Genomic DNA, 288,358 nt, shown 5'->3' with positions numbered 1-288,358 from the left:
TGAGATTCTGAAAATCTTTTGAAAAAACATTAAGATTAGATTTAAAGAAATATATTGCTTTCCATTAAATGCACACCAGTTTGCTAAATGTCTTAGGAAAGGAAAACATGCACTGTGGGGTATTTGGTAGTGTAAACAGTGAGAGCAGCAAGAAGCAAACTAATTAACCAAGGAGTCTGATTAAAGGTGGGAATTTGTCTTAACAGGGGAGTTGGATTAAATGGTTTGATGAGGGTCACAGGCTGAAGAGTGAGTGTAAGCTGAGTATACACCCTTTCTGTTTTGGCATTAAATGGCTATTTTACTAGCTTTACAGTGTTGCCTCTTAGCACTGCCTAGAAACATGAACATAAATATGGCACAATTCAAAATGAACAAAGTAATGGTATTTAGTACAAAAACAGAGTATCTCCATCTTACCTCTTACTTTTACTCTTAAATTATTAACGTGAAGGACAGTAATCATTTTTAGCCTGGTCCACTGGTTGTTTACTGGTCACCACTGCACTTCTTTGATCTCTGGACAAAACTGCCCCAAGAGGGAAAATAAGGATATCCGGACCATTATTTTATATCATCACCCCACTTTCTTCTTTGTCTCTGGTTCCATCTATTCTTCCTTCTGTCGCCATTGCGCCATTTCCCACTTGACATATGTTCACCGGATCTCACCTTTCTTCTCATTATCCCCTTCACCATACTCTTTTCCTATAACCCATCCTCTTCATCACTTCATTTGTTACAGTACCTTCTCTATCCAGTTAATGTTCATTATCTTACTGTAGCTCCACACCTCAAATTTTTTTTTCAGCCATTTTCTAATTGCTTTCCCTTATGTCAAAGCTACCATAAGCAAACACTTGGAAGATGTACTTTCTTTGTCATTTTTTTAAGGTCAATACTCAGATTCCTTTTCAGGAATTATTTGTTGTCCCAGAAGCTCCACTTTGCTTTACCTATTCTTCTTTTTATCTCCATCCAGCAATCCTGTTGCCCTGTAATCCAAGATATTTATATTCCTTCACATGCTCTAAATATTGACCTTCCACATTTATATTTATTTACTCATGTCCATTACCCTCTGAATATTTTTAAAAGTTGTGAGCCACTATATATACACATAAGAGACCAGGTACATCAATTAGATGTTTTCCACATATTCTCAACCGAAAACATTCAGGTTCTCCACTCTGGCAGAATGTTTGCATAAAAATATAAGAATCATGGAATTGTAGTATTTCACTTTTCTCTGCATTGACACAAAAATAATTACCCAATATTTCTGGTATCTACTGATATGAGTAGACAGGTTAATAAGATAATAAATTAACCTGTTCTGCAAGTCTTAGAGCTGTGAGAGGAAACCTGCAGAAAGTTCACATGAACATAGCAAGAATGTGAAAAAATCCCCACAGACAGTGACTGAGCTGACATTTGAACTCAAGTCCCGGGAGCTGCAAAGCAGCGGCCCTAACCGCTTTGTCACTATGCCCACAGCCCAGCTGAACAAAAGATAAGAGGACATGTTTCTCTTATTTGACAGTGATACACATACAATTCATTTAACACATTCTTTTGACTTTTTGGAGAGAATATTTAACAAATAAAATGCAAAATTTTGATAAGTCTTGTGTTAAAATATGTAGTGTTGTAAAAAAATACTCCCTTCATTAATAATTTTAACTCAGCTCTTTAGTGATTCTTAATTAAACTGTGCATCCATGTGAAAAGCTTTGTCTTCAGTGTGAAAGGCGTGTGTGTGCAAAAACCCTCATTTTCACATTTTGCAGAGATCCAGATTCACAGTTGTAACCAAATACTGCAGCTGTGACTTTTGGCAAAAAAAAAACAAAAAACGCTTTGATATTTAAATATAATTAAGGAATTTCAGAGTTCTGCCTACATGAATGAATAATACAAAAATTGCATCAAAACCTTATACACATCTAATTAATTATAAAATTAAGTATAGATGCAAATGATGAAGATTAAGTGTATTCTGCCCATTATGCTCAGCTACAGTACATATTTAATGAAGGAGTTAAATAAAAAGAGAAGAATTACCTTACGATTAAAAGATCAGATGCAGTGAAGTCCTGCAGAGGTGTATTTATTTCTATATACATTTACTCAGTCACAATGTTTCATGTGCAAATCAGAAGAAAACACCAGTTTTTATATTATAATGCATCATTCATGAATCTTTTTGTCTTCAAAAACTGTTTTTTCTATTACAGAATCTGGAGAAGGCAGACGCAATAACCAATCAGGGTGGGGATTTCAGTTTAGTGCTTTTTAAAAAATAAAATAACATAACACATAAGGTAACATTCTTAAATACAGTACACTTACGCACACACTCAAGAGTCAGACAGGCCCAAATTAGAATCAACAATTAACCTAACACACAAACATCTTTGAGGATGTGGCAGGAAAAAACTGAGTATCTACTGGAAAGTCCATGCAGAAAAGTGAAGAACATCACATGCACAATGTCCATATCACACGATAACCCGCTGGGTGTTAGATCAGAAAGGCAGCAATGCTAACTATTGTGCCACCATCTCACTCATTAGCATATAACATTTAAAAGATAGATAGATAGATAGATAGATAGATAGATAGATAGATAGATAGATAGATAGATAGATAGATAGATAGATAGATAGATAGATAGAATAAGGAATAAATAAGGAATAGCTCACACCATCAACCTTAATTTCAGTACAGAATTAAACTCTAACCAGAGATGAGAGCTGGAAACAGCTATCCTGTCCATACCGGATGTGGTGAGTGAAAAACCCAGAAGGACCTCTCTGATTGCACATGACATAGTGACAGCGCCCGGGGTTATCGTTAGAGAGCAGTCCTATTGACTTCCCAAGGCAAAGAAGATAGAAGTGGAACTTGAAATCAAGCATACGCTGGAATTAGGAGTAACAGAGGAAATTTATAGTCCCTGGTCCAGCCCAATTGTCTTGGTTAATAAACCTGATGGGAGTTGGAGGTTTTGCAATGACTTCCGTCGGCTTAATCAGGTATCCCAATTTGATGCTTAACCAGTGCCCAAGTGGACGACTTCCTCGAGAGGCTTGGCCAAGCTAAGTTTTTGACCACACTTGAAATGACGAAGGGGTACTGGCAAATTCCTTTAACATAATCCGCGAAGGTTAAGACCACGTTTAGTACTCCTAGCGGACACTGGCAATATCATGTCCTTCCTTTCAGGTTACACGGGGCACCTGCAACTTTTCAGCGTCTGGTGGATAGAGTGCTCCTCCCCCATAATGCGTACAGTGCTGCCTATCTGGATAACATCGTTATCTATACCAGCACATGGAAGGACCACGTGTAGCAGGTCACTGCAGTGTTACGGACGCTAGGAAAAGCCGGGCTTCGAATTAATCCAAAGAAATGTTTCTTCAGATTGAAGGAAGCTAAATATTTGGGCTACCTGGTGGATCAGGGTACCGTCAAACCACAGTGTTCAAAGATAGAAGCCATTATACGATGGCCCCATCTGCAAACCAAGCGGCAGGTCCAAGCCTTTCTCGGACTAGTCGGGTACTACCGCCAGTTTGTACCCCGGTTTTCAGAGAGAGTGGCGCCCTTGACTGACAAAGAAGAGGGCTCCTAACAATATGGTTTGGGACGATACGAAGGAGGCTGCATTTTGTGACTTAAAACAGGCTCTTACTTCTTCACCAATTTTGAAAGCTCCTGATTTTTCTTTTCCTTTCATTCTCCAGACCGATGGTGTAGAACACCCCATCATGTACCTCAGCCGGAAACTGTTGGATCGGGAGACCAGGAAGGCGGCAGTGGAGCGGGAAGCACTTGCGATTAATTGGGCGATTACACAGTTGAGGTACTACCTCTTGGGTTGGGAATTTACTCTTGTGACGGATCATGCACCCTTACAATGGATGGCTCTACACAAAGAGTTGAAATTCAGGTGGTTTGTTGAACTTCAACCATTTAAGTATTCGCTTATTCAACCCTAGATGCTCTCTTCACTCCCAACGCTGATGCCCTTTCTTGTTCTCACATTCTCTTGGCGCAGGTCGCCCAACCCGGTGGGTCTGGGCTAAGGTGGGGCCTTGTCACACACGTGTATTTAGGAGACGGCTAAAGGGCCGGGGGAACTGTAATACTACACCAGACCAGGGGGTAGCAGGGTGTGCTGACTCTCTCTCTCAGTTTCTTGCAGACCTTTCCCGGCAAATCTCACCAGATTCCGGCGCCTCTGATGATGTCACTTCCGGTTCCGGACTAGATGAAATCATTTCCTTCCCAAGCCCTTAAAACCACCATCTTAGCTCCAAATGATCAGTTCTGTTTTGCTTGTCTTGTGAACATCTCTGTTCAAATATCTAAAAACTTTTTGCAGCTGGGAAATAATATACGGGTGACTGCCCCAAACCTTTATGATGTCTGGAGGCTCATTCTTATTACTATATATATATATATATATATATATATATATATATATATATATATATATATATATATCATGGCCACTTGCGCGTTCCTGCCTCACAAACCCCTACACAGACAAATGCAGACACAAGTTCAGCACGCACCTTTTTATTTTCACTTTCCTTCGTTTCTCATCTTAATAGCACAGTTCCTAGCACAAGCACAGTACACAAAGCACACTTCTCTTCATCTTCTTTTCTTTCTCTCTCGTTCGTCTTCTCCTCTGTCTACCTCCACTCCTCCAGGCAAGCTTCGTCCTACACCTCCTGACTCTGCATCCTAGAGTAGTAGCAGCTGGCTTCCTTTATAGGGCACCTGGAAGAACTCCAGGTGCTTGATGATTCTTCTTGTGGCAGCACTTTCTGGATGTGGTGGAAGTGCTGCAACTCAGGGCTCAGCAATTCTCCAGGTGCCCCTGGCAGATAGCCATGGGTCCTAGCAGAGCTGGGCTTCCATGCTCCAAACCCATGGCACCACTGCAAGCCAGGTGGGCTGCCCTCTAGTGTTCCATAGGAGGTAATGCCCTGAATAAGCTCTCTCCCTGGTCCCTCCATATATATATATATATATATATATATATATATATATATATATATATATATATATATAGTCCAGTTGTAAACTTACATAATGTAGATAATAACAGTGTCTTTACTGCTTCCTAGATATAATTAATAAAGTGCTATCTGGTCATATATGCAGCTCCCACAAAGGAATCTAGGCCTCTGTCTACCTGAATTTTCTGTAGTTAAATTCTATTCAATATGTCAGGACCCATCTGCCCTTCTGTCCATGTCCTAATCTGAATATGTTATTCAGAGTTGTGGGGAGCTGGTGAGTAACCCAGATGCATTGGACACAAGATAAGAAACAACAGGAAACAGGATACCTATCCATTGTTTCATTGTCAAATAAGTGTATTTAGCTTAGGTGCTGATCACAATAAAAAAACAACAGAAATATTATGCCATGCAACATGTTTGCTGTGACTGAGGTGATCCTTTCGTTAAAATGGATCAAAACAGAGGATGAAATCAAGTAGGCAAGATTAAAGAGCAAACCAAAAGAATACTTTGGCAACAGCTAAGATCAAAACACTAAATAAACTTGCACTGGGGGCAAAAATTCAAAGACAGAAAAGAAACTTTGGTTAAAACCAGAAGTAATTCCCTAAAGATTTTTGAGCTCTTCCAGGGGCAATTTTTCTAAGCAGCATCTTTGCTTTATTTTTATTATTTTTTTTACAAAGGCTGGACACCAAGTGACATATAGCTCCAAGTTAAATAGCTTACCAGCATGATGTAACTTGTCACACAGCATCCAACTCACAGACGTGGCATCTGGTAACATCAATGAAAGCAGCCTACAAGTTGGCTGTGCTGATAAATTAATGCTAAAATTAAACAAACATACACTATGTATGTTTGCTTAGCCCTGACAGAGGAATATTTCTAAAATGCAGGCTCAACAAGTGTGATTCAGGTTTATAAAGGAATTTGCTATGAAACTTGTGAAGTTTTTCTGGATTAGTAGTAGTAGTATTCTCAGATGTGCAGGATATAGTGAAATTCTTATCTGCATGTTTACATTGATTACCCTAAGGTCCAGCATGACATAAATCAATAATTTCTGGTAATTCACATTCTGATTATCCATCAACAATACCTGGGGAGAGAGCTGCAGTCAGTGATGAAGAAGTACTAGTAGAAACAGGTTTAAGGCTTGATACATGGAAATAAGCATGAATCCACCAATGAGCTTGCAATGTTCATTTATAAGGGACTGAACTAATCTTAATAGTTGTAATCGCAGCTCCTAAACCTACAATGGTTATAATGTCTAATGTCAAATTTAATAACACCACAGAGTGCTGAAAGATCAGTTATGACAGGCAGGGTTCCAGCTTTAACTTGTATTTTGTTGCTTAGGCTCTGCAATCGAATGAAACTGCAACTCAGCCCACACTCATGGTTATGAAGGCAGTGGTCCATACTGCAAATATATAAAATGAGATAACGTTGGCTGATGGAAAGTGATATTTGATAGAGGAAAAAGACATGGAAGTGAAATTTGCCCTTAAACAATTAAAATCCTTTAAATTGTGTTTACTTAAACTGGAAAGAATGTGATCATTTGGCTGAGTTTATGCTTAAATTAATTAAAGGGATCCTTCATCACATTCCCTTCTCCATCTTTTGACTAGATGGCAGCAGCACCTGGTGTATCTCCACAGACATACAGTGCCAGGTCATTGTTTCTAATTGTGCTCAAACATCTTTGTCAGTTTCAGCAACCTCAGCAATAACAGTGGATAGAACCCCTAACACTCTCTGTGTTAATTTTATAGATTACACAAACAAATTATATTAGGGATTTCACATGTTGTCAGCCATATTGAAACTAGATACATTTGTTCCTGTCCCAAATGTAAACTTAGGGTGTTATTTAATATACTAATTAAATGCATTTTTATTGAGCAAAACTCACAATAAATTTGAGTTACCTCGTATTTAGAGCCTAGAACAGAAATGCTTTGTTTATGCCAGATGTGCGATACCAGCTTGGTGCCTGCCAGCTGCATTATAACTTGGCTGGGTCAAACAGGTCAGACCTTGAACAAATTGTTGCAATTGAATATCACAGTGTTTGTCTGAACTTTGTAGTGGTGAGATTTTAATCGTTGAAAGATATTCAAAAGGTTGTTTATATATGTAAATTACTTTCATGAAAAATGACATCCAAAATATTATCAATACGAAAGAACTAACAGAAAGTTAAATATTCTGTTCTGCAACACCAAAAGTCATTTGACCTTGTGTAGCAACAGCATACCGTCAACAAATGACTCTAAAAATAGTAGCAACCATAAGAAAAACAACATCATGGCGTTACTGGAGATTGTTATTTAATTTCACCACAGTTAAAGTACAGAAACAAATGAGACCACAAGATTTTCTGACCTGTAAAAAAATCTAACATGCTTCAAGGACCCTAGTTATATCTGCTTTGGAGCATTGTGAAAATGTAAAATAGGTTTTATTGCATCATCTTTATTCCAAACATGTCTGTCCATTAGTCCGTCTTCTGTAATTTAGCATAGACCGTTGTGTAGGAACTGCAGGTACAGCCAGGCAGGCAGTGTAAATGAAGAGCTGGCCAACATTTGTGACCTTTCAGTGAATTTTAGTATACAGTTCTTATGCTCCATGCATCTATACAGTTGTTGGAGGCAAGGCCAGTGATAGTGACAACCTAGGATTTAAACTTCTGGAGAGGAGTTATGGTTGCTATAATGTACAATGAGGAGAACATCATTTTTAAGGGGATGTCATTTTTCCATGTGGGTCTTGCCCTAAGGTTTTGTTTTTTGTTTCTTTTGTATTTTTTTTTTGTTTATTCTTCATTTCTGTTGTCACAGAATGAATGACAGTAATTTCATGCCAGACCAGGGGGTGGTGGAGTGCTCTAAGTCTTTCTCTCATTTCTCTGCCAACCTGTTACGAGAAATCCCACCTGGCCCAGATGATGTCACAACATTTATTTTATATAGCACATTTTCATACAAATAATATAGCTGAAAGTGCTTTACATGATGAAGAAAAGAGAAAAAAAGACAAAGTAAGAATTAAAATAAGACAACACTAATCTACATAGAATAAGAGTAAGGTCCGATGGCCAGGGAGGACAGAAAAAAACAAAACAAAAAAAACTCCAGATGGCTGGAGAGAAAAAGAATAAAATCTGCAAGGGTTCGAGACCATAAGACCGCCCAGCCCCCTCTGGGCATTCTACCTAACGTAAATGAAAATAGTCCTCTTTGTATTTAGGGTTCTCATGGAAGGACATGATGATGATGTCATGTAGACTTCTGGCTTTTAATCCACCAATGTAGGAACATCATGGTGCTTTGATTAGGTGGTGGTGGTGCAGGTCCCCACCACAGAAAACCGGGAAAAGAAACAGAAGAGACAGCAGAGGTTAGCACAGATTTTAGAGCCACCATGAATAGTTATGATAATAAATTGAATTTACAGAGTATCAGGATTAAATTAAAATGAAGTTATGATAAGGTCATGTTAAAGTAATGAGTTTTTTAGCAGTTTTTTTAAAGTGTTGCACTGTATTAGCCTGACAAATTCCTATTGGCAGGCTATACCATATTTTAGGTGCATAGCAGAAGGCCGCCTCACCACTTCTTTTAAGTTTAGCTCTTGGAATTCTGAGCAGACACTCAGTTGATGATCTAAGGTTATGATTTAAAATATAACGTGTCAGACATTCCGATATATAAGATGGAGCGAGATTATTTAAGGCTTTATAAACCATAAGCAGAATTTTAAAGTCAATCCTGAATGACACAGGTAACCAGTGTAGTGACATCAAAACTGGAGAAATGTGTTCGGATTTTCTTTTCCTAGTTAGGATTCTAGCAGCTGCATTCTGCACTAGTTGCAAACGATTTTTGTCTTTTTTGGGTAGTCCTGAGAGGAGTGCGTTACAGTAATTTAGTCAACTGAAAACAAAAGCGTGAATTAATTTCTCAGCATCTTTCAATGATATAAGAGGTCTAACTTTTGCTAAGTTTCTTAAGTGAAAAAATGCTGTCCTTGTGATTTGATTAATATGTGATTTAAAATTCAGGTTACAGTCAACAATTACCCCTAAGCTTTTTACCTCTGTCTTAACTTTTAATCCTAATGCATCAAGTTTATTCCTAATAACCTCATTTTATCCATTATTGCCAATCACTAAAATTTCTGTTTTCTCTTTATTTAGCTTGAGAAAATTATTATTCATCCAACTAGAAACACAAGTAAGACATTGTGCTAGTGAAACAACAGAGTCGGGGTCATCAGGTGCTATTGATAAGTACAGCTGTGTGTCATCAGCATAGCTGTGGTAACTCACGTTGTAACCTGAGATAATCTGACCTAACGGAAGCATGTAGATTGAGAAGAGCAGCAAACCCAGGATAGAGCCTTGTGGAACACCATATCGAATATCATGTGTCTTTGAGATGTGATTACCACAACTAACAACTAAGAATTTTCTACCTGCCAGGTAGGATTCAAACCAATTTAAGACACTGCCAGAGAGGCCCACCCATTGACTAAGGTGATTTCTAAGAATATTATGATCAATGGTGTCAAATGCAGCACTCAGATTTAAGAGGATGAGAACTGATAAATGGCCTCTGTCTGCATTTACCTGCAAGTCATTTACTACTTTAACGAGTGCAGTTTCTGTGCTGTGATTTGTTCTAAAACCCGACTGAAATTTATCAAGAATAGCATGTTTATTGAGGTCGTCATTTAACTGCATAATGACTGCCTTCTCTAGAATTTTACTTAAGAAAGGCAGGTTAGAGATGGGTCTAAAATTTTCAAAAGCAGAGGGGTCGAGATTATTTTTCCTGAGTAGGGGTTTAACTACAGTAGTGTTAAGACAGTCTGAGAAGACCCCCTCATATAATGACAAGTTTACTATGTCAAGAATACTATCGATTAGCACGCCTGATACTTCTTTGAAAAAACTTGTTGGTATTGGGTCAAGGACGCATGTGGAGGGTTTCAGTCGAGAGATTATTCTATGTAAATCAGGTAAATCTATCCTGGTGAAAGAATTTAATTTGTTTATAACGGAGTACTGGGGCTTAGGAGGATCCGCAGTGTAGGAGAGATATACGATATTTTTTCTAATATCATTAATTAATATATTAATAATATCCATTTTGCAGCCAGGAATAATATATGGGTGGCTGCCCCAAAACTTTTTGTGGCTCTTTTGTCATGCTTATGGCACTTTTAATTATTTCTTAATTACTTTGTGTTATTAATTTACTTAATAAAATTAACAGGTTTCAGGGTTTTTTACAGCTTCTTTTTTGACTCAAATTCATAAGAGTGCGGAGAGTGAAGCTGCCAACATTTGGAAAGCAGTAACTGTCAGGTATGAATACAAGACTAGACACTCAGCCAAAGTATATGCTACACATCATAGCCATGTGCAGAGTTGTACATTTTCAGAAAGGAGGCCACCCCTTTACTACACTGAGCTTATTTGTAACAGTGATGTAGGACAATATGTTTTAATTTCAATTACATTTTTCTTTATGCCCTGAATTTGTTATAATGTGTATATTCTTTTTTTACGGGTACTTTTGGGGTACTTTTCAAACTAGTGGGCTTCTAATAGGTAAGTTTTAAAAAGTTTTAGTTTTTTCTTAAATAAAATAAGGGGTTCAATTGACCTAATGCTCCTCCATTATAAGGAAGCAAAGGCAGTTGATTTCTCTGTTGTTTTGTCCAGTGCTACAAAGCTTCTATGAGTGAGTTGTTAGACAGAATTAGATAAAAAAAAAAAAATCAACATTGTTCATATGCAAATGAGGATCTCTGCTAGAGCAGTTCACACCTACGGGCTTTCAGTCATCCCCTTGGTAACAATTCCCATGCCCGTGTGCACCTGGTTTGTTTTTGGCAATTCACCACACAAATGATGTAGGAAGTTTGCAGGCTGCATACTTTCGAAAATGGTCAATAATCAGTGAAGTCTGTAGGCATTCAATCGGCTTTTTAGGAAGTGCTATGCTCTGACTGGGTAATGTGTAAGAGAGACAAGATCTGAAGTACCATGTGCAGTTCCGGTCAGGACCCTGAGGCTTTGCTGAAAGAAACAACCATGTGCATCTTTCCTTACTCTGATAAACTATGGGAATTAAACCTCTTAATTCATGAGCACAGTCCACGCCATGCGAGATCTTTTTTAAAAATAATCCTTGATAATTCTTCAGTTAGTGACTCATGAACTCAGTGATGTAAATGGAAAGAAAGACAAAGAGCATCTAAGACTGAAGCTAGGAAACATGACTTCATACCAAATGTCACTGGAATCTAGAACAAACTACTAGGTCATGCAGTTGAAGTCAAAAGCTGGACAACTTTTTAAAGGAAGAGAGTTACTGGGACTGCATGGCTGATACCCAACCAAATAAACTTAATAGACTCGATGCATTTCTCTCATTTCTGAAGCTTCTAATGTTCTTACTCTCTGATCAGTGGCCTCAGGAATTCTCTACATGATTAGAATGTTCTGCCGGATTCTTCTTCTTGAAAGCTACCTGTAATTGCAGTTCTTTTAGTACAAAGCTCCACTTTACCATGGCACATTGAAATCTAATATACAGTATCAGCTCCTTGTTCCGTAATCTGATAACATTTTACAGTATCCCTGATTTTAATTCTAAAGCATACTTTATCAAGATCAAAATCTGCTCTACATTTTGTTCACCTTTTGTTTTATCTTTTGTTAGAGACTGCGATTGCATAGGCTGACTCTCTTCTGTTTTTTTCTAAAAATGTATTGAATAACAGGAGACAATTTATTTTGGCTGTGCCCTGTTTTAAGGGAGCTATTAAAAGAGATTTCAGTAGTTAGATACAGCATAAGTGACACATGAGTGACAACATTGTGTCCATTAGCTGCGAAAAATTGATATAGTCCCATGCAGAAGGCACGGGTCTATTTTTTCTCTTTTTTTTTTCTCACTGCCAAGTATTTAGCTTTCAAAGATGGCTCTCAATAAGACCTGGCTTAGGGGCAGCTTGGGGCTCTGCAGGCGGCTCTTGAGTGTAAGCCATCGGCATCTCATATTGTCATAGTAAGTCAAGAGTCAAGTGAATAAATTAAAAATTAGGCTTGAAGTTCTTTGGCATGATCCATATTATGCACTTACAGAATACTACAACAGTAAATTGTAGACTTACCGTAGGCTTTTTAAAACAAATGCACTTTATTAATATTTTACAAAATAGGGGCAAGTATTATGTTATGTGGGTGACTAAAGTGAAAAAAAAAAACAGAAATTACCATCATAGTTCTGAAATACTACATTAAAAATCAATCAACTCTAGCAAGCTGTGATTAACAACCAGTTGTTTTCTAAATATTTCTCCCTTTTTTATAATATGATAAATACATTGGCACCACTTATGGCTATTATTTTCTTTACCACTTCACAAATATTTAATTTCTTAGCTTGAGTGAACTAAGTTTTAAAACTGTTCATAGCCAAGAAGGAAACAGATGCAAATTTATAATCTGATATCTTCTTGTCAAAATCACTTTCACAACTCCATGGCAATAAAAGCATTTTGAACATATTTTAATTTAAAATCGTTGTGTGCTCTGGAAGACTGCATGGAGGCAATGACATTTTTCTAATGCTTTACTGTATAATAATAAGCAAGTTACCTTTTTTGTAATTGTTATTTACAATTGCCATATAGTACTGAATTTAAACAAATATAAACACTTTGAAAATAGGCCTTAAAATATTAGCCTGATTTTACAAAAATTGTTTCAGTTTTCTTTTTGGGCAATAAAGAAATTTAGTTTGATGTATTTGTTGAAGCTTACATGTAACGGATTCCTTTACAGGATCCATTAGTAACTGCAGCAGAGAGCAATTTAGCATACTGTAGAGTACAACAAATGGAGGGAACCTTATTTCAGGATAAGAATTCAATATTCCTGGGACATAGATATGGATAGTGGGGACTTGAGAGTTGTGGAGGGTAGAATAAAATGCACAATAGGAATGTACCCACAATGCCAATAGATCACGGCACAAGCTCCATTCAGTTATACTGTATGCGACTCCCTCTTCCCAATTGTGAAGAACAGATAACCTCATACTAACCCTCACCTATTCTGTACTAACCCTCACCTATTCTGTTTCTTTTCTCGGTACCCAAATGTGGCAATTGGTGCCACGGCCCACCTGCCAAGTTGTTTGCCTGCCTATGGTAAAGTCATCCCTGATGGAGGATCACAGGAATCATGAGAAAGAGGGGTCCTTTCATCGGAGCAACGTTTCAGCCGTGGCATGGCCAAATGGGGAGGCAGCTAGATGGATGAGGTCTCCAGGACTCTAAAAATATCCAAACCTAATTATGTCATATCATCTACTGTTAAACCGTAATTCTAAAATTTTTATTATTATGCTGTATTAAGGAATTGTTCTGTTCTGTGTATTGTATTGTATTGACCCCCTACTTTTGACACCCACTGCACACCCAACCTACCTGGAAAGGGTCTCTCTTTGAACTGCCTTTCCGAGGTTTCTTCCATTTTCCTACAAGGTTTTTATTGGGAGTTTTTCCTTGTCTTCTCAGAGAGTCAAGGCTGGGGGGCTGTCAAAAGGCAGGGCCTGTTAAAGCCCATTGCGGCACTTAATGTGTGATTTTGGGCTATACAAAAATAAACTGTATTGTATTGTATTGTATTGTATAACCAGGGGTGGCCTGAACCTTTTTTGGAAAATTGGTGTATAGGATAAGATGGATTCCTGGTGCCGGTATGGGCAGCTCTGGAAGAAAAGACTCAAGAGTGGTGCCTGGGCTTCTGTGAAGGTAATTTTTGTAGTGGACAGTAGTATTAGAAATATAGCTCTAGTTCAAGTTCATGTTACAGTTCAGATTTGTCATGTCTGTATAGTACAATGAAATTCGAACTTGCATGTCACCTCAGAATAGTAAAAGTAATGCAATATCAACAAAAGACACAAAATGTATACACAATATATATTTGCAAGTATACATATATCTACTGTATACATATATATACTCTATACTGTACATACATGTATATACAACAGATATTACAGATTACAAAAGACAACAAAAAAGACAGAAAACATTTTGTGGTAGCCACCCCACATCCTTGGAGCAAATGAAAAATAAAAATACTATCAAAGGTCTTCACAGACTGACTTCACAACAGAACTGCCTTAATGGCAGCAAGATGGCGATTTTACAGTCGGGTTGGAGAATGTTGATCAAGCACATCAACCCCACATAGAAGTGGGAAAACATGAAGACGAAGAAGAAGAAAAAGAAGATGAAACATAATTTTTATTTTAAGGTTTAAAGTAAGTAAGCAATATTTTTTAAAGTGTTGTTTTACGACATGTATTTTCACAGATATTAAGAGACATTTATCTTCACATATGAAAGATAAAATTATTAATAAATATCCAATTCATTTTCAATTTGTGTTAGTCAGCTAACAGAATCATCTGACGGGATTCATGATTTGGATACGTCTGTACAGATTTTGCATAATCTCCTTGTGTACTTTCATTTCATATGATGAGAACTACTAATGAAATGCAGAAAGGTGTCCTCATGAAGGCATTTTCAGTTTTTGTAACTAGAGTTCCTGCCTGTGCGTAGTAGGAGACCTACTACAGTAAAGCAAGCTATGCAAGGCAGATATTCAAAACAATTGGCTTTACTGATGCAAAGGCCACACCATTTTTATACTAAGGGAACTTGTCTGAAAGCCTGCTTTGTATGTGCTGCATGCATTAAGCTGTACCGTTTATGAGACAACTAAAGTGTATTTATTATGCTAGTAAAAATGTGTCACCTTTAAGCATTTTGATTCTAATGGGCTTCTCCGTAGGAGCCTTGACTCGGAATTTGTCAGGCTGACTGAATTACTGCTTTTACATGTCGAGCAAGGTATTTAATTCTTTCGTAGCCTACTGTCATGTTGAGCCAAGTTTGGCTTTCATTTGCTACAGATCTAAAGATATGGCTATTTAACTACACACTGTGTTCGCAACACACATTATTGATTGGGTACATGGAAGACATTTTCACAGACTGCCTCCTGTAGTGAGTTTTGAGTTAAATACCACAGAGAATAAGTGACCTTTTGCAGTAACTTAAATGCTTCCCAGTAAGTACATTTTGTATGTATGATTACTGAAGGAAAATGCCAACGCTCACTTTTGATTTAGGTTGTAAAAAGCCATAATATAATTGCATTTTGGAGATAGCTAACCAACTTATGTTAATCTTTCTCTTCTTAATGCAGTATTCATTTTCAGCACATTACTGGCAGAAATGTAGCCCAGTGCTGGGTGTCGTAGTGCATACAAGCTATTAATTTTTCTTCTCCTTGTACAGTCCAAACAAATGACGCGAGAGATGTGAAATTTACATTTTGGAAGGTCAAGAAGTTGGTTCTCAACAGGTGGTAATTCATTAATGTGTGTTTCCATTATTCAGTGCTATGCTACAATGATCTTTTCGAATTTTTTGCTTGGTGCTCTAATTGGTGGACCAAAATCAATCCTTTATTTCTGCTTTTGAAGACTATGAGATCAACTTGCAGATGTACATATTTTGAAAGGAGTTTCTAAACAGAGAAACAACTACAATGCCGTTACAAACACTACGCCAGGGAAATGGAAACAAGCTCATTAATTTGTTAAGTAGAAGTTTGTCTATTTAAGTTTTCAACAGTAAAAAAAAATAATAGTAAGCCCAGTGTTTTGTTTTTTTTTATGGCTGGTTGTTGGAGCTGGAGCCTATTCTATAAGCAAAAGTAAAAATTTCACTCTAGGAGCAACATTCTATTGGATAATTAAAAAGTTGTCTAAATGATTCATTATATTAAAAAATGTGAGTCATGTTTGCTAGAGCTTTTCCAAGCTTTGAGATGAGGTTTTTACTTTTTAAGTATGAAAATACAAAATATCTCCTGATAGTTTAAACACAGAAACTGAGCAAAAATTACAAGTCTGCTTAAAAGCATACCACTTATCTCTTAACTACTCGTGCTGATGAATTTTGTATACCAATCTCAGTTATTTTATGTCAGACCTCCTTTTACTTGAACATACCAGCAGCATCTGCCATCTATCCTCAGCTTGATTCACTACAAGTTCAGTGTCACAATGGTTTCCACTCCAGTGTGCCACAGCCTGTTTTATGAGTGGATGCAAATTTGCAAGTTAAATATGGTGCATTTGGTACACAGCAAGGGTACTTACGTATGTATGACAACAATTAGATGTTCTTCTTGCAATGAATTTGTCTGCAAAGAACATTCAACAACTGAAGTGAAATGTGATACATGTGCAAATCCCTGCAGTGGATGAAAGTGTGACCGGTGAGGAATGAGCACTGGAGAAGTGGATCAGGTTTATTTAGTCCTAGACTATCTGGTCCTTAACTCCGGTCCTGGAGGGCCCCAGTGGCTGCAGGTTTTCATTCTAACCTTTTTCTTAATTAGTGACCTGTTTTTTCTGCTAATTAACTTCTTTTGAATTAATTTTAATTGACTTGCTCTTGAAGACACAGATGCCTTAATTGTTTCCATCCATCCATCCATTATCCAACCCGCTGAATCCGAACACAGGGTCACGGGGGTCTGCTGGAGCCAATCCCAGCCAACACAGGGCACAAGGCAGGAACTAATCCTGGGCAGGGTGCCAACCCACCGCAGGACACACAAACACACCCACACACCAAGCACACACTAGGGCCAATTTAGAGTCACCAATCCACTTAACCTGCATGTCTTTGGACTGTGGGAGGAAACCCGGAGGAAACCCACGCAGTAACGGGGAGAACATGCAAACTCCACGCAGGGAGGACCCGGGAAGCGAACCCGGGTCTCCTAACTGCGAGGCAGCAGCGCTACCACTGCGCCACCGTGCTGCTCCTTAATTGTTTCTTTTTCTTTAATTAGCAGCCAAACAATAATGAGATACAAAATGAACCAAAACAACTGGTGTCCATCATGCAATATCTGAAAATAAACAAAGATGAAAGTCTCAGGAATGCTGATCTGTTCAGATCCCCCAAACCATTTAAACAGTGCTCTTAGAAAAGAGAAAATCAACAATTTTGGAAATGTATGCTATTGCGCAATGAGAGCAGCAACAAGCCAGGGAATTAAATAGCGGGTTAAATTAACAAGACTCAGTGCCTAATTAAGCAATTGGTTGGAATTTCAGGCCCTGACTTAGTCTTCTGTTGGCTCACTCACTTCACGTTTCATTTCTGTTTGGGTGCCATTTAAGGAAAGAAATAACGCAATTCAAGGGACCAATGAAGAAATTCAGGGGAGCAAATCTTAAAAAATGAGTCAATTAAAATTAATTCAAAAGAAGTTAATTAACAACAAAAAAGGTCACTAATTAAGAAAAGGGTTAGAATGAAAACCTGCAGCCACTGGGGTCCTCTAGGAGTTGGAGACTGTGTCATACTATTCAGTACTATAGTATTAAATTACATTAAAAACATGTACAATTTAAAATTATTGCAATCTTTTATATTACAATCTCATAGCATGTATATAAATATCCATTCTAACACTGGTGCATAAAGTACACCGCGCGAGTAATTATGAGATAGTTAAGGGTTTAAGGAGGTTGATATCCTTTGATTTCGTCTGTAATGCAGCATTTTGTAATCGGAAAAATCGATTTGCTTGACTAACATATTATGACATTACATTACCAGACATGTTAAATTCGATTCGGGGTTGTAGTAGGCTTGAAGTCATCCTTGCAGTGTTGGTGATAATGCAGAATTTAGCCCTGGACAGCGTACCAATCCACCACAGGGTCCACTCAGAGTCACAAGGACAATTTACTTTACCTACACATTTTTCGGAGTGTTGGAGGAAAACCAATGCAGACACAGTGAAAACCTAAAACCTCTAGCCAGACAACATTCAGACATTAGATTTTAATCCAGAACACTGGTTCCATGCTTCAGTAGTGCTCCCCACTACTCCACTGTGTCACCATCAATTGCTGGAGCAGGACTTTTAAACTTGTTGAATGTTGAAATTGTCTAACAATCAGGTCAGGTTGGGGAGCATGCAGTGGTACCGCACGTTGCCACACGCACCACATGATGAAACAGCTTGGGATCCTGTTGGCAACCCAAAAGGCAGACACGTGGTCCAGTGCCACTCTCTAGAAATGCTGCAGCCAGGTGTTATGTGGGTGTCCCCTTCAAGAATTGCACCACATGGTCGTAGTGCCATTACTGAAGCTCCCTGAGCAACCATTTGTTCAACACAATGTGAAACCAGTTTTAACCTCAGGATTTATCGAAGAGACACAATACTGAAAGAGTCCAGTGTTCATCTTAGGTCAGTGGATAGTGTCCATGTCTCGCAACCATATAGATCAGGGGTCTGCAACCTTTAAGACATAAAGAGCCACTTGGACCCGTTTTCGAAAAGAAAAAAAAACTTGGAGCTGCAAAACCATTATGCAACGCGTACATGCATCTATTATTTAATCGAGCGTTTATTTACGTTTAAACTTCTACTTTTATTCATATTTAAAATGCGAAAAAACTTGGCGAAATCACAATAAACAACCACGCACCAACTCTGCAACTTGTTTACAAGTTAGTATGGCAAGTTACATATCAAAATGCTCGGCAGCTCATTGGCTGTAAGTTTTGAGTGTCAGTCACAGTGTCCAATCAAAATGGTAGATTCTACCAGAGTTCAGAGCTATACGTCACTCTCAAAGCTTTCTGTGACACTGGTTGGCTATACGAGGTGCCAGTCAACCCCAGACCCGTCGTAATTGGCCAACTTAGGTGTCTTTCGGAAGCTAACACTTCCGTGTTTCATGCGGTAGCATGGTTATCGCCGACAGAAACAAATTACGTCTAATATGAGCAATATAAGTGAAAAAAAATTACGTAGGTGGTCTCAAGTTATGAAACGTTTTCTGGAGTTTTTGTCCCTTTGAGAATATATCATGCGTTTTGGACCTAAATCGTTTTACTGGATTATATTCGCTGGAGCCTTATGGACACAATGGGATCAATACTGCTTGGAAATATTGATGTTTGACTTGCAGGGGGTCTTCAAAGGTAGGCACAGTCAACTCTTAAAAGTATGTACTTCTCTGTAAAAAAGGCTTTAGTGTCAGTGCTGTGGTTGTTGTGTGTCAAAATAGTTTATATCATCGGAAAGACGAGACTTTGAAGTTTCATTTGATGGGTAGGGTGTCGAGATGCATGGCAGATGGGCATGCACACATTACTGTAACGTTTTTAAAACGCTGTTATGTCCCGGGACTGGCACGTGTGCGCGTTAAGAGAAAAGAAAAGAGGGAAAAAAAAGTGTGACTTACCTCCTGAGAGCGAATCACGCGCCTTCCTTCAGCCCGGTCCTCCTCTTTATGGCAGGCTCGGCAGCGCAGCGGCAGTCTGGCGGCGTGATCACGCCTGCCCCGGTCTGGCGGCCTCTCTGATAGGCTGCCAGCCAGCGGCAGCACACGTCATCCTCCGGCGAGCAGCCTGACAGGTAAGGCGGTGCCTCCCATTCTTCACGAGCGCGCCGCAGCCACTGAAAGACTCCGGCCCGCGAGACACACTACCGGAGCCGCGGCAAAGGTGAAAAAGAGCCGCATGCGGCTCCGACCCCGATATAGATAGATAGATAGATAGATACCCCGATAGATAGATAGATAGATAGATAGATAGATAGATAGATAGATAGATAGATAGATAGATAGATAGATAGATAGATAGATTATTAATCCCAAGGGAAATTCACATAATCCAGCAGCAGTATACTGATACAAAGAAACAATATTAAATTAAATACTAATAAAAATGAAAAGAATTAAAATAAAATTAATGTTCGCATTTACTCCCCCGGGTGGAATTGAAGAGTCGCATAGTGTGGGGGAGGAACGATCTCTTTAGTCTGTCAGTGGAACAGGACAGTGACAAAAGTCTGTCACTGAAGCTACTCCTCTGTCTGGAGATGACACTGTTAAGTGGATGCAGTGGATTCTTCATGATTGACAGGAGTTTGCTTAGTGCCCGTCGCTCTGCCACAGATGTTAAACTGTCCAACTTTAATCCTACAATGGAGCCTGCCTTCTTAACAAGTTTGTCCAGGCGTGAGGCTTTTCATCTTTATGCTGCCACCCCAGCACACCACCGCGTAGAAGAGGGCACTCGCCACAACCGTCTGGTAGAACATCTGCAGCATCTTACTGCAGATGTTGAAGGATGCCAACCTTCTCAGAAAGTATATTCTGCTCTGAGCTTTCTTACATAGAGCATCAGTATTGGCAGTCCAGTCCAATTTGTCATCCAGCTGCACTCCCAGATATTTATAGGTCTGCACCCTCTGCACACAGTCACCTCTGATGATCACAGGGTCCATGAGGGGCCTGGGCCTCCTAAAATCCACCACCAGCTCCTTGGTCTTGCTGGTGTTAAGGTGTAAGTGGTTTGAGTCGCACCATTTAACAAAGTCTTTGATTAACTTTCTGTACTCCTCCTCCTGCCCACTCCTGATGCAGCCCACAATAGCAGTGTCATCAGCGAACTTTTGCACGTGGCAGGACTCCGAGTCATATTGGAAGTCTGATGTATATAGACTGAACAGGACCGGAGAAAGTACAGTCCCCTGCGGCGCCCCTGTATTGCTGCACAATGTCAGACCTGCAGTTCCCAAGGCGCATATTGAGGTCTGTCTGTAAGATAGTCCACAATCCATGCCACAAGGTGTGAATCTACTCCCATCTCAGTCAGCTTATCTCTAAGGAGCAGAGGTTGGATGGTGTTGAAGGCGCTAGAGAAGTCCAAAACATAATTCTTACAGCACCACTGCCTCTGTCCAGGTGGGAGAGGGATCGATGAAGCATATAGATGATGGCATCCTCCGCTCCCACCTTCTCCTGGTATGCGAACTGCAGAGGGTCTAGGGCGTGGCGGACCTGTGGCCTCAGGTGGTGAAGCAGCAGCCGCTCCATGGTCTTCATCAGATGTGACGTCAGAGCAACAGGCGGAAGTCATTCAGCTCACTAGGACGTGATACCTTTGGGACAGGAGTGATACAAGATGTTTTCCAAAGCCTGGGACTCTCCCTGTTCCAGGCTCAGGTTGAAGATGTGCTGTAGAGGACTCCCCAGTTCCAACGCACAGGCCTTCAGCAATCGTGGCGATACACCATCTGGACCCGCTGCTTTGCTGGCACAAAGTCTTTTCAGCTCTCTGCTCACCTGGGCTGCTGTAATTGTGGGTGGGGATGTCTCACCTATGCTGGTATCAGCAGAAGGATGGTTGGAGGATGCAGTACTCCGAGGTGAGAGTGGGTTACTGTGATCAAACCTATTAAAGAAGTTGTTCATTTGGTTTGCTCTCTCCACGTCTGTCTGATTCGGCACCCGCTTGAGCTGCAGCCAGTGATAATCTTCATCCCATCCCATACTTCCTTCATACTGTTTTCTGCAACTTCTGCTCCAGCTTTCTCCTGTACTGCTCTTTCGCCGCCCTGAGCTGGACTCGGAGTTCCTTCTGCACGCACTTCAGCTCATGCTTATCACCACCTTTAAAAGCCCTTTTCTTCTGGTTCAAAAGGCCCTTGATGTCACTTGTAACCCATGGCTTGTTGTTAGCATAGCAGCGTACTGTTCTTACTGGAACTACAATGTCCATACAGAAGTTGATGTAATCAGTTGTGCATTCAACAGCCTCTTCAATGTTCTCACTATGTGATCTCAGCAATATATCCCAGTCTGTAGTTCCAAAGCAGTCTCTCAGAGCCTGCTCTGCCTCAGGGGACCACTTCCTGAATGAGCGTGTGGTTGTAGGTAGCGCCCTCACTCTTGGTTTGTATTGAGGCTGAAGCAGAACCAGGTTATGATCTGCTTTCCCAAGCGCAGGCAGTGGGGTGGCGCTGTATGCGTCTTTAACGTTTGCATATAGTAGGTCAATAGTCCTGTTTCCCCGAGTTTTACAATCCACATACTGGAAGAAGGCAGGTAATGTTTTATTTTTTTTAATATAGTAAAGCAGGAAGCACCAGGACTCTAAAGATTCTTGCAGAGATATCAGTAGCGATGCGCACCCCTTTCCATCAACCTTATGCTTTCCCAATCTGTCTACTGACTTCACAGGAAGAGTCACCTGAGACATGAATGTTGCTGCCAAGGTAAGTAAACCTCTCTGCAAGGTTGACACTCTCTCCGCAGACAGACACACTGCTGATGGCTGTGCCCAAGAGGTCATTAAAGGCCTAGATCTTAATTTTTACCCAGGACATTCGCAAGCCCAGACACTCAGACTTCTCGCTCTCTTGAGAGCCCCAAACAGAGTTTCCATTGAATCCGCAAAGATCACAGCATTGTCAGTAAATTCAAGATCAGTGAATCTTTCTTCACCAACAGATGCTCCACAGCCACAGGACCCCACGACCCATCCAAACACCCAGTCCATGCAAGCATTGAACAGGGTAGGAGCAAGAACACACCCCTGATGAACCCCAGAATCAAGTAGGGAAAACACAGATATTCTGCCTCCACTCTGCACAGCACCAGTGTACAGGCCGGCCGTGACATGCAGGGACTTTTGGGGGATCCTGCAAAGTCTCAGGATGTCACACAGGACAGCTTAATGAACTGAATTGAACGCTTTATGAAAATCGACAAAGGCTACAAAGAAACTCTGCCAATATTCACTTTTGCACTTGATGAGAACCCTCAGTGTCAGCATACTGTCCAACAATGAAGTGAAATAAAGTGATACATCTCGCAAATGTATTTGTAAACAAAATATTCTAAAAGAATAGAAATTAATTAAATTAGGATAACATAAAAAGTAAAATAGCATGCTTCGAAAACAATACATAAAACCCAGCATTCAACCCTCACCCGACAAACAGAGCTATAAGAATAGATGCCTCCTTTAAAATAGTTCTTTAAATAGAATAAAACAGCAAGTAAAATAAAAAGGTTGAGCACATGCCCAAAGAGAATATTTTGACTCCAGTTGCCCTTAAAAAAAATATACTATAGCCTAGTGTTCACCCAGAAATTTTCATATTGATATTTTATATATCAATGTATCATTAAACCTATTTTAAAATATAGGCAAGATGTTACTAAAGTTGCAAATGGCTAATTATTTGCAATTTATTACTCACATATGATTATAAAGCTCCATTCTCAGTAGACATCACTCCAGTTTTCTAATAGTAAACTCTCATATCTTATCCTTAATTAATCGTGTGTAAATGCTAATTAGTTATTAGAGAAATCCTTGCAATTGTGTTAGCACAGCTGAAACCTGTTAAAGTGCTCAATAAAGCAAATAAACTATCCATCCTTGGTTTGTAAGGTCTGGTATTTCTAAAGTTCAGCTATGGGTTCAAGTCTTTCAAGAAATACGTCAGTTTATTGTTGTTTTGTGAAATGAAGGTTATTCCATGAAACAAACTGTCAAGAAACTGAAGATTCCATTCTGTCTTGAGAGAACAGGGTTAACCAGGACAAAATAAGAAGGGAAGGCCCAAATGGGCAACTACGTAAGAGGATAAGGACATCAGTCTGTAGTTTGAGAAGCAAACACCTCACAGGTTCTCCATTGACTACTTCCTTATAATACCAGTGTCATCTGCCACAGTGAGAAAAAAAGGTTAAAATAGGCAAATGAAGAGACACAGGCTTGAGCCCTCATGCTTTACTCAGTCTTTGCTCATTGTAGTTCTCGATGTGGTGTACTGAGCTGCAAAAAACACTGGAAAAGGAAGGACTGAAAACGGAAACTAAAATCAATAAGCTTATAACTAACTTCCAGAAACACTAAATAAATTTAGCTAGAGGGAGAATGGGCTGAAGAAGAATAAAAATGAAAATATAAGCACATGTCACTGTTTCAAAGTAGTAGAATGTCATCTGTCTTACAGTACTGTGTAAGTAAAGCACATCGGCTGAGGTTGAATCTTGTGAAATATCACAGCATTGGCAAATATCTTTTTTTATATATAAACAAACCACTAGCATTGAAACATGCAGCATGACACATATTAATAAAATGTTCAAAAAAGTCCTTTACAATTACAATAAATTGAACTGCTAGGTACCTTATAGGAAATTACATTTAAGCCCCCTGGAACTAAACCAGATGGATGCTATACTTAATAGCTTACAGCATACTTCATTTGCAAGCCATTTTAAATGTGGCAGAACAGTAAAAGATGGCAAACTGAGCATAGCAGTAGAAATAGGCGACATCACCCTCAATGTACAGTAAGAGCTTCTAAATATCTTAACAGGCTGTGGACATGTAATAGTGATGGTTAAATTAGAATAGGAATTTTCCCATCTATTCCCATGCAAGGTGGCTGTCAAGTGATTGTCAGTAAGCATTATCAATTGCATGTTGGCATCCATGCTGCATGCTTTACCTTAAACGCTGACAAATGGAAAGCTTCACACACGCATTGTACAAAAACAATAGCATATGGAGAATGATCACAGGGTAATATCACAAATCCTGTCCACCTCCCCTCTCCCGTGGACCAATGCCTCACGCTGAGCACATTGCACAATTTAACTGGCCTTGAAATGCAACTACGGACTATTTGAAAAACTACAAATCATGACTTGAATGTAGAAAGATTTGAGAAAAAAACCCAGATTTTTTGTGCCATTTTTAAAGGAATAACACATTTTGTCAGTCACTCTGTAATGTACATATTTAGTAAATAATAATTAATTAGACATTTAATTTATATACTGTCCTCTGATCAATGCACTTTCCAAATGTTCCAAAAGGTAAAACAGGAACAGAAGTACAGAAAAAGCTTCAGAAATAACACTGGATAGAAACCAGGCCAGACTAAAATTATTATCCAAAGCAGAAAACATATAAGAAAGAAAAATGAGTTCATTTGCTGTTTTTTAGGGGTCTTTTCTTTAATTATTCAAGTATAAGTGTATATGTAAGTGATTACCATTGTGTCTTTGTAATATTTCCATCTCTTCTGAAATCTGTGTCTGAATAATTCAGTTGGCCTAACAAAAGCTACACTGTGGTCCATTGTCATCCATCTGTGTACCGCTGAAACCGTACAGAAGACCTCCTGCTGCTAGGACAAGGTACAGCAGTGACTCCAGATGGGAAAACTCAGTGTGCTGTGTACTAAAAGGATCAGTTCAGTGCAGCAAATCTATTCTGGCCACTCTGCCAAGCCAGTGCTTCATTCAACTTCCCTTTCATTTTTCTCTCAAATAGTTTTCATACTTTTCTTCAGATACTGGTCTATCATGTTACATTTAAAACAAAAAAATTCATTATTTATTTCTTTCTTTTAGTTCTGTACCTAAAGTGAGTACTTGCCAGTATTCAATAATTCTGTCAGCATTAAAATCCCACATGTTATGCCAGGGGCTAAGCAGCAAGTAAGATAAGATAGAAGAAGTAAAAAAAAATGGCAAGATCAGCAACATTTCACTTGATCACATCAAAATTATGACTGATAATTTTAATGTTACAGATGCCTAAAAATTAAGAGGAACTACGTTAAAATTGGAGTGTATTTGTCTAGCATACTTTATTATTTGAAAACAGTAGAAATTACAAAATATTACAATTAAAAAGCTAGAAATGGCAAATAAGAAATATAAGCACAATGTATTAGAATGAATGAAAATATGAAAAAGTCTGACATAAATGTCATAGAAGTAAAAATTACTGATTAATACATTTAAAGTATTACAGTAATTATGAGCGGCTCAGTCAAGAATTTGAGATTTTGTTGTATCCGTGAAATTCAAGCTTAGAGTATGTAGATGATTAAGAGCTCAATACAAGACCATAAGTCAGAATAATTAGAAAATGTCTCAAAATATTTCATTTTATATTAAGAATAGCATTCTCATACCCACACCAGCCAATTCAGGTTCACAGGGGGCTAGTAGAGTCAACGCAGGCAGCAAGTCCAGTGCAGGGCCCTCTCACCCAGACCCCCACTCACAACCACAATTAGCAATCGCCAGTTGGCCTAACTGTATGCCTTTAGTGTTGTGAGAGCACAACTGGAGTACCCAGACAAAAATGAAAACACACACACAGACGCAGTGTGAATGAGCAGACTCCATATAGGTATGAGATTAAAACCCCTGGTCTTTGGATCTGTGAGACAGTAGCCCTAACCACTTCACCGCCATGCTGAACATAGAATTATACACCACTAAATTATAGTAATGGAATTATTATTACTGCTAGTACTAGTAGTAGTATTAGTAGTTTATTATTATGACATACTAAGTTGAAATGTTTACCTTTAAACTATTACTGATATGATATCAAATATATTATATTGTATAAGAAAATATTTCATTTTGATTTTCATGCTCACCTGGTAAAATATATAGTGTTCTGGCAATGAGGTTTTAAAACCTTGCTACACTATGTGTGAACACACATTAGAGGATTCATAACTTAAAATGCAAAGCTAGACTAGAACGTTTGCATGTGTGCCTAGACTACAGTCCAAATCCAGATGCCATTGAAAGCTACGTAACTTTTGGTTCAGGTTCTACAATATTTTCCTCATTTCAGAGGTACAACGGTATTGTTGTGCTTTGCAGGAAAGCACCAATGATTATTTAAGGTAACCAGGAGAAACGATGTGGTCAAAGTACACAAATCAATCAAAAGATCATGAATGCATCAACCAAAACCAAATCACGAGACAAGAACCAGAGCCAAAAATATCAAAAACAAAAGGTATTTAGCCAGTAGGTTGTTAAAGAAAGAAAATAGCAAGGACTTGTTCATTGACTTTGTGAACTTGAATACAGATACGACCTTGCAGTGAACTTTTATCCCATCATCTTGTAATTCGATAGTTCAGAAACACAGAGGATCCCCAATAACAGGAGCTGAAAACCGGTGGTTGAAAAATTCTAAAATATTTCACAACAACAATATAAACCTCTAAAAGCGAGAAACTAATGTCATCATTAATTTCTCTGGGATAGAAAACTCTTGACTCAAATGCAAATTTGGACCAAAAGGTCCAGGAATAGCTGGGAAAAGTTTACTAAGACAAAATATCCCATACATATAACATATACTTATGTCGTTCAGTAAAGATAATCATAAATAAATAATGAGTAAAATACAGCATATATTTGATTTAGAGTTTTATTCTGTCTTTTGACAGACATAATGTGTTGTATCTAAAGCAACAGGCAGCCATCTTACGCACCAGAAGATGCTGTTTATTTTTTTTTAATTAATAATGTTTCACTCATATCCATTGGTAGATTAGTTTAGCTTTTTGGTGCCCCAAGGAAATAACCAGAACAATAGGAACATGTTGATTTGTGGGAAAATCTGAAAATAAAGGAACAAAGGAGAGTCTAGTGTTTGATTGAAAAAAATAATTGTGACTCTTGAATAGGGAAAGGTTTACTTGTTTGATGTCAGCATTACCCTGAATTTGAATTCTGCTACTTCCATCGTTATTTGGTATGACTGGTTACAAACTTTACTTTGGTTTAGGATTAGTGTTTTGTCTATTGCCTGCCATTGATTATATATATGTATAAATATAAATTATTATAATTATTCATAATTATAGTAATAAAAGCAAATTAAATCATCTTTTTGGCCAACTACATCATAAAACACTAAAGAATATGTAGCGTACATGGCTGCAACAACCAGGCTAGGCTATGTATTATTATGACAACGACATGCACAATACATTCCATTACCTGAAGAAATTACATATTTAAAAACTTAGCAAATATCTGCTGCGATTATCTGTTAAAACTCACAGTAGTTTTCATTTCAAAAACTCCAGCTCAAGACTCTAAAAAGACCTGGAAACATTAAGTATGTCTTACCCTCATACTCAATAACAGGTTTACGGCCTGCACAAGCACAAAAACAAGATGAAGCTTCAAAAAACATAGAGGGGAAGCATTATATAACAAATCAAAGTTGCTCAATTATTAAACAGTTTTATTAAAAACAATGATTAAAAAAAGAAAACAAAACAAGAGCAAGAATAAAAAGGTTGCCTGCAAGAGGATAAAAAACAATAAAAGTCCAAGATCCAAAAATAAAAAAAAACACAGTAACGACAGCAAAAAAAAAAAGAAAGAAATAATAACTCTTGCAAAATCAGAGATCAAAAAACAGCTGAACAACACAAGTTATGATATCTGATGCTTCAGCAATAATGCTGACAATTCCCATATTTTATATTGGCAGAAAGAAGTCCAGACGTGCAGTGTTGGGGGATCTCACCATCCCAGGTTCAAAATACAAAAGACAAAGAAGATAATTAACTGGACTAATATAAGAAGAAAAAGAAAAATGTAAAAACATCATTACACTCATTTAAAATGCAAAATAATGCAAAAGAAAGAGAAGAAAGAAGAAACATTTAATAACATAAAACACAAAAGAATGCACAGAAAAACAACAAAATAGACCAATAAATAGAAAGGAAACTAACACCAGGGATGGAGACCTGGTTAAACATGACAGTACTGTTCTTGAGGGCAGAATTTTCTATTTCCTTAGAAGAGCCCTGTTAGAGCTCAGCCATTGCCAGGGACCCAGAAAGCTACCCACTGTGATGTCTTTGCCAGTTTCCTTGCTGCCTCAACTGGTTTTCTAAAAAAAAAAAAAAAAGCTCCTTTTTCAAACATGAGGTGAAAATTAAATTAATTTTACATGGTAATCCAAAACATGTAATTGGCAAGAAACACAACTATTAGATATGAACAAAGCCAATACTAAGAAACATTATGAAAATTGTGGAACCATATTGCATAAATATTTCACAAAAGTTATTCATATTTTGAATTTTCAATTTGCTTATCATTTTATTTGACTTCATTGCAGCACCATTTTTATTTATTGTCTACCTTGGAGTTGCTGCCACTCTGCATATTGTTTTGTAGACATGTCATTGTAAAATTGATGCCCTTTGCCAATAATGTGATTCAGATGTTTCTATGACATTACGTCATGTTGCTGCTATTTAAGAAGGTGGCGTGCTTTGCTTAAAGTCCAACATTTAATTTATTAAATGACATATTCAGACTCTATGTAAAAGAACTTCTAATAAAAAGTTTCCTGGTTGCTTGTTGGCTTTGGCATTATAGTTGTTTATTCCTAACCTTTTTTGTTGAACTCTCCCTCAGAGAGCTCCTCTTAAATGAGTGTATTCCCTGCCACTCTTTGCTAATTTTGGAGGAATTGTAAATTCTTATATATGTTTAAAAGAAACAGGACAGTATAACAAATAATAAATGTTTTTGCAGATATCCATTATTACTGTCACAATCATCTTACCAGTACATTTGTCAGGAACTTGTTACATCTGTCCAGCTATACATTCTGTATTCACAGAGGTGCATGCGACTTCACGGTCTTCTTTTATTTAAATATACATTAGTTCTTATATCATCTTCAACATACTTTCTTCGGATCATGTCCTACTTAATAATGGGCTGAATATTTTAATCAACTAGTTGCTGCTCAATTTGTTCTGCATATGAATGCTGCAGGCAGCCCTTTTTATCGAATGCTTAAAATGCTTATTTTATTTGCTGTCTTAGACTAACTTTGTAGTAGAAGCTTGTCTGAACAAACAAAAGTCTGTATTGCTTATTCAAAAACCAGTGGGCCAGGAGGAGGAGAGACAAGGTTAATTGATTAAAAGCAAAGGAATAAAAAAACTAAAACCACAAAGGACTCTCCTTATTCTTTTCCCCTACTTTACTACAGTTTTAACAGCACGTCCAATTTAAACATGAACTTCTCTAGTCATCCACCTAGCTCCCTGCGCTCTCTCCCTCAAATGAAAGTTTTATCTGAACTACCCACCCCCCACCCCCTTGCTCAATTCCCCTTTCAGTTCTGACACACGTACACACTCGACTGAGTCTCAGCTGCACGTGGACTGTGTCCCGCTACATCTGCAGCCGCATCAGCAAGGTGAGTAGATGGGAGCTCTTCAGGGAAGGGAAGAGCAAATTAAAGCTCACCGCAGGAAACACGCGCCCCTGGCACTGTTCTTATGCAACAGCTGCAGATACAACAACTATCATCTGACATCCTGACATATACGTTGAGCAAGGCAGGCTAGTGAGCCAGTGCCAACACACCAGTGTGCAGGGCTCCAAGTCCCAGCCTTAAGCAAAACAGGTGTATGACATCCTGTTGCTAATCTTCAGGGGCTGAGGGTACGAAGAGATGCACCTGAGGAGAGAGCATCTGAAAATAACAAAAGGAGGTTAGGGCTCAGGCTGACAAGCTCATTGATAATATTTTAGATGAAACAGACCCGCATGTTGACTGCAAATTGCCTCTAATATGTCTTGTAGACTGCAGGCCACAGTCAAGTGCAAAATGGCCTCATTATTTATTATTTTCAGTTAGCACAAAAATTTCTTTCCTCAAAATGGAACCACTTAAACCTGGCAAGCTCTCTAGGGCCTGTGGTGTCACTTAGACCTGCAAGGCAATTGTTAAGCTGTAGCCTGCTTTCTCTTGTTTCCTTGTTTTTGAAAACGTTTTCAGAATAAACAGAGGCTAACTGTATACAGGATGCGATAGCTGGAATTTACATGTGGGCCTAAATTGTACACGACACAAGAAAAAAACACTCTGTAAAGCAGTTGACCCCTATAGTTAGGCCTAAAGCGACAGCAAGCAAAAGTGAGCATCACTGCCTCGGTTTTGAATGAAAGGGTTTTTGCTAAACGTGGACCCTACAAAATAGTGATCAATGATCAGATAATGACACTAAACACTAGCCTCTAATTTACACCAACAACCTTTGGTGTTCATTTCTTATTGTTAATGCTTTGGCTTTTCAAGTGTAGATGTACTTATCGGTCCAATCCACACTAAACTATAGGCCATATTTACAATAAAGGCTAATACTGCCATTCATACATTTTGAACAATCCTTTAAGGTGATTTCTAAAAGTTTATGTATTGGCTTTGAGATAAAGTGCATTACTGGTGATTTTACATTTATTAGGTCAGTATAGAACTTTAGTTTAGTACATAAATTGAGTTTATAGAATAGTCATTTTGTGTTAACATATGTAAATAAAAACTTTCTTCAATATCTATGAATATGTTAAGGGAGGTAAATGTTGAAGAACATCAAAGATATAACCATATTACATTTAGCTTGAGAAGAAGTTATTAATAAGATGATAAATATGAATTATTTTAATAAAGAATCTGACTGATTTTATAATGCTACATTTTCATAATGAGTATTCATTGTTTCTCTACTGTTTATTGGAACTAACAAATGATGTCGTTGACCGACAGGAATGCACAAGTCCAAATGAAATGTTGGGGTGCCAAACGGGTCACCCTGTTTACTGAAATAATACTTTGGAACAAAATAACAGGCAATAAAATGTGGCTTCAGCCATTGGCTGGTGTGGAAAAAAGGCTCTGAAGAGCAGTCAGGCATTAAGATGGAGCACGTCCAGCAGGTTCTTCGTACCTAAATGACGTCTCCTGCTCATTTATAGTCCGTGGATCAGAAGTGGCAGAGTCAGTTGCTCTCATTCTTCTTGTAGCTGTGGGTGGAAAAATGGACAAGACAGTCAGGTATCAGGCCCCCCGCTTGGTAGTGACGAGGTAAGATGGTCCTCCGATGTGCATGAGAGAGATGTGAAAAAAAAGGTTACACTTGGGTTGCTGCGTCGGCTCCATTTCAATCAAAATATCTCAGAATTTCAGACGCAGCCATGAGCTCAATAGTCATTGAACGTACACATGATGGGCGTTAGCTTTAATTTTGAATTTGTTATTCTAAGAAAAGGGATGCCTTTTTATTTTCTAATCATTAATGCATTTCTGGTTTTTAATTTTGCCAAATTTTTTTTGTAATGTCCTGGGCACAATAATATTTAAAAGAGAATGATTCTATTGTAGTATTTGGGTTGAATAAAGCTTCCAGTACTCAGACTTCTCTCCATTGTTAATGCAGCCTATGATGGAGGAGTAATCAGAGAATGTCCGTAGATGGCAAAAGATGGAATTGCCCGGGAAGTCTTCTGTGTACAAGGTAAACATAAAGGGAGACAGGACAGTTCCCTGAGGTGCTCCAGTATTACACATCACCATTTCTGATACAGTCTTTGAGCCTCAAAAACTGCTGTTTGATACTCAGGGAGTTCATGATCCAGCAGTCTAAAGTCCCTGTCACATTCCAGCAATTTTCAGTCGCAGATTTCATTTGTATAATCTTAGCAAGTCATGGGGCAGTTGCAGCACATTCTTGTGTTGTGGCAGTTGTATAGTTTGACATCCGGAGCGACTCAGTCAGACAGGCGTGCGACTAAAGTTCACTCTGACAAAATCAAAAGGTATGATGTTGTCTTAAATCCTAGATGTTGGCTTTTGTGCGTGCAAGAGCTGGCAATGATTATTGACCCAGAATTACAATCCACACCATTCAGCGACATGAGTGTTTTGTCTGGACAAAATGAAGTATGAAGTTGTGTATTTTTTGTACCAAAACAAAATTGAAAAAGGAAAATAAGAGGACCAAGATGGCTTGATATGCCATAACTGGAAAGCCATCAACGAGGTAAGCTTGTGATACTTTGCAAATGTGAAACAGTGCTTAAAAGCCTGCATAGAGTTGTGTGATGTGTCCTTCACTGAGATATGTTTGTGTAATATGACATCCACATAATGTGCCTGTGAGTTTACATATTATGTGAGGCACAGTGCACTTGAAAATTATAAACGTATAGCTAAGATTTGACCACTATTTTTCATATAATTCATTACACTGCACTCTTATTTAATATCTAGCAAACCAAGACATTAAAACAAAGTAATCATACTCAATCAATTAGTCTTTATTTAATATATAGAGTGTTAGTAACAGCATGTATCAATACAAGGCACTTTTCAGGACTAAGACTAATTGTCTTGCACATTACATAAAATATTACAGGTAAAATATTTCAATACAAGATTTTATCTCCAGCATTACCTTTCTGCAATTAGTGATTACCCTCTGGTGGCAAAAGTGAAAAAAGTGTCATGGAAAAAATGGAAAGACTTAAAAGATATCTCAAGTCTTTTTCCCACTGGAATAAAATGCAAACAAGGAAAAATATGACACAAGTGTTAAGCACAGGAAACAAGTTCTGTTGAGGTGAAAGGACACATGAGACAATACTGATTGATTCAAAACAGACCATCCCAAATTATAAATGGCGTGAAGTCTTTAAACTATACAATAAATTCAAAAAAATTGTTTATAATTTTAAAATTATCAATATTATTTTCTTGCTATAGTAATTATATGGGTATAATTTGCACCTCACTGTTATTGTTTGGTTACTATTATTTGATTTTGGTTATATATTTCTATTTCTGCTTCCTCTCATTATCATATTATTTGTTCTGCTTTTCAGTGACATGGAGATGGACAGCCTGTCCTGCATGCTAAAGGCACAACGCAAAAATCAGCCCTGACGAGGCCTGATCCTACAGCTCCAGGCTTAAATAGGTCTGTGAGTCAAGCTGTCCTTTAAACTGAGAATGGCAGCCCTTGAGGCCAAAGGAACAATATATATTGTAAGTGTCATGTCAGGCAATAATTTTAGCAGTGCAATGAGAAGACCTTCAATCAAGTACTGTATATGGATGTGCACACCTGAATTCTTCTTCACGTTTCATTAACGTTTAATTCCAGCCTTCAGTGTTTCCAACTGTACTTTTGAAACTGAACATGCAGTACGTATCCATTTTCTGGAGCTGTCTTTTTCCACTACAGCCAGAGCTTACCCTGACAGTATCACACACCACTTCACTGAAGGGCACATTCACATATACATCCACAATTGCATTGTAGTAATTTAGGGCTGCCAAACGACTCAGTCAGTGCTTGGGTGGGAATTGAATGCTGCTCAGCTGTGAGGTGTCATGGTGCCAACCTGAGGTCCATTGACCTTTCAATTAGATTTAAACATTTGAACTGGTTAATTTTTCCTGTAGATTCTGCTTCTTTTTCAGTTCAATTGTATGCATTTCACTGTAAAACTTAATTTTTAAGTTTCAAAAATTTTTTGTAAACCTCTTTAAATTATAAAGGTATTGTTCTTTGTCATTGACACAATAATCAGACAATGTTATTATTGTCACAAACTGTAACCATATGTCTAGCTGGGACAAAATGCGTGAAACTAGTTATTAACATCCTTGTGTCAGGCTGTATGTATTTACTAATTTGCTTTTCCTGTATTTTTGTATTCTTTGGTGCAATACTAGGGTGTTGTACTGTTTTAGCCATTATGGATTTAGTGAGAAGTCAAGTAAAATGACAACTTTTATTGGCTAACTGATCAGATTACAATACACAATCCTTTGAAGCAGCTCAGACACCTTCTTCTTACCTGAAGAAGGGGTCTGAGTTGCTTTGAAAGCTTGCATATTGTAATTTTTTTAGTTAGCCTATAAAAGGTGTCATTTTACTTGACTTCTCACTACATTCTTTGGTGTATAAAGTGTCCTTTTAAATGAAGTAATAAGAACTGATCATATTTTGTTTTAGTTAGTTAAGTTTGCACTATGACTGACATCATTTATCGGGTTATCCAACCACATACGTTTTATGCTTAATTATGGACATCTTCAACTTCTACCCGTATTGAGGCTACAACAACCCATTTTAAGTTAAAACTGCAAAAAGTGAAACATATTGGTTTTAAATCAACAGACATACCCGGAGTTCAAAGAAAAAACAAATAAAAAATAATAATAAAATACCAGTCTCAACAGTAAACCAGTTAAGTTGTTGGTTGCTGTATTGCTAGCAAGTTATGAAAAGGATCAAAATAAGGTGACTTTATACATCCCAAAAATCTCCAGCATTAACAACAAAAACATTGATTTTTTAGCATATTTTCATACAATGGATGTAGTGCAAATTACTTTACATAACAAAAAAAAAACAAATTAAATTTAGATAAGAATAATAATGAATAAACAGTACACAAAAGCTAAATAAATAATGCACACTTAAATAAATGAAATCTATTAATAAAAAAAAATGGAGTAAAAATATAGAATTTTATTCTACATCTCTAGACGACAGTCCGATGACCAGGTCAGATAGTCACATTCTTTCAGAGGGTCCTACGCAATGGGTCTTGTGACAAGTTGGGATATCCGCTTTCATTCAAACATCACAAGTGGCCACACAGAACTTTGATCAGGTGGTGGTACTGTAGAACCGGAAAAGACAAGGTGAGTTTATTTTCTTATTTATTAAATCCTACGTTAAATGATTATTCCACCTAAAAGTGATATTTTTTTATATGTTACTTACCCAATGCACTTTGAAGTGATGGCTGTGAAAAAATCCATTACTGTAATGGCTCCAACTTTCTGATAGAACAGTCATCTATGGAGATCAATGCTAGACCACAGCAAACAATATAAAAAGGTCCATGAAAAAAAAATGTAGCATCCATTCATCAAGTCATCTGCTCACAATGGGCGAAACGTATATATTTTTCTAAAATATTGTTAAATAAACACTTCCAGAATAACAGAACAGTGCATGCAGTGGAACATATTCACGCGGAAACGAGCTTTTGAATTAAAGTCAAGGCTGTTGAGCAATGAATGAGGGGAGGAGATGGGTCTTTAGTTCAAAAGGTCGAATCTATGTGAACCTGCTTCATCTGTGTGCACTGCTCTGATCTATTGTATTTATTTTATATTTTAGCAAACTATGCACGTTCCCCTTTTGTGAGCATAGACCTAGATAACATGACATATGGATTATGTGACACAAATGACGTGAGATTTTTTCATCAGAGTTTTTATATTATTTGCTATGGTTTGGAATCGGTCTCTATAGGCACCCACTCTATTAAAAAGTTTGTTATTTCTGCTCTCCACGAAAACATGAGGTTATAAATTTCTCTTGGCCATCACTACAAGACACATGGGGTAAGCAACATATAAAAAGACTAATATTTTTTGTTGGAGTATTCTTTTAAGGTAAATTTAATCAGTTACAAAATAAAAACTCAGATTATGTTATACTGGAGATTTTTAGGCACACGAATTCATCTTATTTTGATCCTCTCCACAACAAGCAAAAAACTACTGATCTGCTTTACCATTAACGCTTTTCGTCTGCACTATTCTTTTAAATACTTTCAAAGACCTCTTTTTTCCATCCATCCATTATCCAACCCGCTATATCCTAACTACAGGGTCATGGGGGTCTGCTGGAGCCAATCCCAGCCAACAAAGGGCGCAAGGCAGGAAACAAACCCCGGGCAGGGCGCCAGCCCACTGCAGGACACACACACACACACACACAACATATAGACAATTATTAGACACAATTTAGAATCGCCAATGCACCTAACCTGCATGTCTTTGGACTGTGGGTGGAAACTGGAGCACCCGGAGGAAACCCACGCAGACATGGGAAGAACATGCAAACTCCACGCAGGGAGGACCCGGGAAGCCACCATGCCGTCCACCTCTTTTTTCCCCTTTCCAAAAGTGAAACTGCCACAAGTTAATTTAGGTGTTCATCTTGTACTTGCTTCAACACACCTTCTATTGGGACAGGTGGATGTTAATCTGTTTATCCAGGGTATGCTCACATTCACTCGTTTCAAGTTACCAGTCAAACTAACATGTACATCTTTGGGATGTGGCTGGAAAACTGGATTACAAAGAGAAAAAAAACTACATACCCATGAAGGAAACGTGTAAACCTGTAGTAAACTATGGGGCTATGAGGTAACAACACTAAAAACTGTGTCACCGTTTTACTGTATCACTAGTTTTAATTTATCTTGTATGGGAATTTGCTGGCCTGAGTACTTCGTAAGGAGTCCCCATCCTTATAAATATATGAGTAAGTTACCTTGAAATGATGTTTGACATCCTTTTTGAATTATGAATACTCTGAAATCATTTAATTTAATTTTTTTTTGTGCACCACCTCCTGACTCACCAGTATAAGAAAACCACTTTATATGATAAACTGTTTGACTTACACAGTAATGCAAGATGTTGAGCTTTTTGAGCCCCCGCCTTTTTGTCCCTCTAGACCCTCCATTTTAAACAATCTTTCGACCATATTTTGACTTAAATTACACCCTTTTGATAAAGAGTAAACTAAGCAAAAATCATCTAAAGGGCTGTGTAAGCCATATCAACAGACCCCAGGGGTTTATTGAGGGGTCAAAGTTAATTCTTTTCACAAAAGTTCGAAAAAATGGGGATCGGTAATATAGGTATGTGGAGTGTTGTTTTATGCCATTTCTAGGTTGCTGATCTGGACTATGATAATATTTTTGATAACTGATTCTTTACTTGTGGTTCTAGCCCTCTAAAACACATTCCCAGATGGTTAAAAGAGACAACCTTCGAATATAAGCATGTGGGGGCGTTGTTTTAGATAGATAGATAGATAGATAGATAGATAGATAGATAGATAGATAGATAGATAGATAGATAGATAGATAGATAGATAGATACTTTATTAATCCCAAGGGGAAATTCACATAATCCAGCAGCAGTATACTGATACAAAAAACAATATTAAATTAAATAGTAATAAAAATGCATGTGAAAGCAGACAATAACTTTGAGTAATGTTAGCATTTACTCCCCGGGTGGAATTGAAGAGTCACATAATGTGGGGGAGGAACGATCTCCTCAGTCTGTCAGTGGAGCAGGACAGTGACAAAAGTCTGTCACTGAAGCTACTCCTCTGCCTGGAAATGACACTGTTCAGTGGATGCAGTGGATTCTTCATGATTGACAGGAGTTTGCTTAATGCCCGTCGCTCTGCCTTACTTTGTGGTTCTAGCCCTCTAAAACACATTCCCAGATGGTTAAAAGAGACAACCTTCGAATATCAGCATGTAAGGCATTGTTTTACACTATTTCAAGAATAGTGATTACAAATGTGACTCGTTACTAGGGATCTAGCCTGCTATGGACTTCTATCAGAGGGTGGAAAATGACAAATTTCTACTAAAATTGAGAATGGTTAGAATGTAAACATTTAAATTGAGGCATACATTTTAATATTTTAAATATGTGATGCAAATATTATTGCTTATTATGTACTCCTGCCCCATGAAGTAAATCATTATATTTCTTAAGACCACACCGAGTTAGGGGCGCTTACACTGATTAAAACTTTTATTGTAGGTTTGTTTCATCCATATAATCTCTATCTTAACCTGTCCTTCCACTTGTGTTTACTTTGTTCTTGTTCATTCTAATTAATTCATTCTAATTAATTCATCATCTTCTAACGATTGTGACATTTTGGGTGGACATACAAGTAGGAATTTCACTGTCCTTCTATGTGCATGGGATGAGACAGTCCTACTGATACTAATAATTTTTCCTGAAAACTGCTTGCAATTCTTTATTCAAGCCTGAATGTTCTATGGTGCTTTATGTGTTTTTCCTGTTCTTATGTATGTCCTTCCATTTAAGATCATGGAGAGCCGAAGCCTACCCAGATAACAACAATTACATGGCCTGTAATGGGTATCAGGCAAAAGCATAGTACACTCATTCAGAAAACCCATCTTAGATAGTTTAGATGTCATGATTAACTTGCCAGCATGTCTCTAGACTATTCAAAGGAGCAAATATGGCTAAACAGGCTCTACAAGAGCACAGAGAACTGATTTGGACTGTACACTGAAGGGACCCTAGCTGTGAAGTGGTTGTAGTCTTCCTTTCCAAACCCAGCATAGAGGGAAAAAAACAAAGATTTGCAGTATTTTCAGTTCTTTACAAATGTATATGTGCTTCTACTAAATACTCAAAGTAGGTAAGATGTTATATGAATGTAGAAACACAGCACTGGATTGAGATGCCGCTAAAAGGCATCAAACGTAATGCACTCATCTAAGGCTGCAAGCAAAAACTGGATGAAACTATGCCTTCTAACATGTGTGTCAGCAAAGCGTATAATGAATACTATACAAATAGTGTGAAAAGGCTGCAGGGAAGACAATGCTACAATTGGGTCTGCAACTGCTGTCAGGCATGTGACAACTTTTCAGAGGGTCTACCTTGTTTACAACAAGAAAAGGTAGTTTGAGCTGCTCCTGGGCAATGCCAGAAGTCGGCTTTAAAATGAGCAGTTAGTACAAGTCAGCCATAAATGATGGCAGATTTGTTAGACTGGCAGAAGCCGCCAGGAGATCCCCGGTGCAGCTTTTAAGCACTTGGCATGCTGTTTTCTCGTACAGCGGAGAGTGGCACCGCACATCATTTGGGCCTGAGTGCAATGCACTTGAAATAATTACTTTAATCAGCAAAAGTTAATTACTTTAAATCATAAATTAATGGCAGAGCATTTGGCAGGGCTTGATGTGTGTGGTGAAGCTGTCAAGCAAAAAACACAGGTGAACTCATGACCATCATTCCTCTCAAACCTCCCCCACCACTTGATTTATTATTTATTAATATATTTATTGTGAGCTCACAAACACCAGAAATAAAAGAAAGAGAATGTGGGAACACAAGATCAGCAGTGCATCTCATCTTCATAAAGGGATTGAGGAAAAAGATAAAAGGAGCAGAACAATAGAAAGGTTTCTATAAATTATCACCTCCAGATTAAGACTGTAAACAAGCAGATTGCCGCAGAACAGGTGTTGCTGAGAGGATCTTGCCCTTGACAATAATAAGATTTTAGAAGGCATCTGCCTCCCTTTCACAAGGCAACTGGAAAGAATAAAAAAAATGTATGTATTAACAAAGATATTTCACAAGCCAGACAGTTTACAACAGGTCCAGGTGCAAGTGGGGAACTGGTGTCTGCTGCAAAATTATCCAGAAAAATGAAAACACATACTTAAGGCATATGTCATGTTTAGTAAAGCAAGAGAAAAAGCAACACTTCAGTAAAATTTATAGGTAAGAAGGCTATATTTTAATGGATGTCCTGTGATGGATTCCTGGATGGATGATTTGCATGAAACAGAATTTACAATGAAATTACGTGTTTGCAAAATAAATTACATTTCACTTCCAGTAAAATTTGTGTCATTTACACAAGAAGGGTGTTTACCTACAATCCAGAAGTGTTTCCATGCCTCAATTCTGCAAGCAGCTTCCATCCTTTTAGTATATTAACTAGCAAAATACCCACACTTCGCAGCGGACCTGAGGGAAAATATACCAATAATTATTTGTTAAGGATCTCTTTGTATACCACATTGTGAGTTCGGCCCTCCAGTTGTAATATGACCAAGCTGTGCGCTGAGCTTACTCTTGAGCATGCAACGTACAGTTGGCCATGTGCACAGTAATCTTGCCTCAAACCTCACAGCTTAAATTGCTGCTGTCATAACTGGTTTGAGTTTCATGGTTTGTTTCAATTACGACAGTATTTGCTGGACTTGTTGTGTTGAAGTGACATTCGGCATCTGTCAAGCGTTGTAAGTATACAACCGGTTTCATCGATAACTTCACATCCAGCTTTTGAGAGTTTAAACATTCATAAACATCAAAGTGTCTGCTACTGAAATCGTCACCTGTGAATCTAAGATGTTTAAGAGGCATTGGCGGTTTTCCAAAGGTGTAAAATATTTGTCCATTTCGGTACACTTGAAAGTAACAACCGAACAATTCAGCGGCAGCCATCAACTCACATGCAGAACCACAGGTGAAGGGCTTAAGCATTTCAATCTTATAGAGCTCCTGTGTAATATAATTATCTCCTGTACCGTCATCAGTCCACACCTTGAGCCTGTCCCAGTCATTCAATACATAAGACACAATGTTCCTCCGGATATCAAGAGTAAGCCTGATATGGCCGTGCAATATGTAACAAAGAGAATGTAAAAGGCAGGTGCCATCTCTGGGCATGGAAACCACTCGGCAAGTGACAGTTCTTTGATCGATAGTGATCGCCTCGATAGACATGTTAATGGGGGTACGGTTGGAATGATAAAGGAAATGGGAACCTGAACAATGTAAAGTAAGTCTAAAATACCTACACAATAACTATAATCGTAATAAACGAACAATAAAACAGCAGAGGAGCCGTGGATTAAATAAAAAGGCTGCAGTTATCAGCAGGGAGACGTGAATCCTGTGGTGAAGCAAAGAAGAGAAGGAAGAGACCGGACCGACGGACGGCCTTATATAGGCAGGCAGCCAACAACTTGGGAGGCGTTGGGATGGGGGACCTAACAGCTCCTCACACGGCGACAGAGCTGCAGGCTATGGACGTATATATACTCAGCAAAAAAAGAAACGTCCTCTGACTTTCAACTGTTTTTACTTTCAGTAAACTTAATGTGTAAATATTTGTATGAACACTAAAAGAGTCAACACCATAAGACATAAACTAAAAATGTTTCACAATGTGTCCCTGAATGAAGGGAGGCTCAAAATCAAAAGTACCAGTCATTATCTGGTGTGGCCACCAGCTGCTTGTAGTACTGCAGTGCATCTCCTCCTCATGGACTGGACCAGATTTGTCAGTTCTTGCTATGAGATGTTACACTACTCTTCCACCAAGGCACCTGCAAGTTTCTGGACATTTCTGGGGGGAATGGCCCTAGCCATCGATCCAAATCGATCCCGCTCCAGGGTACAGGCCTCGGTGTAACGCTCATTCCTTCGACGATAAACAAGAATCCGTCCATCACCACTGGTGAGACAAAATCGTGACTCATCAGTGAAGAGCACTTTTTGCCACTCCTGTCTGGTCCAGCGAAGGTGGGTTTGTGCCCATAGGCGGCGTTGTTGCTGGTGATGTCTGGTAAGGACCTGCCTTACAACAGGCCTACAAGCCCTCAGTCCAGCCTCTCTCAGCCTATTGCGGACAGTCTGAGCACTGATGGAGGGATTGTGTGTTCCTGGTGTGACTCGGGCAGTTGTTGTGGCCATTCTGTACCTGTCACGCAGGTGTGATATTTGGATGTACCGATCCTGTGCAGGTGTTGTTACAAGTGGTCTTCCACTGCGAGGATGATCAGCTGTCCTTCCTGTCTCCCTGTAGCGCTGTCTTAGGCGTCTCACAGTGCGGACATGGCAATTTATTGCCCTAGCCACATCAGCAGTCCTCATGCCTCCCTGCAGCTTGCCTAATGCACGTTCACGCAGATGAGCAGGGACCCTGAGCATCTTTCTTTGGGTGTTTTTCACAGTCGGTAGACAAGTCTCTTTAGTGTCCTGCGTTTTTAGAACTGTGACCTCAAATGCCTACTTTCTATAAGCTGTTAGGGTCTTAACGACCATTCCACAGGTGCATGTTAATTAATTGATTATGGTTAATTGAACATGCATGGAAAACATTGTTTAAACCCTTTACAATGAAGATCTGTAAAGTTATTTGGATTTTTAAAACATTATTGTTGAAATACACAGTCCTGAAAAAGGGACGTTTCTTTTTTTGCTGAGTATATGTACGTAAGTAGGATTCAGTTAGCTTTGGGAACTCGTGTACCAAATTTCTTGAAGATGGGCCCATAAGTAACAAAGACCGTTGGAAAGTTTAATATGGCGGCCGACAGTGGTGTCATACCACCGAAATAAGTACGTACATCGGTTTCAGTTAGCACAGGGAAGCTGCCTACCGAATGAAGATGGGGCCATAAATAAGAAAGTTTAACATGGCGGACATTGTCGACTGTTATGATCATTACGCGTAGAATTTCAAAATGAAACCTGCTTAACTTTGATAAGTAAGCTTTAAGGAATGAGCCTACCAAATTTCAGCCTTCCACCTACACGGGAAGTTGGAGAATTAGTGATGAGTGAGTCAGTGAGTCTGACATTGGAAAGTTCAATATGGTGGCCGACAGTGGTGTCATACCACTGAAATACGTACGTACATCGGTTTCGGTTAGCGCAGGGAAGCCGCCTACCAAATTTCGTGAAGATGTGGCCATAAAAAAGAAAGTTCAACATGGCGGACATTGTCGACCGTTATGACCGTTGCGCGTAGAATTTTGAAATGAAACCTGCTTAACTTTTGTAAGTAAGCTGTAAGGAATGAGCCTGCCAAATTTCAGCCTTTTACCTACACGGGAAGTTGGAGAATTAGTGATGTTGGAAAGTTCAATATGGCGGCCGACAGTGGCGTCATACCACGGAAATCAGTACGTACATCGGTTTCGGTTAGCACAGGTAAGCCACCTACCAAATTTTATGAAGATGGGGTTAGCCTTCTACCTACATGGGATGTTGGAGAATTAGTGACGTTGGAAAGTTCAATATGGCGGCCGAAAGTGGCGTCATACCACCGAAATAAGTATGTACATCGGTTTCGGTTAGCTCAACATGGCAGAAATTGTCGACTGTTATGACCGTTACGTGTAGAATTTCGTAATGAAACCTGTTTAACTTTTGTAAGTACGCAGTAAGGAATAAGCCTGCCAAATTTCAGCCTTCTAGCTACAAGTTGGAGAATTAGTGATGAGTCAGTGAGTGAGTCAGTCAGTGAAGGCTTTGCCTTTTATTAGTATAGATAAAGATCTGTAGTAAAAAAAAACAAATCACAGAAAGTGTGCATATCCCGAGCTAGGATACAGCAGTTATGTTCAAAGTTTATTGTCATGTGCACAGTAAGGAAACACGTTTCCCTGTACAATGAAATTCTTTCTTTGATGTCCTCACCAAATGACAAAACCAACATATAAAGATAAACATAAATAATAAGTAGCAGATAGATAATAAGTAACAGAGGCAGCATAAAGTATAAAAACAGAATAGAAGTATAAAGTGTAATTGTGCAGGTAGGTGTGTGATGGACAAGTTAAATACAGTTGAGTGAGGTAGATAGAATGAGGTGAACCATGGCCTTGGGTAAGAAAGAGTTCTTTAGTCTGGAAGTCCTGCATTTCATACTTCTATACCTGCCTGAGGGTAGAAGTGTGAACAGTTCGTGTTGGGGGTGGGTGGGGTCCCTGAGGATCGAGGCAGTTCTCCTGCAGACTCTGCAGTTGTAGATGCTCTGCAGAGAGGGCAGCGGGATCCTGGTGATCTTCTCAGCAGTCTTTACCACTCTCTGCAGGCATTTGCGGTCCATAGCAGTAGTGTTGCCGTACCACACAGTGATGGTCAAGATGCTCTCAGCAAAGCAGCTGTAAAAGTTGCCGAGGATCTTAGTCGACATACCAAACTTCCTCAGCCTCCTCAGGAAGTACAGCCGCTGTTGAGCCCTCTTGACCAGCTGTGTGGTGTTAAGTGTCCAAGTGAGGTCCTCACTGATATAGATGCCCAGGTATTTAATGCTGCTCACCCTCTCCACTACAAGTCTTACTAGGTAATGACGGATCTGTTGACAGTGGCTTTCTGTTTATTGAGATTTCATGTGGAGAAAACACAGTAATGCACACGGTGGTGCATTTTACTGTGTCTTAGTTTGGAAAATATGCAGCATGTCATATACTGCACCTCTACGTAGTGATGTGAATGAGAGGCATAAATACAAATGACTTTATTGATGTGGGACAGATTACATATTTTACGCAGCTGCAGAAGAAAACATAAAAGTGTACAAGAGGTTTTACGGAGCAGTAATTTGTGTTTTCCACCTTTAAAACCACAAAAAAAACATTCTGTAGTGAGTTTTGCATTTCTCAATTTCAAAATCACTTGCAAAATAAATATTACTGTCCATTTTGGAAAAACTGTTTTTGAATCAAAATTTGCCTATTTCGCTCATCATTAGTGCTCTGGACACCTTCAATCCTGAATTAGACTGGGCATGTTTGGGAATGCTCACGTTTAATAATGCATTAGTGAAAGCATATCTGGAGTACTGTGTACAAGTCTTGTCACCACAGTACAAGAAAGACATAACAGCACCTGAAGCTGTTCAGAGGAGAGCAACCAATTGTATTTACAGGACTTAAGGACATGTCCTACTCTGACAGACTCAGAAAATTAAACCTGTTTAGTCTCGAGCATAGAAGACTGTGGGGGGATATAATCCAACTGTTCTAAATTCTGAAAAGAACTGGTAAAATGCAGTAGATTTAACAGAATTCTGTCAACCAAACGGTGACTCACATAATTTCTACTAATGTCCTCAAGTAAGGGAAGTGCACTTAAAACTGAAGCTAGGAAGTAATTCTTTATGTAATGAGCTATGGGAATCTGAAACAAACTATGGACATGAAGTTAGAGCAGAGACCTTGATAACCTTCAAGAAGTATTTGGATGATATAATGAGAGAGCTTAACTGTTACCTTAACAAACAAGCTTAATGGACTGAATGGTCTCTTCTTGTTTGTGAAATGTATTATGTTCTTATGCCTTACACATTTTAAAGCTATTTTTGGTCTAAACTTTTCATTCATCTGCCAAACCTGATTATTTGAATTCAAGGTCATGGGTTGCCAGTTAGTAATCTTATTGTACTGTCTGCAAGGCATGAACCAACCCCATGCTAATATTGCACATGCTCAAATTCACCCAAGCCAGGTTAAAACATTCCACATAGGCATGTAGAGAATGTGTATACACTGCATAGACAATTGCCAGGCCAAAATTTGAACCCAGGACTCTGGAACTATGATACAGCAGCACTACATCAAGCTACGTAAAGTTAAAAGCTGAATGTTCATATCAGTGTCACTTAACCAAAATCTGAACACTTCATTGGATACCGGCAGATATAAGCTTATTTTAGGGCACATGTTAAAGTAAAAAAAAAAAAAAACAGGATTGGGCAGAGCAGTTTTTTATCTTTGCTACTGTTATGGTCTTTTTGTTACTAGTGGATCTTTTACAAACATCACAGTCCATGCAAGGAATACAATTAGTCTCTTGTGTGTATTTGAATCAAGCTGAATTGCTGGCCAGGACATTTCCAACTGGGATCTTCAATCTACATCTGGAATTAAGGTTCTATTATTCAATAATGAAGCTGGTTTCTGGCCGATAGAAAGGCCAGCAAATTGGTAATTTTGCCCAATTGAAATGGCCAATCCTGCGGTGTGCTCCCCAGTTTTCAGATGTAGTAACATTTGCTTAGTTTGGCATCTGTGCTACAGCACAGTTCATCTGACAGACAGTTGTGCCCTGCTCTTCTTTCTGCAGAAAACAACTGCCACAAGTTGGCACAACCAATGGCAAAGCTGAAGCATCAGCTTAATTGTGCGATAAATACCATTAGGCTGCTATCTTTAATTTCAGCACAAGCATTTAAACGTATTCTATTAATGAGAAGACTTACAGAAAACAAAGTGAAAATACAACCATAAAAAAAATCTATTTACAGAATGTGGAAAGTAGTTTGGATCAAGAGATCAATCTTCACACTGTGTGTAAAGCAGCTGTTTTCATAGAAATATTTGGGTCAGAATGCAAATAGAATTTCACTTCAAGACATTTAAAATTGCATGAACACATGGAAATTGGTCAGATGCTGGGCAGACATTGAAATTATTTTGTTATTCTATTTCATGCAGTTAATTAGTAATTACCAGTAAGGATCCTTCCTACACCTAGCAAGCAACCAAGCATAAAATATAACAGTAAATTCAGAATACATTTCAAAGTCCTCCCAACGAAGTAATTTTGTGAGCAACTTTGTTCCTTTTACGTTGCAGAACCCCCAGAGTTTGTGCTGTGATCACAACAATAATGCTTTCCTACAGTTCCGAGGATAAATAATAGAACTGCAAGTGATAAATTCTATAGTCTAGAATTTCCCACCCTATTGATCTCAGCATTTAAATGAGGCCTGAAAAACCCTAAGCAGTAGTAATACTGTCATGCAACATGTTGACACTCGGGTTTTAGCAGCAGCAAACATAATTACATGAATCTACCTGGAGGTTCCCTTGCACATTTTGTTTTGTTCTGTTAGTCCTGTTATTTGCATGCAGGCTGGAGAGAAGACATTGCATTTATCAGAAGAACATGTTTCAAAGGTAAATCTGTAGATTTGTACAGGATTCATTAAGTTTCTATACAAACTCTAAAATGATCAATTACCTGATCTGGAGTGAAAGCAGCACATGTGTTGATTCTTCCCTCAGATGGAGAATCTAGTCCATGGACAGGAAAACAACACTATACAGTGATACTTGGTGTCTATCTCTGCTTTTGATACTTCACACCCTTCATTTGGAAAAATGCAGGCTGTGGACACACAGCACTTGACAATATACTTAGTGTTTCTATACAAACTGTATTGGAGCAATCTGACCAATTACCTGATCTGAGGTGAAAGCAGCACATATGCTGATTATTCCCTCAGTTGGAGAATCCAGTCAATGGACAGGAAAACAACACTACACAGTGAAACTTGGTGTCAATAGACATATAGGTGAATTGTATACAGGTGTCACCCCGACACAGACATCAACGGAGTGTACCTGGATGCCAAAAGTCAACATCTTGAACATTTTATGGACCAAAATTCAATTGCAAGTGATCCTATGAAACACACAATTTCAATCGTACCCCAGTGGTTGTCACCCATGTTCACAGGTCATATAGAAAATAGTCCTTATTAGTTGACACAACAGATGAAGATGTGAACTCAATGAACTGCATGCTACATTTTTGCATGTAACACAGTATCAAAACCAAACCTACAGCCATCATAGAAAATGCTTCCATCCATTATGATTGTTTTTTGCTCTAACTGTATACTCTGTCTTTCAGCTCCTTTTCACTTACCCAAATGGTAAGAATTTACAGATGATACATGAAGAATATCAATTTTGAGAATTTTGAGATTTTATTTTGAGTGTCTGAGACTGATTTATTCTGCTTTGTCCAAATTTGTAGTTGTAATACTGACAGAGGGCGGCACAGTGGTGCAGTTTTAGCGCTGATGCCTCGCAGTTAGGAGACCTGGGTTCGCTTCCCGGGTCCTCCCTGCATGGAGTTTGCATGTTCTCTGCGTGTCTGCATGGGTTTCCTCCGGGCGCTCCGGATTTCCTCCCACAGTCCAAAGACATGCAGGTTAGGTGGATTGGCGATTTTAAATTGGCCCTAGTGTGTGCTTGGTGTGTGGGTGTGTTTGTGTGTGTCCTGCGGTGGGTTGGCACCCTGTCCAGGATTGGTTCCTGCCTTGTGCCCTGTGTTGGCTGGGATTGGCTCCAGCAGACCCCCGTGACCCTGTATTTTTTTTTGTTTCAGCGGGTTGGAAAATGGATGGATACTGAAAGAGTTCTGGGAACAAAATGTCTGTAAGCCAATTACTATAAAAAGGGGCAAACGTGACTCAAAACTCTTGAATAATGAATAACGATACTTAACAATAGGTAATATTACTTTCCTTCTGATGAACAAACCTAAGAATGAGCAGATCTTTTGTACAAAGTGACACCTGTAACATCATGTGGATATATTCATATGTACAGAGTACAAAACGAGGAACATTGTGCCACAAGCTAGCCATTGTTTCATTGTCTTATGTTCTCAAATTCCTTTAAATGCCATTTAGCATATTCCTGACCAAGGCCCTTCTTCCCTAGTTACTCAGTTTGCCTTGACTGACAACATTAGGAAGAGTCCTTGTTGTTCCAAATTTCATCCATTTCACAGTTACTAAGGCCACTGTGCTTCTGGGAACACTCAAAACTTTAGAAATTGTTTAATTCCCTTATAAAAAAAAGTTAAAAACCCAACAGTGAATAGAACTTCCAAAGGAGCAGGTAGAGCACAATTCTTCAAAGTCTGCCTTTGTAAAACCAACACTAGTTCAGCACACAGCTCCAAGATGATAGCTCTTGTAAATCGAAATTGACTTAAAAGCCACTCATCATCATCTATAAATGTATGCTCTCTTCTAACTCTTCAATCTGCAACGTCTTCTAACAATGCTGAAGCAGCTTTGGTAGTTGGAATAGTTTGGCCATTCCGTGCAGTATTATATTGTTAGAAAATGACCACAATTAGATGAATTAAATTTGTAAATGATATGCAATTAATTTCGGCGTGTTTGATAGATCCCGTGTCATGAATGTGAATCTATAAAGAGAGGGAAACCACACAGAGACAGAAGCACTGCTTTGACAGTGGGTGCCACCTGTTTGCAAAACCGAGCAGACACTTGCGTATGCAAGGTGTGAGGCTGCCATGAAAATGTGTGTAACTTTACACAAAGTTTAGTTTTTATTTATGTCGAAGTGAGTGTCAAATTGAGCATACACAACATTTTTCTGTGTATGCACCATTTATACATGAGGCCCAGGTCTTACTACCAATAGCTCTACCGATAAATGCTCATTTGGCTTAATTACATGCATAGTTATCCCTCTGCATTGTTCAGGACTTAACCATGGTAAATTAACCAATCACGCATCCACACTAGCTCGCCATAACTTTGTCTCCTTATTCTTTTTAATGTGCCTCATATTGACTAAAGCCCCCCAACTTTGATTCTTCTCTTTTGACTAGTCACATCTTTTTTGTTTGTTGTTTGCATTGTCTCCACTTGACTATGACAGAAAGAGAAAAAAAATATAAATCAAGGAACAGCACCAAAGTCTAATTCTGACCCAAGAAAAGGAGACTAAATTTATTTAGCAGAATATTGATATTTTTTGTTTCTATAAATCTAATCTAAGATTGCAACTGAATAAAAAAAAACACAAAATCCAGCTGACAGTAGTTCATTTTCATAAGTGAGCAGTCACTCAAGGTTTGATGTATCACAGAGGGAAGTGAGGGATTATGTCGTGACTGGGCTCTGGAAGTGTTTATGGTTTTCCTTTTCTAACAATGAAGACAATTCTGAGAAATACATGAAATGTAATATCATTTTGAGGCTTCAGTGTACTAAGTTCACAGAAAAAAAGGGATGGGGAAACTTTCTTAGGACAAAACACATTGCTATTATTTTTCAAAACAAGATTAAAATGTTATGTATTACTACTGCACAATTTGCATTCCATAATACAAGCACTCAGTCCCAAATAAACTACTGAACTTTTGTGAAATACAAGTTACAGTTTATTTGAAGAATTCATGAATTTGTTGACTACATTTTAACATTTAGTGAGGCTTGAAGATACACTTCATTTAACTGAGAGTGAACTCTTTCTGAAAGTTCATGTGAAGTTTTCCACATACACAATGACATCAGCTAGGCTTTATTTAAGACATGTGTTCTTCATTGCCTGGCCAACCTCTTCACACACTTACTATTTTTAAAGCAATTTATTAAAGGTGGTACTAATTTTGTCAGCAAATATGCCTTAAAATATAAAGTATGAATATTTTGGAATAAAGCAACAAACATGTCAACAATATTTTAGCACCCCTACTATTATTACATTTACATGAACAAATTAATAGTAAGGAATAGACAAGTATGGCAGAAAGTCATGTCATGTCATCTTCTAAACCATTTAATCCTGAGCAGGGTCATGGGAGAGCTGAAGCCTATCCCAGCTAGTATAGGACACAAAGCATGAACAAACTTAGGACATTGTGCCTGTCCATTGCAGGGCAAACACACATACAAAAAACAAACTAGGGCCAATTTAATTTTGCTAATTCACCTAACCCTCATGTCTTTGGACACTTGGAGGAATCCTGAGCAAACCCACAGACATGAGGAGAACATGCAAACTCCATGCATGGAGGACAGGGATTTGAACCCAGGTCTCTTTACTGTGAGGCTGCATGGAAGAAAATAAAAAGAGAAATGTCACTTAATGCAGACAATGAGTAGGCTGAGAATCTAACCCAGGTCCCTGGAGCTGTGAGGCCACGATGCTAAATAATGCACCACCTTTCACACAGTGTTTTATGGGCATTGTAATAGATAAGAAACTCTAGAAATTATTATAATATTATAATATTATTATTATAATAATGTATAATTTACTATTTAAGTAGCAATAATCAATATATTACTCTAACGGATGTACTTTAGTTGGTAAAATATTGCAAAGTATATTAAGAGTAGTATACTAAGCAATATAAAAGCCTTATTCTTTATATGTGGACAACTGCAAGTGTCTGCTTATTTCCTACAGTAATGGATAATGGTGGCTGCCATGGTATATGGTTCCCTTTACTGAAATGGTTTGGGTCCAATGATTCCTTCACAGGACAAGGCAAACAGCAATAAATACAAAGCAATTCAGAGTTTTCACAATCACCCTGTGGCAATGCCCCATCTATAAGGCACAAATGATCACTGAATGGTCTGAAGAGCAATGCAATGATTTAAACCAGTCACCCAGTAAAATCCAACTGAGCACTTATAAGCGATTCTGGAGCAGTGTTCATGTTTCCCATCATGATCATCAAAACACTACATAATAGAATTTCCCATACACAAATGATGTAGCATTCTTCCAGCAGAGTTCCAGACACTTGTAGAATTTATGCCAAAGTGCAATAAGGCTGCCCTTGCAGCTTGGGGAATCTCAAAGCCCGCTAATATAGACACTTCCTTTATTTTGTCGTTTGTATTTTTTATGTTTGCAAACAATGTTGCTATTTATAAAAAAATTTTTGATTATACTGATTACAGAAAGGCTTTGTTATGATTCAGAGTCCAAAACTTCAAAAAGGCCAAAATCCTTTGAATAGGCCTAGACCTAAAACTCAAAAACAGAATATACTTATAATCAATTAAAGGCATGGAGAACTACAAACAATACCTTTCTAAAGAAAAAAATAACAATTATTTGATTTATTTTATTAAGTTATGGTACAAAAATAAAGTTGAATGTTAGGAAAAGATCCAAAGCACCAGAAATTCAAAAATATAATAATTGAAGCAATTAAAGCTAAATAATAAATGTTACTTGAAACAATAGGTGCTTTAAACTGGAATTCACAATATGACAAAAAAGGGTGTTAGGCCTCTTAAAAGGTCCACAAAGTAGTCAATGACCTTCTGTAGCCTACTCAGATATAGCCTCACCCACAGGCAGCCAGACCCCAACCACCACCAGCAGGGCTTCAGCATACATCAGGCCAATATTTGGAACTGGCTTTTAAAGTTCACAAAATGTCTTAAATGTCTCAAACTATATAAAAAATAGGAAGTGGAACAGTATAATCTCTGACTAGATGATACAAGTACAAAGAAGAATCTTTATAAAATGAAGGAAGCAATGAAGAAAAGCAAAAATTAAACAAAATTTAAAAAAAACAGTCAAAAAGGGCAAGTAGGATTTGCTTTCAAAGGCAATCTGAAGTGAATAAATCCCAATACAAAATCCACAAACAGTAATCTAAGAACAGAAGCAAATAATGAAAAACACAGAAAATCAAAGGGAAAACAATATTTATAATAAACTCCAACAAACTCAATGAACCACTGCTGGGACCTTCTCTCCAATTTCACTATAAAGTTAGAAGGAGTACACAGGAACAGTGGCATCAGGATGGCTGCATTTCTTGAATTCCACCCATAAAACACAAGGGATGATGAAAAATGTAAACATATAGTATGTGATAAAGTGAAGTCTGTGGCTAATTGCCTTTTTAAAAAAATAATCGCTGCCATCACTGCATAAGGAGAGGCATGGTAGTGTGGCTGGAGCGGTTCCCAGGCGCAGTGTGGTGTGGGCATTTCCATACTTAAGTGCACAGGTGAGGAATCACCCTTCTCTGTAAATTGATGCTGGGAGCTGCTAATTTCCACACCTGTGCCACGTCCCCATGTATAAAAGGGAAGCGTGAGTGCTAGAAGGCGAAAATATAAGGTGGAAAAAGAGAACGAGAGAGAGGTTAAAAAGCGAATGAAGAGCAGTCTCGGAGTGGACGATCTGGCCACCTCTGGAGGACAGGTAGCACGAACAGGTGCCCCATGATGGAGAGTAGGTTGTGGTGCTCTAGGGGCTGGTTCACCCAACTGATTAATGGTGTAGAATGTGGCAGGCATGGCTGATGACGTACAACTGCGGGAGCATGAAGGGTGATGGAAGGAGACTCCATCTCAGATGGTCTGGCTGCACTGTGTGGAGGCAGCCAAAACTGGGATCGCGGAATGAAGATCGTGGCTGCTGAGTCTCAGCCGGCTGCATGAGTTATGGATGAGCAGGGGAGACGAAGAAGAAGGTGGGCTGTGATCATCTGTTTTTGAAGAGAACATCAAGGATCCAGTGACTGTGTTTATAACCTCTGTTTTTACAGGATTTATTTATTTATTTATTGGGATTTTATCCCCCATTTGCTTTTATGGATTATTTATTTACTGTATGGGCATTTTGGAATCATGGCACTATTTATTTAGACACTGTTTTGTTTTGATTTCTTTTTAATAAAAGAACTGAAACCTTTTTACACCATCCCCTTTGCTCCATGTGTTCCCATCTGTCACTCATTCGGTTTCACTATTGATGGTGTTGGGTATGAGAGACTCCCTAATGGGAGGGGGAGCATTGGTGTAGGACCTGCACTGTCACTTGGTATATTAATTAAAAATAAGGAACGTAACAATATTAACATAAAGGTATGAAAAATACATTAGAAAATGAAAAATAAACACTGCTGAGAATAAATACTGCTGTAACATACTGTAACAATAGGCCAACCAAATATAGAACTGAATCAATCTGCAATCCAAATAAACCAGACAAAAAGGTCAAAAGACCAACAAAACTTACACAATTTACAGAGAACCATAAGCAGGAATTGTAATGCCTCATAGGCCTTTATATAAGCCCATAACACAGACAGGCTCAACAGCTGCAGGATCAGGAAAGCCCCGTCCATTGGGCTCTACAGATAAACAAGAAAACATGCAAAAGTCTAAATGAATATAAACAGAAGACAAAAGGAAAATTACAAAATGATTAATTTCCAAGACACTATTAAATATAGAGCAATAATGTACAAAAAGAGTGAAACAAAACCATACTTTGTAACAGAAATAACAAAATATTTCATAAAAAAACAGCAGAATAAACAACAAGAAGGAAAATAAACTAAAGTCAGGGAGAAAGCTGTGGCAAAACCATAACAGACTGTATAAAATATTTTTGTTACACTACTAGCGCATTTAAATGGAGACAGAATTATTTTGATTTAATTGAAAATTACTAAATCTACAACACTCATTTGAAAGGAGGAGAAGGAAAATAACAGAGGAGCACATGCTACAGTATGATGCTCTTGCATTACACTTTACATCTTCTTCTAGCCATATTTGTCAAATGTAACTGTTTTGCATTTTGGTTAATTGTTTTCATATTTTTGAATTTCTGGATTTTGCTTTATATTTAATTTGCCTCTGAATTATTATTATTATTATTATTATTATTATTATTTTGCCAATTCCTTCCTCTGTTTCATCTTCTGAGCTGTCTGTTGGACTAGAGACTGTAAAGTGATTATTTATTTTATCTTAATGCCTAAATATCAGATTGTTTTTGCCCAAGATAGACAACTAGATTGACCAACAGCTTATGTCTTGCCTAGCAGGCAATGCCATGATAACATTTTTCTCCATTGTCTCTTCTTTAGCTTTAGATCACTGACAAGTAAACAAGAAGTAAAAGTGCTTTTGACTAGTGTTGTGAAATGCTTGGGAATGGCCTATCCAAAAAACCCCTCAATAAGGGTTTGAGCTGTAGAGGTGAGCTTGCATTTATTTTAAGGACTGATCAAAAGAATAATCAGTGCTGCAGGTAAATGTCAAGCATGTCTTTCTTTAAACATCTGACTAATTTATAAAGAACAAAGGCTTCAAATATTATGCCCTCAAACTATATTAGTGATACTGCATCATTTACAACATTTAAATCCGGTCTTATATCTGATATTTTAGAATTTTGTACAGTATCACAGTTGTAATAATGTATATGGCTTTTTAATTACTCTGTCGGTAATTGGCTGTTACTAAGAGTTTTGTCATTCTTTTTGTCTTGTATATATCTGTAATTATGCTTAGTGACTGGACTGATTGGACTGGACTGGAAATACTGATGCTTTGTGCAAGAGAGGACAGAGCCAACTATAATTCCTTAGAAGACTGGTGTCCTTCAACATCTGCAATATGCTGCAGATGTTCTATCAGACAGTTGTGGTGAGTGCCCTCTTCTACATGGTGGTGTGCTGGGGAGGCAGCATAAAGAAGAAGGAAGCCTCACGCCTGGACAAAGTGGTGAGGAAGGCAGGCTCTGTTGTAGGCACGGAGCTGGACAGTTTAACATCTGTGGCAGAGCGACGGGCATTAAGCAAACTCCTGTCAATCATGAAGAATCCACTGCATCCACTGAACAGTGTCATTTCCAGGCAGAGGAGTAGCTTCAGTGACAGACTTTTGTCACTGTCCTGCTCCACTGACAGACTGAGGAGATCGTTCCTCCCCCACACTATGCGACTCTTCAATTCCACCCGGGGGAGTAAATGCTAACATTACTCAAAGTTATTGTCTGCTTTTAGATGCATTTTTATTACTATTTAATTTAATATTGTTTTTTGTATCAGTATACTGCTGCTGGATTATGTGAATTTCCCTTTGGGATTAATAAAGTATCTATCTATCTATCTATCTATCTATCTATCTATCTATCTATCTATCTATCTATCTATCTATCTATCTATATACTGTAAATTACTTTCAAATAAAAGATTTATGCCACTCTCATGAAGTACTGAAGTGCCATGTTTTGAACTGGGCTACTTTACAACACCATCAAGAATATTGCTGTAATGAGCACCAAGGAAAGATGAAGACACATACTGAAGGAAAGTTAAGTCCGATAAAGGGTGTGTTTATCTGACAGAAAATGATTCACAGCTGTATTTCCAAAACAATCACCTTACCACTGTTATGCCAATAGAAACCACCTCACAAAATAACAGGTACATAAACAAGTGACAGCTACTCCTAATGCTGTTTCTGAAGTCACATTCACTCTTCCAATGTTCCCAACTGTCTTCCAGAGTCATGTGCCGCATCTTTCTAGTGTTCAAAGTTTTGGTGCAGAGTTCAAGAAATGGGTAGTTGTGACCTATCTAAATCATCACGACTGCAAAGCTGTATTTTCCCTTTAGCCCAAAAATGTAGTGTTACCAGGATTTGCATTTTGGCTGACAGCACATGGTTTCTTTCCATTCAATTAAGCGAGCATGTGATGTACAAAATTTGATATGAACATTATTTAATCTCAGTGAAACTGATCACTTTTTACAAGTTCATTGTTGCCCAGTGTTTACAAAATATACTGCCTTTGTTGGAATGTGCACGCCAGTTTCACCCTGAATGCTATCTTTCAGAAGTTCCTAGTGAGTTTGGACAGCTTGTATGCTTTCCTAAATCCTGGAGAAGTTAGAAGTAGTTTCCTACATTAGGAAAAAAAAAATAAAACGACATTATTTCTACTCATAAGAGTAGGACCAAATATGGGCACTGGTCCTGCATTGTAATCCCACACTTTATAATGTTGAGTCCAACCAATCAGTCTAGAGACATAGGATTAATCAGGTGAACTGCTAATAAGGGCCAAGTTCATGTCATGCAGACTTTTACTTAAATCAGAAGTCCCACAGAATTATGAATCGACTTGCATTGTGGGAACCAGAGGAGTCCCACAGAATTATAGGATTATAAATTCATCATATCTAAATATGGTGTCTACACTATATTATACTGTCTATAGGATCTATTTCTATATGTATCCCTACCTATCTCTCTTTCTCTCTCTAAATATATTTTTTGTCCCAATCCCTTCCTCCTTGCATCCAGACAAGGCAGCTCAATCTGGGATCAAGAGTGTAGGAATGGCCGTAGGCTTCCTCTGAGCAAAGCCTCCAAGTGGTTGCTCCTAATCAGCCTGAAACTTAGCAGAGGTGATGTGCTGCATGATTTTCCTTAGAGGTTAGCTCCCTGTGTCAGAAGACAGTAACCTTGGCTGCCCTTGCTTGCAATTTGGGAGCTCTGCTTTTAACACTGGGGACCTGCAGACCCTCTAGATTCCCTCTTGCTTTTGTTTGTGCACTTCACATGCAACAAGACAATGTGCCATTGATTTACCAGATTTAGATAAAGGATGTGCACTTTTTTAAATAAAATGGTTGCAGTAAGTCAACATACAAGGAACATCTAATTTCCATGCACATCTCAGTAGGATATTTTATGGATTATTTTTTGTTGTTGTTTGTCTTTATCCAGAAAGACAGGATACCTTTTTGTTAATTTGTTTTCCTCATTGTTTACCAAAAGCATTTTCTAGCTCCTCCTAAGTGTGTGTGTGTGTCCATGTGTGTAGGGGAAATGCAGAAACACATCACAGATTGTAATACTGATGCTATTTCTTTGGATTTTAAAAGTGAGGAAAAAGTCCCTGGGGCAGCCCTGAGGGGATAAAATTATTTCTGCTTACACATCAGCTCTGCTCTTCCATTTACACTAATGACATTCTATAATCTTAAACAGGGGAACAGTGCTTTTTAATCAATGTTAAAAAAATCTCCATTTAATGCATTAATACTCCAGAAAAGGTAAAAATAGCATAAGATTAAAAAAAACAATTATTGTAGACTGTTTTGATAATTTAATAGTGTTTATCCTTAATTTGATTCTAATTAATTTAACTTAAACAGTGTACATTCATTGTTATTGTTTGCATTTTAGGTGTAAACTTACTATCTTTTGTATAACATTGCATTTATTATCGTGATGGAAGAATTTCATAAATAAATACAGGGAAAGACCGCAAAGCTCTACTGACCCACATTTGTGTACATTTTTTGCTACATATGCAACTGGTGGGGTATGTAGTTCATGCACAAATGCCAAGTAACTCAAACACACTTGAACTTCTTTTGCGCCGGTTCCAAATGCTTGGTCACATTACCTTCTTATCTGATCATTTGTCGACTGAATATACTTAACTTGGTCCGGAAGGAAGAGACCATTATATATATAGTCACATTCTGTCTTCCAGTGTTCCCAACTGTCTTCCAGAGTCATGTGTTGCATCTCTCTAGTGAACCCTCTTATCTTATCTTTTGCAAGGCTCTAATTATCTAATGGCCTGAGAGTCTCTGCCTGCCTTCTTGTAAATATTCCAGGGGTTCAAGGAATGCAGAACTCAGTATACCTGTGTGACATTTTTTTTTTGTCAATCACCCATCCAACCCTGCCTGTCTGTTTTCTAGCTACTATAACATACTATACTATACCTTCTTATCTGATCGTTTGTCGACTGAATATACTTAACTTGGTCCGAAAGGAAGAGGCTATTATATATAGTCTGAACTGAAATTTACATCTCGGAATCACAGAATCACTTCATTTTGTTTGTGTTCTTTTGGATGTTTGCACATATATAAAGGACATCTAAACTTTTCTTAAGAACCAGTTTTCTACCACACAAAGCTAAATCTCAGTACTGGTGCATGAATTTCTCTCATAACCCTACTCTAAGCTTGATTTTCGAAGAAATGATTTGTTATATGCTGTATATATATATATATATATAATTTATTATAATAATATATATATATATATAATTTATTATAATAATGTGTCACACACATGCTCATAGATTGCAATTAAAAAAGCTTGGGTAAGATAACACTTTCTCCCCAAGCACCTGAGAGTTACAGTTATTAAAACCTACTTCTTTTTCATCAGCACACTGAAGGAAACGACTTCTGACATCACTTCTAGGTTTCATACAGAGATCCTACCACTTGCATATTTAAAGAAATATGATGCTAGAAGTAGGTATTCCCTTGCAAACCAGCATCCAAGAAGGATGTATCTCTAATGGGAGGAGTTCCTAATTAAGGCAAATAGGAGACCTCTGAAAAACTGGCTAACCCTGCCTGTAAATGAATAACAAAGTATTTTCTATTGGACTTTACTTTCTTTTTGTCTTTGATTTCATGTTCATTAAACAGAGTGCCCAAACAGACCCCACCCTTTAAGATCTCACTGTCTCTTCTTGGATTTATATATATATATATATATATATATATATACTGTATATATATATATATTGTGGCGAGTGGCTGGGGATGCCCAGAAGGACCGGAGGAAGGCTTACGCCTCCTCCAGATCACGAGGGGGTGACCGACCAGGTGGCTTTGGGGACCACGGGAATAGAACTTAGAAGCTCAACCCTATAGGGACCCGTGGTCACCGCCAGGGGGCGCCCGGATGCACTTCCGCCACACCTGGGAAGGCTGGTGGAAAGTTATCGGGAGGCACCTGGAGCTCGTCCGGGTGAGGATAAAAGGGGCCGCCTCCCTCCATTCAATGGCTGGAGTCAGGAGAGGGGAAGGACAGAGCTCTGAGGAGAGTAGTGGAGGGGGACCAGAAGAGAGAGGCATTGTAAAGGCCTGGACGTTGGGGTGAAAGTGGTTTGTGTGCACTTGTAAATATGGACTGTGTGAATAAACGGGTGTTGGGTTTTGTACCTATGGTGTCCGCCTGTCTGTGTCCAGGGTGTTTCCCACAATATACATATATATATATATATATATGAGACACCATTTCCAACCATTCCAATGTGCTATACCCCATGATTACCCCAGTTAGGCAGTAGGGGGTGGATGGACAGATGTTAGGAGGTTTCTCAGGCCAACAGCTGGCATCAGGGTGGTCTTTATATATATATTGTTATTCCAAAGGATATAAGTAAGCCAAAAAACAATGGCAAGTAATATGGTTTAGAAGAAGAAGCGTGAAAAATAAGCAAGCTAGGGTCAAAACCAGAGAATCAGTCCTATGTTTCACCAAAGCAGAACAGAAAGCCAAATTTATCTCTGAATTGTAAGCGCTTTGATCGAAAATCCTGTAACAAGTAATAAATTATTTAGAGGGTCAAATCTTGGAAGGCCATTGCCTTGTGCCACCAGCTATATAAAGCATTGCATTAATAATGTTGTTTAATGTGACAACAGTAAACAATACCCCCTGCAACCATATTACGCATCACAGCAATAGGAATAGCAGCATGTGCCTCCTGCCCATCATGTTTGCTAGCCAAGTGAAGCATGTACCTCAGTATCCCTCACATTCCATTCTGTAGCACAATGTTTTCATCACACCTAAAAGAAAAAAAGGCTAGAAAAGGCTACCCTGTCCATGACTTTCTGCATCCATTGGCATCAAGAGACAACAGAGAAGGAAGAGTTTAGGATTACAGAGGCACAAGGACCACAGGATATACAGAGGCATTCCTAACACTGAAAATCATTCTGGGATGTTCCCTGGAAGTAGTCCTTTGCTAGGAAGGAGTAAGCAGAAGGTAACTAACGTAAAAATTTCTTTGATGGTTATGGAAAAGCCACCCTACCTGAGATAATGGAAACCTGTGAGGGAAGGCCCACTTCATCTGCAGGGATTTAGTTTCCTTATTTTTGATTTATTTGTATCTTGCTTTCTCCCAGCCATTGAACCCTTATGTTTACTGTCATTTTGTCAACAGACATTCGCTTTTTACTTAGATTTCAGTCTCCTTGGTATTGTTTGGATTTGGGAACCAATATAATAATATTGCATCTTTACATGTGTCATGTATTGTCAAGAGAAAACAAGAATGACCAATGCAACTTTTGAAGAACTTTACTAAATTGACTTCAGTATGATAATCAGTACTTAATGAAATGGCAAGTTAATAAAAACATATCCATTTTAAATATAAGATGTAGGATATACTGTAAAAGGACAACAACTGGATTTGAACCCTGGGCACTGGATTTGTAATTCAACAGTGTCATCCATTGTGCTACCTCCTACAGTAAAATATGATTAATATTAAACCATGTTTTTAAGTACAATACAATTTAATTTGTCACAGAGATAATTGCATTGAATTTCACATAATAAGGTGAAAATCAAGGAATGCAAAAAGTCCAGTCAACTACATGGAAATTGATTCCAAAGGATGCATAGCACAGAGAATTAGAATTAGATTTGGACCACTTAGACATGATCTCTTGGCGCAAAATAGATTATGTGAACCCATGTGAAATTTAATGCACCCAGTCATCATATTTTAGTGTGTGATATGCAAATCTGAAGTGGCACTGTAGTGCAGCAGTTTCAGCATCATGGACACAATGAATCTGTTTTTGTTAATCAGATTCAAACCACTTGGTTTCCTCTCTGTTTAAACAAATCTGTGTCTTTATGTAAGCAGTAAAGCTTGCATTTGTAGCTGCCTAAGAACTTGTCGTAGCACTCTGTACCTGCACTCAATAAAGTGCGCTATACAAAAATAACTGAAACTGACAACTGATTAATCTTGTGCCTGATCGTTGCCGTGTGGAGTTTGCATGTTTGTTATATTGGCTGGTTTCCCCCAGTATTTCAGTTTTTCTCCCACATCCCCAAAGATTTGCAAATTAGGTTGCCTAGTGAATCTGAAAAGGCCTCATTGTGAGTGTGTGACCTGCCATGAACTGAAGTCCTGTCCAGTCCTGGTTCCTGCTGCAATAATTGATTCGGAGTGTGAAAATGTTATGCTTTGCTATGTTATTATTATTTTTTTTTTTGTATTTTCTGTAACAATACCTGAAACAATATAATTCACCTGAACATCTGATGTTTACCCCTGCCTTCTCCAAAAATGATCGTGGCAATAGACAGTTGTTAAGTTTTTAAATAATTCATTTTTAGCCGATCCTTTGCTCTTGATTATATTTGCATACTTGTATGCTTATATTTCATTGGGACATACAAAAAATAAAAATTGATGACATATTTATATGCATAAAAACAGAATTGCATAATAGTTACTTATTTTAACAAAATCGAATTTGGCCTATTTAAAACTTATACTACATTATAAAAACTAAATATAAAAATATAAAAGTATTTCTTCTTCTATTTGTTTTACATTTTGGCAGCAAGTATCACCTCCCAGAAGGTAACATTCAGAAACAACTATTCAAGCAGTGTTTCTGCTCCTTTACAATTTCATCCTCTTTTATTTTTGCTCTTTTGTTATACAATTCTTGAAGCCCAAGTTGCAATTGTCCACAGAGAGCAGATCCCAACTGGATTATCTTCCTAAATTTATTTTTGTTAGACACAGACAGACCACTATACCAGACTGGAATGAAAAAGTCGGAATGCCCTCAATATGACATGAATAAGAGTTCTGCAGTATGCTGGTTGAAATGTTCCTTTTCCTCAGCCTTGGCGTTTTTTGTAAATAAATTGTGTGATTTCATTAAAGTTCAAGCTGTTATTCAAAATGGCTCATATGTTCATAAGAAATTCCATAATCCATAGGATGAGATAGTATGTTAATGAAATTATATACTAATCAAAGTTAAAAAATAAAGTATACAGAGTAACTTAAAAATGACTAATGTTTAACTTGTGTGTACATGCCTTTCACAATGGGATTTTGCATTTTTTTTTAGTTTTTGGCATTGTAATCAGTTTTTAGCTTTAGGATACTGGCATACTTGCGGTGTCATTGTGTCTTCTGTTTTTCTAGTGAGTATCACCATTTTCTTCTTTTGCTAATAGCTATGGTCATGTTATTGTTGGTGATGTTGTCCCATTACTCTCACACAACCATTAATGGCACCAAACACTATGCCATTTTGTCATAATTTGGTTTTATGCTAGTTATTTAGTATAATTTTATACTTGTATTGGAGATTACTGAGTTCAAGGATTTTGTTCCTTTATTATTTGCTCAAATTTCATAATGACTCAGATGTTTGGTTCTGCAATTTCTCGACTGCCATTTTAGGTCCTCAGTCACCACCATTTTGTAATACTGTTGTTAGGTCCACTTCACTGTCTTTCTAGGAGTGTGACCTATGAAGTCAATACCTGTGCTTTATTGTTGTGACGGGATGAAAGGACAGCTAGGAAGCCATTTCCTTATGAAACCTGCAGATGCGAAAACTTTCAAAAAGCCTTGTACAGGGTGAGGCAGAAAGGACGGACGTCTTTGAAATGGCTTGAACTCACCACTAGGTGAAGTGACAGATGTGCACTTCGTACACGAGGTACACTAATGAACAAAAGACCACCGGGGACTACAAGAATGGCACGTACCCCTGAAAATGTGGAAAGCGTACGACTAGCCCTGCTGCGCAGTCCAAGTCGATCTGCTTGGAAGCATTCTTCTGAACTTAGACTCAGTAATCGTTCAGTAAGGCGTATTTTGCATTTAGACCTGCATTTCCATCCCTACAAATTGTCAAATGCTATTTCAATATAAACTCTAATTTTTCAAAAAATTTCTTTGTAAGAAAAAATGAACAATTTTGTAATTTTTGTAAAAAACGTCCGTCCTTTCTGCCTCACCCTGTACAAAGCTACACTTGTGTGTTACTTTGGGTTTTAACCTCTTTCTTGTTTTCTCTACCTTTAATCTTGTTTGTTGTTTTGGCTTTGGTTGCCTTTTGTTTTCAAGCACTTTTTGTTTTCCTATGTAGATCTTCTAGTCATGTGTAAAAAGTTTATCTGCCAGTGAGCTGACAGAATACATTTAAAATTGCAGTGTGCACATACTGGCATCCAAGCTTTGGATTCTTGTTGTAAAACAAAATCTTCTTTTTCTTCTAGGAAAAGACTTAGATTAGTGTGAGGAACAGATTCTGGTTATTCTAACATAGAGAAATGGCTCACAGGGTGACACTCAACAGGATCAGTTCACGTGAGCCGCTTGGAGTACATGCATCGAAGGTTCTCAGCTGTGCTTGTGCTATCTCGTGTGATCTTGCGATGTCCACGGTTTTATTTAATGTTATCTCAGACCCGGCACCTCAAAGTTTCTCTTGCACTTTTGCTGAGTTTGTGCCAAACACTATTCTATCCCTGACCATCTCATCTTCGTTTGCATAAGCACAGTCCTTCACCAGCAATTTTAACTCCGTTACAGCAATTTTAACTCTGTTACAAAGTGATCAAAAGTCTCGTTTATACCCTGCGTCTTCTCATTAAACTTGTATGTTGCGAATATCGTATTCGTCGTAGGCATGACAAATGCCAGCGGCAGCCTGTCTATGAATTTAATTTAAACTTAAGGTTTACACTGTGCTTTGTTTCCGCAGTAGCTGCACTTATGAATATGCTTGTATGCGTCACTTGCTTCATATTCTTTTGCTGCCTTCTCAATTGTGTAATGCGTTTTTTGTTCAGTGCTCTTTGGAGCTCTTGCTTGTTCTCTGCGTACTGCGTTCACAGTCAGTTCACGTGAGCTGCTCAGAGTACATGCATCGAAGGTTCTCAGCTGTTCTTTTGCTCTCTCGTGCGATCTTGCGATGTCCACGGCTTTATTTAATGTTAGCTAAGACCTGGCACTTAAAAGTTTCCCTCGCACTTACGCTGAGTTTGTGCCAAACACTAGTCTATCCCTGACCATCTCATCTTCATTTGCATAAGCACAGTCCTTCACCCGCGAATATTTAGCGGCAGTGTGTCTATTGGATTGCTGCTGACGGACGGCCTTATATAGGCAGGCACTCAATTACCTGGGAGGCGTGATGATGGGGGACGCAACTCCGCCTCTCACGGCGACCGAGCTGCAGGCTATGGCCGTATATATGTACGGAAGTAGGTTCCAGTTATGACCATTATGCGTAGAATTTCGAAACGAAACCTGCTTAACTTTTGTAAGTAAGCTGTAAGGAATGAGCCTGCCAAATTTCAGCCTTCTACCTACACGGGAAGTTGGAGAATTAGTGATGAGTGAGTGAGTGAGTGAGTGAGTGAGTGAGTGAGTGAGTGAGTGAGTGAGTCAGTCAGTCAGTTAGTCAGTCAGTAAATATGTGAGGGCTTTGCATTTTATTAGTATAGATTGAATTTATTAAAATCAATTAACAATCCACACAAGCAATTCAAATTTTTCAAAACTAGATTCGAATCAAATCAACCCCTACTCTATGCTAAATATTTTTTGAAAGATATTCACAAACTCGGACATGCATGTTACAAGGCCACCATCTTAAATAGGGGTGTGGCAATGACATCACACATTGGACGTACTGGGGTGATTTGGCAGCAACCAGACATCATAACCAACAACAAAAAACTTCTGGCAACAAATTCCACCTCAAAATGGTGGCAGCAGAGCCATGGTGGTGTCATGAAAATAACAAAGCACAAAAAAACAACAAAACAAAAAACAATAAATAAATAAAACACTATGTGCGTCACAACCCTTAAATTATGATGCTGGTATTTTCACTTCAGTTTTGGCTAAGCATTTCATTTGTTGAACATATTTTCTAGTCTTTTGCTAACAAACTGCTTTTCTATTGTCTCTTCCCAAAAACATTTATTTTAAAGGCTGAGCGCGGTGACATACAAATGGCCCCACCTCTTGGGGCTCCACCCACAAAGCACAACAGAACACAACAAAACATGTGACAACACGAAGAAACTAAACTGCATACTGATGAAATATTATTAAAAAAATAAGTGAACATAATAAAAATATAAAAAATACTTGAATTTTAACGACAAAGTGAGCAGAAACATAACAGTAGATTGTTTTTATTGTTTGTTTCTGGTGTACCAGACTGTGACTAAAATACAGTAACATCTTTTGCTTGTTTTAACTTTGGCATTCAGTATATGTGATTTTGAGTTTGATGCTACCTTTGTTATAATGAGGTTAGATTTGCATTTTGTTAGGATTTGAAAGGAACCTGTCTGGCCCATTTTCATATCGGTAAGACTACTTACTCATTCTTTGCAGTTTTGTACTTTTTCTTTGTTTCTATTTATGTATTGCAGTTATAAATATCACTGTAGTAAGTCTTGGGGATCATGCCCACATGCCATTGCAAGCATCATTTTATGCACACCTTCATAAATCACCTTACATCAATTTGCTCTAACTATGCCAAACATTCAGGATCATAAAATGCCTGTCAGGCTGAATACTTTGGAAAATCCTGGAATGTAAGAGTAACAGCATACATACTGCTGAGAAGAAGAAGAAGCAACATGTAGAATGTCAGGTGTCTCCTACAGGACAAAAACATCTTCAGATAAACACCTTTTAACAGGGCTGTAGTTGGATATTGTGTTAGACAGTGAAACAGAACCTCCCTGGTTAGGTGGCAGTCCCTCTGGTCAACTGACATTCCTTACCCTTAGAAATGGAGCGTGGGGAACAAGAAGAGAGGAAGGTTTATCCATCAGTTTACTGACTCTTAGTGTTCTGTTCTATAATAGGGTTACAGGAAACTTGACTCAGGATGGTACATTGGTGCACCTTAAAAAGTAACAGTGATAAAAATGAGGGTACTGCATGCTGAAGAGATTTAGTATTTTAAACCGAACAGAAGCACTAACTATTTCAATAAAATTAAGGCATGCATATGATGATTCAAAAAACAAGATGTTATGTGTCTCCTGTGTGTCATTTCTTGTGCCAGTTCTTACATTACAAAAACATCTTGCATACAGCACCATTCAAACTCCAGGAAACAATTTAAATCTTCTCCAAATTATCCAACTAATGGTAATGTTTAATGTATTATGTCAGATAAATTTATGACTTCTGCATACCTTCCTAAATTAATGGTGGCTTAGTTTTCAACTTGGGTCATTTGTTAATTCTCATTTCTCTATTACATCAAACCTGGACTGACATGGCTTTATTAAAAAAATGAAAAAGAAACAAACAATAAAATGCTCAAGACTATACTCAGCATAAGCTTGTAAAATGTGTTAAGGCCAACACAAAAGTCTGTTGCTTATTTATCAACTTGTTTATGATGCAATAGATTTGATGCACTAAGACAGAAGGCAATCACGAATTCATCCGCTTCTGGAGGCTGTTTCTTCCTTTACTAGGTGCTTGGATCAACCCTGGATAAGATAATAGGTCCATGAAAAGACACACATCGACTGACTCACTGTGGGACAACTTAAAGTAACCACTCAAAAAGAAATCACAGAACCCAGATCGAACATGGGAAGAGCACACAGACTGCCCAACAATTTCATATGAGCCAGAAATCAAACCGCCTCCCCTGAAGATGTGAAGCAGCAGTGCTAACCTCTCCACCAAGGTGTCACTCCTCAATATATTAAATATAATTTCAATTTAAACTTATACAATTTTCTTTGTTATAAGTTTTTATTTTCAAGTTATATTATATAGACAATTAAGAAATAACCTGTCAGGTTTTTCAATTTTTGTCAGAGGCAGGAAAGAAAGGAAACATAATTTGCTTATGGTACAGTCCTGGAATTTCTTTTTTATGAGGACTGATTCTCTCATTATATGAAGTTCATGAAGGTTCCACTGCTAATTGGTGTTTCAGTGAACACTGAAAAGAGCACAAAAACGTTGAAAATATGACTGCAGGCTATGTAACCTAATTAGTAAGTTTGCCACTTTTGGAAACTAGGAGAGATCAAAACTGGCACAAGTGATAAGCGGAGTGAACCATGGTAAGATTTCTGTGGTATTTTAATGGAGGTAATGTTGATGATTAATGTTGTGAGAATACTTGCTAAGATGATTATCACTTAATAATATGCCATATTTATATACATTGGTTGCGTAATCTTTTTCAGGAATTGAAATTGAACAATTGAAGACATGGTGCTTATTTTAATCCATTTAATAATTTAATACATTTATCTTAGTAAGGTTTATTTTAACTTACATACCTATACAATCAGCATAATAGCATTTAATGCTTACAATTCCCATTATTTATATGCACTTTCAGGTCAGCAACATGTCAATAGGGTGGAAGGCAAGATTTGGCACTAGAACAGGGTGATAGTGCCTCACAATGTAACTTATACAAAGGATAACACATTTTCTCTGGTGGAAGAAAAGATTAAAGAACAATGTTTCATTTACATTAGATTTATTTAATTTATTTAATTGTGTATGTTATAGCCAATTTTACATCATAGTGAACATGCATTTCTGCCATAGGTGCTTACTCCTGTAATTTTACTGTATTTGTGCACTCTCTTGCTTCTCTTCACCTTTGCCATGAAAAAACGTGAACTTTGAATAATCCAGTTACTATTTATTTTAATGGTGCCGGTCATGTGGAATATCACCTAGAAGCAATTGATGTAGATTTTAGTATGCAGTTTACAAAAGTTAGGATGCAGATATGTTTAATGAGAAAGTCTATGAAACACCGACAGTAAGCTGCTGCAGGATTCTAATTAACAGTTTGGTTACAATATTGTTTGAACCATCTCGATTTACTATACTAACTTCCATCACTAATTTCACGTTTTTATCCATTTGTTTCAGATTAGCTGTGTTACCAGGCTTTGCCCAGGAAATTTCCTAACACAATGGATGTTAGTTGTAGTGTCATATCAATCCTACCTGGAGTAGGGAAGTTATTATTTACAATGAAAACATGTATAGATTAGGCTTTTAAATGGGTGTATCAGAAGTACAATATAACTAAGTACTTTGTGTATGCAGTATTTGTATTTTTTTTTATTTATAGGGCTAATCATATAGACAGGAAGGGTCATGTAGTGTTTAAAGCTTTGGACCTAGGACTTCAAATCCTGCTAATGACACTGCGTGACCATGACCATGTCAATGCTCACCTGCCCGTTCACCATTTTGAAAATCAAATGAAATGTAACTAATTGCATCTCAGATGTTGTAAGTTCTGCGGTGGGCTGGCGCCCTTCCCGGGGTTTGTTTCTTGCCTTGTGCCCTGTGTTGGCTGGGATTGGCTCCAGCAGACCCCCGTGACCCTGTAGTTAGGATATAGCAGGTTGGATAATGGATGGATGGATGTTGTAAGTTACAATCCAATAATAAATAATAATAATAAATTATTAGGTCATTGAAGCACATGCAATATACAATTCTCCATGTGTGATGTCCAGGTTAGCTGCAGCTGGCAAACTCCCTTCAACTTGGGACACTGATAGACATAAACTGAGAATGGATTGAGAAATGAGGACACATAACCACAGAGGTGGTGCAGATGTTCAACAAATCAAAGTGCAGTGCAATATTCCCAATTAAATCATCAATAAAAAAGTGCTCTGTTTTAAAATTAGTAGTCTGAAACACATTCAAGATCTTCTTCTTTAAAACTGACTTTAAGCCTTGATGCCGCCATCAAAACCACTTCTCTGCTACTCACCCAACAGCTCCCAGAGACACTCACCTCAGCCAGTCACAACTGCAGCACCCTAAGTCCAGCTCCATTGTCCTTCCACCACTCACAGGTGTGAACTCTGTCCTCTCGCTCTCCTCGGGTCCCGCTTAACTTTACACTATTGCACCAGCGCAGTCCTAAGCCTGCCGCTCTCTTCTTTCTCTCTTTCCCTTTCACCTCCCAGTCTCTCTCTTACTTTTTCGTGTCTCATTCTTTCTTGATGTTTTCTTTGTGTTCGATCTCCTTGTCGCTCCCTCAAAGCATCTCTGTGGGTGCAGGTGTCTTAACTGCATACCCCAGAGTGCCACCGAGGAGACTAGCTGAACCGCACGTGTCTACACATGAATGCAAGTCTAGCCAATTTCCCCATCAGCACTACCGCATGCACCTATACCCACTTTTAGCCTATGCACACTGCATTTAATTAAAACTAGGACTGTTGTTCCATTATAAAAATTAATTGACATCTTTTAATTAAAATTAACTCCATAATAATAATAATAATGTATGGTATTTACTTCAGGCATCTTCATATTTTTCAATAAATCAGAAATAACTCAGTAATTAATTTCTAATAAAAAACGATTTAATAACCATTTGCCTAAGCATACTAAATTATTGCAGTTAGCTTATTCACCAGTTTTGTTTAACAGAAATGACAACTACCAAACACCCCCTCACCTTCACTGCTCCAGGGGTTGCTTTAATATTTGGGAAAACCAATATGTATGGTTTGGAGTGCTATGTTGTAAAGTGCCAACAGTCACACAAACAATGAAATATTAAAATAAAACATCAAATCATGGTTCAGCTGTTGTGCACAATCAGCAGCATTATAGCTTAGGTTGTGCTTAACTGTGTGATACACACAAGTCAACTCTGCAACTGGTACCTGGAGTAGGGAAGTTATTATTTACAATGAAAACATGTATAGATTAGGCTTTTAAATAGCAATGAATAGGCTGAAAAAGAAAAACTTCTAAATATTTATCTGACACATTTTTTGTTATTCATTTAGATGTTTTAAACTGTCCTTTGCCCTAGACTGAATAATTTACAAATTATAAAATAAGTCTAAGTATCTTGGCCTTTAGCCCAAATAGATTGAAATATTAGCATGACCAATTTGCACTAATTATTGCCAAGTTTTATTGGTTACAGTGTTATAGAGGCTAATGTAAGTTATAATGTAGACTGCAGTGGCTAACATACAATTAATTAAACAATAGTAACATAGCCATGTCTGCACTCTCGAAGTGTGAGTGAGGTATAAGGCATTGAGGGATTCCACTCTTTGTCATCTGCTCTTTAGCTCCTCAGATATGGGTAGCACCTGCACCGTGCTGTTTTAGATCAGATATCCCTCCATGGGTGACTGATAAGCTCCATGGCAAACATATTCATCATCAGGGACAGGGCTGACCCACTGACATTCTGTCTCACACTCAGACCCATACCTTCACACCCTTTTCCGTTATAAAGACGAACTTATATTAGCAGACATCACTCTGGGAAGCGTCTTGTTCTGTTTCTTTCTTTTTTTTAATCGTCAATAGAAGAGAGCAAGGATGACATTGACACGCTGTCTCACTTAGCGCGCAGTGCTTGTCTGACTGCAGCATTAGTGTGACACGAAAACTAAATTCAATCACTCCGCTCGTAAAAATAGTTTGATTTTAAATGTTCTCATGTTATTCTCAGCTGTTTAAAGATTGTGTGTATATATGAAATGATGTGTATGAAAATACAGTTTAAATTGTGTCCCTTAAGGATTCAATGCGTTATGTTGTGTTTTATATGTTCCAATAAAAGACAATCTGATACCTCAAGGGATGAGTAGTGACTGTAAAGGTGTGTGTGGATGAAGACATTTATAAAGAAACAACACAGGAAATGATTAAGTGCTATTCCCAGACATGGATTCATTTGGTGCTGTTTAATTAAGTGTGAAGCACAGTAAATTTGACCAGATTAACGCATTTAGAATTTGGGTTAAAAAATGTAATCACAGAAATTTTATGTTAACAGTGATTAATAAGTAATTAAAATTTGATCACTGCCATGGACCCCTAGCGTGCATAACCACACCACGAGGAAAACATTCCTCTATTAGATCAGCTCCTACTCACTCTCTATCTCGTTGGCTTGGTTATTGTTGAACGTCATTTCAAAAGACAACTGTACAGGAAATTGTATTCTTTTGGTTTGAACTCCATATTCAGTAACGATGACGTGAATATTGAGTATATATTACTATCATAATTAGATGTTTATAGTTTTTCATCAGTTGTGTATGGTCCCCTTTTAAAGTCCACAGAAGTGAACATTTATGCAAAGCAGTGCTTGAAGTGGATACATATATACAAGTGTCAGTACTTCAAGTGTTACAATAATATATTGACTTCAAGAGTGACCAGTGCGGAGAAGTAGCTTTGAGCATTGTGACACAGTTTTTGTGGCTTCACCATTAGAAATTCACGTGCCACAATCTAATGCCAACGCTGTTGTATTGTGCGATTTAAGTGCCATTATTGAACCTAGGTTTAGTCCCCTTTGGAGTTACCAGTGTGCTGTGTCTGGGGACTGGAGATAAACGGCATTGAATGGATAACAATGATGAGAGCTGGTATGGTAGACAATACGGCTGATATACATCTAAGAGTGTCTGTAATCCAAAGCACCAAATTATGAAGCACCAGCCTACTTCAAGCACCAATGCATCCCCATTTGAAGTAAACAGACACACTTATAAATGTACACAATTTTGAAGGTCAGGGGTGGGGATAGGAGGCCCCCTTTTCAAATTCTGGAGATCCAGATATATATCAAAATGAAGGTAGTTTGTGAGGGATCCATTTAGTTTGAACTGACACAGCGAGTCCAAGGGTATTTCTAACAGATATCAGGGTCTTAGCCCCTTTTGTGATTGTCACACACAGTCTTATATCTATGTAAAATTAAAGGAGGGGGTCTCTTTGGGCTTTTGTGCACATTCATATAATGGTGTAACCAAAATTGTCATGTATATAACTGAGAAAAAATGTAAGGGATTAAGCTTGTAAATTTTTTTAAATACCCAACAATGTGAAAAATAATACTTTAAAAACAACAATCCATATAAAATGTGAAGCTGTGACGGACTCACTCACTCTTTCATTCATCAACAAAAACACTATTTCCTGTTTAATTAAGAAACTAAAATTTCACAGGATGGTACATCAAGATCAGTAGGCATCAACTCAAAAAAGGGCAATTCAACATATCAATATTAAGGGGTAAAAAAAAAGCAAAGTAGCAAAAGAAAATTTCCCAAGATCTCAAAATGCCTTGATGGATTTGAATTGATGCTGTAGAAAAAACAAAATTAGCTTTTTGCAAACGTAGGCCATCTGCAGAACTGAAGTGAAAAGAAGCAAAGTTTGGTGAAGCTCAAAGAACACACGTTTAGCAAAGACTTGCCAGGCTCTGTGGCTGTAACCGTAGTCAATTTCACGCAACTGATCCAAAGAGAAAGGTATTTAATATATATTACCTCCTACTTACCACTTCATTTTATCTGCAATCATAAGCAAATGGCAAAGTGGGAACTAAAATTTCTATCATTCAGGTGATTTAATTTAACACTCACAAAGTTTAAATTAGAGAATCAATAAAAGCGCATGACACCAAAGGCTGCAAATGCTGTATTTTTTTTTCTCAGCCAGTTGGGAAATACAATTTTGTTGTCTCACTGGATTAGAGAATATATCTTAAAGCAGGCTTTGTCAGCCTTTGTGGCCCTGGGACACAGTTTTTCATGTTCCTTGATGACCCACAAAAAGCATTTGATTGGGGAGGGGGGGTGTTCCCTTCTTTGCGAATTACGCACAATCCGATGAGCAGGGCATGGGGGTTCCCTTTGCTGTAATGAGCACCGTTAGAAATGGGGAAAAATATCACACAGCATTGTTGATCGCGGGCTTGTGTCACGTGTGCCAATAAATCTGAGATAACTTTAGTTATCAGTGTATACCTACCTGCATATTGTCATTAGGTTTCCAATACCAATGAACAATGAACAATCAGAATTAGTGCTTTTTGAAGTTAAAAAACTGTAAGCAGCTAAAGGGAACTAATAATGTTTGGTCTGGTAAAAAAAAGATACATAAATAAAGATATTATATTCAGAAACCAATTAACCAATGGCATTAAAACTGAGGGCTATTGACTTAGTAATACAGCAAGAAAAACATAAAATACACAAAAATACAGATCTATACATAACAGAAACAAAGCATATGGAATGGGTGTTACACAAAGACATGTACTCCCAACATATAACCAATAAGAAATTACTCAGAGCCTCTTTATTTTACATCTTCACATGCATAAGCTCATCGCGAACTCGGGGCCCTGAAGTCAGAAAGCACAGTTGAATCCAGTTGAGCAACAAGGGAATGGGGCTATGTTTTTTTGCAATACCGTGTATTTATATTACATAATTAGAGAAGATGTCATTGACAAAGTAGCTGAAAAGTAGAAACAGTATTTTCTCTTGAAATGCAAACACAGACTTAATCCAATGATGCTCTTTGAGGAGTAACACTTTCAGTTCAGAGCTTTTGTACCAAGATGATCCTTTTGTTCACACTGTGAAATGCTTCCTCAAAAAAGCTGTCTTCTTTAACCAACTGCATTGTTGCACACCTTACAACTTTCATTTCAAATGCAATAAACATTTGTCACATTCAACTGCAGCATTCTTAAAGCATGCGCCATTAGCCCTGAATAGCATTTGAACTTTCAGACAAGATGCTTATGAGAGAAAAACCCAGCTGTGTCCTGTCAAAAATATACTTCATGTGTAACTCTAAAGGTTAATGCTGTCCAGAGACAGTACAATTCTGAAGTTAAATATTTTATGCCTAAGCCCTTGGCACAAACCTTGAATGTCTTAGTCTATCATATTGCATTTAGATTTTATGCTGGAGCAACAGAGAAATGAAGCAACAGTCTTCTTAAAGTATCTGTGACTAAAGGCAAGGAATTTTGGAAACTAATATGCAAAGTAATAATGCAAATGCATTCATCGTTCAATACAGACCTGAAAGAAAATTACTGTGGAAACAGAACAGTAAGGCTGAATACTGAATTTTGTTCACTTGCTGGCAAGTTTACAGGGTCTCAGAAAAGACTTGTTTAATTTGCTAAAGGGTCCTTCTGCTTCCTCTTTAACAAATGTTTCAATTGACTCATTCCATGCACTCAAAAGTGAAGTCCTATGTGCTGTGAATGTATTATCATTGCCTTCTGAAGAAGCGCACTGCTGTTTAATGATACAATTGGAAGCAGTACAATGGCTAATGCCACTGCTGCACTGCTCCAGGAGGTTTCATTCACATCCTGATTGACTTACTTTCTGTGTGGATTTAGCACATTCCCCTTGCAACTACAGAGGTGTTTTTCCCCAGCTTTCTAACTATACCCTAAAGAAGTACAGTTGACATGGGTGGTGCCTGGTACGATTATTTCAGGGTGTACGTGAGTGTGTACTACAGTGGACTGGCGTCTCATTCTTTCTTATAGGGCCCAGTGCCCTCGATCAAAGTATATGGATTAAGTGGGCTCAGTAAATGGATGGATGCATGAAGTAGTTCCTTAAGACAGATCTTGCATTTGACTACATTTAGCAATTATTTAGTTTCTTCATGTTGAAGTAAACTATGTTTTGTCATATTATTCCAAAAATGTAATTTACACTTAACATTAATCAATTTGCAGACATTTTTTAAAATACAGTCATACCTCACTTAATGAAGCAGATACATTCTGAGAAACTTTGCTTTCAGAGGTGAATATTTAAATTTACAAAATAGGGATATGCTTTTACACTATGGAAATAATACACATATATAATGAGTAAAACCTAAAATAGATTCTGAATGAAGCAAACAACAATCATTGTTGAAACATTTATCTAGTACTGAATGTTTGGATTTTCATTTTCTTTCATTTATGGACATTTTAATTTTGTCCAGTTGATGTAAGGCTGCTACGTAGTACTTTTTTTCTCGCCGTCTTCTACATGCTACATTTTTTTTAGCTAAATTACCTTTCTCTTTTGTGATTCTAACATAATAAACAAAAAATGAACAATGCATTATAACTTAAAATAACCTTGAAACTATCCTTATCAACTTTCCTATGCTCATGCAAAGTATTGCTGAGAAAACATTAAATATATCAATGCATGTAACAAACTGTTGGAACAAAGTTCACTTCGCTTAAAATACACAAAGCATGTATTTCATTTATATATATACTAGCAGAATACCCGCGCTTCGCAGCGGACAAGTAGTGTGTTAAAGAAGGTATGAAAAAGAAAAGGAAACATTTTAATAATAACGTAACATGATGGACAATGTAATTGTTTTGTGATTGTCATGAGTGTTGCTTGCATATATATATATATATATATATATATATATATATATATATATATACACACACACACACACACACACACATATAAACATATATATATATATATCATATATATATACATATACATATATATATACATATACATATAAATATATATATATATACATATATATACACATATATATACACACACACATATATATACATATATACACATATACATATCTACATATATACTGTATATACACATATATATACAAATCTACATATATATCTGCATATATACAGTATATATTAGGGGTGGGACTCGATTAAAAAAATTAATCCAATTAATTAGAGGCTGTGTAAGAATTAATCTTGATTAATCGTATGTAATCGCACATGTAAATTTGCATCAAATCGCAAATGTTTTTTTTTTAATTTAAAAGGTTTATAGTGGGCGACAGAATCAAATAATAGACATGGACATGAATATTGTAAACTCAAGCTGTTTTAATTTCTGAAAAAAAATGCTTTTAAACTGCATTTGAATTCAAAACAGAAACAAAATTATCATCCCTGGTTAAAATTGGGCAGACTTAAAAATGAAGTGGTAGTTTAAGTACTTTAAGTACATTTTCATAATGGTATTGTCTTTAAATAATAATAACCAAAATTTCAACATAAAGTGCAGTTTTTCTTCTTAAAAAAATAACTCAGAAACATAATTAATAATAGTAATTTGACCACCTTAATCTTTAAACTCTGAGTAACCTCGGCCAAAATTATTTTGTACATTAGGCTAAAACAGTGTGATCATTGAACATTTTGTAATTAGATGTAATTAGAATTACTAACGGTCACGGAAGTCCAATGATCCCCAGTAAGAGCCACAAAGTCCGCTTTCTGTAATGCATCTAATTTTGCTTGCTTTTCAGTGTGCACAAAACCATGCTTTTATCAAGGCTTCCGTCGGGTAGTTTTTTGAAATGAAATTTTCCTCCGATCAGTCGTAGGAACGCGCTTTATTCCGACTCTAACATTTTTGTAGCTGTAATGGGTGCATCAGTATAATCGATGTACCAGAAAATCATGCATTGACAAAAGTTCCCCTTTGCTTGGAATTGAAAGTGTGATTAAATGCCTTATTTTTTTAACGCGTTATGGAGTACATGCACCGAAGCTTCTCAGCTGTGCTTGTGCTAAGAAAAGTAAACATTTTAAAAATAACGTAACATGATTCTGCGTTAACTGCATATTTTTTCATACGTCCCAAACCAAGGAGATGCGAGGGTAAAATGAATCGGGAAGCGCACGTACATACTCAGTGCATCATCCAGGATTAGAACCTCGGATGTCGGCGCAAGAGGCAAAGCCTCTACAATTGCGCCACGGCGTGTGGCTTGTCTATTTGAGAGTATGTAGATCGAGGTATATATATATATTCGCAGCGGAGAAGTAGTGTGTTAAAGAAGTTATGAAAAAGAAAAGGGAACATTTTTAAAATAACGTAACATGATTGTCAATATACAGTAATTGTTTTGTGAGTGTTATTGAGTGTTGCTGTCATCAAGGATTTGATTATCATTATTTGTTTCAATCAGTGTCGTATTTGCACGATGTGCTGTGTTCAAGTTACATTCCGTGTTTGTCAATCGTTGTAAAGATAAGAGGTTTCATTCATCGATTCGTTTCTTACTGCATCAATAAACAGCTCGTCTTCCTCTTTATCTGAGATGTGACACACTGCATGCACGGGTTTTTTTTTACACTGTCTTCGTTTAGCGGGACATTGACTTTTTCCACCGTGTGCTTTGTTTCCACAGTAGCTGCACTTATGAATATGCTTGTATGTATCAGACGCTTCATATTTTTTTTCTGCCTTCTCAATTGTGTAATTCGGTTTTTGTTCAGCACTCTTTGGAACTGTTGCTTTTTGTCTGTGTACTGCGTCAGTTCACGTGAGCCGATTGGTGTTCTTGCATCGAAGGTTCCCAGCTGTGCTGGTGCCATCTCGTGTGATGTCCATGGCTGTATGTAATGTTAGTTAAGACCCGGCACTTAAAAGTTTCTCTCACAGTTTCGCTGAGTTTGTGCCAAACACCACCTTGACCATCTCATCTTCCTCTGCATAAGCACAGTCCTTCACCTGTGAATATTTAGCGGCAGTGTTTCTATTGGATTGCCACTGACGGACGGCCTTATATGGGCAGGCACTAAATTACAAACGTCAGCGGCAGCCTGTCTATGAACTTAATTTAAAGTGTAGGTTTACATCGTGCTTTGTTTCCGAAGTAGCAGAACTCATGAATATGGTTGTATATGTCACTCGCTCGCTTCTTATTGTTTCGCTGCCTTCTCAATTATATAATGCATGTTTTGTTCAGCGCTTTTTTGAGCTCTTCCTGGTTTTCTATGTACTGCGTGGATAGTCAGTTCACGTGATTACGTGGGAGGCGTGATGATGTCACATGAAACTCCGCCCCCCACGGCCATCGAGCTCAACTTCATTACAGTATATGGAGAAAAATAGCTTCCAGTTATGACCATTACGTGTAGAATTTCGAAATGAAACCTGCCCAACTTTTGTAAGTAAGCTGTAAGGAATGAGCCTGCCAAATTTCAGCCTTCTACCTACACGGGAAGTTGGAGAATTAGTGATGAGTCAGTGAGTGAGTGAGTGAGTGAGTGAGTGAGTGAGTCAGTCAGTCAGTCAGTCAGTCAGTCAGTCAGTCAGTCAGTCAGGGCTTTGCCTTTTATTAGTATAGATATTGGTGTTGCGCCTCATTTGATTGACACAGCACGAGTTTAGCAATAGTCAGATGTTAGCTTTTTTTTTACCAAAACCTCATAGTGAGCGGATTCATTAATCGAGGTATTATTTTATTATATTTTGTTATTTTTTCAAAATAAAAGAACAAGGAAAATTGCCACACATTTAACTTTACTTTATTCTGAAGTCTGAGCTTAAGAGTTAGCTATAGATTCTAGTATTAAAATATCTTATTATTTAATATTTAGAAAATAAACAAAAGTCAAGATAACACTAATATGTGACCAAAACATTGAAATGTAAAATTCACATCCATCCATCTTCCACACCTGCTTATCCAGATCACATTCATGAGGAGAAATCAAGGTTTGATTAATTTAATTGTAATTTTGTTCTGAATATATCTGTGAAGCAGGCTCCTGTAGCATGCTTTTTTGTATTTGTTCCTGGATTTCTTAAATCTTCTAAAATCTATAGAATTTTGATGATATTTGTTGCAGGTACGTTACATTGTAATGAAGACAGTGGCGAAAGCTCTTCTTTAATGCCTGAATTTAATAATATATATTTTTTAAGTCTAATAAACCAAACATTTCAAGGCTATTAGAATTTTCTTATACTGGAACTTCCTGATGTAGTGTAATAACAAAGAAAATGGTCCATCAGTGTTAAAATAATAAAAGAATAAGGTGTTCAGACATGTCCTAGTTATCCAAAGAAAAAGCTATAATTTTTAAAATTTTTCTTAATAGAGAAGCTAGGAACATATTTTATAATATTCAGTTAAATTTATGCTTATTTGCAGCTTTTCTCAGTGAGCCATTACAGGGTATGTCACAGCTTTAGAAACTCAAAAGAGGAGGATAAATTAAAAAATCAGAGCAATGCATTTGTCAAAAATTTGTCATATGCTGCATATTTTTCACACAAAGATATGCTAAACTGCACTACCATGCACATTATTGTATTTTCTTCACAAAAAACTCTCACTACATGAGCTACAACTTCCATTACCTAGACACTGCCATTATCTGTGTTTTGATTCCTGCAAAAGGTGCTGAGGACACACATGCTCTAAGTGCTGTGCAGCTTTGAGCTTCTTTTCTGTCTCCGATGCATCTTTAAGATTACAATTACAGTTGTCTGGCGAGTCGAGAAAATGTCTACAATAAGTCTGATGATTTATTTTCACCAGAACTCTTTATTTAAATAATAGAAGACAGGCAGACATATGAGGATTTAAAGCATATAAATGTTTCCAGACAACATTAAACACCTTTCTTCTTGTTTCTATCGCATGAAGTTCATGAAAAGTGAATTGCAATTTGCTACTTTTTTTCATAGCAAAACAAAGATTTTAGATATGAACTTAGTTTCACATGAATCATTTCATTCATAACTACTAACACTTATACATATATTGTACAGTATATAGTGTATAGAAATATTTAAAAAATAAAATTTGAAGCATTTACATTCATTGTACTTTAAATCTAATTGCCATTGTAAAGTAAGTCTAGTTAAAAATGAAGAAAAGTAACCTCTGGAGGACATCAATATTTACAAAATGTGCTCTAGCTAGCCAAGGCCTGCTCACTGATTAGTATCTCCTAGGCCATTTTACAAGGGAGCACGGTGCAAGGTTAGTGTTATGTATTGTGCTGAAATGAAACAATGGTCTAATGCCATAAGGGTCTGTCACTGGTGACGCCATTTCTCCCAACGCTTTGAGTTAATTGGTGGGAAGCACCACAGTGGGACCCTAAGAAAATAAAGAAAATGGAAAAGGGTTAGTAAGAATCATTTCTAACTTGAACTAAATGCACAGACTGGAGTTATATGGTCATGTTTCATTGCTCTTGCTATGATACTTGCTTGGACATTTTGAATTAACTATAAAATGGAAGTAGAATGACTTGAAAAGCTTGTCAATAAAGTTTGAATAGTTTAATGTGATCTGGATGAATAATGTCCTAACTTCACTTGAATTGTCTTAAATTCTTATCTGAAGAAAACAGATTTTAGAAGAGCCAATGATCTATCTGTAGCAGTGATGACACCTAGTTTTAGAGTGAATTCAGAAAATTGCAAAGTTATTCTATCCCATCCAGAACTGGGCCCCCAAAACCTTGCACTAGATAAGTGAGTTAGAAAATGGATGGATGGAAGGCAAAGATTACTACTTCTTAAGATTTATTCTGAAACCAAAACTGCTGTCTCCTTCATTGAATAGTTTCCAAAGCTGCGTCAGTGTTCCACAGTTCTTCCCATGTAGTTCCATCCATCTCATCTACATCATATACTCCCTATTTGCACATTCACTCCACTGGTTCTTCCTCTTACTTGGGGCAGAAGTAACACCATTGCTCACACTTGCCCCAGCAACATACACAGATCTTGGAAGCTCACCAGAGGCCACATACCCAGGCCAACAGACTTTGCCAGTGGAGAAGTGCTTCCCAAGTGCTTTGAAGTAAGTGATCCCTACTTGTTCCCTGCTTTACATGCTCTACACCAGAATAATTGCTGCCATTCTTTTGTACATGAAGAAAAGGTTTTAGATGAATATACATCTGCTAATGGCATGAATTTCACTTATGGATAAACACTACTTGTTTCACAGTATTTTTAAGGGGAAACTTATGTTATACTGCTGTTCAGTTTTCCATAAATCATTTCTTTCAACACTAACCAGCATCATTTGGTGTATGGCAGGAACTACCCATACACTGTCACGCTCACTCACGCCTATTCAGCTAATTTATAGTCACCAAATTAGCAATTATGCATGTGTATTAGCAGTGTGATTTGCAAAGTGACAGAGTTACGAAAGGAAGCCACATCCCTAGTTCTGTAATGAAGCCTCACTAACTACCATAATATATAAGTACTATAAGTATAAATTAATAGGGGGGGTGGCTTAAAGCAACTTCCTAAATACCAACACACAAATCAAATGATGCCCAGGAATCCAAAAGTATACTAAATTTGTATGTGCATTAGCTGTAAGCACAAAATTACAAATAAACAAAGTAAAAACAACAAATTGCTACCTTCTTGGGTCATACTTCAGAGGTGCTGACAACTGTCTATAAAATGAAATGGCTCATCCACTTCACCAAGTACTTCATTCTCTAACTTTGTGCCTTTCTCTCACAAAGTTCACCGCTCTTCCTTCTGTCAGTAAGTCCTTACCTCAGCTCACCTATGGGGCTTTAAAGGACAGGAATACAGACAATACTATTCAGCTAAACAGTACTCTTCACTGAACTATTTCTCTGACAAGAACAACAAGGGTCAAATCTAAGAAATTAGGCATTCCAGGCAGAGGTTATTCACTTAATGTGTTTGCATGCACACAAAGCCAGCAAAAGGTGAGTAACCCAAAGCAAAAACCAGATTTCTTGAAAACCTCAGTTTACATGCCCAAGTTATGTTTCTGGAGTTCTCCAACGTCATTAAAGTATGCAAAAATAAAGAGTTAACTGTCACCATCGGCCCTGTGTGAATACGAAAACAAGCATGAATCCTGTGATAATTGTCTTGTGTTTCATAAATACATTAAGTCCATCGTGTGCTGTGAAGTAAATAACATCCATTCCCTTTGTATATCCCTGATCTAAGCCACCGAGGATTTGTTCGCCATGTCATCCGATCACACTATTTCAACATAACTATCACAAGTAGCTGGATTAGATTTAATTAAACTGATATGTCTTTATCAATATGTTTCTGTTACTTGACTGCATGTAATACACTCTTTTCTGTTTCGCTATGCGAATGAACCTTGTATTGAGTGGCCTACCAGTATGTGTACTTCTTGCCTTACACCCACTGCTACTGGGATAGTAATAATTGATTAAAGCATTTTTACTTCAATGAAGTAAATATTGTGTTAGGTTACTCATTAATTTAAGAAGTTTTACATTACGTAAGGCAAGTCACTTTTAATGTGTTACATGCAACAGTTCTGAGATTGTGCTGCCGAGCTTAACATTGTACTTTGAACTCATCAACACAAATGTAACAATTTCTGGAATATTGACAAATATTATTTTAACTACAAAAAGGACTAATGCAATTGTCCAAGCATTTGCCTCAGCAAAGTAATTTTCTGGATGCTACTTCCTGATGTTTATCAAAGTGTGTCTGAAGCGAACACATGCACAGGCGAATAAAGTGCAACAGACATTCTACATTATCTTTAACTGTAACCCAGTTAAGCATTTATATGCCCAAATATTCAGGTTACTCTTAATCTGTGTCAGGTAAACTGGTTTGTCTATCTGGAATAAGGGTTTACATGGTATTTTAGAAACGAGACCTTTGTAAATAACCAGGTAAATAAAGCACATGTAAACATACTGACTGTTAAACAAAAAGGGCATTTTCTGACTTTGAAAATGGTAAAGCTACATAATTAAAACAGAAATTTTTGCAGAAGTGTAAACCAGCACAAATGTTATTAGCTGGAGTTGATTTGTTTTCTCTTTCCCAGATCCCCAATACAAATAGAGATTTCCAGAGACTGTTTCAATCATATCCACAACATGGATGAAAAATCCACAAGAACATGGGAAAGAGAATGCGTGGCATATAGATAATTTGTAATAAAGTTTAATTAGTATGTGTAGGGTCTTCTAGCTGCCATACTGTTTCTCCCAGTATTTTCCATCTATTTTAGGCTTTTCGTTGTATTTTTGTTTTCTACTTACAGATTTTTATGTGTCTGTTCTCTTTTAAGATTGGACTCCAAAAAGCCTTACCCAACTTTAAACAGATATACCGGCATAAATATAATTTGTAATGAAGTTTAATTAGTATATGTAGGGTCTTCTGGCTGCCAGGGATAGACAGATACGAAATACATTATATAATTAATAAATAACTATGAAAAGCACTATATAATAGATATTTTGATAGATGAAAAGACAGATATAAAAAAGAACTGTATAAGATATACATAGGCAAATATGAAAGGGACCATAGATAGATAGATAGATAGATAGATAGATAGATAGATAGATATGTAACAGGTGTCTGGTCACACTTTCAGGTAATCTAACTAGACACCATCCAAATATCCGACTACGCCACCCAGTTTTATTAAGAGACTGGGAACTCCTGAAATTTACCAATGATAGCACACAGGTTTCTTAAATTGGGCGGTGAGTAAACACACAATGAAAGACACAACAGCAATTTCAGGAAGTAACAGTAACTTATATTACACTAGACAATAATAAGTACATGAAAAAGGTAAATGAACATAAACCAAATCTAACAGTATCATGAAGAAAATTTCTTATCTTAGAAAGGAAAGCCCACAGCCCACACTCTAAAAGTCCATTAAAAACATGAATTGGATGATACAACCTGTAGTGGTGCAAAGTCCTGTTTGTTCTCAGTGTTACCCCAACACTTAATTGCTCAACTGTCCACGGATGCACTCTGTTCACCGGACACTCGTTTCCAAGAGAATCGTGGAATCCCTGTTGGCGTCTCTTTGCTGTTCCTTTTTGTCCACTCTGGGCTCCTTGTATTGCTGTGACCTAAGGCACGCCTTATTTCTTGTCTGCCAGCTTGGCTCGGTCCTTCCATGCAGCTTCCCTCTCTCGCTGGGCCCACAACCGGCGTCTCCTTATGGAGCTGTCTCTTCCTCCCTGGAAGTATTGCCGTCCTTGTGTCTCACGTCGTGCCAGCCACGTACCCTTGTCAGCCTGCGAGCCCCTTTGCTCTGTCCGGGTGTCTTGGCAGTGTTCTCAGTGGACCGTCCCCTTCCTCTTGCCTTCTCCTGGCCAGAGCTTAAATCTCCTTCAGTCCCTGCAATTATCAGTTCTGGACAACCAGATTAAACAAGTGGCACAGCTAAATTTCCTGGGTTTAACAAATAATGAAAACACGAGTTAACAAAATGTATTGTTACCAACCATTAATGAGTAAAGATCTGCTGTTTAGCAACCAATATTGTCAAACATGTTAATTGCCAAGTCAGGTAAATGCAGAAATCCTCCAAGGAAGGAGACAGTTCTGTTATCACACGTGGTATTGTTTGTAAATCTCAACCAGCCATAAACTTCAAAATAGCAACTCCTTTGCAAGACAGCAAATACTTACATCCTGCAGACAGCCATGTCACAATGAGTAACTGGATTATCCAGGAAATTGAAAAAAAACAAGGTCCCCTTCTGACAGATAGATAGATAGATAGATAGATAGATAGATAGATAGATAGATAGATAGATAGATAGATAGATACTTTTTAACATTTTATTGGTTTTTGACATTATAAAATGTTAGTACGCTGATGCATAGTCTGCTGTTTCTTTGTTGTAGCAGGTTGGATTCAGATCCTAGCCCAGTTACAGTTGGTAGCTTGAGGCTTCTCTTTCTCTAGTGTGTAGGTGAGTTTTCCCCTCTGGTACACCAATCTTCCTGTTAATTCTCAAGCCATACCTTCACTTGAGAATGCCAAGTGGCTCAGTGTGTGTACAGGTGTGCCATGAGGTGAACTGGTGCCCCATCCTGTGTTGACTCCTACTTTAAACATTGTAACGCTGGAATAGGCTCCAGCTCCCTGCTATGCTTGTATAATTCAATTGGGCAGTTTTGGATGAATTGTTACAAAATTATTTGACTTAACATGGAAAAAAAAACTAGATGAGTTATGTACATTTTTGCGGTTAATTTAATAAAACCACAATGTTGAGAGTAATGAGACAGCTACAAATGTATTGTATTTATTCTACCTATTTTCCACAGGAAAAACATGTTAGAAGTTTGAAGATGCAAAGAAATTATGATTCAAAAAGCTAAGGTTATTGGATGTGATAGTCATATATTACTTATGCAGATAAATTTAACATAAAAATGTAACAATCAAATATGCATGAAGAAATAAACACGTTTGCACCCACACATTTTCCCAGTACAATGGAACCTCGGATCACGAACGTCTCAGACCACGTACAAATCGGGTTACAACCAAAAAGTTCGCCAAACTTTTGCATCTGTTCACGACCACACACTCAGTATACAAACAAGCCAGTTTCCCTTCCGGTTCATATGCGTCGATGATTTCCGCATGTGTTCAATCTCTCCTTGTGCATCGCGCGCGAGACACAGACACAGACACAGACACAGACACACACACACACACACACACACACACACACACACACACACACACACACACACGTGCGACAGCAAGCGAGTGAGAGAGACAGAGGGCTGGCCGTGTAAGGCCGAGAAGGCAGCTAAAGAATGCACCGGGCTTGTTTTTAAAGAGACAGATTCGAGCATTGCTTTAACCTCATTGTATTTAATGAAGACTTTTTTCTATTGGATTTTAACCTCCACTTCACTTCTGTTTACAGCGATCGGTTTGTAGTGTGCATTGTTGCAATGTTGCTTTTCTTGGTTGTTTACTAAATTATGGATTTTTCAAATGTTCATGTTTTTCCCTGTGCTTAAAACTCATTAAAAAAATGTTTTTAGCGAGCGGTACGTAGCGCTATAGCGTGAATTCTTGCAATGTTACTTTTCTCTGTTCAAGGTTTTCTCAGTGTTATTCAATGTTTTTACATTTAGTTTACTATTACGCTATGCATTCTATGGTGTAATTAACTATTTTTGTGCTTAAAAATATATTTACATACAGTTTGTACAATCTGGAACGGATTAATTGTATTTACATACAATCCTATGGGGGAAATTACTTCGGGTCACGACCAAATTGGGTTACGACCAGAGTTTGGAACGAATTATGGTCATGACCCGAGGTTCCACTGTATTCTTTGTGTGACCAAGGTATAGTATGATTCTATGTTCCTTTTTTTCCTTCTATGCCTGGCACAGGGCTTAGTGCTGCTGCCTCATAGCTCTAGCTTCCGAGGGTTCAAATCCTGGCATGTTCATTGTATGTGTGACAGACATTTGCTTGTCTTCCCTGTGTGTATTGGCCTTTCCCTTATTCTAAAGATGTGTATGTGAGTTAAATTTGCCTGGTTTGAGAGTAGCCTGCCATGGACCAGTACCCTATCTCCTGTCTTACACCCAGAAATGGATCTGATAATGTAGGGATGTTGCACCTTTAAGTTATATTTTTGTAACAGAAAAAAAGTCTGCTGGTTCCAGATCTTGCATTTCCCAGTGCAGCAGCCATCTGTCAAAACTGGATAAAGTAATGGAGAAAATAATAATGAGTTCAGGGATAAACAGCAAAAGCTGGCATGACAGCTCAAGAACCAACAACAAATAGAGAAAGATCCTAGTATTTCATGTTTAATTTTATCTCACATAAACAAAGGCATAACAACACTATGGAATGCTGGTTAGCGTGGTTACTACACAGTTCATGGGACCCAAGTTTGAATCACCAACTGCAAAGCCTAATTTAAGTAATGGGCTGGTTAGCCTTTCAATAATGACAAATATATATTTAAAGGCCACAAAACATTCAAAACTGCAAAGGCTGGAGTGAGATTGCCAGCCAGACAGTATTGATGGTCGTATTAACAGGCTATCACACTGATCAGCACTGCTACTTCACCTTCAATTTACCACCTATGTGTAGTCTTCACTCTCTCCCTAAGTCCTTGTAAGTTTTCTCAGGGTATTAAGGTTTTATCTAACATCCCAAATGTGTGATGGTTAATTTATTTATGCATGCATATATATTCTCAGACCTGCTTAATCAAATTCATGGCTTCAAGGGAGCATGGCCAATTCTAGGTGCACTTGATAGAAGGCAGGAAGCAACACTGAACAGGGCATTAGTAAATGACATGGAGTCAATTTAGTGTCACCGAGCATCCAACCAGGTAAATCTGGAGTAACCGGCAACACAGTGAGCTCCAGGATCAAATAATGGAAGGTTTATTTAACCAACTCTTTTAGAAAGTTGGCAAAAACACAAAGATACAAATTTTCTCTCTCCACAATACTTTTCTCTTGCTACCACTACCACACTGCCCTCCTCCAACCGAGCATTGCTCTATGTCCTCCCGGCTCTGACTCGCCTGGAAAAGGGAGTGTGGTCCCTATTATTACAGATCCGGGAGTACAATTGCCTGATGGAAGCACTTCCTGGTCATGAGAAAGTCCATTATAATAAGGAGCTTGTCTCCCTGCAGTGCCCCCTTGCGGCACCCAGTGACCGCAGCAGGGCTGCTCTGCCAGGCTACATTTCCCAGCATGCCCTGCTGACTTCCCACTGGGCACTGATATATAGGGGCCGCTGCCATCTAGCATGCTGCAGGAGTAAAAAAACCCCGTGTGGCATCTACATCAGAAGAATACACAAGCAGGCAAGGAAGAGAAGATGCAAAGTCTACACACAAACGCAACAAACTGGGACAGGATGCAGACTGAGAATGTGAGATATGTAAGGAAGCACCAATAACTGCTGCGCCGCCATGCCAATTCAGATTAATTACTATACCTAAATTGTAAATGTGTGCATGCTTGTGTGTGGATGAATATGTTGTGCATGGGTTGGCAAATCATCCAGGATAATTTAAGGCTGTGTGCATGATGCTATGACATCAATGCAATGTTGTAATAGGAAGAGCATGAACAAATATAGATGGATGGGTACATAGAGAAACATGAGAAATGGAATGAAAAATCACAAGATTTTATTTACTGTCTGGCTGAAAGAGTCCATTACTGTTATGTAGTGTGTCCATCCCAAGATTACCAATAACCCTTTCAATTGCTAACTCACCCTCTTTACTACAGCCGATGTTCATCTTCATTATTCCAGTTACAACATCAATGATCTGCCACTGAGGGGCAGCCTTTCTTGCCCTACCAATGAGTCGCCATTATAAAAGGGCTGAGATCTCAAATCCACTCCAAATTCAGATGCCACCATATGCTGTTGACTTGGCAAATATCCGCTTGCATACTGGGTAAAAAAAAAAAACAGTTCACAAAGTCAAAATTAATTACTCCAAAAGAAAATGGCAATGTCTTTAATGGGAAGTCTTGGATAACTTTCAGAAAGGTCTGCTTAAAATGCCAATGAACACTCTGGGAAGGCTAAAGCAACCATTGCTAGAAATAACACAATTTTACAAATTAAAATAGTGATTAGGTATTTTACTTGTATACTTGTTTCTTTTAGGTAGTGGTGCTTTAAAAATTGGAAAACCCATAAAGCTTTTTATTTTACTGGCGATATTCTCGACATCTTATATTATTTATTTTTCTGAAGTTAGTACATAGAAAGTGACAACATGTGCTTTGGCCCACCGTATCCAAATGCACCTGATTTTCAGCTAATTTGTTTGGTTTGGATAGTGAACTGACAATCACAATTCCTTTTTAGGGACCCTCCTATTGGCACACGGCACCCTCCACAAAATTAAATACTGTTATATCATAAAAACACATTGAACAGTTCAGCTACAGTATGTTAAAATGTTCTCATATTTCAGACGCCTAAATTTGTTCCCAGCTCCCCGACGCACCCCACCCCCAGCTGGCAAGGTAAATTGTCAACACTTTTGTGCCTGCTGCTAATGTCTCCGTCTGTCTCCATGCCGATCTTCAAGTTTAACTGCACAGAATTTGCCCCTGTAGCTGGAGTGCAAAGTAAAAAGGGGAATGGCGCGTGATGTGCAGTCAGGGGCATTTGGATGGGGCCAGGCCCACATTCTGACAGAACAAGTGTTGCATGAGATGTGAAGGATGGCACTGGTCTGCTTGAAAACCCTAGAGCAGGTGTTCCTCATCCTCATTTGCAGTGGAGCATGGCCTCTGGCTCACTGAGCTGAGGAGAACGTGCTGGCAGGACCCATCATGTACCTGCGTGCTGAGATGCACTAATGATAATGGATGCAGGCCTATTAACCATCAAATTTGTAATGGAACATAACACTGATTGCTCAGGGAATGAGTCAGCGGCTTTCCAAAAAGAAAAGGCGAGGAGGAGGAGGAAAAGGAGGAGGAGGGGGGTGGGTGAATGGAAAAAAATGTCAGCCGAGGATGCTGGCAACCCGTGAGACTCTAAGGCTTTGCTCCTCTGTCTGGCTTTTTAATAAGTCACACAAATGAATACACGATTTGCTACATAATTTTCTGTTTAGCCAAAGTTTACATCCCAGAGCAATGCTGCTTATACCATTTTGTTTTTGTTTCTTTTTGAATTGTTATTTTTTCTCATACCTCCTGTATATATTATAGGGTCTTCTGTTTAATTTCTGAGGTCAGTCTGTTGGACATTAGAGTAAAAGCACACCCTCAGGGTTAGGCGACTCTTCCTCAGAGGGAAAGTGGAAATGGTAACCAGCCGTCCCATGGCAATCAGGCACTGAATTCCCCAGTGGCTCCTCCCTGCTGCTGCACTGCACAATACATAATCGAATGGCAAAGCTTCGGCATAAACTGTCTTCTTTACCTCCGATGTGGCCTTCTGCACATGAACAATCCGAATGCCTCTAATGCCTCAACTTTAAGAAGTAAGCTAGGTATTACAAGCATTAACAAATGTCTAGGGCAAGCAGCGCCTTCAGCACCCAGAGGGAGTAGTGACTAGAATGTGCCATCTTACCTGTGAGTGAGAGGGTATTAAAGCAACATGCATAAATTATTTGTCAGTCACCTATCGCATATTTAAAAAGATCCTTATCCCAGTGCGTTGATGCATGTAAACCAGATGAATAATGTATGGTTACCGAGCAAACGTTTTAAAGACCCTTCTGTATAGACTTTACTGTGATGCTGCATGCTCACAGAGCAGAGCAAAGGGAGCAGCAACTTCCAAAATTGAAACTCAAGCAAGTATTAAGTAAACAAACACGTGGTGCAACAGGGGACTTGTGATCTGTGTCTACATCTACAGAAGACATTCAGACATTTGACTCCGTTAATGTTTAACTTACAATTGTCAAGGAAATATTCTTTATTTAACCAGGCAGTACATAATACATCTGCGAAAGGATGGCTCAGGGGCTTTGTTGGCACATTATAATTCCCACTTGGTGATCTGAGCCCTGGCTGATGACCTGCTCTTCTTTCCTTGTGCTATAAAAGAATCTTCTCTTTTTCTTTGCCATCTGCTTCCTTAATAAATTTGTGTATAGCATGAAATTCAACATTAGCTTAAAATGAAACAAAAAGCTAGAGGAAAATACTTCTAAGGTGTTAAAGCAGATATCCTGTCACTTTCTGTCTTATAATGTCAATTCTAACTTGTATGGTAGCCCCACAAATGATAAAGAGAAGAAAGCTTACTTCTTTTTTTTTACCTGTTTCTATAATACTTTGTCTCAGCTAAAGTCAATATCAACATTACACGACTTCTAGTCATAATGGATGTCAACCTTGATGACAGAAGGATTTAGAGGTATGGTGAGTTAAGCTGCACTCTTAGTACTTTTTCTTATTTTTTCCAGTATGTAAAATATGAAAAAATCAGAAAGACGAACCTCTTATCTGTTTGCGAGCTTCAAGGCCCCCATGTTTCTTATCCCTTGTAGCTGCATTATTCGCATTGTACTAGCTGGTGGCTGTGCATTGGTTGTCAGCTCTTATGCACAAAGAGATCACCCCTAAGACAAAATCAGACCTGTTTCACTGGAAGGAGTCACAAACTAGATGGACTGAGCTGCTGGTTATGCCACACTTTGTAACTGGTGGTCATGGTAGTGCACTGTGAATACCTCTAATTTGATAAGATTGTGTAAATGAAGTCTATGACTGAAAAGTCAGGTAATGTGGCATGGTCTTAGCATAACATAACATAACATAACATTGCCAAACACATTGTGGAGTATGGGCCGGCCACAGACAGATGGACATCACTAGCTCACCCACAACACGTTTACTTACAAAGTCCATTATTTACAGTGCATGCACAACCCCCTAAACTCCTCCAAAGTCCAGGCCTATCCAAATGCCTCACTCTTCTGGCCGCCTCCTTCTCTCCTCCAAGACCTTGTCTTCCTGCGCTCCAGACTCCAGCCAACGAATGGAGCGAGGTGGCCCCTTTTATCCCCACCTGGACGTGCTCCAGATGCCTCCCGATTAGCTTCTGCAGGCACTCCCCAGTGTGGCGGAAGTACCGGCAGCGCACCCGAAAGTACTCAGGTTGTCCCTGGTCTTCTTCCCCCCAGCACTTCCGGGTGTGGCGGAAATTCTGAGGGCCAGGGCTCCTCAGGCATTGGGGAGCCCCCTGGTGGTGACCACAGGCCCCTATAGGGTTGAGCTTCCAAGCTCAGTTCCCGTGGTCCCCAAAGCCACCAGGGCTGATGCCCCCACATGGTCTGGAGGAGGCGTAAGCCCTTCTCTGGTCCTCCTGGATGTCCCAGCTGGGTACCACCCCCGGTCTCCTGTTACAACATATAATCCAAGACAGGGTCCTGGATGGGAGAGGACTTGGAGTGGCAGACCAGTTCTGGATGAGGTGTCACTCCTTTACTAAGCCAACTCACAAAGGGTCAATTCAGAATCAGTAACTAACCTTTAATACCTGTCTTTGGTAATGTGAGATGAAAACCATGATCGTCATGAAAAGTGCCTGCGGATATTGTACAGACGGACAGCAACAGAGCATGGAATTTCAATCCTGAAAGTGGAATCCATGAGGCAGCATTGCTTGCCACTATAACATACATTTACTTTTGCCGTTGATATGCAAATGGCCATTAAACACATGAAAATGGCAATAGTTTTGTGATAATTGATAATAATCCCAAATTACGCCAAATAGGTTTTTGACTTTTCAAAGCTTTGCTTTGAGACAGCTAAAGAAAAGCACAATTTCATCCAGAGTTGTGTTGTGGAGGGCTATAAATTAAACATTTAACATAGAGTTAAAAGCTCATTTAATTAAAAGGTTTCATAACATGTTTTGTTTATGCCAAGAAGTGAGTGTAAACACATTAGAACGGGGGCTTTAAATACTTCCAATAGCCTTTATTAGGGTCTTGTAACACAGCTATAAATGACTAATAGATGCACTAACATACAGCTCTGATTCTGAAACTGTTACTGATGTTTTTAAGTCTTATGGAGAGCAAACTTAAATGGAAGACTTTTAGACAGCAGTAATTGGCTAAGAGATACACCTACAGTATATAGTCTCTTTTTACAGTGTTACCAAGCGAGTCCCAATTAGAACTTCACTGTCCTTGATTTAAATGTTGCACCTGGTTGCTGTCTGTGTGGCGACTGCATGTTCTTCCAGTGTCTGCATTTTTTTTTGCCAGTTTTCTTCTCAACTCCCAAAAACATGAGTATTAGGCTTGTTGGCAGTTTTAAGTTCCAAACCTCCCTTAGTGTTCCCAATCTAATATTTGTCTTTCCATTTGTAATCCTTTACATTTAATTTCACTTGCCACAAATATGCCCAAGCCTGTATGCTGTCAACATCTGTCTGTGATGGTTCAGCTGATTCTACACTACATGCCTAGCTTGTTATTTATATTCTTGTCCAGATCATTTATGTACATTATATTATAAATAGCAGTGGCCCCAGCATTAACCTCTGAGGGATCACCTTTTAACGTTACCGTGTTTCCCTGAAAATAAGACCTACTCCGAAAATAAGCCCTAGCATGATTTTCAGCCTGTTCTGTAATATAAGCCCTACCCCAAAAATAAGCCCAAGTCAAGATTGTCAGCTGAAAAGTATGGCACCCAAGGCCAGGTTTATACTTTATGCGATGCAACGTGTGTGCCGAAACATCCATTAAATTCTGAGGACATCTTGCCACAATATCTCTGAAAAGGATGTTTAATGATTACATCCATCAATTCGGAGATGCGCCCATTCCAGGAGGATCAGTGCAAGACAGAAACAAAATCTCTGGACAGGGCATCAGCTCATCGCAAGGTGAACACAAGCACACACATACACTAACGTCATTTTAGTGTCATCAAATCCCCAAACCTTCACGTCTTTGGATGGAAAACTGAGAGCACCGTGGAAACCCATCAGGAAAACATGCAAACTCCAGGCAGGGATCACAAGGGACGCGACTCCCTGCAAAACAGCAGTGCTACCACTCTGCTACCGTGTCACCCCATATGTGTAACTATTAACAGTATTTATTATTAACACAAACTTAACGATTTATCTGTAAAAAGTAACATACATATTTTAATGCATTGCAAATCTAAGAATTCTAAATGTGCAGACAGCTGGCATATTATAAATTTAATGTGTTCTGTGTGGCGATCTATTGCTGCTTGCCGCTGTTGTCAGGTCAGGAGGAAAAACCAGAAGCGAGCAGCAATTAACAACTGGGTCGGTTTTAAGATGACGTTTACGACAGTCTACTTTAATGACAAAGTAAACCACGGGACATTTCAAGTTTAAAGCTGAAATTTCCACTTTAATCACAAAATAGACATTTTCATTATGTCCTTATTTTTTTTTTTTTTCTCTGTGGCTCAAATACACCACTGAACATTCTGATGGTACAAGGTGCAAAAAAAAAAGACAGCACAGAAGATGGTATGTGAGACTTTTAAAATGTATCATGTGATCACTTCGGAGAATATGCAACATTTGAATATCAAAGCACCACAAATGCATTTGTATGTTGGCATTTTGCTTCACCACATCGAAGCATTCATCAAACATCGAAGCGCGGACATCAATCCTGGAGGATCCTAAAAGCAGCAGGAATAGCAAGAAATTCAGGCTGAAATTCAGAGTTTGAATGTGGAGAGTTATGATGATATTCCAGAAGATGATGACATGACTGTATTTGGATAAATGTATATTGTTGTACATGAATAAATATAAGAAATCTTCTGAAAATATGCCCTAGTCCATCTTTTGGAGCAAAAATCTATATAAGACCCTGTCTTATTTTTAGGGAAACATGGTAGTTGCACTATAACCCATTGTTCACAGTTTGTATGTCAGTTTTTCTCCCATTAACACACTGTACCCTTAATTTCACTTCTTTGAGCCTCTCATATGAGACATTATCATAAGCTTTCTGAAAATCAATACAAATATGCACCTCTCTTTTGTTGCTTCCTCCTTTAGTCCCAGCATATTAGTGAAGCACACCTATTCTTGTCATGTGATGCTCAATCTTTTCTTAATAATTAATCTACTCATGGTGCATGTTAAGCTCACTGGCCTATAATTACTTGGGTCAACAACAACAACAACAACATTTATTTATATAGCACATTTTCATACAAACAGTAGCTCAAAGTGCTTTACATAATAAAGAATAGAAAAATAAAAGACACAATAAGAAAAACAAAATAAATCAACATTAATTAACATCGAATAAGAGTAAGGTCCAATGGCAGGGGGGGACAGAAAAAACAAAAAAAAATCCAGACGGCTGGAGAAAAAAATAAAATCTGTAGGGATTCCAGACCATGAGACCGCCCAGTCCCCTCTGGGCAAAATAAAAACGTTTATTGAATTGAAGCCAATGGCAAACAATATAGAAAAAAAAGAGAATGGGGGGGCAGGGGGACTCCCCCCATCCCATCACTCGTGTTACACGATGCAGACATTCGCTCAAAGCGTGTGTGTCACATGTCAAGCGATGACAGGCCTCTTGACCAATGAACGAGGTGGGGGGGCTCTTCAGTTCAAAGGCTCAGTCCCATGTGACCTACATTTCCTGTTTTCTGATCCACACCAATTGCCCCCCCCCACCCCGAGGTCTCTCATGTTTGGTCCCCCAGGTGTATTTCACGTCATTTGCTGTTGTACAACATCGGCCACCACTGGCTTCTCAAACAGCTGATACTTGATTTTCTCATTCTCGAGATTTTCTGGGTCATCCCAACAAAAACCCCGCGGGGTGAGTGGCACCTTCAAATAAAACCCTTTTTGGGTGGAAGATTCAGCCCTAGGACCCCTTTAGTTCAACAAATTAATATTTCGCAGCTTAAAGTCCTTAGGAATTATCTTATTGTGTAGTGCCCCATTATTATCAAGTGCCCTAGGTTTCACTTATTGTGGAGCTCCATACACAGTATTGGGACATGCTGCACCCTACCGAAAGTAGCCCATTGTCACTGGCACTGGTTAAAATAATACAGCCTTTGTCTTAACTGATAACAAAAAGTATCTACTTCTTAAAATATCCACTGTCATTTTTTTTTTCAGAGCCATATAAATAATTTGCCATATAATAACATGTGCAATAATCTTATTTATAGTTTTGAACAGTTTGCTGTCTCCACATTACAGTATTATTTTTTTTGTTATATGTTAACGTGTCTGCGGTGGGCTGGCGCCCTGCCTGGAGTTTGTTTCCTGCCTTGTGCCCTGTGTTGGCTGGCATTGGCTCCAGCAGACCCCCGTGACCCTGTAGTTAGGATATAGCGGGTTGGATAATGGATGGATGTTAATGTGTGGGTCATTTATAGCACATTACAATCATAAAAATCTAAAGGTGTTGCAGACAGGTCTCTACAACAGAACATTATTTTGAACGCTACCACAACAGAAAATGTTTCACCATTAACTGACCTTCCAGTGTGCTGAGCCACAAACACACTGTTGCACTTCTCCAACAAATCTTTTACCCTTCAGGAGAGTACAGTTAATGCCACTGAAGGAATATTTGCATTGCTACAGGGTGAGTATCACGAGTGTCAATGTGAACAATTCAATGTATTCTTTTACTGTGCTCTTCACTGAGTAAAGGCTTAGATCATTTACACATATTTACAACCTAAACATGACATCTGTGAAATGATTTAACAATAAAACATTTACAAATGTAAACAAGAAAATTAAGTTAACAATCAGTGAAATGGTTAACATAAACAAATAATGGCCATATGAACACCTACTAACATAATATGTAATTGAGATATGGCCAGGTAACAGTGAAAAATAATAAAACAAAAATGTGAACACAGCACAAGAAAGTAAATCTCATTCAGGATTTTGAAATGGGCTGTAACAACTATTTTCTCAGTTCTGGTGAAATCCATAACTGATGAATTTATGTCCAAGTAAATAAATACAATCCAGCCATGTATTTCTGTATATTACAATAAACTGGTGCATACTATAAATAGTTTTTATGCTTGTTGATATAGTTACTTACCTAATGTATAATTATAATTGAAGTAGCATGGTAATGGATTTGATCCTGCTTTTTACTTTCTTGTATATGAAGTATGAAGTATAGGGAAAGTACTGCAATCGTCCAAAGATTCAATGTTGAGACTTTGATGAATCTCAACGTTTTAGACCTCCCTGATTTTTTTGTATATGAAGTGTAGGGAAAGTATCAGAATCCTCCAAAAGTTCCATTTCGAGATTTTGATGAATCTCAACATTTTAGACCTCTCTGTATTTGAAAACACCATTTTTGGAATTATGTCTGTGTGACTGTGTATGTAAACACAATAACTTGAGTACACTTTTACCTAGGTCAACCAAATTTTGCATACAAGTATTAGTTACAAAAAAACATTGATTTCTATCAACTTTTGGGCGATTTACGTTAACCAGAAGTGGTAATTTACCTTTTATTCACGCAGCTACAAAGTTCAATTTATTCAACTTTACTTTTATAATAATCTATACTAATAAAAGGCAAAGCCATCACTCACTCACTCACTCACTCATCACTAATTCTCCAACTTCCCGCGTAGGTAGAAGGCAGACCCCATCTTCACGAAATTTGGTAGGTGGCTTCCCTGCGCTAACTAAAACTGATTTACGTACTTATTTTGGTGGTATGACGCCACTGTCGGCCGCCATATTGAACTTTCCAACGTCACTAATTCTCCAACTTCCCGTGTAGGTAGAAGGCTGAAATTTGGCAGGCTCATTCCTTACAGCTTACTTACAAAAGTTAAGCAGGTTTCATTTCAAAATTTTACGCATAACGGTCATAACTGAATCCTACTTACTTATTTATGGCCCCATCTTCAGTATATGGCTTCCCGCGCTAACCATAGCCTGCACTGTCGCTCGGTTTCGTCACTAATTCTCCAACTTACCGTGTGGTAGGCTGAAATTTGGCAGTTGTGTCACTCATCACCATAACTGAATCCTACTTACGTACATACAGTATATCTGGCCATAGCTGCCTGCCTATATTGTGTCACTCATCACCACGCCTCCCACGTACTTGGCTGCCTGCCTATATTGCGCCCCCATACCCATAAAAGGCAAAGCTCTCAATTACAGACTGACTGACTGACTCACTCATCACTAATTCTCCAACTTCCCATGTAGGTAGAAGGTTGAAATTTGGCAAGCTCATTCCTTACAGCTTACTTACGAAAGTTAAGCAGCTTTCATTTCGAAATTCTACGCGTAACGGTCATAACTGAATCCTACTCACATACATATACACGTCCATAGCTTGCAGCTCGGTCGCTGTGTGAGGTGGAGTTGTGTCACCAATCACCATGCCTTCCATGTAGTTGGCTTCCTGCATATATTGCGTCCCCTATACCCACGCCTCCCACGTAATTGAGTGCCTGCCCAGATAAGGCTGTCCGTCAGCAGCAATCCAATAGACACGCTGCTGCTACGAGGCGTTTGTCATGCCTAAGATGAATACAATTTTCGCGAGATACAAGTTTAATGAGAAGACGCAGGGTATAAGAGAGACTTTTGATCACTTTCTAACGGAGTTAAAATTGATGGTGAAGGACTGTGCTTATGCAAACGAAGATGAGATGGTCAGAGATAGAATAGTGATTGGCACAAACTCAGCGAAAGTGCAAGAGAAACTTTTAAGTGCCGGGTCTGAGCCAACATTAAATAAAGCCGTGGACATTGCAAGATCGCACGAGATAGCACAACCACAGCTGAGAACCTTCGATGCATGTACTCCGAGCGGCTCACGTGTACTGACTGTGAATGCAGTACGCACACATAAAGCAAGACCTCCAAAGAGCGCTGAACAAAAAACGCACTACACAATTCAGAAGGCAGCAAAAGAATATGAAGCGAGTGACGCATACAAGCATATTTATAAGTGCAAGTACTGTGGAAACAAAGCACACGGTGGAAAAAGTCAATATCCAGCTAAAGGAAGACAGTGTAAAAAATGTGGTAAATTTAAACACTTTGCTAAGGTTTGCAGGACTGGGAAAGGTAAACCAGTGCATGCAATGTGTGATGTCTCAGATAAAGAGGAAGACGAGCTGTTTATTGATGCAATAAGAAAGGAACACCCCCCTGAATCTGAACAAGCCTTTGTTGACATATCAATAGGAAAGCAAGGTGTAAAGCTTAAGTTTAAATTAAGTTCATAGACACGCTGTTGCTAAATATTCGCAGGCAAATCCACAACTTAATACCGGGAATGCCTGTTAAACATCTTAGATTCACGAGTACCGATTTCAGTAGTGAATACTTCGATGAATGAAACCTGTTATCTTTACAACGGTTGACAAACACGGAATATAACTTTGAACACAACACATCCTCCAAATATGAACCTGATTGGAAGAAATAATGATAATCAAATCCTTGATGACAGCACTCATAACAGTCATAAAACAATTACATTGACAATCATGTTACGCTATTTTTAAAATTTTTCCTTTTCTTTTTCATAACTTCTTTATCACACTACTTCTCTGCTGCGAAGCGCAGGTATTTTGCTAGTCTATATATATATATATATACAAAAGCCAAATACCACTGACTCACTCATCAAGAAATCTCCCGAACCATGAGGACTTGAAATTTGGAATGTAGGTTACCCTTGGTCCATAGCTGCTCACTAGGACAAAGTTTTTAAAATTTCGTGGTCCAAGTACGTTCTATCTGTATGTCTGTCCACTTTTCATGAGAGAACTACTTAATGGATTTAGATCTGGTTCTTTTCTATAATTTGCTTGAACTTTCTGGGTGATTTTGTGACTTCTCTCATCGCGTTAAGTACCATAGTTTGCTTGCGGTACTGATGTATTTATGCAAATCCAAGAGAGTGGCTGTGGGCCAAGAGCAGGGGGGCGGGGCCTTCCTCATTCACTCACCAGCCTCTGTTCAAGTTGGTCTACATCTCGCCACGTGTTGGAGTGCATCTTGCCTCCGCTTAGCTAGCAATACCTGTTTGTTCAACAGACATTATCATCTACAGATTGTTAAGGAGTAACATTTGAGAGAGATCAGAGCTCTGTGTGTTTCATAGGGTAGCTGCTGATTGCCAGAGATATCACGGCCATGTGCTTTTCTCCATACGTGGGGAGCACTTTCCCACCAGAGCTGAACACGACCAGATATAGTGCCAACGTCTATTGATTTTTAAAGTTTGTCCTGTTTCATTACTTTGTGAGTGAAGCCACTGGGTACATCTAATTGTTCAATATATTATATATATTAAATAATATAAAAATATAATCACTGTCTTGAGGTTTACTCCTCAATTATCCGTCCCCATATCTGATTATACGAGAAAGTCTAGGGGAGACCATTCCCACTTTTAGTTTCAGAAGCCCAAGTTGGATTCCCTTTATCTGTCTGGAGTCTACACGTTCTCCCTCTGTCTACCTGAACTTTTTCTGAGTACACCATCTCCCACCAACATCCCAACTCTGTGCAGATTTAGCTGACTTGAGCATGGGTGGGTGTAAGTGTGCCTTGTGGTAGATATGTCCTCTCATATCCATAGATGATGCTGCTGCTGATGATGCTCCAGGACTAGCTCATCAAAGTTATAGGTGGGGGGATGATTTTAATTATGTTTTACTTTGGCATATACAGTACTGTATAATCCTCCAAAATTATAGCAGTCAGGTTGACTTTGGGCCAAAAGTAATGTTCCTAATATTTGGGTGGTCACATTACGCAGTGACCTGAAAGCATGATTTGCTATGTTATTTTGAGTCAAGGAGCTCTCTCAGTGTTACTCTAATTAAAGCACGCTCAGTAATTGCTAGCCAAAGAAGGTCTTTAGAGCATTTTTAAACAAATTGTAAAAAAGGAGGAAAAAAACAGGTCAATTATTAAGTTGCACTGTTGTTTTTTTAGAATTGAGCAAGTGGGTAATTTAATAAAAGTGATATTGCCATTTCAATCAGTGCTGCCTGTGCGTGCTGCTAATGATCGCTGTGTTCAGTTACAGCAGCCTCTGTGTCTTGTATAATCATATCCTCTTGAAAGCACTTTGTGATGCTTTAGTGCATGAAAATTGCTAAATGCCAGCACTGTGCTGCTTGTTCTTAAACGATCAGTTTAAACAGATAAATTTAGGTTGCTTGTTTAGCATATTTGTAGAGAGAAACCCTCAGAGAGGTAAAATATTTTTTTTTACTTCTACACAGGACTGTTTTATTTTTTCTGCAAAAAACCCTTTTTATTTTTCAAAATCAAAAATAAAAAGAAGCATAAATTGGAGTTCTGTTATAATATATATGGCTGCCAACACTGAATATACAAGGAACACCTTTAATTGGTTCTCGTGCTTTGACAAGGTAGTGGATCTTTTGCAAAATATATGCAGGATACATAGATCTTCAAGACAGATAAACAAGTGGCGCTGTGTTAAGACTTTAATAATTTGGAAGATCTTTAAGCCTGTCAGTGTTGCGTCCCTTGTGCAAAATAAGTGATGTCTATTACACTGTAGTGAGTATTGCACTGTAATAAGCTTTACAACTTCAATCCATCCCATTTATAGAGGTGCAGTATATTTCAAGAGGGCTGGCCTAAAAAAACTAATCTTGACTTTACGAAATCGTTAGCACAAGTGCTTCGGCTCAAGTCGTTCTTCAGGGAATGCTAAAACAGCAATGAAGCCTGCTTTAAAGATTCCCATTTTGTGCAGACACTCAGCTGCTAAATGCTAGGGTAATGTGGCAAAAAGAAAAAACTGGCTGGCGCTTTAGAACAAGTCATTCCTTATGCAAGAGCCAAATAACAGGTGGGTTATGGACAAAACCAAATGCATTTAAGAGCCGGTTTAATAAACAAATATTTCACGTTCAGAACTTTTATTGCACACAATGCTGAAATGTGACATCTCAACTCTTTTAAAGTAAAAGCTATTACCTTACTTAATAATATTAATCATATGTTAAGATTTCCACAATTTTTTGGGGAAGAAGATTTCAAAGATTTAGAATGATTCACAAGATGCAGGCAACAATTTCAAAAGAATTTGTTTAATGCAACCAAGGCAAGAAGGTTTGCACTTCTTAATGTTAATTTGCTGCCAGCTGTCCCAAGGTTAGAGTCAGATGCCCTCTATCCCAGGTAACTAATTACTAGCTATTATCTGATAATAGCTAATGGCACAGTCTTTCACATAATCCTAGTGGCATGTGAGTAGACCCCAGAAACAAACTAAGTATGATAAGGTGGCTTGAACACCACACGCAAGCTTGAAAGTTTAAAGGGCGAGCAATCGTTCAAACAGCAAAAATCATAACAGTGTGAAGTTAGTTATTTATAGCTACTATATTTTCTAAAAGATAATTTTTGTTTTCGTAATTTTACCTTTTTACAATAGTGCTTCATAAATCATGTCTACTTACAGTGCGTGATACTATAATACAGAATACTCTAATAGAATAAAGAGTCTGAGCAAATTCATTTATCATATTGACAGCTAACCAATCACAATATCTAACAATCATGTGTTGCGAAACACCCCACAAAGAATTTTATAATAAACTAGCAGTCCCCCACGGCTTCGCCCGCGTAGAAGTGAAACAGGACAGCGAGGGGGGCCCTGCCTGGCTCCCTACTCTTGACATCACGCTTCGGATTAGCGTGAATAGCACTCCTACAAGCAAACTATGATTCTTAGTGCGACGAGAGAAGTTGCAAAATCAACCGGAATGTTCAAGCAAAATCTAGAAAAAAAACTCAATCTAAATCCATTAAGTAGTTCTCTCATTTGCTAGCTAAGCGGATGTAAGATACACCCTGACGCTGGCACGTGGGTGAGGAGGGCCCCGCCCCCTCCCCTTGGCCCGCTGTGTCTCTGTTGGATTCACACAAATAAATTGGTACCATAAGTGTACTATAATACGATGACAGAAGTCGCAAAATTAACTGGAATGTTCAAGCAAATTAAAGAAAAAAAAACAGATCTAAATCCGTTAGGTAGTTCTCTTGTGAAAAGTGGACAGACATACAGACAGACAGACGTTGGATTTTATACAGTATATAGAGAGATATGCCTCATCTGAAAAGCGATGTCAGAAGAAGTGGAAACAGCAACAAGAGAAGAGCAACATCAGAAGAGGGTGCCAGCAACATGCGGCCATTTCTATCTGATCGTCAGCAAAGCATTTCATGAGCAACTTTGAGTGCTAGATCACAAACCGCATGGGACATTCATCCTTGACATCTTTACTTTTTTGTAAGATTTTCCTAAAGACTATATCTGTTCTTTACTATCAGTGTAACTTTCTATTATTCCTTGTTCTGTTCGGTATTATTATTCATTTAATATACACCACACTGCTTTTAACTTTCCATATGCTCCGAGCTGCAAGGTTGATTAAGGGCTGTGTTTGCGATCATTCATAGGGCACTGTTGAGGTTCTGTGTGTATGTGTAAATCTATGTATGTGTGTGTTAATCTTAAGGTGTGACAGTAGACCAACTCGGTAACGAACCTGATGAGTACACTTATCCTTGAAGAAAACAGGTAAAGTGTAAGTAAAGGGAAATATCACAATAACAGTTATCTTATTAATTGGAGAGTGTTTCTTATAGGCTGGCCTTTCCAGCCATTCCTGCATAGCAACCACCAACAAAAATACACAAAAAGTGGTACCCTTTGAAAAACTGATTGATGTTGCAGGAGAATGCAGGGAGTTTTTTAAATCTATAATTAAATTAAATTTTAATTTAAAAAAAAGTTCTAATTGAATTCCTTGGGCTTCAAAATCCTAATTCAAACACATACCTTTTGCCAACAGACCCAAGAGGAACCCAGAAAAAAATTACATTAAAAATGTTAATCAAAACACAGGTATGTTCAGAGGTCTCAGGTGGCACTTCATGTCATTGTGGTTTGAGAATCTTGACACCTCATATATTTATTTGTCATTCCAAGAACAAAGTGACCCTAGCAGTGGAAAGCCACCTCAGGCAAGTTGATGTTATGAGTTCAGTCAAATCGAAGGTCCAAACCCATAAAGCCTGCCCAAAGTAAAAAATAACCTCCAATTAGTGGAATTACACAACCCATAGAAAGCAGACAATAACAAAAGCCCAAAGAAATAACTGACCAAAAACAACAAGTATGCAACAAAAAAAAAAAAACAGAACTTAAACAAAGCAATAACTAATTTGTTAAAAGTAGGGTACAAGTAGGAACTTTGAAATGTAAAAATTTAAAGTGGTTAGTTTTGGAAACTAAAAGCATAATCTTAAAGAGTAGCAGAAGTAAGTTGTTACTTAAATACTGAAAAAGAGTAACCAGAAAATGAAAAACACTTAGGCTTAAGCAAAAGGACTATACGGAAACCAAAATCGAAAATCCCATAATCTCAATATGAAACTCAAACATAAATTTTCACAAGGTTTAGAAACTTATAATCTCATGTGACAGCAAAGATATTTGGTGAACTTACTGATTTCAAGTAGCATCAGTCATAATTGCTGCAGTGCCTGAGGGTCCTTATTTAAGACAAGTACTCACCTCACACACAGCTGTATTTATCGACAGCTCCTGATGACCCTGACACTCTTGGCTCTCTGATCCTGTGTCTCTCTTGTATTTTTGAATGGACGAGTAGTAACTTCCTCAAACTAAATGGAGAAAACTGAAATCTTATTGACTGGCAAACATTTATATAGCAAGGGTATTAGAAATAAACTTGATCCCTTAGGTTTAAAAGTCAAGACAGAGGTAAAATAAATTAGGGGTGATTATTGACTCTGATCTAAACTTTAAATCACATATTAATCAGATTACTAGGACTGCATTTATTCACTTGAGGAATACAGCAAAAGTTAGACCTTCTATAACTTTATAAGACTGAAAAATAATTTCACGCTTTTGTTTTTAGTTGACTAGATTACTGTGATGCACTCCTAATAGGACTACCTAAGAAAGACATCAATCAATTGCAATTAGTGCAGAATGGAACAGCAAGAGTCATAACTAGAAAATAAAATTTGAGCACATTTCATCAGTTTTAGCGTAGTCATTTACAATTGACTTCAAAAAAACTACTAATGGTTTACAAAGCCTTAAATAAATGTGCTCTGTCCTATATTTTAGAAAGTTGTAACTTTAGATGTTCAAATGAAGGTCTGCTTATAATGGCAAGAGCCAAATTTAAAAAATGTGGTGAGGCGGCCTTTTGCTATTATGCCTCCAAAATTGGGAATACTTCACAGACTGAAATTCACCAGGCTGTTATTATGGATCATTTTTAAAAAACTACTAAAAACCCATTATTTTAATATAGGTTTTTCGTAGCTACATTTTAGTTGTATTTCCTGAATAACTATATGGGCATAAAATTATCATATTCTTCAGGGTTCCAAGGTTGTACTAATCTCTACTATTCCTTGCTGTCGTTTGCAGTTGTTCTGTGGTGGCGATCTGCATCACCACCACCTGATCAAGGCACCATGCAACCCCCTTTGTTGATGGATTGAAGGCAGGTGACCCATCTGTCCACAAGACCAACATTATCAAATAATATCATGTGAGGCCTGAAAACAAAGAGGAATGAATTAAGAGGGGGCTGGGCAGTCTTTTTGTCTTTGGAACCCCTGCAGATTTTGTTTTTTTGTCCAGAGAGCAACACCCATAAAAGGTAGATCTTACAGAGGCTTCAGTTTACTGCTTTCCCTCTGTTTACTTAGTACCTTTTGAGATCTCCCTTTCCCGTATTTATGTTATTACATGCATCAATTTGGTAAGTTAGGCTTGCATGGCATGGTATTTTTAAGTTATAACTTAAAAAGCAAAGGGTGAGTATTCAAATGCGTTAGTTAAAATATTGTACCAAACCCTTAATCGTACTCCAAACACAGTACTCACTTTTCACCTTCCTGGTACACACATACAGGGTGGTCCAGATCTAATTATGCAGATCCAGATCGTCTGGATGACTTTAATTTATGCGGGGACGATTCCAGTTTGGTGCAAAGATGATTCTTCATGTCGTCAATTCGCACACTTCTCGATGGTCTGGGATTTTTCGGGTGATTTTCTATGTACTAAACTTAATAAGTTATAGCATAATGAAAATTGCATAATTAGATCTGGACCACCCTATAGTCATCTAAAACATTATGAAGCTGTGCATATCTCCTATCCAGCATAAACTAAGCTCTTCCTATGCCAGTCTTCATGCTGTCACAGAGCTTTGCTACAAATCTGATCTGAGTGTTTATTTAGTTTTGTGAATCTGAAACAAGATCAAGTTTTGTCCATTCGCTGAAACATTTAAATCAAGCTTGCACAGTGCATATGATTATTGCTGTCTAGGACTGCTATACTGTCATTAGGCATGTCAAGTGCTTCCTTAATTGATCCCACCATTTTTACTATGCAATATTCTCTGTCCTTGATATCAGATCTTTCCATACTTCTCCTAAGAGTCTGCCAGTACCTCATTCTTGTTTGTAGAGGTACAGCTATACTTCTTTTTATTTTTTGTTGTTTTTCTTTTATACTCACTTTACACTTCACTTTTATAATCTTTTGCAAATTAAAATAGTCAGTGAAATGAGCTATACTAAGTAAAGATTTACCAGCAATCAGTACATACTTCTTTAACCTTTTTCAGTGGCGCAGGATGGAAGCTAACAATACTCAATTTACTATGGCACTATTTTAAAAAACCTTTTTAATAATTAATCAAAGACCTATGAAATATACATGCAACACATTCATTTATACATGTATCATGTATGACTTTTCCATATGGACCAGTCATATGTGATCCATTTTATGTTGTGGCAGGTGTTATCTGACAGTTAACTGTATTGTTCCACATCTGTGCAGCCATCTTCATGGTTTTTATTGCAATGCCTGGTTTGTGCCAGAAACAGCATGTGCACACACAGTTTAGATAGATAGATAGATAGATAGATAGATAGATAGATAGATAGATAGATAGATAGATAGATAGATAGATAGATAGATAGATAGATATGAATTGTGGTATACGATAGATTTATTATTTGATTTATTATCACTTCATTTTTTAATCTCAGGACTTTTATCATTAAATGTTTTTATCCTTTTTTAAAATGTACAAAAGAAGATTTCTATTCAGTATATTGCTGCTGTTATTTCAACTCATAATAAAGAATTGCCGTGTCAGAAGGAGTGTTACTGCTAAATCCTGAATTAATGCGTAACAGGATAAAAAAAATGCACGAGGAACTAAAATTAACTTTCATGATTTGAAGTGTTGTTCTCTGCAGCAGATGGGAAGGGATAGAGCTGTAGAAAAAAAAAAAATCCAGCCCCGGGTGGAAAGACTCACAGTAGCCCAGAGGGATCAGAGCTTTTCTGGTGACTGTCATTGCCACAGAAGTGACTAGGTTAAAGGTAGTCTTTTGTTTAACAGACACAAATAGGCTCAGTTTTCCATGCTTTTATGAGACATTTTGTCTCAGAGCTTTAGGTTGGACAACTAGGCCCTTGGAGACAGGATGCACTGGAGGCTGGCAGACAGCACAGGTCAGTACTAAAAAGAAAAGATTTCCATTTCATAGAACAAACCCCTATTCTACCAGTGAGCATCCATATTTTCTTCATAATAGACCTCAAAACAAGCATGTACTGTGTGCCAGTTCTTTATAAGATGGAGGATAAAAATGTCTTCAGGCCTCAGACAGAAAAACTGCAAGCCCTGAGGGACTAGGCCTTCTGGTGGCAGCCATTTCTGTGCTAAGAAGAAGAAAAAAAAAAAAAAAAAAAAAGGAGATTGCTATTCTGTAGCCAACAAACACAACCTCTGGGACTTGCAGGAGACTAGTGGAAGAGTTAAAACCTTTCTCGTGTTTGCTACTGACAAGAGGCATCTGAAAAATTCTCATCTCCATCATGACATTTCTTGTCCCGATGGAAATAATTTGATGTCATACCTGGTTTGGAGTATTAGCTTGAACTCAGTGGTGCAGAGGCTAATTATTCATTTTCCATCGCACAATCTGTTTTGTTTTCTGCTATGTAGACATTAGAAAGGAATGCTGCTGAAAAGACAGCCTGAACCAAGGACTGTGACAGAACAGCAGCCCCTGTTACAGCGGCAGTCTGCTCCCATGTTGATGGGGACATGAAAGCCTGTGAGTCTGCCGTCCCAGAAGAGACAAAGCCACTTTGTCCTACCTTATCATACTGATGTATCTTATTTATAACAAGTATAATATGATGCAAAATATCAAAAGGGGTTTCCGGACTGCAGGGTGTATGAGGAGAAGCGCATTCAACAGAGGAATCAGAAAGCTTCCAAACAAGTGGGGATTGTTCAGACAGCCCGACTCCCATGATTAACTGACAACTAAACGGTCTAAGCATATCTCTCAGTCAGCACCTAATAAAACAGCAGGGCATCCACTTCAGTGCAATGACTCTACTAATATCTGTGTAAAGAAGTGTAACTGTCTTGGATGCCCCTCTTCTGTTTCTAAATCTATATATCACATAACTTATAATAAAGTTTTGTTACTCTCTGTCCACTGGGATTGGGAGAATTTATGCTTTACAGGAATCTGATCGATCTGCTGGTCCACCAACAACAATGTTTTTCAAGAGATCAGTAATGAAACTTGCATTTAATTTGCATCTGTGTTCGGGGAAACAGGTGAATATATAGATATAAATTCATCTCAATGATATATCAGTATTCACTAACAGTTACTTACTGTATCTTGGGTGCAACTAAAACAGTGGGTATTATTTTAATTTTAATTTATCAGATCCATCTATCCATTTTTTAAGACTTGCTTATTCCAGTTCAGGGTTACTAGGAGCAGGCAGAAATTTATCCTGCCAGAACTTGGCTCAAGGCAGAAACCAAATCAACTGCAGATCTTTGGAGGTGGAAGTCAGAATATACACACACAGGCCACATAGACATAATGAGAACACTGAAAACTCCACACAGAGAGTGCTTTAAGACAAGATTTGGATAAAGTACACTGGAACGGAGCAGCACTAACCAATGGAACACTGTGCTGCCATCATCGTGTCCAGTCCACATTAAAAAGTGAGTAGAAAGTGTGAATTTTGCTTGAATTTCTAAACTGAAAAATGCACTAATTTATGTAATCTTTCTTTATAATTTTAATGACAAAAAGAACATATTCTCTTGAATTCCAAAGTTCTGTTTTGTAGTAGTGTAGAACAAACATGCCTATATACACATCCCTGAAAAAATGCACCAATCCATCATAGGGCACACATGCACAACCACATTAACACCAAGCCAAGTTCGCAGTCAACAAAAAAATTCAACCTGCATGGGAATGTGCTATAAATAATAGGACTCAGAAGAAAACCCTCAAAGACAAAGGGACAATGCACAAACTATGTAGACAATGGCCAGGCACAGGATTCAAGGACACTTGTTCATTATGCTGTATGGCCAAAAATATGTGGACATCCCTCTAATTTGTTGGGTTTAGGTGTTTCCACTGCCATTGTTAACAGGAGCATACAGTAAAATCAAGCACACAGCCATTCAATCTCCCTGGCCAAACATTGGAAGTAGAATGGGTTGTACTGAAAAGCTCAGCGACTTTAAACATTGCACTGTCATAGGTGCCACCTTTGCCGCAAGTCAGTACATGAAATTTCTCAGACAGCTAAATATGCCCTGGTCAGATGTAAGAGCTATTCTCACTAACCACTATGCCACCCTTGTAGAAAAAACAATCTTGATTTTATATAGCATCTTCCTGTAGGTAACAATATCAGAAAGATCTTTACAGATGCAGAATTATTATAACTAGATCACTGGCAAATTAAATGGGAACAGTGATGTTTTTCTTAAAGACAGCGTTGAGTGGAAGTACTAATAAAAATCATGGCACAAAAAAAATACAGCTGTATTCATAAAAATCTCCAAAACATTTGAACCATTGAAGTTTCTGGTGTACTACTGAGCTACATCAGGCCAATTTGGAGTTACCAATTAAAAACATGCAGACGTGAAGAGCAATGATGAATTCCGCACTGTCAAGACCATCCATCCATCCATTTTCCAACCTGCTGAATCCGAACACAGGGTCACGGGGGTCCGCTGGAGCCAATCCCAGCCAACACAGGGCACAAGGCAGGAACCAAACCTGGGCAGGGTGCCAACCCACCACAGCTGTCAAGACCAGTCCAGGATAATTAAAGCAAACAGATAGGTGATTTTTCTTCCATTGGTGGCGCAGTGGTAGCACTGCTGCCTTGCAGTTAGGAGACCCGGGTTCATTTCCCGGGTCCTCCATGCGTGGAGTTTGCATGTTTTCCCTGTGTCTGCGTGGGTTTCCTCCGGTCTCTTCCCACAGTCCAAAGACATGCAGGTTAAGTGCATTGGTGATCCTAAATTGTCCCTATTGTGTTCTTGGTGTGTGGGTGTGCGCGCCCTACAGTGGGCTGGCTCCCAGCCCGGGGTTTGTTACCTGCCTTGCGCCCTGTGTTGACTGGGATTGGCTCCAGCAGACCCCCATGACCCTGTAGTTCGAATATAGCGGGTAGGTTTATGGATGGATGGATGGATGTTCCTCTTCCTCCCACATCTTCCAAAGACATGCATTTTACCCCAACTGCTGCCTCTAAATCTGCATTATCTGAGACCCTTTGGTGCTGATGTTTGCACTTACAGTACATGCCATGTTAATGACAGCTGTCATATTCAGTACTGCTTCCAAAGCTGTATGGCTAGGCTTAAGCTTCCTGTTACCCTGCAATGGAAAAACTAGTTAAGAAAATAAAAGGTCAGATTAATCAATTCAGCTCATTCTTATAACATGCATTAATGGCTTGAGGGTGTATACATAATTACCAAAACACTTAAAAGTAAAACATTAAGCACCATTTCATATATTTATTTAAATACACATAAGTATTGTAATGTTTGGCGTAAAGTACAGACACTTATTTTGAATATAACAGTAGTTTGGGTTCTTTTACTCCAAATGTCAGCAAATGCAGGTACAGTAAATGACATTATAATGTAAAGATAATTAAGAAAGATAAGGCAAAACCTATACACAACCTGGAGTACCATAACTAAATCTGAGAAAAATTAATTCACTTTCACTGTATGTAGGTATGGTTGCACTTCAAGGTGGCAGACAGTGGAGGTGAACTATTGCCTGTATGTATAATAAAAGATGAGAAAACACACATCAACAGACAAGAGATATTTAGCATCTGCAGTCAACCTTAGCACAAGTATTTAAACTCTGGAAGGAAAACAGCACCTGGACAAAACCCACAGGAATACTGAAAGAAGTCAGAACGCAAGCACTAACTGCTGAGCCACGGAGCTGCTCAGTAATCCGTAATATGTATTTTGCAAGTTTCACATAAATGTGGGTGTGCATGTGTGTTTTTCTTTTAAGGGTTACTGAATGGAACTAATAATGCTTTGTCAGTTGTTCTTGATTATTTAAACTGAACAGAATGGATGGATACCAGATGTGGACAGTGATTGATGCTGAATGACAGAACAACATGGAGTTATCATCCATTAAATGTAGCCTAAATCTGTTCAAATTTTATTCATAGTTGACTGAAGTAAACAAATGAAGAAGTTAAGTCATCCAGTGCAGCAAATAATGTTAAATATTTCTTATTATTTCAATACATACAGTTTATGACATGAAGGGGTACAGATTTAACTCTGGAATCGTAAGATCTGTTTTATCAGGAGCTTTGAGTTCCAGGTAGGTTAGTTCAGATTGTCTAGGTCGGAGGATGCCAGTTCAAGTGATTCTAAATTTGACTCCTAGCAAACTGGGACCCAGTTGGAGAGTTGGCTAAGCCAAATGTAAGGACACTAGTTGGCTCCATCCTTTCGTATCTCAAATATAGTGGAGTATGAATTTTCTAATCAGCAGAAACGATACATGTTAAGTAAAGTTGACTGTTATCAAGTGCCTGTTTATACCTAAATGCTTTATTATTTTACAAATGACTTAATGAAGAATTTAATATGCTGCTTATATTAAATCACATAATTTTAAATATGATAGGCTTAAAAATAACCAATTTTATTCTCTATTGGGTATTTCCATCTATCTGAAATTATGGTTTGCATTAAAGTGGACAGGGGCCCATGTTTTTAGGGTGGGGTGTATAATCACTCAGTTAATTATCAGCTTTACCTTCAGCAAAGCTAGTAATTAAGAAAAACAATCATCAAGAAAAAGTTAAAAGAGTTGAGTAAGGGATCTATGTTTAGCTTTGCAGCCAGAAATATTAAAAGATTGGTACATTTTATAAATGAGGTTCATATATCAGCGAAAGTCTACATTAACACTTTCACTTTCTCTGTTGTGGTTGGAATGTGGCCAAAGAATTTCTTTCATAAATAACCCAGAATTACTTGTTAAAATAAAAAGAATAGTGCAATTTATTTATAGTATAAGGCTAATAGAAGATGGATAGATGTAAGTAGTTTCCTCCCACAGTCCAAAGACATGCAGGTTAGGTGCATTGGCGATTCTAAATTGTCCCCAATGTGTGCTTGGTGTGTGTGTTGTGTGTATGTGTGCCCTACGGTGGGTTGGCGCCCTGCCCAGGGCTTGTTTTCTGCCTTGCGCCCTGTGTTGGCTGGGATTGGCTCCACGAGACCCCCATGACCCTATAGTTAGGATAAGGCAGGTTGGATAATGGATGGATAGATATTATCCTTATATTATATTTATATAAAAAGATATATACAAAAGACAATAACAAACAACACAAAACATAAAATTACAAAAAACTTAGTTGACTTTTTCTCCTATAGCAAAATGCATATAACTTATGAATTCTATCTTTTGGCTTAGATTGAACTTTTTCTTTCTTATGGAAACAGACACCATTTAAGTCATGTGTTCAAGATGGATAAGTTCTTTAACTAGTTATTAAGCTTTTTGTGTTTTCAACTCTGGAATTCATCTGCTCACAGCTAGTCTATGCTGTGTTACAACAAAAAAGAGTTCTGTGTAGGGGAGTGCATGCGTGTGTCGAGATGCGCTCTCCACATTTTTACTGAATTTAGGATGAAAAACACTTAATAGCCAGAACTTACTCTTCACGAGGTTGTTACCTTTCAGATACAGTGACTCCAATACATTAGCTGGATGTGTTGTATCTATTAAATTTCAATTAATAGTTCTCATATTCAAAGTAGATGTACGTATGGTTTGAAGTAAACAACGCTTTCATCCTTTGTTGCTTTTCTGGTTGACTTTCTCCAGGCACATGGATGAATTTTCAGCATGGTTCCTTTCTTTGTTCAGGAGCTTTTCTCCTTCTTCACCTTGTCCGCACTTTCTGTTTGCAGATGGTACTGCAACCTCTCTTCATGGGTATTACAAATGCAATGTTCTCAGCTGCTAGCAAAGCTAAGCATGTTGGGTCAGATGGTGATCAGTAGGCCCTCATCATTACCAAGACAACTGTGTGGCCTCTCATATATGGTCTTCCTCTGCTCGCACACTTGCTATCTTAGCAAGGTTTGGACTGATGACACCTGTGGTCCAACTAGTGTTACAGATGGTATTCCGTTTTTCCAGTTCAGCCCCAGATACCCTTTTGGAGTAGAAGGAATTGCTCCAACTTAGCTTTAGCCACACTATAAGCGCTGGGGTGTTTAATATACAGCAGAGGTTACAGCCTGTTTGAGCAGTGAGCTTGATGGAGGAAGAACTAAGGTAGGGTCTTACAAGGGTTTTTTTAAGGAAGGAATAGAGTTCCTATCATTGTTGTTGTCAGTTCACATAAGCCTAACCTTTAACATTGACCATTGGTATAAAGTTCTGTCAGTCAAGGTTGTCAATTCTTGGGCTACGGGCCTGTATTTAAACTTGGATGTCTGGCTCATCCTCTGTGAGCTATCTCCAAGTGTTACTTGGTCTGTGATCAATCAACTCATTAGATAAGGCACGGAGTCTGCATTGTGTAAAGGGGCCCCATCAGGCAAGCTGAAACTTTTTAGCTGACATTAACAGTGTCTGTTCCTGACTTTAAGCTGGGACCTTTACTCTAGCCATTCTAGCAAAAGAATGGATAATTTCAGTCTGTCCTACACCTTCAATTTGGCAAAAAAGAATTCTGCCTGAGGCCAAGCCTGGGCATGGTGTTTCCTTACAAGCTTCCCATGACCAGATAATCTAGGTATTATGGTGGAGACCCAAGTCCAATGGTAGTCAGAAGAAGCAAAATGAGACACAGATTTAGAAGAAATATACCTTAGCAATCAATAGAAATGTATTTTTGGAAATAAGGAACATCTCTTGACCGATGTATAAAAATCAAATTTTGTGAAAAACAAATACCACAAACTAACATCATACATTTACTGATTGGTATGTTCAATATTGGACTTAAAAGCATACTGTGTTTCTTGATATCATTTTTTATCTTTACCTGTAGTTGCTTTCATTGGGAGAACCTAGTATGATGTGGTTAGAATTACTACTAAACATTGATTTTTCATTCTGTTTTCCTTTTTCACCTTGCTCTTTTGTTGCTGGTCTGTTTCCATTTTTCTTTATGTTAGTGATTTTGCCCCAGTCTCTTTCCCTTAATTAAGTCTATTGTCTAAAATGAAGAGAATGCATTGGCAATTACAGCTCTGAAGTGCTATGGCTAATCAGACGACAGCAGCTACGTTAGATTCAGTGCTGAGACATTTGCTCCTATAGAGGTGTTCCTTGACTCCCTTTGTGTATCTTGATTAACCATGATTTATACTTTTATGTCAGGTTGTTTTGTTTTTTCACTTATTTTCTGGATTTGAGGTTTCTGATTTTGGATTGAGGATTTTAGTTTCTTTTGAATAACTTTGTTTTTCTGTTCTTTGTTGTTCTCTTTAATAACATTTTTGGTATTTTGTAGTTTGTAGTTTTTGTTCAATTTGAATTTTTAAATATTTTGTGATTTTTGACATGCTTTGAAATTTGGACTTTTAAACATTTTTTCAAAATTTTCTTTTAAAAAATCGTCCAGGGTTAATCAAAATAGATGAGAAGACTGGCTGCCATTCAACAAGAATTTCTAAGGGTGAATGAGGTGCAATTTCAAAATACGAATTTTGCCACAATTTTTATCTTCATAATGAGTGTGCAGATAATTTAGCCTTCTTCAAGAAGTATATGACAATAAGAAATGTGCCATACTGTTTACTGGCTCTATACTTCTACTGGAAAATGTAAACCGTCAATGCTAGAAGATGGTAAGGGACTTGAGGAAGGTTGGGCACACAGTATCTGAATGAACAGTACTCGAGTCTTCAGTACTGCTATTGTCTTCAATGAGCTATAGTAGAAAATAGGTTAATGGTGGCAACAGATGATCAGCGAAACAGCTAAGTTTAATTCTGCATACAGTTTAACCAAACAGCCCACATATTTGAAACTGTGAAACACAAAAAAAAAAGGAATATTATTCACTAAGGGTTAGTCCAGAGACACAACCATTGTCCCCTTTCTTGGTCACCCTGTAATCCTGATGCCATTACCCTAACCTTCTGTTTGGTTCCACATGCTCTGATATTCCTAATGCACGGACTGTCTGTACCTTTATTTGGGTCAGAGGTAACAATATCTGCACTCATTTTCCTTATTTCTGTAAGCTGATCCAAGCCAGGATCCTTCTGGAGACTCACCAGTGGTCTCACTCCAAACAGATTTTCGCAGTCCCCCTTTTCCACCAGAACAGACTTTACCATCTTTTTACATATCGAGAAAAAGTATGCAGATAAGAAGAAAACATATAAAAAAAATATGGGTTTCACAAATTTCAGAGAAGTCTTGACACTGTAGCAGTAACTTCAATTTATCATTCAGTTGCATTTGTACCTGTGTCTGTAGTACTGCTTGTCACAAATTTTCAGTATTTGGGTACAAATTGCGGAGCAATTGCTTTGGTAAAAGAAATTCAAGCTTTCAATGTCTTCTAAATATAAATATTATACTAACATACTTTATTGAAATCAAAATAACTGAACAATTCGATCAATTAGACACAAGCATGACCCCATTGATTTATGGAATCTGCTGCCACTGAACTTGGGAACCATTAATTTAGATAAAAAGTCAATAGTATTTATTAAATTTCAAAATCCAAAAAAGCGATAAAAAAACAAGTAGGGGTCACAATTCACAATTTAGCACACTAGAATTTATCAAAAACATAATACTGAAAGACAATTAGAAAAAGTAGAGCAAAAGTGAACACTACTAAGCTGAAAGTAGTATTCACAAGTGAAAACTACACAGAGGCTTTCACAAAATCAGTATGCACAACGCTTCAGATTTACTCTTTTACTCCTCTTGCCCCATCACATGGCATGCCACTTGATTAATGCTGCATGGCAACCGATAGGACGGCCTTAGTCTAATGACTTGTTGTTCTGCCACCAAATCAAAAGTGCGGCGGGACTGGTGAAACACAGGACCTGACAACATTAGTCAAAGTCAAGCAAGTGTCAAAATTAGGTGTTCAAAACTTTCAGTTGACCCAGTCAAAAAATTCATTAAAGAGTTAAAAGTCAAAAGGAAGAACTAATAGGTTTATTTGTCAATAATCTGAATGAATAAACACAAGTCTTTTCACATTTACATTTATTTGCTTAGCTGACACCTTTATCCAAATCGACTTACAATATAGGTCAATCAAGTAATCAAAAAAACATGAGTCTGAGTGACTTTTTGGCAACAAGTGTTAAAGGACAAGGTTACTAAATTAATCATCATAAATGAAGAGCACAGCACAAAATAAAACCTAGTTACACTCTCCTAGGCTACAAAAACAGTTGAAGGCAGTCAGATTTTCAAGTGTAGATGGGCAGCTTGTTCCCCAAACTAAGAGCTATGCATGAAGAGTCTAGACTGTAATTTGGTTATACGCAGAGGTAGCATCACCAGACGCCATTCATCAGCAGACCTGAATGATGGAGAAGGAGCACAGCACATCACAAAGGTCTCGATATATATATAGGTGTTGACCTATAAACAAACCCAAACAATGAAAGCTATACAGTGTGTTTATATACCATTGCATCAATGTCATCATTTGGCACAACTTTTTGTACGTTTTCTGGAAACCCAACCCCAAAAATTACTGATCCCGTAAAAAAAAAATGGTGTCACGGGAAAACAATGATAGATTATGATGCTCTTATGTCCAAAATCCAAGAAAAAATCCAAAAGGAGACCAAGTAAAATTTAAACTTAGGAAAAAAATGTTAAAAATACAGAATCATTTGTAAGAGGAGTTTTGCTTTCTTTGTGTTCATTTCTCGGTGGCAGTCATTGCATAACTGAACAAATACCCCAGTGTGAAGTGATCAAGGAGAACAGTTATACAGTGGTGCTTGAAAGTTTGTGAACCCTTTAGAATTTTCTATATTTCTGCATAAATATGACCTAAAACATCATCAGATTTTCACTCAAGTCCTAAAAGTAGATAAAGAGAAACCAGTTAAACAAATGAGACAAAAATATTATACTTGGTCATTTATTTATTGTGGAAAATGATCGAATATTACATAGTTGTGAGTGGCAAAAGTATGTGAACCTTTGCTTTCAGTATCTGGTGTGACCCCCCTTTGCAGCAATAACTGCAACTAAACGTTTCCGGTAACTTTTGATCATTTCTGCACACCAGCTTGGAGGAATTTTAGCCCATTCCTCCGTACAGAACAGCTTCAACTCTGGGATATTGGCGGGTTTCCTCACATTAACTGCTCGCTTCAGGTCCTTCCACAAGATTTTGACTGGATTAAGGTCAGGACTTTGACTTGGCCATTCCAAAACATTAACTTTATTCTTCATTAACCATTCTTTGGTTATACGACTTGTGTGCTTAGGGTCGCTGTCTTGCTGCATGACCCACCTTCTCTTGAGATTCAGTTCATGGACAGATGTCCTGACATTTTCCTTTAGAATTCTCTGATATAATTCAAAATTCATTGTTCCATGAATGAAGGCAAGCCGACCTGGCCCAGATGCAGCAAAACAGACCCAAACCATGATACTACCACCACCATGTTCCACAGATGGGATAAGGTTCTTATGCTGGAATGCAGTGTTTTCCTTTCTCCAAACATAACACTTTTCATTTAAACCAAAAAGTTCTATTTTGGTCTCATCTGTCCATAAAACATTCTTCCAATAGCCTTCTGGTTTGTCCACGTGATCTTTAGCAAACTGCAGACGAGCAGCAATTTTTTTTTGGAGAGCAGTGGCTTTCTCATTGCAACCCTGCCATGCACACCATTGTTGTTCAGTGTTCTCCTAAAGGTGGACTCATGAACATGAACATTAGGCAATGTGAGAGAGGCCTTCAGTTGCTTAGAAGTTACCCTGGGGTCCTTTGTGACCTCGCCGACTATTACACACCTTGCTCTTGGAGTGATCTTTGTTGGTCGACCACTCCTGAGGAGTGTAACAATGGTCTTGAATTTCCTCCATTTGTACACAATCTGTCTGACTGTGGATTGTTTGGTGGAGTCCAAACTCTTTAGAGATGGTTTTGTAACCTTTTCCAGCTTGATGAGCATCATCAACTCTTTTTCTGAGGTCCTCAGAAATCTCCTTTGTTTGTGCCATGATACACTTCTACAAACGTGTTGTGAAGAGCAGACTTTGATAGATCCTTGTTCTTTAAATAACACAGGGTGCCCACTAACACCTGATTGTCATCCCATTAATTGAAAACACCTGACTTGAATTTCACTTTCAAACTAACTGCTAATCCTAGAGGTTCACATACTTTTCCCACTCACAAATATGTAATACTAGCAAAATAACCGGGCTTTCCAGCAGAGAAGTAGTGTGTTAAAGAAGTTATGAAAAAAAGGTAACATTTTAAAAATAACGTAACGTGATTGTCAATGTAATTGTCGTAGGCTTATTTTAGTATTGAGAATGATGAGTATGATTGTAAATGTTGTGTATGAGAAATTCACATTTTTAGGATTTAAGGATCTCTTTGTAAACAACGCTTGCAGTTCTGCCCTCAGGCTGTAAAATGTCTGCTGAGCTTACTCTTGAGCATGCAACGTACAGATGGCCATGTGAGAAGCAATCTTGTGTCAAGTCAATGCCAACCTTTTTTAGAGTCTGGCCCTATAACTCATTTATTGTCATAGCGAAGCAGACCCTTACTGGAAATTGGAGGCATTTGAATTGGAATGGGAGGTCAGAGGGTATGAGAGGGATGCGAGGAATAAATACAGTCTTCTCTGAACCTGTTTCAGTGAAGACATTTGCCTCAATGAGGTTCTTGTGCAGAGATTCGATCTAAAGCCTGGTGCCATTACAAAGCTTTGGTGGTTGTAAGTTTCGTAGTACAGCGATGGAGTAAACGAAAAGGCAGGAGTCACCAGCAGGCAAACGTGAAGCAAGGCGAACAATAACAGGCTTGAAGTGGTGGAGTAAAGAAGAAGGGAGCAGTGAGCACGAACAGCTGAGGACAGTAAGGAAGTGAGTGAGGAGGCACATGAGCACGGGATGTCGTTAATGTATACAGGCAGGGAGCCAACCACGTGGTAGGTGTGTGGACAGCGGCCGTGTGGAAAAAGGAAGGGGGACCGGGGGCGGCCTTGTGTGTGAAATAAATCCTCTTTTAATGGAAATAAGGAATGAAACCGCCAAAGGGAGAGCTCAGTTCCTAAATTTCCTTATGGCGTAATGGTGAGAACCATCAAAAAGAAGACATTATTTTGAAAAGTTAATTACGGGGCACAACACAAAATGAAACATACTTAACGTTTGTAAGTACAGTGTAAAGGATGAGCATGGGAAAATTGGAAGTAGCAGAAATAGTAAGGAGGGGTTTCCCCTATCTATATATACAGTTTAGGGGGTACACTCGTTCCCCCCCCTTGGGTGTTGTAATAAGACATGAAACATACCTAACTTTTATAAGTACACTGCAAGGAATAAGCACATAAAATTTCAGCTTCCCACATATATGGAAAGTGGGAGAATTAGTGATGAGTCAGTGAGGGCTTTGCCTTTTATATGTGTACATAGCAAAATAAATTTGCAGCGGAGAAGTAGTGTGTTAAAGAAGTTATGAAAAAGAAAAGGAAACATTTTAAAAATAACGTAACCAGTGGTAAAGCAAGGAAGACTCTGTAATAAAGACGGTTGGGTGCACATAGAAGGGGTGCCTGCTAACCTAAAAGGGATATTCGGAGCTGACGGCTTTACTTGTCTGTTGTGGACCAGGCCTCAGCCATGGATGGATGCTATCGTCGAGTCACCCGGGTGAAACAGACTTCATTCTTCAATAAAGGAACTGTCGCCGAGCCAGTGAGAGCGCTTCTTTACATGTAAATTAAGTAAACGCGTCCACGGCACACATCAGGATTAGTCGCTGGATTCACTGCAGACTTCCCAGGCTGTGTGATTATAAACTTTTAAAAGAAAGTTCAGATAAAGGACTGGGGAACGTGTGGGGATTGTGTGTGTCTGGGTGTCTAATTTATATGTGTATATAGTTGTAATATAGGTTAAGTACATGTGAATATATTTGCGCCGTTTATACATAAGATATTCTTTCCGTTTCTTTACCTTGCTTTCCTTCTTTCCTGCTTTCTTGCATTCTTTCATTTTCGCCAGCGTCTCTATGAAGTTGTGGATTTGCCTGTGAATATTTAGTGACAGTGTGTCTATTAACTTGTGGATTTTTCTGCAAATATTTAGCGACAGCGTGACAAAGTTGTTTCCGTCAAGCTGCATCAGAAAATGTACCACTACGTCTGACATTCTTCCTTTTTACTGTTTCCTCATAGCTTGGAGTGCTGCTGACAGATGGCCTTATATGGGCAGGCAGTCAATTATGTGTGAGGCGTGGGGATGGAGGACGCAATATAGGCAGGCAGCCAACTACCTGGGAGGCGTGGTGATGGGGGACGCAACTCTGCCTCACACGGCGACCGAGCTGCAGGCTATGGCCATATATATGTATGTAAGTAGTATTCAGTTATGACCGTTACGCATAGAATTTCGAAATGAAACCTGCTTAACTTTTGTAAATAACCTGTAAGGAATGAGCCTGCCAAATTTTAGCCTTCTACCTACACGGGAAGTTGGAGAATTAGTGATGAATGAGTCAGTGAGTCAGCCAGTCAATCAGTGAGGGCTTTGCCTTTTATTTGTATAGATTCGATCATTTTCCTCAATAAATAAATGACCAAGTATAATATTTTTGTCTCATTTGTTTAACTGGTTTCTCTTTATCTACTTTTAGGACTTGAGTGAAAATCTGATGATGTTTTAGGTCATATTTATGCAGAAATATAGAAAATTCTAAAGGGTTCACAAACTTTCAAGCACCACTGTATCTTGGTCAATCAAAGAGCGCTACATTATATGTAGATTCACATGAATCGGATCAAACTGAAGTTCCATCTCTGCATCTGAAACAACAAGAGCATTCAGAGAAGAATTGGACTGCAGACATGTCACACTGCTGTCAACAGCTTGCTGATATTGAACCTTGGGACAGTGCTACAGGCCACCAAATGCATGCTGTGTGAACAAGTGAGCAACAGTTCACACATTAAGAAGATTGTACACAGTCTCTGTAATAATGCGTGGAGGAAGAAAGTGTTCCTTGCAGCATTCTCAACCTAATGTGCCATCTTTTCCCACCTACCTCCTCCTCAAACTCCTCCAGTAGCCAAGTGAACAAATACTTCTATAATGTCCTGCCAATCCTTGCTCAAACCTTCTGGTTGAAGATAAATGATCTGCCAAACAGTGTCGATTTATAATATATTTGCCAGCAAGTGGACATGTGAAATACTGTTGCACATTTTGTGCATTTTGCACATTTTTACACTCCACCAAAATATCCACTACAAACCCGAACTGGAACTAAAACTGTGGCATTTGCATTAACAGTTGATCTGCTAACTTATGTAAATTACCTTCTAGAAATTGAATCTGTATGATGAGTGACTAAGAAACAACTGAAGAGTGTTCCAGTCTTCAAATACTCATCAAAAAAAATCTGGAACATGAATTCAATGTCACATATGTGAAATCAATTATTTTCTAAGCTGAGAAGCAGATACAGCATGGGTATAACACAAGAAAAAGGAAGGGTCTATACAGGAACAAATTTAAGGGATGCCCACATTCTGGTAGGACAAGTGCTGGCAGTTGTGATAAGCCATGGAGTTGCAGAGGGTGTGAAAGAAACAAACATTATTGGAGAATTGATAATGGGCCTCTGGAAACTCTTCAGTTCAAACAGGTTTCCTAATTGGGACCCCCTAATAAAGATAGCAAGCAATCAGCAATCTACCTGGGTTGTTTTTCAATATTCAGTGGGATCAAGGGATAAATGATTGTTTAGCGTGGGCAGATGACTTTTACATCCTGAGCGGGGTGTAAAATGTTCCTTCCATAACAAGGTTAAGGGAAGTGGTGTAGAAATAGGGATGAAATAAAGGAGATCAGTAGATGAGCAGGAATATGGTTTTGCTTCGGACACTGATGACACATGATGATACATATAACTTGTAACAGTCTGGGTGAGGGGGCAGCTATTACTACACTTCTGTCTCTTTTGTATATTACTTTCTGCTTTCCATTTACCCATTTTGTGTAATGAAAAGGATTTGCTAACACTATAACATGGACTGTTACAGCTTGCATTAATTATTTTTTGAAATGTAAAAGAAAAAAAATGTGTTAAGGTCTTGTTACACAGCAGTATGTGCCTTTTACATTTAATGTACTATAGATAGCTCCCATTGTAAAGTGTCACTGGCACTTTGTAATTCTTATTAAGAACCAAAAAAGCCTATGTTAATGTTTGCTATGTAATTGTAAGTGATATACAGTATGTAGTACAGATTATGTCCACTGCAAAAGGCCATTGGCACTTCTTTCTTTCCTAAAATCCCTACTTTCTCTGCTGTTCTTTTTCTGTTTTTCCTGTGGTGGTGATCTGCGCCACTACTGCCTGATCAAGGCACCACACAGTCTCTACATTGAGGGATTGAAAGGCTGATGTCCACATCATTAAATTCTTCCATGTGAAGCCTGAATACCATGAGGACTGATTTAGATTATTTATGTTAGGTAGAATGTCTAGTTGGGACTGGGTGGTCCCGTGGCCTCGGAACCCCTCCAGATTTTATTTTTTTCTCCATCCCTCTGGAGTTTTTTTGTTTTATCTGTCCTCCCTGGCCATCGTACCTTACCTTATTCTTTCTTACTTAGTAATGTCTAATCTTTCTTTTATATTTTTCTTTTTTCTTTCTTCATCTATCATCCAATCCACTATATCCTAACTACAGGGTCATGGGAGTCTGCTGGAGCCAATCCCAGCCAACACAGGGCACAAGGCAGGAAACATTTGTATGAAAATGGCTATATAAATAAATGCTGCTGTTTTATGACCAAAAAGAAACATTTGTTAAGGCCTTGTTCCATAGTAGTAAGTGAATAATACATTTACTTAGGGAGACGCTAACAGTGTTATCAAGTAAAACCATGTACATTTTTGTCGAAATGTAAGGGTAAGCTGTTATGGCAGACACAAGTACTCAAAGAGGTTCCGATGGACCAAAACACAGATGCTTTCCACCTGTCTTTTCATTTCTAGCCATCCTTTTCAAAAAAGGCCTGCTAACAAAATGAGACACAGCAACTGCTTGATCGTATTAGCAACTGACCAGGAGATGTGCATGGTATTCAAGATAAAAACTAGAACAAACAGGTTTCTCAATATGCTGTGGATTGTTATCCAAAACCAGTGGGCTTAACTGCTATTGTAATTAAACAGGAATTTAGCAGGAGTTGTTAACAAAAGCACAATAATTCCATGAATCAAGCCATTTGAAGCTATGAACCATTATCAGAACATGGGAAACACTAAGCAAATACTTATTCAGAGTTCAAATCCATAATTTTTGGACAAAGGACTAACAACAACAACAACATTTATTTATATAGCACATTTTCATACAAACAGTAGCTCAAAGTGTTTTACATAATAAAGAATAGAAAAATAAAAAAACAAAATAAGTCAACTTTAATTAACATAGAAGTGTCGCACTGGAATTTAAAAGCAAGACTTTGCGATACGAGTCATGGTACCTCCTGGTAGATAGTCCTGAGCTACTATACAATGCTTCCTAGTGACCCATTAACTACCTGTTAAAATTCTAAAATGGCACAGTGACACTCTTATAAATAAATTAAAAAAAATCTTTAAATCCTTCTTAAAAAAAGATGTTTAATACACTCTTGAAAAGGAAGCTTGTAATTTCGACTTTTGAAATATTCCCGTCCCATAAACAGAAAGAGTTGATGAAAATGAGAATACAGGGGTTATGCCATTTCTTTTACCAAAGCAGCTTGTAGAAGTAATCAACCATAGCATTAGTAAACTCTATAAGGAAAAACATTGGCACACATAATAAAAAGGGAGCAAAACAATATTTACATGTGCAGTGGCTAAAGACAACTTTATGATAACTAAATCTTTATTTGAAACAGCATTATTATTGAACCTCTTAGCATGAGTGATGGCTCCTTTGTTTTATCCTTACTTTAACGTAACTCTAGCACAAACCTTTTCCTTTTCAAAGGCGATTAATATACTTCTCGTTGTATTTTGAGGTTTTATGGGTTGTAAGAAGAAAGAGTACTCTTAAGAACTCACAAGAAAGGGTACAGTCGCAAAAAGAAAAAATCCATCTTTGGCAATGAATGAAGAAGTGTGCCTCCAATTGTGTTAAGTGATTGGTCAGTGGGGAAGGCAAACATTGACCCTGGGTTTTAAAACACTAGGAGGTACCACAGAAAAGAAATCAGAAAAACCCCAGACCAGTAAGTGGGAGTGCTGAACCCTAACAAGGAAACGGCAAACAAGATGATTTTATTAGATTAAGTGAAAGAGAGAGCACAGAGGTCTAATAAGTAGACACAAGAACTCAAGTGCTGCTAGGTGGCAGCATGCTGTGCCAGTGTTAAACAGAGAGTAACACAACACAGAAAAATGTATACATCTAGATAAATCTACCTAATCACCTGTAACAAAATATTTTCAATAAAATAAGCAATACTCTATTGCTATCTATTATATTAAACAAGGTTTCAAGAAAGCATTACTTCTGTGCACATTTTATTGTTACAGGGTGCTGGTGGCCTTCTTCAGTCAAGCACTTTTAATTAAATACACTGCCTTCTATTACACTTTTCTAATATGTTAGACTGATTGGCATAGCCTTGACAAAACCACACAGGAAGAATTCTAGAAGGCAGACGAGAAGTGCTGTAGTCAATCATCAGTCAGTCATGCGCTTCAGTAATCAGCCTCTTTCCATTTACTCCACAGTTCAAGGTCTGCTTGTCTTCTGTCCATCACCATCAAAGCAGCATCTCTTTGACCTGCCATACGTTAGTCTGCTTGACTGCCACACTGGCCTGTCACACTGCAGTGACAGTGCCCGCCAAGGATTTCCAGAAGACTACTTTCAGCTTGAAGAAATTGGGACTATTGTTGCAGTTTAAACAATAAATCCAGCCGGAATGTAAATCATCAAAGCTGTGGTACAAGAGCATATTTTTTCACAAAAACAAGATTTTTATTTCTTTTGCAAAGGATTTGCAGACATAGAATATTTTCATTAGCAATGTTCTTCTCAAATTGTTTTTAGGCAATAAGATATAAAGCACCTTTGGATTTAAAAAAAATATAACTTGAAAATGTACAAAAACACAAAACATTCACATTAGTACTGCACTTACTCCAATTATTAGCTTTATTATAGTTGAATAAGCATTACTCCTTTAATGTAGAGGGGGCAATTGCACTGAGCTTACCCTCATTCAGCAAGTTAATGTCTCTTAAAGTGCTTTGTCTCCTAATTATCGAGTAACAGCCATGCTGAACACTATGTTACTGCGGCCGCTGCACCTGCAGTTCAGGTGGTGAGCATTCAGATGCTTGAGGTTACAGAGCTCAGTACAACACCTGTTAAGCAGCCACAAGAGACTTGATCAAGTCAGACATATTATCAGTTGTAAGATATAAAAAAAAATACATTTAAATAATTCATTAGATAATAATCTTAATTAGCCAAAAATGATTCGCTATATGTATGTATAAGTATATATATATATGTGAGTGTGTTGCCGTTTGAAATACCTCATTAAATGGCACCTTCAACAGTAAAATGGCAATGCAAAGACAAACATGATGAAATCATGTCAAATATTTTCTCAATAGATAGGTGCTGCATTTGAGTCTCATGTTAGCTAATTTGCATCACACTCAATAGATCAATAATAATAATACATTTTATATTAATGACTTACTGTTGTTGGGTAACAAAGTAACATCAGAGTTACTTCAGAGTCTATAGTTTGAATCTCAAAACAAAACCCTGCCTGTGTGGAGCTGACACGGCAACCTTTTGTCTTTGTGTGGATTCCTCCAGATGATCCTCCAGGTTTTCCTCCCATACTCTGAAGAGCTACGCGTTATTTGTGGGAAGTTTGTACGAGTGGGCCCTGTGATGCACTGGTACTTTTTCCAGGGTTAATTCTCACCGCTCGATCAATCTTGACAGGCTCCTGCTTTCCAAGACCCTGAACTATATAAGCAGGTCAGAAAACGGACGGATGGACTTTCTGCTGGTGGATGTCACTGAAGCATAATGGTTAGCACTGCTGATTCATGGCTTTGTTTAATCTCAGGGTGTACAGCCTGGGAGTGTTTTATTTCTCTCCTTGTCTGTGTAGGCACTTCTCCAGCTACTGTGGGTATTCTCCCAAATTCAAAAGACATACATATTGGGTAAAGTGGTGAATTCAAATTGTCACATTATGAGTGTTTCTTTCTGAATATGTCCCCTGCAATAAACTGGTACCATGTTCAGGTCCCTGCATTGTAACTGCATAAGCTTCTTATAACATTGAACCGGATAGTCAATTTAGAAAATGAATGCACGGACCAACTTGTTGGGTGTTATGATAGTTTTGGAGTGTAATACACTCCAACCTAACATCTTCAGGTCCAGTGTTTGGCCAGAATCAGGTGTACATCTTCTCGATTTTATTCTGGGTATTTTGTTATCATCCTCTCCCTAAAATGTGCATGTTAGGTTAAACTGATCATTGAGAATGACTTCTTTCAGGCTCCACTGTTGATAAAGGCAGGTTCATAAAGCAGATGAATGCCCCTACTATTGCCAGTAAAGAGTAAACTGACTGTCAGGCTCCTACTGTATGAGCCAGGTCATTTTGGTAAGCCACTACTTATGCTTACCTGGCACGCCACTGAAAATCCCTGCTTTTTATTGTCATCAAGGGCCACACAAAGCTTATTTGAATAAGGTAAAATAATCATTTCTATCTAGTTAGTCCATCAATACATTTTCCAAAACCTCTTTTCTCAAATATAGAGAGCGAGAGCTTATTTCAGAACTATTGGGCAAAAGCTGAAACCAGTTTTTAGGGAAGCACTCACACAAACACCCACACTGAGACCATTTCAATTCATAAATTCACCCAATGTGCACACTTCTTCGGCATGTGAAAGTACAGCAGTGTACCAGGAGAAAACCAAAGCAGACATACTGAATAATGACCAATAACATTTCATACTGCACAGCGTTTCAAATAGAACCTGAAAATAAAAAGCCAACATCCTAGTTTCAAGTTCGAGTCCATTAAAATGAAGAACCCTAAAGGAGGCGTTCTGGAATTAAATTTAACTTAACAGATTAGTATGTGTGCATTTATCCAAATTGTTACTATGGAAAACATTATGGTGGTGTTAATTTTACATTTCGCAGTTTTTTTTGTGCCCTGTTTTAAATTGCAGTGATACCTGTTTTCTGCTTCTTTGCTATTTACCCGTTTGAAGAAGTTTATTAGAGATTAAAGTCTCCAAATTGCATTCAACATTTCTTCTTTCTCCGGTGCACCGCTGAATCCCTTCAACATAAAAAGTGGGTACTGCACAACAAACAACAACAAAAAAAAAATTCAGACAACTAAAATGAGTGTTTAGAGGCCAGACAAACTGTGCTTCCCCTTATGTCTGTTGTGAACGTACCAAATCATTGCAGACTTATGCAGAAACCAGATTTTATGCTGAACTTGCTACTAAATGGTCATTTTTATTGTAAATGTGCTGTATATTTCTAATTCATTTCAAACTATGCTGCAGTCACAGCATGTATCAAACATATTTTGACATAATTATTTTGTGTACATCAATATAATCACATTTCTGAATACTTTATCTCCTACAGAGATGGTGATGTAAACCAAAAGGGGGCGCAGACAGCACAGCAGCACATCCCGCACCTCCATTATTTTGCCCAAATCGCAGGGATAATAACTAATAGCTCAGGGAGCCATAGTATAGTATAATTGAGGCTCACATAAAACTTCAAATTGTAGAAGATAAACATTAGAGAAAGTTAGAAAGGATAAATATCTCATTGAGGCTTTACTTGTGAAAGAACTGATTATATAACGTTTTTATTTGCAAGCTTAGATAAATATTTATTATAAAGAGTACTGTTTAGCAGCAACATCAAAGAGCGCAATAATTTCGATCCAGACATACATAAAATTTGAAACACTGAAGTTGCTACATGCTGGATATTATGTAAGAGTAATACAGTTTAAAATTTATGAGGGGATGATCAGATTCCAACATTTTGCAATTTCAACCTTGTGGGAGGCTCTGATCTGTCTGATCCACTTTGTGTATAAACGTCTACTAAATGTGATTCTGACTGTCACTGCACGGAGCATTTCATTGACAGCTTAGCTTGTTTTTCACTGTTTAATACCTTGTTTAACTAGGCAAATCCTCACACAGGGGCAAAGTCAAGTAGCTATTAAGAAGTGATACTGCTGACTAGAAGCTTGTGCTAAGAAGAGAGGAGATGATGGCCAGACTGCATTCAACAGTAAAATCTGTCTTTTCTTCAGCCAGCTATCGCAGACACTTTCCAAGTCTCCAATTACTCTACTGTCAATCTGTATACAGCTTAGCTATTTCTAGTTACATTTCTTCAAAAGTAATATCCATCCATTTTCTGAAACCATTGTCCTGGCATAACAGAAAGCAAAGCAAAGATCAGTTCAAGACAGCATTTAGAGCTGATCATTAATCCAACATTCAGAGCTGACCCAATATTCACATTTTTGTGATGAGGGAGGACAAAAGTACCAAAAGAAAACCCACACAGAACTGAAGATGACTTGTAAGCTTCAAACATTGAAACCGACACCCTTGGAACCGTGAGGTAACTGCACCAAGCACAGTGCCACCGTATCATGAAGTCAAATCTAAGCCTCTAGAGCTATAAGGAAGAAACATTACCCACTCTGTCATCTTATTACCCAAGATGTATATAAAAGTTACAAAATAACATTCAGGGACATTATTGTTTATTAAATATTTGTTATAAATGGTCATATCCAAAAATAAAAGTGATAAAACAAGGTAATTAGTGTTGTATTAATACAGTATGTGAAATACAAGTTTTTAATAGCATTTTGCCCAGGTAGGCTTGTGATGGCTAAAATAGCTTTCATAGGTAGAAAATTACAACTCAAGTGATGTAAAAATTGCATTTCTTGTGGGTTTGTTAGTTATTGGTTGTGGAGGGTCTATAGCTTATTGCAGTTCATACTGTATTTCCTAATAATTCAATTTTTGTAAGAAGCACCTGATGGAGAGTTAAATCTATGCTGAAATGTCAAGCTAAAATTGTTGCCTGTAATGAACTATGATGGATAACAGGTCATTTTAAGTTATCAGAAAAATGGCACAATGTCAGTGAAATACAGAATACAATGTGCAGATAATGCAGCCATTAAGTTATTTTTAATGTAACAGAAAGACTGTTGTACATTTTTATTCATTATATGCATAATGGTTTACTGAGCTATACTTAAGAGATTTTCTTTCCTCTACTATCCATCACTATATAAGGTAAATGACTTTTTATTTTTACTAGGATCATTTAAGACACCTGGAATGACTTCAAGCAGCCGAATAACGTAGTTGATCTGGCAAAGGTTCGTTCAAGCCACTGATGTTTCACTGTGTTTCTGGCTGTGCAGACTCTGCTGATATTTCAAATACTTGTTTTGGAGATCTGTTTTACTACCAGGAGTAAAAGAGAAAAGTGTATAAAGTATAAAGGTTGAAAGAAAATCTTCCAAAGGTAAATTTGAAACAGTAAATTAATCAGTAGTTAAGATCGGAGAGTTCAGTGGATAAGGAGCAGTTTAGGATGATCTCATTTCTCAGTGTAGAAAGCAAAATTTTATTCAGGATCATTACATGAAGCCAGACAGAGTTCCTCCTGGTGACTTCTTTTATAGATAAATCAGTGCAGAAGGGTGGTGTCCCAGAGGTGCCAGGACAGGAGTGGTGTCACTTAGCTGATTTGAGAACCAAGGGAAGGCAAAGGGGACCTGGCGGTTTTGTGGATGGACCTTGCAAAAGCATAAGGGTCAACTTCACACAGGCTTGTGGAGATAGCACTAACCACGTATCATATTCCAGTTAACATCAGAGACCTCATCCAAGACTATTACAGCTGATTTTACCTGAGAGTCACAGCTGGCACTACAACATCAGCATGGCACCAGCTGGAAAAAGGAATTACCATCACTGGTTATACCATTTCAGTGTCCCCGTTTTCAGTAGCAATGAACATGCTTGTTAAGTCTGCAGAAGTAGAGTTCAGAGGTCCGCTGACCAGGTCAGAAGTCAGACAGCCACCCATAACAGCCTTTATGTTGTAGCAACTACACCAGTTCCTGGATGCAGATGGATTCTTCAGGGCCTTGAACGACTCATCACCTGGGCAAGAATGAGTTTTAAGCCAGCTAAGTCAAGCTCTTTGGTCTTGAGAAAGGGTAAAGTCACAGATCAGAGTACCATTTGTCATTAAATGTAATCCAGATCCCATCTGTCATGAAGAAGCCAGTCAAGAGCCTGGGTAAAAGTCTTTGACTGCACCCTGAGGGACACAACAACTATAAATTCAACCAGCAGAGATTTAGTGGCATGATTAACAGCAGTGGACAAGTCAGGGTTACCAGGGAAATACAAGACTTGGATCTATCAGCATGGCATCTTGTAACAAATTCTCTGGCCCCTGCTGGTCTATGAGGTCCCAATGATGACAGTCGAGAGCTTGGTGAGGAAGATCAGCCATTTCCAGCGCAGGTGGCTGGGCCATAAAAACATACTTCAGCTCCCTTTTAGCAGGTTGTCAGAGGAGTTCCGGGTAGTCCATGCAAGAGAGGTGCTGCTGTACAAAGACTCTGCTTACACCAAAGTCTCTGCAGCAGGCATCAAAGTTGGGACTGGGAGAAAACGGCAGGCCCACCAGGCCATAATCCAGGCTGAAGCATGTTTACAGCACAAATCACCGATGGGAGTACTGGCGTCTTGATGAGATGGGCTTGGTAATATCCTAAAACCACAACAAAAGAAAGCACAAGGCAAGGACAGACATCAACTGCTCCGGGAAGAGGAATGAACAGAAGTGGAAGTCGAGTGCTCAAGTAGGCTGATGGGAATGCGACAGCAGGGTGCATGGACCAGAAGGGAGCAAGTTATGAGTTGCATGGTCACTTTGTCAGAGCTCTGGAGGGCTGAGCCATATCAGGTTAAGTTCCTGATTGAATTGGTGTATAATGTCATTCCTAGACCATCAAACCTCTGCTGTGGAGGTCTCATAGATACACTAGTATGCCCATTGTGCAAGAAGAGGGGATCTCTGGAGTATATTTTGAGCTGCTGTCCGAAGGCCCAGGAAGAAGGACAGTATCACTGGCGATCAGATGCTGAGGGCAATAACAGAGGGATCTGATCAGGGATCAACAACAGGAAGGAGCAAGTCCCAGCCAAACAAGCAATCCCATTTTTTAAGGCAGGGCAGAAGTCACAGCCAAAACATACCACCACGTGGGTTGCTTGCTTCAGCATGGGATTGGCATCTGAAGCCTGACCAAGGGAGCTAAAATTTCCAAGCAACATTGCAGTAACTGCTCTCAGACCATATTTGGTCCTGTGGTTTGATTCAACAAAACAAGTGGTCCTGCTAGAATTAACTGTTCCCTGGGAAGAACAGAGGGAAGAAGCCTTTGAGACCAAGAACGCCAAGTATGAAGGGCTAATGGGCATGTGTGAGAGTTGTGGATGGAAGGTGCGATGTGAGCCCATTGAAGAAGGCTGGTTTTGCAGGCCGGTGTCTATTCCTGCGTCGTCAAGATCCTTGGGATTACAGGACTACACAACAGGAAAGCCATCAAAAACATCATGGAAGCTGCACAGAAGACTTTACAATGGCTTTGGATTAAAAGGGGAGATTCGTCGAGCACACAGGCTACCCTGACACAAGCTGGACTTTGATCAACTCTGGTTGAGACGCCTGGGCGAGGGTGTATGATGTTCAAAATACCCGAAACACCCGATGGCCCCAGGGAAATTCATTGATGATGTGTTCAGGCTGCACTGGAAGGTGTGTGGAAATGCTTAAATCAAATTAAATGATTTTTAAATATTACAAATGCATTTAAGTGGTAGGGTTTTTTTTATTACAAAAATTTATGTAGCGTAATGTATTTGAGATATCTAGACAAATATTTAACTTTACTGACTTATTTAAGGAAGAGTGGTGGCTCTGAGGCTAGGGATTTGCACTGGCAATCAGAAGGTTGCCGGTTGGAATCCTGTAAAATGCGAAAAGGGACTCTGCTCTGTTGAGCCCTTGACCAAGGCCCTTAACCTGCAATTGCTCCATCCTGGATATGATGTTAATCTGCATCCATCCCTGCATGTAGGCCCTCCAACGTGCGGGGAAAAACTTGGGCATTGGTGGCAGAATTGGCACTCCAGCCACCATAAAAAACCTCACAATGTTCCACTCCATCTGAACTAGTGTGGTGCTGAGGTATCACCCGTTGCACGTCTGCACTTGGGTCCTAATCTGGATCCTGAGTTGGTTTGTTGTGTGGTGGGTGCAGCAATGCACTGTATCAGTGCTTGCTCCTGATCTCTGACTAATTTCCTTGAAGTATACCAAATTTCAACAAAATTGTTCTTGTTGTGTTATGTGGACAGACAGGCAGACATGATGACAACAATAGACTCTGTTCACATGTTATGGTTGCATAGTGATGTTTATATGTTTCCATGTGAGTTTTCTCTGGGAAGTCCGAGGTCCCCCTAATTTCAAAATCATGTGCACTGAATTGTGCATTAAGCATGCTGATAACTTAAAAACATTTCTGGTGTATGGACATGTACACATGGCTGTTCAGCATCTCATCCAAGGTTGGCTCAAGCCTGGTGCCTCATTCTGTACAACTTGGCTTTCAGTTTTTTGTAACACTAAAAAGGAAATAGTCAGATCAGTGCATATATAAAATAAAATAAAATAAAGGATCGACAAACAAACAGTATTAACCTAGGAGATTATATTCAAATGCTCTCCCAATGTCTATTTATGATTTCCATTGGGTTTTAAAGTTTTTCTCACACATCTCAAAGATATTAATGTTAGGTTAGTTGGCAATTTTAAATTAGTCCCGTATAAGTGAGTGTGGGTGCCTCAGTGTGCCGTTTTATAAACTGGTGTCACATCCAGGACTGAACCCTGCCTTGTACCCAAGGCTACAACTATTTACTAGGGTAAGTGGGTTTACATAAATAAAAAAGAGCAGTAGCTATTGTTCAAACAGCAAATAAAAGTGTCCTACCCCACATTTTCTATTTACTTTCATTATCTTTGCCTCAGGAAGGGCATACTCTAATTTAAATCTGCAAGAACCATGTCTGATCCCTAAATCACATTTGATTCAAGGAGTCTATTTTATTGAGAAATCAAAAACAGCCATACGAGTGTTCAGATTAGTGCACATTAAATAAATGCATAATACCGTGTCCTTTTTAACCACCCTTCCAGGTTGTTGCCACTGGGCAAAAAAGCCTTGAGGCCCCTTTAAAATGAACACCATTTGGAAGTGAAAATGAATAAAAATGGAAACATCTTTCACTGTCATCTTTTTTTTATTTTCTAATGGAAGGTTATTGTTTCTTGCCAACAATGGTTTCATCTGCCAAAAACCAATAGAGCCAGGCTGGCAGGCTCACTTTGTTCCCTGTGTTACGTGTGACTTCTACCTCAGCAGGGGTGAGTCAGGCCTGCCAAGCAGAAAATGGCATCAGCAGATGATGAGAGAAGTCACCTATCCGTCATTTTTTGTCTTGTGCCAGCATGAGGATAGGAGGAATAACTCACACTGGGCAAACTGGGTGATTTTTAATCTAGTGCTGTGTCACATGATAGCTTAAGGTCAAAGGTACCGTTTCACTAGGCTTTCCATCACTTGTACTTTTTGAGCAAATGTATAGCTATTAGATCTGAATTGAGACGTTTCCCCATGTTTTCACTTTTTATAGTTAATTAGGTTTGTGTCTACAAATCATTCAGTCCTCTCAAAAGATGCATAAAGAGGTCAGAAGCAACTTGCACAAAGTAGTCAATGACTCAAGCAACAAACTGCTCAGGGAAAATAAATACTGACAATATATGCTTATTTATCACACTCAGGAAACCTTTTAGGGTTGGTGCATTTTGATAGAGGATGGAAGATAAGCAAACACATTAGTGCAGCGTCGCACACTTAAACAAGGAGACACTTGTAAAGTCAAGTAGAAATACCCCCAGGGAGAGCTACTCATAATTTGGGACTGGAACAACCACAGACTTCAGCTGTGATGCATTACAGACAAAATGTCCCATCCTAATAGGTAATCCATCTGCTCTTTTAATTGTAGCCACTCAGTTTATCATCATTGTTTATAGCAATTAAGATCTAATTTAATAGTTACTCATGGCAGTAAGTTAATTGGAGGTGTAAGGTAGGAGCTTTAGCAGTGCAATGTCTTTAGGCATTTACCTGCAAAATAAGTCTGATTAAATTTAATTGGTTCAATTTAATTTCATTCCTGATTAAATTAATACCTGTACTGTGAGCATTAATACAGTTCAAAATCATTTAAATAACATTTTATGATAATCACCTAGTCATGACCCAATGGAGCAAACACTCAGTGTTATACTAGGCTATAAGTTACTGGGGAGGCTGAACATCCAGCTTCATTGTATGTTTCATTGCTTGTCTACTGCCTGTAGAGTACTAATCGATTAATAATCACCAATCTGCACAGATCAAATTATCAGTGTTAAATTATATCTTATGGAGTTAAATGCATATTTAAAGGTGAGTATGAGGGAACACTGTTTTTATATACACATTCTCATGTGTTAATTAACACACTAGACATTTTGCCACTTCTACTAGAAATATTGTGACTTGAACAACACATGGAACACAGTTTTACAAGAGAACGGTATAACAACACCTTTCAGTACGGGATAGTGAAAGGAAACCACAAGACTGCCACATAATTTCTCTACTTTGTGACTTTGACCAATTCATAAAAACTTTCCTATATTCTAATTGCAAAAATATAAGCAAACAGGCTTTTTTTTTTTTGCTCAGTATAGTAAAGAAGCTACAGTATATCAAATAAGTGTCTGATGTGTGTTAGATTGCAAACAAGTCTAGAGGCTTTTAGTTTTGTGGCTGTTGCCAATTAACTCAATAGTATACAATAATATCATTTTATGGCCACATGTGGCCTAAATTCATGGAGAATAGAATCTTAGGACTTTTATAGGTCTATTGTCAAAATAGAAATTCTTCTGAGGTACCAAAAGAATTGTGGAAATAGAAATTCTTTGGAAGTACCATCCTCTGTTTCTGTGAAACTTTGAGAAAGTCAAAAAAGTTTTTTTTTAATTAATTGTTCATTTAGCCCGTTCTACAGATTTTATTTTTGAGTGCAGCATAGGATCACTAGTATAATAGACCTATACCAGAGTATATATACTGTATGTGATGGAAATTCTAGAATACTTCACACCCCAAATAATGACTAGAAGTTTCATTTATAAAACAGGAAAACGCATTCTCAAAAAAAAAAAAAAAAATCAGATTTTTAAATATTGGCCCACATTTCTACATAACTTACCCTTTATAAATCATAGTCATCATGTAAATGTGCATACCTGAATGCACCTCAAATCCCACCTGTTTGCCACCCTGAAGCAAACATAAAATATGGACCATGCTAACAAGTTTCGCACTTATGCATTCATGTTGCTGCAAACCTGCATTGGCTGATAAAGCCGCCTCTTACCTGATGCGACCAGACAGTGCCACCTGCATTTGAGGAGACAAGGCCTATAGTGCTCTGCACTCTGGAGTCGGGGAAACGTGTAGGGCTACAGTGACTGAATGGGCAGCCACTATCACATGTTACATTGGAAACATTGAGATTTCAGCCAGTTATCTTACCAACAAGCCTGTCTTCACGTACAGCACCATCAGGTAGTCTTCTGCCTATGCTATTTTGCCATAAAATAAATTAATCATGGGTTGGCCCATGCCACTGAGCCACCATGTTTGTCAGACTCATCTTGGTGTTACAGATGACTTGTAAATTAATGGAATGTAACTGCTTTGTGCTCGCTAGGTGCACGTTTTGCAATATCAGTGCTGTCAATTGTGAAGATTAACCAGTCACTGCTGCAAATTTCCTGTTTATGTTGGTATTTACAACCAAATAATATGGATACTGAATGTATCACCTTGTCAGTCATTGCTGGCTTTACGCACAAAAGGCATGATGGAGCTGAAGCTTGGTTGAGATATTTCTGACCTTTCGGTCAGCTCCCTCTGATAGGGTTCTGCTGCCAGAAAGCCAACCATTGCTAAAACTTCGGCATAAACTGGTGTAGGCTGAAGTCTGCCAGTATGTCTTACTAATGCCAGGCCATTTTCAGCACACAGTTCTACAAGAATGGCTTTTAAAAGTATGAATCGTCTTATAAGCCAGTCATCATCATGGGCCTGATACCTAAAGCCCGATCCCTTGCACTGTGTCTGTGCGAATCATGCCTGTATTTTTACTGAACTTGCTTTCTAATCCTGAGAAATGACAACAGAGAGCCTACATAAACTGACGTGAACATAATAAAGTTCTCCAGTGTAAATATGCAGCATTGGTCCTCTTTAAAGGCATCTAAAAAGAAGTCTGTATATCATATTCATCACTTTTTAGGTTTAATATGTTTGTCATACTGCAGTAACCGCTTGGTGATATGAATTATTATACACGCGAGTCATCATGTTGGTTTGGCTGCATTTTCCTGCTTGATCAAGGTCATTTCCCAGTCTGTCCAAAATGTTGCATATGGTTGGGTCAGAGTCGTCGTAAATATGCATAGGTTTTCCTGTCAAGTTTTCTTTTATAAATCTTGACTTTTGCTTGGAAAGCTGCCTACTCACATTTCAAACCTCTTTTTATTTTATAAATCTGATGCTAGACCAATAAAACCCAGCATGGGAGAAACAAGAACATTGTGATTGAAAAACAATAAACCTGGCCTATTTTTGTAATCATGAACATTATTTTAATGGCATGAAGACTTTATTTGAAAAGCAAAAATGAAAAGCTATAAACTGCAATTATTTTGCAGCACTGCCTTGTCAATGTATTTAACATCTGTATGAGGTCCTTTGCAGACATTTATTTTTGCACACCTTCACTCACATATACAGTACAGGACCAATGCAGAGCTGCCAATAAACTTGAACAAAGTTCTTTGGAATGTAGCAGTAAAACTTGAATACCCAAAGAAAATGGTGAGTGAATATGGTAAGAATGTGAAAACTGTTTATCAACAGGTTTCTGCAGAAATAAATTACTGGCAACATAACTGCCCATTAACATATTATGAGAACAAAACGACTTGGCAGCATCTTTTCAATATTCTCCTTTCTGAGGGGAAAATGAAAAACACAATAGGGGTCTGGCATAAGAATGTGTTGTCTGCTGTGCTCCCTCTAAAATCATTCTCTGAAAAAGACCATGGAAGATGACATCCAAGACAATTTTAATACTTTTAAGTAGGTTCAAAAAGTTAACTTTCTTTTTCCAGGTTCTAGCCAAGAAAGTCTGTATAAATGTGAATGCTTATTCTGGTGATATAGAGATGAAAAGCATTTTGGAGCCTCTTGTATAGCTGTAATAGGGTTATTGAGAGTCCTCAGATGAGTTAAAACTGAGCAGGAAATGAAAAAAGAGAAAAGACTGATCTGGAAATATGCATTGGTCTAAACCTGGAAATAAATAAATAGTCCTGAGCTAATGAATCAGTAACATGGCCCAAAAAGCTAAGCTGAAAAGAAAAACAAAGCAAAAGTTCTAACACTAAGGTAGCACCTTTCAATTACCTCTAGCAACAAATCCATTATATGAGAACACTAAAGTCTTCTTGACAGTGCCTAGAAAGTGCAACTACCACTAAAAAGAAAGTGACAAAATTTTTTAAAGAGAGAATCCTTCGATTCAATAAGCATATGTTTTAGTTCATGAAATGCCATCTTAACACTTGAATCCCTGAAGCCTACAAAAATCCCAGGCCACCTTAAATCCCTTCGCACCTCTCCATCAGCGTCTTTTGTTTTGTAAATGTGTCAATCAGCACAAGCAGCAAGCACACTGCTGTCCCATCCCCCCTACTGATGGAGCTCAACTCGGGCAAAAAGTTCTCCCAGCTCAAGCTTTGTTTATCTCGGTGTTAGGTGCCTGGGGTTGTATAGGGTAAATAATATATTATTTGGAACACATGCATTTCATGTGTGTTCCGTGTCTACAACGATCTGTGCAAACGTAGGATGAAAGGAAATGCAAGAAATGTTGAACATATACCTAAAACAAACTTTTTTCATTTTATAGTACTAACGACAAAATTTTGACATAAAGTTTATAATATGTGAAGACTGAAGTACCTCTTGTGAAAGTGTTTATTTGATATTTGTTCCAAATAACGATATATTATTTACCCTATACAACTTCAGGCACCTCACACCCAGATAAACAAGACTTTAGCTGGGAGAACATTTTCCCCCAAGTTGACTGCAGCGCTGGGGGAGAGATGAGATAGTAAGTTGCTTGCTGCTTGTGCTGATGGCCACATTTACAAAACAAAAGACGCTGATGGAGAGGTGCAAACGAATTTAAGGTGGCCCGGGATAACTGTCTTTTCGTAGGCTTCAGGGATTCTAGTGTTAAGTGTAGATCACGTAATGAAAGACACTATACAATGTGAGGATCACATAGTCCTGCCAATGGTGTGTCACTGTCAAAACAATATGGTTACAGCCAAGGAAATGGGTAGCAAAACATCCATCTAAAATGTGTCAAAAAGATTTCATCATCATAATAAAAAAATAAGTAAAATGGCTACTGTAAATACTGATATGTGTAAGACAGGAAAAATTAAAATCACATCAGGGTTCTAGCAATCATCAGTTCAACAATAAAACAAGAGGAAGTCAGGCCTTTTAGCATTTAAGGACCCTTATGGATAATCCCAACAATTATAATTTGGAATGCCACACCATATTTCTTTTCTGAGAACTGTAATGATTCATTTGCATTGCCATCTTGAGCAAACCCCAATTAGCACACTTTAACAGTTTATACCCTAATCCTATAAAACAAAATTAGAGCAAAACATTTAACTTAAGGGAGTTTACTACAAATTCATGAACTTTTTTTTTTCCAAAAACTCTGTGACTATTCTGTTAGAATGAACTGGCACTTAATATCTTGGTTATTAGTCTTAAACCAAAAGGAAGCCAATATGCCACCATTGTATGAACAGAATTTCCAAGTCAACATTATTCATGTTGTATTGAAAGTGGAAAGGCTTATTATTTGTGCCTGCTTCAAAGCTAGTGCTGTAAAAGATGCTAAACTCTGGAATGGAACCATTATCAAGGAAGGCTTAGAATATGTCATCTCCAAAAGCATTCTTTTTTTTAAATATAGCAACTATTGAGATTATTACATAAAAAAACAAGTTAAAAATATTAGGATAATACCATCAAAGACAGCAGTGAGACGAGAAAATGATGTCATCATTCGTGCCCACAATCACATCAGAACTGAAGTATGAGTAGAGCTAGTGAAACTGACTACTACAGAAGTGATTATTTATTGACTTATCTACTCTATCGTGTCTTTTAAACTGGTTTGCCAATGATGGATGCAGCAAAAGCAATGTTAACAACAGATCAATTCTGAGGGCCTTAAAGACTGAATCAAATAAACCCTCTCCTGTCAGTGCCTTAGTGAATGAAATGTAAGCTCAAACCAGGAACAGAGCCAGAGTGTTCATAATGTTTCAGATCTCAAATTCAATAGGATGAGCACCTAAAGTGATACTTGTTTTTGTTTTGTTTTCTATCAAGAAATACAAGGGCTGGTTTGAGGAAATTGACCATAAATTTCTACAATGACTTACTATTAGATCAGACATTTCTAGCAGAACAACCCAAATTACATGCATAAGAAATTTCATCATCAATAAATTGCAACAGAGAGAGAGAAAAAAATTCCAATGCAAAAGAACGGATGGCAAGCAAGCAAGCAAGACAAACAAAGCTGAAGTTCTTCCTTAACATTAATGAACCAAGGAAGACCATTAAACAAAGAACAAAGCAACAAGGCAGAAAAAGATGATTGTAAACCAGTAGGGTGGAGAGTATTTAGCATAACAACTGTATGTCTTTATGGTTAATTATTATGCCCCTGCCCACAAATAAAATAATAACTTTAAGATCCTGCCTTTTGGAGTTTAATTGTAAAACTACTCCTTTGTAAAACTATAATATTATATAGAAATAAGAGAAATGACTGTTATTTACAATATTTTACTCAAAAAATATCCCACATGTAAAAATAATTAAAATTATTACATGTAAATATAATCCGCAAAATATGTCAAGGGCTATCTAATAGCCCAGGCTATGAGAAAAGAATTCCTGATTAGAGGGGGATTACTTTTATTTTTGGTTTGTTTAATAGATTGAACACATCATAATTCTTTAATGTTATTGAACTTTTTATAATCACTCAACAAAATATTACCCTAGCTACAAACTTTTGTGTCCACTTTTACAGTTTTTATGTTTTTGTACAATATAAAAAATTAATAACATGCTTGCAGAAGCATCCCATTATTCAGGTGATCTCAAGCGTCGACAGCAGTTTTTGGTTTATCCTTTTAGTTATTTCTGATTTTTGGCAACCGACTGATCAATAGTTCACTGTCAGGATCTGCAGCTGTTTGACATTATTTCTTTTTGCTTTTGCCAATTTTCCATACACTTTTTTGCTAAAGGTTCCCAGTTTGAAATACACTTAAAAAGAAAGATAAGACATGCTCTTGCTAAAGTCAGTCAACAGGAACATTTGGTTTATCCATTTAGTTAATTCTGATATTTGGAAAACAATTGGACAATGACTCACACTGTCAAGATATATAGCTATTGGAGATATTTTTTGACAATTTTCTTTATTTTGTTGTTGACACTTCTTGTTTGAACTTTACTTAAAAATAAAGGGAATGCTTACTTTTACCAAAAGAAATACAATATTTTGACAAGAACTTCTGACTCTGAAATTACTTTTCCATTTTTGTTAGGCTCGTTTACAGAAACTTACCTGATCAATCAATCCCCACTTGCCTTTAGCTTTTTGTTTTCAGTTTTGCTTTTTCAAACTCAGTTAATAACATGCTCACTTTAACTGAAAAAAGTTTTTGTAAATTACAAAAGATCAAGTGATTTAAAATGAGTGACTTGAAGGTTAAAATTTCGTAAGAATGTTGCTTTTGTCAGAGAATATTGGAAACCTTCAGACCCAAGTTAATAAGTTAACAATCAATATGCTAATTACTAGTAGAATTATGAGAATAAAGAAGTCCAGAAGCAGTGTTAAGTCAAAATCAAACAGTAAAACAACCCAATGTTGTCCATCAAGAACATTACTTGTGAGACTCGAATGGTTGCATCAGCCAACTACCTAAACCACTGATACATTTATGGGAGCTTTTACGGTTTACTTGCTCTCAGGAATAGACAACTTCCATGTTACACACTGAACATCCTGGCCCTGGCTTATCTGCAAAGTTTCTTTTTCATCTTTATTATTGACGCATCTGAATGTAATCTACAGTAACAATTCCGCCGTTGAATTTGAGATCTGGTAATAAATCTGTAATGTGATTACATATTTACCTCCAATGGCATATTATTTTTTTTAATCGTCTTTTGGATGAACTGAAAGATGCAATGGTCAGTCATGATGTCTGTGATGCCCCCAAGAATACAATAAGCTTAGCTTTGAAAATCAAACAGAAGCTTGAATTGCGGCTTTCGCAGAAACGCAACTGCAATCCTGGAACAAAGAATTCCAGCAAAAATGTCTTGTCCCTCCCATCATGTGACTGCTGCATGACTGATATTGCAGAGAAACAGAGAAAGGAGGGGCCGGGGCAAGCCGTAAGTAAGAAGAGTTGCGGGCTGTAGCTGCAATCGACTGGTTTCCAAAAATTCTGCAGCTTCTGCTTTGTCATGGGGTTCAGGCAATTAGTGTCAATCATTGAGATGTACATATGCAAATAATTACACAGTTCATGTGTCTTCATTTGAAAAGTTTGTTAGAATTCAAAACAAAACAGTTTACACAAAAAAAAGAACAATTCATAATACAAAAGAAAAATGTTTCTGCTCAAGGCTTGTACAACTTGTTATGTTTCTTTGAGTTTCTCTTATACAGTAAGTTCTCTATATAACATACAGTCATATTTTCACACATCAAACATGCAGATGTGAAACATGAATGTTCAGAAAACTGTAGGCCACCATTATCCCACTGAAAACAGGGCAAATCAAACAGTTATATTTCTACCTAACTAAAGACTGACTAAAATTCTACTACTGCAGTTGAGATAAAGCTGAGCAATAAGGAAGTTCCATTACAAATAAGCTTTAGGAGTTAAGCGGAATCGTCTATTATCTATGTAGCTATGAGAACTCTCATTCTAAACAAATTCAGCAAACTCTTTTGTGCATTTTTACAGTAACATTAGATACCGCAGAACTGGTTCTTACAGGCCATATCCTAATATTCAGGAAGTTTTTCAGTTAATTTTGTTTTCCAGTACTTGGAACTGAGCTTCAACATTTTCCATGATAACTTGTATACATTTTCTATGTTTCCCTAACCCATTTCAATGTTTTTATTAGGTAGCCTTATGTTCTCATAACCTCATAGCTCAGCTTTAGCTTGACTACTGTGTTTCCCAATATAAGAAGCAAGACTTTAAGAAATAACCTTTCATCAACAAACTGTTGACAATGTGGTGTTTTTTTTTTTGTTTTTTTTTAAATATGTCTAATGCATTGTTAATTCAGTTGTAAAGATCGCATTTGAAAGAAAGAAAAAAAAGAATTTCAGTTCTTGGAAAGAAAAAGTAATGTGCAACTGGGAAGTTAAGGTCTTTGAAAAGGGACCATTGAAAAGGCAAATCAGAAGGCATGATAAGATAATAGTCATAATGCCAAAACCAAAATAAAATCTGAAGTACAAAGTTCTATATCACTATGGAGGAATGCGATGCTTTTTTAAAATGGTGTCACACTGCAAGTTTTCTCCACATCTGCATGTGGAAGTGGCCCATTGAAATTAATATTTTTCATCAGGAAACAGCAGAGCACAGGAAGCCCACCCTGTACAGATCCCTAGCAACCATCCTGTTTCCTGCAAATTGGGCTGAGCACGGTCCTATGTGCCTTGGAGGAAAGTCTGTGTTGTCTGCTGCTACAGCTCACTTATCTAAGTCCTCTCCTTGAATGAGTGAGCAAGTCAAATTTATGTACAGATTCTTTGGTCACATACAATGTACATGTAGGATAATTGTATGCCACTGACATTATTCATAGCACTGCTTCATACAGTATATATATATATATATATATGTACAGTATGACTACAACAGCTGTAGAATCATATACAGTATGAGAGCCCAAGAAAACACATCATAGTAGCAAAACACCTGCACCTGCTATGCTGTAGCCAGTTTTTCTTGTTTTATTTAGTCTTTTTACATTTTGTATTTACTATTTAGTAAATATTACTGATTGGATTCCCTTATTACCTTTTCAAACCTTTCAGAGTATATGATTTTATTACTTTATTTTGCTGCATATTTTAGTATTGATTATTCCATAATATTGCTTCATCTGCATTGTGCCTGGAACCTCAGGTGTTAGGGCTCCTTTTGATGTCACAGCTGAAAGACCACCCTCATCCTATATATTCAGGGCTGAGGGTTAGTGTCCTTCATGGAATCACTGATTTGTGAACTGTTCTGCTTTAACTTCCAAGCAGAATCCCAGATGTTTTGTAAGTACTTCTTTTCTTGTTGACATTTGTTCTTTGGACATTGGCTACTATATAAAGGTTTATTGGGTTTTAGACTGGCAATCATTTCCTATAGTTTGCCTTTTAGACATGACCTTTTTCAGTTCACCTTAGCCTTACTTATAATTCATTTTTATCATATACGTTTTATCCTTATATATTCAGTAATTTGATACTATCCGTATGTATGGTGTTCGCGTCAATACCTCGACTCAATACAAGTTAGAACCATGCAATGGGACTCTGCCTCTGTAGTTACTAGTTAGAACATAACATGGCAAACGCAGATGCAGTATTGCATGATTGGCTAAGAATGTTCGAATGCTTCAGTGACGCCGCTGGACGGCCGAGTATAGTAAGTCGGTGTTGGTTCGAGCAGATAACAAAGTTCGGTTGTTTTTTTGGAATGTTGGTTTGGTGGAGCATACTTTCCAGGACTAACATTGTCGAATGACTTAAACCCTTCGTGAGTTCCGGAACCGTAAGTAATTCAGAACGTATCACCATTTGCTTGGTACGTCGAAATCTGTCTTTGGTAAGTTTGGTTTTGGCATCTGTCCTTCTGACATCTATTGGCAAACTGAGTAATGACGGCTGGGTATTAACAACGGTCATTGTTTAAATTTTAGCCGATCTCAGATCTAAAACGACCATGCCCACATAATTATTATTCCGACTCTGATTAGAGTCGTAAAGTACGGTTTGTTTTAAATATTTGTTTGCTGGAAAAAATCAAATGAGGTACGCTGAAGAGATGCGTTCTCGCAGCCCCGTTTAAACAGGAAGGTCTTCATTACATCAGCCGAAAAGGTCTATTTTAAGCACAAATCAGTGCCATGATGATAAAATAATTTCAAGGACTTAAAAAACAAATAATTCTTAGCAGAGAAAGTATGGATTTCACAAACGTAGACTTTGTAGCCCGATTCAATCAGGCTCCCAGTCACTAGTAAAACATAAAGAAACTTTGTTTTGTTTTTATGGCATGTCCTTATTGACAGCGTTTTGAGTATTCTTCAAGTCATTTTTTTTCTTCACAGTCTGTGTAGGCCAAATTTTGGGAAACCAGTTTTGGTTTCCAGGCTTCAGCAAAGCCTGGGGCTAAATTTTAGAGACAAAGCCTCATTTTAAGCCAAGAGCCTAGCAGGAATCACAACAACACCACAACACACCTCAAACACACCCAAGTCAACAGTTAACAACTCATGCATAAAATAAGACGTGACACCAAAGTTATTTTTCAACATTAGATTACTTTATTTCAGGCACAAATGACAATGAAATGATGGACAGGTGCATGCCAAGTGGCATATAGAAATGCATCAATCAATGTCTCAACATGCAAAAACACATGGTAGACTCACATGTATTAAAGCATGCTGTGAGGGTCGGCCGGAACAGCCTCAACTTGGAAGAATTGGGGTAGATAGCATACACAGGACAGTATCTCTCCCAGACTGATAGATGGCAACCCCCGGGGTAGCAGTGGTGACACAGATTCCCACAGGGTACTATGGGAATTGGAGTTCTTCATCTCAGGGCTGTTGGGTTCTATGTGTGCCACTGGGACTGGAGGGCCCTACTTCGACTGGGGAGAGTTGGGAACACTGGAAGTGCTTCTGGGGATAATATAAAAGGAGCTGTCTGCCACTGCTGCGGGAGCCAAAATCGAAAGGAAGGAGACAAAGCTTGCAGGGACTAGCAGAGGAGACAGTGACCAGTGACAGAGAAAGAAAGAAAGAGAGAGAAAGAGATAAGAAAACAGAAGATAAGTATTGATGTGTGCTATTGTGTTTCTGTACTGTGCATTTGGTACTATGGGAAACACAAGAATCATTTCACAACAATAAATCATCTTTTTTATTTTATACTTGTGCCTGAGCTTGTCTGTGCTGAGTGCTTGGGGAGCTGGAGCGCCCCCTGCAAGTGTTTACAGTCCATAATGCACAACTGTGCGTTTCGGCATGCATAAATGTTTGAACTGAGTCCGGGAGTATATTAGAGCAAGGCTCATTGCATGATAAATTTACAGTACACCAAATCTGTACTGCACACTTTCTTGCTGCACAAATGTATATATGAGAAAAAGTTCATCTTAATGGGTAATCTTTTTGAGACACATATTCTCAGTAATGAAAGAAATATTAATTACAATACTTGCCTTATTTTATTAAGTGCTACAACATTGTTCATTTTAAGTAACTTATCATTAATTCACAGTGCACACTGATTTTTGCCAATCATTTGAAATTCTGAGGTTCTTGGTGGCAGGATCTGCAGACAAATGGATAACATGCTGGGAAAACTAAGTATCCACTGTACAGCTTATGTGTTTTGCACATATGTTATGTATTGGACAGAGTCAATATTGCAGCCTTGACATTGAACTACTGTATAAGAAATCATTGCAAATCCTCAATGTCTGATATACATTTTTAATTAGGTTCAACAAAGAGCACAGCATGCTAATTTAACCAAAACCTACAGCAACTGGCTGCCCAAAACCTCAGGGTTCACAGAGGGTGGAGTTCTCAGACTGCAATAATTTTCTACCTTATGTGTAAATATTTTAGAGAGCACTTCTCAAGCACTGGTCACTACCTCCACCTGGAAGTTAATGTACGTATCTGACATATTATAATAGACAGTTTTATGTATCCTGTTCTCCTTTATGATGTTTTTTGAGCTCAAAGACAAAAACAAGATGGCTACAATATTACTTATTTATTATGTGCGATTTCTGTATCAGCTAAGGTATTTTGAAACTACAGTTCTGTTTTAGTTGTATCTAAATGTATATACTGTATTTTTCTAGAATTGTCTTATTATATACCCAATTTAACTTACTATTTGTTTGAAAAGAAATAGACATGTTAAGGTAATATTAGAAGATATTCTAGGTCACATGCTGTTCCTTAAGATATCTTCAGTTTACATCTCTCAATATTAAATAACAATTAGTCTTTTAAGCAATGCTCTGTACTGGAAAAAGACTTCATACAGTATCAGAATTACTGTAACAGTGACGACCATTGAAATAATACCACTGTACTCTAATGCTAAAACACTTAAGGGCAACAACCACAGACCATATACTGTATACCATCCAAGGTATTTATATTTTGAGTTATATAGTACTGGATCACGGTAAACTTAAACTTTTTCTAGCAACAAGTCATCAAAGTATCACTAAAAGAAATTGGGGAAAATATACATATCAACATATTAAAGGAGTATGACATAATCATTGAGATGAAAGTCAAGTAGTGTGAGGTGACAATTCTCCCACTGTGTAGCCAAGGATAAATAATCGGGCTCCTGAATTGTCTTTGTTCCAAATGTAAATATTTTTCCCTTTATGTTGTGTTTTTATTGTAAAGTGCCCTATAAGAAGCACTAGTTAATATCAAACAAGGCTGACGCAGCATGCAGTCAAATGATTTTAAAATAAATCAGAAATGATCTCTTGGCAAATTATACTAGCTGTAATGTACTTGGTGATGCAGAACCCACCACATTCATCTGGACAGCTAATAGAAAGCCCTCCAATCATTTTACAAGGCTCTGCCCTACTATAACAACCAATTAACAGGCTGGCTGGTGCAACTGGGAGTCAAAGAGAAAGCATCCATGAAATATTAAGTCACATACTGTAGATCTGTGCAAAGTATATTACACTGTTAAGTATTTTGCCACATATTCATTATGTACATTCAGATTCCGGTATGAAATATTTTTTAATGAAATGCATTTTATAGCATCTTTCAATCATATAGTATTTAAAGGCAAAGATTATCTACCATTTCACAACAATTTTGTTTTATTTTTCAACTATGAAGCTTTTAAAATTTGAATTAAACAAACTGACCGCACCAGTAATTGTTTTCATCATATGACTCATTATAACAATATCCACTTCATGTACATAACTGGCAACATTTCCGCTGTATGTGCTGCATATTAATGCCTTCTACTTGGTTGATTAAAGGAAGCAGGATAGCATTGTGTGTTCAAAGTCAATGCCTTTATGCTTTGTCTAGAGTTTTTGTAAATGTTTACATTTACCCTTAAGTTATGCTCCATATGTATATGAATCAATAAGTGCAATAAGTTGCTCTGTGTGGCAAAATATAATTTGCATAACGTTCTTAAATCAGGGTCATATGGGACCAGAGCCTCTACCAGCAGCACCAGGCACAAACACCTGACCTGACTGGGGTCTAACATAGAACCAAATCACATTCTTGGGCCCAATTTAGAATTAACAGTTAACCCTTTTTAAATTTCCCCTCTTTTATATTAATTGACAGTTCTTTAAGCAAGGACTTTAGAAACTAGAAGTGATTTTTATTTCAAGCTTTTTCCAATGTCTAAGCTTTCTAAACTGTAATTATTAGGATAAGTCATTTTTGATACAAATAGAGCCCCAAGTTTCACCTGGCTCAACTCCCAGTGACCAAGGATAATGCCCTTTGAGGACTACTAGAAATTATACATGAATCCCTTTTGAGCACAGTGAAAAACAGTCTCATTTTCACTTGTTATTTTATCATTGGCTGAGGATTGGTGGCTGTCATGCTGCTTCAGCTAATGACAGTGGAAAAAAGAAAGAGCTTTGATCAAGATCACACTAAAGCCAAAACTTGCATCCAGTTTTCACCTGTTTGTGCTCAAGCACTCTGTGAGAGCATCCTTTGGTTTAGAAGGAACAGATAAAATATTTATTTCAAGGGCATAAGTAATAAATTATATATAATTCATTGATTTATTTAAAAATGTATGATGATATAATTTGCATACAGAACTTTTTTTGTTGGAAAATAATGGATTGTTCTGTTGCAAGTTGTTTCAGAAAGGATGAAGCGTTGCTTTTGCTTTTTTCTTCCTACAATCCTCAATGTACTGTATCTCATTAAAGTTTTAGCAGAAGCTGTTTTAATTGTCAAGCTTCTGAAAGGTTGATGGAAGCGACATGACAATTAAGTTCCCGGGCCTCATTATGCATTTTAATCAAGGGCTTTTTGGACTCCTATTGGTATTTATAAGAGTGTTTTGAAGTATCAAAACGTCATCTCTTAACTTTTTTTAAGTCAGTATAATTAAACTCCCTACAGTGTAAATCAATGCCTAAAGAATCACAAACAGACAGATCACCCCAGCTGTGACACTCAAAACTGAAGTCACTAACAGACTGCCCCCCAATGCCTCCACTTTCTACAAGATGTTCTCTATTCCTGCTTACTAGCTGGTCAGTTTTGTTTATCTTATTTTTAACTATTTTATAAACCCACATTTCATTTTTCTAGGTTTTAAAATGGCTAGAAAAAAAAACTTGTCATGTAGAGTCTACAGCTGTCTCTCTGTGATCATAAATTTCAAAGGTTTAGAATGTTAAACATTTCAGAATTATATATTTTTTTACATTAAACTCTTCCATTTTCCTAGCGGAATGGGATAAAGAAAGTGATATGACATGACAAAAGGGGTCAAAGCCCAAGTCCCATGAGAACATTCATTTTCACTACAAAGTCATTCCATTTATTTATCAAAGGAAGGGGTTCTCTTTTATACTGTAATAGCTCACCATCCATCCTTCAATATAAGTAATACTCTGTATATATTTATAAAGTGCACAAAATGTACCTGCTCCAAATTAGTCCACCTTTTACAACAGGATACCAGTTAAATGTATATGCTGGTATCTGCCCTCGATTGTGGATGACCATGCTCTGTTCTCTACATCCAACAATATTACTATGACTACTAACAGTACCACTACTACTAATACTACTCTGAAGACTTTTGCTGTCAGTGTTCTTATTACAGAGGCCTCACAAAAACATTTTATGCAGAGTTTCCATTTGAATATTATTATTATATATATAATTATACAATATTATATATTATTATCTATATTAACTCTACTCCTGCTATTCGTCATACTTATACAAAAAATACAAAAAATCCCATATAAAGATTAATACACTTAATTTAATATTCACTCAAAATAATTATAAATAAATTCTTATACTTTCTGTAAACATAATCCCTATAAAAAAAACACACATATAAAGATTAATACACTTAATTTAATATTCACTCAAAATAATTATAAATAAATTCATATACAGTACTTTCTGTAAACATAATCACTATAACAAAACAATGTAAAACTGTGTATTATTCCCAAAATAATTTCATACACACCATCGTGTTTTTTTATGTCAGAATTTATACTCCACTAAATATATTTCTATTTCGAGTCATTCTACTTTTGATTAATTTATTCGCCGTTCAACTACTATTCAGAAAGTCCCTTACTACTGGAAAATGTTGTAATGTATCCTGTCTGTTCTTGTTGGGGTGAAAGCTATCAGGTGTAAATGTACAATTTCTTTACTGTAGTTCTAAGGATTAGGGTGGATGTATGTAGAGACATTTAAAATTATTATTTCTATGAAAAATAAATCTAATTTTAAACAGTTAAGGACTGAGGAGAGTTTTGTGTTCAAACAGGGAGGGAACAGATGACAATGTTGAACATGGAAAGTTTCATTTGTTAAATTGTGTAGATACATTTGATTTTTCTGTTTGAAAATGCATGTGGAGTAGGTGAAATTATGCAGCGTGGAAAAAACAGAGCAAAAGGAGTTCATTTTCCATTTTTTACTTTATATTTGGTTGCATGAGCAGAGTGAGAACAGCTTTTATCGTTGGAGAACCGTTATCTATTTAAGCATTTCATCATGTAATATCTCTGTAGAGAATATCTACGCAACAGCACGCATGCCCCATAAATCATGTTTGCACACCTTAAACGTTTCAATAAATAAGTCAATAAATGGTTTAATACAGCATTCATGATCATGTACTTACCTATTATTACTACCGTCTTTTGGCTGAGGCAGTTAGGTATCACATTACTTGTAACAAAACGAACTGTGTAATTGGCTCTTTTGATGTTTTTAATCACTTTGTTGTGAGATCAAATGAACCTGACAGGCCAGGCTATCGGAACACTGTTTCTATAAAGCTCTGTTTGCCTGCTGGCACTGGGGACTCCAGTGGGGATCTACATGCTAATTTGCTAATTTTGTAAGGGGCACCCTGTTACAAACAAGTTTACCTGAAATGTTATAAGCCTATTTTAGAAAATGGTCCATGACTTCCAACCCATCCTTACCACCCCTCTCCCCACTGCATTTTTATTAGTCCGGCATTTCAGCAGTCGTTGATATCATTTGTCCGTGCAAATGTTATTAAAACATGAGATATCCTCTTCCAATGTATTTCTAACAGTGCTAATGCATTTTCTCATGTCATCACTTGACAGCTCCACCATACTTGCTAGTCAGCCACCAGGGAAATTTACATGCATTTGAATTCGCCCTGCCAAGCACTGCCATCTCCGACTGACAGCCCATTTAACTAGGTGATAAGTTAATCTGTACAACAGTGGATAGGTTTCTGTATTTTAACTTGAACCTCACTTTGTGAAAATGATTTAGTTTCTGCCTCTCTGAAGTCGATCCGCTCACCCGCCGTGGGCTTCAATCTTTGCATTAAATGAAAACAACAAAAAGATACGTCTGCCTTCCACTCTCTTTTCTGTCACTGCCTTGCATTTTTAAAGAGAGCTTTCATTTCTCTACTCCACTTATGTTTCCCAGTACAGAAGTTGTAGCACGAGATTCAATTAATGAACTCATTTATTAATTATTTGAATAAACTAGGCAACATCTTAATCGTTCCCAGAGCAGTTTGATTACTTTTGTGTATTTTCAAGTTGGTATTGCTAAAGATAAAGCTCACCATTTACATAATAATCATGACAATTTATTTATTCATTAATTTATACATAGTTCAGAATATAAGAGAGCTGTTGATTATCTTTCAATCATATTAGAGCTGGCTTTGAACTACAACCTAGAATCTTCAAAGTACTGATCAATATACGTTGCCATTATGTACACTTTATGATTGCCTCAATTGGAAAAGAAATTGCACTGCTAAAAATGAAAGCCAATAAACTACTGAAACCATTTAACAATCTGTATATAGTTCAGAAGAAAAATACATTTTCAAGCTTGTAAACAGAGCCTGGAGTAATAATACATTCATGAGAATCAAAAGGGATACACACATAAGCAAGACAATGACTGTCTATTTTTATGTCCATGTGCAAAATCAGAATGCATCACATATGTTTACATGTTTTTCTCACAAAGCTTTTTTTTTCTGCACCAAGCAGTTCTGTTATATAGATGTAATATTGACTAATATGCAAATTAGTTGTCTCTACTATTATTAGACTATTATCACTGTGGACAAGTGACAAATCGATCACATTTTAACATACAGTAACAGCAAGTTTCTCAAAATCCAATTCAGCACCACAGTAGGCCTAACCTCGCAGCACTGTGTGGAAGGCTGAAAACCATCAGCGACAGAAAAGCTACTTTGTTCATATCACAGGACACACAAGTTCATTTTAAAGTTGAAATTAAAACTGGTATACACAGTACGTTGATTTCTATATACTAGGCCTAGAGGTCTGCTTAGGTTGGGTAGTTATGCTGGCTGAAAGCATTAAAATGACTGGTAAAATTAGCTCCATTAAGGTTAATGGCAAAACTGTAAGTACAGTAGAAATTTAAGGTAGTGTGGCTCTCGGTATGGAAACCTATGTCAGAAAGTGATTGAGTTCAATCTACTAGAGTTAACCTTCAGCATTGTAAAATATGGCCGTATGGCCACACATTTATTGTCCAGTTTCTTGGGTCTATAAGAGAAAGCATTAGGTTACTAGGTGATATAACAAAGCCATGTCCTGGTGTTGAATTCTGATATGCCTCACCGTTCTGCACAGTCTGATAAATAAGAGACTAAGAATATTAATACTGAATTTCCAAGAAAATATGATGTTTTAAGGACAAAAATGTTGAGATTTTTTTGATAGAAATATTTAGTTATAGGCATTTATATAAATAATATTTGCATTACATTCTGTTACAATTGTACTGTACATGCTTTACTACTGATTGATTTAGAAATTGAAGACGTTATACTGCAATTCTGTTGCTGTCCAATAAGCATAAAATAGTCTTCTAATTCATTGATTTTAATGTTGCTGGTTATCAAAAATATTACCTTTGTGGTTATCTGCCACAAAGAAGTACAGAATGGAAAGCAGTCCTTAAAAGACACACAAAAGACAAGGCCAGCCCTTATTTCTTATCTGAGTCCACTTGTAGGGCTTCACCCCAAGGCTGCCAAACCCCAATCTCAAAAGTCACGGGTCCAAAATGGGGCTAAGACTTTTAAGTTTAAAACATGCTCAAATGTCCACAATAATATAAAGGAGAGGGAGAACCTCTGGCAAAGCAGAAGCAAAGAAAGTTCCATGAATATTTATTTTTTTTTAAGAAAAAGGGAATGACATAAAGCAAAACAGAAAAAAGAGCAAAAATAGGTTTAGCCTAAAAGGCAAACAAATTCAAAAAGCAAAGAACAGAAGATATCACTTATAAACATAATGCAAGGATAAAAAGATAAATAGAAGACAGACAGAAAAAACCCAGGAAATTCAAACATCATAATAATAAATCAAAAACATAGGAATTCAACCAAGACAAAAGTGAAGCTACTGTCAGAATAGCACCTTCTCCATTTATAATGTTGGGTGCAGTCCCCCAGCTGTACAATCAAGTGGACCCGCCTCCTTGGGCTTTATAAACAGAAGACAAGAAAAATGCATATATTCATAATGTAACATAAAATAATTAATAAACACAATGTTACACAAATATAACACAGACAGAACACCGCCACAAGTAGAATTAATAGTAAAATACACAGAATAATATTTTAACTACAAAAAACAGTGAAACAAACAGATAAACACTTCAGCCTTGGAAAGAATCCTGGGAGAACTATGGAAGTTGTTTGTTTTATAATGGTCTTACCTCTCTACCCCAAACATATGCATACCTGGGGAGGATTTAGGGTTTGACCCCCCCACCAACTAAAATAGATTTGTTCAACAGTTCCAGCTAATTTATTATTGATGGATTATTCATGCATTTCTTCATAACCATTGAAACTAATTCCTGGCCATAACCCTGATTCCAAAGTTTGAACAAAAAGGACAACTGAGAGCATTTCACTAACAACAAAGTTATGACCACAGTCTCTGGGTTTCCATACAATATACTGATATGTTTACATTTATTGTACAGGGAATCATGAACATTAACCAGCTTTTAATATCCTTTGTGTTATGTGCTTCAGAGTCACAGAGTAGGCCCAAAGTAGTCCCAAAAATGCCCAATAGAGGGAGAAATACTGTTTAAACCCCTGGCTAACATCATAGAGGGCAATGCATAATCTTTATAAATAAAAGATGTTCAAAAAAGGCTTTGTTACTCAGTTATGAAGAACACAAGAGTGGTACAGAAGGTAATGCCTGCAAAGGAAGGCAATCCAAAGCAAACAAGTCCCAAATGTAAATCCAGCAAAAAAAAACAGAGCATAAGTCTAAAAATCCAGAAATTCACAAAATAATTAAGCAGGGAAAATCAAAACAGAAAATTTACCACTCTGAATTGAGCCGCCAGGGACTATGGGCTGCCCCTGCCTTTATAGAACTGAGGGCAGTTTCTGCAGTGAATAGTTAGACATGCCTCTTGGGGGAACACCCACAAAACACACAGAACATTCACAGACATGAAGAAATTTAATAATCAATACTGTTAACACAGGGGTGTTGAACTCAAGTTTTCATTCTAACCCTTTTCCAAATCAGTGACCAGGTTTCACTTCTAATTAACTTTTTTCTCATAATTTCAATAGCCGTGTTAGAAGGATTCATCCTCTGAATTGATACTTTTTGTCATTAAATGGCAGCCAAACAGAAATAAGACGTGAAATGAGCCAACAGATGACCAGCTAAACAGGGGCTTCAAACTCTAACCAGTTTCTTAATGAGAAGACATTTCTTGCTGTTAATTAAGCCCATTATTTAATACCATGGCTTGTTGCTGCTCTCATTCTGCCACAGCACACATTTCTAAAATTGTTGTTTTTCTATTTCTTTCTAAGAACATTGTCAAAATGTTTTTGGTGAGCTGACCTTCACACAAGAGCACAAGAACAGAAGTTTTTAGAAGTAATCAGTGACTGGCTTTTTTTAACACAGTATGTTAAAGCACCAACACGTATTTAGTATTTTGTAATAATCAAGATAGAATTGAAGGTGTGGAGGTGATTGAACTACTAGGGTCAAGTGACCATAATATAATACAATTCTCAGTATTTTGTAAGAGTGCAGATGCAATTACTAAATTTGTTAAATTGAACTTTGGTAGGGCAAATTTTGACCTGATGCGACAAAGTCTAAGTAGGATAGACTGGGATAAGCTTTTAAATGTGGGGACAGTGGAGGAGCAGTGGAACAGGTTTAAAAATGGTTCACATGTAATGCAGGACAGATACATACCTAAAACTGAAATTAATAGGAAATGAAAAAAAAACTCCACAGTGGATTAATAAAGATTTAAAAAAGAAGCTGCAAAGGAAAAAAAATGCTTTATAAGGCATATAAGACTAATGACTGCAAAGTGAATCGTAGAGCGTATGAGAACATGAGGGCAACCATTAAGAAGGATATCAGGGAAGCTAAAAAACAGTTGGACAGGAATACAGCAGATAAGGCAAAAGAGATTCTTCAGTATTTTAGTAGTTAAAGAACAGTCAAGGACGAGGTGAAGTGCATCAGAAATAGTAAATGGGAATTAAAAGATACAGACAGTGAAATAGCGGATGCCCTAAACTTACATTTTTCTGAGGTGTTCACAAGTGAGCAAGTGGATAACCTCGCAGAGGTAAATGGGACTAACTAAGGGGGTACTGAGGGATTTGGAAATTGTAGTTGGAGAAGTGCTGCTCAGATTAAATAAGATGAAATCAAACAAATCACCAGGCCCAGATAATATTCCCCCTCGAGTTCTTAAGGAGGCTAGTGAGTACTGTACATATATAAACCCTTGACACGTATTTTTAGAAAGTCACTGTGCACTGGAGAGATTCTTAAGGACTGGAAATTTTCAAATAATATCCCATTATATAAATGGGGTGACAGGGCAGATCCAAGTAACTATAGTGCTGTTCTCATCAAGATTGTTCTAATGTGATGGGAACAGATGAACTGGTCATGCGGTGACTTGTTTTGTGTCTCATTATTTTTTGGCTGCTAATTAAGGAAAAAGAAACAACTAAGGAGCCTGAGTCAAGCTTATTAAAATAAGTAATTAGCAGCAAAAACTGGTCATTAATTAAGAAGATGGTAAGAATGAAAACCTGCAGCCACTGCGGCCCTCCAGGACTGGAATTCGACACCCCTGTGTTAAAATAAGCAATAAACAAAATAGACATCAAATCAACATTTGAACCCTAGCCAGGAGAGGAACCGTGACTAAAACACAACATACTGCACTGCAATATAATTAGTTGACAAAAGAAAAATGAACCTCGCACGTGTATCAAAAAGGATGCAACTGAATGGATATATAAAAAAAGAAATCATCTAATGGAGCAAATTCATTGGAGGGCACTGCCTTTGTCAATCTGAAAAGCAAATATTTAAATGAAGTTTAGTTGAGTGTCTTGTGTGCCTTTTTCCAAAACAGATCAAATCTAGAAGGAAGACAACTGTACCGTCTCAACAAGTGTTGCTCACTGAGAGAGCTTTGATCACTCAAATGTGTAAGGGTGGAATGTCTACACTGTGACACTTTATGTTTGTGACACCACTCGGCAGCAAAATTGACAGGCTCTCCCAAACCTTAGACAGGACCATCCAGGAGGAAAACGACCTGGTAAAAATGACAGATTTGGGAATGGAGATTACAGACTACAGAGCAATAATATCACATACAGTATATGCAGTGATATTAACTACCCTGGATTCCCAAGGCCCAATGGATGTCACCATCAGGTACTTTAGTACAAACAGCACAAACATGCCTGGTCTGCTGTTGAAAAAGACTGCACTGCTCAACCTGTTGGTGCTAACCAACTATAGTAATGTCAGGTCCAAATGAAACCAGGGAAACGTCTCTATGAAAGGCATAAGTCACCAAGATTTAAGGAACTACTGTACAGTATAGCATATAAACAGAACCATCCCAGTTGGTTACAACTGAGGACACCACTACTATACAAATGTATGTCTGCTTGAAAAAATTCCCTTTTGCCACCCATTTTCATCCTATATTTGGTCAATCAAGTCCTCTAGCCTTAATTTAACAGACCACATGGAAGATACTAGAATTTTGCTTTTTTGTCCAGTCTCAAGCATTGATAACCTGACCAGAACCACTGACACGATAAAATGTTCATTTGAAGAGTGCGATTCAGGTAATTGTATACTTGTGAAATAGTTGCCAACTTTATTACAATGAAACTTTAAAAACCTGTCCTGAAGCTTTATGCTTGTAACCCTGCTTTATATATTAACAAGGGCATTTTGCAAAATTAAATAGAAATGATCATACAAGGCATTTCAGTATTGATTTTTAACATTACTGTTTATAAACATTGAGCAGTCTTATATAGTTTGTATCATTTTGTAAACGGTAAATGTAATGTCAACATAACTACTGTACATATAACAGACACACTTTAAACTATTAAATAAAAGATGCATGCATTTTAATCTTCTTTTTATTTTTCATATTTATTATTTAGTAATATCTTGGGAATGAGAAATTCCACCTTACCTAAAGTATACTGTCATTAATGTTGGCAAACCACTTCTTGCTTATACAGGAGCAAACCAAGAGTGAATTGACAAGAGCTTGTCGAAATAAGCCAAGGCTAGAGTAGACTGCACAGATGGCAGCCAATATAGAGAAGAACTGATTTCTTTGTACAGAGCCACTGGTCTGTCTAATGGTTTTGTAGCTGCTTTTGACCTTATCATATGAAGTGTAGCTTTGTTCTTTCTAAACAACTGGCCCACTACTTATCAGAGAATGACCGTAAATCCTATCTTCTTCCCGCATGACACAGGCTTACTGGTGAAAGGACAGATACATGCACCTAGTGTGCCAGACTCTGCCTTTGAGGTTTTCCCTCCAAGTTACCATGACTGCCCGTTATCATTGCTGAGTTCGGCTGCCAAATGATTTTTCATCGAAAAAGTAGCTGTGGTTGACTGAATTTGCATATTTGTTAAACCTTTACAGGCCTGCATTGCCACAATTCCAAATCAAGCCCTCCTGTGAAAACTCATTATTTCTTTCTTATGCTCCACTTTCCAAACTCCCTTAAACTGTATATTTGAAAATAAATAAGAAAATATGTTTAATAATATTAATGCCATGTTATACAATGAGCACCTTTTTTTCCTGTTTTAAAACTGGATTCTGCTTCTTCTTTCAAGCATAAAGTAAAGTTATATTTCAGGACTTTAGTTGGTCACAAGGCTAATTTTGAGCAATGCATTAAACATGAATGATTTCAGCTACATGAAATACTAGCTGAACTGGTTTATGTTGCTACTTATATGAAAGGTGCTATAAAAAAAAAGACTGATTGACTTGCGCCCTGTGTTGGCTGGGATTGGCTCCCCCGTGACCCTGTAGTTAGGATATAGCGGATTGGATAATGGATGGATGGATGACAGACAGAAGGGAGTAAAGAACCAGAAAAGATTATACTATTATATACTATACTATCATATACTAACATAGACTATCATATACTATAGACAATAAAACACAACTCTTCATATAATAACACTACCTCAAGATGCTTTTATAAGTAAATAGTTATATGTAACCTAATTTTCTCAAACCTTTAAATCCAATTCAGTGTCATGTAAGGGCAGTCTATCCTGATGTTCTAGTACCAGTCTATCACGTACACTCTATCAAATTGGCCTACTCACATACACACCCACGCTGGGCCAGTTTAGAGTTGCCAATTAATTTAAAATGCACTTCTTTGGAATATGATATGAAAACCTGAGACCCTGTTTAAAACCCATGTAGACGGCATAATGAGTGATAATTGTCAGAGTCTATGTCCAGGAGCCGATAAAAAAACTTAACCATACTTACTGTACTGTGTACTGTACAGACTTACTGTGTATATATATCTATTATAAAAAAAAATCTTGGAAGAAGATGAGACATGAGTTTCTCAGAGAGATACTTATACGTCCTGCAAGAAAGAGATCTAACCACGTCCAGGTTCCGGAAATAAACGACAAAGAGTAGATGACAAAGTAGAACGTTGTAAAGAATTCAAAAACATTGGCACGGTACACATGCAGAGCAGGGTAGAGATAATGGAAGTATGAAAATTCAAAAATCTCAAATATATTGCTCGAATTTAAACTTTAAGTCAGAGACTTGTAGATCGTCTAATTCGTGTTGCCAGCGAGAATTAAAAAATTCCAAAAATGCTGGCGCGGTATGAAGTCCAATGAGACGAAGATTTTTAAAATGAGATTCTTTCAAGTCACGCCCTACTTACAACTATTTTCAAACAAGACCACGGTCAGGTAACCTCATTCATGTGAATGACTTGGTCAGACACAGTTCCTCTGCTCTCAGCTCTTAGTGGTGTGAATGCTTTTGGCAGACACACTTCCTACGCTCTCAGCTCATAAATTTTATCAGGACAGTAATTTTATACGTTCTAGATGACACGTCAATGACAAAACGAAGAAGTAAGAGCATGGACAAACATTCGATAAAGTTGTTTTATTTATTAGAGAGAAAGAAACGATATTCACTCACAGGCAGTTATATGTTGCGTTGTCACAATGTAAGTCCAAACACGGAATCAAAATTCAATGCGATCTTGAAAAAAAGATAATTACAAATATTGTTTTTACTGAAGTTTTAAAGTAAAAGTGAAAATAAGGCATATGTAACAATTCCCATGAAAATAGCAATCTCTTTAAATTGAATATCCGGTAAACCAAAGCGGAGGTGGGCGAGCGAACCGAGCAGGGGGCAAAGCCCCCTAGTACATATACATATTTATGTGTTAGCTATGCTATCCATCAACAACTGTTGAAATCTAAGTGATCAATGTAAACCTTGTGTATTTTATTTGATACATGGATTGTCCTTTTGGTCTGATCCCTTTTCCTTACTGTGGCCTTTTCCTCTTTGGATTAAGCCATCCATATTTGGCGTTTCCTCTCAGTGTCACTCACCAAACTGTTTTGCTGGCAAAATGAAATGGTGGTACCTACCAGGCCTCATTGGCCTGGTTTGGCGACTATAGTCTAGTTGTGTTGGGGCTTTGGTTTCCCAGTGTTTGCATAGATTTATCATTATTTTCACTCAACTATTGTTCACCATGGGAAACTAGAAAATTAAGTATTTGTGGAGGAATACTAATGTAACCATCCGAGCTGGAATCAAACTGGATTTGAGCTCAGACCAGCCACTGTGTCAGATGATTTTTACTTTGCATATGGGTTCTCTCTTGGCCTTCTCGTTTCTCTCACATCCCAAAGTGGTGTGTCATTAGTTAGCAAGCATATCTAGGTTTGCCCTCTTTGACTTGGGTTTGCCCTTCTACAGTTCCTTTCCTTGAAACACATATTGCTGGGATATGCTATAAAAAATTCTGTGAATCACAATTTGCCAATGTGTTTTACAAAAACGAATGGATAATACATATTTGGTTTTAAACCTCCTGAATCTGTGCAGCGTGCCTAGTGCCCAGTGGTTTTGTTAAGTGTAAATATATAGAATTCTGACACAGTTTACATTTGCATTTTCTTTCACATCAGTTAATTAGTCCTATTCTGTGTTACTAAACAAGATGCAGGCTTTGTTTTAATATTTCATGCTGATTTGCAACACCATTAATTATGTGCTCGAGTAGTAACACTTTGTTTATAGCCCTTGATAAAAAGGTGATATACTGTTACAGCTATTAAAATGAAATATGATATTGCCTATGTTCACCATTAGGACAGGTGGTAAACACATTGAAATGTTAAAGGTTTTCAGGCCAGGAAAACTTAGCACTGTAACTTCTCTAAGTGAACACTGACTGCAGTCCAGTAAAGCCTTTGTTTTATATTTTACACTTACACAGTATTTCTATTTGACTGCAGGTTAAGGGACATTTGTCTTCATTTACTCTTGCACTACACCATATGCTGCCTACTGCAGAAAATATGAGGGGAAGTGACCCAGTAGGTGTGAGATTACATTATTATATTTACAGGGTTTTTTTTTGTTTTGAGTTGGCTTACATATTAGTACAGAGAACCAGAGATTTTTTTTAATAAAATTACCACATTTTGCTGGTAAAACGATGAAAGAAACACCCTTTCCTAGGAAGTTGATCAAAACAATAACAAAGTCCCTTTTGCAAGAGGGGATCTTATCCCAAAATTACAAAACCTCCCCTCCACACTAGAAGAAGACTGGGGAATATCATGTAATTGCTGATTATAAAAATCTTTTTTAAATTTTAATATTTTACCCTGCTATTCATTGAATAATTATCACACACATTGCTCAGATGTGTTACCTGTTGTTATGTGATTTGACATTAATAGACATAATAATATGTAACTGTAATTTATGTAACTTATGGTGAATTCTCTTAAACTTCCATGTACTGTATAATGTTGTGCTGGGTATTTGTCTTCATTATTCTATTAAGAAATATTCACATTCTCCAACACAGCCTGGTCCTCATAGTCTAGGAATGGCCATTTTCAAAAAAATAATAAAAATCATTTTTAATCGAAATATTACACATTACTAATCATTGGATGTGGATAGAACATTATAATGGAAACAAGGTATGAAAAAGGGACCATCACCACAAAAATATTAAACCTGAATTCATTTGTCTTAATTGTAAAAGACTGATATAATAAGCTTCACATTTTGCTCCAGGTTTATTGGCAGGCACTTTTCAGAATTGAATGTATGTTCATCAGAGCAAATGAGGAAAGACACTGGTTTTATTTTAATATTTGGCAAGAGGCAAACCAATTTCCTTTCACTCTGCAGTATCATTGTGCACAATTTGAAGTAAATTTATCTGTAAAGCAGCCAAGACAGCATTACAAGCTCTAAATTTTTGTTTGGCATTCTTACATATCATTTTTTATATATAAGAGATTGCATATTTTATGCACATATACTTTCACACACAGTAGATGTGGAATGAGTTTAGCCCTCTTGTTCCTAATTTCATATAATTAATATTGTATATTGGCAACAAAGAGAATCCTCTCTGACTCGGAAATAATCACTTTAAAGTTTTATGTAGTGCCTTTTCACTGATAACTCCATCACAAGAAGTTTCATATAGCAATTCATTGTACTAATTTAATGAGTGTAAGATTTATTCCAAGGTGCTTCATACACAACATTTACACAACAAGAGAGATGAGACGTGATTTTCTTAGAGAGACACTTTCACGTCCAGCGAGATGAGACTTTGTGTCAAGAGATTTAACCACGCCTGGGGCAGGAAATAAAAGACAAAGAGTAGATGACAAAGTAGAATGTTGTAAAGAATTCAAAAACGGCGCGATACACATGCAGAGCAGGTTAGAGATAATGGATGTACGAAAATTCGAAAGTCTCAAAAAAATGACAGTAAAGATCGCATTAGCGCAAACAAATGAAAATTATTACTTGGTGAAATAACGGAACAGTGAAAAGAGATCGAATACATTGTTTGGATTTAAACTTTAAGTCAGAGACTTGTAGATCGTCTGATTCATGTTGTCATCACGGAAAAGTAGTGTTTCTTCCCAATGAAGAGGCGTATCCATGAAAATTAAAAGATTTCTTGTTTGGTGAAAGTGAAATCCCGCAAGAGAAAATTTCAAGTCCCGCAAGATAAAAGCTTATGCAAAGAGATTTGGAAAAGCTCTGCCCACATAACCACTCACACGTTTTGATCTTTTCTCGTTTGCCTGCTATTTTCAGAAACATTTTTTGTAGAGAGAAAGAAACAATATTCACTCATGGGCAGTTATACGTTGAGCGAAAAGAGATCGAATATATGGACATAGGTGATATGTCAGAAGTATATAGATATTGTTTGGCCTTAAACTTTAAGTTGGAGACTTGTAGATGTCTAATTTGTGTTGCCATCAGGGAAAAATACTGTTTCTTCCCAATGAAGAGGCCTATCCGCGAGAATTAAAAGTTTTGTTGTTTGGTGAAAGTGAAATCCACATATGCCAGAGGCAGAGATGTGAAGTTGCTGGAGCATTGCGCAGGCAGGGGGGTTGGCAAGTGAAGCGAGCAGGGGGCAAAGCCCCCTAGTCTATATAAAAGAAAAGAAAAAAAACAATGGCATATCTAAAATACAACAGGGAAGGCTAATAGTAAGTTGCAGTTGTAACCCATACAACAAAGCTAGTAATGAACTAGCATTTATTGATAACAGCCAGATGTGTCTTAATTCTTACTAGAATTATTTGGCCATATCTATATCTGGACAATATATATTTTGAATACTATAACATAACATTCTCTAACCCAACTATTTCAACTCATGGTTGTTGGGGTAACAGCATATCCCAGACAAACTGGGCAAATCAGAATCAGAATCACTTTTATTCACCAGTACTTAATGTACATGAATTTGCCTTTGTAGATTTGGTGCTGCTTATAATGGAATACAACATCACATACAAATAACATAAAAAACATAAGTTAAAAAGAGAAACTTCAAAGTTGCAGAATAGTACAATTATAAAGGAGATGTCCAAATGAAAGTGTGAGTGTATAGTTTGTATGCACATGCACACATATACATGTACATACACTGTAAACACACTCACCTTAATACAAGTATATGACAGAAGTGCAGGAAACTGACTTGGATAGGGCACCAGTTCATCACAGGGTCTTTTTTCTGTATTATGCATTCTGCATATGTGCTTGCTTTCCTTTTTAGGTTCATGCTGTCTTTGAGACCATCACATGTGAGCACCTGAATTGTCACCACTACGACATACAGGAAAAAAAAAATGTGCCCATGACACAGAGAGTAGAATGGGGGACTTTCTAGACTTCATGCTACGGAGCAAAATGTGCTGTTACACAGTTAAAGCTCATGAGACTTTTGTCAAGTTGGTCCTGTCCATTGGGAGCTCATATTCCTCTGCTGGTGGACTAGAGTTGGGCCTCACATAGTTGTACTGTAGATCCTCCCATGCGCCTGCTCCTAGGTAATCTGGGGGTCTTCTTAGCATAAGCCCATCACAAAAAATGGGTTTATCGCTACATCTTCATTTAGTTTTCACTAAATCAAGTGCTGTTGGTCCTTTTTATTCATAAGGTTATGCATTCACTATAAAATGTGTGATCTTCTTTCTGGTGTCTAGTGGAATTATTAAAATGGTAGTCTCATTAGAAACTGGGAAGCCAGACTTCTACAACACCCCAAAATGGCAGCCCTGTTGATTTTCAGGATAGATTTAACAACCATTGTAATGCAAATAATTTATATAGAAAGGTTTTAAGCAAATTCTTTACCATGACAAATTTTGAAGCATTAAAATAGGCAAAATTCACAATCTTGATACAGATTTTAGGTTAATACAATTGAACGTGAATACTCATATTCACATTTTTTAATTTACAAATAATTAAAGGTGTATGTTAGTAATATTCATTTAGCTGTTGTAAGTTGAGAACTTTAAAGCGGAGTACATTTTTTTTAGTTAGGCTTTTAAATTTATAGGCTTTCAACTTTCTGACAAGACAACATCACAGAGATCACTGTGTGACAGGAGAAATCAATAAACGCTGCCATGCTTAGTGGGGTTTTACCACAGAACTCTATTTAGAATGATAGCTTGTGATACTTTATGATCATCCTGTTGTAGTAGTAAAGGGGTGAAATATAATGTTCACAATTGAACTTTAAAGCAATAATAACACCTAGATCAGGTATTTTATTTTACCAATTTCTGACAGCTACTCAACAGGCTGCTGCTTTTCACTATCTGACTTCTTATACTAAATTCACTTCTCAAAGACATTACAGATTTTCTTATTTTCTTTGTCTTCTTCCTATACTGCCAATGTTGACTTTATTTAAAAATAAAAACCATGTAGTCTGTCTAAAAATAATTTCAGGCATTTAAACTCATTTAATATTTTAGTGGAAGCTGATGCAAGTGTGCATTTTACATTTTGTAGGTGTTTATAAAGCTTAAAGTCAGTAGAACTAATTTATTATAAAAGCTTATGAAATATTCTAAACTCTAAGATGAAAAAAATCAAGAATACTGAAGAGTAATGATGTCCTACTGAGAAGGCGAGACAAAAGATTTTATTGCACCCATCTATCTTCAGCCCTGCTTAATCCAGAGTCAGGGTCACAAGGACCAGCAGCCTATTCTAGCAGCATTGAGTGTTAGGGAGGAACCAACCCTGGCTGGGATGCCAATCCATTGCATGCTAAATTCAAATATCCAAGCACACTTTGATACGGGGAAACTCACACAGACTTTGGAGAATGACTTGGCTATGATTCTAACCAAGGACCACTGTGCTACCATGCCACCCTGAAATGATTTATACTCTAATATTGTATATATAAATAAATCTATCAATGCCTCATTGAAATGTAAACATATTTGATTTTACCTGTAGAAAGAGTAAATTTACTTTTTTATATTACACATTAACCCTCATAGTTTTTTTTTTTATTTTCACTAATGTTGGCACATCATTTTGGGATGTTAGATTAAATATTCACATGGTATAAATAAATAACGGATAAAAGGATCAAACTGGCCGCTTGATTTTGACATATATGCCAAAAATATGTCTCTGTTTGCACAAAGCTAGAGAACAGAGACAAGACTAGTTGAATAGAAGGAAGATGTGAAAGGATACAGATTAGGATTATCGGTATGGGTGACACATGAAAATATGGTGTGACTGGCCTGGATAAACTGCCGGCCATCCCTTACAATGGGTTCAACTGCATTTATCTGAAGTCTGCTGAAACTTTGGAAAATAAAATAAACAAAACTGTACAACTTTAAAAATAGTAAGATATTTGCAATGGGCTAGGAGAGATGACAATGGCTCCAACAAATTATTTGAAATTGTCTGCAAGTCTCCTAAATATTACACTTACATGAATTACTAGGAACCTTCAATAAATAAGAGACAATAACATTAACTGACATGCTTGTGGTGTCCTTGGCCATCTTAGCATGGCAAGAAGGGAATCGTCATACAATCATAGGCCATTTTATCTGGTAATCCTGCTTATTAATACAAAGAGCGTGCGCCTTCAAACAACCCAACACACGTCTGGATCTTTCTATTCTGTGTATAACAGGATGATATGGTTAAGAGATTTATGTGTTGTCTGATAAAATAATGGTAAAGGTTTCCTGTTGCTAAGGGTGGTAGTTCCAGAAATGAATAGCCAGTCTCATTCAGGCTAACAGAGAGCTGCAAACATTCCAACAACAGCTCTTTAAAACAGTGGAATTCCACATTTTTCTCTGAACACACAACACATCCAGCTTTGAAGTGAATGGCCTACAACAGCAGAGGACTATACTGGGTTCAATGGCTGTTAGCTAAGAACAGGAAAATAAAAGTATTGTGGGCACCAAAATCAAACAAATGAAAACTGAAAAACATGCCAGCTGAACTGAAAAATCTCAATTTCTGCTGTGACATGCAGATTTTAGGTTCAATATGTGTCACAAATGGCATGAATCTATGGGTCCATCCTGCTTTGTGTCAACAGTAAAGGTGTTGGTGGTACTACCAGTGTAATAGTGTAAAGCATCATTCACATGTTACAGAATATTCAAGCATTCTTTATGATCACATCCTCTTCTTTTCAAATGAATATATCTAGTAGTGTAATGTGCCACGTTACAAACCACATTTAATCTAGAAATGGAACGAGAGGTTTATAACATGAATGTGCCCAAAATGTCTGCAGCATCTCTCTGATACTGCCAAGTCATGGATCAGAATCCTTAAGTAATGCTTCAAACACTTTTTTGATTCCGCAACTCAAACAATGCAGGCTGTTCTGGGTATAAAATAAGGACTGACACTGTGTGGGATAGAAGTATCTAATAAATTGGCCACAAGGTGTATTTTTGTATGCAGTTTCTGTTGCAAAAGAAAGCTGTTAATGGTGGACCTTATGAGTGTTGTAAACCATGGGTAAGAAAATTACATAGATTGGGTACAGGAAGACGTCTCATTACAGGATCATTATTGTCACGTGTACTTGCATATGCGCATCGAAATGGATGTGGGGAAAAAAAACCTTAAACTGATGTTTGAAGACATGAGTTTAAGGGTGGATGGGAAGAATGAGTATGATGTTGTTTTGCTTGTCAAATTTGAATTAAAGTGATTATTAAGAAGTCTGCTTTTTGGTTTGACTGAGAGTGTGTCAATAATTTGAGGCAGATGTCCATTTACAACAAATTTCCTGAAGTAAAAAGAATTAAGCTTGGAATCCATTCTTGCTTATTCAAAACTGACACCTAGGCAAACACGTTTTTCTTTGCAAAATGAACTACATGAATCTGGCCATTCATGTCTCAGCATTGTTGTTTTTTTTTTTTTTGGAGGACTCCAACACATTTTTTTGTTTTTTTGAATTCTCTGATCATGTCATTCCAGTAATCATCATATCAATACAAGACTTTACTTTTTAAGGGTAAAGTCTCATTTCTGTTTTCCATCATTGTTCATTTTAGTTGGGAGTTTTCTTTCTCATGTTTTCGAGATTTTCTGTATGTAGTGGAATCACGTTTTCCCGTTTTGTAAGGAGTCACCCCTAACCATGAATTTTATTTCAAGCACAATAAAATTATTATCTCTCTCTCTTATTCCCTAGTGATTGCGAGCTAAATACATTATGCAGGTTCACTAAATGTGCAAGAAGAAACCATGAAGAGGCATTATTTGTATTCAGCAAAAACAATGCAATAAAATTTAGTATTTTGTTCTTATACTATGCACCCAAGTGGATATCCTTGTCCTATGGGGGCACTTTTCAATTTCAGCTAACATTCTGTTCAATTGTCCTGGTGACAAGTTCCAGTAGAGAACAAATATATACATGAATGATAGGAAGAGAAATTCACCAAATGCAATGGGCTCCGACTAAAGGCTCAAGTATAGTGAATAAGAATCAAACCTTCTGTAGCTAGACTCACCTGACTAGCATGCTGTTCCCAGAGCCGGATTTCTTAAAGGACAAAGGAAAGGTAAATGGTTGATTGGCATGAGAATGAATTGCCTCTAAGAAGCTGGGACTACAGTGAGAAAGATTTTCCGGAGAACTTCTGTGCATTGGTTAATAGACAGATTGTTGTATTGGATCCACTTTATAAGAGGAGCAGCTTGAGAAATCAGAACAAAATGCCCTGGGGAGCACTTTGTCATTTGCCTATTTTTCATGCCAGCTTAGTTACTTGGACTAAATGCTACTACTGTATGCGTGTTTTTAGTTTGTGCTTTTTAAATGTATTATTATGGCTTTCTTTAATTGTACAGATGTACTTGTCTTTTTGTGTATATATAGCAAAGGCCATTTTAATAAATCATTCTTCATTTCATTTGGCATCATTAAACGTTTACACAGTCAAAAAGCTGAAATGATTAAAACTCCAAAATTATGAACAGAAGGAAATTAAACCTAAGGTATAAGAAGAGACAAAAATGCGTGTTGGAATGGCATTATAAGGACCAATAAAAATAAATAGCAAGAATGGAGAATGACAGAACTAAATCTGCAGAGCATTAATGCGGGAAACACAGAAAGCAATGGTTATTTTAAATGAATGAGCTCCATTTCTAATACTACTTCAAACTAAGCAATATTTACTCATAGTGTATGGTTAGTATATGCAGATGAAAATGTTAAGAGTGGCATATTGATGTGTAACTGAGCTTCCATGAGTTCACCATGCCAGTAATAAAATAAAGTGGAGCAATTTTAGAAAGAGTTTATTGAAGTTTACTCACAGAGCAAGCCACCTGCAAACGTCTTTTCTTTTGCATGCTTATCAACTTGAAGTTCAGTACTTTCTCTCATAAGGTAAACACATTCCAAAACAGTAGAAAAAAAGAAAGTGTTAAATACAAAGTATACAAATCAATAATAAATGCCCTCTTTTTAATAACAGTTTAATAACATTTCTAAACAGACAAAAAAAAACTATTGTGTTCCCTACTAGACAGCCTCCTTTCCTTTTATTTATGGTATCTAATATGTTATACTTCCATTTCTCCTTTTTTTTCAAATCCAGAATATGTCAGGTAAAAAACTGTTTCTTTTAATAGCTTCAATAGCAACCCACTTTTCAAAACAGAGTAAAATCCTTAAAATCTCCACTCAAAATCCTCCCACTCCAATGCTTGGGGTCAAATTAATAAAACTTATATATGCACAAAAAGAGGCCTGAAATGTGTAAATGCAGTTTTCCATACAAATGTTGGAATTTGTAAAAGAAAACTTGATGGGAGAATGTGAATATATTTATGTAACCTCTGACCCATCTGTACAAAACATTTCTAAGAAACTAGGAAATGATGACACCCCTAATAAAGTGAGGAAATGCAGCCAAACCAGCTAAATCATGACTACCACACATAATATTATTAAAATGTTCATTAACGTGGCAAACATATTACACTCAAACATGATAATTACGAAGTACAGACTGTATTTTAGTTCTCTTTTAAGAAAGCCAGTTCTGTGTATTTGCACTGAAGATTTTTTTTTTGCATTTAGTGAGTTTATAACATCTACCTGTTGCCACTTTTCAGGGAGCTGGCTGACATGTTAGCAATACCTCAGCCAAGCATCACTCCATCATGCCTGCTATGATGGAAGCCATTAATCGACCAAAAAGGCACAACATTCAGTTTTTGTTTGGTGTGGGAGTACAAACATAAAACATAACAGATTCATGCTGACATAAAGAGGCGATCTTGAGCAGTGTCCAGTTCTCCTAATATAAATGGAGCACTTTACTACTCTCACATTGCAATAAGGGCGCCTAGTGGGAACAAAGCTGCTTTAGTTAACCGTAAGCAGTTACATTTCATTAATGCAAAAGTCATCTGTCATGGTAAATCGAAACTGATTTGTTGGTAAGCTTGACACTTATTACTTTTATTATTATTTTATTAAATTTTTATTTTATTAAATTTTTGCCTTCCTATACCACCAATGTTTATGACAGGCACATGCAAATCACATTGTATATACAGTATTCAGATTATGCCATTTTTGTAAAAAAAAATGTTCATGTCTGGAATTTGTTTAAGGCGTTATGTGATGTCTTTTAAAAGTCTTATTAGTCTCCACCATGCCTTTTAGCTTGCAGGACAGAGTTTGAAACTAACAAAGGTGTTTAGAAACATTTCACATGTTTTTAATGCCTATTTTGTATTTTACCATTTTAAAGCTAATCTTCAATTATTGCTTTATCCATCCATCATCCAACCCGCTATATCCTAACTGCAGGGTCACAGGGGTCTGCTGGAACCAATCCCAGCCAACACAGGGCGGCAGGCAGGAAACAAACCGCAGGCAGGGCACCAGCCCACCGCAGTTATTTTATTATTCTTTTTCTAAAGTAAAACATTTATTTATTTTTTGTCTGTTGTTTAGAGAATGCACTGTATGGTAAAGCCTGTATAGCAAAACGTAAAATATGTGAATTATAGCTAACGGTTAATGTCTAGTAAGGATAACTCTCTGGTGTATATTGAGTTTGGGAGAGAATGAGGGGGCTAACAGGCAGCAAAAATTGACATTGCCTTGTACGACATATTATTCTTATTATTATTATTATTTTTTGTTAGTTGTGGGAATTACAACTCGAAGACACATGATATCCGATATGGTGTTCCACAAGGCTCTATCCTGGGTCCGCTGTTATTCTCAATCTACATGCTTCCGTTAGGTCAGATTATCTCAGGGCACAACGTGAGCTACCACAGCTATGCTGATGACACACAGTTGTACTTATCAATAGCACCTGATGACCCCGATTCTCTTGATTCACTAGCACAATGTCTGACTTGTATCTCAGAATGGATGAATAGTAACTTTCTCAAGTTAAATAAAGAGAAAACTGAAATCTTAGTGATTGGCAATAATGGATACAATGAGGCTATTAGAAATAAACTGGATACATTAGGATTAAAAGTCAAGACGGAGGTAAAAAGCTTAGGGGTGATTGTTGACTGTAATCTGAATTTTAAATCACATATTAATCAGATCATTAGGACAGCATTTTTTCACTTAAGAAACATAAGTAAAGTTAGACCGCTTATATCACTGAAAGATGCTGAGAAATTAGTTCACGCGTTTGTTTTCAGTCGACTAGAGTACTGTAACGCACTCCTCTCAGGACTACCCCAGAAAGGTATAAATCGTTTGCAACTAGTGCAGAATGCAGCTGCTAGAATCCTAACTAGGAAAAGAAAATCCAAACACATTTCTCCAGTTTTAATGTCACTACACTGGTTACCTGTGTCATTCAGGATTGACTTTAAAATTCTGCTTATGGTTTATAAAGCCTTAAATAATCTCGCCCCATCTTATATATCGGAACGTCTGACACCTTATATTCCAAATCGTAACCTCATATCCTCAAATGTATCTCCTTAGAATTCCAAGAACAAAACTTAAAAGTGGTGAGGCGGCCTTCTGCTGCTATGCACCTAAAATCTGGAATAGCCTGCCAATAGGAATTCGCCAGGCTGATACAGTAGAGCTAGGGCTGGGCGATATATCAAAAATTTATCGTTACCGAAATTTATGACTCTCATCGACGTCATTTTGCCCATGTCGGTAAATTCGGTATTTTAAAAAAGAAAAGGCATGTGCAGGTTGGCGATGTTCATGTCCCTTTAAGACGCTGTGCTACGTTACAGACTTGACGGGGTGGAGTCACATGACTCTACTACCTGTACCAAGACGAGACACGGGTGAACAAATGGAGGACGATTTAAATGTTGAAGCAGCAGCGACGAAGGTAGAGCTGGTGGAGGAGGAAGAGGAGACGCTTGTTAACAAAAAAAATGCATCATCAATCGTTTGGCAACATTTTGGATTCAACAAGGATGATATTGATCAAAAAATTGTTAAATGTAAACTCTGCAAAAAGACTGTTGCGTCAAGTCAAGGTAACACAACCAACCTCTTCCACCACCTGCAGCACAACCATGTGATTCAATTCGAAGACATAAAAAAAGCTCAAAGCGAGAAGAGATTAGGAGGACCAGCAAAAACGTCTTCCTCCACCAGGCAGAGGTCAATAACCGAAGCATTTGCTAGTACTCAACTATATGAGCGAACTTCAAAAAGATGGCAAGAAATCACAAATGCTATAGGCTACCACATAGCAAAAGACATAGCTCCTATTGCTACAGTGGAACGCAACGGGTTCAGACACTTCATGAAAATAATTGACAAGAGATACGAACTCCCATCACGAAAATATTTTTCAAAAACTATCATTCCCAGCATGTACAGAACAGAGAGGAAAAAGGTTGCTGCTGAATTGAGATACGTTAAGCACGTTGCAGCCACATCCGATCTCTGGTCCAGCCGCACAATGGAGCCGTATATTAGTCTCACAGTTCATTACATCGACAACAAATGGGAGCTGCGTACCAGAGTGCTCAAGACGGCCTATTTTCCATCTGATCACACGGGGGAGATGGTTGGACAGGGGTTGAGAGCGATGCTGTCTGCATGGGACATCAGTGAAGAGGACCTTGTTGCTATAACAACTGACAACGGCCCAAATATTGTGAAAGCTGTCAAGCTCAATAAATGGACACGGGTGCAATGTTTTGGGCACAGGCTGCACCTGGCAGTCGGTAAGTGTGTACATCTTAATATATTTGGGTGGTGACATCTGGTGTGTTTTAAAGTGACTTTAATTCTGTGTGTCATATTCAAAATTGAAAATATTAATGTTTGAATAATGTTTATATAGGCATAAAATACTTAAGACTGCTGAGCAGCAGTGTATCCAGAAAGTTTTTACAGAAGACTTATTGTGAGCCAGTGTTGATCATGTTGTGCTGTGAAATGTAGCAAAATACATGATTTTTAAAATGTTTTATTACTGTGCCAACCCTTTTTAATTTTGTAAATATGGTCTGAGAGGTCTTATTTAATTCTTACTTTATTTTGCTTGCTTTATTTGAGAATTAGACCATGAATTGGGGTGATGTTGGGTGTGAAGATTTGGATAGATATGCTACCTCAAGGCCTTAGCAGAGATAGGCCTTTGTCCATGATGGCATTACATTTGCACAATCATTGTTTACTTTGTGAATAGCCAATGTGAAACATATTTATTATTAAACTATTTTGTTTACAAGGGATACACATTTTTTAGAGAGCATGGTTACATATTGTATCCTACACTTTTATTTTGTTCAGTTAATAAATCTTAACCACTAAAAGTACTTACTACTATTGTCTTCATTTATTTTCAGTGACATTTTACAGTCCTTTAAAGTGGTAATAATATAATTGCAATGAATAGGGCTAGGGGGAATAATATTATCAAAATAACTGGAGGAACTATGCTGCCTGCCACAGCCCCATCAAATGAAAAAAAAAAAGTTTGTTTTTTTGGCACTTGGGGTGGTTATCGTCCATTTATCGTTATCGAGGTTAACTGCTCAATTTATCGTGATATTGATTTTAGGCCATATCGCCCATGTTTAAGTAGAGCACTTTAAAACACTGCTGAAAACACATTACTTTAACATGGCCTTTTTATAACTTCATTTTAATTGTAATTTAACTTAATCCTGATACTCTATATGTTCAATCTCCTCAAAATAACTATTCATGGTGGCTCTAAAATCGGTACTGACCCCTACTCTCTTTTCTGTTTCTTTTTCCGGTTTCTTTGTGGTGGTGGCCTGCGCCACCACCACCTACTCAAAGCTTCATGATGCTCCAACAATGATGGACGGATTAAAAGGCAGAAGTCTACGTGACCATCATCATCATCAAGCCCTTCCGTGAGAACCCTAAATCCAAAGAGGACTGTTTCATTTATGTTAGGTAGAATGCCCAGAGGGGACTGGGCGGTCTCATGGTCTGGAATCCCTACAGATTTTATTTTTTCTCCAGCCGTCTGGAGTTTTTTTGTTTTTTCTGTCCCCCCTGGCCATTGAACCTTACTCTTATTCAATGTTAATGTTGATTTATTTTGTTTTATAATTGTATCTTTCATTTTTCTATTCTTTAATATGTAAAGCACTTTGAGCTACTGTTTGTATGAAAATGTGCTATATAAATAAATGTTGTTGTTGTTGTTGTTGTTATTCCACATGGCAGGCCTAACCACACAAAATCGGGAGTGGTCTCCCTTTCTTGTATACTCATATATGGGGATGGATATTTGGGGAGTAAACTGCAAGACAATGATTATATTTTTATATTATGTACGTTAAGAAACCATCAACAACAAATCAAATAAATAATATAATGAACAATTATTATAAAAGTAAAGTTGAATAAATCAGACTGTGCAGCTGCACAAATAAAAAAAGTACCACTTCTGGTTAGCAGAAATAGCTCAAAAGTTGATAGAAATCTACGTTTTGTACCTAATACCTGAATGCAAAATTTGATGGATCCAAGTGAAAGTGTATTCAAGTTATTGTGTTTACATATATAGACGGACAGACACACATAATTCCAAAAATGATATTTTCAGACTCAGGGAGGTCTAAAATATTGAGATTCATCAAAATCTTAAGGTTGAATTTTTGGACAATTACAATATTTTCCATACGAGAAAGTAAATTGGACTCAGGGAGGTCTAAAACATCGAAACTCATCAAAACTTCGAGGTTGAATTTTTGGACGATTACAATACTTTCCCTATACTTCATATACGAGAAAGTAACAAGAACACCTCTATGGTAGAGCATCAATCTAGTGTTACATACATATGTAGAGCATATGTATTGCTTTTCTTTAGTGGACAGTCAACATTTTTCAACAGAGTTAAAAAAATAATAACTTTCACAGCAGCAAGAAACAAATAATGCTATTTAATTCCTGACAGAAGCCACCAATTGTCAGTCAACTCATAATTTAATATGAACAGGGTTTTTTTAAGCAAAAAACATGTCTGATTTGCCTGGATATGCTCGGCTCTTCGAATTGGATAATACAGTTGTGAGCAAAACATAGGTGACTGCACTATTGCAACTCCCTTGTGAAACTGCCTACATAAAGACTGAGATATCCACTTAAGGAAAATGTCTTATAATTTGTCCTATTTAAATAAATAAAGTATCTTCTACCTTATTCTTCTCAATTCCTTCACATAATATGTTTACTACTTGAAAATCTTTATGATCTACTTGAAATGTTCAAGCACTAGAGGAAACTGAAACAAACTTCCTCAGTGCTACGGTGATTTGTACTTGCAAACAGAAAAACTCCAGGCCATGCAGCTCTAGGTATAGTCATTCATGTTCAAATTCAAGTTCAAGCATTTTATTGTCATTATGTAACACAACAAAATTACTTTTTGTGACTTTGGACGAGTTGTCTGCCTCCCGCAGATCCTCCGGATGACGTTCTCCAAGGTATGTGCACGGCACTAAATAAGATGTTTGAAAAATATGTTTGTTAAATTCGCCGGCACATACCTCTGTGTTTTGCTCCTCCTCCGGAGGCTTCTCCCGTGCTGCGCAGCCACTCTGTACTCCCTCCCGGGTGTCGGCCATGGAGAGTAGATTTCCTCCACTGGTGCTGCTACTTGGCTTCAGCTTCTTCTTTCCCATGACAGTGTTGAAGAACGGGGTTTCTAGCGATGTTGCTGCGTGTTCTGACGCTGTCGTCTTGGGGTTCTCTGCCCACAGAAATTTTTTAAACAGGTCCTCTGCCAAACAGACGGCCAGAGAATCCTGCCGGCTACGCCACCGTGACAGATAGGGGACAGTATCGCTCCCTTGAACCCTCCGATCAAACGTCAGACACCAAATAAAAGTCCAAATGTTGACTTTATTTATACACAACAGTGTACAAAACACCCTCTCCTCCACAATACTCATTAATTCACTAATCACAATAACAATAAACAATCCTCCACTCCCAGACACGTTGCCCTCCTACTACCCTGCTCAGCTCAACGCTCTGGTGTCTCTTTCAGTCTTTTATGGTCCTTGTCCCGGAATGTTTTGCCCTCTCTGTCCATGTGACTAGGAACACTTCCGGGTCAGATAAAAATCCTTCTTCTTTACCCCGGAAGCACGTCATTCCCCTTGTCCATGTGTACTTCCGGGGCGTAGGAAAAATAGTGCCTTCTAGTGGCCCCACATGGTATCCAGCAGGGCTGTAAAGGAAAACTCCAACGTCCATAATTCCCTGCTGGCATTCGGGGCACCTCCGTGCTGCAGGGAGGGCTCCACCTGGTGGCGTGGGGGTATTGGCTGGGATTGGCTAGGGCTGGGTCATCCATCACATAATATTGAACTATTATTGTCCTGTGCCCCAAATATATATGATTTTTGAAGATACAGTAAGAAACCCTTTCTAATTACTATATAGCATAAAGCATTGTAATCTTTCTGTTCCGGCAAGGTATTTCACTTTTCTAACATGTTCCTAAAATTTGCAGGTTACCCCAGTATAAGTGTGCTTGACACTTAGGTGAGTCCTGTGATGGTTTGGTTCCTACCTTGTGCCTAGCAATACCAGGATAGGCCACCAAAATGTGTACCACTGAATTGTATAAGTATATTCAGAAAACAGATAAATATTTGTAAATGTATGCTGGACTCCAGGCTTATATAAGGGTTACTTGTACTACATGAAATCCACACTCTTTATGGAGTCTGTATATTCTCCCCTTGCTTACGTTTTCCTCTGGGCACTCCTCTGACATCTACTTTAGGTGTATTGGAGATTGCCATGTACATGAAGGGGCCCTGCAATACATTCACTTCCTGTCTAGGGATTTTTCCATCCTTTTGCCCACTACTGCTGTGAAAGGCTCAAGCCCCTCGTGACCCTAAACTGAATTACAGTAGGTGAGTTTAGGAATATTACAGTTGCACAATATTCATTTTTAAAATATGTTATTACAATATTTTATAAGAGTATAAACCTTTTTGTTTTTATCAAAAAAACAAAATGTATGGCTTTCATTTATTTTCCCAATATTACACTGCACTGAAGAAAAAAATGTTTTATGTCTATTTTTATAGAGTACTTCACAACAGATTGAATAGGAAATTTTCAATGAAAGGCAGGTTTGGCAGCTGCTCAAGTAGATGAAGCAGTCCAGACAGTGCCAGAATATAATTCATTGTGGACATTTGAGTCATTAAAGGCTACTGACTTTCACCCAAATGGCTAGTCATAAGTCTTTCTCTGTGCTGCTAGGTACCTCCCAGGGTCTCAGAAAGAATGCTCAATAAGTGTTGTCAAGAGGACTGGCAATAATGCACCTCTCAGCATGGTGTCAATGCTCAAATAAGACAACAGAAAATAGAACATACAAAGGTATATGAAATCCACTAAAACTGACCAAATAATAGATGATTTCAAGAAAATAAAATGAACATTCCTAAAATATATAGATTTGATAGGAACAGTAAATGTGTAGAGTTGAAATATAATATCATCCAAGGTATGAGTTTTACTTTGCCATTTAGTGTACCTTGTAGGGTGGGTCTCAGGATGCAGCAGGACCACAAAAACAATGAGGCAGGCTGTGATGGTGTAGAAAAGATCTTAAAGAAGCTATCATTTCATCAGATATATAATATAGTGAATACATTAAAGGATCAAGAAAATAAAAAGGTGTTAACAGGGTTTAGTAAGCGACTGTTGAAAAATGGTGCAAAGATTGCAACCTGAGAAAAAATAAACCATATTGTGTGGCAAAATACAAAGCAAAAAAAAAAAATCCTAACTGGATTTCCCTAACTGAGGACCATGATTCATGAGGTGCTTTTGTTTAAATTAAGTGCCAAAATTTGGATGTTATGAGCTGCGCTCAGCCATCTTTTATAGTGACAGGGACTGATGTCACAAGGCTCTGCCACTCATCATGTAAACAGCAATTGCTACAACAAAGTTAAACATGTTGGTTGCACCCATGAAAAATTATCCAAAATAGCAGAAGCATAGGTAAAACAAATCAGAATCCTATAATAAAAAATAAAAAAGTTGAATTATAGTTATACAGCTATGTATGGCAACATGCTACTGTGCACAGTTTTATTTTTATACTGCTTAACTCAGCACCAGGGTTCTGCTCCTTTGTGAGAGGAAGACCAGGAGGAACACTGCCAGAGCCCTACAAAATGACCTCCAGCTGACTACTGGTGTGCATGTTTCTGACCAAACTGTCAGAAACAGACACCATGTTGGAGGCATGAGGACTTAGCATCCTCTAATGGAGCCTGTGCTTACAGCTCAACTGGCCTTTGCTAGAGAATACACAATTGGCAGCTCTGGTTCTCTTTAGAGATCAAAGGAAGTTCACAATGAACATATGTGACAGGCATGAAAGAGCCTGAAGACGCCATGGTGAATGTTATGCAGCCTGCAACATCGTCCAGTATGACTGGTTTGGTGGTGGTTCAGTGATAGCCTGGGAAGGCATATCCTTAGAGGATCGCCCAGACCTCAATGTGCTTGGCAACAGTACCCTGACTTTTGTTAGGAACTGGCATGAAATCTTGAGAGCCACTGTAATACTTTACGCTGGTGCAGTGGGCCCTGGGTTCCTCCTGGTGCTGGACAAAACCACATACTCATGTTGCCAGAGTATGTAGGCAGTTCCTGGATTACAAAGGCATTGATGCAATTGACTGGCCCACACATTCCCCAGATCTGAATCCAATTGAGAAATTCTGGGACGATATGTATCTGTGCATCCAACACCACCAAGTAGAGCCAATATTTCCACACACCTTCCAGTGCAACCTAGACACATCATCAGTGATGTTACTTGGGGTCATCAGGTGTTTCAGGTCTTTCAAACATCATACACCCTTGCCTGGGCAACCCCGCCGGAGTTGATCAAACTCCAGCTTATGTCCATGTAGCCTGTGTGTTAAACAGATTACCCCTCTTAATCCAAAGCCATTGTGAAGCCTTCTGTGCAGTTTCTGTGATGGTCATCCTGATGTGTGGTTCTGTAATCCCAAGGATCTCGAGTGCCTTGTATAGAGACTGGCGTGCAAAACCTCTACGGCACACTTCAATGGCCTCACATCAGGCCCTACATCCACATCTCTGACACTTCCCCACCGGTTTATACTTGTTCTTCCTCTCAGACTGTTCAGGAGCTAACTGATGCCCCAATCCAGGTCCAAGGGGAAATTCCTCAGAGCAATATCAACCATCTCATCAGGAGCATGCCCAGATGTTGCCAGGAGTGCATACAGGCATGTGGGGACTATACACACTACTGAGTCATATTATGAGTTGCTTTGCTGAAATTCACATAAGTTGGACCAGCCTGTGATTTCAGTTTTTGATTCTGATTTTTGGTGTGATGTTAAATTCAGTACACAGTGGGTTGGCGATTTTGATTTCCATTTACCAATGTTACATCATTTTGTACTCAAAGAATTACACAGTATTAGTAAGTAAAGATTTTTCACTTGAATATTTTGTTCATTTAGATCCAATGTGTTATAATAAGTGCTCTCTTAATTTTTTGAGAAGTGTATTACGGTGACATGATGTCACAGGTCACATGGCATATAAATCACGTACCATCCACAACCCAATATATAAAAATTTAATTAAAAGTATCAGACCATCATCTAACTCAAACGTGTGGCTACAGGTTGTTGTTCCAACCAGTTTCACAATCATAAATAAAAAATAAACTTAGATTTTAAATATCCCAAAAGATTTTGCTCTCCATAAAAATATATCCTGTCAAAATTATACAAATTCAAATATGAACATGCTGCATAACAAAACCTGGAAATATAAATAAAATGTGTTCCTTTCAGCAATAACAAATCAAATCATTCAGTTGTCTTTGCTCTTATGTCATTTTAGAGCTGGACGCCTGGCATCTTTTTGGCCACAGGTTCGTTTATGTTTGGTGTGAGGTTCTGTGTTGTGGAGATTCTCAGGATGGATTGCAGGTGCTCATCAGTGAGGCGACTCCTGTGTGCTGTTTTGTTAGTCTTTATCACTGAGAAGAGCTTCTCACACAGATATGTGCTACCAAACATGCACAAGGTTCGAGCCGCATGTAGACGGACTTTTTTTGTTCTTCAAAGTCACCAAAGCGCCGTGCAAACTCAGTGCGCTCAGTTTATCAGCAAAGTGCGTATTTGGGAACACCGTAGTGACGACTTGGTTTAACATTACTTGGCAACAGGGAAAGTGGGGCAAGTGGTTGTGTCTCCCATAAAAGCAGCTCAATTGAAATCACTTTGTGATTGTGCACGGTAAAACGTCGCTGAAGTGTCAGATTCTTATTTAATTCTTCTGCTTTCTGTATCTTCTGCATTGCATTCAGGTCTTTCAGGTTACCCTGATGTTTTGTTTTATAGTGCCGTCTTAGATTAAATTCTGTAATTACAGCCACATTAGCTCCACAAATGAGACACACGGGTTCAGTAAACATATACTCAGCCTCCCATCGGTTTTTAAAGGCTCTATTTTCAGAATCAACTTTTCTCTTCAGCATCGTGTGAGCTAGCTTCGCAATAACTTGCAGCATCATAAGCTAGACTTGATTAACGCGTAAGTGTTCGCAAGGCAGCTGAAGCACTGCATTATGGGATCTGTAGTTTATTGTGTTACCAGCGCTTCATATACCCGGCCATTAATAACAATAATACAGTATATAAAATGATCTCGGGCGGATATAATTACACGCCGGGCGGATGTGGCCCGCCCCTTGAGTTTGACACATATGGACTAAATAGAACTTGAAAAGATATATTTTTTCAAATGTGATCGCGCAATTCAGATAGAGTTGACGCGCACTACAGCCTGCATGCCTCAATAAGTCATCCTCCCTCGCTCTTACTTTTTTACCGTTCATCTAATGAATACACTGAGTATGGCTTTACCAAAACAATCATTGATGGCGAATAAAGTATCCATTATTCGAGTATGTAGATCGGGATATATATATACATATATATATACCCGCGTATCGCAGCGGAGAAGTAGTGTGTTAAAAAGCTAGAAAAAGAAAAGGGAACATTTTAAAATAACGTAACATGACTGTCAATGTACAGTATTTGTTTTGTGAGTGTTACTGAGTGTTGCTGTCATCAAGGATTTGATTATCATTATTTCTTTCAATCAGGTTCGTATTTGTAGGATGTGTTGTGTTCAAGTTACATTCCGTGTTTGTCAATCGCTGTAAAGATGACAGGTTTCATTCATCGATTCGTTTCTTACTGCATCAATAAACAGCTCGTCTTCTTCTTTATCTGAGACCTGACACACTGCATGCACGGGTTTTTTTTTACACTGTCTTCCTTTAGCGGGACATTGACTTTTTCCACCGTGTGCTTTGTTTCCGCAGTAGCTGGATTTATGAATATGCTTGTATGTATAAGACGCTTCATATTTTTTGCTGCCTTTTCAATTGTGTAATTCATTTTTTGTTCAGCGCTATTTGGAACTGTTGCTTTTATCTGTGCACTCGCCAGTTCACGTGAGCCGCCGTGTACATGCATCGAAGGTTCCCAGCTGTGCTGGTGCCATCTTGTGCTATGTCCATGGCTGTATTTAATGTTACCTTAGTCCTGGCACTTAAAACTTTCTCTCGCAGTTTCGCTGAGTTTGTGCCAAACACCACCCTGACCATCTCATCTTCATAAGCACAGTCCTTCACCCGTGAATATTTAGTGGGAGTTTGCTATTGGATTGCCGCTGACGGACGGCCTTATATGGGCAGGCACTAAATTACAAACGCCAGCGGCAGCTTGTCTATGAACTTAATTTAAAGTGTAGGTTTACATCGTGCTTTGTTTCCGAAGTTTCAGAACTCATGAATATGGTTGTATATGTCACTCGCTCGCTTCTTATTGTTTCGCTGCCTTCTCAATTATATAATGCATGTTTTCTTCAGCGCTTTTGGAGGTCTTCCTGGTTTTCTATGTACTGCGTGATTACGTGGGAGGCGTGATGATGTCACACGAAACTCCGCCCCCACGGCGTTCAAGCTCATCTCCATTACAGTAAATGGAGAAAAACAGCTTCCAGTTATGACCATTACGCGTAGAATTTCGAAATGAACCCTGCCCAACTTTTGTAAGGAAGCTGTAAGGAATGAACCTGCCAAATTTCAGCCTTCCACCCACACGGGAAGTTGGAGAATTAGTGATGAGTCAGTGAGTGAGTGAGTGAGTGAGTGAGTGAGTGAGTGAGGGCTTTGCCTTTTATTAGTATAGATACATGAAAAACTTTTCTGTGTTAACATTTTTACAGAGATTGTTGATGGCACTGAACACACATGAAATGTATGTATTCTAAATGACAATGTACTTATTTATCCAATAAAGCTCCAGTACTTCATTTGAAGAAAAACACTGAGCACTGAGAAACTTCTTTGCAAATTGAATTGCGGCGGTGGGTTGGGGGATGGAATAGCCGGCTGCTTGCTGCTTGTCTTAAACGGCACATTTACAGGACAAAAGATGCTGAGGGAGAGGTGCGAACGGATTTAAGGTGGGCCGGATTTTTGAGTTTTCTCATAGGCTCTGGTAATTCTAGTGTTAAGTTTTGTTTTCCTTTTATTTGGCATTTAGAAAAGTGCAATAATCTCAGATTTGAATTTATATGTATTTAAGAAATATTTGCATTTTTCACTATCTTTAAATTCTTACTTTTTGTTTTTAATTAACTTTTTCTGTGGAGTTTGATTTACTAATTGTATCTGATTTCAGACAATTAATGACTAGCAGAACAGACACATGTACAAATGACCCTGAAGAAAGAACCTACTTCAGTGTTACCCAGTTCTGTGATTATTAGTAAATAATTGTCTAAATAACCAGAACATTAAAAAAAATTAAATATAAAATAAATAATTCTTACCCATCTAACATATAGTACATATTGTAAATTACTGCATCATTCAGTAAAACGCACAGTATAACCATTTTAGACTTTCCAGATGGTTGTAAAAAACATAGAAATTAGGAAATAACTGCTTGCACAAATGAGGTATGAGAAAAATTAAGCGAAGAAATGGGTTGGGACAAAAATCTGCAGCTACAGTGGGCCAAGAGAACTAGACATTGAGAACCGATGATCTAAGTGACAAGTGCCAAACAGATTGTTCAGTTTAAGATACTTTACTTTGCAAAGCTAAAATCAGTAGGCAAGGTTCATGTTTCCTTTTATGACATTGTCATTGCTTGAAAGACTTTTTCTTTGGATAAAAGACACTTAGCCAAGACTGACTTGTAAGTTTGCACTGATTGCCAAAACATTCATTGTGTAACAGAAATGCAAAAGTCACAATAAAGACTTGTGAGTATAATGTCTGATGGTGTGAGACTGGCATATCATAAAAGGAAAAATTGGAAAACTACAACCAAAAATCAATGCCCAAAATTTTAAAAACAAAGCAAAGAAGTTAAAAAAACAGAAAGTGAAGATATCAAATGAAGCACAAATGTGCCACTATCCTTTATAGATGGGAAAAGCTGATGCAATACATCATTTGGCTTCATAAAGTATCACTGCTGTCAAAAACTTCCTAAAATATTTTCAGTTCGAAAAAGGGCAGATACCTCTTCCCCTAATGATTAGTGACCAATGGCCCTTACATCCCACATCATAAAGACCTTTGAGAGACTGATCAGGGACTATATGAGTTTTCTTGTGAAAGACCACTTGGACCCACTGCAGTTTGCCTATCAGACAAAGATTGGAGTGGAATAACCCATTTATCTACAGTATTTGCTCCACAATTTAATTCCCATATGGACAGAGCAGGCAGCACTGTGAGGAATACATTTTTTTATTTCTCCAGTTTCTTCAATATCATCTAGCCATTTAAGGGGTAAAGACACATATATGCAGGTGAATGAGCCTATGATGTTATGATGTCATGGATAATGACTACATATGGCGTACACCTTAATTTGTTAGCCGCAAGTACCGTGTCTTTGATGTGGATGTGAGCAACACCAGAGTACTAGAAGGAATACTCCTGTCTCCTTTTCTCTTCAACCTGCACACCTCAGACTATAAATACAATACCAGGTCATATCATTTGCAGAAATTCTCGAATGTTTCTGGATTAAAGGGGTGTATTGATAAGGATGATGAGGTATAGTACAGAAGTCAGAAAGTGGACTATGTTTCTTGGTTTGCCACTTAACATCTCAAAACCAAGGAACAGCTTACCAACTTTCACCACACCAAACAGCCTTTACAGCTGGGGAGTGGATGTGGATGTGCACTGCCACATGTACTTGGGGTTCCACATCAATGATAGGCTGGACATGTCTCATAACACAGAGGAACTAAATCAGAAAGTGCAGAACAGACTCTTTTTCTTAGGAGTCTCCATTCCTTCAGTGTTGGTAGTGACATCCTTTACACATTTTAAAACTCTGTGATGGCAAGTGCAATTTTTAATGCTGTTGTATCCTGGGCTCACCGAATCAACAAGCTAATTAAGAAGGCAGTCTCAGCTAAGCACTCTCAACCAGCTGGAGGTAGCAGCTAAAGAGAGAAAATAAAAAACTGTCAAACAACCATGCATGGGAGACGGTTTATCGTCTCAAATAGTGTTGTTTCTCAGTTTGAGCAGGGGTTGTCACTGCCATTTGATACTTTCTCCCTTTGTCCCCGTGCAGATCAGCTGAAGACTGTGCCTCTCAAAGATGTCACTTCCGGTACCAACTCATGACATTACTTCCAGCAGCCTGATTCCTGCCTCTTCCTGCTTCTGCCATATTTATAGACAGAGTCACTATGTTAGTTCAGTTCTATTTTGGACTCCTGTCCAAAAGATACTTTTTTTTTTGTTTTTTCAAGTATGCAGGGTGGCCATCCCCAAATTGTTTTATGTCTGCTGCCTTATCTTTTTATAAAACAAAAGTTAGGACTACTACAGACAATGCTGCACATCTGTTGTATTACACTGTTATCACTGAGTACTTTCAGTCAACAAATTATTCAATAGAAGTGTGACAAGAGATACTACTGGGGCTTCTTCATACGTACACTTTTTATAATGCCTTACTGTGACTGCTCTTTTTATCTTTTATCCAAATCAGAAGTTTTCTTTCTTTTTAGTAATTGTGGAGTTAATTTATTTAAAAACTTCAGTGAAAAGGAAAATGTCCCTACTGGGAAAGATAAAGTACTTCTGTGTGATCCCAGGTTATTTGACCTGCAACAGCCATAGCAATTGAAAAGAATACAATTGAACTTAGGGCAGAAAAAAAAAATCTCAAAATGTTTGCGAAGCAAAAGAAATTTATTGTGTTACTGTTGACAACTGGCAGGCATCCTTCTATAACTTAATTCATTTAGAGCTGTCTGCAGCACTGATTAATGGTGCTTTAAGCTTCCAGTAATGTAATCAAAACTTGGTTTGCTGCTGCTCAATTGTTTAAATCCAGGTTTATAACACCCGGACTTTGTCTTTCTTTAGTTTTTTTTTGTTTGTTTGTTTGTTTTTTGTGTAGTCAACTGGATTCTCCTAAAATATATTTTTATATTACCTCTTGGCTCAAGCTGATTGGGTGAGGGTGGGAGAGAGGATTCTGTTCTTATGTATTGTGTTTGCTTCTGTTCATATCCTGTCAATTTGTCTGTTTTTAATAAACTGTTGATCAAAAAAAAAAAAAGGTTATAGAGAAAACAAACAGATCAGATTCAAACTATAAAATTACACAGAAATATGATATTATAAATAGTAAAATTACTAATATATAGTAGTATAGTATAAAATAACTGGAAAACTTTTCTGATTTTAAATTACATTTACATGAAAAAATTCAACTATATATAGTGTATTAGCTATTTCGTCAAATCATGTTGTATTCAGCTATAAAAGAAGATAATTTGATACAGCACTGAGTATAGTTAAGTTGATGTAAATGTAAGCAGCTTTGTTTACAAAAGAGGAGGAATCTTTGAATGATATAAAGAACGTTGAATATATCTTTTTGTTAAGAAGAACTGTAAGTTGTCAATGCTCAAATCTCATTGTTTTTTTTGCAATTAAATAATGACATTTTCCATGGAATTAGCATGCAAGTTAAATGAATAATTACAAATGCAAGAACCACACCTGTGATTAGAAAATTAAGTGATGTTGCATATTTGTATTTCAAACAGATATTCCAATGGCAGCTGCCTCAGTTAGACTTTTTTGTCAGCATCACTGAACAGAGGTCTTCATACAAACATCAAAGAAGAGAAGTTAAACAGTATCTGGTAGAAGAGGCTTAGATTGCTCTGAGTAAATCAGAATAACCAGTCCAGAAACTGTGAAACAACATCATAGTATATTTTCTTCTCAGCCGACATTTAGACTTACTAACAAGAGATGAGTGGGCAAAAATTTAAACCCCTGCTTGTGGAAAACTTTAAATGATAAAATTAATTACATAGGGGAAATAAATTACTTGTAGAAAAAAGAAATTTTCGAAGCTAAAATACAAAGTAAGAACACTTCAACAGAGGCTTAATAGTTTGGCTATTTGTTCTTGTTTTTAATGTGCAAAAGTGGGCTTTGTCATTATGTTTTCCAAGAAGAGTTTAGTTCAGAAATTTCACTTGGAAAAGTAGTTAATTAATAATACACGAATGGCTGAATTTGTTTGGTAAACATGGAATACTTGTGCGCATTACACAAAATGATTTAAACTGGAATATTCTTTATACAGATAATAACTGTTGTTGCTGTGCTGGACTCTGTTGTGTTTGTAAAAATATATATTGGCTTGAAAATGTATAAGTTTAAATCCCGTTATAGTGAATACCATAGTAACGAAATTTTCAGAATAACGAAAATTTACTTCTTGCGGGCCCAGACAAACATTCATAGAACATCATGCTAAACGAATCTCGTTTTAATGAAATGTAAATCTCAGTATAACAAACTTTTTTTGACCCAAAAAAGGCCAACAAAGATGATAATGCAATGCAAAAAATACTTAATGTCCCTCCTATACTTTCCACACCAAGTCTCATGAACCCGTCTGAGAAAGAGGGAGAGACAGTCTGTTGAGAAATGTCTCGTCTCAGGCAGTCTCAGAGTGCATGTGGGTGCAACATCACACATCTAGCCATATTCTGAGTTACTGCTTCACCAAGCGTCCGTGTGGGTAGTTGTGTCATGTGCGGATGCCGTACTCTTCGAGCCACTTCTCAAACAAGTTTTCTTTGAGATGAACAAAAAAAAAGTGAGAAACAGCATTAGATTATGCTGAAAGAAAAATTAACAATCCTGGAAAAAGTTGATTCCGTAATGAAGAAAAATGACGTGGCAAAAGCATTTTGGAATCATGTCTTCATCTTTATTTAACATCTTGTTTTCATTCTATATTCATACCTGTATTTCTATTAAAAAAGTTAATGTCTCATTTTCATGCTGTATTTCTATTTTAAAAAATAACATCTAATATCTCATTTTTACTCTGTGTTCATACTTATATTTCTATTAAAAAAAGTCTAGCGTCTCGTTTTCATTCTGTTTTCGTACCTGTATTTCTATAAAAATAAAAGATACATCTAACATCTCATTTTCAATCTGTATTTTCATTCCTGTATTTCTGGAAACAAAAGTTACAACTAATGTCTTACTTTCAAATAAAATATTTTAAGCTTTGTTTTTTTATACAGGTATTGTCAAGCTTGTGTCATAGAGTTGCATGAGAGACAGGAAGATGAGTCCAAGTTTTCAAGGAAAATAAAAGTGCTTATATTACTGTATAGAGAAGGCAGGTACAGTATCGAGACATCATTCGGAAGAAGAGCTGTTTAGGAGCCACAGCATGAGCAATTATCCTGCTTTAGCTCCCATCTTCAGATTAGAAGAACACCAGCGGCTCAGAATCACCGTTATAGCAGGCACGGTTTGGAGAAGACAGATTAGGTGAATATGAGGAAGAGCAGTTTAAAGCCCGGTGTTAAATGTTAAACATTGTGAGACAAACATTGTGCACGGTAACCCTGATTCTACAGAGTGCAACCTATTACTTTGCCCTTGGTTTAATGTTTACCAGATGTAGCAGGATCAGCTATGGAGCTGTCCTTGCGCTGCTGCCATTAGACATGGTGAATCGCTGGCAGCCCCAGTCACAATACTATACATATTTCCCCACATTTTTATAGCAAAATTTCCATTATAACAAAGTATTTTTATGGTCCCATGAGTTTTGTTATAATGGGATTCCACATGTATTTGGAATTTGTTTAGTGTGTTCAAGTCTTTTCACTTGTACATCTACATATTACTTCTGGGGAACTTTCAGGATGTGCCTGAATTACTCCAGGAAAAATAAAAAAATATCAATGAAAAAAATAATCTTTAAATCAGAATGGAACAAAAAATGACTTGGGATGCTGTAAGCAGGGACTGTAAAATGCATGCTGCTAATATACGACAGGTATATCCAAGACATCATAGGCTCAACTAATAAAAATTGTTAGTTAGGGTCTATGAAGTTTAATTTATTAATTTTCAGAACCATCTTTTTGCAGTGCCAGGCCATAGAAAACTGGAGCCTATCCCAAAAATACTGGTTCCAATAAAGACTTATCCCAGTATGGAACACCAAGCCATGGACAAGGTACATTTTCACCCACACCTACACTTATTCATAACTGGCTAATTTAGAACCACCAGTCACCTTAAACATATTCTTTGAATATGGAAGGAAACTCGGTGAAAACTTGCAGAATATGGAAAGTTGATTTTGGTTTGAAGATAGATAGATAGATAGATAGATAGATAGATAGATAGATAGATAGATAGATAGATAGATAGATAGATAGATAGATAGATAGATACTTTATTAATCCCAAGGGGAAATTCACATAATCCAGCAGCAGTATACTGATACAAAGAAACAATATTAAATTAAATAGTAATAAAAATAAAAATAATTAAAATAAAATTAATGTTCGCATTTACTCCCCCGGGTGGAATTGAAGAGTCGCATAGTGTGGGGGAGGAACGATCTCCTCAGTCTGTCAGTGGAACAGGACAGTGACAAAAGTCTGTCACTGAAGCTACTCCTCTGCCTGGAGATGATCCTGTTAAGTGGATGCAGTGGATTCTTCATGATTGACAGGAGTTTGCTTAGTGCCCATCGCTCTGCCACAGATGTTAAACTGTCCAACTTTAATCCTACAATGGAGCCTGCCTTCTTAACAAGTTTGTCCAGGCGTGAGGCGTCTTTCATCTTTATGCTGCCACCCCAGCACACCATCGCGTAGAAGAAGGAACTCAGAAGTTATGAGGCAGCAGAGGCAAATACTACAAACCCAGGACATTAAGCTGTGCAAAAGCTAGTTTAATTGATAACATTTGGAAATGTTGGCTGCCACCTCAAGGTGTCAGGGATAACTTATGACTAGTAACAAGCTGCCACACTGGAAAGTGATTCCGGTAGTGGAAAAGAAGGAACAGGACCGACTACGTGCATATTTGTAAAGACGAACCAATACAGGTAACTAGAGTGCTCCTTCCATTTGCTTGTGTGGATAAGTAGAAACAGACATGTGGTAGCTTGAGACATTTATTTAAGATCTCCTCTGGAAGCAGTTACACTCTGGGGAATGATACGTTAGGAACATTATACTCCATGCATATTTTGGAGCTTCCAATTGTGCTGGGTCTTTTATTTCTTTTTATTTACTTCTTGAATACAGGGGTAAGTGTGACCACGAGAGGGGTATGGTTTCGTATTTTCAAACCTGACGCTGAAAATGATTCAGGGGATCGCCATGGATGGAAACCCAGGATTGGGTTTATAATTAGGTTTAAAAGCTTTTCTCTTCTAGTGATGCTTTAAGCTTGGAGTCAGGTTGTGAGTTGTACCAAACTCTCAGTTGGAAATGAGTTAGCATGGGAAAATGGAAGAAAAAGACAGGGAGTTTAGAAGTTATAGTAGATGAACTACATCAGTAGAAAAATTGGGTTTAGGCAAGAAAAAGAAGATGAGGCTATCCTGGGGATGTGATTACCAAAACTGGACAATTGAAGATTGGTTAAATGTCACTTGGTCTGAAAAATCTCAATTTCAGCTGTGACATTCAGATTTTAGGGTCAGAATTTAACATAAGCAGCATATATTCATGTATTTATCTTGTCTTTTGTCAAAAGAACAGGCTTTTATTGGCAGTGTGACTGAGTGAGGAATGTTTTCTTTTCTTAAATTAGACATGTTAATACCAAAGTACTTACACATGATTGTTACAATGTACTTACATATTATTATTAAACCTCTGCATCCCAGTAGAGCCACAGTTGACTCTTTTTTTATCAGTGCTTCCTGCAGAATAATGTGCTACGTCACAAGCAGAGCATGTGTGAAGCTGTTTCCACATGCACAACTATAACTTTAATCCAATGTCTGACACAGTCTCTAGAATTCATTCCAACAAAGTGGCAACTTTGGGATTAGTTAGAAAGGGAGGATTTCAGTATGAATGTTCAGCTGATACCACAGCAGGAAATATGTAAGGGTTACTAAGTCACTCATGGACAAAAGCCCTAATGATTGTTTTCACCACCTTATTGAATTCTATGCCTCAAAAAAATCAGGTCATTCTGGATACAAAGTGGACCCCACTCAATACTAGATATGACTATTTAATAAAGTGGCCATCCATCCATCCATTATCCAACCTGCTATATCCTAACCACAGGGTAACGGGGGTCTGCTGGAGCCAGTCCCAGCTAACACAGGGCGCAAGGCAGGGAACAAACCCCGGGCAGGGCGCCAGCCCACCGCAAGGCGTAATAAAGTGGCCATTGCATAAAATTATCACCAATAGCAAGCAGAGCATGTTCTATTTATTCCTATAGGCCCGTGTCAGAACACAGTTAAGGATACTGCACAAATCTTTGCTGCTCTTATTAATAATTACATGAAATTACATAAATACATTGCTAAATCACTCACGGGAACAATGACAGATATAAAGCAGATCACAGTACTGTAAAGAGATGAAACAGACCATGAATAATAAAATGACATATTTTAGTTGTTACATTCGTAGTGAAGTGATATTTACTAAAAGTGCATTTTTTTCTTTTCCTCGGGCAGGAGAGAACAGCACAACATCTTTTCATTTTGATACAGTGACCTCTCAAGTGCGTCTTTGCCCTGAGGGCTTAGGGCAGTCCAACCACTATAAAGCCCCATGGGTTGATAATCTTCTCCCACTTTTGCCGTCAAGACCAGACACAACACCATTAGCTACGGTTCCATTGGTGCTCATTAGAACCGCTCAATATAGATCTCCACTGGGAATACTGCTACACCTGCTGTTATTATGCTTTGGAGTTATAATATAAGGGTCCCTTTAACTTCAAGTACACAACCTCTTACAGAAATGTACAACTTAAAGTATCAGAGGTCTGACATTCAAATCCTTTTTGCTCATCCAGAGGCCTATAATATTTTATATATTTTTTTTACTTCCTTTTTCAATAGTATAGAAGGAATCAAGCAATATTCGTACTAGGGTATTTTTCCTGGTTTTAGACTATTTCTAAATTTGCACTTATGTTTCTTTACTAACAGATACCTACTGTGAATATGCTACTGTATAACACTGCACATGGTGTACAGTATGAAGCATAATAAAGAGAAGAAATGAAGCCAGAATATCAAATCTTTTATTTAGCCAAATGGACTAAAATACACTTTTAATTTAATTTAGAATTTTGACAGATTATATGAATACTAAGTACTAAACTCACATAGCAAACAAACACAAGTGCAAGAAGAATAATATACTGAAAATATAGAAGTAGCATGAAAATATGAAATTAACCAATGAAAAGAAACAAGCTTATGTCTTATTGGAGCAACACCTAGTTAGCCAACTTTTGTAAATGTATCTTTGTTTTTTCTTTTACAATGAGTACTTGCTCCAAATCGCTCAGTTTTTATTTGTCATTCGCATGTAGCTGCCACTTATACTCCCTTGAGGTGGTAGAACTCTGAAGTTAGATGATTGCCAAATTAATGTAATTCTGTATCCTAAAAATATTGCAATACTGTTTCATAAAAGAGACACAGAGGTGTTTAGCTCTCTGTTATTATTGTACGTGTTTCAATATTTCTGTCAGCAGCTAGTGCAAGTTGACTGATTTCTGGATGGAACCCTGTAAGGAAAAAATGTATCTCATCACCAAAATGTATTGTCTGCAAATACATTTTCTCATATACTGTATATATACTGTATATATATATACTGTATATATATATATATATATATATATATATATATATATATATATATATATATATATATATATATATATATATAAATGTAATTTATATGAAAAAGCAAAAAGAAAGTAATACCTGGATGTGGATTGTACTTAATTGTGCTTCACCTTGATACAGTCTTCCCTCATTTCTTTTCTATTCACATATACCATAGTTTTATGTAATCACTCAAAAACCTCATTCCCAATTAGAAATGTATATTTTAATAAAATGGTAATATTTTAAGTCATTAATATGATATAATTAAAAATGTTATTGTTTGCATGGCTTATTATTAAAGTCCAAGTCTATGGCTAATATACTGTATATTGGGTTCAACCCTACTCATATTTTGCCACCATTTGACAGCCACATGAGAACTGCATGAGTGCTGTGTGAATGAAGAGCTAATATTGCAAAAGATTTTCAGTCTTCAGTTTCCTGTGTAAGTAGGTCTCCCTGATATAAATCAGATGTCTTTTTAATAGCTTTATTTATGATTAACAGTATCTTTAAAATGTAATACTCACAATACTAAATGTCTTACACACTAAGTATACGGTGTATATGCGGAATACCATGTACAGTATATATTTTACGTAAATATATATTTTATCTATCTATCAATATGTCTATTCATCAATCTATAGAAGGCAATACTGGTCAGGAACCGAGTCATAAAATGCTTTAATCAATAGTTTACTGGTAGTAGTAATGTGTTCAGGTCTGCCAGTATAGTTGGTCTGTCTCGAGCAGCAGCGGTAGTGAGAATCCCTAAAATACAGAAAAGCGGGGTTTGCTGGCAAATACACAAGGAATCCACCAGTGTGTTACATTATAGCAGACAGCCTTTGCATGCTACAAGTGTCCCAATTCTACCTACTATAGGGGACAGATGAACATTGGGTTGTCTTGTTTTTAAAGGGAGAGTTGGAGTCCAGAATAATAAGGAGACCTACTCATGCTATAGGTGGTGTCAGGGCCTGTTTTTGACTCCAAAGTTATTCCTAGGAGTGCTCCCAAAAATTGTCCCTGGCAATGGCTTAAAAGACTAATGCTTCCCACCTATTTGCATTGTGTGGGTCTAGCTAAACAGGGTCAGTTTGCCTGTTTAACAGAGGGACAGCATAATCATGAGAAGAAACAAAGCCTAATTTTCTCAAGACAAGTTTTCTCGTTGTCCTTCCTTCCTTTGTGGGAAGGATAGGGTCAGTCATCTAAATTTATGCCTGTTGTGTGGGCTGTAATATGATGCAGAAACCTCTACAGAACATCTTTGGTCAAGTCCCTTAACAAACTAAAGACATGCGAATATTAATATTTTAACAACAAAGTATGAATAAAAATAATACATCAATATATTTTTGTATTCAAAAGCGGGCTTGAAATGTCACAAATTTTTCACCCACTGGAAAAGCCATTACTACTGCATGACAGGTAAGTGTCAGAGCTGCCATCTGGACAAAATGTTTTACTTGCAAAGAGGCACTGATGGGACTGGCCCCATCCTTTATTTGGAAAGTATGTTCAAGTAATGTATATCAAAATATTGTACGCACAAGCAAATTGTTTGAAAATATGAAGAAAAATAAAAGAAGTACTTCAGAAAAAGATCACAGATGCAAAAGATTTAGGTCAACTTTTGCCTTTTTGCACAAACCCAAATGTGAGATGTATCAGGTTTCTACTGGCTCCTCCTGACTTTTCCCTGTTCTGCCTTCTGTGTGGAAGGCAGCCATGTAGAATCCTGGTCAAGGTGCAGGAAGACTGAGGAAAACAATGGATCATACTTATAATGCATCAAGTTTCATAATTTGATACTGATGCTAGGGTAAATATTTCTGAGGAAAGACGATAGGCTTAGCAGAAATGTATTGTCAAATTCCATTAACAAATATCAGTAAAGAAACACATTTTAGCATATCCATTTTGCACACTGGGCAACCGTAATTTTTCAACATCAAGTTACTAGTGTCATATCTTCTGTGATTCTGAAATGCTGCTCAACAAGACCTCTGTTTGCTTCACTTATATGAATAATGAGTCCCAAGCACACCTCCAAGTTGTTGTGGTGTGAAATTTTTCATATAAGTTGATAAATATTTTTTATGTCTTTATTTGTAACTTATAACACTAATGTCTATCATTGATAAGAACGGCAATGGTTTGATGGTTAATATAAACCCTTTAGGACTGAGCCTTTTCATAATTTTATGACAGGTTTGAGGGAAGTGCCTGAATCCATTTTGGCAAGTGATTCTCTGGACTCTCTCAGTCAACCCCCACAGGAAAGCAAGACTGCCTAGCTGGCAAATATCAGCTCAACAAATGGTTTTGGGGGCAGATGTGAAAGGCATTATGTTCCCCACTGGTCTGAAGTATGGCTATATGGAATTGGACTGAATCAGAGGCCATTCTGTACCATGACACCCTATTGGCTGTAGGGTTTGGACAGAGAGTCTATAAATTTGCTTGCTTTATCTCTGTCTTACAAACATCACAATGAAGAAGCATCTCTCTGTCACACCATTGCCATGAGGAGCACAACTCGGCAGCCATATTGAGACTTTGTGCCACCTGAAACTACACATCATCATTTATCAGGTTGTATGGTTGCCAATATTTGCTTGTACTTTGCTTATTGTCATTATTTATGAATATTATCAATGATAAGTTATTTAAATTGTAACTTAACTCCTGCTTGTCTTTTACTACACCTAATTGCCTGAGGTTATAAATGTAGAAGGGAAGGTAGGCAGAGCTTATAAAGTACCTTATAAGCAGTGGTAAGTTTGTGAGATTTGAGGCATTCGGACAAAGGCAATACATTAATAATACAAAAGGGGAAAGTAGAGTGATATACAGTATTACTCTATCAAGACAAAACACAAGTTAATCAAAGCTTGGTGAGAATTAGATCCTATAATGATCCTGGAGTGGCCTTGTCAGCCCCCAAATTTAAATCCTACCAAAAATCTTTGGTAGGATTTAAAGAAGGCTTGTCAGCACTTACTGAAAATGGTTGTTAGAAGCTATAAAGGCTAAAGGATATTCCACAAAGTATTGAAGCTGAGGGTTGAATAATAGTGTACATGCACATTTATAAAAAGAGATGCATATTTAATTTGGATTCAAACCTAAGTCAATTTATGTTCTCAAAATAACTCTAAAGATCCATCAATAAATATTTTTGCTGTTTAATGAGGTTATTTGTCATACATTTTCATTAAACTCCATCCATCCATCCATCGTCTTCCGCTTATTCGGGGTCAGGTCGCGGGAGCAGTAGCTTAAGCAGAGAGGCCCAGACTTCCCTCTCCCCGGCCACTTCTTCCAGCTCTTCCATGAGAATCCCAAGGCGTTCCCAGGCCAGCCGGGAGACATAGTCCCTCCAGCGTGTCCTGGGTTTTCCCCGGGGCCTCCTCCTGGTTGGACGTGCCCGGAACACCTCACCAGGGAGGCGTCCAGGAGGCATCCTGATCAGATGCCCGAGCTACCTCATCTGACTCCTCTCGATGCGGAGGAGTAGCGGCTCTACTCTGAGCCCCTCCCGGATGACTGAGCTTCTCACCCTATCTTTAAGGGAAAGCTCAGACACCCTGTGGAGGAAACTCATTTCAGCCGCTTGTATTCGCAATCTCGTTCTTTCAGTCACTACCCATAGCTCATGACCATAGGTGAGGGTAGGAACGCAGATCAACTGGTAAACTGAGAGCTTTGCCTTACGGCTCAGCTCTTTTTTCACCATGACAGACCAATGCAGAGCCCGCATCACTGCGGCTGCCGCACCGATCCGCCTGTCGATCTCATGGTCCATTCTTCCCTCACTCGTGAAGAAGACCCCGAGATACTTGAACTCCTCCACTTGGGGCAGGATCTCTCCCCCAACCCTGAGAGGGCACTCCACCCTTTTCCGGCTGAGGACCATGGTCTCGGACTTGGAAGTGCTGATTCTCATTCCAGCCGCTTCACACTCAGCTGCGAACCGATCCAGAGAGAGCTGAAGATCATGGCCTGATGAAGCAAACAGGACAACATCATCTGCCAAAAGCAGTGACCCAATCCTGAGTCCACCAAACCGGACCCCTTCAATACCCTGGCTTTTTCATTTTTTTTTTCATTAAACTTGATTCATTATTCACCTTCATCACTATAATGTCTTTTGAGGTGAGGGGGTCGAAAATATCTGATTGCAAATGTAATTCTTCATCCCCAGTTTATAAACTCTTTTTGCAATAAGCTAAACAGTAACAGTTCTTCAGCACAAAAGGTGATTTTTGACCGTGTCCATTGCGCTAATCAGGATAAACATTTTCAACCAATATAATACAAAGAGAAGTTGTTCTTTTTGCTATTTGTGTCCCAGGTACTACACTTAGCAGGCTGACTGAAAGTATTCTGATCCTTGGATGAAATGCATCTTAATTGCTTAATAAAATTAACAATGGCAATCCCAAAAAGACAACATAAACCCATAAACTCTTTCAATGGTTAAATGTTTTTCAAATAAATTGTACTTTATATTTTTTTGGGTTTCTAGTTTATTTGTTTCATTTATTTATTAGGTTAAGGGTCATACTGCAAAGGAAGTTTCATTAAATACTAATGTGAATGCAGAACCCTCACAAAAATGATAAACATGTAACTCAAAAATGTTTATATTTATAGGTAATTGGTAACTTCAACACGTTTGGAAAAAATCAATTTAATATACCTAAAATAGCTGAGTTCCTTTAGAAAGCGGTGAATTATTTATAGTATCAATTGAAACATGAGAGTACAGTACAGGTATCTTACAAACAAGTAGCATGTTCAAAAAGGGAAACAAATGCCTGGAAGGTTCATTTCTACACTCGTCATAAACCCTCACATCCTCATATCTTTTGTTTCACCCGGCCCTTCAAAACGCCTCTTACTTGCTGTTGCTAGTTTAAGTAGACTAAATGTTTTGTCTCTTGTAGCACAAATGTACAGTGGGTAATGCTGCTGTAAAGATCCACTGTTCTGAGTTTGAGTCTTGGCTGTGATTAATGTCCAAGTGTGTAGCTGGTGCATTCTCTTCATGTCTGTCGGTTTTCTCCAAGTACTCCGTTTTTTGTTGCAACAAGTTTCACAATCAATGAATCATTTTAATGACCTAATTATTTAATTTTTTCATCTTTTTTCTTTTCCGTATTCTGCACTTAGGAAAGAACAACAGTGTGAGATTTCCATTCTTGAGGAATTTTGAAATATTCATACCTATTTCTTAGGCTCGCAATTAGTTCTGAATGCTGAAAGTATGTGGCTAATTCAGTGTCAGACCCCCTACCATGTTCATTAGTAAATAAAATGGCTTAAATAATGAGAACATTTGGAAAGGTGGAATAAAACTCATAACGATGATGCTAAAAATCTTAAAAACTACAACAACAAAATACTAAATTATCTCCATGTTACATATACCAATGTTTGGTACATTCAAAAAATTAGCAAAACCTAGTTTTGAAATTTCTAGTTCCAAACCTTTTATTATTCAGTGTCATTTGCCCTGATGTCTAATTTTGGCACTGTCATTTTTAGCATACAATTAAGGGAACAAACTCGACAGAAAAAGGTGAATTAATAGGAAAGCCAGACTTAATAATTTCAAATTATGGCAAAAATACAAACAGTTTCAATTTCTTGTGAATTTAAATCTCCCACTAATTCTGTTTTCTAAATTTAGAATAAGTATTGAAACAAAAAAACAGCTAATTAAAAATATCAGTTCATAGCAACATGATTCAGTGTTTGTGAAGCTGGTAGGAATAAAAAGCTGCAGCCACAGGGGACCCTCAGAACTGAACTTGGAAACCACAGCTATATTAGAAACTCCTTGGCCATTCGTGGAAAGAAAGGTGAACATTCTGATCAGGCTCTTCTGACCAACTCTTAGGGTCACTGTTTCAAAATTACAGAGGTATAATGAATATTTTTTTCAGCTAGTTACTAAATAAAAACTATTTAAAATAAACATTTTTTTAGGAATTATAGCATGCAAGGATACTTGTTAAACCAAATGAAAAACTGGAGGTAATACTTTCTAATGGTATACAATAGTGAACAAGAAGTAGAATTGATTTTATATAGATGAGGTATTTGGTGTGGCCAGTTTCACCCATTCCTCTTTGCAGCACCTCTCAAGCTCCATCAGGTTGGATGGGAAGCGTCGGTGCACAGCCATTTTAAGATCTCTCCAGAGATGTTCAATCGGATTCAAGTCTGGGCTCTGGCTGGTCCACTCAAGGACATTCACAGAGTTGTCCTGAACCCACTCCTTTGATATCTTGGCTGTGTGCTTAGGGTCTTTGTCCTGCTGAAAGATGAACCGTCGCCCCAGTCTGAGGTCAAGAGCGCTCTGGAGCAGGTTTTCATCCAGGATGTCTCTGTACATTGCTGCAGTCATCTTTCCCTTTATCCTGACTAGTCTCCCAGTTCCTGCCGCTGAAAAACATCCCCACAACATGACGCTGCCACCACCATGCTTCACTGTAGGGATGGTATTGGCCTGGTGATGGGCGGTGCCTGGTTTCCTCTAAACGTGATGTCTGGCATTCACACCAAAGAGTTCAATCTTTGTCTCATCAGACCAGAGAATTTTGTTTCTCATGGTCTGAGAGTCCTTCAGGTGCCTTTTGGCAAACTCCAGGCGGGCTGCCATGTGCCTTTTACTAAGAAGTGGCTTCCATCTGGCCACTCTACCATACAGACCTGATTGGTGGATTGCTGCAGAGATGGTTGTCCTTCTGGAAGGTTCTCCTCTCTCCACAGAGGACCTCTGGAGCTCTGACAGAGTGACCATCAGGTTCTTGGTCACCTCCCTGACTAAAGCCCTTCTCCCCCGATCGCTCAGTTTAGATGACCAGCCAGCTCTAGGAAGAGTCCTGGTGGTTTCCAACTTCTTCCACTTACAGATGATGGAGGCCACTGTGCACATTGGGACCTTCAAAGCAGCAGAAATTTTTCTGTAACCTTCCCCAGATTTGTGCTTCGAGATATTTCATGTCCCGGAGGTCTACAAACAATTCCTTTGACTTAATGCTTGGTTTGTTCTCTGACATGATCTGTCAAATATAGGACCTTATATAGACAGGTGTGTGCCTTTCCAAATCATGTCCAATCAACTGAATTTACCACAGGTGGACTCCAATTAAGCTGCAGAAATATCTCAAGGATGATCAGGGGTAACAGGATGCACCTGAGCTCAATTTTGAGCTTCATGTCAAAGGCTGTGAATACTTATGTACATGTGCTTTCTCAATTTTTGTATTTTTAATAAATTTGCAAAAATCTCCAGTAAACTTTTTTCATGTTGTCATTATGGGGTGTTGCATGTAGAATTCTGAGAAAAAAATGAATTTAATCCATTTTGGAATGAGACTGTACCATAAAAAAATGTCCAAAAAGTGATGCGCTGTGAATACTTTCTGGATGCACTGTATATGTATATACACACACACGCACACACACACAATCAAATTAAAAAACATGTCCCAAAAAAAAAAAAAAAAATCACACAATACCATTTTTTAGATTGTCTTAGAATATTTGGACATTATTATATGATAATGTGAAATAATAACTAAATTGGATACTTCATGTAAAAGAATAAAATGTACATAAAGCCTCTATTGAGATGTGTTTACATGTGTATTATATTTTCTGCCTCATCAGAATCATCAGTCTTTTATAAACTGATATTATGTATCAATAAATGATAAGCTGATATTTTTGTATTAATAAATGCTATTAAATTGACTATTTCATGTTTTTGTTGTCCTTGTGACATTATTAGACCTGGGCCTCTAGGATGCACTGCAATGGTTCAATGCTTAGTGTATGCAGATGGAATGGGAATTTGCACTTCCAAATTGGAGATGTTGGTCCTCTCCTGATAAAAAGGTGCTAGCTCTGTTTAGAAAAAGGGTGAGCAGCCACCCCAAATGAAGCAGTTCATGTGCCTCAAGGTAACATTCACGAGTAAGGTGTAGTAGTAGCAGTTTTGATTTTACCAGATCATGGCAAAGAGAGAGCTAAGACCTCAGACAAAGCTTTCTGTTTACACATCGGTCTGCACTGCAATCCTCAGTTACGGTAATGAATTCTGGGTAGTGACTGAATCATTGAGCTACATCAAGACGCAGTAATTAGTTTCCTGCACAGAAATGCTAGCTTATTCTTCATGATAAGATTAAGAGTTCAACAATATAGGACCATCTTGGAATAGAACCACTGCTTCTGCGGATTGGACCAAAGGAGCAAATGAGGTTGATTGGACGAGTATTTAAGAGCAACTGTGTAATTAAAAGCAACAAAATAGGAAGTGGACCAGGCATGGCCCACTAGCAGAAGATCCAAGAGAATAACTAGCACATGCTGAATGGCGTATATCTCTTGGTCTGAGATCATTCCGGAATTGCCCATTAATGGTTGAAAAACACTGTTGACAATATGAAGAGGCTTGTCTTTCCATCTTAGCATATTGCCATTATGAGGCACTCCAGGATAAGAGAAGTTAAAGTATAGTAAAAGTTTATTAAGTCTACTGTTAACCTATTATTTGGTTGCCATTTTTAAAATAAAGCTGTATAGGTATTTCTTATTCACAAATTTCTCTAGAAGAGTTTTGCTGTTTGGTTCCTTTTTGTGAAAGATATCATTGTAATCTACACTATATTGTTTGTTTTGGTGACTGATGCGTGTGGATAACATGGTGCTGATATCCTGCTACCAATAATGATCCACTGACATTACTCTCATTCTTGTACAATTATATGATATTTCATACAAAAATATGAGCTTTACACCAGTCTGGCCTTTTTACTTTAATTTGGACAAGTGGAAATGTGAGCCAACTCCTTTATGTGCACGGACTCTCTATTATATTTGTGATTTGTCATTGGAAGGAGTAGGAGACGAAGAGGGTTATATTTGATTCAAATATCTGCTTTATTTGATCAGTTAGGTTTAAGTCTTTCATGCTTTCCTGTTTGGTTTTTAATCACTGCTTTACTTGCTTTACAAACAGGATACAATTTCTGAGTGCTTTTGTTTGCCATATAAAAGGGCGTCTATTCAGTTAATCTAAACAGTGGCAGATCTTAATCCTGCTTTTGTTCAGACCATTGAAATAGGACCTGTCTGGCCTTTTACATATTTTTACAGAGAAAGGTACACTAAGCAGATTTAGGTATATATTACAGGTTTGGTTTTTCTGAACTTCCCACATAAAAGACCAAAGTATGTATTTAACTCTGTTAAGATCAATTGAACTGTATCCAAATTGGTTAGTTTGAAGGCCTATCTAATTTAAAAACAGTTAATCTGCATTGAAAATACACAGAAATGTAGGCTGTGATATGCCTAGCCATATGAAAACCAGGTAAATTTGCAGCTTTTAGGAAGGAATGTTGGACAAATCGTATCAACTGGATGGCTGTTTGTATGTATTAATTTTGCAGGTATGCTTGCAGTCATCAGTTTCAAAAAATGGCCTTAGATTGGCTATACTGATGCAACGTTTTGAAGCGTTCTAGAAGAAAACACATCTAAAAAAAATGGAACCACAAAAGTATGGTACAGTTGGACATAAAAGAACTGTCTCAAACATGTCCTAGTACCCCTGACACCACAACCTAGAATAAAAAGGACATAAAATGGATAAATAGATGTTAGGAAGCACTGATGCTGACTCCAGAGAAATCTTTATTTTGCAAAGCACACTTGTATGATGAAAAACAGCTCCTTGTATTTTACACACACAGAGGTATATTAAAATTGTTTACTTAACTTGTTTTATTTTTAATACAGTATCAGAGTATCACACAGTTAATGATAAGCAAAAATTGAATGGGCAGTTGTGCTATTTAATGCGCAGTAACGAATACACAAAAAAAAATTTTGTTAGTAAAATTATTTAATATGATATCAATTCACTTTTATAACTGATTATTTTGTTAAGGGCTTCTTAGGTTCAGTGCTATAGTACATTATACTGTAGTAGCCACATGTATAAAAAAAATTACCCATCCTTCCATCACCCAACCTGCTTAGTACAAATTCAGGGTCACAAGGAACCTGTTCTGACAGTTTTTGTCTCAAGGAAGAATGCCAGACAACCTTGGACACACACACACACACACAAAACATCTAAATGCACTCATATTGTACACAGACAGTTTCATGAATCAGTAATTTATACATGCTGGAGGAAAAAATAGAGTGCCTTGAGAAAAGCCTAACACAAGCACAGGGAGAATGTGCAAACTCTACCCAGAAAACAAGCAATCTAGAATTTAAACACAGTACTCTGGTAAGACGTGGCTGCAGGGTTAACCACTGTGCCATCATGCCACACAGTATTAAAAACTGAGCATATACTGTACACCTGAGCCCTAAGCAGCCTTTAAAGGACTATTTCTCCAAAGTAGCCCAACCACTATACATCCTGGTAACACAGAGGGAGCCCAGTCTAATTTCTTCCATTGTTGTTTACAGTTTAATGCTACAATTCCAAAAACAAAACTCAAGTTGTCAAAGCCCTTTAATTGTAGAATCTCGCCAGTTTGGTGACACAGTGGTTAGCACTGCGGCCTCACAGGTCTGTGGAATTGGGTAAGATGTTCTGCCTTGTCACTTAGTTTGCAACTTTACCTCATATTCATCTGGGTGCTCTTTTATTTTTTTTTACTTCACATCTCATATAAGTGCATGTTAGTTTTTTTGGTCTGAGTTAGTGTGTGTGGTCAAGTGATGTGAATGAAACAGTTGTTTGAAAAATAAATGGTTCTTTCAATTAGTAACTAAACGTGTCTCAGAGAATGGAAAACCATAGGAAACTAAATTGTGCCTTTTATGCCTAAACTTGTTAACAGAATTTTGACCATATGCTCTATTCTGAATGCGCAACTACTGTTGGCCTTTCATATAATTTGGTGGCACTAAATACAAATTAAAAAAACACTACTATTTGAGGATCTTATGGAAAATAATCACATATTTGCAGAGAAAATGGATGTGTTTAACTTTAAACGTTAATTCTTTTGAATTAGGCAATTTTTTTTATAATTGACTGTTTCTAACCATTGAAAATCATCACCGGAAAATTGTGATACTAAAATATGTATTCATTCAGAATGTATTTTTGTTTAATACAGGGAATGCTTGCTCTCATTATTCCAAACTGCCAAATGTTGTAGCATTTCAAACACTCCAAGTACAAATATAAAGTGGAGTCTGATATATAATACTTTATGCTTTGTAATATCAAAAATGTTTACATGCATGCATACTGTAGACAGATATGAAAGGTGAGATAGATAGATAGATAGATAGATAGATAGATAGATAGATAGATAGATATTTATGAGCTGATAGATAGATAGATAGATAGATAGATAGATAGATAGATAGATAGATAGATAGATAGATAGATACCTTGTTTGTTCAGTGTCAGTATTTTGTCAGATTTCAATACAAGCCTGAAGAAAATGTCATTATGCACACTAGAAATAACATTTTTTTTTTTTACTATTTTATGGTGAAAGCAGCAAATTATATTCAGTACTGAAAAGGTTAAACAGCAACTAGGCTGCCTGATCAAAACAACAGACAATCAGCGGATACTTATATCCTGGTAAGGCAAGCATCCTTTTCTTTTTAGGGGACTTTTCTTATTTTGTAACAATGAAACGAAGAGCAAATAGCTTCCCAATTTATTTGCTTTTAAAGTGAAGCTTTAGAGAAATCAGAAAGAGAAAGAAAAAAAAAAAAGAATCCTGACCTGGTGTTGCATGAGTTTGTAGCTGGAAGGTAAGTCCTTGCTTATATTGAAGCAAAGTTCTGAAAATAAGCAAAGAACAGATTTATTGATTTTTGGTGGAGTCTGGGTGTAGAAAAGAGAAAGAATAAAGAAGTGCTCTTTGCCCGCTATGTCCAAATGACATCCCAAGAGGTCTGCTTAATGGTGGGGGAGGGGAGGGGGGGGCAGGTGCCTACCCCAGCTCCTGGATAGAACTGCCCTTAGGCTAGGGCTAATGGTATTGGCTGAGCCTGCTGTAAGAAGCTCTTTTCTAATAGCCAACTTTGTGTGTGCCAGAAGACAGACAGATATTGATTGGTCCAAATGCCCTTGAGTTGACAACATCTGAAATGAAAATCCACCAGGCTAGCACAAACTTTCTGCAAGTTATGTTTCTGGAATGCGATTAGAAGCTGGGCTTGCATTAGGGGGGCCAAGAGAGATTTTCTTCTCTCTTTCTAGCCTTACTGCCTTTCTTTACACAGATGTTTAATTATTACTGATTTTTATTAATGCAACCCTGCCTTCTGTCTTTTCACAGAAAACCTATAGTCCAGATGACCTATATTTAAATCAGACCACTCAGAATGCTTGTGATGTTAAAGAAGCTTGTGAGTACATTTTCTAACAGCAAAAAAAAAACCAAAACAAAAAAAAAAATAAGCTTGTTTGCTGGCCTTTTCCCTCTCAAACAATATATGAAAACTGGATCTGACAATTACACAAATGCAGCCATTATTTTGCCTCCTAAAGGAATTTACCGACTTCTTTCCTATGATCCAATGTGTCATGTTCCTTGAAAACTAAACTTAATATACTGAAATAAATCCTGAAACATACAGTTTTTAATCAGCAGATCAATAATTAAGATCATTTAAGCTTTGGGTGCAAGCAAGAGTAAATGAAAAAAACTCCACTGAGGAGGAACATTGGAGGGGCTAAACATTTCTTCACCTCTTCTCAGATGTGTCTGTCTTTCAAGAGGGAAATAAAAACAAAAAGTTTGAAATTACTTATTTTTATTAGTTCTTATGCTGAACTGGCTAAGAGTTTAATATGGTAAACTTGATCATTTGAAATAGCATGTTGCATAATTCAAATGTTATTCTATTATATCATGTATACAGGACATTTTATTGCTTTAGTTACTGAGCGGTAGCCAAAAGCTAAAGTATCAAAGGACATAAATAGAAAAGATGAAAGCTCATTGTACAACACCAAGAACCTATAAGAGCACTTTCTACAAAGACCATGCTGACAAGGCCCTCTAAGAGATGGTAGCACTGCTAAGTATAGTATTTATTTTAGATTTTGTTATTGGGGAACCTTACCACTTTGCTAGGTAAAAGCCACAAACATTTACATTAATTTCCATTCTCTTTTTGGTTACAGCAAAGACATCTTAAAGGGTTTAAAGATGTCTGCCTTTCGGATGGCTGAGGTTGACCTCAGAACTGTTCCCTGAGAAAACATGGCTGGAGTTACAGAGATTTTGGGGGCGTCTATATTGCAGGTGTTAAAACTAGAAGGTGAGGTGACAAAAAGAAGAAAATCAGTTAAAAGCTTTGAGGAAGAACACAGAAGGACAATGGAGGAAACAGTTTTCTTTACACAAATGAGCAGCACATTGACAAACTAAATTCACTAAATTGGTAATAAATGAAACTCAGTATTCATCCAGTTGTTTACTTGTGCTTTGAACATTATTAGTACATTTTGAGACTCATTTGTGAAAGTTCGTAGATAATTTGTATAGGTTTTCTCCTGATAGTCTGCTTGTGAAAAACTAAAATCTGATTCAACAGAGCTACATTCAAATGACATTTGATTGAATCCATGTATTTATGACAATGACTCTGAAATGCTACTGGAACATAAGCAAGGACAACTACTTTGCATTTAAAATAATGTGAAAGCCATTAAACCCTATTTGAGGTAGTATTACTGGATCTTACCAGTGTTATCTGCTAATATGTGTGTTTTTTATTTAAATAGTATTAACTGAATTGAAAAAGGAGAGTGGGTGAAATTTGAAATTGCTACACAGGAATCAAAAACATAAACCAGTAGTAGTCAACATGCTCAAGTAAACTCGGAGTAGCGAACAAGTAAGATCACAAACCTGTAATTCCTTAAGTTGAATTTTGTTTTAAGAACTGGTGGAAATCTTATTTTTCCTAAAGTTAAGACACTAGGTAACAGCAGTGCTTAAATAAGAATTATGCTTTTACTACAGATGATAACTGAATCCCTTGTGTTCTGTTCTCTGTGTGTGAACAGTGAGTAGTGTCATGATGTCAAAGGATAGCTAGCGTCAATATCACAGATCTCACGATCAATTTACCTCCAGTACTTTATTAGCATTTACTTCACACAGATTATTAGTATTTGTTTTTCACATGGATTTCACTATTTATTTGTTACGATTGCATTCAATTAAAATTATTTAAGTGAGTGTAGATGTTTATTTCAAGGCTGGCTCCCATCTCTCTCTGAATTCTCAGGACTTCTCAGTACTGAAGAAAGCAGCTTTAAAGGGACATTGTTGACCAGATCGTGATTAGATAATTCAAACATATTTCTTAATTTTGCTGTCCTTGGTCTGACAGCATTGTAACGGAGGTGCACTATTCATGGCCAGAATACTTCACATGTAATACAACTGAAGAGAATAAGAGACACAACAAGGTCTGTAGCTGGCACCATGGTAGAATGTGTGTGCTGTAGCAACAACTTTCCTTATGTATGCATCAGTTACTGAACCTGAGGAGATTGCATGTAACATTTTGTATTAAATCTCATTTCCCCTGTGTCTGCTCACTTTCCAAGGTTTTACAGGTCTTTCTAAATTGCCTGAGCTACCACTTCTAGTTTGCTATTCCACTTGTTTCTATAAATGTCATAAGTTTATTCATTATTTCAGAAATTTCTAAAATGAATGGGAAGATAAGTGGTCCTAGCAGCATTTATCTAGATACCTCTAATGACGATCCCATCTCAGCATTCTCCACTTACACGTGCTGCCTGTTTGACACCTATTAATTCACAAGAACTAAAAAAAAGTTATGGCCATATTCATTTTATGATTTAAGTAAATATACCAAATGGATATTACTACTCATCACTGTGCTCCTTTTTTTACTCCTTTATATACTTTTTTACGTTTTCTCATTCAACTAACTTGCTATAATTCTAGATCTCTGAAGAATACGTTAAGGCATAACTCTGTTCCAGTTACCTATAAATAACTGGAATTCAAAATGCCTTAGTCCAGGATCCTTTTTTGCTGATTGGTAAAAAACAACAACAATAATTCATTTATTGTACAACCCAAAATCACACAAGGAGTGCTGCAATTGGCTTTAACATGTCCTATTGTTTGATAGCCCCCCCAGTCTTGACTTGACAATAAAAAACACCCACCCCAAAAAAAGGAATACAATACAAACAAGTCAAAAATATAAGAAGTGAATATATCACTCACTAAATACAGAACTGTCACATATAAGAATATAATGTAACACATAAATATAAGCTGGTTTGTTTCTTTTACTCTCTATCCTATAATGAGGGTACAAACAAATGGAAATTACATTTTCCCTATTTAGTTCTTGTTCAAATTGTTAAAATTATTTTTTCAGGATCAGCTTTCAAATTCTTTGGTAAGATTTCTGGTTTATTAGCTTGTTAATTGGGTTAATTTATTCTGGTTTACAGAAGAATATAAGGGTAGTCAGTGTATCAAGCTTATTTGGTTAACTAATGGATAAGTCGTCCCAGTATCTCATCCAGATACTTTTTAATACTAGAATTACCAAAGCCTAGGAAAAACATGTTAATCCTGGCCCACCTTAAATCCCTTCACACCTCTCTGTCAGCAGCTTTTATGTTGTAAATGTGTGGATCAACACAAGCAGCAAGCAGCCTACTATCTCAGCCCCCCCCCCAAACCAAATGCATAAAGGGCAGAAAGTTCTCATAGCTGAAGTCTGTTTACCTGTATGCGAGTTGCCTGGAGTCATATAGGGTAAATAATATATCGTTATTTGGAATACACGCATTTCATATGTGTTCCATGTCTACAACAATCTATGTAAACACATCGTTAAAACAGAAACGTGCTATTTGTGATGCTGAAGAAAATAATGAACAATTAGCCCAAATTTCACTGCTGCCCCAGTTGCGGAAGAATTAGATGGGGCATGTGTACAAACAGAATCTTCTCCAGCATTAAAATGTAAGTTAAGGTAGTCTTTTGTTTTTGTTGTGATTTTTATATAAGCTACTTCTTTTATTTTTAATGTCTTCTTTAGATTTTAGCTCCTCCAAATATGGGAAACTCCAAACGCTGTTGGATGCCCATTGTCTTTATGACCATTTTACACCCTAGAAGCTCAATTTTATTTGACCATTGGCAGTTGCATTTCTCCTTTTTCAGTCAAGTCAGGCTGGGGAAAATTCATTGGTACAGCACATTGCCACACTTATCACACAACAAAACAGTTTGGAATCCTGGTTGACAACACCCCCAGGCAGACATGTGGTCCAGTCCCACCCTCCGGAAATAATCATCTATTTGCCACAGCCAGATGTCACGTGGGCATCCCCTTGTCCTGGTCCACCCACTCGGTTTCTCAACAATAAGGATCCTGTGAGACAGATCACCCTTGGGGAATCGCACCACAGGGCCGTAGTGCCGTAACTGACACTCCCTCACAATGCATGTAATGTGCGTAATTTGGGACTCCGTGAGCAACCGCTCATTTGACACAAAGTCAAACCAGTGCTACCCAAGGATTCTCCAAAGAGACAGAGTACTGAAGGAGTCCAGTCCTTGTCCCAGGTCACTGGGTAGCATCCATGACTCGCAATCATATAGCCAGACAGGAAGCACCAGGGCTCTAAAGACATGGGCCTTCGTCCTTTTGCATAGATATCAGGAGTGCCGCACACCCTTTTCCAGCGGTCTCATGACAACCCCAAGCTCTCCCAATCCGTCTACTGACTTCATAGGAGGAGTCACCAGAGACATGAACATCACTGCCAAGGTAAGTAAACCTCCTTACAAGGTCAACACTCTCTCCGCAGACAGACACACTGCTAACGCCTGTGTCAAAGAAGTCATTAAAGGCCTGCATCTTGGTTTTATCCAGGACACTCGCAAGCCCATACACTCCTTGCTCAGTCTCTTAAAAGTCCCTATCAGAGCCTCCATTGACTAAGCAAAGTTCACAGCATCATCATCTAAGCTAAGATCAGTGAATCTTTCTTCACCAACAGATGCCCCAGAGCCACTGGACCCCAAGACTTTGCCCAAGACCCAGTTAATGCAAGCATTGAACAAAAGAAAAACTAGAACACACCCCTGACGAACCCCAGAATCCACTGAGAATAATGCAGAGGTTTTGCCTCAATTCTGCACAGTACTCACAGTACCAGTGTACAGGCTAGCCATGATATCCAGCAACCGTCATGGGATTCCGCAAAGTCTCAGTATGTTCCTCAGGGCAGCTCAATCAACTGAATCGACAAAGGCTGCAAAGAAACTCTGCTGTTATTTGAGATTACGCTCCATGAGAACCCTCAGTGCCAGTATGCGGTAGACTTCTTAGGCGTAAAACCAGATTACTCCAGTTGCTGGTAGGTGAGCTAGTAATCAAGGATCCTGTTGAAGATGACCTTAGCAAGGACCTTACCTGACATCGAGAGCAGTGTTATCCCCCTATAGTTGCAGCAATGCAGGCGATCACCCTTATCTTTCCAGATATGGATGACAAGGTCTGTTTTCCAGTCAGATGGGATGACGCTCATCTCCCAAATGGAAGCTAAGATTGCTTGAAATGACAGGAGGACAGCCTTACCACCAGCTTGGAGAAATTCACTAAGATACCACAGATCCCTGCCCTCAGCTGGTTCACCACCTGTGCAATCTCAGTGAAATTAGGTGGTTCACAATTAATTGGAAGATCAGCCTCAAGAACAGTGGATCCAGAGATATCCAATGTCTTAGCCAGAGGATCAGCTTTAAACAGCTGCTGTTTTGAGTGGATGCTGTTATGTAAAATACTACAGAGCTGGATTCATGAATGTGCCTAGCAGCAAATTAGTAAACTAAGCAGTATAGTGAGACAGAAGTTCTGTCTGTTTGTGATGTGTGAAAAAACATGCATATTCTGAACAAACCTAAACTAATGGGAAGGATCTGCAAACTTCACACAGAAATATGAACTCAGATATTATAACCAAGCATTCTGTCCTATTTATATTTCCATCCATTATTTTTATCTTCATTTTTTGCCCTACATCCCAAAAGATGGTTAGGATGATGGTTGATTTTAAATTGGCCCTGCACAAGTTGAGTTGAGGTGTGTGCATAAGAGGACCCTGCAATAGAGTAGTGCCCTGTATAAGCCTTTTTATCCAATGCCGTAAAGAAAAGTTTAGGCCCCCTAGACCCAAAATTATAATAACGGGGATTGAGAAGGTTATATTATTTTATATTATAACATTCTTAAAACCAATTAATACAATTCTGCATTGTGGGGAGCCCAGAGTCTATTTTGTACTTTACTATATTATCACTTGAAGCAGGTATAAAAGTGGAAAAATAATATATTATTGGATTAACCAGATTCTAATATGGATAATTTACAGTATATTAACCACCAGTATTAATCTAACTCAGGGTCACAGGGAAAAGCCCTGGATGGAGGTATGATCCATACCACAAAATTATATTATATATCACTTCTGCCTTATGGATCCAGCCTCCTGGGTGCAAATACTCTTACCCGATGCTGACAGTGCAGAGCTTGTATGTCCTTAGTGTGTCAACAGGGGTTTTCCTCTATGCACTATGTGCTTCCTTCCATATCCCCAAATGACATGTATTTCGTTAAATTGGTGAATACAAATTTGCATCCATGAAAACATAAGTATTGTGTGGATGTATGTATGTGTGTGTGTGTGTTTGATGCACTGGCATCCTGTCTGTTGCCACTTAATGCCTTGTCTCATTTTGCAAAGACAGACTCTAGTTCCATGCAACGCTGAATTGGAATGGGCAGGTTTGAAAATGCTATGTTATGGCAAGTTGTATAAACGTTTTGGGGAGCATGGTTGTGCAATGGATAGTGCTACTGCCTCACAGATCCAAGTTTAAATGTTCTTTCTGTTCTACTGCATTTCAAAGACGTGTATATTTGGTTAATGGTTACTCCAGAGGATTACTGTGTAAGACGTAAAATAGACTTGCACTTGTCCAAGAAAGATTTAGACCTTGAGTGGATGCTTTTGCCAGAGATAGACTCTGTGCTTTCCGTAACCATGAAATTAAATAGTCAGATTTGAAAAAAGTTATATTACATTATTCATTCACCTTCTGGAATCAGGATTAAGTCAGTTGTTAGATTCTTGGTCTGGGGACTGGAGCCTATCCTGGCAACATTTGAAAAGAGGGAAGAAACAACTCTGGGCTGGGCACCAGTCCATGGCAGGGCATTTTCATCCATTCAATCCCACTAATTTATAACAGGCCTATTTAATGCCAGTGATCACCAAACTAGAGTATGCACTTATTTATGATATGGGTGGAAAACTCAATACTTTCTACCCTGAGTATCCAACTCATGATCCTGGGGAGCTAAAGCCTATCTTGGTAAGCAGGAACTAACCCTAGACAAGGTACAATTCTATTGCACGGGCAAATACTAACCTACACTCCCACATGCAAACATACTTACCCACAGCTGGCAAATTTATTCTACTGTTGAAAATCAATCCAACCTCATATCTTTGGAATGAAGGTGAAAAGAAATGCACTCAAACCTGGGGAAAGGGGTAGACTTCTTGCAGACTGAGACTCAGCCAGAATTTACTACTAGACTTCTAGCATGCCAACTACAGTGCCAGGGTCCCCAAAGTGATATTACATTATAACAAAATATACAGAGTACTTATTTGTAGTATAAATGCAACACACCACCACTCTCTTTCACAGTGACAAACAAGACATTCTGCTTTTTCCAATTTCTATATCACGTGTTCAGTTGTAATGAACTGCCGGCAGGGATGACAGGGCACCCATTGAATATGACAGCATTTGAATCAAGGAAAAGAAATCCTGAGCTGACCAGGAAATAAAGGGGTTTTGGCACTTGGAGTACAGTATTTGGACATTGACAAGTGGATAATCCATTTCACTAGACAAACAGAAAATGAAGACCCATTATGCTATACTGTATATGGGTAGTATGGGGTTTTATATTATTTTATCATATTATACACAAGTAACATACAATACATAACATGAGATGCATATACTGTATACCCATTTCAGAAATAACAATCACATGTAAGAATTCAATTAAGATCATAAAGAAAAAAATCACACATTCTGTTGTGATGTAATTCAGTACTTCAAACATTTGCTAGAAACCATGCATTAACTTTGTTTTACTCAGATGGAATCATTTACTTATGTCATATTTTTCCTTATAAACAAAAGAATAAAAGCATGAAAACACCAATTTCATGATGATCTACAGATAACCTTTTAAATGCCATTCCACTTTCACAAATAATCCAGAATTAAGACTAATTACAAGTGTGATGTTGTGGAAAAAATGATAATCCAAAGTGTGGTTTTTTACTGTGAAGAAATCTTAAAACACTTTATTTTTGGGATTGTCTATATATAGATTTACTTTTTTGTGACACCAACACAGTGTTCACCATTGCAAAGCAGATTTATACCATTAAAAAAGACACTTCATTAATAAATGAATAACTCTGCATGCCTACAAACACTGATAGAAACCTGCATTGGGCAAGTAAAACTGTGTCCCAAATATTATATTTATTAAAATAATGTTTCAGTCTCTTTTTGTTTGAGATGCCTCACCGTAACAGTGACAGACAAGTCAGAACTTTTCTTTCTTTTTGATTTTCTTCTTTTATAGTCATCCGGTGTGTGTTCAGACCAAAGTATGTGTATATTTATTTACCTACCTATTTACGTATTTATTTATTGAAAGAGCTTCTTTAAAATGCCAAATTTCTCCCTGGGGACAAACAAAGTTCTGTCTATCTAATCTAATCTAATGAGAAATGTTTCTGTTTATCCCATGCACTAGATTTCTCCACGGTTCCCCACTTTAGAAAGAGGCAGAATTATTCATTAACAATATGATTTACTTCTTTAACTTTTTAACTTAAGTACTGGTGGGAAAGAAATGTGTTTATTTAGTTATGGATGAGAATAAGAAAACAAAAAGTTTTCTAAGAATCAAAGAACATGCTTTTGCTTTAAATCTAATATTCTAAATTTATAAATGAACTTTGCACTGAGGGTTCAAGAGGCAGAATTCAATTACACTCAGCCTTGCTCTGCATTCACTCCCTTACCCATTTACAACACCTATTCTTAGGTCTCCCTCTGGCAGCTTGGACCTGTCATCATGTCTTGGAGGCCAACTACTGCCAGACCTTACCTCTTGACGGCATTTCTCTATGGGCTAAAATTTGAAAGCAAGTCTTCACTCACTTTTTTCGTTCTGTGAATAAATGCTATTTTTATTTCTTTTTTTATTTGAAACATCTGGACTTTGAGCTGTCATCTATCAGAGGAAAAAGACAAATATTTAAAATATCAACAACTTGTAAGAAAAACTATTAGGTAAATATAAATATTTTGCTACTTTTTATTTTCCTATACCATATCTAGCAATGCTATCATAACAAATAAGTGGTGAATTAATGTAACAACACAATAGTATGCATTAATATTATTACCCATTGTCAAATTTGTTGTATTTATTTTTCCAAAGTATTCTATGCAAAATGAAGATAGCAATCACAAGGATATTTAGTAGAATTAATTCTTCTCAGTGTAGTAAACTATATTTAGGATGTCATTATGTGTACCAGATGGAGAATAATAAACCTGGGAACTAAGTGTTGTATTGGCAAAGATCTTTATTTCACACCTCACTCTCTGGTCTCATGTTTAAGATCAAGCTTCAGTAGCTGTAAATCTCCATTTTCAGATCTAACCATGAATATTTTAAATATGATTTTTATTGTAATTACTTTAAGGAAAGAGTTTCTGAAAACAACAACAAGAATGTGTGTGTTAGAAGTGTACATGTGTGTTTGTGTTAAATTGGCTGCTTGCAGGCTGGTGAGAAATGATTATTGTTGTCCTTTTAAAGAATATTTGATGTTTTACTTGTATGAACTTCAGCAAATCACATTCCATAAAACATGCCATTTTTATGGCGAAAAAATACAGAGTATAAGTGGATATAATAAAGAAACAGAGGACAGTTTTACTTTTACCTTTTTAATACACTAAAGGGAAGTATTTTTCTGCATTCTTTTGGGAGACCTTATATCTCATGGCAGTGCAGTACATTAAGTAATCTGTAAAGCACTTAACACATGAATAGATTTTTAAAAATGTATTTAAAATCACATGGGGCAGCATTACCAAACAATTACAAGGTCACCAAACTAGTGGTACTGTGGATCGAATTGTACAATGTCATGAAAGAGACACAAAACAGCAGTTCATTGAACTCAATATGGACTCTGGTGTAGTCTGGCTTTATTTCATATCTTTGGCAGGCAGGCTCTCTAAAGGGAATTCGGAGACATTTTGGGAACACGCAGAACTCTAAGGATTTGTTTTAGCCCCATCTGCTGGCTGATCCTTAACAATGTGTCCTGCTTATTGAAAGATCATAACTAGGGAGCGCTTCACATCTGTGATTTCATGTGCTGCAGAATTTTACCTTATTTTACCTGTCTTAGCCTGAAGGAATTTCTCATAAATTCTCACAAGATAACATAAAATGTAGGCATTTCTTTACTTAGAGTTGACATAGAAGAATAAAATTAGAATCAACATTTCTAAAGGCGTTTTTTTTTTTTAACCAGCAATTCTAAATTGCTCCTGCATGAGTGTGAGAGTGTGTATTTGGAGTAGACCCTAAGATGTGCTGTCCAAACTAAATTCCAGTGGGTTTTAAAATTTTATAAAGTTTCTGAGGGCATTCAGTTTTCAAACTATTTGAATGTTATACTGATCAGAAAAATAACTTCAATTTTAATACAAGTAGTATTTGTGAATGTTAATAGAATACTAATAAACAACACTTTATAAATATAACAAACAGATTTAGCCTGAAGGCTTCTTTAGCATAGGCAGTGGAGTGTATTCCTCTTATCAATCCTTCATTAAGCAGAAGGCAGACACCCACAGCAGCACACATACACGTTCAAACATTAGCCTCTTTGCCACATATTAGGGAGCTGGAAGTGATGTTACACATTCACAGATGCATTTCTTTTGTTCACCTTTTTCTGCTGCATGCTTCAAGTCACATCAGACCTATTATTTCAATTGGAAATGTAAAATAATTAACAGTTTAAGACAAATAACATGTCTACAACTTTAAAAACAATAATAATTTAACATAAAACACAAGAGGAAATTTTCATGCCTTATATATGTTCAGTGTTATTGCATTAAATCTGTAAAGTGGTGTTCCTGTTCCTTACAGACCATGCTGAGAAGTGATTGTAATGGCTCAAATGTACAGAATTAGCAGGAGATCATCTTAAAGTCTTGGTCCCATTGCAGAATGAGATGCATGCTATGTTTAACAAATTTTGTAATCAGCTAATTTGTTGTATATATTAAAACATTCATTTATAGAGCTCTGTCGACAATGTAATGATATGATTCCCAGGTTGTAAGGATAAAGGGAAACACTGCAGAGATCACAGTTCAAATACACATTGTTCCTTCTAATTTACACTAAAAGAGTATATATATACATCATTAAGCAATACTGTGAATACTTTATAAAAATTACTGTTACAACCCTCACCCGACAAAAATAATTTTTGTCCATATGTTTTAGAAACAGTAATTTGTACAGTTGTTTCTCACTTATCTACAACACAGTTACCTGCAACTGACATTTACAGTATTATGTAAGAGTGCAATAATGGTGTTTCTTAATTATCGCAACAAAGAGAAGTTTTATGTTTAACTTTGTGATAGTACTCATTAAAAATAGTGCTATATAAAGTGATGATTCACTGATAAAAATAAAAAAACAAGTATGCCAACTGCTGTGTATCAAATTAATAAAAATGTGCTCCATCATTAGAACTCCAATGTTATGCATGATTTTCCCTTTCAGTGTATACTTACATGCATCATAGCTTGCATTACAGTTAATAGCACTGTTGGACTGAGCCAAGTTTTGTGGAGTACAAATTAACTTTAAAAAAGACTGCCATACAGTATTACAAAAATTAAGTGTAGTCCACATAAACAAAGGCATATTTTGCAAAGGCTAAGTATTTATTTGTTTATTTTATTTATGAATCCATCCATCCATTATCCAACCCGCTATATCCTAACTACAGGGTCACGGGGGTCTGCTGGAGCCAATCCCAGCTAACACAGGGCACAAGGCAGGAAACAAACCCCGAGCAGGGTGCCAGTTTTGTTTATAAATGTATTCTTTATATATCTTCATTCATTTTTGATAATAAATAATAAAGGAATAAATAAAAAAAACAAGGTGACCCACATTATAGTTTGTCACAAGAATATTAATAACAATACTAGTTTCAACCTGTAGCACAAATTATGATAAAGTGAACTAATTGCAAGGTGTGTGTGCTTGGAGAATTCAAGAAAAGGCACCGTTAACAAAAAATTGATAACGTTTTGCAGTGGGTTTCAGCAAAATAAATGCTAAAAGGTGATTAAGTAACTTTAACAGGCTAAAGAAATAACAGTGCGTCAGTTTCCTGACACAGACAAATCATCTTTATATTTACCAAATGGTTCAACTCTGCGATTAACTAAAGTAGTGTTATATTTCAACCTTGGTCTAATTGTTGGTTAGGAACAATGTACAAAAAAAAAAACAATATGCACATAGTGCATCACCTATTTATGAAATCTTTGTTGTAGGCTACTTTCACAAGAACTACACATGCTAACAAAACCACCACAGTCCCACATTAAGAAAAAAAATAATTAGCATTAACACTGACATTTAAATGCTGAAATAGTGAAATGGCTGCACATTATAATTTCATACAAGATAACATATCAGTGATGCTATGAAACCTGCTACTCAGGTAATACACACTTTTAGCATCTGCTTGAACTTCTAGGAACTTCTGACATGAACATTACACATAAACAAACATTTTGCATTACCTTTAGATTTACTGTACTATGCTGGTAAACCATAGATGACATTCACAATGAAAGAGTGGACTTAAGTGTTTCTCCTGTAGCTGGATACTAACACAAGATCAACTAAAGAGAATCGTAAGGTGAGTGCTAAATGTAATTTGCTTAATGTTCTGTTTACAGGCAAACAAGGAGCTCACATTTAGGACATACCAAAGGCTTTTGCTAATAAACAATAGGTTACCTATGATATCATATGATAACCATTTAATAACATACAAACTATATTTAAAGTACTAATTACTAAAATGCACTTTAAAAGTAGACGTAACATTCTGCACTCTGATCATTATAGAAATATTGGACATATCAACATAATTATTGTCTCTTATGTTTCTAAAGTTTGCAGCAGTTTCAATAGAATGCCTTATCCTACCGACTATGCCTTAAGCGAAAACAGAGTAGACCTGGTATTATTCATATATGGATTAATGTTAAGATGCACCAAAACTGTATTAAAAGCTTGAAATTAACGCAGGGAAAACTGAAGGTATCAAATGAAGAATTAAGTTATTATTATTATTATATAACAACAGACCAAATCAATATCAAACCAATTTCAAAATAGCGAAATAAACTTTTTATAAATACAGTATATAAAATACATGAGTTTGTTGACTGAGATGGTCTGTAAATAACCTCACTTCCCTTCTTTTTCACCAGAATAGTTTATACTACTAATAAATAGTCAACTTAAAAATATGAAAAAAAGTATGGTTCAGCCAATTTGAATAATAAACTGAACAATGTGGAGATGCAGAGGGAAAAAAAACTGAATTAGATATCATCAGAATAAACGCATCTTGCATAATCAAAAGAAAAAAACAAAGCCTACCGGTATTGTAAGCAATCATAATAGCCAAACAAATCCAGGATAAGTTTAAACGAATACAGAGAATTAACTATCTCGAGTATGTGTTTTTCCTTGTAGTATCAAAAATAAATATAGGTAAATATAGGCAAGCATATATTAAAGGCTGAGAACTACATTGTGTAAGTGAGAAAAAAATGAAACAATCAATTAAGATCAATGTATTATGGACTAAAAGCCTACCCTGAAAAAAAATCTTCTGTATAAATTTAGTATATAGCCACAGCAAAAAAGATTGCACAACTATGTCACAAAGTAGGAATTACAATATTTGCTGGATTATTGTTTATATAGCCCTATTAAACTGTGTTAATATCTCACAGAAATCATATATTTCCATTATGACCTTCAAAAGAAATGATGTCAAACCAAAACACCTCATTCCTCAGCAGAAAATCATCTAAATTTTAAGTATAAAACTATTATTTGAAAGAGAACATTTTTTTTTTAATATTATGATTAACGGAGTGAAAATGTCAAATAACTGTACAGTATACAGTATATGTTTCCTTTAATTTCTGATGGTACCCAGGCTCCAAGGTTTCCCCCACATTAAAGAGTGTGTGGTCACCTTTTTCAGTTACAACCAGAATGATGACGTTAACCTTTTCCATTTTATATTAATCCTCTTTTACTACATGTGCAACATATGCATGGGAATTGGCCTGTTATGATTCATCAGCCTATCAGTTCTATTTATGCATGATGAACACTGTGCAGTGTATATGTAACACAAATCTTTAAATTTTTCACCCTAGAGAAAGCAACAACTGGATATCCAATAAAGGATACATGCCCTAATTCACATGACAATGCTTACATTAAACAGATCTTACTACTCGTGCACTGCATTTATACTGCAGTATGCATATCCTGGTAGAAATTACACTGTACTTCATTCTTAGAAGTATATGACTTATCACAACTTTTAAAAATATATTTTTTATAGGTATGCCTAATTTGTCTCGATTTGTATTGTATCCACTTGCACTAACACTTTTTACAAGTCAAATACTTATTTAAAATATAATGCTGACAGTACTAATGGGTAAGAACAGAGAGTAAAGAGGTCATTAGCTAAGGAATAAGGATGGAATTGAGAAGCTTAGTTTTTAGAATAATGTATATTAAGGATATATACAGGGGCTTGGTGTCCTTACCTAGGAGGGAGGCCCCTGCACACTATATTCAGGGGGAACAGCCATGGACGTTGCAATACCTCCCCCTGAACGCTAGTTGGCCACCTCCGTGGGGTGGAACAGTGAATTGGAGTTGGATGCAGCCCTGATCGGTCCCGCAGGTACCGCCAGGGAGCGATGTATTGGGAACTCCTGAGCCTGTGTGGGCAACCAATTCGTCATACCCGGAAGTGAGCCGGAAATCAGGGATCAAGCACCTGGAGCACTTCCAGGTGAACTATAAAGGGAGCCAGTGACCACCACTCAGAGGCCAGAGGCGGGTGGAAGGAGGACGAAGCTTGGTGAGGAGTGGTGGAGTGAGAAGAAGAGGAGAATAAAGTGTTTACTGTGTGCTTGGGAGTGTGTTGGGCTAGTGGGACACGGCAAAGACATGTCCCACAGTTGAAGAAAACTAAAAATTTATTTAATTTTACACGTGCCTCCTGTGTCTAATCTGTGTCGGGTAGGGCGCTATATAGTGTCGTTCTTACAATATGTATATCCAAAAATCAAACAGCTTTTTTTATAATTTATTACAATTTCAAACTCAAGTCAAAGTAATTTGAATTTTTTGAAACTCAGCATCACCCTTTAAAATAAAAAACAAATACTATCTATGGTGTATACTGTACTCTTCCAAAATCTTACATAAGCAAATCTAACAACTGAAAGTAAAATTATATTTAACTATCAGAAATAATACAAAGGCCATATATATTGCACCTGCAATAAGCCATCCCGATTAGGAATTTCAATGTGAAATCTATTATGTGCGGTTTGTCACCAGACATTAGATTTATTATCTTATGTTAGTATTTGGTTTGTATTAGTTATGTACTAATATATGTTTAAAACAGAGTGGTGTACAATTTTTTTCAGATCACTGTAGATGCACAGAGCAGGTTACCAAGTAATGCACTTGATTTTTACGTCATATGTATATTTTCTTACTTGTAACAACCTGATTCTATCATTAAATAGGAACTGAGCTCTGAAGCCAGTCCTTTTAGTATACAATGAAAGGCAATAATCGTCACCATTAATCACACAATTCCTACTATTATTATTATACGTAATACAGTATCTGAAGGATTGTATCACCAGCCTTGCAATGTCGTTTACTGTAGCACTACTTTGTTTTCCAAATTGTCCAAGATGTTATTTCTTCGGTTAAATATTATTTGTTAATACAGCTATTGGGTAGTGCTGCTGCCTCACAGTTAGGAGACCCGGGTTCACTTCCCAGGTCCTCCCTGCGTGGAGTTTGCATGTTCTCCCCGTGTCTGCGTGGGTTTCCTCCCACAGTCCAAAGACATGCAGATTAGGTGCATTGGCGATCCTAAATTGTCCCCAGTGTGTGCTTGGTGTGTGGGTGTGTGCGCGCCCTGTGGTAAACTGTTAAGATATATAAAGAATACATTTATAAATAAAACTGCGGTGGGCTGGCACCATGCCTGGGGTTTGTTTCCTGCCTTGCACCCTGTGTTGGCTGGGATTGGCTCCAGTGGACCCCCGTGACCCTGTAGTTAGAATATAGCGGGTTGGATAATGGATGGATGGATGGAATACAGCTATATCAGTCAGCTACACTAGATCATCAGCCAAAAATGAGAATGGTTAGTGTGGCATGCAGAAATACAAAAAGCATACTTTTATCAGTATTAAAAATATAAAGTGGATTACACAATAACTTTAAGTTCTAATACACTCACCTAAAGGATTACTAATATACGAATACGGTGTTTGACTCCCTTTCGCCTTCAGAACTACCTTAATTCTACGTGGCATTGATTCAACAAGGTGCTGAAAGCATTCTTTAGAAATGTTGGCCCATATTGATAGGATAGCATCTTGCAGTTGATGGAGATTTGTGGGATGCACATCCAGGGCACGAAGCTCCCGTTCCACCACATCCCAAAGATGCTCTATTGGGTTGAGATCTGGTGACTGTGGGGGCCATTTTAGTACAGTGAACTCATTGTCATGTTCAAGAAACCAATTTGAAATGATTCGAGATTTGTGACATGGTGCATTATCCTGCTGGAAGTAGCCATCAGAGGCTGGGTACATGGTGGTTATGAAGGGATGGACATGGTCAGAAACAATGCTCAGGTAGCCCGTGGCATTTAAACGATGCCCAATTGGCACTAAGGGACCTAAAGTGTGCCAAGAAAACATCCCCCACACCATTACACCACCACCACCAGCCTGCACAGTGGTAACAAGGCATGATGGATCCCTGTTCTCATTCTGTTTACGCCAAATTCTGACTCTACCATTTGAATGTCTCAACAGAAATCGAGACTCATCAGACCAGGCAACATTTTTCCAGTCTTCAACTGTCCAATTTTGGTGAGCTCGTGCAAATTGTAGCCTCTTTTTCCTATTTGTAGTGGAGAAGAGTGGTACCCGGTGGGGTCTTCTGCTGTTGTAGCCCATCCGCCTCAAGGTTGTGCGTGTTGTGGCTTCACAAATGCTTTGCTGCATACCTCAGTTGTAACGAGTGGTTATTTCAGTCAAAGTTGCTCTTCTATCAGCTTGAATCAGTCGGCCCCTTCTCCTCTGACCTCTAGCATCAACAAGGCATTTTCGCTCACAGGACTGCCGCATACTGGATGTTTTTCCCTTTTCACACCATTCTTTGTAAACCCTAGAAATGGTTGTGCGTGAAAATCCCAGTAACTGAGCAGATTGTGAAATACTCAGACCGGCCCATCTGGCACCAACAACCATGCCACGCTCAAAATTGCTTAAATCACCTTTCTGTCCCATTCTGGCATTCAGTTTGGAGTTCAGGAGATTGTCTTGACCAGGACCACACCCCTAAATGCATTGAAGCAACTGCCATGTGATTGGTTGATTAGATAATTGCATTAATGAGAAATTGAATAGATGTTCCTAATAATCCTTTAGGTGAGTGTATAGTTTGGAATGTATTACAAATAAACAAAAACACATTTGTTGCTGCTGTTATATTGGAAAAATTAAGAGCAGTTTACATACTCATCTTTATTAATGAGTGTATTCTTTAGTGGGCTAAGTATTTACAAGTGACAATAAACAAAGTGCTTTTTAATTAATATTGTAGAAAGAAATTTGTAAATTGTAATAAGTGTTGATCTGTTAATTTAATAAAACAGAGCAAATCACTCCATTTGGAAAGAACTGCCTTTTTCAGCCATTCCAACTACTGTATGCCAATAAATGTCATGAATGTAAAAACAATCTGTTTAGCCTTATTTCGTTTGCTCAGTATCGGTGCGGGAGAGCCTAGAGGTGGTGGGTTGGAGATACAAATAGTTTGGTGGTAATAAAGTTTTCATTATTTCCCTCATGCCTGGCTCAGCGGTTGATGTGCTTTGAATATTTCTTTCCTTATGTGTTTCCTTGGAAGTAAATTGTATTTATATTAAAGGTGATGTCCTTACACACTCAGTACTGGACTATGGGCCCCTTTTGCAATTAATCTTCAAGAGTCTCTGCCTTACAGCTAACTGTACTGGATAGGCTTTGATTCTTGAAAACTTCAACCCAGATGAAGTGCAAATAGAAACTGAATAAATATTTGAATTGATTGATGAAAGGAATTGAGCCTTCATTGTAAGTGCCATATCTCTCCATATTATGCCTATGCAGAGGACCATTCCAAGGAACCATAACCAAAGTGAAAAACTTCATTTTACTTTCTGACTTCCATGTTTGAAGCATCTAATTTTCTGTTGTTGTTATTTAACTGGATTGAAGCTCAGTTAATTATATTCTAAATAATTTTAGGATTTATTCTCGAGTTACAACTCCTACATAAGTAAATAAATAAAACACAATATTATGTTACAGAAACATTTATAATGTCACTGGATAGACTCCACAGTCTGTCCATAAATTGTGTAAATAAGAAATGGTTTATTCTGTGCCAGTGACCACAAAATTAACATTAATATTGCAATGTTATTGCCACACAACTCATCCAATTACCACGTTAAATATTAACAGTTATGCTCATATTTAGCTCCGGACTCCCTTCCTGAATAATTTGGGCAAATGATCATCCATTACAATTCTTTTATAGAAAAACAGGGGACAAACCCAACCTTGATGTTTTCTTTGTGTTGGATCATCTGTTTTTTCTCCTCATTGTCTTGATGTTCCTTCAGTCCAATGCTGTCCTTCCAAAAACCTCAATGGATTGGGTTCTCTGCATACATATAATATTTTATGCCCTCCCTGCAATCTCTTTCATTCTTCCTTTACTTGGGTATGTGGGCATTAAGAACCTAAATATATGTCTTCTTGGATTGGTCTCTTTATTTAAAACTGAGGAAGGGTGATCTTTGATATTGTGGAAGGCCTTTTCCTGTCTGTGAACTCTTGGATGTCTTGCTGTATCATCTCTGCATCTTTAATTGTGCGTACAACTAGGCAATTAAATGCTGGATAGTAGGGGCTGATATTTGATGAATACTTTTTCTTAAGACTGATCCTATTGTCACTTAAAATTAAAACCTGAAATGCTTGGATTTCTTGACACGGGTAACAGACTCTGACTTCCAGATGCATGTTATGTTATAACAGCAGAGCGACAAGTTTTCATGTTACTGATATTTTAGAGGTTTTCATGTTTTAAAAGTTTGTTCAACGGTCTCATCCTCTCATTTGAAGAACAATAAGCCTACTGTTTGACAAACTCTTCCATTTATAGCTCTTATTTTACAGTGGGATATATCTTTAAATCTAGAAATCACCAGCTCGCAGACCACCTAGCTCAGAGAAGTCAGACAAAAGCAGGGTTTTTTTTTTTCTCAACCATGTCTTAATATTCAAACTCAGAAATCTGAGAAAGGTTCGCTCATCACTAATGATTACCAATTTCAATGTGATAGGTGGATATTCTGCCATTATTTCAATGATGAAATTTTGCCAAGAACTCAGAGTAGATTATGATCATACATTATCAAAGAAAAGGAGGTGGGTAGAATCTAATGACTAGTTATGCACTGCAAAGAGCTCATGCCATCAGTCCATTGAGTATCTTTTCCCATGAGTTCACATAGCCTTATGATTGTTTCACATTTGAGAGATTTGGGCAGAACATTTATTATTTATTTGCAATAACTGGACAATAAATACACAATTTTTCCATTACCAAGAGATAGACAATTATGTATACAGTTGAGAGTTAAACATAAACAGTAATTACCCACTGCAAGAGTTGGGCTGAAATTTTGTTATTGGTGCCATCCATAAGGAGCACAGCAGAATACAGTATGTGGAGTGACTATCCATTGCTCAAAATGGAGCACAGCATTTGAAGAGTAAAATGTAAAGTGCTCTTTAGTGGTTAAGATGATAATGATAATGTTATGTGCTGTGGAGGCTGGCCCGGACACAGACAGACAGACAGACATGTTCATGTCACCCACAAACACGTTTATTTACAAATATGTACAGTTCCAAGTGCACCACAAACCCCCACAGTCCTGGCCACACAATGCCTTCTTCAGACCGCCTCCTTCTCTCTTCTCCAGCTCAGTCCACTCCATTCCTGACTCTCGCCCTGAATGAAGGGAGGCGGCCCCTTTTATTATCACCCGGATGTGCTCCAGGTGGGTTCCGGCAATCTTCCACAGACACACCCCCGTGTGGCGGAAGTGCCGGCTGCAACCCCGAAGCACTCCGGGTGTCCCTGCTCCTCTTCCCCCAGCACTTCCTGGTGTGGCGAAAGTGCTGAGGTCCAGGGCTCCAAAGGCATGGGGACGCCCCCTGGCGGCGACCACGGGCTCCTACAGGGTGGAGATTCAAAGCTCCGTACCCGTGGCCCCCAAAGGAACCAGGGCGGTAGCCCCCAGATGGTCTGGGGAAGGCGCAAGCCCTCCTCCGGTCCTTCTGGGCGTCCCGGCCGGGTCGCCACACCAGCCACTTCTGACAGTGCTTAATATGGATGCCTTATTTGAAAGGTTCTACATCAATATCTTCATCTGTAAATATAGTGTAGCACAAAAAATAAAAGAATAGGCATTTGGTGAGTATCAAGGTTTTTATCTGCTTCACTTTACCCAGTTCTAAATATAAACGAAATTGTGCTCCTTTGCTCTAAAGACAAAATCTTCATTTGACTGTATTCCTTGTAATAATGTTTGTAATGTCCTAATACTTCACTCCGACAACATGATCTTTACAAGCTGGAGAACAAAAGCAGCCCAAAGTGATGCTGAGCTATACAGCCCTACACCTAAACCAACAATTTAGCCTATTATGGCTTAGGAGTGAAAAATATGCCTTATGGTGCGGAAGTATAATTTCAAAAGGATAGTGTTGTTTTAACTTTTCATTTTTGTAAAAAAAGCTCAAAGGATCACAGAACAAACTGTGCTGGAAGTTTTTCTGTTAGTGTTATTTCAGACAATAACCCCATCTCTCTAGTTTCTCCTGCTAAAATCCCTCCAAACATACTGTATCTCACAATGTTATCTAACATGTACCAATATAAAAACACTGCCACAAGCCTCTCATCAAAACATGGCATTAAACTAATTTAGAGCCACAAGGGTCTGCAGCCAAGCCCGACAACATGCAGCATATATTCAAAGGCCCTTTCCTGGACCCACTCTCACACATACCCACACTTGCACTGAATTGACTAGAGCAATCTAAAACTAAATCAGTCAACCAAACACAATTGTCTTTGAGGAGTTGGGAAAAATATAATGACATGGACAAAATGTGCAAACTCCACAAGGACAATAACTGGGCATGGCATTCATATCCAAGAAGCTAGATCCATGTGATAGCAACCTTAACTACTGCGACACAATGCTGCCCAAGTTAAAGTCAGCATATCACCAACTTACTGACATGAGATGTGCATGTGGTTTCCATCATGTCTGTTAAATCATTTCTGTTTTAGCAAAGCTAAATTCAAAAACAGGCTGAGCTAAAAGTGAAAGTGTTCAAACTTTACAGTTAAAATAAAACATTGGAATGTTTATAAAAATTGCTAAAGGTTAAAATTCTTGTAATTCTTCTTGACAATTAAAGGTTTACTTAAATCATTGGATGCACCATTTTAAAAATGATTGAACATAAATCCATTTTCTTTATAGGCATATACAAATAACTGTCAAAGGACATTTAGAAACAAGAAAGAAGCAACCCACAGAAATGGTTCTAATTTCCCAATTATCATTTTCTTTTAAAAATAGTATTTAATTCATGAGTTCAATGCATAGCATTGCACACAGCATTACCTCACCAAGGGATTACTTTAAAGCTTTCCTTTACATCAATGCAAATCCCACTTATGTAAATGAGAAATGTAGAAAATGTCATCAACAGCAGAGTACAAGTTAGTTTCTTACTAGGTAATTAGGAGCAATAAGTTGCTAACTAGAAAATATTAAGAACAATCCTGGTCTTGTTATCCACATATCTCCAAGGTCTGCTGCTGGGATAAAGAGGGGAGAGTTTTTGAAATGAAAATCACTTAGCTTTGTTTAGACCCCCATCAGCTATAAGACACACTTTTATTCCTTCAACACTACTGTGTTTTTGATCAAAGGACTTAATTAATTGCTTTATTTCAATACTATACTTAGAAAAAGACAAGGCTGGGAAATGTTATACACATTAGTAACAAGTGATTATCTGATTTAAATTATGCAAAAAGAAAAACACACATTTCTGAGGTAGATGGCATTGTGGCACAGTGTTTGGATCGGCTGCCTCGCAGCTTTAGATGCCTGGATTTGATTCTCACCTCACTTACTGTCATATTGTCCCATTTTCTAACTCATTTTTCTTCATTTTCCCTCCCATATATGAAGGGGAAACTGATGCCTTTACAATGCCCTGGTACAACCAAATCTGAAAGTGAATTGTGATGGCTGATAACAGTTTTGGGCCCAATGCCAATTTGCCAGAACTTCCCATAAAGGAACAAGCAGTTTCAAAAACAAGTAAATGAACAGAATTATTTCTGTTAATAAAAAAACTACCATTTTCAATCAATATTGGACATATTAATGTAGGAAAGTTACTAAACATGAAGGTCTTGAACACACAAAAACAAAGGAGGATTACACGTAGTATTCTGTCCCTATTTAGCTTTGCTGTGAACAGCAAATAAATATCTGATGGCACATATTACTGACAAACTTAAATCAAGTTACTGTTGCTCTTTAAATATTACTGTATTGTATTTTACTGTTCCAGAGATTATTCAGAACACCGTAGGTGCCCTGGAGCTAGGCATTTAATCTCAAAGTATTTTAAGTCATTTCATTATACAATAACCTAGCCACAGGGGATGCACAAACCAGTGTGTTTCTTCGTGCTGGTCCTAAGCCCGGATAAATGGGGAGGGTTATGTCAGAAAGGACATCCGGTGTAAAATTTTGCCAAATCAATACGCTGAGAACAATACAAATTTCCATATTGGATCGGTCGAGCCCCGGGTTAACAACGACCGCCACCAGTACTGTCAGCCAACAGGGTGCTGGCAGAAATTGGGCTACTGTTGGCCGAAGAAGAGGGGGGAGACATGTCCTGAGGCAGGAGGACAGGAGGAAAGTAAAGAGAGTGGAACTGAGGGTAGGAACTTTGAATGCTGGCAGTATGACTGGTAAGGGGAGAGAGTTAGCAGATATGATGGAGAGAAGGAAGGTTGATATATTGTGCATGCAAGAGGCTAAATGGAAGGGGAGTAAGGCAAGGTGGATCGGAGGTGGATTCAAACTGTTCTATCGTGGTGTGGATGGGAAGAGAAATGGGGTAGGAGTTATTCTGAAAGAACACTATGTCAAGAGTGTTTTGGAGGTCAAAAGAGTGTCAGGCTGGAAATTGGAGGCGTGATGGTGAATGTTAGTGCATATGCACCGCAAGTTGGGTGTGCAATGGGAGAGAAAGAAGATTTTTGGAGTGAGTTGGATGAAGTGATGAACCCAAGGGACAGAAAGTGGTGATTGGAGCTGATTTCAATGGGCATGTTGGTGAAGGGAACGGTGGAGACGAGGAGGTGATGGGTAGGTATGGTGTCAAGGAGAGGAATGAAGAAGGTTAGAGAATAGTGGATTTTGCCAAAAGGATGGACATGGCTGTGGTGAATCCGTATTTTAAGAAGAGGGAGGAACATAGGGTTACGTACAAGAGTGATGGCAGTGGAGTTTTTAACCAGATTGTTTAATGGAATCTTGGAAAGTGACAGGATGCCTGAGGAGTGGAGAAGAAGTGTACTGGTGCTGATATTTAAGAATAAGGGGGATGTGCAGGTCTGCAGTAACTACAGGGGAATAAAATTGATGAGCCACAGCATGAAGTTATGGGAAAGAATAGTGGAAGCTAGGTTAAGAAGTGAGGTGATGATTAGTGAGCAGCAGTATGGTTTCATGCCAAGAAAGAGCACCACAGATGCAATGTTTGCTCTGAGTATGTTGATGGAGAAGTTTAGAAAAGGCCATAAGGAGTTGCATTGCGTCTTTGTGGACCTGAAGAAAGCATATGACAGGGTGCCTCGAGAGGAGCTGTGGTATTGTATGAGGAAGTCGGGAGTGGCAGAGAAGTACGTAAGAGGTGTAAAGGATATGTACGAGAGAATTGTGACTGTGGTGAGGTCTGCGGTAGGAGTGAAGGATGCATTCAAGTTGTAGGTGGGATTACATCAGGGATCGGCTCTGAGCCCTTTCTTATTTGCAATGGTGATGGATAGGTTGACAGTCAAAATTTGACAGGAGTCCCCGTGGACTATGATCTTTGCTGATGACATTGTGATCTGTAGCGATAGTAGGGAGCAGGTTGAGGAGACCCTGGAGAGGTGGAGATATGCTCTAGAGAGGAGAGGAATGAAGGTCAGTAGGAACAAGACAGAATACATGTGTGTAAATGAGAGGGAGGTCAGTGGAATGGTGAGGATGCAGGGAGTAGAGGTGGCGAAGGTGGATGAGTTTAAATACTTGGGATCAACAATACAGAGTAATGGGAATTGTGGAAGAGAGGTGAAAAAGAGAGTGCAGGCAGGGTGGAATGGGTGGAGAAGAGTGTCAGGCGTAATTTGTGACAGATGGGTATCAGCAATAGTGAAAGGGAAGGTCTACAGGATGGTAGTGAGACCAGCTAGCTATGTTATATGGGTTCTAGACGGTGGCACTGACCAGAAAGCAGGAGACAGAGCTGAAGGTAGCAGAGTTAAAGATGCTAAAATTTGCACTGTGTGTGACGAGGATGGATAGGATTAGAAATGAGTACATTAGAGGGTCAGCTCAAGTTGGACGGTTGGGAGACAAAGTCAGAGAGGCAAGATTGCGTTGGTTTGGACATGTGCAGAGGAGAGATGCTGGGTAAATTGAGAGAAGGATGCTAAGGATAGAGCTGCCGGGGAAGAGGAAAACAGGAAGGCCTAAGCGAAGGTTTATGGATGTGGTGAGAGCGGACATGCAGGTGATGGGTGTAACAGAGCAAGATGCAGAGGACAGAAAGATATGGAAGATGATCCACTGTAGCGACCCCTAACGGGAGCAGCCGAGAGAAGAAGAAGAAGAAGACGACATTATACAATACAATTTATTTCTATATGGCCCAAAATCACACAAGAAGTGCAGCAATGGGCTTTAACAGGCCCTGCCTCTTGACAGCCCCCAAGCCTTGACTCTCTTAAGAAGACAAGGAAAAACTCACAAAAAAACCCTTGTAGGGAAAAAATGAAAGAAACCTTGGGAAAGGTAGTTCAAAGAGAGACCCCTTCCCAGGTAGGTTGGGCGTGCAGTGGGTGTCAAAAAAAAGGGGGTCAATGCAATACAACGTACAGAACAGAACAAATCCTCAATACAGTATAAAAATAAAAATGTTACAGATATGGAGCTACATTAGTAAATGGCTTGAGTAAGACTTTTAAATTTATTTTGAATTCACTACTACAACAGCCACTGATTTTAACTCAGAACATATGCTGAAGATTGTTTCTGGAGCATGGCACAGACGTCATCAAGATGCTATACATTGATAGACTGTAAAATTACCCAGAATCTGCTAATACTACAGCTGGAGACAACAGAGATAAGCATGGCTATTAATGCAATTGCCTTAAGTCTATGTCACATTAGTCAATTTTCAGTCTTGGCTAGTTGGAGGCAGTTGGCAGAACAATCCTATGAAGCCAGTGGTGTAATGTGACCTGCCCAGAAACTCGTTCCAACAGAATCAAACAGGTTTGAATTTTGTCTTTCGTCATAGGAACAAGTTCTGTGTTCATTAGAGCTGACAACCAATGAATGCTCTTCCAGAAGTACAATACATATTATGCAGCAACAAGGAATAAGAATCTGATTTTGGATCTCACAAATGGAAGAGTAACTTGTTGGTTTGATGTCTTGTGTTTTACATAATATGACATACAGGAAAAAAAGAAAAAAAAAATCTGAGATTGTGACTGAAATCGTTGTAGCAGGTAACCCTTCATACAGCACCGGATCTGTCAGGAGACACTTTATTGGCTATTAAAAAAATGCAAAAATATGCTGGAAGGTCAGCAAGTGGTGGCTTATTGTGACATGGCCAGCAATTTTCTGTCGTGTAAATTGACATGGTCCAGCAAAGAAATCAGCAACTGCAGTAGGCAAATCCAACATACCCCATGACTAAACTATGATAGAAACAGTTGGGTCTGCTTATTACTGTTGTCGAAACCCTGTCTGTATAATTTCAGAATGCTGCTCCTAGACTTGCAGTTCTTTTGGATTTGAATTCACATGTTGGCTCAGGTTACACTAACTCATACAGATGTGACTTCACAAGCAGCACTCACTGCACAAGTACATGGCCTGTTCAGTACTGTTGCCTACTTCAAAAGCCATATTGTTTACTGACTAAATGCTTGGTTGCTATTGATATCAGCAGGTATGGTTGATTCCTAGATTACAGCTTGTGTAAGATGGCTCAAAATTATATAGGATAACATCAAGATGACGAAGAATCACAAAATCTCCAGATTTTCTTTTTTTGTTGCTTTTGGCAATTTTTGCTTTTGAGTTTTCCATATTAAGTCTTTCATTACTATATGCTTTGACAGCACCAAAAAACATCAGAAGTCAAGGATTTTACTATTTAGAAGTAAACACAAGTTGCTAATGTGAAAAAAATGAATTCCCTTTTGCCATAAAACATCTGCTCATCTCTATTCTGGAGGACTAAGAAGGTGGCAGTGTGTTTGTCCTTGACAATTGATTGCAAGAAAGTATTGGATTCCTGTGGAAGCATCTCCGTAAAGGTCAGCAACAACAACCAATTGATAATGATAGTCAGAGTGCTGTGAAGAGAATGTGATGAAAATTCATGAGGTGATTGATGCCAAGCTACTTTATTTAATACTTCAATACATTTTTAAATGAGACTTCATATTTTATAGATGAAATGTTTACATATCTGAATGCCTCCTACCTACCTTAATCCAACTTGTCACACAATATGATTACCACTATTTATATGGCTTTTTCCTCTTTTTTTCTTCAAAGTTAAATGTGTAATTCTTTCTGTCTGAGCCACATCACTTGAGTGTTTTCTTCCATTTGAGCAAACAGCTAAAAGTAATTTGGCCCTGTGACCTAGGTTCCTCAGTACAAGTACTGACATACTGTAATTCCTTAATCTAGGATCAGGCAAAAGTTACCAGTTTTTCTTGTAGCTCGGGCCCACCCACCTGGTATCTACAATCGAACAAGCAACATAAAAACCAAATTGAGCTCCTGTAGCAAAACCAGTAAGGCAGGTGCCCAACTGCATAATTATCCTTCAGATCTATTTCTCCTTTCTCTTTTTATTTCTCAGTTCTTTCAGCCTGTTGTAAAGACCAAATGTGGCTTTCTATGTACAACAAGATGTGAAAGATATGCAAGCTCTTCCTGCTGACTGAGCATTTTCATCTCTTTGAGTAAAGATGCTGACATTGTGTGTCTGTCTAAACCAGTAAAAGAAATAAATACATTGTTACAGAGAACTCGAAAAGACTAAAAAAAAAAGACTAATACATTGATAGCACACTATTATTTTATTGACAGAAGCACTGGGTGTTAAGATTTATGAATCTATAATTTTTTTTCTTAATATATGAATTATTCTATTTACCTAAATTATTTTTATTTGTGGTCTGGGACTCAAAGAAATTAAAATATGTAATGTTTTCCTTTATTAGTATTATTATTCAGGTTGTTATATTTGCTTAACTTTTTGTTTTTGAATGGACAGTGCCTTTCTGAAGGACCATTACTTCCACACATCTAGCTGTTGGTAAGGGATGTGGCCGGGAAGTCACAAGGCGCAATGTCATTGGTATGACGGTTTATAAGCTGTCTTCACCATCTACTCAGTGTTTAAGACTGTGGATTCTCTCCAAAGCTGTTGCGATTCTCACACACAAATGGCAAAAAGGTTCAAGACCTCCAAAACAGAGCCAAAAAGCAGCCAGAAATCCTACTAGTCTACCCACATATGGCTTAATCCTAGTCACCCTCACAAACTACTCGAATGGCTGCCTTTGGCTTAAAAAGTTCAAAAATATAAAGTCCTAAAATTCACAAGGAAGAGGATTACCATAAACCTGCCTTGTAGAGAGATGGGGGACACAAGAATCTTCATAAAAAGAAAAAAGAAAGTGCTAAAAAATACCAAAAGGGGAGGCAAAAAGGATTTGCCTAAAAGGCAACCTGCAACAACAAAGTCTACAAAACCAGTAAACATACTCCAGAGACAGGAAAAATTATTTAAGAAACCAAGAAAATCATACAAAGGAAATACTTACAACGAGAAATCTCTACTCCACCAAAGTGCATTACATTCAACCACAAAGGGGTTTCTTCTTAAATTAGTTAATGATCTCCACTGTAATAAAGAGGCCAACAACATCTCTGTTTGTGTCCTCTTAGATCTGAGTGCAGCTGTTGATACCATAAATCCCAGTATTCTCATTAATTGCCTCAGAATGTGGGTTGGCCTTTCTGACAATTCACTACACTGATTTAAATTGTATTTATCAGGTAGAAAATATTTTGTAAGTTATGGAGAATTTATGTCAGTAACTAATAATATTGAATATAATGTATCACTGAAGTCCATTCTTTGCCCGCAGTTATTTTCACATGCCCCAGTCATATTATTTCAAAACATATGGTAAATTATCGCAGCTATGCTGCTGATACACAGATTTATTTGTCTATAGAACCAGATGACACAGATGGTCTTAGCCCTCTTATCCAATGTCTTGCTAACATCACAGAATGGTGAAGATTTAACACCCTTAAGATAAATGAGAAAAAAAAGTCAAGTTTTAATTACTGGCAATAAATAACAAGAAAAGAGATGCAAAGATTTGCTTTGGGCATGACAACAATGGACAGGATTAGAAATGAGTACATTAGAGGGTCAGCTCATGTTGGACAGTTGGGAAGCAAAGTCAGAGAGGCGAGATTGCATTGGTTTGGACATGTGCAGAGGAGAGATGCTGGGTATATTGGGAGAAGGATGCTAAGGATAGAGCTGCCAGGGAAGAGGAAAAGAGGAAGGCCTAAGAGAAGGTTTATGGATGTGGCGAGAGAGGACATGCAGGTGATGGGTGTAACAGAACAAGATGCAGAGGACAGAAAGATATGGAAGAAGATGATCTGCTGTGGCAACCCCTAAGGTGAGTAGCTGAAAGAAGAAGAAGAAGAAGAAGAAAAGAGAGGACTTTAGAAATACACTTGATCACTTGTGCTTAAATATCAAGTCAGAAGGAAAAAATCCTGGTGTTTTAATAGATTCAGAATTAAATTTCACATCACAAAATAATCATGATACAAAGACTGCTTTCTTTCAGTTAAGAAATAGAGCAAAAGTTAGATCTCTCCTGGTATGTCAGGATGCTCAAAAATTAATTTGGGCTTCTGTTTTTAGCTGGTTAGATTACTGTAATACACTTCTGTCAGGATTACCTAAGACATAAATCGGCTTCAGCTAGTTGAAAATGTGGTCGCAAGAACTTTAACGAAAAAAAGAAATACTGAGCATATTTTACCTTCATTACATTGGTTGCCAATACCCATTAGGATCAATTTTAAAATATTGTGGATTGTATATGAGGCTGTTAACAATCTTGATCCTTTCTATAATTTTGGAGTCTCTACTTCGGTCTCTCACTCTATTTTCCAACTTGCAGTCTGAGATCCTCCAAAAGTGTTCTGCTCAATGCTGTATATTGAAAACCAGGCATAAAAGAACCAGTGAGGGAACTTTCAGCATTTCTGCCCCTGAACTGTGAAATGCTCTGCGTATAGAGATATGCCAAGCTGGCTCTATGGAAATCTTTAAGAAACCTATTGTTTAAATTTGGCCTATACTTAATCTACCATATACAAGATTTAATAGATTGGCAGTTCAATATATTTGGTTTTAGTTTAATTAATAACTAAATAAATTTGTTTTTTAACCTCTGTTTTTTTCCCAGTTCTCTATGCCATCACAACCAGTCCGCACTCTTATCCGCTGCTCATGATGTGGATGAAGATGGATGCTGTACATGTCTGCAAAACTGGATGTGGGCTTCACTGGATGGACCTTATCTTTACTTTTAGCATTCTAATGTCGGAGATTCTTATTGTGCAGTTCTTATTATTTATCTTGTGATAGTTACTATTAGAATTACTTTACCTAAATTATTAAGAACAACTTAATTTCACTTATGTTAGGTAGAGTGCCCACTGGGGGCTAGGCAATCTTCTGGCCTTGGAACCTCTGCAAATTTTGCTTTTTTTTTTCTCCAGCTTAACTAGATTTTTTTTTCTGTCCTCCCTGGCCATCTGACCTTATCATCAGGCTCATCTTTACAGACTTAAAAAATCATCGTCCCATCCGCTTTCCCTGGTGAGGGCTGCAGTGTAACTATATATCTATTTTATAAAAGTCTGTACTGGTTGCTTTTTTGTTATTCATTTTTATATTTACCTTATTTTAATTCTAGTTTGTTTTCCTTTTCTTGCATGTACTTTTTGACATTTTTTAAAGCACTCTGAGCTACATTTTATGTATGAAAATGTACTGTAGAAATAAATGTTGTTGTTGCTGTTCTTCTTCTTCTAAGGTTTTATGGCAGTTGGCAGATCAACATAAGGTGCATAATCAACTGATCCGGAGTATAGAAAAAGATGTGGAAAGGAAAAAAATGATATTGTAAAGCTCAATCCAGCGTTTCTCAACCTTTACATATTTGGGACCCAAGCTTTCATCACAGTTTTAATTGCGCCCCCCCCCCAACGTTATTTTGAAAGGAGCCCACTAATACCAATTTGTTCTTTTTTAATTAATGATATATCGTAGATGCATATTTTATTATACCTACTTTAACTTTTATCGTCATTTATTTAACTCTATATTTATTTTTCTAGTATCAGAATGTAGTTTAAGTTAATTTGTTTTGGTTTCAATAGATGTATTTTTCATATTTTTGATTCTTGTTTTCTTTTTTCAAATCTTCGCCCCCTTTTGTTACTTGGTGCCCCCCTAGGGGGCCCGCCCCACAGGTTGAAAACCACTGGCTCAATCCGTTATAAAAAGTCGCATAGACATGCATATATTCTGTGATGGCAAGTCCTTTTTAATACACTCTCCAGAGACCCTTTGTAACTCTCAACTCCTTCACCTTAGCAATGAAGCATCTTTGTTGGACCTAATACAACCTACAGTCAAATAAAACATACTGTACAGTCTCTGGGTCATTACAATTTCTGCAATAACATGTCCAGTGATTATTAATTTTAAGTATTGGGTTGTTTAATCCATTGTGCGCAATTGTGAACTTTGTCAGTATTATTTCTACTCTTCTGTTGTTCCTATCCAAACACTGATTTCCCACCTCCTTTTGGATCTTATTTTTTCACTTCTTTCCAGTAGTTCTTCCCAGACTTTCCAAACTGATTTCTTTATCATAGAATTTGCCATCCTATTTTGTCAATGATCTCACTCTTCTTAGGCTATTTTGCAAGAAGATCAGCAATCGCATTAACGTCCACCCCTACATGAGCTGATACCCAACCAAAATGCACACATACACCGAGGACCTGCAGTCTCCACAGTTGCTGCCCAATTTCCAAATAAATATCCATCCATCCTTCTGATCTACCAAATTTTAAACTGCTCAAAGTTGATAATGAATCAGAACTAAATCTAGGTGTACATATTCAACCAAACTAAACCTAAATCAATAACAATTAGCTCTGAAGCAGACTGACATTTCTTAATGTAAATTTGCAATAATGGTATATACTGTATATAATGAAGTTCCATTTCACCCACAATCTGGATTTTTTGAACCATCAGTAAATATCTGAAGGCATCTTAATATTTAACTTGCATATACTTATTCATTACTGAAGCCACAATAACAGAAGGACTACAATTTCCATAAACCTTTATAAGGCGGACCAGGCCCTCAACAGAGACTGACAGGTGGCTCCGCCTCCTGGGGAACCACCCATATAACAAAAGTGACATGGCAGAACAAATTTCACTGTTCTAATTCTGATATAATGCATTTTATTTTTCTGGAATGTTGTACTGATTTTTTTTTTTAGTATTGTTTTGACTCACTGGAATTTAATCTTTAGGTTGATAGAACTCAAGACATTTAAAATCAAGCAAAAATGTCTTCAGTCATAATAGACTAATGTATTTTCATTAACCTGTTTATCTATTAAGCAGCCGGTTTAATCCAGTTCAGAGTTGGTGTAGAAATAATTGATAAAATTGTATTCAACTGCTGGTTAAAGATGTAGATAATCAACTACCATACTGGAAAACTAAATCACTCCATTGTACCAGCTTAGGCAAATAGTACTGGAACTTCTGTGCATGATTCTTTCCTCTCTTATTTATGTTTCATGGGGTTAAATGATATAGAATAGTACTGGATAACTTGATAGGATTTGAAAAGCTTTTCCAACAATATATCAATTAGGTTTATAGTTCACAACTATAGCTAATACCCTAAACTGCCTAAATGTGCATGAAACCTCTAAGCATTTCAGCATTATGAAGTACTGACACTTTTCTGTGAATTTTATAATTCTAACAACTTTGGTTGTTTTAATAAATGCACTCAAAAAAACAACTTTCTGTTTATGCATTACTAATATAACATGATTTATACTGATATATATATACAGTATATATATATATATATATATATATATATATATATATATATATATATATACAGTATATATATATGACATAAATCACATTGTCCATCACTATGATTCTACACATCTTCGTGCTGTGTTTAACCTTCATAAACACAGTACTGAATTAAAACTAGACAGCACTTTGATACAGAAGTATTAAGATGCTAGTTGACATTCTTGAAAGATGTAAAGACACAGAACGGTGGTATTGATTAGCACCATAAATTAGGAAATAGAAATTGCTTAAATTAATGGCAAACTGGCCTAATGGACTACCTACACAAAATGGCGTTATACAATCTCTGCCATACAAAATTTCTGGTGAAGCCATATCTTTTTTGTAGAGTATTACCAACAATAATTTCATGAAAATATTTAAAAAAATTGCTTTAGAACCAAAAAAGCCCTTTGCAGTGTCATGAATTTAAGTAATCAAATCACTATTGTATATGTTAACAATTAAACTGAGATTGGCAGAGTGCAAACAAATTAACAAGGCTAATCTAACAGAATTGTCAAAACAAGTAAAGATCAGTAACGTAATCAGAAACAAAAGAAGGTATTAGCGACACCACATGGAAATGTTATTATTACACATTGCTCTTTGTCTTTTTGGCCAGAATGTGGGGGAAAAAAAAGAAGATACGCTGTAAATGCACTGACTGATACCAGCACCCCTGAAGGAGGTAAAACTGGTTTGTTCATCCTGTTTTAGGTATCTGTCTCTCATTTGAATAAATCAAAACACCAAAGAAGAACAGCAATTAGAGGAAGAATCTCATCATATCTAAACTGATTGGCAACTCTTTTGGACATTTACGAAGCTGGAGTTATCTATGGACCAACTAGACAGATGAAGATGAGCAATCATCAGTAGGAGAAATATCCACGTTGATTCAGTATCTCACCGGTGCGCCAAACAAATCAGCAACTGGTTTGACTATTTAAGAAACTGGATTTACATTCAGACTGTGAAGAGCCATCAACATCAGGAGCAATATTTTCTTCAATTTTACATTATGCTGGTTTCACCTAGCAGATCTCTGGAAAGCTTTGTTGGTATTACATTATTATGGTCTATTACATTTAACATTCAAACTGAAATTCATTCACTGGCCAAGACAACAGCAATGTGATAATATCGTCAAAAGTAAGTAAAAATAAAAAAAAAAATAATAAAAATACTTGATGTAAAAAATGCAAAATTATGCAATTTGTTAACATTATACTATATTGAATGAATTACAAATTTTACAAATACTATTCATGTTTTTGTCTTTCTGCGTGAAGTGGTCTCAGAAGAAAGCTAAAATGTATAGTTCGCAATTGAAATCTAATAATTTTGTTGTGGATGTTACAAGTGGCCTTAAAATGTCCAGGAAATGACCCATTCCTTTGCTTTGTATATATAACCAGTATTCAAGTTGGGTGTGACATCCCAGATTACAAAATGGTCACAAAATGTAAATACCAACCTGAAAGCACATGATTGTGTAAAATAACACATTTAAGGAAAAGAATACAACAAAATGGGGGCAAGGGACAGAATGGGTTCAGTTCATTGACCTCAGGATCACATTTCTGATTTATTCAGATGAGGTGGTCCTATTGTCTTCAGTGGATGGTGAACTAAGGTGCACACTGGTATTTTATGAGGGTAGATGTGAAGCGATTGTGATGAGGATTAGCAAGTCTGAGGTCATGGCTTTTAGCTGGAAAAGATTAGCCTGCCCACTCCAGGCTGGGGAGGTGCTGCTACCTCAAGAAGAGGAGTCTTAACATCTGGGGGTCTTGTTTGCAAGTGAGGGAAGACGGGACTGAGAGATGGACTGGCAGGTTGGAACAGAGTCCACGGTTATGCACACCTTGGACAATTAAATTCAATGAAATGAAGAAGAGAAAGCTGAAAGACAACGCTCTCAATTTACCAGCTGACCTATGTTCTACCATCACCTATGGCCATGGGCTTTGTGTAATGACTGAAAGAACTACATCATGGATAAAAAGAGCAGAAAAAAGCTTCCTTTCCAGTGTGTCTGGGAATAGCCTTAGAATTAGTGTGGGCAGCACAGACATTCAGGAAGATTTCAAAGTGGAGCCATTGCTCCTTGGCATCAAAAGGAGTCCGTTTAGGTGGTTCGGACATCTGACTAGGAAGCCTCCTAGACTCCTCTTTGCAAAGATGTTTCAAGCATGTCCAACCAGGAGAACATCTTGCGGTAGATCAGTGACATTCTGCAGATATTTTCCCAACAGTCAGAAGGAGTTGGAGGATGTTGGGGGCAAGGTATGCCTGGGCATCTTTGCTTAGACTGCTGATCCCAAGATCCAGACCCAGATAAGCGCTAGGAAATGGATGGATGGATGGCATTATTTTCAGACCACATCTGCATCTACAGTATGAAACAGCCACGTTCTTTTGATTTGTTTATTCATTTTCTTATTTTTCTATTTTGTGATTGATACATTAAATGATTATTGTCATTTGATATTTTTATTTACATTACAGCTCTATAACATGCCCTTGCTTAATGGAAGTGAAAATGCAATCCAATGCATTAACTACATTGCAATGCAATGCAATACAATGCAAATTCACATGGTGCATTTAATACTGGCATGGTTTTAAAGTGGCACATTTTAAAAAACATACCAACAAAATGATTGCTTGCTTTTTACTACAGCAAACAATTTTAAAGTCAGTTAAAAAATCAATACAAAAGCTTATTTCATTTTAATGTATATCCATAGATTGCACGGCATAACTAAAAGCAAAGCAAATGTATTACATTTCTCTGTTCCTAGTGTATTATATTTCAAATCAAGACCATGCATTAATAATGCTAAAACTGAATGTAATTGAATGACATATCACCATCAAAAGTTGGGTCAAGGGGGATCAATAATTGGGGTTCCAATCACGAGAACATTATTATGGTTCCATGTTGACTACTTGCTAAAAAGGGCCAGTTTAATAGAGATAGAACACAAGTATGATTTCCAAGTGCTACTGTAACATCCTTAGAACTTTTTAAAGAGTTAATGTCCCAAAGAGCTGTAGCATACAATTATATACTGTAGATAATCAACAGGGGTATCCATCCACCAATATTCCCCCAAATGTGGTTTGTACATACCTGTAGATGGGGATGACATTCCAGCTATTGCTAAACTTCTTGATGTATCGGTCAGGGCTATCAGAAGAAGAATGGAACAATTTGATATAAGGTATGCATAACAAATTATTTAGACAACTTAAGAGTAAATATTTTCAGTGAGAATTTATGCTACCTGCCAGAACACAGAAATGCTTAGAAGTGGAACGCCTTTTACTCCAACTGTTGACATCACTTGCTCCTACTTTTGAAGCTGATTGGTCATTTGATTACATTCAGTTTTGGCAAGATTAACAGTATTGTATTGCATTTAAACTGACATGAAAATCAAATGGCATAGTGAAAAACAATCAATCAATTGGCTTATATATTTTTTTCATTATAATGCGATGCAACTGTGCCAAAAACAAAACGTGCATATGCACTGCCACAAAGGTAACACATTGGATTGCATTTAATTTTGGCACAAATAATCTTCAAAATTGTTTAATTTCCAAATGAATCTCGTGAAATTCAATCAAAATGCTGTACATTAGTAGTGATTAAGAATAAACTATGTAAAACCTGCCATAATATTTATAACTTTAGGAAATTATGTTAATTTGAATTTGCAAATTAATTGGTTGCTTCTATAGATTAAGTTTTATTGAGAATTGTATTCAAATTGTAGTGCAAATCTAGCCCTCCATCCTTATCATGGCTGTTAGAAGAAGGAGACTGCCCTTATTTTTTCTTTGTTTCCATCCTGAATAGATCTCTCAAGAACAGCTGTATTTTGATATGTGTAGAGATGAATATGGACAAGTCCTGTTATAAAAATAACTTAAAGGAACTAAAAAAAACTTCTGAATTGCTTAGCTTTCATCCCTATATTGAAACAATGGTCTATCATTAGGGGTCAGTTTGCCTGTTTCGCTTGACTCACTTCTATATACTACCAACACCATCTTCTTATCTCTGGTATCTCTAACATGCCTGAATGAATTTTATCAGTGACCACCTCACATTCAGACTCTGAGCTCAATTTATCCCCTTTTTCACTGAAGGTGGTTTCTGCTCCTGCAGACAGACTAGAGCCCTCTGTCCTCGTGGGCTGGAGTGCAGGGATTTTCGGGGTCTTTCTCTTGTGTAGGTCTCTATAGGGGCAGTTCCATTCCTTGAGCTACTTTAATGATTCCACTAACACAGGAATAAGAAACACAACATGACACATTGTCCCTCAGTTCTGCAGTTATATGAATTGTTGACAGATGAGTTTAACCCCAATTATAAGCAAAACAGTAGAGAGTGTCAAGAATAAAGTAAGGATGGAGTCCTTGTGTCTACATGTGAATATAAGTAATGTTTGGGGTAATTTTTAATGGTATATTAGAAAATGTGGTTTGGGCAGCAGTCAAGTCAAGTGAAATTGGGGAGCAGGCACTGGTACTACACGACGAAACAGCTAGGGATCCCGGCTGGCAATCCCCCAGACAGACACGCAGTCCAGTCCCACCCTCCAGAAATTACCCTCTATCTTCCACAGCCAGGTGTTACGTGGGTGGCCCCTTGGCCTGGTCCAGCCAGTTGGGTCCAAAACAATGAGGATCCTATGAGATGGATCACCCTTGGGGAAACGTACCACAGGGTCGTAGTGCCGTAACTTACGTTTTCTCACAATGCAGGTAATGTGTCTCATTCAGAACTCCATAAGCAACCTCTTATTCAACACAAAGTCAAACCAACAGTACCCAAGGATTTTCCAGAGAGACACGGTACCAAAGGAGTCCAGACTTCGTCTTAGGTCACTGCTTTGCGTCCATGTCTCACAAAAATACTTGCTGAGGTAAGTAAACCTTTCAACAAGGTCGACACTCTCTCCACAGACATACAAACTGCTAATGGCTGTGCCCAAGATGTCATTAAAGGCTTGGATCTTGGTTTTTGTCCAGGACACTCGCAAACCCAGACACTCAGACTCTTTGCTCACTCTCTCAAGAGCCCTGAACAGAGCCTCCTTTGACTCCATGAAGATCAAAGCATCATCGGCAAAGTCAAGATCAGTGAATCTTTCGTCACCAACAGATGCCCCATAGCTGCTGGACCCCTGACTATGCCCAACACCCAGTCCATACAAGCACTGAACAGAGTAGGAGCAAGCACACTCCTGACAAACTCCAGAATCCATCCATCCATTAATTATCCAACCTGATATATCCTAACTACAGGGTCATGGGGGTCTGCTGGAGCCATTCCTACCCAACACAGGGCGCAAGGCAGGAAACAAACCCCGGGCAGGGCGCCAACCCACCGCAGAACCCCAGAATCAACTGGAAAAAACACAGAGGTTCTGCCTCCACTCTGCACAGCACTCATAGTACCAGTGTACAGGCCGCTCATTATATCCAGCAATCTCGCGGGGATCCCGCAAACCCTTGGTTGACCAGATTATATTGTGATCAGGCAGAACTGGGAATCAAGGATGAGATGAATGTGGGGTAAAGTAGGCAAAGGATCAATGCTTAAGAGTGGCTATTAATATTTTAAAATGCTTCTCCTATTCAAAATCAAGCAACTATGGAGGAAGCAGGAGATTTACAAAAGCAGCAACATTCCCTGTATGGTAATTCAGGTATACACAAGGAAGTACACATGGGCACCACTGAAATACATCAGCCTGGTTTCTAATTTGTAAACAGCAGAACAAAACCAAATTCAACAGAAGAAAACACACAGACGGAGGCATCATTGCTCATCATCAAACATTAACCCAGATGCTCTGAAAATGTCACTGCTACCCACTATGCCACCTTATCACACAGATTTGTTTAATTTCAGGATTGATATAATAATGAAATGCCTGTTTCTCCAGAAAAATAGCAATCCTTTGTTAAAATTTGTAAGATAATTAAAACAAAATTTAGTCCATTATTTCTTTATACTTGGAATATGGCAACATTTTTTAATGAATTAAAAAAAGGAAACAAATATGAGCTGGTAATTCATACAGTGACCTTCATATGTAAACATAATAAGCATTTGGCACACAACTTACAGAAATTCATGGAAAACCAATTACCCTTTCCAGAGGGGAATTATTACTCTTTTTAAAAAAAATATAAAAATTGACTCAGTGAGGTATTTTTAAGTGTGTCTTTGCCAAGATGTTCCAGAAAATGATAAATGACAAATGTTCCTTTAAGAATATTTAGATAGTTGCTGTTAGCTTGGTGGTCCTGCTTCTTGATTGTTTGTTAACTACAGTGAGAATGGGCCATAATGACTTCAGTCATTTTTAACAGGCTATGTGGGCGTGGGAGACAGCTTTTGCCAAGTCAAGTATATGCACCATCAGATTTGACCTCCTCACCTCTAACAGTTATCTAAAATATATCAGCAATACAGAAGAATGTTTCTTTATTTTAAATATGGTATTGCAACATAACTGTACCAGTTATTCTTCACCTTCTGTTAGGTTTTTCTCCTTTCTTACGTTTTTGCTCGGTTAACTTTAATCACTGTTATAGCATTTCCTGATTTGCACAGAGCTGCCAGTAACAGAGGAGACACCAGACACAGGTCTTTCAATGTTTGCAATGGCAATGGAGAGCTCAAGCCAGTGTGGAGAAACAGGAAACAGAAGGTAACAATAAGCACTACCATTGTATGGAACACCCCAGGGGAAATGCAAAGAAATTGATAACGAAGGAGGGTGTTGACACAACAATTCTTTAAAAAAAGAAGATGACAATCAGTCCTGCTATACAGTAATTTTAACTAATTCTGTAACCAATAGAGTTAAAGTAATATGGAACATGTGGAAGCAAATGTATTATGATGCTTACTTGAATAAATTATTATTCACATTACAAATTAATTACTAGTATAGATACCATAATTGTCAGGTTGACAGAGGTACAAATAGCTTTATGGTAGCGCAGACAGAAAGGGTCTTATGAAAGGAGAGATCGGAGAGCATATTGAGAAACCAGTGTGAATGAAGGTAGTGTCTCTGCAGAGGGTGCACGGGAGCAGAATCTTCCAGGAGTACTCTTGTCATATAGAGGTAATGGTGCCTCATGAGAAAATTTAAGGACAGGAAATGTAACATTTGATATGGGCACATGACTCCTTGATGAAGGGAAACAGAGGGCCTGAAGGGATGGCAGAAGATAAAAATTCTTCCAGGCTGGCTGGGGGAGTCACTTACTGGAATCAACAGAATTATGAGGTCCTTTTAAGAAAGCAATTCAGCATGATAGTTTCTTATCAGGCATGGCACCTTTAAAGCCAAGATGAGCTAAGGGCTTCCAGGATAGAAGCAGTTGCTAAAGACAGCCCATACCTTGGGGAAAAACCAGCCCTGACCCTTTTACAACTGAGCAAGTGGATAACCTACCAGAAGAAAACGCAACTACTAAGGAGGTACTGGGGGATTTGGAAAGTGCTGCTCAGATTAAATAAGATGAAATCAAACAAATCACCAGGACCAGATAATATTTATCCTCGTGTTCTTAAGGAGACTAGTGAGTACATACTGTATATAAACCCTTGACGCATATTTTCAGTAAGTCACTGGAGAGAGTCCGAAGGACTGGAAAATGGCAACTATCATCCCATTATATAAAAAGAGTGACATGGCAGATCCAAGCAACTATAGGCCAGTGAGCTTAACATGCATCACAGGAAAATTAATGGAAGGAATTATTAAAGATAAGATTGAGTAACACATGGCAAGGACAGGTATTATTCTGAACAGTCAGCACGGGTTCAGAAGAGGGAGGTCGTGTTTTACTAACATGCTGGAATTCTATGAGGAGGCAACAATAGGATATGATCAAAGTGGAGCTTATGATATTATTTAACTTGACTTTCAGAAAGCATTTGATAAGGTGCCGCATGAGAGGTTGGGCATCAAATTAAAAGAAGTGGGAGTTCAGGGTGATGTTTTTGGGTGCAGAATTGGCTCAGACACAGGAAGCAGAGGGTGATGGTGCGAGGAACCTCATTAGAACTGGCCGATGTTATGAGTGGTGTTCCACAGGGGTCAGTGCTAGGGCCGCAGCTATTTATAATATATATATATAAAAATGATTTAGATATGAATATAAGTAACAAGCTGGTTAAGTCTGCAGATGATACAAAGATAGGTGGATTAGCAGATAATTTGGAATCCGTTATATCATTACAGAAGGACTTGGATAGCATACAGGCTTGGGCAGATTTGTGGCAGATGAAATTTAATGTCAGTAAATGTAAAGTATTACACATAGGAAGTAAAAATGTTAGGTCTGAATATACAATGGGCAGTCGGAAAATCGAGAGTACATCTTATGAGAAGGATTTAGGAGTCATAGTGGACTCCAAGCTATCAACTTCCCAACAGTGTTCAGAAGCCATTAAGAAGGCTAACAGAATGTTAGGTTATATAGCACCATGTGTGGAGTACAAGTCCAAGGAGGTTATGCTCAACCTTTATAATGTACTGGTGAGGCCTCATCTGGAGTACTGTGTGCAGTTTTGGTTTTCAGGCTACAAAAAGGACATAGCAGTGCTAGAAAAGGTCCAGAGAAGAGCGACTATGCTGATTCCAGGGCTACAGGGGTTGAATTATGAGGAAAGATTAAAAGAGCTGAGCCTTTACAGTTTAAGCAAAAAAAGATTAAGAGGCGACATGATTGAAGTGTTTAAAATTATGAAGGGAATTAGTACAGTGGATCAAGACTTGTATTTTAAAATGAGTTCATCAAGAATACGGGGACACAGTTGGAAACTTGTTAAGGGTAAATTTCACACAAACATTAGGAAGTTTTTCTTTACACAAAGAACCATAGACACTTAGAATAAGCTACCAAGTAGTGTGGTAGACAGTAAGACGTTAGGGACTTTCAAAACTCGATTTGATGTTTTCCTGGAAGAAATAAGTGGATAGGACTGGCGAGCTTTGTTGGACTGAATGACCTGCTCTCGTCTAGAGTGTTCTAATGTTCTAGAAGTAACAGTATCATTGTGATGTGCACAGAGTATGGTAAAATCCTTACCTGCATATCTGAACAACATGAAACATGTCACCACCACTGTCTGGTGATTCTTGGAGGGAGATTTGCATGCACTCAGTCTTAGAGACTAATCGATGCTTAGAATTGTAGAAGATCAGGGTGACCGTTGACTAGCACAACAGAGGCCAGGATTAGAAGAAACAACTGCAGCAGGTAAGAAAGAAGACCATATTGTATAATGTGGAAGTGAAATTGGGGAAGGCATATTTACTGACTGTCAAGGGCAACAACCTTTGCAGGAGCACCAGACTTTGGTTTAGTCTGTCATTTTAATTGCTACTTTCCATTTTGCCATTGTTCTTTAAACACCTGTTAAATATATGAAATGTACTCTTCTTGCATGTTTTGACATCTTAGGCATTATCCTAGGTATGGAAAGATGCCGGGAGGTGCTGTCTTATTACACTATTCATTCATCCGTATATTTCATAACTTGTTATTCCAACACATGGGTTGCCAGAGCCTGTACCATCCGTTCAGGAGCTAATCCTGTGCCAATTCATTGCAAGGCTATCAATGATTAATTACTAAACAGATGCATATTTTAAAGATAGTTAGATATAGTTTTTATTATTTATTTGCCTCCAATTTTCAACAAGCAAATAACCAAAAAAAAAAACCCCATACAATGTTTCTTGTGCTAATAAAAATATACTGTTAATATTTAATAACTGTTTCATAGTAGTTCTAATTGATTTTATAGTACGATTTAAAAACTGCATATTCCAACCCCCCACTACAATCTGAAAATTCCTAGGAGGCAATAAGTGAAGCAAGCTTGGCCAGTTGTTCCTTCCCACAGCTTGGCACATGGTGAAAAGAGATGCCAGAATATGGATGAGCACTGAACTACTTCATTACCTCTGGCATACCCACCCAACCGCCCCCACCCCCCACACACACAAAGCAAGGCGCTTGGGGGTGTTCCCTTCAGGGCAGGCTGGAGGCTTGCTTGTGGGCAAGCTGAGGAATTTCATTGCCGCTACCTGGAATGCACCTGTTCTGCCAACAGAAAAGAGCATACATTTTTAGGGCATCACAACTTGTATTAGGAGTCGTGTTTCAAAAACTGCTTGAGTCAGAAATCCGGCCAAAATAGAGGTGCATCTTCTGTGCTCCATTGTTATGTACCACAAATCATTTTCTGGCTATTCTCAAGAAAAGCATAATGCTGCAGACTCGTAGCTGTTGTTCAAGTAAAAAGGAAGGAATATAGAATACAAACAAATTTTGTATCTAATTATTATTACTACTTTTATTAATATTATTATTATTAAAATAATGTTTTATACAAACCTTCCCAAGTAAGTAGAGTGGTTACAACACCAGAGCCAAGGAAGGCTCTGCAGTAATTCAGAGGTCAGGACTGAATTGGCACCTTTGGGGTTTAAAGGTCACTAAACCTTACTGCCTGCTGGCATGAAATGTCCAGGAACAAGGAGATTTGAGCAATGCTTTCTCTCTTCACAAATAACAAATGATTAACATTAATTGTTTTTAAAACTTCATTTTAAAATCATGCCACTGCCCCTGGGAAACAGGACGCTGCTCTATTTAGTCTCAGGCCCCGTAGTCTCTAGTGGGATTGCTACTTCCAAGCAGCAATTTAATTTTTTCCCATGCATAAAACAGCAAACGTTTCTTGCAGTATCATTTAGGATACAATGTTAATGATTAAACTGGAGACTCTTACATAACCTGTCTGATTTAGGCCCTGTTACATATTACTGTTTTATTTATTTATTAAATTGTTTACATCTTAAACCTGAAATGATACAATTTACTGCATTGTGGATCAATAGGAATGGCTTTTCGTTGGATATTGCATATTAGTTTCAAAATTGTACTGCTGATTTACTGTCAGTCCCTATGCTCCAGATTACCTGTTGAAGAAGTCATATAAACAAATGACTGATTGTATGAATACTAAACATCAGCTCATCCATTCATATTCTGAGACTACTGCATCTTTTATACGGTGAGCAGGGAGTCTAAATATTATTGTAATAATATGTAAGTTCAAGGTCAAAACTAACCCTGAGCTGCCCCGACTCAGGGCCCACTCATGCACCAATGCATAGTATTCAGTTCAGAGTGTGGATGAATGGTACCTATAATGGACTAGCACCTTCTCCAGGGCTGCTTATTGCCTTGCACCCAATGCTGGCAGTACAAGTTCTGGCCCCCTACATCCCCAAATTTCATTAAGAGAGTTTGAAACTTAATTTATGTTATAAAAGTGTCTTTAAAATGTGTTGTAGAAAGAAATGAGCCAGCAGACCTTTACACGGTAAAATCTAATAATAACATCCTAGCCATCCTTCCTTCTATCCATTTTATGAACCTGTTTTTTGCCATAACAGAATCAGAGGATGTAGGTGCTTATACCCTAACTGGATGCCAGCCCATTTACTCACCCATATGCTTTTAAGCTTTAAGTTTCTAGTTAAATTAAAAACACACATTTTTGAAAACTGGGAAGAAATTAGAACACCCACAGAAAACCATGTAAACACTCTGACAGTGATGGAAAGTGAACTTGGGTCTTAAGCCTGTGTGTCAGCAGTATCATTTCACTGTGAAACATCTTGGCATGCCCCATTGTATCAAATTAAAAATGAAGATTAGCCTTCATCCCTATTGTTTTGATTGATTCCTTGTCCAGGGCTGATTCTCACTTTGTACCTGGTGCTCCTGTGACAGGCACATATTTACCAAGCTAAAAAATGAAAATGGATTTTTTTCCTTTATTTTTTTATCATTTGCTCTTCAATTTGCTGAGATAATGTTTTTAAAAGTTAGATGCCTTATGCAGAAAATCACCTTTTCCTACACATAATAAGAAAAAATAATGACAGGCCAAAAATAAATAAATAAATAAAAACCGCCAGCTGGATAAAATAAAAAAAGCAACTCTCTTGATAATTTGGGAATGCAGAAATCCTTAAAATTGTAAAAATAGAAATACATCACTTAAATGTAGGTATGTTGAGCCATTTACTGGATCTTGATTTCGTTTGCACTAAGACGTTACACAGTACTTCATATGCCTTTGGGAAAGGGATTTTTCCGCTCAAAATGATTTTACAATACTTAGCATTTAAACACAACTGGCACAAGCCAGAATGCTGATCAGATATTGGACATCTTTCTTCCTGAAGAGGCAAAGTAGAGAAATATGCTTTTGCCAAACCATAAGTGTGTATTTTTATGAGTCTAATAGGCTCAGCAAGGCCCAGTGCGAGTTATCTTAAAAGTAGTCAACTCTATTTGCTCTAATCAAGTTGGAGTATGAACTGAAGCACCAAGGGATTGGAGAGAGACTCAAGAACAGCATTTAGCACTTTAGTGACCTTGAGTCCACCTTTTCAAAAAGTCCTTATGGAGCTAAGATTTTTTCCAGTCATTTTCAACTGATTTTTTTTTTCTCTCTTACTTTCTCAAGAGGATAAAGGACTTGATTGACCAGCGCTCTGAGGCCAAATTCATTTGGAGGAGATGAGCTGACAGCCGTGGCCATATCAGAAAAAATATACAAAAGTTCTTTTTTAGGCCCAAACATTATAACCCTGGAAACATGGTCACAGAAATGTAGGGAAGCATAAAAATGAAATGTTTGAAACAAAGTTGTCTAAAAGTGTTATCTGTTTGAATAAAGGGAATGAAACTGACAATGGCTGAGATTCCTATAGTTGTTCTTGTCATAATATAAAGCAGCATTTTCTAACGGCATCTTATTCTGATAGGTTGGAAGTAAGTTCTTTACTTTGCATGGAAATTATTATTAAATATCAGACTTAACGGAAATACAGAATTGTCTTCAAAGTCTACTAGCACCAAAGTCGCATGTAACTGACAATTTGTTCTATATGTTAGTTTATTGCTTGTATGATCATCCAAGCACAATTACTTTGATCACCGTGGGCCTCTTGGGGAGTTTTAAACATTGCTCTTCTACAGAGTTTGAAGTTGGGTGGGAAGGTGTCAGATCCTTTAATGGAAGAGGAAAATGTGATTGAGCTATCTAAATGTTACTTAGTTGGTTTACCTAGGGGGGCACATAGTCTAATAGAGCATATTTATTTTCTTTTGTGTGTTAATCCTTTATCTTTGCATTGGCTTGTAGTTAAGTTTAGTGCAAACTACAAAAATACTCCTTTGAACATACAGAGCTGTAAATGACTTTTACCTGCCTCCCAAACAAAACATTATCAGAGCATACATTACAGCCAAAAGGAGAAGGTCTTCTAAAGGTTCCAAAAGATTAATAAAACTACTACTGGAGACCACACCTTTAGCTATAGGGTCCTAAAACTGTGGAATTATCTGTCAGCTTGTGATGAAAGAGATGTCCCTTTGGTCTCAGGTTTTAAATACAGGCTGAAGACTCACTACGTTTAGTCTAGCATACTCTGATGAGAGTTGCATAATAGCTGTGCATATTGCCTCTCCATTTGTTAGTTATTTGCAAAAAAAAAAAAAACACAAATATGGCAATCAATATTAACTGCTACTATCTCATCTCTTTTCTGCCTCTCTTCTCAGCATCCTGGTTTGGTACTTAATGCCACTGCTACAGTGCCAAGCTACTGCTCCAACCCAGGGGAAGAATTAAATGGGATTTGTTCTATTTATCATTTTATTTCTGTTTATACAGATGTGGATTTCGTCATATTTTATGATATACTATAGTAGAATACCCAAGAGGGGGAAGGAGGTCATTTGGCCCTGGGCGTCAGAAATGTATGTTTGCATGTTATATCCAACTGTGGAGTCCCCAGAGCTTTATTTTCTCCAAGAATGTTTGTTTCTATACTGTCAACTGACCATATCTCAGCTTATACTCAACCTCAGAACACTTACACAACATACAACAATAATATATTAAAAGGAAAGTAGTAAGCTTATTTGCTTATTGTTAACCATAATGAAAACATACCTCATTAACATAAGAACTGAGATAGAGCCAGTGCACAATGGAGGAGAAGAAAACAAAAATTCTGGAAGAAAATAAACCTCTATGGGTTGGTCTACAGTCCTTTATAACAGGCAAAGTCACAGATCTAATAATGTAGACCATCTAACTGCCTATGGGTCACTCTGAAAAAACATAAACACAAAGTCAAATTCACAATTAAACAAAGTGAAACAAAAATGTATTACATCAGTAAAAACTGAATACAAGGTCCTTGTTACTCTGATATCTCATTTCATGAGCAGGAGCAGTAGCTTGGCAAGAGAGTAGTGACAAGTAGTGAAACCGTAGATTCCAAGAAAAGACACCGGAAGTCCACTAGACCAAAGATTAGAATACCTACCTTCACACAAGTTAACCATGGACACATGGAATAAAAAGTTACTAAGGAGTGTGGTAGGTGGACTTTGAGAACCTTCAAAATTTTGTGTTAGTTTGGAGAACTTTGAACTTTGTCAGGCTATATGACCTGTGCTTGTCAAAACTGTTTAAATGTTCTAATGTTTAGGACAGCGTTTCTTAACCTTTAAGTATTTGTGACCCGAGTTTTCATAACAGTTTTAATCGCGCCCCCCCCCCCTTAACATTTTTTTGAAATGTAGATGCATATTTTATTATACCTGCTTAACTTTTATCGACATTTATCTAACTCTATATTTATTGTTCTAGTATCAGAATGTAGTTTAAGTTAATTTGTTTTGGTTTCAACAGATGTTTTCTTCATATTTTTGATTCTTGTTTTCTTTTTTTCACATCTTCGCGCCCCCCTTTTTGTTACTTCGCATCCCCCTATGGGGGCCCGCCCCACAGGTTGAGAACCACTAGTTTAGAAGAGTAATGTGTGTTCTGGGATGTATGCATTGATAAGTTATGTGTATAGCCTCAGTTCATTAGCCTAAACAATAGTTGAATCAAAGTCATCTTGGGTGCTCCGGTTTCCTCCCACAGTCCAAAGACATGCAGGTTAGGTGGATTGGAGATTCTAAATTGTCCCTAGTATGTGTGCTGGTTGTGTGGGGGGGGTGTGTGTGTGTCCTGCGGTGGATTGGTGCCCTGCCCAGGATTGGTTCCTGCCTTGCACCCTGTGTTGTCTGGGATTGGCTCCAGCAGACCCTCGTGACCCTGTGTTCGGATTCAGCGGAATGGAAAATGGATGGATGGATGGATGGAAAATCATCTTGGAAAAGAGAATATTTCACTGTAAGCCTAAGACAAGCTTCTTTTCCATAATACTGATAAAGACATAAAATACATAAAAAGTCAAATTCCCAACTACATTCCTTTCTGTTTCAACACCTCAGTCTGCACAATCATGTGATTTCAGTTGCTTAAGTATACCAGCATGTCTTTGTTTATGATCAGACTTGTAAAATTATAACACATATGCTGTGTCACAGATGGCTGGGGTTCTTACCCAGCCGGTACTCCTAGAAGGACCGGAAGGTGACCTTTATGTCTTCCGGGTCATGACGGCGCAACAGCCCTGGATCAGGAGAGGACCACGGGAGAGGAGGAGAAACATTCCAACCCATTGGGACCCGTGGCCACCGCCAGGGGGCGCCTTAAGCCTCAGGGAACCCGGGAAACAATTACTTCCGCCACACCCGGCAAGATGGCGGATGAGTCTTTCAGGGACACCTGGAGTGCTTCCGGTGCAAAGGGAAGCACTTTCACCAGACCAGGAAGTGCTGCCGGTAGGATGTCATCAGCCACCTGGAGCACATCCGGGCGGGAATAAAAGGGGCCGCCTTCCTACAGTCTGGGAGCTTGAGTCAGGAGTGGGAGCAGGACGAAGCTCCCATATGGAGAGGAAAGGCAGCCACGGACTTTGATACAGTCCGGAGAAAAGGTGATTGGTACTGAGTGCACTGTGTTTGTGCTTGGGACTGTAATCCTGTGTGTAATTGTGTTTAATAAACGTGTGTATTTTGATAAAGATGTGGTTTCCAACTGGTGGTGTCCGGGCAAGTCTCACAGCTGCTACCTGATGAGTTATATTTATTCTACAAATAGAGAAGGTTGATAGAGAAATTGATGCAAACATAATGAAAGACTATTAACATAAAAGATGGCCTATTTGGTCCAATAAGAGTTATTTAGCTTACTTTATAGCCCAACATCAGGCAGTGCACTCAAAAGATGTTGTGCATTTAAAGTGGAAGAATTTAGAAGTGAATTAGCGATAAGCAAGAGAAAAGAAAGACTGGGAGTAAGAACCAGTGCTTTATGGTGGGAATGTGGGGAAGACACTCCACCTAATACAGTACATGGACGAGAAAAACTCTTATATTAATCCTATGGTTATTCCTCTCTTGTGGCGTGTTTACTTCTCATATAAGTTCGTCATCTGTATAATCATAACACTCATTGGAATTTTGATTTTAGGTTGAAGTCACCCTTAGTGGCACTGCTGTCCTATACAATGGAGCCAATCAAGAGAAAAGAAACATGTAAAGAGTAAACAGGACAAAAAACATAGTATTTGTACCATTATGGAATAACAATCATCCTACTTAAACAAAAATCAGAATAAACAGGTTTTATTAACCTTTTTATTTTACAGATGTGTATATTAAAACTTTATCAAAAATAAAAGGAAAGAATCAAACAGTAAACCTGGTGTTGATTGAACTGCAAGTTAATGGCAAGTATGATTTTAAATATATCTTACATTTTATAATTATTATTCTGAGAGTGAATTCCAGACAAAGCAAAGTGACCAATTAGTTACTAATTTAAAAGCTGCTGTTTCATTTCCCTTCTGATACATTTATTCTGCCTCTGTCTGTTGTTCTATTCTTCCTTTGATTTTTGTTCATTAAACTTTATACCTTCAAACATTTTTTTCCAAAAGACTTCTCGTTTCTAAGTCATTAACAATAAGAATTTGGAATGTGGTATTAACCTTATTTTACTTAAATTTCAGATAGAGAGTGCATGAAGAGACAAAAGAAAAGACACTACAAATTCTAACCACTGTATTGTATTTCTTAAAAGCAGAAAAATAAAAACAAGAAAGAGCACACAGTTCTTTTCCTCGAGGAGTATGAAAACAGTCAATGAATCATGCTTTAGTTTTGCTTCTTCTATTTTTTCAAGAGCAAGCAAAAACTAACATTAGTGTAAAACTATGATTCATTCAAATATTACAACAAGAGCAACTAAAAATGTCTCTAGCAATTTGCAGAGTACGTACATTAGCTGCAGGACAATTACGTTGTCCAGCAAGATTACAACCACTAGAAATTAATCTCCTTTGTTAAGTTCACTCCTTTGGTGTGAGTTTTGTTTTGGACTTCAATAAAAAAAAAAATCTGTTCATCAATTTCCTTCTAAGATATTCTGAAAAAGAAGTTTCTAATTGCATACAATCAAAGTGTGAGTTTCCCCAAATGCATAATATACTGTTTTTGAACATTTTAAAATCTAATTGTATATTTATGAGAGAATACAATATGATAAATGCATATAACTGACACTGTGCCCAACTTACTGTACATATGTTCAAATCTCACATCTTTCAAACCATGATTCAGTTTATTACATTAGGTGTCAAAGTCATCAGGATACTAGTAAAAAAATAACTTCAATAAAACATCACATTAACACAGAATCACTCTACAGTATGTAAAGCTCAGTAAATATTTATCTTATATAAGCTTGAAAAAATCTGAGCAACAGAATTACAATAAAACAGAAGATTGAAAATTCATTTTTATGAATGGGGCTGCCTTCATGGATTTAGATAATAAAGCTTTTTTCCTGTTGGCAGAAAAGGTGCAGTAAAGGTAGAGGCAATGAATCTCCTCAAATTGCCCACAAGCAAGCCTCCAGCCAGCCCTGGAGGAATCATCCCCAAGAGTGTTTCCCAAAGAGGGGAGGGTGTAGTGTGTGGTGGGGAATGAAGCAATTTTTGCGTTCATCTATTCTTTGGCATCTCTTTTCACACTGTGCCAAGTTGTGTGGGTTTACTGATGACTAAACTTATTTCATTCATTACCTCCCGGGAATTCATTGATCTCTGGAGCTTTTAAAATTTTTAGAGTAATGTATTTCTCCGTCACACCTCCCAGTTGCCTATTTATTTATGATAAAAAGGCAAAAACTCTTAAGAGAGGGCATTTTTCAGGTTGCAGCACAGGTACAATATTGCTACTGTCACTTTTGGAGACGTCCTATATGAGCTATTTGTCATTTCCACAGTTTAATTTCAAACTTTATAAATGTTAAAATTAAATGCAATGTGCAGGATGGGTATTTTCTTAAACTCTAAATACTTATAAACAAAAATGTGTTCACTAAATTTAGTAAATAGATATTTTTTATAATGCACACGGGTCGACTGACCCACCTGCAGGGATGAAAGGTCATATCTTGCCCAGTCACCATGGACATCATGCTAAAGGTAGTAGTGATGAGTGTTGCTCCCTACCTCACACCCAATGGAAGGACAATAGGAGAATGGTCTGAGGGGGCAAAGAGTTCCCCAGTTAGCAAAGTGGTGGTGCTTTGCTAGCATGCCCCCAGTTTGAGCTACATGGGAGCTATAGTTCTGGAGGACTGCCCTGTCAGTGCTCCACCTGATCCTGAAATGCTTCCAGGTGCATTTATGACACAAGAAGTACTCCTGAGTCCAGCATAAAAAGAGCCAGTCTGCCTCACCCAGGAACAGAGAGTCAGGAGTAGGTGGTTAAGGCTTGTTTGGGAGGTGTGGAAGGACTAAAAAGGAAAGGATCAAAACATATTATTATGTTGTATGTGCTGTGGTGGACTGGATAGATGCAACCTGTTAATGTACTCTTGAAACTGTTACTGAGATGCTTCAGTTGTGTCTGGGGTTTGGGGCATATATATATATATATATATATATATATATATATATATATATATATATATATATATATATATATTACTTAGTTCTGAATTGCAATCTGATTACATAGGTGGTTATCTACCAGGAAACACTTGTTGTTGGTTTGCCAGACGGCTATCATCTATCACACCCTCTCAGTTGTTAGAAGCAGATAATATAATCAGATTTTTTAATTTGTAACTTTGGACACTCACACTTTGATTGTGGGCAATTGTATTATTTGACAGGTGCTCTATAACATACCTATGATCCATCCACGAGCGTTACCTGATAGGTGACCACCCAAATAATCAGATTGCGATTCAGACCTATGGATAAAGGGAGCAGGCTTTCAAAGAACAAAATCTTTATTGCTGAACTAACAGGTACCAACACAAGCCCTTATTCAGAAGGGGATTGTCAACAGCAGAAAAGCACACAGGTTGCAGCTGTCAAATATGGAGGTTCAGCTCCCCTTTTGAGGTCAAAAAAACACAAAGTCCTCCTCTTCAAGTGGACTCAATGGCTCGAAAAGAGCGACTGGAGCAGGCACAGTCTGAGGAAGAGAGGACAGGAGAGTGAGCCATTAGGTTGACTGGAGCTTGGTCTTTTAAATGTTCTAAACCTTGTGCGAGAAGCATGTTGTGTGGTAAGCCTGTAGCTGATCATGCAAAGGGGACAGGTAAGAGTGTATTTATTTCTCACTAAATTACTGCTTAAGAGGGAGTTTCTGAAGGGTAACTGTGTTTCTTTGCTGAACTGCACATGTACAACTGCCGCTACAATTATGGGCAGTGTAAGTCACTGTCTTGCACCCCAAAACATGAGTCTGAGTCTCAGTACTTTATCAAAACCTCCTTGAACTTGAAACAGGAACAGCAGGGTTTTTATTGCAGCAAGAGCTACCTCTCTCCTATACACAGACACAGCAAACGGGTATACTTAGGGCCAGGTCAGTGGCCAAGCTATACTGTTCCCTGCATTTATAATGTCCCTGGCATCATCCATCGGAGGCAGGCATGTATTGCGAGATCTCGATCAGCTTGTAGTTGTTTCCATGGCGATCTGCTTCTGTGCTGCAAACCTGTGGTTGCCTCAGCAACGCACAAGCAGTCCACCACAGACACAGCTGTCACTTTTCGTTGTGCCGTCCTGTTGGGAGGTCCTAAAGAAGTTTAGAAACCTCACCATATATATCTATACTAATAAAAGGCAAAGCCCTCACTCACTGACTGACTGACTCATCACTAATTCTCCAACTTCCCGTGTAGGTAGAAGGCGGAAATTTGGCAGGCTCATTCCTTACAGCTTACTTACAAAAGCTAAGCAGGTTTCATTTCGAAATTCTATGTGTAACGGTCATAACTGAATCCTACTTATGTACATATATATGGCCATAGCCTGCAGCTCGGTCACTGTGTGAGGCGGAGTCACCCATCACCACGCCTCCCACATAGTTGGCTGCCTGCCTCTATTGCGTCCCCCTTACCCACGCCTCCCACGTAATTGAATGCCTGCCCATATAAGGCCATCCGTCACAAGCAATCCAATAGACACGCTGCCGCTACGTGGTGTTTGTCATGCCTAAGACGAATACGATTTTCTCGAGATACAAGTTTAGTGAGAAGACGCAAGGTATAAACGAGACTTTTGATCACTTTGTAATGGAGTTAAAATTGCTGGTGAAGGACTGTGCTTATGCAAACGTAGATGAGATGGTCAGGGATACAATAGTGTTTGGCACAAACTCAGCAAAAGTGCAAGAGAAACTTTTAAGTGCCGGGTCTGAGCTAACATTAAATAAAGCCGTGGACATCGAAAGATCACACGAGATAGCAAACCTTTGATGCATGTACTCCGAGCGGCTCACGTGAACTGACTGTGAACGCAGTACGCAGACAACAAGCAAAAGCTCCAAAGAGCGCTGAACAAAAAACACATTACACAATTGAGAAGGCAGCAAAAGAATATGAAGCGAGTGACGCATACAAGCATATTCATAAGTGCAGCTACTGCAGAAACAAAGCACACAGTGGAAAAAGTCAATGTTCAGCTAAAGAAAGACAGTGTAAAAAACGTAGTAAATTGAACCACCTCGCTAAAGTTTGCATGACTGGGAAAGGTACACCCGTGAATGCAGTGTGTGATGTCTCAGATAAAGAGGAAGACGAGCTATTTATTGATGCAGTAAGAAAGGAACAACCCTCTGAATCAGAACAAGCCTTTGTAGACATATCAATAGGAAAGCAAGGTCTAAAGCTTAAGTTTAAATTAAGTTCATAGACACACTGCCGCTAAATATTCGCAGGCAAATCCACAACTTAATATGAGGAATGACTGTTAAACATCTTAGATTCACAAGTTCCTATTTGGGTAGTGAACACTTCGATGAATGAAACCTGTTATCTTTACAATGGTTGACAAACACGGAATATAACTTGAACACAACACATCCTCCAAATACAAACCTGATTGAAAGAAATAATGATAATCAAATCCTTGTTGACAGCAACATTCATAACAGTCACAAAACAATTACATTGACAATCATGTTACGTTATTTTTAAAATGTTTCCTTTTCTTTTTCATAACTTCTTTAACACACTACTTCGCTGCGAAGCGCGGGTAGTTTGCTAGTATATATATATATATATATACACACACACACACACACACACACACACACTCACACTGTCACACATGTGCGATTAGGAGGAAGCTGAGTGGACCAAATGAAGGTAATTACCCGCCAGGCCAGGGACTGGTAGGGTGCTCAAAACCTACTTCTGTTATCTCTGCACGCCAGATACAGGAAATCCTGTTGCAGTGCCAAGACTGACATCACTGAACCAAGAATGATGCCACTTCCGGTTCCGGCCTTAGATGACATCACTTTCTGTTTCAGCCTTTAAAGCCACCATCATCTCACAACTCAAGGCTGTTCAGTTTGGAACTCAACCAGAGCACATATTTGCTTATTTCATTACCCTTTTATTGCCAGGGACTATATATGGGTGGCTGCCACAAACCTTTTTTCATGTGTTGAGACTGATACACACATATACACATATATACACACACACACACATACATATTATATATATATATATATATATATATATATATATATATATATATATATATATATATATATATATATATATATATATAGTGATATACTGTAATAATGACTCACAAAGTCTCACAAAGAGTTGGGGAATGACCCCGTATAAAGTCCTGGACAAAAGAATTGAAAAAACTGGCAAAAAAGGATCAAATGTATGAACATTTGACAGATGTGATTTGAACAAAATTAGGTTTTATACAAAATGATGGCAGGAAATAAGGTTAACAGGAAGTGACATCACAAGCAGATGGATGTGACATCATCATTGAGGACCGGAAGTGACATTATTATGGTGGGCCAGAAGTTAACGTCATCTTGGATGGATGGATGGATGGAAGTGAAGTCATCGTGGAGGGAGCCAGAAGTGATATCATAAAGAGGAGCCGGAAGTGACATCATCTCAGGAGAGCTGGAAGTGACATCATCACTGGAATACGGAGCCGGGATTATTGAGTGGAAGCCATTTTGGGTGACCGGAAATTTAGATGGTGAGTTATGGTTTATCTTCTTTTGTTCTGTTGATGAAGAAATTCAGGCATTAGTGCGTTCAATCAATCATTTATCCCTTGTAGTATCACTCACCTTAGGGCTTGTTGGCTGCCTCCTAAACACACGTATGTGACAATATATATATTATATACAGTGGTACCTCGGTAAATGTCCTTAATCCATTCTAGATCCTTTGATTTATACCAAACAGGACGTATACCAAACTATTTTTTTCCATAAGAAATAAAGGGAAAATGATTAATCTGTTCCCATGAAAAAAAATCCTATTGTTATTGGTATATTATACATTGATGGGGTTGTATAAAATAATTTAAACACTGCTTAATACTAAAATACATACAGTGCATCCAGAAAGTATTCACAGCGCATCATTTTTTCCACATTTTGTTATGTTACAGCCTTATTCCAAAATGGATTAAACAACACCCCATAATGACAATGTGAAAAAAGTTTACTTGAGGTTTTTGCAAATTTATTAAAAATAAAAAAAACTGAGAAATCACATGTACATAAGTATTCACAGCTTTTGCTAAATACTTGTCCTGAAGCCACTCCTTTGATATCTTGGCTGTGTGCTTAGGGTCGTTGTCCTGCTGAAAGATGAACCGTCGCCCCAGTCTGAGGTCAAGAGCGCTCTGGAGCAGGTTTTCATCCAGGATGTCTCTGTACATTGTTGCAGTCATCTTTCCCTTTATCCTGACTAGTCTCCCACTTCCTGCCGCTGAAAAACATCCCCACAGCATGATGCTGCCACCACCATGCTTCACTGTAGGGATGGTATTGGCCTGGTAATGAGCGGTGCCTGGTTTCCTCCAAGCGTGACGCCTGGCATTCACACCAAAGAGTTCAATCTTTGTCTCATCAGACCAGAGAATTTTGTTTCTCATGGTCTGAGAGTCCTTCAGGTGCCTTTTGGCAAACTCCAGGTAGGCTGCCATGTGCCTTTTATTAAGGAGTGGCTTCCATCTGGCCACTCCACCACACAGGCCTGATTGGTGGATTGCTGCAGAGATGGTTGTCCTTCTGGAAGATTCTCCTCTTTCCACAGAGGACCTCTGGAGCTCTGACAGAGTGACCATTGGGTTCTTGGTCACCTCCCTGACTAAGGCCCTTCTCCCGCAATCGCCCAGTTTAGATGGCCAGCCATCTCTAGGAAGAGTCCTGGTGGTTTCGTACTTCCTCCACTTACGGATAATGGAGGCCACTGTGCTCACTGGGACCTTCAAAGCAGCAGAAATTTTTCTGTAACCTTCCCCAGATTTGTGCCTTGAGACAATCCTGTCTCGGAGGTCTACAGACAACTCCTTTGACTTCATGCTTGGTTTGTGCTCTGACATGAACTGTCAACTGTGGAACCTTATATAGACAGGTGTGTGCCTTTCCAAATCATGTCCAATCAACTGAATTTACCACAGGTGGACTTCAGTTAAGCTGCAGAAACATCTCAAGGATGATCAGGGGAAACAGGATGCACCTGAGCTCAATTTTGAGCCTCATGGCAAAGGCTGCGAATACTTAAGTACATGTACTTTTCATTTTTTTATTTTTAGTAAATTTGCAAAAATCTCATGTAAACTTTTTTACTGGGGTGTTGTGTGTAGAATTCTGAGGAAAAAAATAAATTTAATCCATTTTGGAATAAGGCTGTAACATAACAAAATGTGGAAAAAGTGATTGCTCTGTGAATACACTCCGGATGCACTGTAAATACTAAAGCAATCAGACAAAATAAATGAAAATGTAACCTCAATTTACTTTTTAATAACGTCTTTGGTTTTCACAATCATAGATACCATCGTTTTTGGCATACTATATGCAGCAGCCATATCCCGGATACGCATGCTGCCTTCATACTTTTCAACAATCAATTAAAATTTACGCGAAAAAAGACAAAATCACGTGAACATTCACAGAGAGTTATAGCGCGGGTTGTTCACTGAATGCTAGTAACTGCCGTACTGACACTCGTGGGCAGTCGTGGCTTTGTCTTAAGAGAGAGGTAAATAAGGGTAGTGTAGTTTCCTCTAGATTGAAGTTGCGATGCACTCAGAATAATGTTTCAAATGCTGTTTATTTTGAACCATGTTTAACCAAGTCTCCATACAGCGTGCCTTCTAAACCACACCCCTCCCTTCGGCAGTCATACGTCTCAAAAGACACAGACCATAGCAATCAACACCAGAACATAAAGCAATGGACAAAAGCATCATTGAACAATCATATACAACAGGTAGCACTGTTGTTCACTGAATGCTAGCAACTGCCGTACTGAAGCTCGTGTGCGGTTGTGGCTTTGTCTCGAGAGAGAGGTAAACAAGGGTAGCACGCGAGTCATATTCCAAACAAATGTCGGACACCAAGCACAATTTTTCATGTCCAAACAGGACGTATACCAAGTTGGACTTATTCTCAAGCGGACGTGTACCAAGGTATCACTGTATATATATATATATATATATATATATATATATATGTACACAGTATATATACACACACACACACAGGAGGAACCCCACTGTAACAAGGCTCATGGGATCATAAAAAACATTTTGTTATAATAGAAATTTCATTAAAACGAATATGGGTAAAATACATATAACCATTGTGTCCTGGGTCACCGCCATCTCTTATGGTAGCAGAGCAAGTACAGCTCTGTAACTCTTGGTACATCTGGTAAAAAGTAAACCAAAGGCAAAGCAATTGGTTGTCCTCTACAGGATCAAGCTTACTGTGTAACATGCTTGTAGCACAGTGTTTAGAACATTTAACCCTGGACACATTGCTCTTCCTTGCACTCTCCTCATCTGTCTTCTCCAGACCACATCTGCCACAGTGGAGATTCAAAGCCACTGTTGTTCTTCTAATCTGAAAATGGAAGCTAAAGCAGGATGCTTGCCCGTGTCACAGCTCCTGACAGCTCTTATTTTGAATGAAGTCTTGAGACTGTGCCTGATTTCTCTATACAGGTATAAAGTACCTGTATTTTCCTTGTAAACGTGGACTTGCCTTCCTGTCTCTCATGCAACTTTGTGACTCAATCTTGACAATACCTGTATAAAAAAACAGCTCTTCTTAAACTGAAAAAAAATATCTTATTTTAAAATGAAATGTTAGATGTAACTTTTTAATATATAGAAATACAGGTTTGAATACAGAATGAAAATGAAACATTACATGTAGCTTTTTTATAGAAATACAGGTATGAACAAAGAATGAAAATGAGATGTTAGATGAAGATGATGTGTGATTCCGAATGCTTTTGCCATGTCATTTTTTTCATTCATTAATCAACTTTTTCCAGGGCTGTTCCTTTTTCTTTCAGCATAAATTGATACCGTTTCTCACTTTTTTTGTTAATCTTAAAGAAAACTTTGAGAACCGATATGAAACTCGAATAGTACAGTTATCCACACACGACACAACTATACATGCGGATGCTAGACGAAGCACTGACTCAGAATTCGGCTATGTATGAAATGTCGTGTCTACACTCTCGCTGAGACTGCCTGAGACCTGAAATTTTGCAATAGGCTCTTTCTTTGAGACAGCCTTTTGCAAGGTCCCCAAGACTCGGCAGCATTAAGTATTTTTTGCACTGCATTATTATCTTCGATGGCTATTTTTGATTGAAAAAATGTTCATTATACTGAAATTTACAATTTGTAAATTGTGTCTATTGAAACACAGATTAAACTGGTCAGTCCATTTGCTCTCAGTTTCAGTTCCTTCCCTAAATGGTTAGACTGGCAAGCCATTTAAATGTTGTTCTGTTTTGGCTAGGAAAAATCTTGGTTGTGTTAACCAGAGAGAATTAGTTTTGTGCTGTGCAATGCTGTATTATTTACATAGCAACATACAGACACAGAGCTCACTTTTAGGGTATGAGCAAAGAGAATGTTTTTTCAAAGAAAGAGTATATCATTGGTAATATTTTCCAGGGGACACAGATTACTATATGACAAAAAAAAGAATCCTCAAGACAATCCGAGTTTTATTGCTCAGTGAAATGTCATAAAACAAAAAACTACAGAACTTTCTCAAGAGTTCTTAATCAATTTAAAACAAAGGACATCTTTTAATCATATGTAGAGCTCAGATACTAAAACTCCTTGCATTTAAATATGATAGCATCTGACTCATCGTTCATTTACACAGATGCACAGTAACAACTCTGCAAAAGTAATCCATCCTCAGAAAGAAGATATAAAGTGAAACACAGGAAGAACGCATTAAAAATGTGACAGAAATAACCTAAACAATAACTCTTATTATGTATGAGGTTTCACAATGTATGGAAAAAAATCCAAAATGACCAAGATCTTGAAATGGGAAGGGTACTAATTCTCCCTTGTCCATGCTTGAGAAAAAGAAAAAAAATCAAATTCAGTAATGCTTATTTATGTATGAAAATTCTCGTGCGGCCACACAGAACAGGCAGAGAAACACTGTTGGAAGAGGCAGAGCCACCCTGAGAAGCCAGCCATAAAACGATTCCATGCACTGGAGTGTGTGGGTGTGTTTGGCAGAGTGTATGTGAGAAAGACAGTGAGATATTGAGATGATCAAGCACTTAAACATCAGCACTTACAAGACCTACTCTTCTGCTTAAACCCATTAGGCTGGGTATGCAAGTACATCTCTTTAAGGTTCCTCGCATGGTGTTTGGGAAAGGTAGAGCAGATGGTGTTGTCGTACAGTATAACCACCAAATGACATCCTTAAAACATCAACATCAAATAGTTAACACCAAAAACAGAAACACATGAATTTTCTTAAATTTCTAATTTCTGCTCAATGGGCAAAGTGCTATATCATTTTGTACATAAAGTAATCAATATGATTAATGATAGTTATGGTGACTACAACCAAATAGCAAGATGCGTAGTTTATGCACCCTTTATATTGCTTCACATAAAATCAATCAATGGGTCACTTAAAAGAGCTACCGTACTATCTTCAAGCCCCGAGGCAGAAATGAAAAGTTCAGGCTGGACATGCGTACACAGGAGCAAAAGTATTCATAGAGCATAGAAGTGTCAAAAGGCCTGACCAAGCAACCCAGAAACAAGATGGCAGTGCCAGCCATGACGAAATTTCAAACACTCCAAAAATATGTATTTTTATTGACAAGAAATTGCACTAAGCATATTGTGGAAAATTGGACCCTATGTGATTGTGATATCTAAATTCCGTTTGTTATAATAAATTAAACATTACATTAAATTACTGAGGCAGTGCCATCTGGTTTTCTTTTAAGGTCTCTAACTCTGGCATTTTCTTGGTTTTGTTTTTTGCAGGTTTTAATCATATTTCCTATTAAATCTGTTGTACACTTCTATTGGTAACAACATTTCTGCCATGTTCACCTTGCTGATTTAATGATAACATGCTGTAAAACCCCTTATTTATTTTGCTCTTGAGTTACACATCTCCCATCTTTGGCACAAATAAAAGTGAAATTCAGGATTAGAACTAATTGAAGATCTCCAGTGTCTAGAAAATTGGTAAAAAGCAGCCCAGCCAATATTCTTTGACCTCTGTTGCAACATAAAATTTTGTATTGACCACTGGGTCAATTAATTATAGTATCTTTACTAACTGACTTTATAATAAGATGATAGAAACTGTTAGCATTAAGGATGTGTACATGTGTTTGTTTTTTTGATTATCCAAATTGAAACACAAGAATATTGATATCTAAGATCTACAAAAAGGAAATTGTAAGGTGTTGCTTTCTGAGTGATACTGCCATGCATTCAGAAGACTACCATGTCATGAACAGCTACCTCTGGCTTACAGCCTCATCATTGCGACCAAGTATTTTAATCAATAATATAATTGATGGAATTAATAGCAAATTTTAACCAAAACCAAATGTACATCACAGTTTTCTGGGTGCAGGTTTACTCAATAATGGAACAGCATTTGGGGATTTTGGAGTTGGTCACAAGCTTAGCCTAGGGCAAAAAGGCAAACTGAGAAATAGTCTAAATAGAGCTTGGAATCCTGGGAAGGAGCAAAAAAGAATTTCAGAAAAACAAGAAAAGAGTCTTTCCTCACCTCTCAGAGGTGCCTGAATTATTCTCTGCAATGGGCTTTCAGATAATACTGCAGTTTGGCCCGATTAGGATCAAATGCTCTTTTTTACTTCTGCTGCTGGGGCCTCTGATTCTCACAGCAATAGGAGTAAATTGGCAGGCACCTCTTTCAGTGCTTGGATAAGACATCTCTAGAGAATAACTTTAGAGTAAAATAAAATGTACAAAGAATAAACAGAATATTACAGCATTACTAGTGTGAGATGAAGTTTCTCACACTCAAGGGAAAGCCACTATTTTGCACAACAACCACTGCAATATCCTTCATAAACTTCAACCATCAGAAAAGACTCTCAAGCTGCAATGTCTCGAGTGCATTTTTTTTTTTGACTCCTGATATTCAGAACCGGGGAGGTTTGGCATTCTTCTTCTCCACCAGCTTTTTGAAAACAACTTAAGCCATTGGTTTTGGATTAATTTACAACCAGCAATGGAATTTGGGTTTTTTGGTTTCTTTTTTACAACAGAAAAAAAGTAAGTTAAAGGATAAAAAAAACACTTTTCACTGTGGAATGGAACAATCTGTCAGATAGTGCATGTCACTCTTGCTTCTTTCAGACATATCATATATAGGGCATTTGCAATTAAAATAATAAACCATTTTAATATAATTTATTTAACATTACAAAGTGTAAATTAACATATATAAATGTGTCCTGTATTCAGTTTTTACTGAAGCATAGTCTCATTAATAGTTGTTTGTATTCACCAAAATGTTACTCTTTCAAGTGAACTTCCTTGGCTTTATTAATTCTTCAGCAGAGCAACCTCATCCACACTAGGCAGGCTAGCAAAAATTCCTCTGGTTGGAAAATGGATAGATGGATGTTCTCTTTGTAGTTGTCACTGCTGACTAGTTGAACCCACCTGCCACTCCCCTATCTGCAAAATATTGGTCTTTTCCTGTTACTGAATTAAAGAAATTTCCCTACAATTGTGATTGATTTAGCTCTTTCAGTCATTATTACTGTTGCTAAAAAAGGAACATACTGTCACACTGGATATGTGGTCATATAAGACAAGCAGTGACAACACATGGCTCACTGCCAAGTAAAATGTGCCTACTGTGCTATAGAAGGTCCCGTAATTCCAGCAAGAGGCAACTATTTATACCCTTCTGTTGCATTATTTCTTAAATGTGGATTACCGAAAACATTCAGTGATAACTGCAAAGCCCAGTTAACATAATGGCCGTAGCCCATATTAAGTTGAAAAATATTGCAGCTAAAGCCATGCCTACACTACTACATTCTCATCTAAAAACACCATTTTTTAAACCAAAATTATCTTTGCCCGTACTAGAACTTTCACATTATTTACAAAAGTGTCTTCATTCCATGCTAAAACATACAAAAATGCATATACTGTAATGTGGACATATACCTATAATGGGTAAGCACACATCAAGGATGTTTCTGATGAAGGGATGGTAACACCACTGGTCGCAGATTTTATCGTAAAACTGTAGTGACTGGTAAATTATTTTGCTTTTACATGTTTGCAGAAGAGACGGCGTGGGGACCTAATCCAGGTGTTTAAAATCCTCAAAGGCATTGATAAAGTTGATCCAGCAGCATTCTTCACATATACTCGAGGACATCAGTGGAAATTAAGGGGAAGTGCACTTAAAACTGAAGCCAGGCAGCACTTCTTTACCCAAAGAGCTGTGGGACCGTGAAACAAACTACCGAGATGTATAGTTGAAGCGGACACCTTGACAACCTTTAAGGTGAATCTGTATGAGATACTGGGACAGTTTAGCTATTAGCTAAACAAACAAACTAGATGGACTTAATGGTCTCCTCTCGTTTGTCAAATTTCTTATGTAGCATTTAAGCAATACAAAACACAATTTACTGTATATCCATACAAGTAAACAACAAAACAAGAGCCATGTATACAATGTTTTCTGTGTCTGCTATGTTGGAATATGTTTTCCTTCTGCGAAGGGTGACCAATCAGGGAGTTAGATGTTGTAATGAGCAGGATCTAGGCAGGGAAGGGCCACATAGTAGGCATAATCAAATTAAATTGGGATTAAATTCTGCGTTTTCGCTCATCCACATTACGATGATGAGGCTGCGTTTTCAGTATTATACAGCTCCTGAAACAGTTTTGAAGAGTTTTGAAAACTTTTCATTGTGGAGAGTTGAAAATGGCAGGGATGTGTGGGCGAAAGGTGAAAACTAATGTATGTGTTTATAAAACAATAATATACTACTGTTGACGAGGCTTAAGAATGCTAATCAGACACTTGTCATATAAACTATACAGAAAATAGGCCGTTTTTGAACCAAAATTTATGAACAAAATCATATTTGCTGCTAGTGTTATTACACTGCCTGTATTTTTTAAAGCCTAATACAATGTTAAGAAGCCATTTCAAATAAAGCCTATGTGAAGCTATTTTAACTATTAACTTTTTTTTTTTTAATCATAACATTAAATGAGCTGACATTTTTGTTAGGAATAATTAATATTCAGTAACCAAAATACAAAATTTCTCACTGCCCATATTTTTGATAACAACAAAAGCTGCTCAACTTGGCTTGAATATTACTTTTTAAATTATTCAAAAATGATTATTTTTTACGAAAATATAAAATACTGTTTAAAATACAGAATTAGTCACTACAGACTCATCTTTCATAACTTAATTACAGAAGCTACTTTGTTAACCTCTGGATTCAAAACTGGAGCATGTATGTCAGGGACAGTTACATATAAAGCAAATGAAATACAAATGTGTTTTTTCTCCACATACAAAAATTGAGTAAACAGAAAAAAACAAGAATTATGTGGGGTGGTGGCTGTAGTCAGATAGGCCACAGAGAGACTGGTTGCCAGCCCTGACACTTGTGCCACTTTCTAAATTGAGTAAAATGGCTCAGTAGCATGTGTAAAGCCAACCTACCATATCCTAGCCTCAATTAAATGCAGACACAATCTATGAAACGAACTGACAGTCATTGCGTGCCATATGTGTCATATTTTGATACCGATGAATCAGTTTGCTTTCAAAAGACAAGCCTGACACTCCTGCTATAGTTTGATGTTTAGTTATTTGAGTATTTTGCTGGAATTTTAGGACTATCTTCCATCATTTTTTCCCATCCTGGAAGTTTATTCAGCTGTATAATTGGGGAACAGCACCCTGGTTGAGAACCCCCGATTAAGAAAAATATATATACATGTAATTTAGTATTCTTCTAATATGTCTTTGTCTAGAAATACAAGTTCATGGAAAAAAAGTATTTTCTTTTTTTGTTTTTGAAATTTCACAAAAAGGAATTTTCTTCCTAAACGAATGAACACCATGCTTCACATAGCAATAAACATTAGTCGGCCCTTCTCTAAGACCCATTGTGCAAATTGTCCAGATATGATACTGATTACATGGGGATCTGTTCACAACTGGTCAAAAACTAGGGTGCTCCAAAATGACTATTTGAAAAACCGAAGTGAGTATGTACAGTATCTACATTTTTGGCTCAGAAGAATACAGCTTTGGCTTCATATAAACCATGAGTTTTCAAGATTTGTCTAAGGGGGCCTTTGCTGTAAGGTTTTGTTCCACCCAGATTTGTTAATTAGAATTTTGCTTCTATTACGACTCAAATAACATGTTTGTGCTTCATTTTAGTTAACTCGCTTCTTAAGATTCCCAAACCTTGATTGCTTCTTTTAATGTTAAACAGCTGTATTCTCTGATTTTAACTATTAGGTATTTTAACCAGCTGACAGTTAACAATTAATGCAAATGACAAAGGAACCAGCAAATCACCATCTAAAGTGTCTGTTTATCATGAACTTTCTGTTTGAATGAAACATTTTGAAAGAAATGGCAAAAAAAATGAAGGACTGAGAATTACTTCTAGTTTGGATATTAGATAGATAGATAGATAGATAGATAGATAGATAGATAGATAGATAGATAGATAGATAGATAGATAGATAGATAGATAGATAGATAGATACTTTATTAATCCCAAGGGGTAATTCACATACTCTAGCAGCAGCATCATACTGATGAAACAAATATTAATTAAAGAGCAATAAAAAAAAGCAGTGCAAGTTAAAAAATGCAAGGTGGAGAGTGTGAGGCAACTATAATAGTCTATAATCTTTTATAGTGTTAACGTTTACCCCCCCAGGTGGAATTGAAGAGTCACATATTGTGGGCGAGGAACGATCTCCTCAGTCTGTCAGTGGAGCAGGACAGTGACAGCAGTCTGTTGCTGAAGCTGCTCCTCTGTCTGGAGATGACACTGTTCAGTGGATGCAGTGGATTCTCCATGATTGACAGGAGCCTGCTCAGCGCACGTCGCTCTGCCACAGATGTCAAACTGTCCGTACCTACAATAGAGCCTGCCTTCCTCACCAGTTTGTCTAGGCACGAGGCATCCCTCTTCTTTATGCTGCCTCCCCAGCACATCACCGCATAGAAGAGTGCGCTCGCCACAACTGTCTGATAGAACATCTGCAGCATCTTATTGCAGATGTTGAAGGACACCAGCCTTCTAAGGAAGTATAGTCGGCTCTGTCCTCTCTTGCACAGAGCATCAGTATTGACAGTCCAGTCCAACTTATCATCCAGCTGCACTCCCAGGTATTTATAGGTCTGCACCCTCTGCGCACAGTCACCTCCAATGATCACTGTCCATGAGGGGCCTGGGCCTCCTAAAATCCACCACCAGCTCCTTGGTTTTTCTGGTGTTCAGGTTTAAGTGGTTTGAGTCACACCATTATCCTCAGAAAGGAAACATTTACAATGTAAAACAATCTGACATGGAAAATAGAAACACTAACAAGCTGTAAAATAAGATAAATACTTTGATTAACAGCAAATATCGACTGCTAATGAAGTGACTAGCTACTGTGGCCCACCAGGACTAAACTCAAGAACCCCTTACCTAGGCCATATGAAGTTTATTTATGCCTTAGACCTTAGATTTTATATCCTAGATTGTTTCTATTATTTTGTTGTAATTATTAACTTATTGTTAATTGAATTATTTAAATGTATTTTGTATCTTGTTTTATTACCAGCTTAAATATACATATCAATTTGATTTTACAGTACATACTGAATACTGTAGTTACCAGAATAAAACATTTCAAACATGATTATTCTTTGTGCATCAAAAATATTTTTCTTATGCAGTATGTACATTGAGTAGTAACATTAAAAAATAGACATGTAACTTTACCAATTAAAAGAATTTGTTTATCATTGCAATGGTAAAAGCATTTTGCAGAAATGGCGCTGTGCTGATTATACATTAAAGTGAACAGACTGCCAATCCCTAGAGAAAAGGTTTAAAATGGACTAGTACTTATCTGAAATGGTATCAGTAAAAAGCCACATACTTAAGCTGATGCTAAAAAACAACCATTATGCTCACACTCTCATGTAAAAAGGGGTGACCTGATAAGATCTAGGGTCAGATCAGTGTTTTAGATGGACAAGTCAAGTTGAGACATTGTGCACTAACATACCCGCCTCTAGCCACTTTAATTCGCTACCTGGCTTTTATCAACTGCTCGCCTTGTATTTGGGTGATTCCAGCAGCACAGAAGCCACTTCTCATAAAGCACATAACTGACAGGATTACACAGAAAATTGTTTTTAATCTCTTGTACTCAGCAATGAAATAACCCCTATTATTAAGGCAATATCTAAGAGCATTTCACACCTTTCCGGTCATATTGCATTAATCCCTGGATTAAAACCATCCTCCCTGTTCAACCTTCTTCTTGATTGCATTTTAATGAAAAAATTGAACAGTACAGCTTGTTGGAAGAGAACTATACTGATACTGCCAAATGTTTAGTAAAGTGGTAATAAAATTTGAATATCTGATTGACTGATTTTTTTTTTATGTGTTTCTAAATTTAACAGAGAATATACAGTAGATATAAGAGTTTGTGCACTAATATAAAACAAAAAATGTGCATTATTCACTGTCTACACTGGCAGGTTTATTGTCATATGTAATGTGGAATTTACCTGGAGGGTTAGATATTTTTCAAAATAATATATTAATGTTAATATTTCATGTTAATGATATTAGCAATTCAGTAAAAGAAATGTATTTATTAGGGTAAATAAAATGTTTTTGGTGAAAATGGCACTAAACTATTGGGTAACTAAAATGTATACTCTTAAAAACTGAATGCATTTATACTTTTTTCTATTATACCAAAATGAAAATGTCATCAGATTAAACCAAATGCATTGATTATTAAAGTAAAATTTGTTTGAAAAATAGTTCTGTTCACTTTTCCCTTTCATTCAGAAGCTGGGAAGGCATGGTACACTTCCAGTTTATTTTAATTTTAGCAATGAAACATGTACACGTTTGTGTCACATCTTACGAACACTAGTGGGGCTGGCTTTACATACAAACATTTGCCCAGCTGGTCTGCAGATTAAATAGATTGATAATTAATTGAAAAATCATAACATTTCATCTGCAATAGTTTTAATAACCCTATTTATCTTTGTCTTGTATTCAGTAGTTTTTTTTCATGGCGTTTCCCCTCAATTTCACCCCCCACTCTGTACAGGGGCTCTTTGTTCTTTTTCATATTTTATCATTTCTTGCCTCTAATTAAACTGGCGAGCCATTTTGTGTGCCCTGCCTTGAAGTCCTGCTGTAGATCAGTAGTGCAATGTAATGTGCAGAGGTAATCTGCCTTCTCACTGCTGCACACCGTCACTGGGTACTGCCAGGCCTGCTGCTTATTTTAACTAGGTTGAAACAAACCAGATCAAAAGCTGCCAACATGGAGAGTAAAAGTAAGGACGAAGAGGTGTGTATGTCTTGAGGGAGGTGAGAAAGAAGGGAGGGTGGCCATGGCAGTGGAAGAGGGGGACTTGTGCTGCTGACTTGTTTGAATGATCTTGGTCAAATCGAGCTGTCAGGCCTACTGTTTCCGAGCCTTTCCTCAAAGCAGAAGGTGGCCATGCCATGGCGATCCCCCACTGATTCCAGGTTCCTAATTAACTGATAAAAACACCCAGTCCCTCCTGCTGCTCAAATCAAGCTAAGGAGATCATGAAATCAGACTGGATGTCCTGCTATTGAACCTCTAACTCCCCAAGTACAGCAAATGCACAACCTTTTGATGTGTGTGATTAAATTGCAGCTAATTCTCCCAAGTGATCTGCCTAAAGGGTGAGGCAGGACTATGCATTTTACTTAAGAAGAAAAAAAAAACCACCCTTTTACCATTATAAATGGAAAAGGAGTGGCCGGAAATTCAGCAGAAAACAGACAGAGCATGACATGATCTCCATCATAAAATATATATGGAAGTGAAGGTCTGTGAGATATATATAATATATATATATATATATATATATATATATATATATATATATATATATATATATATATATATATATATATATATATATATATATATATATATATATATATATATATATATATATATATATATATATATATATAAATTAAATGAGAAAATGAATCACATATCTTAAAACAGACTTATATTTCTGAGCTTTTCACACCTATCAGGTGTCATCATCAGGGGAAAATAATTAGACATACAAGAATCAAAGGCAATACATTGCAAATAAGGAAGGGGGGAGTAGGTGGGAGTAAGAGGGTGTGGATTAGTAAGGTGGGGTTCAGAGAGTGCTGGACTTAAAAGACTTCAATATTATTTAAATGTTCTTCTTTTTAAGCCTGCATATGTGTCCAAGTGTCTATTAATTGCATTTCCATTTGATTGCCCCACTTCAGCCTGCTCTCTGGCGCTCTTAGTATTTGCCCTGAACCTCACTTGCACCACGTCCTAGTTAAAAGTATGTCCAGTTGAACTGGTATGTGTATATATTAGAGACTGTTGGTCCTTCCTTCTGACAGCATTGCGATGTTCTTATATATGTGTTAAGAGTGTTTTAGATATTTGTCCTACGTATTGAGCTGGGAATGCATTGCATGGTATACTGTATTTCATATTTCTGCTGAAGATTTCTTGCTTTTGGGATTAAAATGAACTGTTCACAGATTGTTTCCTGGTTTATAAGCTACTTTAATGCCTTATCTGGAGTCTATGCTGTAATTTCTGATACGCTATGGTAATGAGGAAGACTGTACCAGGTTGAATGGGATAACGGGTTGGTGCCAGTTGTTTGCGGAGGTCTGGAGCATCTCATATGTAAGTATTGTTTGATAAATGTTCCTCTGATGATGACATCTATTAAAAGCTCAGGAATAAAAAATTATAAATATATATATATATATATAATAAAAATATATATATATGCATATACACAGTACACAAATATATTGTATGTATTTAATATATGTATGACATGGTGGTGCTATTTTTCTCACCTCTAAAGACATTTGTTCACTTTTGGGCCCGGTTACTCCTTGCATGGATTTTCCATATACTACCAGTGTTCATGTAAATTTTCCTAAAGTTTCCACCATATCTCAGAAATATACAGGTCACAGTAATTTTTGTCTCAAAACTATTCCATGACATGTGACTGCTTGTCTGTGCATTATACTGTCCCATTATTAACTGTGTTATTCCTAGGTTTGGTTCCTGCCTGGCTCCCGATTCTTCTGACTCAGCATTATCCTGTAATAAACAAAATGTGGGTTCAAAAACCAGATGGATAAAGGCATACATACCTTACATCTTTTCAATATAAAAATGACACTGTCATTCTAAGAATAATAAAGCACACTGCACTGGTCTCTGATATAATACAGTAATGAATTTGAAAGTATAACATAAATATACATGTTGCAAATGTTTTAGTTCTTACATGAGTGGAACCTTTAGAAACAGCGTCTAAATTAATTGGAGGAGTGCACTATATGCAATTGTTATGCACCTTAACAAGTTAACAATTTTAAAGTGTAGTGTGGTTAAGTGTGTACCTGCTCTGAAGAATTATATTTATTAATAGAACAGTGGAATGAATAACCTGTATACACCCTTAATGTTAAAAATATGCACAAAAAGATGAAGATAATAGTTTATTTTTAGATATTGGTGTCTACAAACAAACCATTATGACTGCAGCACGAAAATTGTTATGTTTAATGTTATGCTTAAGGTCAAATTTAAGACTCAATAAAACCACTTAATTTTGCAAAATAATTTCTGCTATTCTATAATTATGTTTTAATTTAGGTAGTAATAACCATTTCCTTTATCTACACATTAAGTTTTTATTTTATTCCTATGGGCAGTATGTCTACTGCAAGTGTAGAACAAGTGGTTGAACAAATTATAGTTTTTTTAATTATTGCTTTAATGAAACTGATTGCACTTAAAGAATTCCAAAGCAAAACAGGACTGTAAAGAGGAGGATGAAATGAAAAATACAAAAGTTTTTTTTTTTGTTTTCTTACAGTACTCCTCTTATAATATGCTTTCCATCAGTCTGATATAAATATTCATATATTCTTTTTGTAAAAAGAAAAACATTGGATTCTGTTTTTACAGAACTTAAAGACTTTTTAAAGATTGGGCAGCATACGGTAGCAGTAAAGTTTTTAAGGCTGCTGCTTTATGGATTCAGAAGCTACAAGTATGCAAGTTCTCATCAGGTTTGTGTGGGTATTCTTCCATGTACCATAGAAATTTTGGAGGAAAACCAAAGACATGTAAAGAGTAAATAGCAAATTAAATTCTAAACTTACCTAAGTGCAGGTTTATTCATGAGTGATGAACTGACATCCTATCCACGGTTGTTTCCATCCTTTTGATAGTTCTGCTGGAATAGGCTCTTCCTCCCCATGACCCAGAATCAGAATAAGCAAATACAAGAAAGCTAAAGCTTTTTTTAAAATTTTTTTTTATTAAAGTTTTACATAATGTATTAATCCCTGAGGGGAAATTATCTCGATCATGAAATGTCGTTATCAAATGTTTTATGATGCGTCTTACCAGACTTGAAGAAGCACTGTTCTATTTTCACACTAATATATATTTTAGTGAAATGGGTTAATCCAGTTTGAGGTTATATTATTTATGTAAAGAACTTAAGAAGTATTTAAAAAGACCTTTGTGTATAAACCAGTAGCAGTAGTGCACTAATGTAACACGAGGTGTAATACAAAAACATAGAAACTACTATGATAAGCTCTGGGCCCCCCATGACCGTGACTGATTTAGCAGGTTTAAAGATATTAATGTGTTAACATATTTTCTAACTATAGGCTATACTAGTCATGAAAACATAAAACATTAATTTTCTTTATTTATTTACAAAATGAACATTGTTTTGCTAGAAATAACCAAATTGTGATCAGACTTTTCCTGTGTGGTTCTAACCATATTTACTTAACTTAAGCTGTAAATAGAAAAAAAAAAAAACTTGCAGGTGAAAGGCGACCATTCACCATGGAAAACTTAACACAAGAGAACATAGTATTTCTGTGTGGAAAGAACTAACTTTAAAAATATCCAACTTTTAAAACAAAGAACAATTTAATTTGGTTAGGTTATTTTGTGGCACTTCAATCAATCAATCAACATTTATTTATATAGCACATTTTCATACAAAAAATGTAGCTCAAAGTGCTTTACAAAATGAATAGAAAAATAGAAGACACAATAAAAAATAAACATAAGTCAACATTAATTAACATTGAATAAGTAAGGTACCATTATTCAAGAAGCCCATTCTGTATCTCATCTGATGCACCTGAGATCGGGAAGGACAGGAACACATTATGCTAACTGGTTTAATTTGTCCATGAATGAATTTGGCTCAACTACCATATTTTTACCTTTTTATTTTTTTAAATATCTGTCTAAGAAGAGTCTTTATGTGGATCTCTGGAGTCAGGTTGCCTTAACAAGTGATCACTGCACATGTTGTGATCAAAAAGCTTTTGCAGTGATTCTGTGTTTGAAATTCAACTTTGTAGCAGGCTGAAATATGCTGTAGGAAGTTTCAATGATAAGGACACCATAGATCATCTGCTTATCTGTAGTTGTTCATTGTAAGTACCACACTGGGCAGACGTTGTTTCATACATATTCTTGCATGTATAAAATTAATGATTTCAAAGAATGAAGCCTCCTTAGCATTCGGTTTACCCTGAGAAAAATGAGCCACAAATGTTCAAATTTCAACATAAAAAAATGCCATGTTTAACAGAAACATATAAATATTAAAATATCAACATAAATACAATAGAAGAGGTATGTCCATTGTCCACTGCTGTACTAGTGCAGATTTAGTAAATGTCCTTCGTGTGATATGTTTTGAAACAGTCCCCAACTCACAAGCCCAAAAATCAATTGACAAGGAGCTGACGTGTCTGCTTGGCTAGTGAAGAGGTAAGAACTGCTGCCTTATAATCAAGAGGTTGCATGTCTGGGCCCCAGTTCTCTGCATTTTGAGTAGTGAGCTGCTATTATTGTTACTATTACATAATAAAAACATACGTACATTTGATTTGAGTCAGTAACACCCGTTGTAAATTTTTGCTACCTGTAAAAGTTAGCTTTTTTTTTAATTCAGTTTTATTCTCTCAGTCACATTCACGTGGTATGACGTACTTGCCTCTTCCACTCTTTTCACAAGAGCAGCGATGACCAGAGTTAGTGCTGTGGCTGATGTCTGGTCAGAACTATATGTGGTACTGGCAATCAAAGATATGGTGCTGTTTACCACTATCAGAGTATCATGCGCCTTTTGTACTTTGCAACAAAGACACCTGTGCAGAACATGTGAAAAAGACAGAATTGCTGCGATCTCGGACATCTGGCAATGTTTTGTTGAGAACTGTGTTTAAAGATACTGTACAACTCAGGGAAACATATTACTGTTGATGAGCAACTGTTTCCAAAAAAGGTCCGTTGTCCTTTTTTGCAATACATCTCAACCAAGCCTGACAAATTTGCCATAAAATTTTGGATTATGACAGAGACAAAGTACATGTACAATGCCACTCCTTATTTAGAAAAAAATCCCAGTCATCTTACGGGAGAAAGACTTTCCGAGACTGTGGTCATAAAGCTTATGGGGCCGTTTCTGGACAAAGGCAGAATCGTAACAAACAGACAACTTCTTCCCGTCACTTTTGCTGGCTAATAGACTCCTGCACCGCAACACAACTCTGCTTGGCACCATGAATAAAGTGGGACTTCCACCTGCAGCTAAATTCACTTTAGTATGCTTGCAATTTTCCACGCTAGTGTTTAAATCTGGCAGTGCCATGCTGATGGTGTATGCACCCAAAAAGAAAAAGTCTGTCTGCATTCTCAGTACCATACACCGTAACGTGGAGACTGGGCAAGATTGAAAAAAAAACAACGTTCAAATGACAAAGCGCTTTCAAATAATGGTGTTTTTCATGCATTGATGTGTGTGTGCACGCTCAAAAGAGGCACAGACATTCCATGTCATTCCAGTGGTTACTAGAATATAAAATAAACACTGTTGCAAAAGTATAATGAAACAGGTGTGCTTTTATTCAAGATTAAACTGAATTTCAAAAAAATTCAAGTGACAACATGATACTAAGAAGACATGATTCACCAATGTTTGCGTGTCTGCTTATATCTCTTCAGTGATATCTTTTACAGTTAGCAAAAATGTACACCGGGTGTTACAGACTCAAATCAAATGTATGTTTTTATTACATAATAGTAATAATAATAGCAGCTCACTACCCAAAACTGGAAGAATCTGGGTTTGAACTGCTAATCTATTGATTATGAGGCTGCAATTCTTACCTCTCCACCAGCCAAGCAGACATTTTGACTCTCTGTTGATTGATAGTTAGGCTTCAGTTTTTACACATATATTTTTAAATAAAAACACACTTGGTTTTGTTATACCTTTTGTGAAAGTGTTTATGTGATATTTGGACTTCAGTATTCACACATTATACACTTCACTTCAGCACTTTGTCAATAATTACTATAACATGAAAAAAGTTTCTCTTTTAGTTATGTGTTCAACATTTCTTGCCTCGCATTTCCTGTCATCCTACATTTACACGGATTGTTGTGGACAGGAAACACACATGAAATGTATGTATTCCAAATAACAATATATTATTTACCCTATACAATTAAAGGCACCTCACATGCAGATAAACAGACTTGAGCTGGGAGAACTGTGTCGGAGGGGATGGGATAGCAGGCTGCTTGCTGCCACTGCTGATTGACACATTTGGAAAACAAAGACGCTGATGAGGAGGTGTGAAGGAATTTAAGTTGGCCCGGCATTACAACTTTTTTCGTAGGCTTCAGGGATTCTAGTGTTAACAGGTATGGCGCGTCCCTGGACCAGCAGGCAAGAGAATCTGTCGTAAATGGAGGTTTGACCCAGAGCAACCTGCCTAAGCGCAAGCATTCAATATTTGGGGAAAAGCAGGACTAGATGTAAATGATGCCAGGAAGGTCGTGGAGCAAACTGCTTGTAACATCCTGGTCAATGCCCTACCTAGAATATCTCACTAGCCAGTTTGGAGACAGCCATACAAGAACATGGAGGCTCTCTGGAAATGACCTTCTATCTGCCGCAACCAGGTGTGAGCAAACCCCTTGGCCTGGTCCATTTTCAGCAATGAGGATCCTATGAGGCAGATCACCCTCAAGGAATCGCACCACATGGCCTTAGTGCCGCAACTGACGCTCCCTCCACAATACAGGTAATTTGCCTCATTTGGGACTCCATGAGCAACCGCTCATTCAACACAAAGTCAAACCAGCAGCACACAAGGATTCTCTGAAGAGACACAGTATAAAAGGAGTGCAGTTTCCGTTTCAGGTCACTGAAGAGCATCCACGTCTCACAACCATATAGCAAAACAGGAAGCACCCGGACTCTAAAGACATCGACCTTCTTCCTTTAAAAGAGATAAGAGGAGCGCCACACATCCCTTTCCAGCGACCTCATGACCCCCCCATACCCTCCCAATCCATTGACTTTTTCTCTGCAGACAGACACACTGTTGATGGCTGTGCCCAAGAGGTCTTTAACTCCTGAATCTTGGTTTTTATAAAGGACATTTGCAAGCCCAGACACTCAGACCCTGTCCACATATACCCAGGTATCTTTTAAAACATTGCATTTTGTAGGAGTTTTGGCCTTTCATCCACATGCAATCTGCATTTTAGGTCCCTGTAAACTGAGCTTTTGAAAAACTCCTTCCAGGATGAAGATGTTTAGAAACTATATTTTACGTGTTTATGTGTTGACAGGAAAAATAGTTTTTGGCTTGTAATGTCAGAGTGTACACCGGTATCTTCTTTGAGTGACGTCAGTGTGTGCGCCATTATCTGTTTTGTGCAATTGAGGTCGTAGCTGAAGTAGTGCTGGTGTAAACCTTGTTAATGGGACTTTTTACATACTGTATTTACATTTAAATGTACAATTACTTTATCATTATGAACAACAGTGGTTGTTGCAGATGAGAATTTTCGTTTGTGAAGGACATTGCTGTTGTCTTTATGTAAGCTGCTTCGACTGCACATTGAAAGAAAGACAACTGTAATGAGATCGTCTGCCAGTGTTGTCAAAAAAGTTGCCTGCACACTCTACTATTTAGCAGATGAGGAGAGATTATGCAAGACAGCAAATGCCTTTGGGTTGTCAAGACAGGTGGTTTCTAAAATAATAAGGCAAGTGTGTGAAGCAATTACAGACCACTTAGGCCCTGTATATTTATACAATTACATGTCACTGAGTCCAAAGTAGAGGAACGTGTAGCAGGTTTTTACCAGGACTCGTGTAGAAATAAAACAGCCATCCACAAATTCCATGAATTACCTGTATTTGAACAGAAAGGGAAGGTTTTCTCTTAACATACAAGCCACCTGTGATTACAAGTGTTCATTTATTAATGTCGCAGTGAAATGGATGGGTAGTGTTCATGATGCCCATACTTTTGCAAATTCTATTGCACATTTGAATAAAAAAGGGTGATAGATATTAATCTAAATGACATTACCTTTGTTATCTATGCCTGTGCTCTTGGCTGCGGATTTTTGCATTTTCATGTGGATGGAGATTTTTTTTTTTTTTAAATGGTGCTGTTATGGATGGGATTTAAAAAAAAAATGAAGGAGGAAAACTCATGTTTTAAAAAATACCCAGATACGTGTGGACGAGGCCTCAGACTCCTCGCTCCTTCTTTCAAGAGCTCTCATCAGAGCCTCCATTGACTCCGCGAAGATCACAGCATCATTGGGAAAGTCAAGATCAATGAATCTTTTTTCACCAAGAGAAGACCCAAGCCTGTTGGACCCCATGGCCTTGCCCAATACCCAGTGCAAGCACTGAACAGAGTAGGAGCAAGAACACACACCTGACAAATCTCAGAATCAACTGGGAAAAAACGCAGAGGTTCTGTCTCCACTCTGCACAGCACTCACAGTTCCATTGTACAGGCCAGCCATGATATCCAGCAACTTCAGGGGGACAACAGCACACGGCTTGATGGCAATTCCAGTCTGTACCAAAAACTGAGAAGGATGTCTTTTAGAGTTCTAAAGGCAGATAAGGAAGGGTTTGTTAGAAGAATCTGTGCTGCATCAAAGGCCTCAACCATTCCTGTATTACACCCCAGCGGCGCCCACAGAAGCCAGCAGGACTGCTCCAAACTCCAAGGAGCCCTGTGAGAGTCAACTCACAGGGGCGCTGCTATCTAGCGTTCCGGGGAGGTAATGCCCCAAATATGCTTTCTCCCCCGGTGCTTACAATATACAGTATAGGCTTTCTGGCCAGGCAAGGGCCCCAGCGGTATGCCACGATAGCCAGCCAGCAGAAAAAGGTTTCTCCTTGAAAAGATGCCAAAATGAGAGGACATTTCACTGACATGTATAGAGCAATGCTTTTGAAATTTGTGAACATATCACTTTAGATAAATGATAAGAACATCATGGACCTACTATACAATAACACTAACCCGTACCACTTCTGAAAAAGCAGTCTATTTAACAAATTTATGACAGTGGGCATAGAAAAAGCTTTAGATTCTGTTTGTTTAATTAAAAAATGTTTATAAAAGTTGCAAAATTAAATGGTAAACAGAGTTTTTGGTATTGCTAAATTATTGTTATCCTAAATAATTCTAACACAATCTTTGGTCAAAAGGACTTTTTAAACTCTTGCTTAGAAATCATTGCTTGGTTGTAGAATAACATAGAGTGTGTTTTAATGTTTAGCTTTGTAAAAGGCACAATAGAGAATAACTTTGTATTGTCTGCCAGGATGCTTGCTTTATAGCAAAATGTTACTTTCTTGTCATTTTGAATATTTTGAAATGTTTCCTACAATATATTTTCTGTGTATATTTCTTTCATTTGTTACATAGTAAATATAATGTATTCAATTACTGCATTAATATACAGTATATCACTACTCATCTCACATATGTTTGCCAAAGTAATTTGATAGGTATACATTGATTTCTTTGTACTGGATATTGTTTAATGTTATTTCTTTCTGAGACTATTTAAACATTTATATTATAAAGACTCTTGTTATTTAATGAAGTCTTTTGCATTACTCCACATCAGCTACCTGTGCCTTTCACTGTTTCTTCAGTCATACACCTTTAAAAGAAAGTTTTAGGTGATTTTAGTACACCAGTGTGTTTCTCAATTCATATGTGCTTTTGTCACTCACTTAGCATGATCGTGGTGAAAAAATGTGTGGTATATGCAAGGCCACTCCTTGTGTATTTACAGATTTCTGCAAAACTGTGAGCCACCAACCATTTGTTAGTTTTATACATCTGATAATATACAGATTGTCCTTGAGTAAACCTACAATAATTAAGATTTAACTTCACCAATTCCTAAGGAATTTAAACATCACTCAACTCTAGGGATCCAGGTTAAATTCCAGGACTATTCTGTATGGCATTTGTGAAGTTTCCTTCATGTTTGTTTAGGATTTTTCCTGGAATGCTGTTTTTCACCCACATGTAAATGACAGCCCATGAGTGAAAGTGGGCAGTCCTTGAATGTACCAAACTAAACAATGGAATGGTGGCTGATCCTGGGTTGGTTATTCTTTTGTACCCAAAAAACAAAAGATATAGTGCAGAATGTAAGAAAAGTCACTGAAGAGAGGGCAACTATTAGATTTTGATCTGCCAAAATATGTGGATGCTGTTCATATTATGAATAAAGAAAGCACTGCCTATATTGTGCTTCACACAAAATGTAAAGGATGTGAGAACAAATGTCTGTTTGGCCGTGATACTCGAAGATGTAGTGTTATTAAAGATATTTTCCATGTAAAAGAGAATATGGTGCTGATGCATGGACATCAATTGTATCAAGCATGTACGTTGTATAGCTTGGCAGGTTATACAGTATATGCATTTTGCAATGATGTTAGAAAGTGTTTACTTCCTCAGAGGACAGGAGATTCTTGGAATAAGCTTTTGTTCGTGTGTACAGATGTAAAAGATGGGTTAACAGAATACATTCTAGCTCCATATGCGCAAAACCTTCAACCATTCAACTTGAAATGTGTAATTAAGCACATCTATCTCATTTTAAATCGTCCAAAATGTTTCCAGGGCAAGATTCAACCTGTGAACATTGTAATCTACTGTAGTTCCAGCCTCACTGGGTTACATGTTCTGGACATGCACCAAATTAACATCATTTTGGACAAAAATCTATGCATGCCTATCAGACAGCCTCAGTCTCACAATCTCTCCTAATCCATTAGCAGCTGTGTTTGGTGAACTCCCAGATGGGTTTAAGTGGAGAAGGAAAAACAAACTGTAATTTCCTTTACCTCACTACTAGCACATAGACTTGTCTTGATCAACTGGAAGAATCCCAATGTCTATAAATAAATAAACAGCATGAAAAACATTTAAATTCAACATAGATTCTACGGTTGGTTTAGCATGTTTCCTGTAATGTATTTATTATTTTCATTTTGCATTATATGTGGTGACATGCGGATGGCAACTGAGTCTTTGTTCTGACAGGTTGGAAAAGTCGACCATAAAACAACAATACTAGTAGATGAGTGTTACCAAATTTAAAAAAAAAGGTCAAGTTCAAAACCGAAAAATGTTGAATCACTTGCAATCATGTCTGCCTGAGGAAAAGCTTTGCACATTAACTTATGTACAGTTTCTTGAGCATACTGTTTTCTACTGTGTTTTGCTCATTGAAGGCTGTAGCCATTTAAACACTATGATGTTTTAATGCTTACTAGCTTATACAACACTGCACAGAATCAAGAGTGACACAAGCTCTTGCAGGTTCTATTTATCCTCTTGTCAGGCTACTGCGAAAGCCATTTAAATGTTTTCCTATCACACCACAGGCTGGATCCTTTCTCATTGTCTGTATGTTATCTAAATTTCTCAAAGACTCAGTGGCACATTTTAAACTATAAATATTATTTTATTATTACATATCACTTGTTTGGAGCATACGTTCTAAAAAACGTTCATATCTGATATTTTTTTAATCTTTATATAATAACAGTAGCTGATATTTTAAACGGATACTATACTGTGAAAATCCAGAACCCATACATATTCCATAATTATCATTAAGCTATGATGTAAAGTACAACTAGAATTATTTTATATAAGACTAGCCGTCCACCCACGTCGTTGTCAAACAGGACAGCAAGGATGGCCCTGCCCGGCTCCCCACTCTTCATGTCACGCTTTCCCCCTCCCCTCGGCCCGCAGCCTCTGTCTTGGATTAGAGCAAATATATCACTCCTGCAAGTGAACTATCATTCTTAACGCGATGACAGAAGTCACAAAATCAACTGGAAGTTTCAAGCAAATTATTGAAAAAAAACCCGATCTAAATCCATTAAGTATTTCTCTCGTTTGCTAGCTAAGCAGAGGTAAGGTACACCCGAGGCTGGCAAGTGAGTGAGGAGGGCCCTACCCCACTCCCCTTGGCCCACTACGTGTCTCTCAGATTCACAAATAAATTGGTACCACAACCAAACTTTCATACATAGCACAATGAGAGAAGTCGCAAAATCAACCAGAATGTTTAAGCATATTATAGAATAAAACCTGATCTAAATCCATTAAGTAGTTCTCTCGTGAAAAGCGAACAGACAGACAGACGTTGAATTTTTTATATATTTATATATAGATTAATTAGAAAACTGCAGCTTGATAACTAAACATTATCAAGACTATCATCTGTGAAAAAGGATAGCATTTTGCCTTTGAGTTACAGAAATCTCACATTGTTTTCTTGCCCGTACTTATTCTCATTTGCAATGTAATACAGTATTTTTAACATTAAATAATTTTACGTTTATATGACACTTTCAACTCAATTATTTTTTTCAAATTCAAGTATGAATGCTTTTTAACTGTAAAGATTTAATATTGTAAAATTATTATTGAAATATTGGAATTATGTATTAAATAAAACTGACTTTTAAGATATGATTTTTGCAAAATAATCAGAATAGAAAATGGTTTCAGAAATCTTCATCTGGATGTATTAGTTGTTCCTACATAAATTATTTGAACATGTTACATTTCCTTTCTAGGGATAGTAAAATCATGATATTCAAATCCACACAGACCGAGGTGAATGTTACTTGCAACTTTCTAGTTTAATTATCTTTCTGTATCCTCTTTTAAGCAGCCAGACTTTTTTTGCCAGCTCCTATTATATATTGTTTTTTAGTATGATTTTGGTCCTATAGAAAAATGACCATTTCATACCAGTGCTAAGATCATTTATAAAATACAAAATTTATCAATGTTTATGAAACACTTATTACTTAAAAGAGTATATTGATAGCACCAAGTTACTGACTTGAGACTTCAAAAGTGCACTTACATATTGATTTTTCATGACCTAAAAACATTATTCAGTCCACTTCTATTAGTTGCATGTTGTGTGCTGCATTAACAATCTAACCCTTCCATGAAAAAAGGAGAATTCACTTCTGCAACCATTAATAGCTGCCAGAGAAACACATTGTAAAGTAACCAATCACTGTTGCTTCGTTGTTTACCCTACTATTAGCAAGGCAAAATGTGTCCCAAGAGTTTTTGGAATACTTTTTACTTATAAAAATTCTTAAAGAGCTAAATGTGCTCTTCAGTCACAATTTCTTATCTAATAGCCACAACATGTTATGTAACACACAGTGTATGCTGTAAAACATCCAGCCACTGAAATCTGTGACTTTGTTGCAGAATTATTGTAATCAGGATCGGCCGGAGTATCTATGATGATGTGCTAGTTTACCATAGAATGAAACTCACTCCCATTCAAGGTTCTTTTCTGGTTTTATAGGTTTTGGGTCATTTTGATCCTGTACTAGGGAAAGAAGAGAGAAGGATATTTGCCTGGGTTTATAGATAATGTCAATACAAGTCTATTGCGTATATATTTACAATCAACTAGTTCAGGGCTGCGTGTGTGCACACTAATAGTAGAAGCCTGGAGTACTCTGCTTTTACTATAAACTTTTCCTCAAACGGATATTCATACATTAATAATTTAAATCATAAAACAGATAATCACTTATGCTAATCTAGTGAACTTTGTTTTTGATAAAAAACATTTCTAATACATCGCTAATTTCAATGGTGTGGAACTGAATAGATGTTTACATAAATGATTAAAAACCTACTGCAAAAATGCTCACAATAATATTCTCAATTGTACACTAAATTTCTCACCTGAGAAAGGTCATACCCAGATACAGACGTTAAGATCAACAAATCTCTTAAGCAGTTATTTCTCTACATAATCTGTTCACACTTCTGAAAAAATCCATTACTCCAGCTTGTGTAACGGGACCAGCTGAACTCAATCAATGAGTTATTGCAATAAAAATTAAGGACACCATTTGAGCATAATCATCTCTTTCTAAAGTCTGTTGGCTGTCATATTTTTAGTTTTGCTTGCATCTGTTACACTCTTTTGTTATTGCATGCATACAGATCATTCACAACTCTAAGGCCTACCAACTGCCCACTGTGACAGTCTCCTGCTATGTATGAAGTTAGTTCCAAGATAATAGGGCATACAGTATCAATAGAGAATGACAAATCACTGCCTGTGTGAAACACATATTTTATCTAAATATGGATAATGTATTACAAGAACTTGAACAATAAAAAATTTTTGAGGCTGAAAATGGAAAATAACCTAATTTAACTGCGAGGCAAAATCATGTTAAAAACTCAACAGCAATTCAAGAAAGCCATGTAGGAATCAGTAACAAGATCTAAAACATTGGGCACAGGTAAAAATGTGAAAAGGGGGAAAAGTTCAAAACACTAAGTCAACAATCCAGAATATTAGAATAAACCATCAATGGTTTTAGAGACTGAAAGATAGACTGCTAGAGTACACACAGAGAATGAGCCTTCCTTTTATTTTCTTACCAGTAACTAAATATGACTACTGAAAAACAGGTTAGAGGGGGTCAGTTAATGATTTTTAATCTTTCTTTTACATTTGTTAATAATTTTACAGTTATGATGGTATTTTGTCTTGGTAGGGTAATATATTACTCTACTTTCCACTTTTGTATTATTAATATGTAGCTTTTGTCAGAATGTCTCAAATCACATAGATTTACCTCTGTTTATAAGGTATTGTAGTATAGAACTTCTCCCAACCTTAAATTCGTCATTAGATACGGAGGTCTTCCCAGACTGTCTTAAGACTGCTGTAGTTAAACCCCTTCTTAAGAAACATAATCTTGACCCCTCGGCTCTTGAAAATTTTAGACCCATCTCTAACCTGCCTTTCTTAAGTAAAGTTCTGGAGAAGGCAGTCATTATGCAGTTAAATGACCACCTCAATAAACATGCTATTCTTGATAAATTTCAGTCGGGTTTTAGAACAAATCACAGCACAGAAACTGCACTCGTTAAAGTAGTAAATGATTTGCGAGTGAACGCAGACAGAGGCCATTTATCTGTTCTCATCCTCTTAGATCTGAGTGCTGCATTTGACACCATTGATCATAATATTCTTAGAAATCG

The sequence above is a fragment of the Polypterus senegalus genome, chromosome 1 (genome assembly GCF_016835505.1).
Source record: "Polypterus senegalus isolate Bchr_013 chromosome 1, ASM1683550v1, whole genome shotgun sequence".
In the NCBI taxonomy this organism is placed as follows: domain Eukaryota; kingdom Metazoa; phylum Chordata; class Cladistia; order Polypteriformes; family Polypteridae; genus Polypterus; species Polypterus senegalus.
Note: the sequence above shows the minus strand (reverse complement) of the source record.